Consider the following 288,358-nt stretch of genomic DNA (forward strand, 5'->3'; position numbering starts at 1 on the left):
ACTTCATTTTGCTCACGTCGACTAACCGGCAAAATAACGGAAGTGGCGCATTTCACGGACGAGAATCCATAAAACACATTTTTACACTATTTTCCAAGGCTGCATGATATACAGTATTAAACCCATTTAAAAATCCTAATTAAGCATAATTGTGAATTCACAAATGCTATGATTTAATTAAATAATTATATGCGATGCAGTTCACACAGTATATGCTCTTTAATTATTTACATGCGTGTAGTTAAGTACGTGCTTCTCCCAACGGCTCCGTAATAAAAATAATAAATAAATAATTAAATAATTAAATAAATTTTTATTACCACAAAAAATATTATAATTATAGGGCCCTATGAAATCCGTTTTATTTCCAAATTCAGTTTTTTTTTTATTGTATTAATCAAAAAGCCTGTCTAATTAATTGAGTTTTACAGTTTTATCTTTACCAAATTCTGTTTTCCATTATTTTCTGGATTACATTTTAATTTTTCCATTAAATTCTAATAATTCTAATAATAAAAAGCATCTCCAATTAATTTAATTTATATTTTAAAAAGTATTTTTCAGAAATACTGCACATTTACATTTTTCACCTAAATAAATTCTGGTAAATAATATTTCTGGTAAATACTCCTTTAAAAAGTGTTTTTTGAATAGAATTGTATTATTAGTAGACTAGAACACGTGGATACGTTGTCATTCTTACACTATAATACTGAACTTTGATTTCAGTGATTTGAACTATGAGATGGACACTTACTTCTTGCACTCTATGTTGCACTTTACTTTTGCTTTAAAAAAGGATTTAATAGAAATGTGGATTTCATTTGATTTAATAAAATATTTGTAAGTAAAATTGTTGATTTTTTTTTTGCGGGAAATTAGTAGTTTAGATTAATCGAAAAATTAGTCGATAGATTAATCAAAATAAAAATAGTCGTTAGTGACTGGCAGCCCTAAAAAACACTAATATTGTGAAATAGTCTTAGAATTAAAAAAAAAAACTTTTCTATTGTAATTAATGTATTGCTGTGAGGCAAAGCCTAACTTACAGCAGCAATTACTCCAGTCTTAAGTGTCACGCGATACTTCAGAAATCATTCTAATACACTGATTAGATATCTTATTACTTTTACATAATGATTTATCACTTCATCAAGGTTTCCGTAGTGTAGTGGTTATCACGTTCGCCTAACACGCGAAAGGTCCCCGGTTCGAAACCGGGCGGAAACAACCTTTTCTTCCCCCTCCTTCTCAGAATACTAATCACACAAGAAAATCCAGTTAAATACACAGGCCAGAAACATTTAAACATATAAACTTAACATCAACCAGTAACAAAAACTTGGTTACCCCTTTTCTCCCCATCCCTGCAAAAAAAAAAAAAAAAAACATAAAAACCTTGAATATCAAATTTTGTTACTGACAATTTACCTGGGATAAAAATCAGATATTATCTTAAAAAAAAAAAAAAAAAAGAAAGAAAGAAAAAGAAAGAGAATAAAGTTTCCCACAGTTGGGACTTCTTTCTAAAAACAGACCAGCAGGACTTTTATACTGAAATCCCCATTGGAAATGCAGAACAAGGACTTTCATGCTAGAAAAGAGTTTCATGCTAAAGGCTTCGCACGTCACCTGCTTGTAATCAAATATGCCTGGGTTTAACTACGGAGATAATCAGGTCAATTTTACATGAATTTAAATGGAATGTATGCGATTTAATGTAGCCTTATATATATGTATGTGTTTAGAGATTTCAGCTGCATCTCTGTATGAAGCTAATAAAGCAGATAATTATATTCTTTGGTAAATGGTTTATTCAAACAATGTTTATAATACTATAGAAATCTGTGTTTCAGGGTGAAAACTAAATATGCACGATTTCAAGGTGTTTGGAAACGTTTCATGGCTATTAGCTTTGTATCGGCGGCTTTGGCTCTATTTTGAGAACTCATTCGCATTCTGCCGTTAATCTATTTTAAAGTTTTACTCCTATAGAGTGTTTCAGTATTTTGTCATTTCTATTACATATCACTTGCGATTATGCCGACATATGTTATTCATAATAGTCTTAGATACTCAGTACTGAGGTGTATTACTGCCACAATAACATACTTTAGGAATGTTAAGAGATCAAACACTACTGACTGAATTAAGCTACATGACCAAATATTCCTATTCATGTGTAAAATATCTTTATTGAGTATCTTTATAGATTCCCAGTAGCACATAAGACCATATGCAAATATAACAAAGTGTGGTTTTCGTAGTGTAGTGGTTATCACGTTCGCCTCACACGCGAAAGGTCCCCGGTTCGAAACCGGGCGGAAACAAATTTTGGTTTTGAGCCTTTGTTTACTGCCTACCTTTACTGGTGTTTAATAGTACAGTACCTGTCAAAAATTGTAATCAAGTATCTAATGTGCACCAAGGCTGCATTTATGTGCTTAAAAATACAGTAAAAAACAGTAGGGCTGTCGCGGTTCGTCGATTTTAGTCGACTAGTCAATTTAAAAAAATTGTCGACTTCATTTTGCTCACGTCGACTAAACGGCAAAATAACGGAAGTGGCGCATTTCACGGACGAGAATCCATAAAACACATTTTTATACTATTTTCCAAGGCTGCATGATATACAGTATTAAACCCATTTAAAAATCCTAATTAAGCATAATTGTGAATTCACAAATGCTATGATTTAATTAAATAATTATATGCGATGCAGTTCACACAGTATATGCTCTTTAATTATTTACATGCGTGTAGTTAAATACGTGCTTCTCACAACGGCTCCGTAATAAAAATAATAAATAAATAAATAAATAAATAATTAAAATAAATTTTTATTACCACAAAAAATATTATAATTATAGGCCCTATGAAATCCGTTTTATTTCCAAATTCAGTTTTTTTTAATTGTATTAATCAAAAAGCCTGTCTAATTAATTGAGTTTTACAGTTTAATCTTTACCAAATTCTGTTTTCCATTATTTTCTGGATTACATTTTAATTTTTCCTTTAAATTCTAATCATTCTAATAATAAAAAGCATCTCCAATTAATTTAATTTATATTTTAAAAAGTATTTTTCAGAAATACTGCACATTTACATTTTTCACCTAAATAAACTCTGGTAAATAATATTTCTGGTAAATACTCCTTTAAAAAGTGTTTTTTGAATATAATTGTATTATTAGTAGACTAGAACACGTGGATACGTTGTCATTCTTACACTATAATACTGAACTTTGATTTCAGTGATTTGAACTATGAGATGGACACTTGCTTCTTGTACTCAGTTGGACTTTACTTTTGCTTTAAAAAAGGATTTCATAGAAATGTGGATTTCATTTGATTTAATAAAATATTTGTAAGTAAAATTGTTGATTTTTTTTTGCGGGAAATTAATAGTTTAGATTAATCGAAAAAATTAGTCGATAGATTAATCGAAATAAAAATAGTCGTTAGTGGCAGCCCTAAAAAACACTAATATTGTGAAATAGTCTTAGAATTTAAAAAAAAACTTTTCTATTGTAATTAATGTATTGCTGTGAGGCAAAGCCTAACTTACAGCAGCAATTACTCCAGTCTTAAGTGTCACGCGATACTTCAGAAATCATTCTAATACACTGATTAGATATCTTATTACTTTTACATAATGATTTACCACTATGCTCAAGGTTTCCGTAGTGTAGTGGTTATCACGTTCGCCTAACACGCGAAAGGTCCCCGGTTCGAAACCGGGCGGAAACAACCTTTTCTTCCCCCTCCTTCTCAGAATACTAATCACACAAGAAAATCCAGTTAAATACACAGGCCAGAAACATTTAAACATACAAACTTAACATCAACCAGTAACAAAAACTTGGTTACCCCTTTTCTCCCTATCCCTGCAAAAAAAAAAAAAAAAAAAAACATAAAAACCTTGAATATCAAATTTTGTTACTGACAATTTACCTGGGATAAAAATCAGATATTATCTTAAAAAAAAAAAAAAAAAAAAAGAAAGAAAGAAAAATAAAGAGAATAAAGTTTCCCACAGTTGGGACTTCTTTCTAAAAACAGACCAGCAGGACTTTTATACTGAAATCCCCATTGGAAATGCAGAACAAGGACTTTCATGCTAGAAAAGAGTTTCATGCTAAAGGCTTCGCACGTCACCTGCTTGTAATCAAATATGCCTGGGTTTAACTACGGAGATAATCAGGTCAATTTTACATGAATTTAAATGGCATGTATGCGATTTAATGTAGCCTTATATATATGTATGTGTTTAGAGATTTCAGCTGCATCTCTGTATGAAGCTAATAAAGCAGATAATTATATTCTTTGGTAAATGGTTTATTCAAACAACGTTTATAATACTATAGAAATCTGTGTTTCAGGGTGAAAACTAAATATGCACGATTTCAAGGTGTTTGGAAACGTTTCATGGCTATTAGCTTTGTATCGGCGGCTTTGGCTCTATTTTGAGAACTCATTCGCATTCTGCCGTTAATCTATTTTAAAGTTTTACTCCTATAGAGTGTTTCAGTATTTTGTCATTTCTATTACATATCACTTGCGATTATGCCGACATATGTTATTCATAATAGTCTTAGATACTGGAAAATAAAACGGCTGACGTGAACTATATCGACACTCAGCTGCATAGGAACTGCGCAAATGTGCGCAGCTATGATGCGCTAGAACCGATACAAATCCGATATTGTGCGTATAATATTCTGTTATTGTTGAGCCCCACGAAAGGCACAAAAACATTATAAAAGCACAATAAAGTTTTCGTGCACTATATTTCAAGTGTTCTGAAGCTGTTCCATAGTTTAATCTGAGGTACAGATGAATATTTAAGGTAAACTCTTGTCTCCGCCGCGGCTGTCTGTCATCCTCCATTCAGCGTTCAAACTGCGTGTCGCGTTCGGTTACTACAGTCAAACTCTCTTCAAGAGCGCACAGTTACTGAGGTTTAAAACTGTTAAAAGAAAAGGCTTAATAAACTTACGCACAGATTTAATACACTACGCATCAATATCTCTTCCCTTTGTACTTTGAACGTTTCTATGCGGACTCAGAGGGCTGCGCGCTGTGACTCCGTGTCGCTTCAAGCGCATCATTCTGCGCACGGGATGCGCATAAGCGCTTTCTGCTGCTCTATATTGGAGCCTTACTTTTGCGCAATGAAAGATTATTAACAGTCTTTCTTGTGCTGTCCTATCTATCATATGTTGCTGCCTTCATTACTGTGCTACAGATTTAAAAGAAATACATTTTAATTTTATAGTAGCCTATATATTTATATATAAATGTATTTCACTTCAACTGTTTCCTTATACCAGCAGAATCAACTTTAAACACTTATTTTCTCATTGATATTCACTGTATAAAGTATTTTTGTCATCGATTATGATTGTATATTTTTTCATTTGTTATTTTTCATTAAAATTAAGTTATTGATATGTAGATATTGTTTAACACACAAAAGAGTAACACACACAGACGCACAGAAGTATAGATTCTACATCGATTTAAAACAAAAAAACTGCGCTGGTATCGGATACTCAGAATTTTCAGGATCGGATCGGTGGTATCGTTGCATCCCTAGTACAAACTGTACTTCATAACGATGTTTAGACAGCTATAGAGATATGTTCACTTTTTTATATATATATATTTAACGTACAGATCTCAGCTTAAGTTTTGCTTCAGTTTGTATTCTATTCTATTCCATTCTATCAGTTTAAGTAGTTTGTTTTGATAATATATTATGTTAGGGCTATATTATAAACCTGATAAATAATTGACCTTGTTTTTGAGTCTTTGAGTCTCTTGCTCATCAAGGCTGTATTCATTTTAAAAATACAGAATAAAACAGTGATATAGTGAAATATTATTGCAATTTCTAATATTGGTTTCCTATTTTAATACCTATACTATAAAATAGTATTTATCAAAGCTGGATTTTCAGCATCATTACTCCAGTCTTCAGTGCCCCATGATCCTTCAGAAATCATTCTAATATGTTGATTTATTATCAGTGTTGAAACTGTTGTGCTGCTTAATTTTTTTTTTTTTTGGAACCTGTGTTACTTTTCTTTGATTCTTTGATTAATAAAACGTTTAAAAGAACAGCATTTCTTCAAAATAGAAATATTTTCTAACAATAGAAGTCTTTACTATCCATTTTATCCATTTAACACATCCTTGCTGAATAAAGTTTATTTACCTTTCTTTCAAAAAAATTTAAAGTATCTTTAAAAAAAGAAAGAAAACAATCTCTAACCCCAAACTTTTGAAGTTTATATTGTAACACAAAATCTATATTTTGACTAACACTGTTCTTTTTAACTTTTTTTTTTCACAGGTCCCAAAAAATACAGTATAAAAAAAATAAAAAAGCAGTACAACTGTTTCCAACATTGATTAAAAATCAGCATATTAGAATGATTTCTAAAGGACCATGTGACACCGAAAATACTGCTTTGCTTCACAGGAATGAATTAAATTTTAAAGTATATTAAAATAGAAAACATTTATTTGAAATTGCAATAATATTTCACAATATTATTTTGTGAAATAATATTCAATATTTTTTATCACATAGATACAGCCTTGGTGAGCATAAGAAACTTCTTTAAAAAAAATTATTGATCCAAACTTTTGAACTGCAGTGTATTTTACAGTAAAAATGTTTTCTCAGGTAACCTAAAATGTACATCATTTAGTTACATCAAGGGTCAAATCAAATATAAATAGCACATTAAAGTTAAAAGTTACACACTTTTTTGCGTTCATGCTGTACAGGTCTGGTATAAAGAATGCTTTTGCTCAGGTGCCCAAAATGTCCGCCCAATAGAGAAAAGTTTTGCTCAGCAAGAAAAAAAATTAGAGGGAACATTGCTCCCACGGGTCCTTAAATTGAAGAGTTTTTAAGGCCTTAGTTTTAAATACGTTAAATGGTATAAGAAATAATTTTTCAAATTGCCTTGATTTTTAAGAATTCTGCAGATACCTTGTAAACAGTCAAATAAAACTCTTTCCTTGATATTCATTGATATTTGTGTTTTGAAAATGTTTTTGATTGACATTTATGGTCTTAATTTTCAGGCTACCAAAATCTGAAGAATACCTGCCTGAAGGGCTACCAGGGATTTTGAAATTTTGCGAGCCCTGAGCTGCATTAGAGTCAAACACAGAGAGAAACTCGTAACCGAGCTCCCGTCCAGAGACATGAAGAACAAAGTCAGCGAAGTCCGATTATAACAAGAGCTAACGTTACACCCGGTGAAAAGCCCTCCACATCAGTTAGAGTTGCTGTACTCAAAACCATGACAAATGCGAATGATGAAATAACCATGATTAGCCGCCCATTAACATGTGAAGAGTGTTCAAAACATAAACAGATCGTGGGAATGATGCCCAAAAGAGGGCCATTCCAACCCTACTGGGAAACACTGATGTTACAAGCCACAGTGTACAAATTGGAAACTATGGACCTATGGCAAATCGCACTATTAACCGTTCCGGAAGAACTCCGATCAAAATTAACCCCTCAAATGAAATCTGGAGACGTAGTCAAGCGGAACAATAATGAATCTGACGAGGCTATATATGAAAGATTAAAACTGGCGCTGCTAGACCTTAGAGGACCAACGTAAGCAGATTGGAGCAAAATATTAGAAATCAAACAAGCAAGTAACGAGGCTTTCGAGACATACGCTGAACGTTTATGGGTAACTTATAAAGAACATGTGGGCTTAGAGAATGCGAGTCATGATCATGAGCCGTTATTAAAGAATCATGCCGGCATCCCGGTGCAGAAAGCTCTATTAAACGGCTTTGATCCTTCACCTGAGTAATAAATTATGTTTGAATTTATTCTGATTACTCTGAAATTATTTTCTCAATAAATTAGATAAAGATGTATGTCTCTGCCTCTGACTAATGAATAGACTGACGAGTTTGTGATTATGGGGTACACGTACATCGGCCGGCGTGATACACCTTGAGCAACATAGATTCCTAATGAATGAGTAAATATAAAGTAAGAGTTAATCAAATAGAATGATAGAATATTCATAAAAATTTACTAACCAGTATCTTTTAAAACCTGTTCATTTTTGGAGTCAGATGAATTAAGGAGGTAATACCTATGAGAAAGTGTATTTATTTTAATGTTATTGTGATGCATAAAAGGAAAGACAGCATCAAGCAAGGACCCTTCTGCCGTGCCATTGGCTGCCGTCGTTGGACCAGTGGGTGGACCAAAGAACGATAGTAGATTGGGGTTCAAGGATAGAAAACATGGAAATCAAAGGCCCTCAAAATTGCATCTGCACAGGGGTTAACAGAAGGGAAAAGCACAAATTATTACAGAAATGGGGCAGAAAATGTCCACCTCTTGGAAGAAGTGACTTGCTGTGATGACTCTAGAACTTTTAGTTCAGACTCAGAGAACGCATTTGCTACTGCTCAAGATAGCGTGCCAGTTTCAGTTCTTAAGGTGATGCAGCACCATAATAGCACAGTCATGTGCCCAGAATGCATGGTGTAAAGAAAGCATTAGGGAGTAATGAAAAACTTCAAACTCCAGGAGAACACAGCAGACAACCGTATGGTGAAGACAGCAGGTTTTGTAGTTCCTGTCTCAAAATAGGCCATGCAGAGGAAAATGTTGGTCACTGGGAAGGGGTAGACCTCCACATTATTTTCTGAAACATGGAATATCACTTTCTAAAGGCAAAAATCAATTGTTTACATGTAACAAGTCATCCTCAGGTAAAACTCTTAGTAACTCATTGCTCATGCAAGGCCTCCAGATACTGGCCTCACTTACTAGTGGGTTAGCAGCTTAATAGCGATGACTTTAATATGTAAACATTCCAATTTCAATGATCCTGTTTGTATTTTCAAACTTGTGAATGGGCTAAACACAATGTGCGCATATTACACACATTATAGTTGTTTGTGCTACTACATGTGCACATAGACTAGTTGAGTTTATTCTTTATAAAACACATTACTGCTTTATTGTAAGTGTACGAAGCACTTAGGTTTAAGGTTGTAGATGCTACATGCATACTAGACCGTGTGTCATGAGTGAAATTAGAATAACTGTAATTTCATAGCAATTTTAAGTTACATGTGTGTGTCTATGTTGAATTTGTTTGTCTCGAGTGGTACACTGTGCTATTTTCCATATAGCTGCAGTTAAACCAGATACAGGAGCATAGAATTGCCATGTGGCCACAGAGTGATTTCACAATTGTCTTAACAATGAAAATGATCAGCAAGACTAAATGAAATAAATACTCCTTTGAAACATAAAAACAGTGATTGTGCATTGCATCAGCTCTGAATCTGCCCAGCTCCTCAAAACCTTTCCATATTCAAATAAATTAACACGTGAATTCTATTTGTGACAACTTAGATCGTGTTGCAGATTGATATGCTACCCAGTGCCAAGAAGGAGGAGTTTTCATTTTAATAGTGTGGCACAAGCGATAGCAAACCAATTCACTCTTCGTTGGGTAGCACCAACCAAAATTTTAATCTGATCAGAAGGACTGATTAACATTAATATTCCACAGTTAAATGCAACCATCAGCCAACTCATGGAAAACATAATACATTTGCATAGCTACTGTCACAAATCGATGATGTATAATTCTGAACGCAGAGTCAAATCTGCCATGAAAATTCAAAAGATTTAAACTTTCTGATTGTTATTGGGATGTTTTGGCAAACCAGAGGGCCCGCTGGTTTCCCAACAGATCACTAATAACAGAAACTTTATCAAAATGATAAAATATGAAGTGCAGGCACTTCTGTTGATCAGCTACAAAATTTACAACTTGACTATGCCATCGAATATAACGTAGCTTGCATGACACACACATACACACACACACTAGGGATGTAACGATATGAAAATTTCTCATCACGATTACAGTGACCAAAATTATCACGGTTTTCTGTATTATCACGGTATTGTTAAAATGTGCTGGAGATGTTCAAAAAGTATCGATACATAAATCACTTCACCAAGTTTTATACTTCAAAATCAACAAACAGCAAATAAAGCACCTATGAATCAAAAACGTGTTTATCTCTCTCTCCTGCAGTGATAAGAAACCACTATCACGTAACGTTAGTGTCGGATATTAACGAGTGTGACACGCCTGATCAACGCTTATTAGTTTCTATTACTGGTAGTATCAATACTAGCTTTGCTATTGCCTGATTACATAATGTGTGTATATCTGTAAGCTAACACTGATCTCTCACCAAACACCAGCTCTGTTCTCCTCACATCAACTCAATTGGTCTTCTCTGACCGTTGTTCTGTCTAATCCTGGCCTGTCCTGCTCTCTTGGCTGCATAGCAGGCTCATAATTTTATCTGTGGTCCGTCATACGAGTGTAAATACACATTTAAAATTTCCTCAGCGTCCGAACTGTCATTGCGATCCATTGTTTTCCTATGGTTTAAATGGACCGCTCTCGCTTCCGGCTTTGGCGCGTTTCAGATAAAATTTCAGAAGTAAAATTCTCTCACAAAAACGACTCCAGAAGCCTTAATAGCATATTTTAAAGTATATTTTAAAGCAAAATCTAGTTCCTACAGTATTTTTCTATACATCGACTCACTGGAGTCTCTAACCTGCAATATGCCCTTTAAGGAGAAAACATAACCCTGAAATTTCTAACAGACTGACTACTGTGTCTGCAAATGATTACTTCTTCACTGGCTGTCTTACTTTCCTGGGCGCCATTTGAAACAACCAACCCCATCCATTCTTCGCTAAACGTTTGCTTTGAAAGGAAGAGGCTTCAGGGCAGGGTGGCAAAGCCAAGCACCCGTCTCAGCCCTAAAAGACACTGAATGGACTACATGGAGGGAGTATGCTATGCCAGTTCAACTGGATGTTTCCAGTGAAAGGGCTCACCTGTACTACAGGGAGGAACGCAATGTGGAGGTTGCACTGGATTTGTACTGGTGTACATATGGACAAATCTGTACTCAGGAAACTCTTTTCACTTGGTCAGTAGGAAATGGCTTGCTGTCTTTTGCTCCATTTCTCACTAAAATTCAGCAGTGGAGTGGTGGAAAAAAGGCAACTAATATCATGTAAAGTTGTCGTAAGTCTTGTCTGTTTATAAGATCCCTCATACACTAAAACAACTTTGGTCTTTTAGCCTATTCATTGTTTTTGTGGGCTTGTCTGCATCCTCAATGAGCATTATATGAAGTGTGTGTAAATAAAATTGATAATTTTTACATTTAAAGGCTAGTATAACTTATTGTCTGAATAACTCTGTACAGTGCACTGTTTTATGTTAAATTGCTTTCCCTTCACTGTTTATTTAAATTTTTAAAATGTACACTGCAGTTTAATTACAGCAGCTTGTCTAAGAGAAACATTTTTAACGCTCTTGTGCTCTAAATGTACTTTACACAAGTACATCATTGCAAATGTTTCTAGCCTAACAAGTCAGTTTCATGTGTTGTGCTGCCAAATGTGTCCGACTTTGATACGCAATGTTTATACTTGGCTAAAGTTATTACCTTATTACCATCATATCTGGAATGAAAACATTAAGAACCAATGTTTGAGGTTAACTCTAGCGCCCCCTTGAGTACTGAGGTGTATTACTGCCACAATAACATACTTTAGGAATGTTAAGAGATCAAACACTACTGACTGAGTTAAGCTACATGACCAAATATTCCTATTCATGTATAAAATATCTTTAAGTATGATAGATTCCCAGTAGAACATAAGACCATATGCAAACATAATGTGTAGTTTCCGTAGTGTAGTGGTTATCACGTTCGCCTCACACGCGAAAGGTCCCCGGTTCGAAACCGGGCGGAAACAATTTTTTTTTGTTTTGAGCCTTTGTTTACTGCCTACCTTTACTGGTGTTTAATAGTACAGTACCGGTCAAAAATGTATTTAATTAAGTCTCTAATGTGCACCAAGGCTGCATTTATGTGCTTAAAATTACAGTAAAACACACTAATTGTGAGTCTTACAATTAAAAAAAACTGTTTTCTATTGTAATTAATGTATTGCTGAGGCAAAACCTAATTTACAGCAGCAATTACTCCAGGCTTCAGTGTCACGCGATACTTCAGAAATCATTTTAATATACTGATTAGCAACTATTTTCATTTTGATTAATCTATTGACAAATTTTTCGATTAATCTAAACGATTAATTTCCCACACAAAAAAAATCTACAATTTTACTTAAGAATATTTTATTAAACCAAATGAAATCCACATTTCTATGAAATCCTTTTTTATAGCAAAAGTAAAGTGCAACTGAGTACAAGAAGCAAGTGTCCATCTCATAGTTCAAGTCACTGAAATCAAAGTTCAGTATTATAGTGTAAGAATGACAACATATCCACGTGGTATTTACATCCAAATCAGGTGAACGGTGTAGGAATTACAACAGTTTGCATATGTGCCTCCCACTTGTTAAGGGACCAAAAGTAATGGGACAGAATAATAATAATAAATCAAACTTTCACTTTTTAATACTTGGTTGCAAATCCTTTGCAGTCAATTACAGCCTGAAGTCTGGAACGCATAGACATCACCAGACGCTGGGTTTCATCCCTGGTGATGCTCTGCCATGCCTCTACTGCAACCGTCTTCAGTTCCTGCTTGTTCTTGGGGCATTTTCCCTTCAGTTTTGTCTTCAGCAAGTGAAATGCATGCTCGGATTCAGGGCAGGTGATTGACTTGGCCATTGCATAACAGTCCACTTCTTTCCCTTCAAAAACTCTTTGGTTGCTTTTGCAGTATGCTTTGGGTCATTGTCCATCTGCACTGTGAAGCGCCGTCCAGTGAGTTCTGAAGCATTTGGCTGAATATGAGCAGATAATATTGCCCGAAACACTTCAGAATTCATCCTGCTGCTTTTGTCAGCAGTAGAGATGCGCGGTATACCGGTACTGGAAAAATACCGGTATATATTATATTTCAAACGGTACGATATCATAATTTTGCTCAATTCGGTATTTCATACGCTGCAGTTGCGAAATGCACCTGTAGGTAGCAGTGCTTCCCAAATTGCTGCGCAACCGGTAAAATGTGACAACAGAACAACGCGATGGATCAAACAGATTAAACTCTATCAACGCACCCGAAATGAATAAACAAAGAGAACAGTAGAAGTGAAATATGGCATTACTTTGGATACAAAACAGATGACAAAGGTGAACGAACTGACCATACTGCACCTGTATGCAAGCGTTGCTATAAATCATGTGCTTCCACAGAGACAACACATCAAACCTTTTTAAGCACTTGTCACTTGCTCATCCTGATCTTTTCAGGTGAGTGCATCATTCATAAATTCAGATTTAATTTGAACTTTTATTTACAACTGATCAACGCACATACAGATGTGATACAGTAAGATCAAACGTGCATGTGAGACACGCTAGAACCAGTGAAGTTTTGGTCACGTAATATATGCACTTGCATTTCATACAATCGAATATTAATTGGATTTGAATTGAGCAATAATTTTGCTATATTCATTTTAGTATCAATTATATGAAGGGAATATTTCTGCCGCGCTGTCGACCGCTAATAAGAAGCAGCAGAGAGAGTGCGATTTATTTCATGCTTTTTCTTTGGCTGAGTCTGAAATCTGAAAACAATCTGAGAAAGAGAAATAATAATGTGATTTTGAATATTACTTTGACTGTTAGAATAACACTTTACAATAAAGCAATATTTATTGCCTTAATTGCGCAACTTCAGTTGTATTTTTTTTTCTTCAAACTCAGTCAAAATGTAACCTATGTTCCCGGTAGGTCAAGATATTCAAGATTTGAATATATTTTCATCTTATTACTTCAGTTAGCCTTTTTTTTGTTTTTTTTTCTCCAACATCAAAATGTAACCTATGTTCCCTGTAGGTTTTTTGTTAGTTTGATACAAAGTTATTAAGATATGAATCTGTTTTTATTATTATTATTATTATATTTAATAAAACTGTTCTAAATTCACTTATCTTTTGAGGCTGGTTATTTGTCACCTATGGTATCGATTTAGTATCGATACCGAGGTATTACATTCTGGTATCGTACCGAAGCCAAAATTATGGTATCGAGCCATCCCTAGTCAGCAGTCACATCATCAATAAATACAAGAGAACCAGTTCCACTGGCAGCCATACATGCCCACGCCATGGTACTACCACCACCATGCTTCACTAATGAGGTGGTATGCTTAGGATCATGAGCAGTTCCTTTCCTTCTCCATACTCTTCTCTTCCCATCACTCTGGTACAAGTTGATCTTCGTCTCATCTGTCCATAGGATGTTGTTCCAGAACTGTGAAGGCTTTTTTAGATGTCGTTTGGCAAACTCTAATCTGGCCTTCCTGTTTTTGAGGCTCACCAATGGTTTACATCTTGTGGTGAACCCTCTGTATTCACTCTGGTGAAGTCTTCTCTTGATTGTTGACTTTGACACACTTACACCTACCTCCTGGAGAGTGTTCTTGATCTGGCCAACTGTTGTGAAGGGTGTTTTCTTCACCAGGGAAAGAATTCTTCGGTCATCCACCACAGTTGTTTTCCGTGGTCTTCCGGGTCTTTTGGTGTTGCTTAGCTCACCGGTGCGTTCCTTCTTTTTAAGAATGTTCCAAACAGTTGTTTTGGCCACGCCTAACGTTTTTGCTATCTCTCTGATGGGTTTGTTTTGTTTTTTCAGCCTAATGATGGCTTGCTTCACTGATAGTGACAGCTCTTTGGATCTCATCTTGACAGTTGACAGCAACAGATTCCAAATGCAAATAGCACACTTGAAATGAACTCTGGACCTTTTATCTGCTCATTGTAATTGGGATAATGAGGGAATAACACACACCTGGCCATGGAACAGCTGAGAAGCCAATTGTCCCATTACTTTTGGTCCCTTAACAAGTGGGAGGCACATATGCAAACTGTTGTAATTCCTACACCGTTCACCTGATTTGGATGTAAATATCCTCAAATTAAAGCTGACAGTCTGCAGTTAAAGCACAAATTGTTCGTTTCACTTGAAACCCATTGTGGTGGTGTATAGAGCCAAAAATGTTAGAATTGTGTCGATGTCCCAATATTTATGGACCTGACTGTATATATTAGGGATGCTCCGATCGATCGGCCGGAGATCGGTATCGGCCGATATTCACATTTTATGACTCGATCGGTACTCATACATTTGGCCGATCTCATGTACCGATCACAATTTGATGACGTCAACGCGTGGCGGCGTATATGATGCTTGGGGACATATGCTGCAGTCATCACCAGTGTGGAAATCCTATGACATTTCAAGAAACAATGAAAAATTTGCAATATGAGGTGTATGTTTTGCATTATGATACTATGAATGTATGGTTAATTTTTAACAGCAGATTCAGTGATGTTAGAGATCACTGCACGCGTCTGCGGAGCGCAGGCTTTGGCACGGGCACCAGAGCTGATCGCGGCCGCTCTATGAACCTTTATTAAAAAAACTAAATATTTTCTTTGGCCATATTAGCCTACTCAACAGCATTAACAGAGGCTTTACTCCTTTTAAACTTTATCTGGAATGTCACCGTTTCTGTCACTGCAACTTCCCGATCAGGTGAACACACACACACACACACAAATGAAATCGTCTGCCTAATGAAAAAATTTATTTAATATTGCATCATTTATGATTTATTTTATCCACCGGCGACCCACCCGCAAATAATCAGAATGCATTTTTTTATTACCCGACCCGCGGATTATCCGCAGCGCCCATGGATAACCGTGAAACTAGGGATGGGCGATATGGCCTAAAAAATGTATCACGATAATTTCAGGTATTTATTGCGATAACGATACAAATGACGATAATATATATATATATATATATATATATATATATATATTTTTTTTATACATATATATAAATAGATTAAGTTTTAAAGATTAAGTTTATTTCATATAGTATTATTAATGCAATTAACTTGAAACTTTCTGTACACAGCCAACTTATGGCCATGCTAATTATGATCAACAGCTCATCTCCATTAATTGCTGTTATCAACCATAATAATGCGTTACGGACGCTTCATATTAAATCATATGCATAGGCTACTGGCACACGTTTACCACGTTGCTGATGACTGAAAGCCTGTGTATGGCTATACTGCTGTGATCTGTTTCAGGCTTTCCATATCATAACATTTTAGAAATTAATTCAACTCAGAAATGGCATATTTAACGAGAACATCGCGGAGATTTAGACTGCTTTGCTGTTTGGGTCAGAAATGCACAGGCGAACTGAAGGAAAAATCGCCAAAACTATTTTAAATGTCATAATGTTCATTGTTAATATTATTATCTTATCTAAACTTTTTATGTGTTTCAAACAAACTTATGTCGCCATCTGCGTTGCATTCATGCAGAGAGCAAGATTTTGCGTGTTCACACCACACGCATGCTGAGTGAGACGCTCAAGAGATGTGGGCTACATCATTCTTATTTGTCTACATTTTTTTTTCTTCATTACAAATTTTTTTTTCTTCATAAAAAATTAAAAATAATTCACTATATTATGCAGATGCAAAACGCTAGACTGCGAATAAGATTAGCTACAGTTTCACATTTTATAAATATTTGAACAATATATTCAGCATATTTAACAACCTGTTTTGTATCTTTATTTAATGCATAAGCGATTTATTAAAACAAGTTTATGAGGCTATGCTCTAGAGCAGTGCTTCTCAAAGTCCGGACTCCGGTCCGGATCCGGACCCGGAGGGAATTCAATCCGGACCCGCTTCTATTTCATATTTCAAGAACACTAATTATATTTCCTACTTTGATAAACGCACGTTAAACTTGTAAATCATTTGTTTATTTATACTTATTTTTTTATGTCTTTTTGGAGAAGGTCCGAAATTGCAGGCGAGATATTGAAACTTTTCCTTCATGACATTTGTTGTCATCATGACATCCAGTGAGCGTATGACGTTTGACATAATCGGGCGACATTTCACCGCTAATATTTAAATTTTTTTGTTTTGTTTTGCTATCACTTATATTATGGCAATTTGTCTTATAGCAGTGCCCAGTGTATACATTTATTTGTGGCGGCTTGTCACAATATCAAAATTGACCGCTACAAATAGATTTTACAAAAGGCTTATACTTCGTTGAATAAACTGAGCACTGCGCGTTTCAAAAATAAAATGCTGCGCGGGTGTTTTTATATGAATGTATCTTTTAAAAGAACCGTCCGTTTTCTTCAGAAAAGCTTTGATGTCAATTTTCATTTGGTCTTTCCTGTAATGGCTGATAAAGTAGCGCTTATTTGATTACAGCGCCTCCTGCTGGCAGAGAATCAACTTGCATTTGCTAGTCTGCGGGAAACACTGGTGTCTGTCAGCAAAAAAGCATGCTTCAGAACTGTTTTGAGAAGGTGCTTAAGTTTTGAGCCATATATTATTACTATGAATTAGGCTACTAATACTATTACTATCTTGTGCCCTGCAATAACCATTTACACAAACTCTCTTTTGATATAAAGGGAAAAAAAGAGAAAATCGGCCCAAAAAATCAGCATCATATATCGGCCATAGGCTGCCCTGATTTCTAAATATCGGCATTGGCCAGAGAAAAAACGTTATAGGTCGACTTCTACTGCTGACACTTAAATGAATTGTTTTGCCACTTTTGCACTTGTTATTAAAGTATTTTGAATGCAAAGGGAAACTTTTTTTTTTTTTTTTTAAATGAGTGTTTATTTGTTATATGTTATGTATGTTTATTAAAAACACATTTTGTAATAACCAATTGTTCCGGACCTTTGACACTGATGAAAATTCAGATTTGGACCTTTGAATGTAGACTTTGAGAACCCCTGCTCTAGAGTCTAGACTATTATGCATATGCAAGTGTTTGTGCGGAAAAGAATGCGCATGCATGACAGTGAGGTGCTCGCGCAGATCACTTGCATTTTTTCCTGATAATGAAACAACTTAAAATAATAATAATTAAAAAAAGAAAACTTAAAATTGGGGCTCGTCACATACATGAGAAATATTTCTCAGGGCTCTACGCTTACTTTTCTTTTTAGGAGCACTTGTGCTTCTAATTTAAAATATTTAGGAGCACGGTCAAAAATTTAGCAGCACCTTCAAATCAATAATCAACCATTCTGATCAAAAATGAACCTTCCCATTACGAGGTGATATTTGACTCCTTGAAGTGATTTACAGGGAATTTTGTTTTTACCTTTGTAATGGCATTTTTCTAACTTTATTAAAAGTATGGCATCTTTTATGTCAAATTCAAATTGGACGTGTTTCCACTCTTTGTAAACACCATTTTTCTGTACACTTTGCATATTACGGTAGTTTGCTCCTCATCTGATTTTCTGTAACCAAACCAGTTGCAAATTGTGGAGGTAGCTCCTCGCGTAACAACAAGCTCCTCCTCATGGTGCGTTCACACCAGACGCGAATGAAGCGTTAAGCGCGAGTGATTTACATGTTAAGTCAATGCAAAGACGCGAATAGACATCCTGCCACGCAATTCGCGCGAATGACGCAGCGCGAATTGAGCGTTTAGAGCGAAATTCTATACATATGCTCTCTGTGGCAGTCATACATGTGCGCCTGGCAGAAGCCCCGCCCATGACGCGTCTGTTGTGCAGTGAATTTCACGCGCGAATGAAGCGAGTAAACCCAAAATGTTCACGCGTCCAACTACACGCAAATAGCGCGATTTATTCGCGCAAGTCGCATCCGGTGTGAACGCACTGTCAGCCTCACGTCCGCCTTCCGCCATGCTTGTTTTCACTCCGCACGTGAACAGTGAATCGGGCGCGCACAAAACTACGTCATCAACTAGACTTATCGTTATTATCGTGAGGAGACAAATTTTTATCGTGAGGAGAATTTTCAACGGTATATCGCAAACGATAAGATATCGCCCATCCCAACGTGAAACTACTCCGTTTTGTTCTTTCAGTAGTTTCAATGTTTCAATTTTTCCTCTTCAGTCTTATATTGGACAGCATTAAACCTTATGAGTTACATCAGACTTCGCCATACGAGGATATATATATATATATATATATGTGTGTGTGTGTGTATATATATTAGCATACAGATTAATATTGCTAAATGTAGCTCAGAAACGTCTTACATCTGGTTTGAGTCATAAATTATAGATAGATAAATAGATATTAACAAAAATAAATGTATTTGCAGCATTGTTTTTTCTGCTGTATTTTAGTGAAAGTAATCTATAATATTGCCTCTCACCGTGTTTCTGTTGTTGTTAAAATAACCACGGCAGCTCTTGAACTTGGCACCTGCGCGCATCCGGAGAGAGAAAGCGCACGGAGCTGAAAGGGCTTGAATAAAGCGTGTTTAGCTTTAGATAAATATACGAGGATATAGCACTGAAAGATATTTACCATAAACAACCCGGAGCGCTTGTAATGTGATCCGCTCCGCTGTTTTGATGCGCTCACTTAAAATGGTGCTGCTGTTACAGCTCGGAGTCCGGATGAATGCCGGGGTGCGGATGCACTTATAGAAGTATTTAAGGATAAAAGACTCGAGTTGCTTTTAAAATATTCACAAGTCCTTTTCCTCTAATCGAATAAAGTCTGGAGTCATTTCAGGTCAAGTCAAGTCTGAAGGCTATAAAAATGCGACTGGAGTCCTAGCCCATCTCTTTTTTTTTTTTGCATCAGACATTTTGTTTGCATTTATTTTGGTCTTATATTAAGTATCCCTGATATATATAATGTTATGCATAAACACCATTTTAAAGGAATATTAAAATGTTCACTGTATAAGGAATAATTTTTATGATTATTTATATAATATTATTACAAATGCTATATAAAGCTTGAAGCATTAGAATCGGCATCGGTATCGGCCGATCACCACGACAAGAAATCGGTACTCGGTATCGGCTGCAAAAATCCTGATCGGAGCATCCCTAGTATATATATATATATATATATATATATATATATATATATATATATATATATATATATATATATATATATATTTGTGGTAATAAAAATAGATTTAAGTGAACAATAGCTTTTAAAATGACTCAAAGTATCAAAAGCAAGAAATTATATGGTTTTATTGAACAAAACTGTTAAAATACATAATGTATTATAAACAATAGAGCTAATGTAGATTACGCATTACAACAAAGGCCTGCAGGGGACACCGACGGCCTGATGATTATTTTTACTCATTACTGTTTAATATTGACCAAGCACCATTTAATTCAAACGTACACTTAATCTTTAATATTTGGCCATTTCTTTAGGACAGAAATGCTATAACACTGTAATTAAATGAATATGTGGACATCAAACCGTGTAAACTCATAGTGAGGGTTAGAGCCTTTATTTTGAAACCGTGATGTATTCTCCTGTTTGTGTGTAGATTTAAGTTCCCAGATGAACGTTACAATAAACCCAAACTCACAACAACATGCAGAGATGAGTATGAGACGATCCACATGTAAATGATAAGTTTCTGTGGAGCTACTGTGAACGGAGCCGTTGTGAGAAGCACGTACTTAACTACACGCATGTAAATATTACAGAGCATATACTGTGTTAGAACTGCATCGCATATAATTATTTAATTAAATCATAGCATTTGTGAATTCACAATTATGCTTAATTATGATTTTTAAATGGGTTTAATATATCATGCAGCTTTGGAAAATAGTCTAAAAATGTGTTTTATGGATTCTCGTCCGTGAAATGCGCCATCTCCGGTATTTTGCCGGTTAGTCGACGTGAGCAAAATGAAGTCTAGTCGACTAAAATCGACGAACCGCGACAGCCCTAGATTAGATATCTTATTACTTTTAAAGTTTATTAAAGCTTTTAAATTACTTTTAAATCTTATTACTAGTTAAATACACAGGCCAGAAACATTTAAACATACAAACTTAACATCAACCAGTAATAAAAACTTGGTTACCCCTTTTCTCCCTATCCCTAAAAAAAAAAAAAAAAAAAACCTTGAATATCAATTTTTGTTACTGACAATTTACCTGGGATAAAAATCAGATAAGAAAAAAAGAAAGAAAGAAAGAAAGAAAGTGGCCCACAGTTGGGACTTCTTTCTAAAAACAGACCAGCAGGACTTTTATACTGAAATCCCCATTGGAAATGCAGAACAAGGACTTTCATGCTAGAAAAGAGTTTCATGCTAAAGGCTTCGCACTTCACCTGCTTGTAATCAAATATGCCTGGGTTTAACTACGGAGATAATCAGGTCAATTTTACATGAATTCAAATGGAATGTATGCGATTTAATGTAGCCTTATATATATGTATGTGTTTAGAGATTTCAGCTGCATCTCTGTATGAAGCTAATAAAGCAGATAATTATATTCTTTGGTAAATGGTTTATTCAAACAACGTTTATAATACCATAGAAATCTGTGTTTCGGGGTGAAAACGAAATGTGGACGATTTCAAGGTGTTTGGAAACGTTTCATGGCTATTAGCTTTGTATCGGCGGCTTTGGCTCTATTTTGAGAACTCATTCGCATTCTGCCGTTAATCTATTTTAAAGTTTTACTCCTATAGAGTGTTTCAGTATTTTGACATTTCTATTACATATCACTTGCGATTATGCCGACATATGTTATTGATAATAGTCTTAGATACTGGAAAATAAAACGGCTGACGTGAACTATATCGAAACTCAGCCGCATAGGAACTGCGCAAAAGTGCGCAGATATGATGCGCTAGAACACTTGTCTTTGTTTTGGTCAAAAGCCGTTGTTTACGCTGCAAGGATGGCATAGAGATTCGCTAATCTGCAGAACATAAACAGGCGTCAGCGTTACGTGCGTATGTTCTATCGATCATATCGCATGCGGGCCTAATTTGACAGCACGAGCCACCCGTTTCAAGACTGAGTGGCGCATTTGAAATAGAGGTCTCTCCTCCAGGTTATGATAACAGTAGCCACACTGAAATGAGTGTCAGAGATAAAGAGCTTAAAATACATTTCAAACCCGGGCACGTTGAGCTTGTTCAGGTAAGACCGTTGGTCCATTTCTAAGGACGTACCTCCATGGTATACAAGCCAAAGCAACTTTAATTCAAATGAACGCTTTATAATTCAAGGCGAGCCATTCGGTATCATTTTCTGGTTTAATACGAAAAGAAATACAAATCGTGTGTTGTCGTTATGGCACAATTTAAGGTAATTCGTGACGAGCAGATGAACGCAACTGAGGATGCTTGGATTGTTTACCAGCACTTTAAACTATAAGGAATACGAGTGCTAACGTTACCTGAAAAATTAAACAGATGCTTATGATATTTTTCCATTTTCATTCTCGGCTCATTAAAACTCTGTGACTGATGTGTATACAGTGCCACTTAAGCCCTCTGTAGGTTAATCCTATTAACCAGTTTCCTTTTAAGCGGCTAGATACAAGTCAGTTGATTTCGAGTTGCAGTACAATGTGCTCGAAAGCAAATATAAAACGGAAAACTAAATTTCATCTGTACAAATTCAACTTAGTAAGATGTAATTAAAAACGTATGTCTGTCTAGAGCAGAAATATCATCTATGCCAACAACGTGTGTAAATGGATTGTAAACATCTATAATGAGAGAACTTTCTACAACCAAAATCCAACCCATCTGTAGTTCCACTAAATGTCCTGAGGGTGGCGCTTTAGCTACTAATAAACACCTGAGCGCTGCAGCTTCAGCATCGAGAAATTTCGAGTCAGTTTGTGAGGATTTCAAACGTTTGCAAATCATGTAATTTACGAATGCAAAATGTGAATTAAAAAGGTCCTTTCCTTTTTTGTTTTAGAGGGTTAGCTGGTTGAGGAAGGTTACAGTTATAGGGGCTGTGAAAGCTAGTTTAACACCGATGCCATTTTTAATTACTGATGAGGCAATTTATCACCATAAGATCGGTGAAGAACTTGTACTATAACACTCGAATAATACACTAATGTATACTTGGGACTGAAAAGTGATTCAATTACCAAGACAACGTCTAATAACAAAATATTAAGTACAAGTTACACAATGAAAGAACTGACTTTCAACATCTGAGGTAAATTATATGCTGTCTACTATCACGTACTCCGCTCAAAGTCTTAAACTTTAACTTCAGTAACTTACAGTTTATCAACACGACGAAAGCTAGATACTTATTAACGTCTCACGAACGATGTACTGTCTTACCTGTCTTCACTTGTTTTGCTGTTTGCAAAGTCGTCACACAAAGCCCAATTACTCATCACACTGGCTTTTTCCATCAGTTGTCGTTAAACGCCGCGAATTGTTGTAGGGGCGTGTCCAGAGTCTGTGAGGGACGATTCTCATTGGTTTTTAGATTGTCAATCACATCTCGGACTTGGTATCGTTACATCCAGTATTTAAAATAAAACATCTCATTGACACAACGATCGTGTTATAAAATACATCCCATGGATACAATTATTAAGAAAATGCTACTCAGCCAGATTGCATCTGTTTTCTACTTCAATAATCTAGATACAAAGATCATGTGTTATAAAATGGGTTCCATGAATTGATTTTTCCAGCAGTTATTAATTAAGAAAACATGCCACTCACACAGATTGTTTAATCTGGAAAGCATCTAATAAACATATTTTAAAAATAACAGATTCGAAACCATAAACTTCTTAAAGACATTATCTAAATGTTAATTTAACATCTGATCTTGCAGATGAAAATGTACACATTATATATCAGCTATGTATGCATACTATTAGAGTATGTTTACTTTGTTCTGTCTTTTAGGATGAAGTCTACACTCCATACCGGCGCGTGCTTGTGACTGGTGCAACAGGGTTACTGGGCCGTGCCGTTTACAAAGAGTTCAAGAACAATGACTGGGATGTTTTGGGGTGTGGCTACAACCGTGCCCGGCCTTGTTTCCTGAAGTGTAATCTCCTGGATGAAGATGCAGTGCGAGGGGTCATTCAGGGATTTCAGGTAACTCATTACCCTAACCAGTAAGATCACCCACTACCATTCTCCTACCACCAGCCCATTTTTTTCATACTGTACATGTTTGATGTGCCAAAAGTATTTTTCTTTATTTTTTGAATGTCAGCCTCATGTCATTGTGCACTGTGCTGCTGAGAGGAGGCCAGATGTGGTGGAGCGTCATACTGAAGCAGCCATGAACCTGAATGTTCATGCATGTTCTACTCTGGCCAAAGAAGCAAGTTAGTAAAGTGACAAATCTGTGTTAGATATGGTTTAAAAAAAATGCTAAATCGCTCATTAAAGTTCTCATAAACCTTTCCCACAGGTGGCATCTTCCTCATCTATATAAGCACAGATTACGTTTTTGATGGACGTAATCCTCCCTATGGAGAAAACGATGCCCCTAATCCTTTGAATTTGTATGGGAAGTCCAAACTAGAGGGTGAAAGGGAGATTCTCAGACACTGCCCAGGTATATTGTTTTTCAACCACATCTGAAAGAATCTAAATGGTTATAAATATGCAGTTTGGTGCAGATCTTATTTATTTGGCCAAAAAGTAAGATGGAATTCTGATAGTTGTAATGTAAATCAGAAGGATCTTAATAACAGACAACTTGGATATCATCGTATCAGTTGTCACACTGTGTCTCCCAATAATATGTCATAATAAGATCATTTAAATCTTTAGTTTAATGATTAAATTTTAGTTTTTATTGTGGAGGCAAAACATAATGCAATGCAGTACAAAGTTGACTGAGAGATATACAAATAAACATCAGTAAAGATTTCACAACAAAATGACATGTACTACAACCCTATATTTATTAGAATCATATTAATAAATACCTGCAAAAAAATCTCTGTTTATCTATTGCTCCAAGCAGGCGCAGCTGTACTACGAGTGCCCATTCTTTTTGGAGAGGTGGAGAAGGTTGAAGAGAGCGCAGTGACCGTGTTGTGGGACCGTGTTCAGGAGGGAGCCGAGAGCTTCACCATAGATCACTGTCAGCAACGCTTCCCCACTTATACTAATGATGTGGCACGTGTCTGCCGGAACATGGCTGAGAGAGCCCTTCAGGTGAGCCACTTGGTGTATGCTTTATAGCAGGGGTGTCGAGCTCAGTTTAGGTCAAGAGTTGGATTGAAATAAGTCTCTGTGGTGCCCCCGTGTAGAGAATGTATGCACAGTATATGATCTACTTGAGCTAGTTAAGTCTAGAATCAACTTGACTTTTCAATACAGCATGTTTCCGTTGCCCCCAGGACCCATCACTGCGTGGAATCTTCCATTACTCCGCCAAAGAGCAGATGACCAAATATGAGATTGCCTGTGCAATAGCAGATGCTTTCAACCTGCCCAGCAGTCATCTAATACCAGTGAGTAAACAAAAAGCTGAAAAGATGCCCTCAATATATCCTCTGTTCTTTCTAAGTCAGTACTGTCTTTATATACAGTGCATTCCTTACCCTTGCCTGTAACCACATGCATATTATATAGCTATATGTAGAATGTGGTCTGTTCATGTAAACATGCTGCCTTCTAGTTGAATAAATATTTAATTTCACATCTTTCCTCCTAACTTTGGCTTCATTATGATCCATTTTGAATTGTTTTGGTCATTAACCTGGTTTATGTATGTGTGTAGATGACAGAGCAGCCTGCTGGAGCAGGGGCCCAAAGGCCGCAAAATGCCCAGTTAGAGTGCTCACGTCTGGAGCTCCTCGGTCTGAGTGCGGAACCCACCCCTTTCAAGACTGCCATACGGGACAGCCTCTGGCCCTTCCAGCACGACAAACGATGGAGGCAGACTGTCTTTCATTAAGGCAACAACTCTATCCCAAACTCAAGAAGAAAACAGGACCACACTCTTTAAATGTTTAGCATTTCAATATTTCACTGAAGCACCAATCCTATTTCACAGTCCTGAATGAAGACAGGTCCACGCTTTTTACAAGTCCAGCAGCTTTGTTTGATGTTCAAGTATACATTTATTATAGCCAACAGGTATTTCACCTTTATGTGTTTTTGTGTGAATTGCACTGCGGGTTACTGAGTCTGGTCTGGATTGTACTTTGTGTTTCTTTCCTAATTGTATTACTTTATGTAAATGCTATGTTGAAGACATGAATGTTTGATAAAAGAACAGATGATATCCTCAGTTTGGGCTGCTCCCTCTTTTTTCCTTAAAAAAAAAAAATCTGACATTTACTTGAGGACAAAAGAATGCAATATGACTGAAGCACCAGGAAGGTTGATAAAATCAAGACTTTGTCTCTTGTGCATTTATTTTCTTTTTTAATTAACTTTTTATTACTCTTTTGATAGTTATATAATAAATTGGATACTCTATATAACATGAGAGTCATTTAAGGATAGATAATGCTACAGATAACCGCAGCTGTTTTAACATATTACTTTGTTCCAAAAAGCACAGCGTCAAGATATCGTGGCTTAAAATGTATGCCAGTAACCCCGCCTCATTATTACAGAATAAACATAATTCTGTAAAAGTAAATGATGACGATTATTTTGTTTCTCTCAAATTTAACCATCACAAATTATGAAATTATTAACGTTCCCTTTGTCCTGCTGGTTTTTGTAAGATCCTTTTACCTAACAAAAGCCAGTTCCTTAATTGCATAATTTTTGGTATTGCTAGCCAATACAAATTCTGTAAGGTTTTGTTTTATTTGGTTGGTTTATTTCCTGCTAAAAAAACAAAACAATAGAAGCCCAATAGAAACCATCACAGAAATTCCAATGGTTTCCATTAAAATACCATTATAAACCATTAGCTTTTTTCCAGTAAAACCATTACAAAATTCCTTTTTGTAGTGTGTTTTGGGAATATTCCAATAGGATTTAACATCCCACCAATAGAATCCATTATATACCAGTAGACACCATTATAGTTTCCATTAAAACCAATACAATTCCCATTATAACCATTAAATCCATTACATTTTCTATTGTTTTTTTCAGTAGGGATCACTTCATAAAATTACAGCAATGGGTATTTAAAAATATGTTATAAATATGTTAATTGCCATTGTGTAATCGAGGTATTATTAACAAAGTTCAAGTGCCTGAGATTAATCAGAGCATATTTAAAAGTCGAATATGATATCTTGTAATATCGTATAAGATAAAACGTTATGTTATATAAAACTTGTGTTATCAAAGCTCGTGGCCATGTTATTTCTTGTGCGGTGGTGACGTATCCTCAAAGAGGCGTGTTGCGCTGCACGCGCTGCTGTATAGCGGTCAGCTGATATCACCGGGAGTCCGCGCACCGCTGTCTACGTGACATCACCGCGTCCGTTCTGACCGAACCGAGGAGCGTTAATTTATTCGTGGTTGCAGCTTCAGCGGTTTACGGACGACTTCAGCGACGAAATCATAAAACCACCAAACACTGAAATACACCAGAGGAAGTATCAGAGCAATTCGCTGAAAAGAAACTCGTTTTTCTTTCAAAGGTAAGTAAAAGAACACTTTATCTGCCTTTTCTATGAAAATATATTACTTAAATATTCTTTAGTCTTTTTAGATAGCGAATACACATGTTTGCTGATCCTGTCAAACATTGACTGCTGAATGGTAGGGTCGGTCTTCAGGGTCTTACCGCCCCTCCATTTTCTTCTAAACATAGCATGGCGTACAAAAAAAGAAATGTATTTTTGTCTTTCTTCGTGATGATACGATGCTGTTCTATTATTGCTAGTAATTGAAAATATAACGTATTTCATGATTATTCAAGTTTTTGTGTTTGTGACGTAAACTGCTGTGTTTTCATAATGTGTCGCACATTTATTCGCATGAGATCCTGACCTTTGTTTGGCAGCAGGTGAACAATCGTCTTGTTGTTGTGAATGAATCGCATCCAGAGCAGTCGCCTGATTCTCATTATTACTGCAGTTTCTGCAACACTATACTTGCATTCAATGTCATAGAGAGTGAGGCTTGTTAATGTACAGGTCAAAAACAATAGATGTACTTGAGGCTTTTCATCATTCTTCTGTCAGAGTCAGCTCATTTCAGTTAGCTAGTTATCAGAGCGTACTATGCTCCTTCTGATAATTTGATTAGTCATTTGCCCTTTAATTATCAGAGTGAGTTGTTTTGATGTTTTCTATAACTTTGTGCACATTAAATTATTTAATTGATAAAATACTAATGATTTATTGGGCCCATGGCCTTCTCCTGGAGGCTCCAAAAACACACTATTATTTGTGTAATACATGTTAAGTGGATATTCCCTGTTCGATTATACATTTTCAAAGCAGAAGTTAAACATACAATTATGAATTATGATTTTCTGATTCTGTCCAGATTCACAGCAATCGTTTATAGGGAAACACGCTCTGTTTAAAGTGGATTTGCTGGGTGTGTATCAATCATTTCATTCAGTATTGTCTCTGTGTTTGAGCAATGCTTTGCCAGCTTGTTCCATTAAGAGCCATTAAGTTAATAATTTACCATCACTGAGTCAAGAGAGCACTGTTTGACTTCAAGCTAGATCAATTACTCTCAGTTCACTCATTGCTGTTGTAAGTATATTTGTCAGTGCTGATGCCCTTTCCATTGACCGAATATTCCTGTTCATGAGGCTTGATATTCACTTATCATTTAAAGGGGTGTTTTTGGCCCATGCACTCGGTGATATTTAGAAATTATGAGTCAACATAATATGATGCATCCACTGATTCAGATCAATGTATCATATTTAATGGAGTAAAGAGACTGCCTCTTATTTTCTATATATGTATATTTCTCTAAATGCAGTGCTTAAAATAATGTGATTGATATATCCATATGACTGTACTTACGTTTCTTAATAGCCTCATATACTGGTTATATACAGGTATACTGGTTAATCACATACCCATTAAGCACACTTCCATTTTTGAGCTCAGATTATAAAAAGAAAAATAATTTATTTTCCTACTTGATGTCTTAACCAATTGATTACTACACTGAACAAAATTATAAACGCAACACTTTTGTTTTTGCCCCCATTTTTCATGAGCTGAACTCAAAGATCTAAGACTTTTTCTACTACGTTTTACTACTTACTGTATAATTAAGAGATTAATGTTTAAACTTTTGCATATTATAACCTGGAACTTGGATGTGGGAAATAATTACAGATCCAAAAGTTTTAGCAACACAGCGCGGATGCTACAGAACACAGTTAGCTGACTTGCTGTATATTATTGTGTTACGCTAATATATTACTTCACAGGCATTACTGGCTTGTACTTTTACATCCGTAATATTATAAATTTACAGTTTATTGCTGGTCTGTGGTTTTATACTGCTGTAATTTTGAAAGATTTCGTATTATTTTAAGGTGAGCTTACTATGAAAATCACACAGCTTCAGTGTGACATCAATAAGAAAATCATTTCATATTGTTAATAATACTTGTTCATATTAAAATGTGTGAACTTAATACATGACCTAGAATATTTATTTAGCAAAATCTTGTCATTTTAATAAATATTACATGAAACTTTAAAAAAACTTAAAAAATTGTTGCTCCAATTAAATTCAGTGTGCTCCTTTTAAGCTCTTTCACATTGAACGTCTATGTAAATACTTCATAAACAAACACACTTTAAATATTAACTGATGGTCGTCACTTTGAGTTGATCTTTATAAAATGATTAATAACTTTTTTAACAGCTTTAAGATGACAAAATCGAGACATAATATAGTTCATGCCCAAAGATGATTTCCTGGTCGTATCTGTCCAGGAAAAAAAGCAATTAAAGGCTGGAATACACAACACGACTTTTAAAATGTGAACAGATTTTTAAAACATTAGGCTTCATACACTTACCTACTTTGTAAATTTAAAAAAAAAAATTAAGCATAGCCAGACTTTTAGCATTTAATGATGTACATTAAAAAAAATAATTTATTTATTTTATTTTTTTTGAGAGAGAGCGATTTAATATTTTATTTTAATTTAACCTCTTGTACCGAAACCAATATCTTGTGCACTAAAAATGACTCAATGTAGATTTTGGTAAGCTTAATAGGTACGTTTACCCTTTATCTCTTGAATACTATGATACGTGTGTATATATAAATTCGATTTTTTTTTTTTTTTTTGGAGAAATCATTTTTTCAGCAAGTACACATTAAATTCATTAATATTGTTATCAAAAGTGACAGTAAAGACATTTATATTTATAATATGGACTAATATTTCTAATGTTACAAACAATTTCTAATTCAAATTAATGGTGTTTTTTTAACTTTATATTTATCATCCTAAAAATATTTTACAGTTTTCACAAAGATATTAAGCAGCACACTTTTTTCAACAGATAATAATAAGAAAGTATTATTGAGCACCAAATCAGCATATTAGAATGATTTCTGAATGATCATGTGACTTGAGTAATGATGGTAAAAATTCAACTTTGCCATTACAGGAACAAATTACATTGTAAAATATGTTAAAATAGAAAAGTTACTTTTTTATCACTGTTTATGCTAGTTTGACTTAGTTTTAGTGAACGGTAATAACCCTGCCTAGACTGTTAAAAACAAACAAACAACAAAAAAGGATGAATGCACTTTTTAACCTTTTTCTTAAAAAAATTAAAGATTTTGTAATAACTCTTAACTGCTGAGTAATACATTTTGTAAGTTTAAGATGATGAGAGAACCAAAGGTGAACTTGGTGTCACATTAAACATGTTGTATAACTTCATTGCTCTCTTCCAGGTAGTCCCCTCATCTGCAGTGTGCAGATGAATTACGAGCAGCCTCCCCCCTACACAGGGCCAGGCCCCACCGCTCCAGGATACCCCCCTCCCGGAGCTCCTGGGTACCCTCCTCAAGGATATCCTCCTCAGGAATACCCTGCACAGCCGTACCAGGGATATCCAGTCAATACTGACCAGCCCAACCCTGGTTACCCAAACTACCCTCCTGGACCCCCTGGGTCATACCCGGTCCAGCCAGGATACCAGGGGTACCCACAACCACAGTATGGTGGCCCAGTGTACGGGGAACCTCCTAAAAACACTGGTAAGCTCCTTGATTTCCTGTCATATTCAGATTAGATTCACTCTTAACTTCCTCATAAACATCCTCATTTGTAAAAGTGAGGTCAACAGATTTACCCAAAACACAGCTTGCACAGTCAGTGGAAATGTTTGTTGCTCGTAGTTTCTGCAACAGTCATTTAATCATTTCAGTTGTACAGTATTTAAAGGGATAGTTCACCCAAAAATGAAAATTCTGTCATTTACTCACCCTCATTTTTTGGGTGACGTATCCGTTTTAAATTATTATTTTTCTTGGTGTTCTTAATTTTATCGATTTTAATAGGAGGTTAACACAAGTCAGAAGACTGCAGTATGTTTTTAGCCGTTTCAATTACATAATTAAATTGTTTAGCTTCTGTGACCTGCTTGGATTTAAATGACTTGTTAATTAGATATTCCGCTAGATTTTAATTAGGTGTAAATGAAACGTCTAATGGACTTTCGCATACAGTGGAGACCCTGAGACCAACTGAAAAACATGTCATTTATAATCTGCTTTGCAAAGTTCATACTGCAGCCAATCTGAGCAGTGTTTTTCTCCATCTCTGTGTTTTTTCTCCAGTGTATGTTGTGGAGCAGGGCAGGCGGGATGATTCTGGGGAGCAGGCATGTCTAACTGCATGTTGGACAGCCCTGTGTTGCTGCTGTCTCTGGGACATGTTGACCTAGAATAATAAGAAAACCACTGCGAGCCCCTCTTTTATTTGTAAAGATCTTTCACTCCACGTTTCAATCCTTATTTATGTGTGACTACTGAAAATGTAATTGAGAAACAAATAAGAGTAATGTTTTGGTTGTAGAGTCCATTTCCGGTAGTCCAGCTTGGAGCACCACTTTTTATTCCTTCAATGATGCACGATACGCACTGAGTGACTGATTACGTGCGACGATCTTATTTGCAGAGGCATAATAAACTGAATGTTTTTATTATTTGTCTTTTGAAAATAATACAGATGTCATCTTCATTAATGAATGCAAACATTTACATTTTGCTTGTTTATAGACCAGATTTGATAATCAAGTATGGCCTTGAATGTTTGAGCTGTCTTAATATGAGTCAATCACAGAAAAAGTTTGTTTCTAGTAAATAAAATAATGGAATTATGACGTGTCATTACTCTTTTTTTTTTTTTTTTTTTACTCAAAATGTGCTTTCGGTGTAGTTTTTGCACTACTAAAAGTAAAGTAAAGTAAAGTAAAGTCGTGACGTATTGCCTAACACACAACAAAAAAGATGTCCAAAAATAATAATGATTTTCAAACAAATTTTCTGGTTATGTTGTGTTGTCAGGATGGTCTGGGTGCTCAAACAAAACTAATGTTTTGAAAACAATACAGAGCCACAGTGTTGTTTTTTTTTTTTAGGAAACCAACTTATAGTTTCAGCATATTAAACTGATAGGGGGCCATATTTAAACATTAAAAAGTGTTTTCTTTTTTTACAAACACAAACAAAATGTAACATTTAACAAAAAACATTTATCTCCCTTGACCCTGTGAAGCAAAAATACTACCCTGAACATTTAATTGCAAATCTTGTGAACGTTTTAAACAATATGAGGGAACAGACCTGAACCTTTGCCACAAAGTAGAAAACATTCAACTTGTTATTGGCTAATTTATTATCTGCTTTTTCAGCTAGAAAGTTCATGTGAAATTGTAACTAAATGAGATCGTATTGACTGCAAATCCTTTTAGGAATTGTTTGCTGAGCTGCAAATGCATGATCAATGAGTATTTTTTTTTTGTCAGCCATCACAGTTCACTGGCTTTTTTCATTGTCTTCTACTGAAGCGCTCCACCCCTCAGATGATACGCTTTTGTCTGCTAACATTCAAGCAAGTTAAAAAAATCATTACTGATTGGAATCTAGGTTAGGTTGTTGTATTCATGTTCATGAATAAAGAACCTGTAGATACGTTGACCTCATGGCTTTGCTGGAGCCTTTTTTTTTACTTTTTTTTTGTAGGTGTGTGTTGAAATACACAGGGTGACCAAATGTCAAGATGCATCAAGTTCCTGTAAGCAGCATTTACAAATTGACGACATCCCTTGTTTGTTTTGAGTTATTCAACATGTACTTGGCAGGATCTCGAGAGAAAAATGCAACACTCTTGAGTGATCCCTTCCCCCAGCACCAGTGTGCATCACTTCACTGGAAGTGGTTCTCATGGGTGTAAACTTAACACCTGCACTGCAACAGGCTATTTAAAGCAAAGCTGTGTTTACCATTTTCTCACTGTCAGCAATGACAGCTATAGCTGGTCTAATCTTTGGCCATTCAGTCTGAAACCTCATGGACATAATAGCAAAACTATTAATAATTACAATATTGTTTCAATTCAATGATATAATTTTTTTCAAGAGGTCAGAATTCTTAAACTCTGTTTATGTCAGTCCTTGTTGTCCACAGAAATATTTACAAAACACTTCCTGATGTTCCCAACCGACTGTCATTCCACCTCATCGGCCACAGACAATCACGGTTTTGACTTCTAGTTCTCTGGCAGTTAAACTACAATTCTGGATAAGGGAATAACAGGACAAGTCATTGTTCTCTGAGCGTTCACAATGTAGCGATGTTATGGAATTGCTGAGCCTGAGTAAATTACTTCATAGACTTAAATGTAGAGCATAATGCTTGTATTTTTACACTGAAAACAATCTGTTAGACGGAATGCAGTTTTCATGAAACGTTTTTTAGATTCATGAACAAACAAATCCAGACCAAATCACATTTTAGAAATAAAAAAGGTTTTCCCAACACAAAAATAGAACCATCTACATTTCAATAACCTTTTTCTTTTGGACAGAAAGATTTGTTGGGATTGAGGTTGGTCTACTACTGTGTACTGCTCTTTAGATATTTTTGTGAAATTAAGAATCTTTTATGGGAATAATGAAACAATTGCTCAGCTGTAAAGGAAGTAATTCAAATTCAAAAAGTACAAATGCAAATGTTTTATTTTCATAGAATTTCCAAAGAATCTCCTTCCACAGGTGTCTGAGTCTGACTGTGCTAGCTGAAGCTCATATCCACACTGATTTACCACATTCAGAAGATATTCTACACCAAGAAAAAAATGGTCAACGGCTGCTTTAGCTTTCGTAATATTCAAAGAAATCGACCTCTGCGATGAGTCTTGCAATGGATTTTCACATGACGCAATGATGAAGCCACTTCCTTGAAGAAATGTTCTTGATTTGATACACCCAAACTGTCGAGTCAATGAGAATATTTTACATGTGTAATATGTTTCACAGTTTTAAAGACTTTAAAAAAACAATATATATTACGCTTTCATCTGTTTTCACTTGCCAAGTTGAATTTAAATTAATAAAATAATAATAAAAAACCCAGACAATCAATAGTCTATTACATATTATACAAAATGGTTGGCTCATGTATTTTTTTGATCAATGTATCAGCCCCTGTGATTGTCATATATTGCGAACAGAAGAGGACAGACGGTGTGAGCTGATGATTAACACATCCAACGAAGGCCAATCAGAAAGCTCAGCCTCACACGGCGCAATTAAAATCTTAATACCGAACACTGCATCGACGTATACCGAGAAAATTCATGAGGAACGAGACACTGACGTTCCTTTTGAGTATGTTCCAGTGTAGTTTCACAAACACATATGGGAGCAGGTGATGCTGTTTTATTGAGCACTGCGGCATGAGAGTGGGGTGAACTGATTGTGTTTTTTTGTGATGGTTTGATATGCAGTCATGAAAAACCAAAGCAGTGAGCCATCACACTATCATCACATGAATGTCCACCACTCACAGCCAGTCCGAAATGACTAAAAAATATTTACCACTTTCTATAAAGTCAAAAGGTCACTACAAAATCATTGTTCACAAGTGCTTTTTTCTCAATATTGGGTCATAGTGTTCTGGCTGTTGGTTCTCCATTTTTGGGAAACGTTTCTGCAGCGCTCTGTTGTTTTTCTCCGTAGGAGATGGTGTGGCATCAGCAACGGCTGAACTCTGTTACCTCCTGCCCATCTCGTTCTGTTTGAGGAACTGGATGTTAGCGCTGCTGTCCGCCAACTCAGGGTACTGCTCTACCGGGAGAACGTAGTATCCCTCGTAGGCCGCGACCTTCCCCATGGCTAGCAGTTGTTGTTTCTCATTTTCAGCCCACACGCGTCCTCCTTCTCTGCCCTCGCGCACTTGCTGTTGCTCCCTGGCCCAGGCTCCAGACAGCGCCCTTTGGTGGGCTTGTTCCAGCAGGCGGCTCCGCTCCTTTTCCAGAACCTCTGCTGACAGCCCGTACCGGATGCTGTATGTGAGTTTGGCGGAGTGAATTTCTAAAGTGATGCCCCGGCGGGAGCGTCCGCTGACTGTCACATTGATCCCGCTCTCCAGCGTCTTATGGCCGCTGCTGAGACCCAGGGCCAACAGGTCGCTGTCAGCCAGTCCGAGCTTCACGAAGAAGTGGCAGTCTCGTCCATCGATGGTGTAATGCGTGCCGTACAGGTAGATGGCGTTGCTGAGGATCTGTGATATTTTGCGACTGTCTTCGCTAGCTGAGCTGGACAAGTCTGTTAATACGTGATCATCCTTGATAGCGATCATCATGCCTTTGCCTACGATGGGTGTGCTGGTGCCAAACCAGTAACCGGGCTTGTCGTGCTTGGTGCGCCGCTGTTTGTTGAGCCGCCTCCCCTCAAGAACCATGAAAGCCTGATTGTGTCTGTCCACTGAATGCTGAACTCCAGTGAAAAGCTGTAAAATGGGTGAACAGTTAGTGACACCTGATAAAAGTGGTTCAGCAGTAATAAGATACCTATGGCAACTTTTAATTTTAGGTTGTCTGATGTGTCTAAGGTACAGTATTTTGCCCCTTTAGACCAGGATTTTACATTTGTTGTTGTAGTTAATTTTTAATTTTTTAATTTTTTTTTTTTTTTGTCCATTCTATTGCCTTACAAACAAACAATTGGTTTTCTGTGATGTATTCTACATTGCTGTTGCAAATTCTGCAGATTTGTCCCCAGGATGATGTTATTTAGCTGGCTAACATAAATAAGGTTTTGTTGAAATTGCAAAAATAACTTTTTCTTTTTAAACATTCACTACTGTTTAAAAGTTTTTTAAGTTTTTGAGACTTCATATTTTTTGAAGGATGTCTTGTATGTTCACCAAGGCTGCATTTATTTGATCAAAAATACAGTAAAACAGTAATATTGTAATATACAATTGCAATTTAAAATAACGTTTTTCTATTTTAATCTATTTTAAAGTGTAATTGATTCCTGTGATAAAGCTGAATTTTCAGCTATTACTCCAGACTTCAGTGTCACATGATGCTTCAGAATTCATTCTAATATGCTGATTTAATGCTTCATAACTAGTATTAATTAAAAAAAAAGAAAAAAAAAAAGAAGTCTAACTGTTTTGAACGATACTGAACCGAAAGTTTTGAATGGTAGTGAACAAATTTGTAACAAAAACATTTAGCAAATTGTCTTCATAAATTTGTTTAAAAACTATTTTTGTGAAGAAAAAATAAAATTAATTGAAAAATATAAATACTGACAGCATATATAAGAATACATGGAGTATAATCTGATAATTCTAAACATCATGTGGTCAGCAATGGTGAAGCCATTTGCTCAGCAAATGTTGACAAACAATTTTAATTGAAAAATGATTGCCAAATCAAACTGACCTGAACGTTATCAGAGTCCTGACTGGCAAGTATCTCATAAGCAGGGTCAACAAAGTAAAGTGAGTGTCTAGGAAACCCTGGAATGATGTTGCTGAGCTGGAAGCCAAACATAACCAGCCAACTCTTCACATCTGCAAGACAAAACAGGGAAGAGATAGCGTTTACCAGCTGTCACAGGAACCAATGTCAGTCATTTATACATATGTTCTAAGCTCAGCCCATAAATACAAAGCAGAACATTTTATCACCCTCTCACCTGTCACATAGTTTTTCACATCAATCATATCGCTGAGTGGATTATTGTTCTTAAACATATACAGGTTGAATGGAGCTGGCTCTTTGCCTATCTTCGGCCACAATGTATGGTCAGGTGCGATCCATCGTCCTGCCAGCACATCGTAGTCTTTCTGAGCGAAGTGCACCAGCTTTGTGAGAGGATCATAAAGCCCTCCGTGAAAGCCCAATATGAGCTGAAAATCCGGGTTGGAATCATGGTAGATCTCTCCGTACGCCGTGTACTGCATCTGCTTGACCATCTGCCCATTGCTGCTGAAGATGGCTAGCGGAGTGCCTACATTGTCAGAGGCGATGTAGTATTCCTCTCCACCACTGACCTCCATAGCAAACAGATGACCCTGCAGGTCATAGTAGAAGGAGGTGATTTCAGCTCTAGAGTGGTTGTAAACATGGGTGACCCGAGTGGGGTAGTTCAAGTCGGCGTAGAAATACTGCTGATGCTCGCCTTCGTTAGTCCTGCGGGAGACACGGCGGCCCAAGCCATCGTAGCGGTAGCGGACGCTCCAACCTCCTGCTGTGCGGCTGTAGGCTCGCTCAAGAAGACCTTTGGAATTGTACTCAAAGATGTCCGAACCCCTCTGTGCAAGCACACCATCCTCATCTAGCTGATACTGCATATCGCCGAGCCTCGTGATTCGGTCTCGAAGATCGTAGCGTAGTGGCAGCAGACGGGCGCTGTTACCGGGGTTAAGCAAATGGAGATTTCCATTTAGGTCATAGCTGTAGCGCCAAGTAGACCAGTCATCAACCTTGACACCAACAAGCTGTCCGTCACCATCATATTCGTAGCGGTACTGTGTGGTGTTAGCATATGGACCGATCTTTAGTTCACGTTTAATTACACGGCCCATACTGTCATACTGCACCGTCATCCAATACATCAACGAGCGGAAGATTTCATACTGCACTTCCTTGATGCGGCCATGTGCATCAAAATGCTTACTGAGCGTCATCACTGCTGTGGTAATGATTTGGTTGATGTCGTAGTATATGATGCCAAACTTGCCGAAGTGTTCAACCTTACCAGAAATCTCATCGTAGCGGTATAGGTCCACAGGAAGTGGGGTTTCCCCTATTACTGGCTTTATGCTGGCCACCCTGAAGCTGTTGTCATGATAGGTGTAGTCAAAACGAGCATTGACCATTCCTTCCTCTGAGAAGCGGTACATCTGTTTGTCCACTAGGGGGCCGAGTTTGCGATAGCGAATGGTGCAAGAGAAACCTCCGCTCTGTAAGTTGACCATTTTAAGCACTCCAGTCGTTTCATCATAGCCAAAGGTGACGGCAGTGGCGTCATACAGCACCTCCGAAAGCTTTCCAAGCTTCCCGTACTTGTAGAGCACACGCCGGCCCGTTCCGAGGTAGAATGTAGCGTGTGGACGCCCATCCTCGCTGAAGTCGTGGATAATGGTGGCATTGCTCTCAGGGGGGTTGTAGGTGTTGCGAATGTAACCAACAGATACGTGGGTGGCCATAGTGTGTCTGGCCATGCTTGGCATAGTGACTGCTGTGAGCCGGCCCGCTGTGTCAAAATCAAAGACGTACTGTTTCTGACTCTGCTGGAGCAGCAACACCATGGACTGCAGAGTGAAAGAGAAAGAAATGAAAAGGTGAACAAAATGAGTATATTAAAACTGTAGGAAAAACATTTTTTTTAGTTGTGGTTCAAAAGAGTCAACTCACTTTGTCCATGTAGCTGAAGCTCCAAACTTTCCCATCAACAAAAGTTCGGGACAGGATCCGTCCAAATGTGTCAAACTCACTTTTCTCGCTCATGCTGCCCCTCTGCAAGCCCACCAACCGGCCGGTGGGTGAATAAGACACATTGACCAGGGCTAAGCTGCTGCTGGGGAGCCAGGTGGCCGGTCGGCCCTGGGCGTCATAGATGATTCGTAGAGTAAACTTGCGGTGGTCATCGTAGATCTTCTCTGTTCTGGTGTTGCGGTCATAGTCAATGGACAGAAGGTTTCTGCTGTGGACCTACGGGAAAAAATTTAAGGTTTCTAGAAGTTCTACATTCAAACATCAAATGTTGCCGTTTACATAGCAAATTTCAACAGATTAATTGTTTATATTATCACAGAATCTAAAGTATGCCATTGCCAAGCTTTAAACTACTAAATGTGTATATGTGTGTGAATTTCTGTAAAGCTGCTTTGAACAGTGCTATACAAATAAAATTGACTTTACTTGACTTGAAAACTAACTTCAATCGTAAAAAGAAAAGCTTACGCGCAACTTCCTGCCAAACACTGTGACCTTGCCCTTGGTCAGCTCTTTTCTCATGCGCCATTCGATAGAGTTGAGGCCGCTGCCAGTGGGTAGAGTGATGTTGCGTCTCCCAATAGTTGGGCTCACTGATCCTGCAATGATGTGTGGTTCAGTGTGAAAGCTGATGCCCATTCCATTAGCATAGGACACTCGCAGTGTGCCGTTGTGGTACAACTGATAGCTATTCCTCACTTGGTCTGTGAAAAGGCAACAAGAACATAGGTTGGCAAAGAATTATAAAATCAGATTATATTCTTTAAATAGTACATTATAAGCAAACATTATATAATATTTCACATATCATTATGAATGTACACATATACACAACTGCTTAACGGTTTAGTTAAGATTTTTTTAAAGAAGTCTCTTACACTCAACAAGACTGCATTTATTTGATCAAAAATACAGTGAAAACAGTCATTTAAAATAATTGTTTTATATCTTAAAGTATTTTAAAATGTAAATTATTCCAGTGATGCAAGGCTGAATTTTTTTGTATCATTACTCCAGTTTTCAGTGTCACATGATCCTTCAGAAATCATTCTAATTTGCCGATTTGGTGCCCAAGAAACATCACATTTTATAAACATTAAAATGTTTTGCTGTTTAATATTTTTGTGAAAACTTTGATACAGTTTTTTAGGGTTCTTTTTGAATTTAAACAGTAATAAATAAATAAAAACACTTTTGTAGTATTTGAAATGACTTTAGTGTCATTTTAGATTTTTTAAATTAATGCATCCATGCTGAATAAGTGTTATTTTCTAATTTAAAAAAAAAAAACCTGACCACAAGCATTTGAATGGTTTTAAATGGCAAAATAAGTTTTTTAAGTAAAACAGATGAAAGAATAGTAAAACAAAATCATTTATCCTAGCTTCTACAATCCAGAGAAGTCCAGACAGATCAAATCATGCTGACACCATGACTTTTACAACTTTTAAGTGGCAGTGAAATGCTTATGAAAATATATAAATATTGTTTCATGGCATTTATGTACACTAGCTATTATCTATCTGCGAAATATGTTTGTATTAAGGCGAGTTAATATGAAATGTTCTCTAAAACCAGCCTCATTTAATTTAGTATGAAGCATTGGTTCTGATCTGACAGTCTATTGTGCATTAGGGGAAATGCAGCACTGTAGGGCGGATGTGTATAATGCAGCTTTTGGTTATAAAGAAGATTTAGCTTTGCCTAAAAGCAGCACAAACATCTTCAGTTCCATTTACAAGCTATAATTGGATCAGACGCTGTTTTCCACAGAAATGTACCTGGGAAACACAATCATGTACAATTTCAAAGTCATAAAAAAATCCAAGTGCATTTTTGCTAACAAGCAGAAGGCACCCAAAGGGTTGGTTTTCATGTAATTTGTCTCGAGTAAACAGCAAAAGCATACTCTTTGCAGGAAGTTACAAGTAAGTTGCGTGAGAGAATCCATCAACACATAATCCACTGGATATAAAGAGAAGAGTTTAAGCCTTCAAGCTTTTGCTTTCTGAAAGAACCCCTAAAAGCAGCCTATGGTAAATTGTAAAATTATGATTTCTCTGCTCTGCTGGACTCCCCACATTCAAACAATGTGGCCTCCCTGTGGGTAGTAAAGAGAAACATCAGTCTACCTGCCTGCTGTGTGTTTTGGTCTTAATGGATGTGATTTAGAGTGGAAACGGGGGGCATCAGCATGAGATCTGGACTGAGATATGTTCCTTCTGTGTTGTGTACCTTGAACCACAGTGTAGGACGCTTCTACGGACGAGAGATTAGTGATGACCGTGACATCATCATCTCTGTTTGAGCTCTCCATGTCAATATTGATGGTCTCCTCCATCTCACGATGCAGACTGGTCACCACACCAGTGGGATATGTGACGTTGGTTAGACGACCTTCATTGTCATAGCTGAGAAGAAGAGATACAAGACAAAACTCACCAACAACACGAATACAATAAATAGTCAGCACTGTCTTTGCACAATTAATTTTTAATGTTTTAAATAGTTTGAAACCAATTTTATTTTAGCACTATTTATATAAGATTTTTAATATTTTAAATGAGCTTTTATTTGTATTCTCTTTTTTATTTTAGTTTGCGTTTTTAGTAATTTTTTAATGTGCTTTTGTCATTTATATTAGTTTTTTATCTTCCTATATACCTTTTTATAATTTAAGTTTAATTTTAGTGATTGTAGTACTTCAACTTTTCAACAAGGCCGTTTTTATTTTTAACTTTTAAAGTTTTTCGTCTAATTTTTGAATTTATTTCAGCTTTTTCAGTTGCCAAAAATGACTGGTAATTGAAAAATGCTGAAATGATATATATATATATACACTGTTTGAAACAACCTCAACTGTACATCTATTTAAACGTCTAAAGCAGTTCTAGCATTCAGACACTAGATGGCTGCAGGACCAAAGCGGTGCTGTGTAAACTTCCTCTGCTCTGACACTAGATGAGGATTCATGTCAGATGATAACCACAGTGCTTAGAAACAAAAGAAGTCGAAATTCATTGTCTATAACAACATCTATGAGACACTGGGGGCAAATCTTTGAACAGTTGCACCACTTTTACACTGAAAATTTGACCACAAAAACCTGCATTATATATTCTCTATACAGCTTAACAAAGAACTACATGCGCTGACATATCACAAGGTCATTTTAAATTAAGTCAATATCAATCATTTCAGTGCAAACAAACCACATTTTCTGTAAATTGGGTTTAATATAGATTATCTTATTAACAATGCCCAATAAACATGGTGTTATTACTACCCACGAAAAGCAGATGTAAACAGAATTTTATTAAAAAGAGATTTTCCTTCATATTGCAGCAGTTAGTCATCAAATAATAACCAAACACATGTCTAGAGATCTAGTGCAGTTATTACCCTTATCGTAAGAAAGATATTCACACTGAATTCCCCCTGAAACTTTGTGACTAATGAGCTTTTATTTTTTGTGTGTGTTTTAAATTAATTTCCTTAAGATTTCCAGATTTGCCTTTGTCTCAAAGTTCTATCGTCTCACTGCACATTTCATACTCACTTGTAAAAGTTTGTCCATCCGGTCTCATCTGACTTGGAGGCTAAAAGTTCTGTGTTAGTGTAATAACTGAGCTGTGCCACTTCCTGGCTGAGGGCGGACACTGAACGTAGGCTGCCGGCTGGGTCCATTCCCAGTGTTACCACCTGGTTCTCTGGCAACAGCACAAGCCTGATAGAGCCAGACGCCTCCCTCCTCACCCGAAGTGTATTGTTAGAGGCATCGGTAACTGCTGCCAACTCTCCGTCCAGCCCGTAGGTAAAGTTATACAGGGCCAAACCTGTAATGAGGCTAACTGTTTGCCTATGAAGGCCGTCAGGACCAAACACATATAGCTCCTGTTCCAGAGATGAACCCACTTCATACTGTCCGCTTGCTGTGGCATTAGGGCGGTTGCTGCGGACCGAACGCACACGGATATTGTTCAGGTCAGCGATGTACAGGGTACCGTCTGGTGACACAGCCAGCGAAGCAGGACAATTGAGGCTGGCGTCTGCAGCGTAGCCCTCATCTCCTGAGAAACAGTTGCAGTTGACGTCATTCTTGCAGTCGCATTCGGAGACAGCGCCAGCAAGCAGGGAGATCTCGCCACTGGTGCTAACCTGCCGTAAGCGGTTGATGCGCTTCTCGTCGGTTTCGGCAATATAGAGCACACCTGTGTGGGAGATGGCGATGGCTGTGGCGCTCTCCAAGGCAGAATGGATGGCTAGTTTGCTGAGCGAGTAATCAATGCCAGGGACCTGGCAGTGCATGGGCCGCCCTGCAATAATGCTGACCTGGTGGTTTTCAGAGATACGCAGGATGACGTTGTTCTCTAGCACATACAGAGAGTTGTCCATAGGGTTGATGGCCAGGTCTGTAGGCCACTCCAGACGTACCTGATGTTAAGAAACATTAAACAATGAAGAGTACATTAACACAAAAAAGGCAATAATTGGGCATGCTGAGCTGCTGTGGTCTTCGAGTGTAAATTCAGCTTTTCCCAGTGGGATTTCCCTGCCTCTGCTTTTGATATCTCCCTTTCTGTTCGTTTGATCCCCAAAGGGGATCTGTTTTACCCTTGCTTCTGGTCAAACTGAATGCATTTCCCATTTGTGACAGTAGATTTCCTACTGGCATTTTAAAAAAAACAATGTGCTACAGATTCTTCCGAGTGGAACGAATCAGCAGGCCTATGAATTTATTACAGTGATATACAAATGATGACAGCTGCTTGATTGATAATCCAGTTCCATTGTTTGTCACTGTCATTGTCAAACGTTAATACCCAAGGAGACACTCTGACAAGCAAATATTGGCGAGCGCAAGCTCAGAGACGCAAGGATGAAACATGAAGAAAAACGCATTCCACAGCGCAAACTGAAATAAACAGGCTGAAATGTGTTTACACAACTGTGTTTGACAGTTTAGGTTATGCTTCATGGGGCCTGTAAATTGTTTAAAAAATAGTATTCAGTAAGTTAAACAGTTAGCTTATTTCCTTAGTTTTACTGTTTTTTTTTTTTTTTTTACTGTATAGTTACATTGTCTAAACCTCAACAACAAAACATCAACGATGACAATCTGAATCAAATGTGTCTTTTTTTTTTTGTTTTTTTTTAAACAAGCATGTTTGATCAATATTAATTTACATAGTGTGCCATCAAACTTGCTCAAAAGAATTTACAATATACTCTGATAAACAAATGATCTGTCTCTGATTCTATACAATAATCTTGATAATTAACAATGTTAATTTTAATGGATTGTTTCTATGTAAGGACACTAATTTAATTGCTTCTGCATTCTGCATTACAAATGATAAATGAGTGATTTTCATATCCATTGAGATTGGTCAGGGTATGTATGTGATATTCAAAGAAGTTAATTTCAACTTGCACACACTGCAGAAAAATTCAAATAAGATACAACACATCTATACACATTATAGGACATCTGAGCTAGGCACTTTAGCACATATTTCAACAACTGCCTGAACCTCTCTTGATAGACCCTCAACTGAGTGCAAGTGCAAGAGAGTTGAGGAAAGTAATTACAACCTGGCTGACATCCATGCTGGAGTCACAGCTGAGGGGCCTGACTGCAGTCAGGTCATTGGTCTTTATCAGAGTGGAGATAATGCCATTCTGATCCACTTTTCGTATCATGGTAGCATCCACAAAGTACATCAGGCCATTCTTATCCAATGCAACACCTGCATGAAAGAACCGGCAGTGAAGAAACTCAATACTTGTGCATGATAAAGCTCATATTAAGACATTCTATAAATATATATAATATTCAGCTGGTATTAAAAGGACAGTTGAGACAGAATTATCTATTGTTGTAATTGTCTAATAATTATGGTAATTTTCTTCTTCTTAAACTTCTCGTCAATGTCACTGCAGACTCTCCTAAAGAATTTCACTGCTCCCCAAGTATCTGATTGACTTCCCTCCCATTCCGATATTCCAGAGAGCAAGGTGTTTTTTAAAGGCAAAATAATTAGTAGTCTGTGTGTGTGGGAGCAATGACCTGGAAAAGAGTCAGACGCTGTGCCGCTCGACTGCTACAGTTTGAGTCACGCTGTCACGGTGATCATGTCAGAGTGCGTTTTATTCTGAGATAAGAAGGCAGAGTCGTTCTCTGAGTGCAGTCTGCTAACCTTCCGATCTCTCTTTACCTTCTGTGTCATTTATTTTCCTCACATCAGTGGCCATGCTGGGTTTTAAGAACGATGTCTGGAGTCTAGAGAATTACAGGTTACTGAGGTTTGTGATAGCATAGAAAATGACAGTGCCGGGTAAATGTCTAAGGGATTAAATGTTGATGCTTTCTAGGTTCATGGAAAATAAAAATGTGTCTCAGTCATAATTGTGAAGCGTCACAGCATGGAAATGATACTTTGTCTTGCGTAAAAGCTAACTCTGAAGAAGTTCAGGATGTAGTATGAAGTAAGGTGCAGTACTGTGTGTCATTTCTGCTCCTCCCAAGTCACAGATCGAGACAAAACATTTCAGAATATTTATTTAAAAAAAAACACCTCTTGGGCTCATTAGTGTGGCTTCCACTGCCTTGCCTCCATCACCGCAGCGTGCCTCATCGAACGGGACGCACTGCTCTCCCGTCCCTGCCACCACCTGAGCGTTATCCAGCAACGGTCGTGCCCCATTCAGAGAGCGAACGCGGTAGATCTGCCGGGAGTTGGTGTCTGACAGAAACAAAGAACCCGACACCGGATCCACTGCCAAGTAGTACTTATGGCTTGGACTGTTGCTATGGAAATAGGGCAAATGGGAGAATGTCTCTTAATAAAATCCTATGACAAACAGCACGGTTACCAAGGTGAATATGATGAAATGTGAATAGTTCATTGCTGGTAAAGTAATTGGAGCTCAAAAAAGAAGTTCATGCAATGAACTGTTGAAAAGAGTAGGACACAAGCACAACAAATCTCAGTTTTCAGACACATTAGCATGCTATTTAGACATGCACACATGATGAATATTTTTAGATTATGCATTTATTTTAATTACCTGTGTCTCAAATCTTTATTTCTTCATGAAGCAGGGGAAGAGAAAAGAAGTGCATCAGTTAGAACAAATTTTCAAAACATCGAATTGTAAAAGCTATTGCAGCTGTTAAAAACAACATTAAATCAAAACTGAACTAATTTATTATCATAATAAATGTCCTTGGTGTAGTAGTGCATGATTTATCAATGCATGTCAAATGTTTAGTCAAGTCAAGTCTGCTTTATTGTCAATTCTTCCACATGTACATACACACAGAGAATTGAAATTGCGTTACTCTCAGACCCTTGGTGCATACAGTTAACATTTAAGACACTGACAGTAGACGTTCAAATACAGATAAATACAGTTTAAACATATGTACATACAACTATACAGATATACAAATGAGGACATTGTAGAAAAATAAAGAAAGAGATAGATAAAGTGGCATAAGGCACATGGCAGAATAGATAGAGTGCAAACCAGTTAAATAAAACAACACTGTGCAGATATATGTGTAGTGCAAGAAGAGCTTATCAGTCTGTTAAAGTGACAAAAGAATAGTCTTTTAGAATAGTTTATTATTATCTTTCATCAAACTGCAATAACTGTTGACTTTGTGGTCAGTTCCAGTGCTCTGACATATTGAGCTGTGGTGCTCATGGGAAACCCTTGATTTCACAGAACAATATCAAATGACAAGTTTGAATTATTATTTATCTTCTTCTGACAGCTTCTCCTGTCAGTGGATCTCGGAATTTAAGCTTCATGCATTTTTGATTTAAATGTGATTTGATTTAGAACCAACTCCAGACAATTATTATTGTAGCAGAATATTCAGTTCTATTCTTTAATGTCTTATATTACAGAGGTGAAATTAATTACAAATGCGGTTGTAATGTTGTCAGCTGTGCATCCTATCAGTTTTACCTGAGCTCCAGTACAGCTGTGGTATTGAGGGACGGATAGACTCTCCGCACAAAGTTAAGGTCACCCACGTACAGGTTTCCCTCTCCGTCACAGGCTACAGCCATCGGCGCCAGCAGCTTGTTGCCCTCAGCCATCCCACTACAGCTTGGGCACGAGATGCTGCGTCTTCGGCCATTACCCATAATACTGTTAATGATAGGCGGCTGCTGCTGTGAGAGGAAGATATTCTCACCGCTGCCCTTATGAAGGATGCCTGTGTGAAATAAGTCAAACACTGTCACTAAGTACAACTGAGTGAGATTTCAAACATGACATATTTCTAATGGTCTTTATACGAAACAAATGTGATGCTTAAATGAAGGCATCAATTTCTACAGTGTGACATATTTATTGCATTTCATGATCAATAGTGTGAAACCAGCAGTCATTAAAGACCTCATAATCATCAATAACGGCCAAAAGAATTTGCTGGTCCCAGAAATGAAGAGAATTTTACCCTAATACAGTGATGAAAACATGAGCAATGGCAAATATGCATAAAAAGAGCAATATTATGCAGAAAGTGTGAATTATTTTATAGTGCACTGGCATTGCTATGTCCTTATTTGAATTTCCACTAGCCAAGATTCAATCATCATAAATTGTTTTTCTTTTAACACGAACCTCCCTATCTCCTAAAGCAAGGGAATAAGTCTTCGGAAGGAGAAATTTAGTAGCTGCAAAGCCTGAAGATAAACAGGTGTGAAAAAAGTATGCTATAATGTTGCTTAATACCAACACATTGCACACAGTGTGAGTGAGAAGCTTGTTAAACCATCAGCTGCAGGGATGACCTGTCTCTTCTGCATTGTGTGTGCAGAAGTGTATTTCACAAAAGTGAAAGTGACTCATAGGAAATAGATCCTGGCTCATTGTAATTAGCCTGATCATTCAGGAATGGACAATTCTGGTCCTTGAAGGCCATTGCACTGAAAAATTTAGCTGCATCTATAATCAAACACACTTGTATAATAAGTCTTCAGGATTACTTGAAACTTACAGAAAGGTGTGTTTGAGTAGGTATTGAGCTAAAGTCTGAAGAATAGAAACGTCCAGTCCAATAGTGAATTTATTTTCCATTGCTGATCACTGATGTCACTTCCAAGTTCTTTTGACCTTCACTAATGAGTGTATTAACTTCTACATGAATAGGTGTTTCCATATCATACCGCTGCGGACATTCAGCATGTGGTGTTTGTCTAGAGACCAGCCGCCCAAGTTTGAGGGGTTGAGCTCGTATCCCTGCAGCACAGCTGTCCTCTTCTCCCACAGGATCTGACTGGGACACGTCTCATACTCGTACCCCACAGACACTATAGAGAAAGATTGACAGATGGAAAGAGGGATAGGAAAAAAAAGTGAAGAATGAAGGCGAAAATGACAGAGAGGGAAGACACTTAGAGGAAGAGCAAAGCTGTGCTATCTTAATTAAACACTCCATCACCGAACGGGGACATAACAATTCATTAGCTCACAGGAGGAACTTGCCGCTGGCACACACCATAATGGATGAGAGACAGACAGTCTCATTAAACTACGAAACTATCTGTGTTTTGGAGCTCAAATTAAGAGAAGACACTGGGGAACAGACAATAGCATAGACTAGAAACAAGATAACAGTTAAAATACACCTGTTTCCTGACATGACTCCATACCCCACTTACCCAAAGCCTCGGTCAGGCCGTGGACCCTCTGCCTGTAGGCATCAGTCTTGTCCCAGATATAAGTGTAAGCCAGGTTGGGAGATGCATGGAACCATTTCTGAAGGAGATGACCCTCCACGGCCACCATTAGGTGCACTTTGGCCAGGCTGAGAGGCACTAGAGCGGGGGTCATGATCACCTTGAGCAGTGAGAGGTAGCCTGAGGTCCTGGAGCTCAAATAGCAAAGTTTAAGACTGGTGCCGGGAATCTCCACCTGCTCGTGAAGCACCTGGACAGTGAGAGGAAGCGAAAAGTGGGTTAATGGCTTCTCAAACCGCTAAAAATCCAAAATTCTTGCAGCTGCTGTCAGTCTTAAAAAACCTCCTTGGCGGGGAGGTAAAAGAGATGAATTGTGAGCAGCAGAGAGAAACCATGATTGCGAGAAGGTATGAGGACGCGAACGAGTCAAAAGGAGTTCAAAAGCAAAAACAAAGATTAACAACAAAAGAGTAGCCGAGAGTGAAGAAGGAGAGTAATAGAGAATATAAAACGCAAATAAAAAGCCAACAGAAGAGAGGAATGACCTATGAATGAAATGAGAAGTGATGGTGGTGATGTTGAATGTGGCACCTGGCTCTCAGGGAGGATGTGTCTCTCTGAAGGGTTGGAGCTGAAGAAGGAGGACAGTGGGGAGGGAAGAACCACGGGATCAGGCCTGACAAAACCGCTCAGGTCACATCTGGCTGTGGTTTTCTCCTCCGTTTGTAGCACCACAGTGTCCATGGCGTAGAAGCGATTCCAGGGCAGCCACACCGTTCGTTCCTGACTCTGAAATGGAGCCCGTTCAAACCGCAAAGTCAGAGAGCCTCCGCCATTGGCCACAAGATCAAAACTAGGGAGAACCGGGACAGGAAATACACTTCAGCACATATTCAACTGCATGTGGAAGTATTGAAAGGGGTTTAAATAATGTGAAGTTACTCACGTGCCATCCTGACGGGTCATGGTGTGACCATAGTGAGGGTACTTCACAAAGGTCACGTTGACACCCACCAAAGGAGTGCCATCTGAGGTCAAAACCTGACCTCGAATTAGAGATGCCAGGCTGCACGCACACAAAATACAATATTAGAGCATGATAAATTTAGTAATTTAGTCCATCACAGTACAGTACAGGGCAGATGAGGTACCTGGCATTAAATGGGTTGATTCCTGGGATGATGTGAGTGCTGTCTTTACCCACAAGCATCTTGATTCTGTCATAAAAGGAAGGGACTTTTTGGACCTCTGATTGGCTCTGCTGAATAACCTGAAGCGGGTCACGTGATCCACGGCACAGAGGATTGGTCACACAAGAGCTCTGCGTGCAGCAGTCTGGATCCATGCAGTCAACCAGACCATCTGAGTGGAAAAGATGTCACCACATGTCATAAGCTTTAGGTCTGTAACATGCATTAGCAATGCGACACATGAATTTTGTATGAAAATAAACCCACACAAGGGTTGTCGTGATACCAAAAATTCAGTACTTGTTAGAAATGCCAGGGCATATCTAATATATGCCATTGAACATACTAATTTATTTTACATAAAATCTATAAATATTAATACAAGCATTTAAAATTAAATATTAGCAATGGAATAAAGCCTTCATATATTTCTCAGTCAATTTTAGAAATAAATTACATTTTAAAATATATTCAAATTGAAGTTATTTTAAATTGACACTTAAAAAAAACCACTAACCCCAAATCTTTGAACAGTAGTGACTAATTTACAGATTGGATATTTTAACACATATCTGATTTGTATTCATTAACTTTAATTAGCCTTGCATGTTCATGTCTTCATCAAAATAATTTCACATTTATTTTATTTTTTTTATGTGTTCAGCTTTCTTTTAGCAAAGTAATGAATTGAGTTTATCCTCAATGTTATCAATACTATAGAAAGATTTTTTTTATAGTATCGACTTTTTTCCAGAAGTACCAGCATATTTGACATCCTCAGCACACACATTTTCATTGTTTCAGAGTGACAGATGCTTTAAAGGGACTTCTGAAGTCTCAAGGTTCATCTGCCATCTTATTCTCAGAATGTGTACTTTTGATGAACCCTTCTCAGTTCAAACCCCTGCGCTGCTTTGATGTCAAGAGAGAGAGAGAGACAAATAATATGATTAAAATAACTATAATAAGCTCAAATGTAGAACTTCTCATCATTATGGAAATGAAAATGAACAAATCTATTTATTTATCCCCATTGGGGTAATGAGCTCAACTGATAGAAGTGATCACTGAATTGAATGATGCTTTAGTTTCTTTCTTTCTTTCTTTCTTTCTCTCTCTCTCTCTCTCTCTCTCTCTCTCTCTCTCTCCTGATTTCACTTTTAGAGAACTTACATCAAAGTCACAGAGTGCATCGCTCACACCCCTGAGAGCTTCCCATCCCGTTTCATCTTCCTCTCTCTTCCCGTCTCTAGTTCACTGTACATACACACCCTTTCAAACCTTCTCCCTAAATGGGCCTTTCTTGATCCGGAACAAACTCACAACAAGCGCCTGTTGCCAAAGATTTTTGCTCCATGTTGTTTTGCCTGGTGCTCTCTGATCTCTGAGGTTTCTGTGAAGTAACCCCCAAACGAAGAGTAAACAAAAGAGGGAGAAGAAAGTAGCAGGAAGCTGTGTATGTCTGGGGAACGTTTGTTTGTGTCTGGGTCAGATTGAGCAGTAAATTCAAATGCCTGATTTAGTCTTTTGTGATCATACCGTGCCAATTACGTGAGTTTCATGCTCAGAGTTGGCAGCCTTGCATCTAAACATCACAGATTGACCTCACTGCTAAATTCAAATGATGCAAAAATTAAAATCGCTATGGTTTGCATGGTTTTGTATTATGGGATCCAAAGTATTTTCACAATGCTTGATGAAAAGCCTGACCGTTTATATAAGAGAGTGAGAACACACAAAAGAGAACATGCAGTGGGGAAAATGAAAACACTTTAAAATGAGAAACAACAAATAGTTCTTTCTAAAAGCCTCTCTGTGCTCTTAACTGGTCTAGGGGAGATGCTCAGTGCTTAGGGCTGACTCTGAACATCCACTTGTTATATAATCATTCTGCCTTGGGGTAGTTTCAAATCCCTCACTCTGCCAGCCAACAGACGCATCACCTTTTCATACAGATGACTGGCGCTGCTCTATTCATCCGTTCAGAGCATCTTCATATTGCATGGATCTCCCTATAAATTGCCACAAAGCAGCACTATATAGACAAATCTCAATCTACTGTATTAAAGGGTTCATGAACTGAGAAACCAAAATTTGCTTGATCTTTACATATTTCATTGTACTATAAAAACATCCTGTAAGTTTCAGGACTCTAAACTTTCTTGTTAGTCTACACAGAAACCAAACAATGAAGATTGCTCCGAAGACAACAAGATGCTGTGCAGTGCAGTCTTTGCATTGCCTTCCTTCTAATCCCAACGTTACGAAACAGTGGATGCACTTTATTTTCAATGAAGTTTCAGACCGCGTCAGTAAGTACCTGGTCCTTTGTTCACTTCATTTTACTGCAAATTTGTTTTCAAACAAGGAACAATTTGACGCAGAATTTTCAGAAAGATTGTAATTAAAAGATGATGCTGTGCCGACTATATTGGATCCGACAGTAATGATGCAACTGTTAAACAGATCATTTGATATGAGTGTTTATGTGTTTTTAACCTAAATCACTAGGCTGTCAAATGTACACAACTGTTAGCCATAGCAGTGGGTGCCTATTCAAACGGAGCGTTTTGATGAAGGGGGTCAAAAACAGGACAGAAAATAGCATATTACTTAAATTGTTTTTTTAATGTAAAAAGGCAGTTCTATTTAAAATGCATTAAAAATTATTTATAGTTTTTACTGAAGAACATATAGGTTTTTCAACTTCTAGAATTGCAAAATTAATTGTGGTTAATTTGATGTACCAATAGTCACATTTTCTGCAAAAAAGAAAGAAAGAAAGAAAGAAAGAAATTAGACGGTTAGGTTTTTGCATTTGATTGTTCAGACCAGTGCATACAACTAAATTGTAGATGGGCTGAATCAACATGTGATGGCAAAGAGATTAGAATACCTCTCTGTAAATAATTTTTAACTTAATGCCATATGAAAGTGAAGTGAAGTGATGTGAAGTGACATTCAGCCAAGTATGGTGACCCATACTCGGAATTCGTGCTCTGCATTTAACCCATCCAACGTGCACACACACAGCAGTGAACACACACACACCGTGAACATACACCCGGAGCAGTGGGCAGCCATTTTATGCTGCAGCGCCCGGGGAGCAGTTGGGGGTTCGGTGCCTTGCTCAAGGGCACCTCAGTCGTGGTATTGAGGGTGGAGAGAGCGCTGGACATTCACTCCCCCCACCTACAATTCCTGCCGGCCGGAGACTCGAACCCGCAACCTTCGGATTACAAGTCCGACTCTCTAACCATTAGGCCACGACTTCCCAAAGTTTGTCTCAGTCTGAAGTAATAGCCGTTTATCGCACCAAATATTCTTTTTTGTGTGAACAGGCCTTTCCAACATTGAAATAACAACTGTTCAAACCAAAATTTCTGCATCTCATCAGTGTAGCTTTTTTCAAGTCTTGACAGATGTTATGCATATGAGGCCAAAGGGGATAGAAACAATTTCTGCATTCAACATGCATTTCTCACCTCCTTCATTGTCCTTGTTGTCATTGCAGGAGGTCTCCATGGCAACACTGCAGCCTGGCCCTCTCCAGCCAGTGTGGCACGCACAGTGCCAGCTGTTCTGACCCATGATGCATTGCCCATTCCCATTACACAGCCCCGGACAGCCATCTGCAAGAAAGGAGGGAAAGATTGATCAACTGTGTGATTATTTTGGATTTGGGCTGATTTAGTTTTGTGCCTAGGAAATGTTACTCGCCACTTAAAACTCATTACCATAATGACAACATGCATGCCACAGACCACTAAGAAAACCTGTCAGACAAACTCTTGATGGACATCAATTATCAATCGACCCATGCAAAATCATTACGGATGAATTTTGGTTGACTGCTACATTTTGGCTTGTGAATTCAGTGTTAACATGTGTTGTGTGCATAGAATCCATCAGCTATAATTGTCTGAAAACAATGATGTGAAAACAGTGGTGAAGAGGGAGAGCTGTACTCATTAGCATTAAAACAAGCATCCTAACACATGCAACCAAAGCGACATACATTAGTATTCCTCTTCCAGCTGGACTCCAGAGCTCAAAAAGTCATTTAATATTCTTATAGGTGTGGATCACACAGTGAAGACTGTGTCCTTTGCTCTGAATGTGATTATAAAATAATGGCAACACACACAAACATACACATCCGCACAAATATGTTTTTGTACTCTGTGTGCTGATGCAAACATGAGCAAATCAATCTAGACCAAACAGCAAAAGAGCAGCCGAAAAGTCTTTGAAAAACACTGGTGTAAAAGAAGTCACAGAACCGAGCTTTGACTAGCTCAAAGCTTCAAAGCAGGATAAGACCATGTGTGTGTTTGTGTGTGTGTGTTTACCGATGGTGCAGTGTTCTCCGTTCCAGCCCTGTTCACACTGGCATTTGCCATCCCTGCAGGTCCCATGTTTCACACACTGTGGGTTACACAGTCTCTGGTCACAGCTTGTGCCTGTCCAGCCCTCCTCACAGTGGCAAACGCCCCCGACACACACGCCATGGCTTCCACAATCTGCTGAACACACCTCTGGAGAGAAAGAGGGAGAGCTGTTTTTACATTTATTTTTTCATCTCTTACATATATCTTTATTTTATTCTTCTTAATTACTTCTATTATTAAGTTTCTTTTTATTCTGTTATTTACTTAATTGCACTGTTTTAATGATCTGCAGCAAAGCCGCTTTGGCAATGTAAATAATTAAATTGCTAAGAACAGCACTGTTATGACATTGCCAATAGCACATTAAAATATCTACATGGTTGGGGTCAGTCAGATCTTTTTTGAAAGAAATTAAAACTTTTATTTAGCAAGGGTGCATTAAATTAATCAAAAGTGACAGTAAAGTCTTTTACTTTCTTAAAAAAAATTCTGTCACATAAATGCAGTTCTTTTGAATGATGCATTCATCAAAGTATTTATAGTAAAAAAATGCTTCAAATGTTCCAAATCAGCATATCAGTATAATTTTTGAAGGATCATGTGACACTAAAGACTGAAATAATGGCTGCTGAAATGAGCTTTGCCATCACTGGAATACATTATATTATAAAATACATTAAAATAGAAATTTCTCAATATTTCTATATCAAATCTTATTCACTAATCACCCACAATCCATTATAACAAGTCAATATTTGTGCTGGTTGTGCCATGTATATTTTAATCAAGTCACTGTCATTATTTTCAGTTCAAACGAGTCTCGTTTATATAAATGATACATTTAATTTTTTATATATATATTTTAAGATTATTATTATAATATTTTATTTATGAAGATTATTTAGTATTGCACCTTATCCACCAAAGTTGGAACTGCGTTCACTATTTTTTTTGGGGTGTGTTTGTGCCGTTACCTGATTTGCATATGAATCGAGTGCAAATAAACAACGCTATCAGAGGGTGCAATTCATGCTTAGTGAATCCCCCCGAGAGTGTAGATGGATGAAAATGAAAGATTACAATATATTGCAGCACAGCTTGAGAAGACAGTAAGTGAGAAGGTGAAAATGGCTGATGGGATGGGAACACACCCGTGGAGCAGTCGGGGCCCATCCAGTTAGGGTCACAGCTGCAGAAGCCCGTGTCAGGGCTGTAGGTTCCGTGACCGTTGCACTGATCTGGGCACTGGGCTCTGGATACATCACATAGAGGCCCGGACCAACCTGGCTTACAGTGGCACTGACCGGACACGCAGCTGCCATGTCCCGAACATGTGGGGTCAAGACAATCCACTGAAGAGAGAGAGAGAACAGAGAGTTTGAAAAGACTTTTTCATTCTACTTGCTTTTTTTCTTCTCTTTCCTCCTCATCTTTCACCTCTCTCTTCTAAACTCACCTCTGGGATCTCTCCACTTTCAAAAACCAGCTGCAGCTCATATGAACATGCGCTCAGAGACTCCATTTCTGGCCAATTTCTTAAAAGCCAGATCAATAGACTGAATTTCATCGCTTTAATAAAGTTTATGATGCTTGTACCAGCATGCTTTTATAGCAGACATTTGAAAACCAAGATTCTCAGAGGAAGAGGTTTTTTGAAAAGAGTTTTGAAAATGAGATGGTCAGAAAAGCCGTCGATGCACTCATTACCTTCCTCGCAGGACTCTCCACGGTAGCCTGCTTCACAGGTGCAGCTGCCCTGGGTGCAGGTCCCGTGACCGCCACAGCTGGGATCGACGCACTGGCCCTGCGGCACGTCGCACTCCAGTCCCTTCCAACCGCTGTAGCACATGCACACACCCTTGCTGTACTGTCCATTCCCGCTGCACAGCACAGGACATGCCACTGTAACGAAGACGGAACGAAAGGATGCAGGAGGGAAAACAAATGAGGGAGTGAGGGAAGGACAGAAGACGAGGATGTTTGATAGGAATTAGTGAAAACCAGCTTCATTGAGAGAAGTTCAGGTATGAAATGTAAGATAAGATAAGAGAAAAATGAAGCATAGAGTTAATCCAAACAAAAACACTGAACTGTATTCTAAATCTTAAATAAGAAAGTCTAAATCTTTTTAGCTGTTTTAGGGGAGTGTAGATACATCACTATTATGTTATGTCCTTGTGCACTCACAATAAGTAAATGTGCCCTCCTGAACTGTTCTGTCATATACAGTACGTAGCTTTGGCATGTCTGACATGTTTTAGTAAATTGGTTAATTTGGGTGAACCAGATAAAAAAAATGATTAGTCTCTGTGTATAATCAACTCTCTGGTGGAATCCTACATCTTCTATATCCAAACAGAAATTCATAAACTTTTCTCTTCAGGTTTAACCCTATTGATTAAAAACCCTTACTGTTTTTAAATGATAAATTGTATAATCTGATACATACCATACACTACTATTAATAAGTCCCTTATGCTCACCAAGGCTGCATTTATCTACTCAAAATACAGTAAAAACAGTAATTATTGCCATTTAAAATAACCGTTTTCTATGTTAATGTTTTAAAATGTAATTTATTACTATAATGGAAAAGCTTCTGTGTCACATGATCCTTCTGAAAGCTGATTTGGTGCTCAAGAAGCATTACTTCTTATTATCAAATCCGAAAACAGTTCTTGTGGAAACCATTACACTTTTTTTTTTTGCCAAATATGAAGCTCGAAATAATGCATTTATTTAAAATCAAAATGTTTTGTGACATTATAAATGTCTTTTTTGTCACTATTGATCAATGTAATCCATCCTTCTTTAAAAAAAGACAGATGTCTGATTTTTTTGTAAATCCGTTTATTTGAGTGAACGATTAAAGAAACTATTCACCAATTCCAGTATAGAGTCATTTACTTATAAACCCTTATATACAGTTGTGATTGAATTAGAAAAGTTATAATTTGACATCATATATTGCCCTCTAAATTACATAATGGGATAATACTGTATCATGTATTGCCCCTTAAAAAGTTGCAGTATTTCAAAGCTGACTTCTTTTTCAAAAGAGTATCATGATTTTAACTATTTTAATTTGTGAGTAGTTTTTATCTTGACAAGTTAAACTTTGTTAGAAAGTTTCTCCAGCAATAGCCGGAATACAGTTTTCTGTTAAAGTTTCTGATGAAAAATTGCCTGGAATGAATGAATGAATGTAGGAAAGGAAAAAAATAATCATCCCTCACATTTTTCCCACAGAGTGCTCGCTATTCAGCCTCAAAGGCAGCATAAACACTGCTGAAGCTCTCTGAATATGGTGATAAAGCAGACTATGCCTAGTGTAATTAAGGTAAGAGATTCGGAGGCAATATGAACGGCACTCTCTGCTACTCAGAGGAGACGCCATTCGACAGTAATAAACTAGCTGTCTATGGCCTCAGGTGAGCTCACACACACATATTTCTTTTTACGAAGCCTCCACTGAGAGCATTTCATCACTCAAAAAGATTGGTCTGGCACAGTAAAGCCAACAAACCCATCAGACATTTTGGCATAACTGAGACGGGATTAATCAGTGATGTTGTGATTCATCCGTCTGGATCTCAGAGTGATGTGACAGTGTCATAGAGCCACTACGACGAATGGCCAGAGCTTATGTACACTGATGATCTGATGACAAATGCTGAGCTCGAGGGAAAATTCTGACATATGTTTCACACATCTATAACTGCATCACAGTTAAACATGCAGCAAGTCAATTTAAAACTTACTGCAAATTATAAATAGAAAAACTCATTAAAAACTCACCAATAAGTCCAGTGGCTCAAGTCACTGTAAATTAAAAATTTTATATAAAACTAAAGGTTTTCTAGCAACACAGCATGGAATGCCATAATGATTAAGTTTGATATTAATTACTGATATTAATTAGTTTACAGATCACATGTAAAATGACAGGGTGATAGGTCATGTTTATTTTTATATTATTATTAATAAGTAGAGATTTATATAATATTATTTTGCATAAAGATATATTATAAGATATAAAGAAATATTTAACTTTTTTATTGCAACACATTAATTATAAATTATTGTACAGTCATTTTACTGGTTGGATGTGCTTATTTTACTGTGTCTTACAATAAGGTCAAAATGCAAAAACAAACAAAAAAAAAATTCTAATGGTTCTAAAACAGGCTAAATATAATTTCTTATTTCTATGCTGAATAATGAATGTTTTTGACTTCGTGAGAAGAATCACAAATAAACCTCTTTGCAATTAGAATTGTGAAGGGATGGTGTTCTGACTTAGTGAACAAAATGTTATTACACAACACAGCTTTTTTGTATGACTACGAAAATGTTTTGACAAATGCTGCAAAATGAAGCATAATTTTTTAGCATAAACATTCTGGCAGTGTGACAGTAAACGGTACCTTTGGAACAGTCCGTGCCGTGGAACCCTGGGAAGCAATGACACGCTCCTGACATGCACTCTCCGTTGCCATGGCAATTCTGGGGGCACTCTTCCACCGAATCTGAGACACATAACAGATGCGTGCATTTTACAACCTCTGTTATTAATGGGGGACAGTGGAACAGAATATTCACAAATTCAGAAGACTTTAAATGCTGCTTCCCGACAAAAAAACAAGTCAGAGCGCTATGAACTGTCTTGCATTTTGTGAAATAATCTCGTACACAGCATGGCACACTGTGAACTTTCAGCCAGTGTTATTGATTCAGTGGCAATGTGTGAATTACCGTGACACATTTCACCACAGCCTTATGGGAAATATGACACTATGACTGTGGTAAATGCTAATAATGATGCTTTTCAAATCAACAGTCAAATCACCTGAATAAGTTGCGCAGACATTCATACAGTATGTGATCAGATCTAAAATGCCTCAAGAGCAAAATGTTTGTGTGTGTGTGTGTGTGTGTGTTTCTCCTCAAACTGAATAGTTAATCATACATACTCTTATGAATATAGTGGACCCAGAAGATAACTGGACACTTAAGCCACACTTAAAAATGTATGAATGTCATTGCATTAGATAAATATAAAAATGGCATCTGCAAAAAGCTTTTCTCCAAGCTAATTTCACTTTTCTGAATCATTTTTGCAGTGAATTGTAAACAACTGATCTCAAGGTGATTTTGAATGGATATGTGAAATTGGTTCTTCTCGAGTTCACACAGGTGTTCTATGAGAGCAACTGCAGGTGCATTACTTAAACTGTTTAATGCCTGACAACCAGAAAGTGTGCAAATACTGTACATTTTAGACTTTTTTTATTTTTTAAACCAAACACACTTCTTTTGTCAAATGTGTTGAAAAGTGTGCTTGTGCTGTCTTTCTTTAAGATAAATGCTGCTTGGTTTGATACTCTGTTATCTAATGCAATGGCATTCATTCATTTTAAGTGGCTTAAGTGCCCAAACACTTTTAGCACTTGATCTCTATGGATTTATTCAGACAGCCGACAGGCAGCAAAACTCCTTTTTTTGTGACAAACTCTACTTAAATAGAGAGAGAAAAAACATACACAGTTCAAAAGTTCATGGTTAAATCTGTCTGAAAGACGACTTTTTTTAAATGATTAAATGATTATCTAAATTAATCATTTAATACTATGCACTCATTGTGTACATACATGCTATTACATTGCACTTATATTTGAAAATACTGTCCTGTAATTACATCTGTAATTATTTACACTCCTAACCTTACCCATATCCCAACTCAGTAACAGCAGTGTTCTGCAAGTCAACATGAATACAATAGGTACACTGTACCTAACAATTCATTATTTTTATTATGTAAAGACACCAATAAAGTGGGACCCTTTTATTATTTTTACATCATTTCTTATCATTATTTCAAGGTTCAAGAGCTTTACTGTCATATGTACCAGAGCACAATGAAATTCTTACTTTGTTTACACCTCTCGAGAATGACAGGGTAGAAGGGGAACAAACATTACTTACATGGACAATACAAAATATGTAAAAAATATAGAATATACAGTAAAGTATAGTAAAAAAATATATAAATAAAAATAGCATAAAAAAGAAAGCGATGAAGAAAAAGAAGAGAACCCGTATGCTAATAAGAAAAACAACCCTCAATAAAAAAAATATTCACAGTATAAATGTGCAGTGCAAGTAATGTTAAATATAATTAATGTAATTATCAATGTTAAAAAATGTTGTTCTGCTTTAATTTTTTTTAGAAACTTTCCAGAATTCATGGATTAATTGAAAGCTTAAAAACATAATTTTAACCTTTTTTTAGACATTTATTTATGATAATGTAAAAGTCTTTAATAGTGTAAAAGTCACGTTTGATAAATTTTGATATATAAAAAAAGATTTAAAATGTCTATGATATGTGCAGTATAAAAATATCTTTACAAACCTCATCAAACCACATTTGTATTACATTTTTAAAACGTGTTTTAATATTTTATTTGGGAAACAATTTCTATGTTTTTTACTCATTCACTGTCATTTATTGAAGCGTACGCCAATTGCTATGTTCTGAATATTGAATGAGTGAACAAGAGAGCGGTTTATGCATGAATATTTAAACACACAATATATAAAGTACATGAATATGTAAAATACAGCAAGACCTCCTATACGCTTCATGAGATCTGCATCACTGCCTAGGCCAAATTTCTGCTTTGCTCTGAAAAGCTCCTCTCAACTATTGTAAACGAAAGTCTCGGAGTTGGCATTGTGCTTATGCTAAGTCATCACTATAGCAACCGTTGTAGAGAAACTGCCTGAACAAACATATTTCAGTGTTTACTTTTATTTTATAAATACAGCTATTCCTTCTGTGACCTAAAGAGAAATGTAAGTAAAAGAAATAAAAGCAGCTCTCCCAGTTCAACTGGTCACATTCAAACTGAAATATAAAATGAGGTTAAGGGTAGACCAGGTGTACTGTGCAAGCGGCTTGCAGTGAAACACATCTTCTAAACAGCAGGTCTCCAAACAACCAAGTTTCTATTTACCATCTTCCTTTTAAATGTTGACTTTAGCGTGTAAATAAAAGCTGGAGGTGTCTACCTAGAGCCACAGTGCTGAATGAGACTGGTTCTTTCTCTTTGCCGTCATTGTAGAAGGCCAGGTGCCAGGTGCCGGGGTCCAGATACTGCACAAAGATCGCCTCGTTCTGGACAACAGTCTGAATACTGCGCCGCTCGCGAGGAGACTCGATAACACTCCACTTCTCTTTTCCATCCAGCCTTTCCATGTAGTCATACTGAAGAGACACAGAGAGAGGGAGAAAACAATCAGCGAGGCAAGGAGCTGCGGTACATCACCTTAAAAACTGTAATAACAATCAAAATAGTCAAATTAAATCAAAATGTAGAAGAGATAACAACTCTGGAATGTGACAAGACAAGTGTAAGAATTCAGCAGACAAATATGCAGCGATAATTTGGAAATCATTTACAATTCATAAAAAAAAAGTTGCAAACAAAAACGCTCGTCTGGACAGATGGTCTCTTCATGGTAATTAACAAAAACCTGTCTTTTTAAGAGGAACATCATAGGGAACCAGATTTCCTTGCTCTGTAAAGGCTAGCTCACACCCTGTCCCAACAAATGGCAACCAGCCCCAATTTCCAATGGTCGTTGGGTTTTGTCAGATCAGAATGTTGACCATGTTGGCATTTGCTGGGTCAGTCTGAACATAACAGTGTCAATCATTAGAGTTACTGTAGATATCAAAATGCTCATGAAAAACAAATGAAGACAACACAGTAATAAATAACCCTGGCATAAAATGACCAGTTCCTTTTCAGGTAAGTTTATGGACATTTCCTTCAACCCTAAAATATACTGATATACTGAAATATACCGTAAGCTCATGAGCATTGAAAGGATAGTTCACCCCAAAATTTAAATTCTGTCATCATTTACTCAGCCTCACGCCGTTCCAAATCCATAAGACTTTTGTTCACCTTCGAAACACAAGATATTTTTTATGAAACCTTTCTGTCCATCCATTGAAAGTCCAGTCCAGGAACTTTCACAATTCAAATGTCTATAACGAGATCATAAAAGGAAACCATTTGAATCGAACGGTTTAATCTAAAGAGACATCATTGCTTTATATATTGAGCAGATTTAGTTTAGACTCTTATCAACATATAAAAATCTATAAACATACATACAGCACATCAAATATGGCAAACAGAATTTCAAACATGCTTGACGCGCAAGATCTATCAAGGTTTGTTCTCACGCAAAAGTATGTTTGAGCTACTGTTGACCATATTTCATGAGCTCTACCTATGTGCATTGACTAATACTCAAATCAAAGTCTAGCTTATTAAATAATCATCTTAAGTGATTGTGTATCTTCAGAAAACTTGCTCAATTCTTAAAGATTTCTTAAAGGCATTTATACAGAATGTCTTTATGAACGTTTTGAATTGTGAATGATTTTTGTGCAATGGGCTTTCACAGATTAGACAGAAATCGCTCAGATATTATAAAAAATTATTTCATTTTAAATGTTTAATTTAAAATGAACACAAGTCTTATTGGTTTGAAACCGCATGAGGGTGAGTAAATGATGACAGAATTTTCAGTTTTTTGAGAACTAACCCAAACAAAACAAAAAACTGAAAGTAATTAAAAGTCATGCTTTTTAAAATTTAAAAGCTCGAGAATCCAGCCCTAATTATAAGTGAACCAGACTCTTTTAAAAGAAGAAACAAGACATGAGGCGATTTGCTTACCTGAGCATGTGAAGGAGGCAGGCCTTTCCGCATGTAGACCCCAAACAGTGCGTCCTTGCCCAGGGAGATGTTGAACTTGAGGAAGTGTGGCTGGCGCAGGTGTAGCAGAGACCTCCAGAAGATGCCTGGAGGAACATCCTGACTGACACGCTGACCCAGCTCCAGCTCCCCGCTGTTTATACTGCTGTTCTTCAACACCCACGGCCCTGAGATGGACGCCAAGAGAAGAAACAAGATTTGTTTGAGGGAAAAAAAAACACAGAAAGTCTTTCAAAGACACGGAGAACGGGGAATATCCTCTGCTCCGAGTGAAAATATTTGCAGTGTGTACAAAGAAAAATCAACATATATTATTCCACTGAGACACAGCTCTGTGCTAAGGAGTGTGCGGTGTGGGCTGCCAAAGTCATCAACCCTAAATCAAACCCTGTCTTCTCCCTTGAGATCATAATACCTCTGCATGACAGCACTGGCCACACATACACTCCTCCCTTCCCAATACACCTGCTAAGTCTGTCCTCTAGAGAGAAAACTGTTGCTGTGTTGACAGCGCAGATAGATCGCAGCAACTCCAATCAGAAAATAACCCAGTAAATGGGCCTTGATAGTATCGGAAGCAACGCGCACACACACACAAACACTCTTTTGAGTCTGAAGGGCCAGTGCAACACGAGTGGGCATGGTGTTAGCTGTCAGTCTAGTCTGCTTTTTCGATGTTTGATGTGCCCTGATAAGCAGAGACAATCTGTTTCCCTGCTTGCTAAAACCTCTGGCTGCATTTAAACGAGTTATGGAGAGAGAGGAACTGAATTGAGCAAGTGCGAGCAAGCTCTTTTCCTAAATGGATCAAGCCTTCTTTTTGCAGGAGAACATGCGCACGCACATGCAGTGTCAGGTCTGAGTGACAGGTCGGTTAAAGCTGCCCGGTCTGGTAACCAGTGGGAGTCCACACCAACCTCCCTCATTAACACGGAGCATGGATGGACGGCTCTGCGCTGAACAAGAGCACCACACTGAGAGAGTGAGAGAGAAAGATGGAAAAAGTGAGATAGATAAAGAGAGAGAAATTGGGAAGCAGAAAAAAGGGGGAGAGAAATTACCCTCGAGAGGGTGCATAAGAAGAGTCTTGTATTCTAGAGCTGAAGTTCACACTCCTCAAGCTCTCAACCAACCAGAACTACTGACATCAGAGCCACCGAAAAAGGCACTTTCCTCTCACAAACGAACACTCACACCTAAGTCTTGATATATGTGGACTTTCTTGTTTAGTGTAGATATGACTAGGTCAGTCACCTCAGATCCTGCAACCTAAAACGTACTATAAACCTACAATAACTCTTATAATTTTCTAAAATAACATCATAAATTGTTGCCTAACACTACAGAAAATGACTGAATGTATCAGTATCTTAAAAGTTTGAAGGACTTAAGAAAGGTTGAATGCACTTTTTTTTTTTTTTTTTTATATATACAACTTTTTTTTTTTTTTTAATTTTTTAACTTCTTTTACTTTATTTTTATGAGAATTTCCCCAGAAGCAAGTTTGTCAGATGTAACTCATTTCTGGGCACAAATTTGTCCCCAAAATTGTCAGTCCTGTGTCTTGTTTCCCCCTCCTCCCGTGTCTCTATTTTGCCTTCCTGTTCCTGTCATTATTAGTTAATTAGTCCCGAGCCCCGTTTGATTAGTCCACACTTGTTCCTTGTTGATTTCCTAGTGTTTATAAGCCCTGTGTTTCCCTGCCCCTGTGTCCGGTATTGAACATCATATGTGTTCGTCCATCCCCCAAGCTCCACGTTCCGTGTTATTGGATTCTGAATAAAACTCTGAATGGGATATCTCCGTGTCTCCTCGCTCCTTGCCCAAGTGCAACGTGACAGAATACAGGACCCAACACTGTAAGCGGCGTTCCATGTTTTTTGTTTTCGTTTTTTGAAAAGTTTTATTTTTGTTCCAGTGTTTGCACCGCGGCATGGACGCCGCCTCCCGCTTCGCCACCTTAATCTGGGAGGATTGCCCGTTCTACGAGTTTGCAGAGGGTTTCCACAAGATCGGTGACGGAGTGGGATGATGTAACGCTTAATAAGCTGTTCTGGCTCGGGGCCAATTACCACCGTCCCGTGGACCTCCCAGACACTGCCGGCCTGAGCTGGAGAGAGGGGATTTACCGGTGTCTGGGAAGTGTCCGGGCCCGAGCCAGCCCCCCACAGAGTCCGCGCTGCAAGAGCGCCCCACAAAGCCCGCTCCGCAGTGGTTCCCAGGGGGGGACTTCCCCAAGAATTTTTTTTGGGGGGGCGTAATAGGGTCACGGCCCCTCGGGTGGCCCAAAAAAGTAAGGCCACCATGGCCTCCCGAGTCTCCCGTCCCGCCATGGCTCCCGGAACGGGCCCCGCTCTGGAGGCAGGTAGCCCTGCCCCCTGATCCCTGGAGCCTTTCGGAGGGGGGTGTAATGTCAGTCCTGTGTCTTGTTTCCCCCTCCTCCCGTGTCTCTATTTTGCCTTCCTGTTCCTGTCATTATTAGTTAATTAGTCCCGAGCCCCGTTTGATTAGTCCACACCTGTTCCTTGTTGATTTCCTAGTGTTTATAAGCCCTGCGTTTCCCTGCCCCTGTGTCCGGTATTGAACGTCATATGTGTTTGTCCATCCCCCAAGCTCCACGTTCCGTGTAATTGGATTCTGAATAAAACTCTGAATGGGATATCTCCGTGTCTCCTCGCTCCTTGTCCAAGTGCAACGTGACAAAAATATTGTTGATTAGGTACATACACACTTTTATGCTTGTAGTGTTTCTGTACTTTCTTTATCTTCTGCTCCCTATGGCTATATCAAAATATAAGCACTTAATTAGGTCTACTTGTTCAATTAAAATCTAATTGTAAAATAATTAGTCAGTAAAATATTTCCTTTTAAAGAGTCTTAGAAATAGCCACAGTAAAGTTGAATGGAAATCCCCATAGAGATTCCTGAGTAGCAAATACTCTGAATAATTACAAAATAAAAGTGTTCCTTAGATCTTACTCTATTGAAATAAATAAATATGTAAATAAATAAATACGCTAATAAAGTCTGAATCTTCTGGAATAAAACATATAGAGGGAGATATTCCAGAGCGATGTGGAGTGTACAGTATGTTATTATATAAAAGCAATATAAAGAGGAATGCCATATAAAATTATATGGGTAAGGGACAAATGTAATCAGTTTGGTTCGCATGTAACATCTTACCCTGAATTACTAAATTGACTTTTAGTGGATGGCATCCATCAGAGGATTAAAAGAAGCTTAAATAACTTTTTTCACAATTTTTATTATAAGTCCATATGAAACTAATTCTGGTATGTAATGCCCACTTTTCTCAATCCAATTGATTCCCAATGGATGAAATTAAGTTTTACACTGTATTTTCTAGCTTAATGTCTTGTTTCACTGAAAAATATGTCACATTACAGAAATCCAATGTCCTGCAAATGTTGCTTTATGTAGAAAACATAGGTGAAGAATCAATCACCTCACAGCAACCGCAAAGGATTAGTAGCATCAAAGATCCCTCAAGGTTTCAGCAATGCATTTTTTCAGTCACAAGCTCAAATACATGTTAGCTCCCTTACTTGCTTTCAATTGGACTTCTGTGATGATATCAGAAGCACATTTCATGTCAAGGTCAAAAAGACACATGAGGCTTGTGTTGAGAGGTTCACTGAAGTCCTGACATGAGTCATGTGAAAGGGCCTTGTAGATTCACATAACAACAACATTCAAATGGTGTGAGTCTAGAATCATGTTTCTCCTCCCCCACTGACAGCACACTACAACACACGTGTATATGTGCATGTCTGTCTGTAGGACAGCTAACCCTTCTTCAGAAACTCTCCATCAAAGTGAAGGGGAAAAAACACTTCAGAAAAATAGAGAAAGAGATAGAGAGAGCAAATGCACTCTAAACCCTATGCACACGATGTCCTTCCTCTCACATTATGTTCATCCAGTATAAGACAGGAGTCCTTCCATTACCAATCCAGACTCACTGGAAAAACATGCCTGTTGTGACATTTTTGCACATTCATTCAAGTAATATTACACATTTTGCAACATTTTCAAAGTGAAATGTCCAGTGAGTGATGCTAAAAGCATGTTCAGTTTTATCTGCAACAGATTAATGTGAATGTGGCAAGGTTTTATTACATCTTGCGTTGTTGTACATATTACGGCAGTTTGGAAATGTAATGTCCGAACAGTGGCGCGAAATGCTTTTGAAATCGCATTTGAAAATATTGTACTACCTACAAACAAAACAAAAACATGAGATAAAAATGTTTTAGCTTGATTCTACACTTGTTTGATTCAGAATTGTGACTCATGTTTCACTGGACTCGCACAAACACGTACCAGGTGAGCTACCAAGCAAGTTTACAACATCAGAAAAGCCATACATATGCAGCTGGTGATGCAAATGTCAAAGTGTATAAGATAAGTGTTCATAACATAGAATTTTGCAAGGAAATGGAAACTGCGGTTTTGGAGGCACGTTTTTTTCCAATGAGCCTATGTTGTCCATTACACCCCAAAACAAATAGGATTGTGCATACACATTCTCCACAGTTAAACCTAGATTTGCACCTATGTGTTCTGTCTCATAAAGACCCACTCTTTTAGACCCATCTAAAGCGAGAAGAAGCTGTACTCTGTGTGAAAAACATCAATACCGGTACTCTCTAAAGGTCAGCGGCAGTCGTTATCATCTGAACGTGTTGACACTGATAATGATAAATCATTTGAGGTGAACGCACAACAAACGGGGAGACTCTTTTGTGCCGGAGCCACTGAGAGTTAGCCAGAGCTTTGAATCATTAACTAAAGTCCACTGAGCTCCAAAACGTCTAATTTAAATAACCCAGTTTATCAAAGGTTGTCGTTAGAAAAAGACACACTAGGGAAAGGGGAAAGGGAAGTGGTGTGTGGCCAAGTATGGTGACCCATACTTGGAATTTGTGCTCTGTATTTAACCCATCCAAGTGTATACACAGTAGTGAACATACACCTGGAGCAGAGGGCAGCCAAAGCTGTGGCGCCCGGAGAGCAGTTGGGGGTACGGTGCCTTGCTCAAGGGTCTCACCTCAGTCGTGGTATTGAGGGTGGAGAGAGTGTTGGTTATTCACTCCCCCACCTATAATCCTTGCCGGACCGGAGACTCGAACCCACGACCTTCAGGTTACAAGTTCAACACTCTATCCATTAGGCCACGACTGCCCACTAGACTGTGATTTTACACTAATGTATCTCTCAATATACAGTACAGGACAATCACTGGTTGGGCTCAGATGATTCTTACAAAGCCTCAGGCTGACAGAGACTAACATGTGTTATAACAAGCCAACAGTGAATAAATCTAGTCATCATTTCAAATAAATACATTAGCATTAATTTCTCATGCAGAACTGCAGAAGAACCACTGAAAAGAGCTGAAAACAATAAAAACCTGCAATCTCAACACATTTAACATATCGCTGAGTAAAATAAAATATCCAGGGAGAAAAAAATAGGTTAGACTACGTGAACATAGGCTATGATGTTATTATACAGTTATTACATAGTTATTGATAGGTTATTACTAAACTAAATATTTTATCAAAGAGTGAAAAAATATTTCACTACAGAAATGTAGGGTGGGACTTAGTGAACGAGAATAGTCTAGATGTAATTGCTTGCTTGTAATTGTTGTTAATAAGTCATTACATAGTTATTATATTAGAAATGTTTATTTTGCGATTGGTGAACTATTCAGCTAGAAAAATATGTAGAATGAGGCTTGAATTGCGATTTTTTAAAAATGTCATTAATATGTTATTACATAAAATAAATTACTGAATAATACCCCCCCCCCCCCACACACACACTAGAATAACATGTGCTTATGAATTGTGCATAATAAAATGATTGACAGGTGTAAACATAAGGCAGTTTGGGCTTCATGTCATCAGGGGGTTTGCATTTCATGTCATCAGGTCATTTGGATTTCATGTTGGTCGCATTTCAGGGTTTTGGCACAAGTCTTTTGCTTTTACCTCTGCCTCCGGAGGGCACTGTTGCCACGTCACCAATGCCAGGAATACTCATGCTGAGGCCAGTGTTCACTAGATGCCCTTCAGTAGGATTCAGTCGCCAGTTCAAGCCAAGCAGATTAAGAGCTGTGAGGGAGAGAAAGAGAGAATTAAAAAATAGAACATGACACTACATTACACCTCCCAACCACTTTATGTATACATGGATGACACGTCCTGACAGCCGAGAGCCTGCGACACCCATACAACTATAACTCTGGCTGACAGAGGAGACTTTAGCATACAAATACACTCATTATAGCCAATGACACTTTGACTACAGTCAGTGCTTTGTTTGGGCTCCGTGCCCAGACAGGTTTAGTTGGACCAAGTTTAATCCAAACTGCTACAGGAATACTAAACTTGCCGTAGATATGAATATGTCACCAGAAGTAGTGTTGTCAAAAGTACCGACCGCGATACCATTCGGTACTGATATTTAAAAAATGTCCATTTCCCATTAAGATTTGAGCGCTGACGTTTTTAAAATTTCAGTACCGAATGGTATCGTGGTCGGTACATTTGACAACACTAACCAGAAGCTAGTGGCACATAAGCAACACCATACGGTGTCAGGAAAGAAGTGACACTTATCTTGATATCGCAGAGCAAGGCGTGAGAGGACAAGAAAATTGTCTTGGAAAAATAAACTGAAGACAGTTTAAAGTTGGTGACAGATGCCAAATATTGTCAACACTTTCTTTCTTTTTGTATGTGTGCGCCAGAGAAAATTTTGGCTAGCCGCCCGCTTTTCTCCGCACCCCATATGTACTATAATCAGTGCTTCAGTGCTTCCAAGACTTTGCAGAGACTGATTAGCTCCAATGGAGATCACTCGATAGGCAATATTCAAATATGTCAAGTCGTGTTTAAGAAATATGATAATGATCAGAGAAAGTTAGTTTTGTGATGTGCTGGTGGAAATTACAAATGAGATGCCCCAAGGGAAAACAAGTGCAGCCATACACACACACACACACACACATTAAATCTTTCGGGAAAACGCTGACGTTTGCAGAATCAACCATAACACCTCATCTCCGCCCCCTAGTTCTTCTATCCCTCCCTCAATCTCATCCACACAAAATCAATGACAAGTCTTTCCCTACCTCCTTACTGTACATCTGAGGACACGTTATCACTCTCATGTAGAGGGGTCAAAAGAAAAAGCTGACTCCTTCAGGCTGTCAGCTGCTCTGATGTCATCTAGTCATTGTCCCACAAGCATTTTTCCTCATCTTATCTCTCTATACTCTAATCAGCCTTATCTCTCGCTTGTTCATTGTTCTTTTCACCTTACTCGTGTCCTCTATACCTCCTGCTTTCTCTTCGTCCATTTCATCGCAGCACTGGCCTCTTATGACCTGAGACATCTTGTCACACTAAGCAGTGCTGTGGAGAAACTCTCTAACATAATGTTTTATTCCTCTGCATGCTGTTGGTTGAATTCAAAGCTGAAATTTCAACATAAATGCAAATATTTTATTATATTTTAGTATTATTCTAGATGTTTTACAAGTGAACTTTTTTAGACAGTTTAAGCAGCAAGAAACAAAAGATAGAGATTCCATCTTAAAGTAAAAATAAAACGATTATTGGAATTCAGTATGTAATTCAATGTGTTACTTGCCATTTCTTTGTTATTGTTAGAAATTTACTAGCAATTTCTGAGTGACTTTTTTCAGTGAATTTGAAAGTAAATAAAAATAATAAAAGGTGACTTATCTCTCACAATATTGCAATGTGACTTTATATCTCAAACTATTACATTATATTCCGCAATGTGACTTCATATCTCACGACGTGACCTTGTGACTTCCATGTGAAACAGATGTATATTTTTCCCCCTTATAATAGAGAGTTGCATTCATGGCTCAGATGATCGGCCACAAAAATATGCTTCTAGAGTTGTTTTTAAGCAAGATTCCAGTGTCCAGGTCGTATATTTACAGGGCAGCAAGTACAGGTGAGCAACAGCCATTGAAATGAAATGAAAGGCTAATGGATTGCTCTCTTCACATTTATTAAACCTTTTTGAATTCAATCACAAAAGAAAAAAAATCACTCAACCTTTAAATATCACTGAATAGCATTTTAGCATCAGGTTTTCTTCTAGTGGAGCAAATATGGTCAACATAATGAGATTAAAGCATGGTTTCAATACAAAGTGTAGGATGAATTGCAAATTATTTTCACCATAGTGAGAAAACAAATATTAAAATCTGGATTTATGTTCAGATAAACCTCTTCAAATCTCTGACCCAATTAGTTTCAAAGGTATTAAAGAATATATTACAATGAATTCATGTAAGGTATGTCGCTACCACATGAATTTAAATATGTTCAGCTATTTCAACAGCATGTTTACAAGTTTTCATTTGCTGCAAATGTGTTAACAAGGCAACTATTTGTCAACAGAGGATATTCAATTAACAGTAACAACAGTAACCAAAGTAACTGTAGAATAAATAAATACAATTAAAATAATTAAAACATTAATTTACATACTGCAGGTTCATTCAGCATCCATCTGGAGAATAACACTCTGACAGCACAGGAAATATCTTGATATTTTTGGTCTTCTGTGGAAGAATGTGGTTATGGGTCAGGTAAGGGCTGCACACTGGTCTCTTGTCTGGCAGCATTAGCATTACCATTAGAGTCAGTTTGCACTTTTTTTCTAATCAAATCTGGGGGAGATCTTCAACAAACTCATTTTCGGTCTGCGCAATAACATTAATTATTAAGAGGAAATGTGTTAGATGTGAAATTCATGAGATGCTGCATCTCACTTTATGTAATCTCTATGTATAATTCACCTCTTCAAAGTGATGAATAATATTACCTACCTAAAGCATGGAGAGAGAAACAGGAAGAAGGAGAAAGAGTGAGAGAACAGACGGGGATACAGATGACAAAAGTATTCCCCTGTCTTCCATGAGTAAGTCTGGGTCTTCAGACTGGAGTTCTTCTCAGATCTAAAAGCACACTGAGAAAATGAAATCTATAACCGACATGAGCTGCAAAACTTATTTCACTGAGCTGTACCAGCTGAGTTGGTGCTGACAGCAGCATTGCAAAAGTGGAACTCTTTCTTCAGCAATCCATTTTGAAAATAGAACGGTAATGCATTTTTGGCCTAATGCTTATATGCGTCACATGTTCAGTTTAGGGTTAGAGTTGTGACTTTCAACTGACTTTAGTTTTTTTTTTTAATTAATTAATTGATCATTATTTTGAGATTGGTCAGTCAGAGTTGGTACTCTGCACTAATGATTCTGCAGGAAGACTGATATCCTTACATTATTGTACTCTTTACCAAAGAACACATATTTTATCATCCTAACCCAGAACTGCTTTTACACGATGTGTGTGGCGTTTTAAACCACTGGCGGTCCATGAGGGGCCTCTCGGAGATCTGGCGTGTGTTCAGTGTATGAAGGTGCTGCTGATGTGATCCATGAGAAGCACTGACCTCAAGGCACGGCCCTGAACATCAAGCCACGAGTAAGTCAGCTGATCTCCTTTGTGAGCTCACGCTTGCAGAATGACTGCAGAAGAGAGCTGACTCACCTCTGACAGCATGAAAGATGCTTGGAAATTGAGGACGACACTAAACAGATAGTGCTGTCAGCTTTATGAAACAGCTATACGTGGCCGTCGTGCTGCTGAGGTGCTCCGCGGAAAGTCTCTGGAGGCTTGACGACATGCGCGAAAGTCTGTTGGAGTGCATTACTGTATTATGATTTTGCTCTGCATAGAAGCCACATCAAATGGCTGTGGCTACACAGACAAATCAAGCGAGGTGTGCTTGAATGGTAATTATTGGTCAGGTGCACAAGAAGACACATGCTAATTGACATGATAGAGCAGTTGTCCGTTACCTGTCTTAAGGTCATTGCACACTGAGTCTGAAAATTTCATGCAAAATTTTTGCACGTTAAAAAATAAATACAACCTCATGTTATGTCAATCATGTTTACACAATGCCTCCGAAATCTTCATCCGTCATAAAAAATTTGGATCGGTTTAGTTTTTTCAGTTTTTTTCAAGCATTTCTAGAGGTGTTTTGACAGTTCAGAGCCACCGTACAAGCGAGCGAAAATCCAGAATGGTGACTGTCAAGTTGATCTATTTCGTCTCGCAGCACAAAGCACTGTAAAGACCCTTGCACACAGAGTTCACAGAAATTGGTGGTCTTCTTTTTAATATGTGGCTGAACTACTGCTAGCAAAACATCAAACTGAGCCACTGGCATCCTGAAGTAAACTTTGAATCGCCCGTGATAATCCCGCTGCTCCTTAATAAGGAGAGGGAACTCTTCCTCCTCTCTATATCTCAGGATTGGATGGACCCAATATGTCCTTTCTTTTTTTAAGAAGTGAAAGGACAACAAAATCATCCTCAATGCTTGAAGACTCATACTGTTTTGCAAATTTTTTCGCAATGGATTAATTAATACACATCGGACTCAGTGTGCAAGGTTTCTGTGCGTGATGAATTTTTAGGATAACGAATACGAAAAAAATTTCGGACTCAGTGTGCAGAGACCTTTACTCTTATGTGAAGGAAGGCTTTTAGAGCTCTATTCTGGAATAACTTTTCTCTTCATTCAGGACTAAGTTACTGTGAAATGTGTACTGAATAGTTTTGAAAAGGCATGATTTTTTTCAGTGTAATTAAAATGAAAAATAAATCATAAAACACAATAAAAAGGTGACTTTATTTTACAATACTGCAGTGTGACGTCATATTTCATTTAACTTTTTTTGCAATGTGTAATAACATTAAAATAGGAAAATGACACAGGTAGAGACTTTAAAAATCTTTTTCACTTGCTCTTCAGGGTTAAAACAACAGGGGGGAAAATATGTGTCCCTGAATTATCAAAGTTGACAGTACATGGTATTTTGTTTTTTAACCTTGATGAGGACGAATGTGCAGGACATCTGAAAAGTAAATGTCAAACATAAAAAAATGAAGGAAATAGACTCTGGAAGGCACTATTGCTGTGCAAAAAGAACAAGCATAACAAACAAACAAACAAATTCTATATTGCACTTAAAGACCATAACTGTCTGTCTCTATCAACAGTACTGTTCCACCCCCAAACCCTGTGCATGATGTCACAATTTGTGGGTGGGGCTTCATATAATGGTTTTGGGAGACACCAGGATTTGTGGTCCACCAATGGTTCAGAAAGTCAAAAACACACTTGTCCAATTTGCACAGCCAGCAAAACCAGTTACAGCTATTGTGTTGCCACCCTTTGGAACACGACTCACTGCCAAACGCTTCATATCAGAAACTACTGATATTTGCCCACTGTTCCATTATTTATTAGGCCTTGTGTAGTTATACCCACGAGGAATATGTATGGATGAAACAGGCTGCTCCCTATGGGCACCATTCCAGCAAAAAGCAAATAAATTGCACAATCAGAAGCCACTTTGAAGTCAAGCTACAATGGCTGGTAGGACCAGAAGACAGTGAGATGGTCAGCGAACCCAATGAGAGGAAAACTCACCAGAGGGTAAGAACCCCCAGAGCTTCATCGTTCCCTCTCTTTGTCTGAGAACAGTTGCTACCTGAATGAGCTGTGTGAATGAAAACAGTCATGCAAGTGTTTCCCAGTGGAGCTCACGTGCACGCACACACACACACAGTTGTACCTCAATCAACGTGATGCAACTCATCCTCACTTCACAGCAATCTTCACCTGATGTTACAGAAGGCTTGTTTAATGTCTACACAAGGGCTGCACAATTAATCAAAATACAATCAAAGTCAAACTGTAGGCTAGTGCAGTTTAATTAAATAAATCTATAGCCTGCAAGCACTGTGTGCTTTAAAGAGAAAAGACAGCATTCTATCTGTCTGTTGTGTATTACACACTACAAACATATATGGAGCTCATGGTCTCTTTTTATGAAATCAACACACAAGTGGTTTGTTTGCAAAAGGAATAAAAAGTCTGGGACTCAACCAAAGAAATGTAACATGAACGTAAACAAAGAAACCAATATAAATATGATATAAAATAAACTTGTGAAATAATAAAAATCTCTAGTATTCAATAATAATAATAATAAACGTATATAAAAATGTATGATTATGTTTATTATTTTACAAGTGTTTTGTTAGGGTTTCAATCAAAGTGGTGTGGCTTGAAAGTAAAGAATATTTCACAATATTCAATAATAATAACAATAACTATTATTATCTTGTGACAGTATGCTTTTGTGTTGGGCTTTTGTATCGGCGTCAAATATTATTGCTTATAAAGACAGTTTTTATTTGTGGCAATACTGTGTTAATAATAATAATATAAAAAATACAATATTCACTTCGGGTTATGAATAAATAGCAGTCTAAGAGAAATTGTAACTAAAAGTTGGGCTTGTTTAATTGGAGGGGTATATTCGCAGGTGGTATGAATGCAAATAAACTTTCCTTAGTTTTTGCACCCCTGAGACAATTTCTATAATTGTATTACTGCAAAATTATTACAATATGTCTTGTGACCAGTTTATGTGGTCCTACTCTGCCTATCTAAAAACTTTCTAACTGACCAAGAAAGAGGAATGCAAAAGCAAAAAAACACTCCTGTCTTGCATATCACCTTCAAAAGCAGGCAGGCAGACACACACACACACACACACACACACACACACACACAATCAGCCTCTCGTTGAAGGTGAAACTGTTGTTTTCATTGCTGCTGATCTCCTTGGAGTGTGTGTGTGTGTGTGTGTGTGTGGCTTTGATGTGTGTTTTGATTCGAGTTGCATGAGTCCTGCTGCTATGAATATAAATGAAAGGCTACAGTGAACCGCCGCACCCCGAGGACCAGCTCCATCTAATTACATCAGCTCACTCAGTCTTGACTGTTGACCAAAAAACTCTCAAAGCACCCTGGGAAAACTTCCAATCCCTAGATAAAACTCATCCCAAAATGCCACACAAACACATATGTGCTCCAAAAAAATAAATAAATAAATAAAAAATAAAAATCAAGGATATTGCTTCAGGCATGCAAGGTCTCTGAGTTTAACACACACACACACACACACACACACCTCCCTGAACCTCCTGCGTGGGCATGACGAGATGGATCCAATCTATTCCACTCGGCTTGTCAAATACCCAGAGCACAACAATCACTCCCCAAGGTATAAACGCACACACATGTGCAAGAAAATTCACCTCTTCTCCCTCTCTCAGTCCTATGCACCAGCAGAAAGCCTGATGCTTTGACTGACAGCATTTTTTATCGCAGCTATAGAGTGACGATGGGGATCCCACGATCTCTGTCCCGCGATCTGAGCATATATGCACGCAAAGCTCTAATCAAACTATTTGGCTTTCCTGTCACTTTAATATTAAGCAGATGTCAGAAAAACACGGAATAAAGGGGAAAGTAAATATAAAAGTGAAAGTAAAAAATGAAAAGTGTCATTTTAATCAGCTTCAGGCATGTACGCTGGAGTGTGTCAGTTTGAGTCAGGCAAACGGTGCGAGGTTGCGAGTTAGAGATTGGCTGGCGAACATATTATCTCCACGAGACCGAGATGACCGAACACCTGAGAAAAGATGATGCCAACCTCTCAGAGGACCTCAGAGGATGCCAAAGCTCAGACAACATACAGAATTACCAAATTTTGCCATAAGTTAAATATATTAAGATTCTGCAATATATAAATATATTGTGGAAACATAATTTCCTATAGAGCTGCTTTCCAATGATTTATATCGCAAAAAGCGCTATACAAATAAACTTGACAGAATCTCCAACATCTCGGGGTGTGTAGGTGTGTGACTGATTGTTGTGTTTGCATGCCCGTATGGGCAGAAGAGCACGCCACGAGGCTGCCAGGGTGCGTGTGAGGACAAATATAAAATGGGCAGGTGACAGTAAAAGTCCCTGCTGACAGAGAGCGCTGGTAAGTGGACACATGATGACTCATTCTGACTGACATACAGCATGTTACCATAGACCTGACAGAGACTTGACCTGTTTCCATAAACAAGTCGCTGTCTCATTGGCAAGAGCTGGAATGGTGAGTCATTACACTTCCTGCTAACGTTGCACTGCAACTGAATAGATGATAAACAGTCAACATGAAATCAAAGCAAATACTTTATTAATTCACAATTTGGATGTACATGATTCATCCGCAGACAAGGGAATCTTTAGGCTCCTCAATTGAGAGAATCACAATTCTGAAATGATTCTCAAAGCATCTAAATTATTCAGCAATAGCATAGGGGCATAGTTTTTACTGACTTAAAAACTACACTAAAATATGATTTTGGTATATACAGTGTTGGGAAGGTTACTTTGCAAATGTAATAGGTTACAGACTACAAGCTACCCTATTTAATATGTAATAAGTAGTATAACTATTTCAAATATTTTATTAATGCAACTAATTACATTTGATTACTTTTCTAAATTTCTAACGAATGTTTTCAACTGTTAGTCATTTGAACCAGGAACCAGGCAGGGTTAACCTTACAGTAGGACTCAACACTGATTTCTGTCAGACTTTCAAAATCCTTCATCACTTGAATTAAGATAAACAAAATTAAACCGCACCAGTTGCACCACCCAAAAGACAGCCCTGTTAATAGTTATGATGCTGTTTTTGAAATAAAATGTTTGCATAGCTATGACAGAAAACACTGGCATCTAACAAAATCTGGGAAAAACAGTTAATCTTAAAAACTAAAGCATAAACAAACACGGATAGGAAATGAAACAGTCAAATAAGCAGCATGTGTCATATTCTGTCTCCTAAACTCCTGAAACATTGGTCTCATATTTTAAAGCAATCAATGCAATTTGGGAAAGAAATTAATTAAATCTGTATGCATGTGAAAATATTTAGATGTAACCCCTTTTTTAACCATTAACATTCTCATAAATAACTAATTTAATTACACCTTTTTTTCTCAGTAACTGTAACTGATTACAGTTATACTGTATTTTGTAATTAAATTATGTAATTCCATTACATGTAAGTTACACTTTAACTGTCTCTCTCTCTCTCTCTCTCTCTCTCGCTCCAGGTTAAACCATTTATTTATGGTATTAAGAAGTCTCTTTGGTTGTTTTAATGAAACATTTTCAATGTAAATTTTTGTATTGGGTGCTAAGTATGTGAAGAAGAAACGTTATGATTGTCAATGACTGAATTTTATCTTGGGTCAAGCTAAATTAGCTGTTTATACAAGTAGAAAAAACAAGATTGAGCAGAAGTCTGGGCAAGATGTTGTTACTTTGTTCTCAAGTCTTGTAAAGGCTAGAGTTTTGATTGATTTGAATTTTTATAAGTTATTGAATGATCTTCTTTCTTTTGAGCTGAGATGGTGTAGCAAAGAAGCATTGTGCTCTGTTTTTGAAGATTAATTGTTTTTTACACACATTCTGTGATTTTTATATATAATGTGATTTATATTTTGTTTTATTGTCTATTTGTAATAAATAGCTATTCAAATTCAAAAATTCTCTCTCTCTCTCTCTCTCTCTCTCTCTCTATATATATATATGACAAACAGAAACCGAATAGCTGGGTACATTACGTTAGACTCACAGACATAGTTTTTTTTCTTTGGATGGACAAGCCAGTGATCAATTTTCAAGGGTGTAATATATTATGTCAATGAAAATACATATTTTGGTCCCACTTTATATTATTATTTAACTACATTGTAAAAAAATATAAAAAAAATTCTGGTAATTTTCTCCCAGGACATTATCCATTAATTTTACGGACATTTCCGTTAACCATAAAACACAAACACAAGTGCAAAATTCAAAATACAGGTTAAACACCTGTAAAAATCCACACAGAAAATTCCTTTTTTACAGTGTACTGTCTATTTATGGCACATAAATAATGGCAAATAAAGAGTAAATAAACAAATTAATTAATTAAGATAATTATTGTAGATTTACACATGTAATTACAGAAGTAATTACAGATGTAATTACATGCATGTTTTCTTTAAAGGAAGAACAATGCTTTTTTTCACAGCAGTTGCACTGTATGAAATTATTAATGTCAATGTTATTACATAGTGGTTAAAAACACAATGAAAAGAGGGTGCTTTATTTTCTTTAAATGTAGAAATCATGATGCAGAATGGTTGGCCCGTTGTAAAAAGTGTATTCAGCCTTTCTTGGTCTTGGCTATTAAACTTCAAGTCTGATATATGCACAAAAGTAGCAATAATTATAATTCAGATTAATTGTAGTGGATAAAATCATTCAATAAAGAATTGTGAATCATTGGCATATCTGCATTAGCCAATACTGACATTGTAAATCCAAACAAATCAGATGAATAAATTCATGTCTCACCTGCATAATTTCCCTTTGAACATTTATTTTTACTAAAAAGACATGTTATATGGAACAGAAAGGCATTGTGAATGTCATTTCATATTGTCGTTAAGTTTGTCTAATGAAGCGGTCGAATCCCTCACTGTCTCCTGAGGGATTCAGGTCATCTAGACTGCGGCTCTCACTCTTCATTACAACTGATGTTCGTATGCACAGAACGCTACACACTCAGCTATCCGCTGCATCTACGTTTGCGTGGAGGCGGTGGGGGGCAGAATACTTCACTTAGCCTTTAGACAGCCATCATTTATCTCCCCTTCTTTCATCTGCTTCTTTCATCATCTTTCAGCAATTAGTCCAGATTAGTCACAGTGGCCTTATGGCAGCCAGCCGCATCCGCTGAGCCCCGTATTGCACCCCCACCTTCCTACTTCCTCCAACATCAGGACCGCAACACCTGTCTCCTAGCAACTTGCATCCAGATCTCAGGCAAGGGATGCTGCCTCTGACACAAGAATGACAAGACAAACATTCTCTGGATCAGCCATCCAAGAGCTTGAAGATGTAATGATGCCTCGGGTGAGCAGTGGACAATGCTGGATTTTAATGGGAGCGCACTTGGAATTCTGGGACTGGAATTCTATTATTCTATTAATAATGCAAATGTGTTTTGAAGCTAGTTCATATTACTGCCACAGACAAAAATGAAAGTAACAACTCTTTGCTAGCTGGTCAACATATGAAGGTTCGAAATAAATAAAAGTTCAAATATTTTTAAAAAATGTAGCATCAAACACATGCCAGAATCTTAGAAATGTATTCATATAAGGTTCATATGATTTGGAAAATATTTTATAATATTTTCAATAAAAAAAATTAGGTAACACTTTAGTGTAAGGACCAATTCTCACCATTAACTAGTTGCTTATTAGCATGTCTATTATTAACATACTGGCTGTTTATTAGCACTTATAAAGCACATATTCTGCATGACCATATTCTACATCCCTAATCCTAACCAATACCTAAATTTAACAACTACTTTACTAACTATTAATAAGCAGAAAATTAGTAGTTTATTGAGGCAAAAGTCGTAGTAAATGGTTTGTTATTAGTGCACCATAAGGAAAACAATACACACTACTATGTGGCATACGCTATAGACCAGAAGAACTGCAGCTTTCAGTCCGAGTGTGCATTCAAATACAAAGTGTTGTGTGAAGTCTGGTGGAAACTTTTCAAGAACCTGTGCGATTCAAGCAATGAACAGTGTTGCTCAGTGGGTGGTTACAGCTCAGTGGACCAGCCACACATATGCATTAAGAGTCCTATTGTACCGGCAAAAAGTCCCTGAGGTTTTGGAATAGTTTACAGAACACTTTACAGGCCACTGCGCACAAGACACACACAAATACACTCTCATTTAAAAACACACATCAAAAGTACCTTGAGCATATATTTTAGAGTGCGTATATGTATGTATATTTATAAATGTCTGACGGTACTGAGGCAAAAACTGACTCGGAAATGTGCACAAAAACTAAAAATAAGGCAGAAGCCAAGTATGCTTGCAAAATAAACAAAGAAAAACAAATGAGATATTGAAATTGTAAATGTGCGGATTATTCAAGCAGAAAAGACAGAGCGTTGTTTTCTTCACTGCTTTGTAAAGGTGCAACTCTCTCGCAGACTGGCGCAGACTCAAGGTGCTTGGTGACATTTATCGTCGTTTCTGGAAGGGATCCGACTCTCATTGGACTCTACACGCAGTCTCTTTTGCCTTTCCTCACTATTCAAATGCAACACTCAGCCACAAAAATACACTAAAACGTGTTTTTATTTGGTCTTTTTTTCACTTGAGGATGTATCAGAACAACTTTACAACTTTTAGCTTCTCAGTTACTAAGAACTTAACCTAAATCTTTTTTTTTTTTTAAAAGAGAGGAACTTTAGATTTAAGCAACACTCCCTGCAGAGAGGTGCCTTGATAAGACCAAACCCTCCTTGCCAAATACATCCGAATCACAGCTCATATCAAACAGCAGATGAATCACATGTTGCCGTCTGAAGTAAACGTCCACACGCTGAGGCTCCTTCCGCCCCTCTACGTGGGTATTTGCTTTGCTGCAATTGTACCACAACAATAACACACATCACTGGTTTATCAAAGATGCTTTGAAGCGCTTCGTTCTTCGTGATAAATGTCATTCTTCTGAGTGAGTCATCTCAGGATCATTCTTTGAGCTTTGAAAGGCCATGGTGTGCTAGAGGACACTGAGCACTGCCCGGCAAACCCTCTGCTAACTACGCTAACTCGTGCTCATGACATTTAAGGAGTGTCTAATTAAATTAATTGATTTATCATGCCGTGCTTGCTGACTTATTGTTTAGACAGCAATAAATGACCCATCAAGGATCCATGAATTCAGTTCAGGACCTAATTATGCATGATTGAATTGTAAAATGTGAATTAAATATCAGTTTGCATCATGATAAATTGCTTAAAAAGTTACTTTTATGCAAAGAAAGTTTCTTTTTTTCCACAAGCATGAAGCATCAGGCTGTGGTTCATATAACAAAATATTAAAGACTTGCCTCAGCTGTGTATGCTGAATTTTTCTGCCACTGATCACAACTGAATCAAACACTCAGCAAAACAAATTCAATGCCAGATTGCAATTCATTTGAATTAGTGCTATCAAATGATAATGATGACAAATGATGTTTACATAATATATGTGTGTGTATTGTGTATATTTATTATGTATATATGTATAAATACACATATACAGCATATATTTTGAAAATATTTACATGTATTTACATGTATATATTTATATTCATATAATTTATATCATATATAAATATACTTCATATATAAACGTACAACATACCTATGACATAGCACAGCAGGATGGCCAGCAGCACAGCGGCTGCGATCGCAGACACAGCAGCACATTTCCAGCTGCAGTACTTGGAGGGCTTCTTCAGCTTGAAGGAGCTCCTGGAGAATGTGTTTCTGGGTAAGAGCCGGGGTGGTGGGGAGTAGACGGTACCACCGGTCAAGGGATAACCTGGTGAAGAGCTGCTGAACAGAGGAGTGCTCCCCGACGGCGTCTTGAAAAGAAAGTGCCTACAAGAAGAAAGAAAAAAGAAAGATAACACAGCACTTGTCAGAACCTTTTTAACCAACAGAAGAAAAATCTTTTTCTTATCTTACTTCTAGACTAAATGTTCTGAAAATTGTCAATATGCCCACGGCTTTACTGGACTTTGATAAATCTCATCAAAATCTTCTTTAATGAGCTGAATGACTAATAAAAGCCTGTTTAAGCTTATTTAATGGCTAACTCTGGGGAGTAGGTTATTTGTTTCATTCACATTTTCCAGAAGCTCATGTTATTCATTTTGTTCTCATGCTGTAGTTTTTCTAACAACCAGTTCAATTTGTACAATAATGGCTTTAAATGAGGCTCATTTAACACAACTCTGGTCATTTAAAAAGTATTAGGCATTAGACTACTACTTTGTGTACCAGCAGTGAAGACTGAATGCATCATAAAGACAACTCCAATCGAATGATCAGCAGAGAGAATTGATTTTTGTTGTTGTTAAATCCCTGTGCTCAGTAGGATACTGAATAACAGTTCTAAGCACCTTGGACTGCATCAAACCTTTATAATTCAAAAGATCATCACCATCAGACATGGTGATGATAAAGTGCCCAGTTTGCTATGACGTGGAGGGCAATGTTATTGCAAATAATGCATAACATTGGAGTCAAAGGTGGGCTAAAAGGGGGAACGTGTGTGTGTGTTTGCTGATGGAGGCAGATGGGAAGGGGATGAAAGCAGACGACAGTTGACCAGGAAGCTTTGATGAGCACTAGGTTTGGCTCAGGCTGAGGTCCTATGCTAAACCAGCCTCAGATCTTTGTCCATGTGTCTTGTTCAGGACAGGCGGTCCACTCTGACTCCAACAGGCCTCTCTGTCGCCCCCCTGCTAGGCATCCAACTGCTCCCTACTGCCCACAGCCAGAACAACCCATGAGCACTGGCCAGAAACTCAACTACAAATCTAAAGCTAGAAATAACATCTAACACCATCTACTCACCTTCTGTCAGTGAGTCTTAGTCACCCCAGTCACCGCAGTCATCAGCCACCACTTACCCACGATCTCAGTCACCTGTGTTCTAATCACCCGCACCTGCCGAACTCTAATCAAGCCATCTACAAAACCCCACTCCACTCACTCACTGATCGTCCGGTCTACCGTTCACTACAGGAACCAAACCAGACCCTACCGACTAACCTTTGTGCCTTCGCCCAGATATTCCGACGTTTCTCCACCGCTCCCTAGATAACCCCTTTTGCCTGCTATTCCTTCCCTGGCATCGGCTAGACTGCCAACCGGCCCTCATTCCCCGACTCTGCTCTCACGTAACCCCTGGACTCTCACTTCTGTTATCATTAATAAAGTCACTTGTTACCCTACTCCTCTGTGTCTCCTAGCCTGTGTCCTGACACAAGTTTTTTCAATGTTTTTGAAGTCTCCTACGCTCACCAAGTGTGCATTATTTAATGAAACATACAGAATTGTATTGATATAAATAGTTTCACATGTTTTAAAGTGTAATTTATTTGTATGATGCAAAGCTGACTTTTTTAGTAGCCAGTGACACATGATTCCTCAGAAATGCTGATTTTATGCTCAACTAACGTGTCAAGTCAAGTCGAGCTTTATTGTCATTCCGCTACATGTGGGGACATACAGTGGAACGAAATGTTGTGCCTCGCAACACCACGGTGCTACATAAATACAGACATACAACAATGAGGGGGGAAAACAAACAAAAAAAACACTATAAACCTATATACACAACTAACCTACTGACAGATTTAACTATAAGTATACTATATATAGGTATTTACCCTATACAAACTAAAAGAATAAAGGATAAAAAATACAAACTATACAAATGCTTCACAAATACTGTACATGTGCAAAGAGAGACATTTTGAGTCAAGCAGCTGGTTGGGGAACAGTGCAGGATGATTTGTAGTGCATGAGCATGTAAACATACATATATTGCTGAGTGAACCACTATGAAAGTGGTTTATTATTACTATGTTGAAAACACTTGTGCTGCTTAATATTTTTGTACCGTGATTCCATTTTTCAAGATTCTTTGATAAACAGAAAATCAAAAATAACTGCATTTATTTGGAATGGAATTTTTTCTAAATGTCTTTCCTGTCTCTTTTGATCAGTTGAATGTGTCCTTGCTGAATAAAAGTATATAGCTAAATAAAAGCATTGGAGTGGCAAGTGTTAATTTGCAAAAAAAAATAAAAATGTCTTGACCCCAAACTTTGGAATAGTAGTGTAAAAAACTGTACTTTTCCATGGAACCCAAAGGTTTAAGAATTTGTTTTCTATATAAGGAAGGAATAAATTAATTGGCTGTCATGCATAGCCCACTATGAAAGTGGTCAATGTGACTTATTCATTTTATTCACAAATTAATATATTAATGGCACTGGTTTTTGCATGTCACATGACCTGACAGTTGTGATGTGGAAGTGTAAATGAGATTTGACAGATTTTGATTGAATAACAATTTAAATTTCTCACATAAATCTATTGTATGGATTCCGAAGATTGTTATCTTTGCATTTTTTATTTTATTTTTTGAGCTTGTCAGGCCCTGGTCACTGTATTCTTTATATGTATGGAAAAAAAGCAGCTTTTGAACTGCTCTTCTGAACTTCTCCTTTTCAGTTCCAGAGAAGAAAGAAAGTCATATGAGTTAGGAAAGACATGAGGGTGAGAAAAAAAGGATTGCATTTTCATTTTAGTTTGAATTGTTCTCTTTTCTGCGTTTGGTTCCTGCTGCTCATTTCAGTGCTGGAAAGACGTAACAGGTGGTGAAATGGCACTGTCAGGTTCCTGCACAGCTGTGGGTCAAATTCACAGCAGAATAAGTGGGTGAGTTTGAACTGTGCTTTTCATACGAGCTGGATGAGAGCAGTGAAGTGGGTAGAGAGAAAATCTGTCATTCCCTACTCCGCTGCCTTTATTTTGTGCGTGTGGACTTGCACTAAACAGTGCAATCTTGCTGTGCAGTCACGGTCATCTGTGGACAAGCTCTGGCTCAAGGTAACTCATTCAAGCCTTTACCATTCGTCTGAAAGCAGGCAGACAATCTTTTTTTTCCATTCTAGCTTAATAACACACAGCATAGAATATGAAACATTGTCCTTCCATAACAGGGACTTGCTATGTGTCATCATAATAGTATACAAGAAGAAAATCTAAAAATAAATAATGCAGTTCAAAATCTATATTTAAAGAGCAGATAATATCCGGGAAATGCTTTGAAGTCCAAATATATTTCATCATATGGCTTGACAGACGTGTTAGATAAATCAACTTAAGAGAAGCGTTAAAGCCAGACATCGGGGCCATGTGAATAATCGACCCTCTAGGCCAAATTGCATTACACTGAAGAGGAGAGATGTGTGAAAGGGAGACGGGGATGGATAAATGGAGAAAGACCGAAAAGGAAGGAGAACTAAGCGGCCCATAAAAGCGTTAGAGCAGCAATATATTCATACTGTGACCCACAGTCATTAACCCCTGAGCTACATCTACAAGGTAATGGAACCAACACTTAGGTTCGGTTTACACACATACACACAGTGATTAATGAGCACACATTCAGAGACAGACAGGACAGACCCTGTGGCTATCAGGCATGCGACTCAAAGCTGCATCATATCTGACGGACACTAATTGCAAAATGGCATGCAGAAGGAAAATTAATTGATACGCCATCTTATACTTTTGTAGTGTTGCTGTGCTTTTCACAAGAAGGTTTGGAGGTTATACAGAATTAAAGAGACAGATCTATGTATCATCTATCCATTTATCATCTATATATCTTAGTGTTACAAGTGTTACAAATTGGTTATTATATATACTAAATTATACAGTCAAGTATCAGTTGCAATGGATTTTTCATTTATATTTGCATATTCTTTTTAATATAAATCAATTTTTGGAATTTTTTAATTTTAAACAACTTGTCAAAGGTATTGGTATTTTGGTACCAAGTCAATGCAATACATTTTAAAAACGTAATGATACCAGTCTTTCCACAGTACCGGTAGTACCAAGTACTGACCCACCGATAGGTGGCTGCTTTCAAACGCTCCCATATTTGTGTAAGTGTAGAGCATCAAAGGTTTCAATTTACAACGTGCTTTTGCAGCACTGAGCATTGTAGCCAATCAAAGATACGGTTGTTGAGGATGTGAACGCAATGGCCATTCAGTGGTGTGTAAGTGAGAACCGCGTAAGTTTATTCAGCTTGAGCGAACAAAGTAACCAACAAAGTATAAACAAGATGTGAGCTTCATTGATTAAAAGAGAGTGTCTTTGCCCACTTCCTGTTTATAATCCATTTGAATAAAAGTTATTTTTCATGCACTGTAAAAAATAAATAAAAAGTTGAGCAAACTTAAAAAGTTTAAGGCAACCAGCTTCAGCAGACTTTTGAGTTTTCTCAACATGTTGTTTTAAGTTCATACAACAAAAAGTTGAGAAAACTCAAAAATCTCCTACAAAAATAAGTTGAGAGAACTCAAAAATCTGCTGAAGCTAGTAGTTGCCTTAAACTTTTAAGTTTGCTCAACTTTTTTTTTTTTTTTTTTTCTTACAGTGTAAACTGTACACACTGTAAACTTTCTAAAGTGACAAAAGTTTCGAAGGTTACGTTTGATATTGCAATAACCATAGCAATGGATATGACAAAACCAATCTGATGCGTCAGAATAGATCAGTGCATTAAGTCTAATGTGCAGCGTAAGTGCAATAGACCGGCCACTTGTTCTGTTACCTGTAATGTGTTTCTGTGTTATTTTATTATTTTCATTTGATCGGTTTAATACAATAGCTGCTTTTCCAGCATTAGGCTGAACAGTTCTTGTTGCTTAAAAGGGTCCATTCCGTTCCGATCCATGCAAGTCGGCACATATTTGGTTTCATTTTCCACTGTGGGGATGATAACAGAGCTCGTAATACAAGTGTGTCAGTCATTGCCTTTGTAACACAGGTGTTTACATACAGTATGGTATGTAAATAGCAATTATGTTATGGAGATTGATCAGATATTTCTGTTTATTTTGCTCAAATAGCACGCTTGGCCGGCTACAGAGAGAAACCAATAGCTGAGCACAGTTCGAAACCATGCCGTGTCGAGCCAAGTTAAGTGGAAACATAACTGGAATCGTTCCTTGTTGTTCATAGAATGGTTCAGCTGATGGTGGAAAAGTAACTAACAAATCTGCTTAACGTTTGTTTTTCAACTTCTACCATAAAAATCACAATAATTCCTCTAGATGATGCCCACACGTTTATCACAGATTACTGTGACATGAATTCCTAGAGCTTCTTCATCACAGTGAATTTAAATAAAAAATCCCAATGTCAAGTTTTTGCACATTTTTATTTGCTAAAAAAAATTGAAAACTTGTGTTAGCAAATAAACAGCAGCGAACCAATCAGAGAATGCTCATCCTACTGGGACATCTCACCATCAAACCGTCCACACCAACCAGCACTAACAGAGCACGACCGAGAAAAATGGCAATAAGCAAAAACAAGGCAAAGCTGCAAAAAATCTCACTTTCACAGTAAACACCTTTTCTCTCTTCCAGTGGGAGAGGCGGACGGTCCAGAGCAATTAACAAGCAAACATAATATTTTAACAGAGAACGCAAACACAAACATCTCTCAAGGTGAATTAGAATTCCACACAAATATATAAACAGTCTGAAACATTCAGCCTAATTGGGATTTCCGATTCGGTGACAAAGCCTCTGGTTTGATGTTCAACATGTTTTACAGAGCCAAGGTCCTTTGATGTTTGCATGTAATTACCAAAATATATGGTCATTTCAAAGATGCGAGTCTGCTGTTTATTTCCACAAACTCAAAATATGATAAATGTCTACACAGGAAGCCCAGCCAAACAAAAACGGTTTTATGTTGAGGTCCATTGAAAGGGCTCACTCGAGATTCTCTCTTTCTCATACAGCACATCGATCTACTGCCGTCCGCAATATAAGATGCAGTGGCAGCATTCAGAAACCTCAAACTGAGGCTGTTACATTCGGTCCACTTTATTCTCATCCGTCTCCAGCTAGTGAAGTGTCTAGATAAGAGCTATTCCCATCCACTTAAGAAAATAATGTCACACGTCTCCATTTTATACCATCTGGGAATTGAAGCATCCACAATTTGGCCATTGAGAGTGGGGAAAAAAACAGCAGTTCAAGTGAATCTGTAAATGCATTTCGAATACACAACAATGTCACAAAACTAGTTGCTCAGTTCAAATGAAATGTAAACCCATGTAAACGTAAATCCCATAAAAGACAGAATTAATGCATGCACAGAGGTATTAAAGGATTTGTATATTATACTGTTTAATTGCCTGATTAGGCACATTATAGTCAGGCCTATACAGCAGCATCTCTACCCGCTGATCCTTGGGCTCAACAGTGAGGTAATATTTCAGTTTCAGTTATATTTCAAGTGTAGATTTATTTCTTGCCTCACCATAAATTTCAAAGCACCACCACAAAAAAAGTATATATATTTTTCTTATGTTTTTATTTGTCAGAAGTAAATTACATTTTTAATTTAACATATTAACAGAAACATAAAATACACAATCAAAAAAACAAATATTATTCACTACAGTTCAAATGTTTGAGGTCAGATTATTTTTAAGGAAATTAATACTCTTACTCAGCAAGGATGATTAATGTTATTAAAAGATCCTATTTGCTGTTTAAAAAGACATCACTCAGTACAGAATCCTGAAAAAAATGGTTTGCACAAAAAAATATAAAGCAGTGCATCTATTTTTATCTGTGATAATAAGAAATGGTTCACAAAAGATGTTTCTTTAAGAAACATTTGTGGCATAATGGCTGCTAAAAATGATTATATTGATATGAATTATATTCACAGGAATATAATTCATTTTAAAATATATTAAATTAGAAGACAGTTACTTTAAATTTTAATAAAATATTAAAATATTGCTGTTTTCTACTTATGATATGCTTAAGTATATTTGATTGTGCTAAAGAGGACCTATTGTAAGTATACGTTAGGAACACCTTAAATATCTTGCATTTAAAGACCATAAAATCCACATCTTCATTTGATCTATCAGCGCGTTGCCACTTCTAGTCAAACACACCTAGTTCTGCAGGATTATTGGCTCACTGACGGTGATGAGATTAACCCCTTAGGTATCGAAATTTGGTACCGAACGACAAGATGTTTTTCGATACTCGGTGGTATCGAGGCAATTCGGTCGGTGCCTAAAAAGTATCGAACTCGATAAAACAAAAAGCAAACACGGCAAAAAATTAAACAGAAAAGGTCTGGGATACCAGACGGCAACACAGTGCATGTAGCCCAGACCAGAGCAAAACACAAGAAATGCAATCACTGCAACAAAATTACAAATTACAATTAACGAACCCAGGCAGAGTGGTGGGAGAGGGGAGACTATATAGTCTGTGGCAATGGGGAACAGGTGAGAGTGTAATGACTGTAATAATGTGACAGGTGTGTGTAATGTGGCAGCTGAGTGGAGTTAGGGGAATGAAGTGCGGGAGGAAGGGAGATGGTGGAGATGGTGGACCTCTGGTGGAGAAAGGCAGAACTGCAGGGCCCGGACTCATGACAATTACAAAGTACTTATATTTCAAATAAATGCTGTTCTTTAACTGAGAACCATTATACCAATAATAAAACCATTATTAATAATTGATTACAAATAATAACTGATAATAAAAGCAGCAAATTAGGCAGCATTAGAATGATTTCTGAAGGGACACTGAAGACTGGAGTAATGATGCTGAAAATTCAGCTTTGATCACAGAAATAAATTACATTTTAAAACATCCTAAATAGAAAACCACTATTTTAAGTGTAATATTTAATAATATTAGGCTATTGTTTTACTGTATTTTTGATCAAATAAATTCAGTCTTCTTTCAAATAAATAAATAATTAAAAAGCCTTAATTATTTAAAACTTTTAACCACCAGTGTGTATATAAAATAGGCTAATGCATGTGAATTAATAAGCAAATTATATTTTTATTAGGCCTATAACATAAATCACTTTCCTTTGCACAGCACTCAAAAGCAAAAGTCTTCAGATTTACATGGTTCTAGAGTAGAAGATTGAGAACGATTTTTTTAATTTTTAACACGTGAAATCACATAAGAAAGCAGATTTACATTAACACTTATCTCATGTCTGCTGAAAACTGCATTATGTAGCCTACATTATGACGATTCGAATAACGGCATTAAAATCTGAGAAATTTGAAAAGGCCAGTAGTAGTTTGCATTCCTGAAAATTAATGTCTGTCGTTTAACTAAACGGTTGGCAAATATTGCTGAATTGTCTCGTCATGTTTAGCTGCTTACATCTTACCTCAGCTCGCATTCAAGTCGCACGCAGCATCTGTGAACAGTAAACCCCGCCTTCTACACTTTGATTGGCTACTTCAAACATTTTGACATTGACGAGCGCTTTTGAGCTGCTGTACTGAGCCGGAGCATGCTATATTAATTAGAATTTTTGAATGAAGTGGGCCGCGCGAGCCATTCGTCTGGGCCGATGGAAGGATATACATTTACTAATAATCAATTTTTTTATATATTACGCAAAGAGCCGGCCCACATTGTACAACGGCCCACCGGGAGAACTCCCGGTGCTCCAGATGGCCAGTCCGCCACTGGTTACACCCCTCATTCAAGCTACGGAGGAGGCCTGTGAACTAACAGATGCAGAGTCTGGGCAAGGATGAAGTCACCATTCGAGAAAATTCTTCCCTTGCTGTTTTGCGAGGGAGGACATTGCCTGTGATGTGGACGAAGTGGCTATATCTAGCTACATGAAGAGATGATGCTAAGGTGTTTTTTTTTCTTCTTCTTCTTTCTAGTTTATGTACTATATTGTATTTAGAATATGATCTGATTTTCAGCCTAATTGCAATGATGTACTGAAGGATTTTACAATGTGGTGAGAAATAAATACTTTCATCAGTGTGCAACACTTGTCTCGTGTATTGTGTTTGGTCAATTTATGTTCTTTAACAATAACTAAAAAAAAAAAAAAAAATCAAACCCAGACTGTATCATTAGAAAGATAGAAAAGTGTTTAAGATTGAGCACTGCAGTGTGTAAGTGGTTCAAACAGAATCTGACTGTGCGAACCATGTGTATCATTCGGTACTGAAACTTGGTTTTGTTAAATTATTGTAAAGTTTTGAATGAAGTGTTTCATTTTGCAAAAGATCTGAGATGTTCTATGTGTGTAGATGTGTGAACTGTGTGTAGTGTTTTGACAAAATGAGCCTTGTTTTTAAAATCGTGCCTAAGCAATCGTAAAAAACTGTAGGAAATGTGCATAGTGTACAAGCAATACCTCAAATAAAGTTGAGTTATTATTTTTATATCAGTAAGTCTTGAGCAATATGTCAGTAAATATGCTTAGAATGCTTAGACACAAATGGCTTAGAATGGGTAAATATGCCCAATTGCTTAGACACAAAAACTGGTTTCTGTAGCACAAAAACCGATACCCTTATGTCATTCCCAAACACACACATGCATTTCCCATAACTGCAAACACTATTCACCTGTTTCCACACATGCTTCAATATTGAAAACTCCTTCTGTAATAACATTCACAAAAGTGGCCAAATAAATCATTCATTGCACTGTCAGTTCAGTTTCAGGAGGAAAACAGGTCATTTGCTTTGTTACTGTGATATATGTAATGCTGTAGTGCATATAAATTGAATCCCTACTTTGGTTTCAGTGTAGTTTTTGCCATGTCATGGATGACCATAATTTAGTAACGGTCCTTTAATTTTTGCAGAACTGAGAGGCGGCCATCTATAGGAGGTAGGAGAAGACTGCTCACAGCTGAGCAGGAGACTGCCCTGGTGAATATGGTAGTTGCCAATAATGTCATCCGTTTGAGGGAAATTCAAACCCAAATAGTTGAAGATCAGGTAGTCTTCCAAAGAACTGACAGCATCAGCATTTCCGCTATTGAACGGATCATTTAGAGGAACCAAATAAGGACAAAGCAGCTGTACCGTGTGCCTTATGAAAGGGATTCAAACAGAGTTAAGGAGCAACGATTCCAATATGTGCAGGTAACTGATATACAGTACAGAATTTGTACAGTGTGTAGAATATGGTCTGTCTCTCCTGCACATCAATACAGTGCTGTATAGCAGTGTTACAGTATCTGCATTGCACAAGCTTTCATTCCAGTGCAGTGGTACACTACAGTACTGTATTTGTAGTACAGTAATAACATTTTTTTTATTTTATTTTTTTTTACTTCTGTAGAGGATCTTTGAGCTGGATGCTATGGCTGACCCATATGAGTACATCTTCATTGATGAGGCCGGGTTCAACCTGACAAAAAGGCGCAAAAGAGGACGCAACATCCTTGGTCATCGTGCGGTCACACATGTTCCTGGCCAGAGGGGAGGCAACATCACCATATATGCAGCCATCAGCAATCGTGGCGTCCTCCACCGCCATGCCAAACTGGGTCCATACAGCATGGCACAACTCCTTTAATTTCTAGATAACTTGCACAATAACATTCTTCAACAGGAAGGGGAGCCAGGACAACCAGGGCAACCAGAGCAGCTCCAATATGTTGTCATTTGGGATAACGTGAGTTTCCATCGTGCTGCTCTGATTCACACCTGGTTCAATGACAACCCCAGGTTCAATGTTCTTTTTTTTGCCAGCATATTCCCCATTTCTGAATCCGATTGAGGAATTTTTCTTAGCATGGTGGTGGAAAGTGTATGACCGCAACCCCTACGTACACCAAAACCTCCTGGAAGCAATTCTGGATACCTGTGGAGATGTGTATCCAGGGTTATATAAAGCACACAAGGGCATTTTTTCCATGCTGCCTTGCAAGAGCAAACATAATGTGTGATGCTGATGAGATATTATGGCCTGAACCAGACCTGAGACAAGATGATGATGAGAACGTTGATGCTGATGCCGTTGCTGAGTAACCTATACATTTGCTGCCTTTGGAAATAAAGCTTTTGGAAAATTTAAGTATTATATGTGAGTGTGACATTTCAAAGGTCAGGTTTTTGTCCTAAACAGAATGTACAGTATTGCTTTGTCCAATTATGTAATCACACAAACACATTAAAACAGTACTGTTTTGCATTTCTTTTGTCAGGGTTGTTTCTAAAAGAGTTATTAGTCAGTGCTGTGATTAAAAAACAGTCATGTAGTCTGTGTTTTTGACAGTTTGTTTGTATTGTCTGAGGGCAAAGTTTGAATTGGGATTCAGAAGTTAGCTGTTTGTACCATTGGGTGTGAAGATTTGAGAAAATGGTGAGTTATTCCTAGAATTATGTCTAAGCAATTGGGAAAAACTAGATTTGTAATAGATTTGCATAGTATGAAATCAATGTATTTTAAATGTATTACTTTTTTTATATATAGGGAAGATACTTCAGAAATATCAAAAAAATCTTATAGGTACCAAACTTTTGAATGGGAGTCTATATATTTTCTCCTATCACTGACATGTAGTACTCTCAGCTTAAGTTTTACAACATTTCAACCTTTCCACCCCCCCCCCCCCCCCCCAAAAAAAAAAAAAACAACAACAACAAAAAAAAACAAAAACAAAATCTGTGCATAAAAGCCTGCAGATTCCTCCTGGTCCATTTATATATCTGGCAATGAACAAAAGCAGTTAGCAATAGCTGAGATTCAGTACAGGAAAGGCAAGTATTTCTTCTCTGTATTTTCTGCGGAGAAGTTAGAGGCCTGTTAGGGGATGACAAGTCATGTGCAGAACAAGTGAGAGAAATGACACCGATGCTTCAAACAAGCCCACAGGGGGAGAGCGATAGAAGGGGAAAAGAAAAGAAAAAGACAGCAGGCAGACACACAAGCTCTTCGCTGACGCCTAATAGAGACTCTTCTCCCATATCCGTCCACTAAGATAGAGCACACCGTCATTAGCTCCAGCTCAGGGGGGCACTGCAGGAGTTTAAGCCCAAGTAAACCACCTCTAATTGGGCTCCGTCTCTATGGCAGGCCCTATTTTTTTTCCACATAAATACTTAGCTTCCTGAACGTGAGGCTGAAAACTCGAGACGATAGAGGAGAGCTCCCAGAGCTCAAGTGTTCAGTGCACTCTGATACTGCGCTATTAACACACACTCAGTTGAGATTTTGATGGTGGTGTGACGTCCCGGAGGAAAACAGTTTGAATAAAAAAAAGTTCTTCTCTCTGCTGCTCCTCAGAACTGGGCCATTTCTTATGCACTGACGGGAGATAACGATGGAGATCCTATTTCATAAGATAATTAGTCTTGCATAGCTAGACACCGTGAGCCTGCATTTTTTCAAACCTTTGAGCATCTGGAATTTCCCCTCTGTGCAGCAGAAACTGTAAGAGTATTGAACGAGTCTGTTCATGTAGACCAATAAGCTTGGGGAAACGTGCATATTAAGGTGCACTTGTGACTGGCCAGCACAACGAAATGGTTTATTTTCATCTGTCACCAAGAGATTTAAGACACAGCTAATTACAACTAAAAGAAATGATGCTTCTAATGTAACTAGTATTTTTCAGTGCAGTAGTTTTTGCTTGACAGTAGTTCAGCTGCTTTCAAAATAGAAAACAGCTTTTCCAGAAACAAGCTACTTTTTCCAGTAAGTGACGGGATAGCATGACAACCGATGCTATGAGTAATGAAACACGCTCTCCTATCTATTTGTAATACTGTTGGGAATTCGGATATTTGTTCTATTGAATCAGTTCATTCTGATGGTTTGTTTAGCAAATCAGTTCATTGAGCTTAATTTTGAGCTACAGGCAAAAGAAGTGAAAAATGTCAGTTTTGGTCGAATTTGAGGTCTTCACAAAAATGAGTTTATTAAGCCCTCTTCTAGCGATCCCAATGCTCCAAATAGTAATTAAACATTTAAAATGAACTTTATTTGTACGTTTTCTGAAAGGAGTACCTTTTCTGCTGCTCACTTCTGGACGACTGCTGCTGCTTCTCACCACAAGTTTTAGGTCTATTGTTCCAAAGCGCAGCATTCCAGCTTTGTTAATATTCATACTGAATTCTCGATTACATGACGAGTCCAAACCAGTGAAATATGGTCAGCTGACTGACATTTGCAAAGCATGTGCATAAGACATGCCTCTCCAAGAGCGCGCAATCTCCCTATAAAGTAGATTATTGTGAAATATGTCTTGGTGAGATTCACACAAACATAATCTGTTATGTTTTACATGAATGTTTAGTTAATGGTTGGGAAAAAATCTGATGTGTAACATTATATTAGATCCATGCACTACAGTAGGTCTTAATATAGATCTGTCTCAATGTTAATCATACATTGAAAGAAAAGACGCAATCACTCGCTGCTCTTCATTAAACCACAGTTTATTTGCATTTTTGTTCTTATATTTAATAACAAAGATAAAATAAAAATAGCTATATTGTGATTAATAATATAGTAATTATTATTAAGAAATAAATTAGAGTAAAATATGCAACTTTGCTTGGCGATTTTGCTTTGGAATCTTCAGCAAACTTTAACTCGATTTTTCTCAAAATTAACTCTGCTGACTCTTATCTCTTTCAAAAAGCTGTACCTCAGTCATTTTTTATACGATTCCAACAAGTCATATATCATTCATTTTGAAGGTATTTTAATGGAGAATGTGAAACTAAATAGAACACATTTTTGAACTCAAATTTGCTCATTCCAACTCATTTTGCCAGCACGGGTCACAAATAGTAAAATAAATAAATACATGCTGCTTAATTAATAAAATTACATATTTTTATATTTTAGAATTTTTAGGATTTTTTTAATATTTAGTGCTTTCAGTTAATATTTTTATTTTAGTTTATGTATGATGGTACCACCCTAAACATTCTTCCTAAACCAAGTTCCATTACATATATTTCAGATGTTAAAATTATTTAGTAGTGCTGTCAAATGATTTATCACGATTAATCGCATCCAAAATAAGTTTTTGTTTGCGTAATATATGTGTGTGTTCTGTGTATATTTATTATGCATATATAAATACACACACACACAGTATATATTTTGAAACTATTTACATGTATTTACATGTCTATATTTATATTCATATAATTTACATTATAAATAAATATATTTAATATATAAACATAACATATTTTTCTGAAATATATACATGCATGTGTATGTATTTATATATACATAACAAATATACACAGCACACATGCATATATCATGTAAACAAAAACGTTTATTTTGGATTCGATTAATGGCGATTAATCGTTTGACAGCACTATTATTTATGATTTTATGGTCTAAAATATATTTTTGCCTTTAATGCATTGAGCTTCGTTTTATTAGCAGCTTGTAGTGTATATTTTATATTTTTAAAAATATTTTTGATCATTTACTAACTGTTTTTTTTCACACATCCTAATAGCCACAGGGCAGACAGCTGCATCAAATAGTGGGTCAAATCACCACTGACTCCACTACAAAAACACGGCAGAGCTGAGAGTAACTCCAAATTGCCTCTGTAAATACCCGATGGTATTTATCTCATGAAAACGTCGTGAGAAGTGCAGGGTTTGCACTTTGCGCAGACAGGACTGTCTAACAGACAAAGCAATATGAGGTACAGGGTGTTTGAGGTCACATCCATATGCTCTGAAAGAAGTCATTCTAATCTGCCAGCCAAGGGTAGAGCTTTGAAGTGTCAGGGGATTGTGGGTAGTCTGTCCAAAGTCTGGAGGCAGCTTGATACATTTGAAGGATCTGAGAGTGCATTTGCGTGCGTGTGCACGGAGAATATTGAAGAAGCAAACCTGCGGCCGCTCAAAACTGCGATGAACTGGGATGCAGCTGCATGCGTCGGCAGTAAAAACTCCCTCCGAACTCCAGCCTGCTCCACCTGCGATCCCCTTGGCTCCAGACTCCCGACCACTGAGCCACTTCATCTAATGCGACAGCTGCACATTCCTCACTTTCTGTGACTCTCAACCAATCTGTCACCATATGACCCTATTCCTCTCTTGCTAGTACACTAGCATTCAAAGCAGAACTTTTCATATCCCGTGCACGCCGTGGCAGCCCTGCTTTGCATGCTTGCCATCGCATGACCTATTTTTCAGGCGGCGCTTGCTTCATCTGAAAGTGAGTGTCAATTTTTTTCATGGGAGAGAGCGACGGAGAGACAGAGCGAGAGGGATCTGTGCGGAGATGGATGGTGACTGGCGCTGATGGACGTGGAGTGTGTGTGGATGTGTGTTTATGCGTGTGTGTGGCCTGGCTCTTCATGGATTGGACGTATGTGCCGACACGGCATTGGACATGCGGCGTGGTGCTAGGTGGAGTACTAAAGGAACTGGGTTTTGATGTGTATCGGAGCACCTGGTGAATAAAACATCTGAATGATAGGGGGATGGGAACCGAAGAAAAAAAGAGCGAGAACAAGAAATAGACAAAAAAGAGTGTGTGTCTCATATATAGTGTATACGGCAATAGAGGAGAGTATTGTTGAGTCAAGGGGAGCAAACCTCCAGTCCTGCAAGAAGAGATACACTATACTACCCAATAAACAAACAAAAACAATACAACCCACAGAGACCCAGCACACATAATCCAATGTGTGTGTGAGTGTGACAGGCTGTGACTAAGTGTTTGGTGATGGTCTCTGGGTGGGTGATATGAGTTTGTATCTTTTGTGTCTGTGCACTGTAGACTGGGGTATAATTGCAGTGATTGCCAAAATTCAAAATATGTATATATTATAAATGCTCAAGTGAATATATATATATATATATATATATATATATATATATATATATATATATATATATATATATATATATATGCATATCCAGACAACTCTGGAAGTGTATTCTAGGGATTGAACATTGTATTTTATTTAGGACAATTACTGTATAATTACTCACAGAAATATATAGATTATATTATTTTTTATATAAATTAAAATATAGCTGAATGTAATATAAATGAAAATAATGCATTTAAATAATTATTAATATAAATATAAAATATAAAAACGTCTATTATTTAAAACTGTAATTTTGTAAAATCTTGTTTTTTATTAGTAGTAAGTGTTCATTTACTTTTTATTTGATCTCTTTTATATGCATATATTTATATTTGATAAAAACACTATACAATTCTGGTATAGTCAGTCATTAAACAAATTGATTTTAATATTGTATTAAACAATTGTTGTTATTGTAACATAATATTAATGGAAATGAATAATGCATTTTAATAATTATTATGTTTTATTTTATTATATAATTTGAAACTTATTATTTTATCATATATTTTATATATTTTTATAACATAACAATAATACTTCCCCCTTTATTAAGACACAACACAAGAGATCATAATATGCTGTCAATATAAATGAATAATTTTCCCAAAATGAAATCTGCCGCCCTAGCAGGTGTCTTTTGGTGTTTTTGTGAAACTTACCGTGTCTCCAGTGGGACACTGCTGTTAAGAGCCCAACTGTCATGGAGCTGGACGGATTCAGGGGTGGAGGGTCCATCTGGCGGGGCGGCAGTAGGTGCGTGGCTCTGTGGGTTCCGCCGGCTGGCCTGGTTGCTGCGATTGAGGGAATTAGCTGATGACTGGTGGTGGTTGTGCGGGGGAGGCAGAGCAGGACGCAGGGAGGTCTGACTGTGATGACTGGACGCACCTGAAAGACAGAGAGAAAAGGGAGATAAATCACAGAACTTCTCTTATAGGATGCTGTCTGCAAAATGTTTTAGACCACAAATGAAAAAAATCGAGTTGTTCAGGTTGCTTTGATTCAGTGCAACTGTAATCTTTTTTAATGTTCAGTAGTCATGCATGAAACGTTTGTAACTGAAAGAAGGAGAGGTGAAATGCTAGACATATTGCAACAGAGAGAAGGATCAATTATAGATAATAAGATCTAAGCAGACACACAAAAAAGACTTTGATAAAATCCAATGCTAGGTGGAGAAATAAAACATGTCTGGAACTGAAGACTCTATTAAAATAAATTTGCATTGCCTTCTAGCTCCTGACATGCTTGCATATAAAGCATATAAAAAACAAACAAACAAAAAAAACATTAAATTTAACATTTATTTTAACATTTATAGTTGAATACAGCCATATTCTACACACACGCACACACACACACACACACACACACACACACACACACACACACACACACATATATATATATATATATATATATATATATATATATGTGTATTATACTATAAGTGTGTGTGTCTCTGTGTGTACACTCACACACACACACACACTTATAGTATAATGAAGCCATAATTCTAATATATTTTATTATATAATATGAATTGTAAATATAATATATTCTAATATCATAATTCTAATAATAATTATTCTATTATAATATGTAAATATATAATTCTATTATATACTATTACATAATATGAATTCTAAATAATATAATATAATATAATATACAAAAAAATTGCTATAATAAGAGATAGCCTAGTCCGGTGTTTTATGATTTATTTTAGACGTGCAAAAGTGTTAAAATTTTTAAACATTTAATGACAGCATGTAGTGTTTTATTGTGCAATCGTCTCAGCATGTTAACAACTGAGATACATAGGTAGGTACTATCTTTTACAGCACATAATAAACCAAGATACTTGCCCCACCTGATGGTCTCTGAACAAATATTGTTTTCAAGCATGTCTAGCGGTTTAACAGATGTGTCTACATTCCTGAGTGTCTAAAGTAAAAATTCAATTATCCACATGAACTACCACAAAGGCCTGGGTTTATTTCTGTCATATATTCCACCTTTTATTTGTTTTTCTTCAACGTAGCGGTTGCAAACAACACAGCGAATATGATAATGCGTGTTTCACACCCTCCGCCGCACCTCCCAGCATCAGCGCATGAGGTCAAACGGAAGCAAATTCTTCCAGGAGCCTGTGAAAAGAGGGGAAAGCAAGGGATTCAAAAGTGCCATTGTGTCCCTTAAGAAGAGGTTCCGAGATGAAAGAGGATTTTAGACCAACAGGAGATCGGCTATGGTCTGAGGGCCAGGGCTGTGTAATCTCTCTACATGCAGTGTGTCAGAGCGCTCTAAAAACGGAGCGCAACAAAACCCGGCCGGGCACAAAGCCCTGCTCTCTCAGCTTACAGCGCCAGAGGAACTCTGGAGGAACTCTTTGGCTCCAACAATGGTGCTCAAAACACTGGATTATTGCCCAGTGACATGCCCATCAAAACCTGCCCAGCCACTTTCCACACACTGGAACAAAGGCAGGGAGGAACTTATGCTTTTAAGGGTTTAAAGCGCTGCCACGACCGGGGCGTCATTCTTTGTTTTTTCAAGGGGACCTGGCGTAGTTGGCCGAAATTGATGCGACAGGCGCAGAAGAAGCGCCGTCTGAATGGGCTGCTGTGACAGTGGCCTTCAATGGGCAAATAAAGGATGGCGCTTTTGGGATTCTCTTCTCGTTCGCATGTGAGAACGGCACGCCAGGGGTCTCAGTGTGAAGCGCTGGAATCACAGAGGGACAATGGGCCGCTCCTGCGCTTCCATTATCCTGGACGTGGAGCTCACAGCCGGAGAACCGAGGTAAAGTCAGTACAGTAATGCAGAGATTACAGGCGACTACTGTTATTAGCTATTAGTTACGTGAAAGAGCCTAAATACAAAATCTCTCACTGTAATGTGCACATCTTTCCCAAGCAGGAGGTAGAAGACAGGGGGTCGTTTAAGACGCCTGTGGAAAGAGATATTGATTGCCAGAGTGTGTAGCTATGAATTTGCTCTCTGGAACATTTCTCCGACGGATGATACGGCAACTTAATTGAACATATTGAACGTATGACTAGAGGTCAACCAGTGGTGGATTTTGCAAATAACAAAAGCTAAGAGGGGGAAATAGGCCGATAACAGAAGAATCTGTTTTTAAAATTAATCATATACATTAAAATTTTCCATTCAACATATAATAGTTCTGGATTTCATTACAATGTTCACAATAATGACTTAAACATTAAAGATGTTTTGTAATTACATAAATTGAAAAAATAGCTATGCTTTATCACTGTTGACACACTAACAATTTGTATTATTTTATTGTCATATATGAATGATGCACAAGAAAGGGAGAGCGAAAAAATTGATAGAAATAATACAACTTTTTAAATGTTATTTTAGATAGCATTGTGTATATCATATGAACGTTACACTATACTCATGTTTGAGTTCATATTATTTATCATGTTTATGTCTTTTAAAAATAAAATATATTCAAAAGGTGTGCATTGTGTTTGTGCTTTCTTTTTTTAATTGCTGTTAAACAGTAAAACCCTTAAGTGCACAGAAAAACATGGTTTATATAAAAATAAAATAATAAAATAAAATATATTTTAGATTTTTGCCACTAGCAATAGTTCCTATATGTGCCAATTATTTTTTAGACTCAATATATCTAGAGGGTAAAAAATCAAATAAATAAATAAATTGTACAATACACAACAGAAGGACATTCAGTATCCTAATCTCAAAGAACTAAAGACCTGCCTTGGCTGCTTTTGTCTGTTCTCTTGCAATATAGACAATAACAAAATTTCACCCTGGTGTTGTTCATGATTGAGTTCTGTAAAACGAACTAAAAGAGCTTCATTTTGTGCAGGGAAAGAAACTCTTTCATGACACAAGGTCACAGATTCTGCTCTCCTGCAGCTCGCTCCCTCTCAAAACTTCCGCTTACAACACGGGCTTCATAATGCTCGATTTATTGGGACACGAAACAGCTGTGAAGCTATTCTGTCATCCATTACTGACATGCATTTATTTCCCACCAGCCTCCATCACTTTCTCTTTTCACAAGGCTTTGTTTCTTTCTCCCTCAGCTTTCCGTTCTTCACCATTTAGAAGTGTTTATGAATAATTGAGTTTTGATTCAGTGAGCAAGTGGCGGAGGCAGACAAAATAGTCGACAAGCAACATAGGGAAAGCGACACTATGTGGGTTCAGAAAAGGCCTTTTTTGCCTAAATTGAAACTTCCTGTACATCCTGCCAGCCTATCCTTCTTAAAAAAAAAAAGAAAAAAAAAAGACACATTTACATTCAAGGCATATCAGTGAGAAACCCCTATAAAGATAGTGGAAAATATCATTTATTTGTCTTGTCTGTCTGGCTACACAAGCGACAGATGAAGCCGTGAGAATTCGGAAATCAAGTGGAATAATATAGAAGGTGTGTCTTTTACCCCGCCTCTAAACACACACACACACACGCACGCACACTCATGTTGGGTTTCCATGTTTTATGGGGACATCCCATAGGCGTAATGGTTTTTATACTGTACAATCTGTGTGTGCTATTGCCCTACACCAACCCTACACCTAAACTTAGCCCTCACAGGAAACATGCTGCATTTTTAGATTTTCAAAAAACTTTATGCTGTATGATTTATAAGCTTGTTTCCTCATGGGGACCAAAAAATGTCCCCACAAGATTAAGATTTACTGGTATTACTATCCTTGTGGGGACATTTGGTCCCCAGGACGTGATGAATACCAGGTGCACACGCACGCACACACACACACACACACACACACACACACGTTTGTTTCTGTGAATTGTTGGGACTTTCCATAGACTTCTATTACTTTTATACTGACCAAACAATATTTTCTATATTAGCTAGTTTCATTTTATTTGTACAGAACCAGAAACAAAAGAAATAATCTGCAGATTGTATTGTAATGATCAAATTTGACCATTTTCAAAACGGTTTTGGGTCTGCTACTGGTCGGACAGATGGTTAATTAATTAATTTATTTATTTATTTAGTATTATTATTATTATATTGATATTTATTTTATTATTATAATTTATATTTATTTATTATATTTAATTTCTATTTTATATTATTTATTGTATTTTATTTATAGTTGACTGTACAGTACATTTAAAAAAATACACCATTGGGCTAAATTGAGTAAAAAGAGCTTAAAAAAGGAACAGACAGAGAAAGACAGATGCGAGAGAAAGCGAACGGGCCAGAAGAACTGAGCTGGTGCTGGTGAGACAGGCGGAGGAATGGAGGAAGAGACGTGGGACAACAGCTCTGCGTGGCGGCTTCTTGTTTCCAGCGCATGGCAATGGTGAAATTACTGCAGCCAAGCTTTGCTAGGCTATAGGCTATGCCATGACAAGGATTAAAATAAATTGCCCAACATGAGCGGTGGGAACGGTGGAAAAACAATAGGAGTAAAAGCATAAATGTCAATTTGGAATGATAAAAGACACAATCTAAATGTGGCAGGAGGAGCCTGGAGACAGAGCGGGGGTAAATGAGCTCCGTGCTATAGAGTTGAGTGTTTACAGAAAGAGAGGGAAAGAGAAAGAGAAGGAGAGAGCAATGAGGTGTCATGATTGGTGGCCAACCACCTTCTGTCTTTCATCAATCCTCAGACTAATTCTTCACGCACCAACCGCCGTTTTTTTTTTCTTTTTCTTTTTTCTTTGCCTCGCTCGACAGATCTGGCTTGACAGTATATGACAAGCAACAATATTTCAGAGCTTCACTGAGTGGGAGTATGGGAACCTTGTCAACAACATGTTCACACTGTCATTCAAAGGTATGAACACAGAACATGTGAACACAGAGCTAATATACAAAAATATCTGAAATTAATTAAAAACATATAAAAATGTGCAACTGCAATGCATTTGGAACTCAGCAGACTACAAAGTTACAGCACACATCGCCTTCAGAGCTGAGCAAAAAACAACGCCCTACTGGGGTAGGTGGTACAAATTAAATTTTACAGTGTGTCATGATATGAGTAATGTATTTTCCTGGAAATTCAACCAAGAATTGATTATACACTACCACTCGTGTGTGGTCAGTAAGGTTTTCTTTTAGTCTGAAAGGAGGCATTGATCAGTTGTGACAGTTTATAATGTTACAAAAAATTTATATTTAAAATAAATTATGTTCTTCTGAATTTTCTATTCATCAAAGAATCCAAAAAAAATAAGTATTCAGAATTTTCAGTTATTTAACACAACGAAAGTAAAAATATAGAACTGCTAGTTACGGTCATAAATTGTGACTGGTTAAGCCTCATGGGCTTATTAATATAGACAACACATAAACACATACACGTATGACATAAATCAGTTTGGCAAGCGATAACAGTTATACTGACGTTGTGCTTATCAACACCCTTTGATAACAACTTCTCAAGCTTTCTCATGTTAAGTGTAACGTCATTCCCACTGATTCATCTTCTGTGGCCAAGTTCCCACACTTTCTGACCAATTAATTTCAATGTATTTTTCCCATAATTGTTTGTGATGACTAGATAAGGTTTCTAATTTTTTGCTTTTTAACAGAACAGACTCACGAAGATTATTTCAAGAAATAATTTAAAATATTAAAAAAATACATTGATTATAAAATATCTATTATTTTTCCAAAGATCCCACTTTTAAAGTTACCCGATTTTTCTAGGACTGTGAGAACCACATTCCAGTACAAACTGTATAACAAAATAGCAAAATACCAGCTGACACACAGTCATACCACCCATCACTATTTCCTACAATATACTGTCTTGACATATGAAGCGGTTTTATTCTCAGCAAAAGTCAGATCTCCATGCAGAGAGATACAGTGAGGTCAGCTGAAGTCTCCCTCCTGTGCTATTGAAGAACTGGGATCCAGATGGACAAAAATAGCTCAATGCTGGTCACCAGCTGGCCTTTCCTTCTTCTTCGTCTTAGTTCTAAGATTTAAAGCTGAAGTGTGTCATATTTAAACATTTTCTAATATTCCAGTTTAAAATGCAGGTCATATATAATATATATTTTGTGGATTTAAAGGGTAGTTCACTCAAACATTACAATTTTGCTCACCCTTATGTCGTTACAAATCTGTGTGACTTTCTTTCTTGTGTGGAACATGAAAGAAGATATTTTGAGAAATACCTCAGTACAATGAATTATATAGTATCCCAACACAATTCTTGAATTACCCATACAAGTAATTCAATGGTCACCAAAATTGTTTGGTAACCAACATTCTTCAAAATACCTTCTTTACTTTGGGGCAATCTATCCTTTTAATTTCCCTGAAAAGTGTAAATATTCATTATCGCTCTCCAAACAAGCCTAACTACTACATCTCAGCCAATGGTGTGAGTTTTGGGCGGGGCTATCTGTCAGCCTGACCAATGGCTGATGGGGGAACTGTCATTATTTTTAATCATCAGTAAAATATGCAATATGTGACCCTGGACCACAAAACCAGTAACGGGTAAATTGTAGCAATAGCCAACAATGCATTGTATGGCTCAAAATTATCGATTTTTCTTTTATGCCAACAATCATTAGCATATTAAGTAAAGATCATGATATTTTGTAAATTTCCTACCATAAATATATCAAAAATTAATTTTTGATTATTAAAATGCATTGCTAAGAACTTCATTTGGACAACTTTAAAGGCGATTTTCTCATTATTTAGATTTTTTTGTACCCTCAGATTCCAGATTTTCAAACAGTATCTCAGCCTCAATTTCATTTGACCCTTATGACTGGCTTTGTGGTCCAGGGTCACATATAATAAAAGTGAGTGAAAAATAAAATACACAAAGTTTGGTCAGTCTCAGACACTTGCCTCCACTAATTAGGGAGTAATGACATCCTATTCTGATTACAAATGCCAACCAAACAATTAACAAATCACAATTACATTCATTATACTGCAAATGTTTACGTCCCCTAATATATAATTTATTCTGACTGACACTTGATTAACACAAATGAAACCGTTTTATTCGCCTCACAGCTGAAAACATAGAGCTCAAGCCATAACACAAACTTCCACCAATTTCCTTATTACCATTTTTCCCCACAGTCAGGACACTCCAGAAATAGCGAAAAGAACAACACAGAAACTAGATATGAATAATTTATCTGCGGCATTAGCACGCTAAGAGTGAAGCTCTTTCCAGGAGCAGCGAGCGTCGAGCCGCACAGAGGGCTGGAAACTGGGTGAACAGGATGACTCGAAAGGGAGAGGATGACAGAGGAAGGAGGGACAGAGAGCGCCACAGAAACTCTGATGGGAAGGGTGGAGGGCGATTGAGGGAACGGCTGAGGGAGAGAGAGATGGGCAAAAGAGCGAGCGAACTGACAAGACAGGTCTCCCAGGCGCACGTTAAGCTCTGGTTCCCGAGCACACCTCGGCCGCGTGGATGACACCTCTGAGAACGAGTGGCTCGAGCACGACCCGTCTCACTGCAGAATAATCACACACACATGCACGCGGAGGAGAAGAACATCAGTGCATACCAATTACTCTCGCTTCAGGGGTGGGAGGAACGGGGTGCAGTGAGCACTGCTGCCACCTCAGACCTGTGTGTATGTTGAACAGCTTGTATGTCTCGTAACTGTGCTTATACAACATATCAGTATAGACAATTATTATTATTATTATTACTATATCAGTATTAGTCAGAGAATTTAATGGCTTATTTATTCTATTCTCTCTTGCTTGCTTGCTTTTTCTTTCTTTCTTTCTTTCTTTCTTTCTTTCTTTCTTTCTTTCTTTCTTTCTTTCTTTCTAACCAGTCATTTTCTGTGCTTTTTTGACAGCGATTTTCAGCATAGAAATTACAATCACTATTGCACTTTTAGGCATCAATGTAAAGATTTAAACAGATACAGTAGATGATCTTAGTCTTAGACATAATTGTTTATGTTTTAGTCATTTTTATGCATACATTCAAGCAAATATATAAAATATGTGTTCCATGAAGATATTTTGTAAATGTCCTACTGTAAATATATCAAAACTTAATTTTTGATTAGTAATATGCACTGCTAAGGACTTAATTTGGACAACTTTAAAGGCAATTATTTTCAATATTTCGATTTTTTTTTTTTTTTTGCACCTTCAGATTCCAGATATTCAAATGTATCTCTGACAAATATTGTTCTATCTTAACAAACTCATGGTTTACATCTATGGAAACCTTATTTATTCAGCTTTCAGATTATGTATGAATCTCAATTTTAAAAAAATTGACCCTTATGACTGGTTTTGTGGTCCAGTGTCACATATATGCATGATTAAAATTATTATTTATTTTTTTTTTTTTAGAATCACATATTTAACTTGCATACATAAAAAAGTTTTAATGTGCAGTCATTATTCTAGTAAATATGAATAATTACATAATAGTTAACAGCTATTGTATTTTCAGAAATTTCTATATTGTTGTAACATAGTACAAGTACAGAGATTGATTTTTCATTTTTTTCATACTAGCAGACATCATCTAAAACAATAAAATAATAATAATAATAATAATCAAAATGATCAGCTATCATATCTGGTAAATTCTGAGAATTAAGAATGAATAGTCAGCACAGTGCTGCTGCTGTTGATACTGATGGCGAACCATGATAATTCACGCATGCTTAGAACTGACCGCGTAGGAAATTTTCAAAGGAACAACATTTCTGCACAATCACTCGTATGTTAAATATCTGCAAGCGTTTCACATGCACTGAGGAGTAATATGACTGCCTGGTGTCATGTAATGAACCTACATTATGAAAGGATTACTGAATATAAAAGGCAAACATCTGTGGTATATAATCACGTCTTTCTTGAACAAATATAGGCCTATAATTCCACTTCTTCTATAAAATTCTGACCCATTTTAAGAAGGAGCAGCATATGCGGTATGATACATAATTTCTGCTATGCTGCCTGATAAAAACACGACTGGTGCAAATATCAAAGGTTTTTTCTCATTCTGCATGTTTTCAAAGAGTGTTGAAAGACTCCTAGTTAATTAACACTCTTAACTGTCAAAGCTTGATTTTAACATATTTTAACTGGATTCCTCACAGTCTTCATAATTGAACTAAACAGACTGCTTGTACGCTAGGTTGTGCAAGGCACGATATATCTTCCTCATGATCATCCATCAGGTATCATCATGTATTAACAAGAGAAAGTACAGACTTTTATTTATTTTTATTTTTTTTCAATCTGGTCCAATAAAATATACTGGTAATAAATTATTGTGTAGAAATAATAAAAAAAATACTAGCATTATCATATTCATGTGGTAAATAATTACAATCTCAAACTCTCTGATTAATTACCCAGTTGTAACAATGATTTGAATATAATTATAAAGCATTATTCTAAAATCCAGTTGCTCTAGCCGTGCCAGTGAAGCATCTACTTAAAGTATTACAACAGATAAAGTACACTTGATTAAGCACACATAAAAAAGTTTTCAATGTAAAATTCATAAATACTGCAAAAACTGAGCAAAAAGAATCTATAATCAAAACTCACAAGCTACAAAACACACACACACACACACACAAATTACTGAAATACTTCTATGTAATGATCTATGTCATTTAAGAATATAAAATATTTTGTATGTATTTATGCACTAAGAATATAAAATACAGTATAAGAAAGAAAGAAAAGCACTGAAATCAAGAAAACATTGCGTTAGTGTGAAACGATGTGGCATTTCTCTCACATGCATGCACAGAAAAACAGTGGGTTAAAAAAAAAAAAAAACATTGCCAATCAGGTTTTATAGGAGAAGCATAAAGCTTCAGAATACTACAATACTAAATCTATTCTTAGTGTCTTTAATTTGTGAATTATGTCTTATTATGTCTAAACGAATTACTTTGAATGCACATGCAAATAAGAAAAATATAATTACGGTACTCTGAATTAACAACAGAAGTCCCATTACATTTAGTATAAGAGGTTATGGAGAACGATAGGACTGTCAACACAAGCGTAAGGAGAGAAAAGAGAGTGTGAGAGAGAGATAGACGGGGGGAAGTGCACAAAACCGCTGTGGCGGGCCGAGGGTGTCAGGCTAGAATCATCTCAGATCTCTTTCCCGTGACAGACTGTTAACTGCACACAAACTCAGCACCCACCTAAATGATTGTGTTTTTATAGTGCACCTTCAAACAAAATATCAAACTTATATGGAATTTATTATTGACATATTTTTACAGTATTTGCTACAGTATTTAACTATTCCTTCCCATCGGTGAATGATGTTTCTGAAAGAAAATGTGCCCATTACCTGTTTGCTATTTTAATGAATGCAACTTTCATGTATGTGATTGAGAGATCAACCATGTGCTCTTATTTCAAGGCTGTTGTTAACGCTGATGCTATTTTAATAGTTTCCTTCATACATTCAATTTAATGATATTGTGAAAAGTAATTTATCATTCAATGGAATTGTGCGTATGCTTTTAGACACTGACATTGTTTTTGCTCCATCCATGCAATAAATGCGCACCCTTCAACTGCTCAGGTAATGTCAATGGTATGACTGAGAGCCACTGAAAAACTACAGAAAAGTAAAAATAATTTACTTCAGCAGTACTGACCGCGAGTACTAAGGAGAGATCACACATTGGCTGCTCAAAAAATGTATCAGTGAGAGCTGCGAACGGAGTGCGAGCACAATCCTGTGACAGGCGGTAAATACTGGAGCGCGTGAAGGAGAGATGTGAGGGCAGACACAACGCTGTTCATGGTCTCATTTCATTTTGAAATATTTAAAAATGTTTTAAAGCATTAAATCCCTATAGATGATTCGTAAAATTGTGATTAATTCAATTCTTCGTGTTTGAAATAGATTACTGGCTGAAATCAATGATTCGTGAATCAAAAATCCATCGAGAAAATAAGTGAATTGTTACACTCTTAATGAATACAGAAATTCATTATATTTAGAGAATACATTCAATACACTTGATTTCCAATAAATGACTTAACCCAAATGTAAATAATTACAGGATGATATTTTCTAACAACTAAAATAATCAATGCATATAACTGGTTTAATTCTTTTTTTTTTCTAATAGTGACCAAACATAACATGAAATTGCTTGTTGCATGATTATGCAAAAAAAAAAATCACTTTGAATTCTGAAGCAACCTGATTGATTGACTCATCAAACCCCAGGAGAAATCTGAGGTTAATCTTGTGGAAAACTGTGACCTCAGCAACGCTACAGGTGATTGGTCAGCACCAGTTGGGATCAAACCTGAAACCTCTATGTGAACAGCCCAGATTCGTTAAGACAACCAAAATTGAACCTATAATGCTTTTTAAATAAATATCCCTAGATACCTTGCATAACATTTTATTTTGAATGAATAATATTTAATAATATTTTCATAATATTTCAAAATGATAAATAACACATTTCTCAACCTCTAAAATTACTACTTTTATGTAACCAAAATTAATGTAATTGTTTACTTTTTATGATCCAATACAGATATGATCCAATGTCTGACATTATGCCGCCCTTAATGTTTTGTTTAAATTATCAATTCATCCCATAGTGGAAGTTAAATGCATTATGAACACACTTTTATGTTTCCCTTACAACACAGTCTAATAATCACCCTAATTTAATTTAATCACACCTTTTTCCTAAAATCTGGCTTATGGCAATGGGACAGCATTCATGTACAGGATGATTGAGTGTCGGTGGAGGGAGGGGCTGAGAGAGATGACAGTAGGGTGCTGGTTATGATGGAGAATGCGGCAGTGCAGTGAGACGCTCTTACCGGTGGTGGGGGGCTGTGCACGGAACAAGTAGGAGTTGGGGGAGAACTCGTCATCGGGAGGGGGGTCCAGTATGGCATGGGATGAGCCGCTGTCCAAAAGGGGCATCTGACACTCCCTGATGGAGGTGGCGGCCTGGTGCAGGGGGGCGGAAGGGGGAGGAGGGGCTGGGGGGAGCAGACTGGATGAAGGCGTGGGAGGGAGGGGGCGACCTGAAGGACACACACACACACACACACACACACACACACATACACACACAGTGGGAAAAGTGTGTTACTTTATGGAGTGAAACCGTTGCTGATTGATGATAAAGTGAAACATAACCATTTCATTCAGTTCCCAGTTGCTCATACATTCCCCTCACAGGATCTGTATGATGTTTAGCATTTATATTCCACAGGACAAAAAAATTCAATTCACATAAATGATCCTGTTCAGAAATTTTGATACCCTTGGTACCCTTTCTTGCAGCCTTTTGTTGCATATGAGTATATCAATTGTTGCAGGATGTGAGGAGACAATGCATGCTGTTAAGATAATTAATGCAAATTCAGTACAATAAAATGCATTTTTTTTATTATTCCTCTTATTTATTTATTATTATTATTATTTAAATAATAATAGGGGGATGAGTATGAGAACTAATGAGCAGGATTATATGAGCAGCTGTAGTATAAACCCAGAAGCACTTATTTTAACAGACAGCAAAACCCTCTGTTTCTGAACTATGTTTGTCACCAAATACACTTTCTTTCACATCTGTTTGTGCTCTGGATTTTCAATCTGTGCACAAAGTAAACTCTGACACGAGTCGTACAAAAACGAGACAGGCGCACAAAAGAAAACATAAATGAAAACTCAAGAAATGGAGCATTGAAATACAAGGTAGAGATACATGAAAACCAGAAGCTTGTAGAATAAATGCCACATTGAAAAGAGAGAAATGTGAAGCTTTGAGATGCTCTAAAAAACCTTCAACTCTAAGCCGTGGTCTGAAAGGAGGTCAGCTTTGATGTGGCTTTTAAATTAATGAATAGTCTATGTATAAATAGATATAATATACTGACAGTCTATATGCAGTATGCATTCACGATATAGCGAAAAACAATATTCAATATCTTGAAATATACCTCAATATTTATGTATTTGCTCTTCAACAGCTTAAAGGTTTTGTTTAACCTTTAAACCTCTTTTTAACCAAACAAGCATACATTGTAGCCTAGTAGATTTTGCATGTAAAAGCATCATCATTTAGGAATATGTTTAGAAAGTTTTCCACACAAAATCTGTATTTAATCATTTCAATCATTCAATCATTTAATTTCAGTTATGTGCACCAATATAAGGATTAAATATTACACAGTAATAAGCAACAACATTTACATACTGTACAAAAACGTATCTACACCGACTGTGAAATGGCACCATCCAAGTTTAATGACCAAATAAAAAGCACATTAAAAAAAAATACTCATACAAATGTTGGTTAATATTATATTGGCAGTAAAGTCATTGTGTTATATATTATGAATCTTCAATACATACAACATCAAACTGCAGTGTTTTTCTGACCATGGTAGAGAAAGGTATTCAGATACATGATCAACCTATCAAGCACATGCTGGGTTTGTGATTGGGAGCAAGGCCAGCTGATATATTCTGGACATTTTACCACCCCATGCCATCCGCACTCGTGTGCAGCCAACAGTCAAAAGAACTGCTGTGCCGAGTGGAACTGTGTCATCAGGGCTCTCCATGTCATGTCTACAGTGACTAATTTAATCAATTCTTCTTTCTGTGTCTACGATACCATCCAGTCCTGCTCTGGACGTAAAACACACACACACACACACACACACTCCACATGTAATGGCTCTCATTCACTAATAATTATGAACAAGTGCTCTTTCTTACAGCTGCATAAAATGTCCTCAAACAGGTACATTTATTCGTATCTTCTTTCTAATATTAATGAATGTGAATTGCTTAATATAGGGATTCCTAAAATTGAAAATTCCTAGTGATCAATTATCACTAAAATATTTTCTTGATGTTTTTGTTTTAATAATATAAAAACACATTTGCATGTTCATGGTTCTTTGATTCCAGTTAATGATCAAATGACAAGTAGGCCAACAAATATTGAATCTTTTTTAGTAAGTGATTTATTTTTATTTTAAAATTATTAGCTTCTCATCAACTACAAACCCTAATTTGGAAAAGCCTGGCTTAGTAAAAATAAAATAATTTAAAAGAAATAATAATAGGTAATTATGTCAAACTACACAGCAATGTTTTTTTTTTTTTTCAGGAATTTCATTCTTGTAAGGCTTTTTTTCTTTACAATATCAGAACAGTTAAATCAACCTGACATTTTTTTACTTTATGCCCACAAAAATATTAAAGTAATTAAAATAATTCACTAATTCTATTAAAAGGATACTATGTAATATCTTAACAGTTAAATCAACCTGATATTTATGACTTTGTCCACAAAAATACAAAAACTATTTAATTAAGAAATTATATTATATTATATTATCATAGAAGAGGTATATTCAAGCGATTGTGCATATAAAAGGCATTAAGTATTTTTAAATGAACAATTGCAGACCAAAAAAACAAAGAAACAAAAAAACAAAAACAAATGTCAAGTTTTAACTCAGTCATGAATCACAATTTCTGTGAGAAAACCTTTGTGCACGCACAAATATGAGCACACACACAGCTAGTCACACTGCGATTATGATTTCACATCCTTTTTCAGATGAGTGAATGAGAAAGAGAAAATCTGCAGTGGCACTTTATTGTCCACCATCAAAGGTGGAAAGACGGGAGAGGACGCAGTCAGACTGTGGGAAAAAGAGTGACAAATCACACCGTAACAAGCGCAATTTATCACTCACCACACTCGGCCTTTCTCCTTTATCTGCCGTATACACAGAGCAGACACCTGTGGCAGGCCAGGAGACAACAGCACACACAAACAAGAACTGCAAACCACACACTCACACACACACACACACACACAGGCGATCGTGTTGCCTTCCCCTGTCCTCTGCGAGTGTGAGTTGGCAGGTCTTCAGGCTGGAGTGTAGCGGTTAATTCTGTTTCAGGACTGATCCACTCAGGCAAACAGTGCAACTCCTGCACAATCCCTCTTTCAAGCCCTCTCACTCATTCTCCATTTTTCCTCTCTCTTTCTGCTCATCCCTTTCCTCTGTTACGCTCTCTCTCGTCGTACTGATCTGCTGCATCTGCGTTCACAATGGGTTGGTCAGTGACATTTGCGAAGATTTATCATATCAGTGTCCAACATAACAAACAAAGGCAAAGGAGGGCCGTGAGCACAGAGGGGGGGGGGGGGGGGGGGGGGGGGAGACATTGAGCGTCGCCCGCACAAAATGGGGGAATCATAAGTCACGCATCATCCCAGCGACACATGAGGCCGCCAAACAAAACAAATGTTATTGCCGAGATTTTCTCGTGGAACACAATCAACGCCTTCAAATTTTCAAAATAACTACAACAATTAACTCATGTCTACTCTAACATGATGAAACACATTGTTGTGCTTTAATAGGTCAGGTTAAATGACCCCAGTAATGGCATTTTTGCTTATAGACTTTAATACGCTGTTCCAAATTCACAGAGAGGAAGTCAAAATAACTCTCAATGTAATGAGTTACGGAATGGGATCTGAGTTATGGAGGAAAACGCATTTGTAAGAGGTTGCTGTTTCATAGCTCAAAAGACATAATCGAGTTCTCCCTTATGTTTCATATAAGCAAATAATAAATGTGTTGAGCTAAAAACAAAATCTGATCTTGGTCTTGGAAGAATTTGAGAAATGTTTGAGCTCATATTGGAATCTCAGATGTTTGATTGTAGACTTGATGGTGTCTTGATAACACTAAACAGTTGTGACGATCTATTGTTGAAACCACTGTGAAATTACTAGTAGAGACACAATATTTAGCTAATACTATTTGTAGCAGTGGTGCTTTAAAGGGAATTTTGGAGACAGCTTCTTGGAGTAGATTTTAGCATGCTGTGCTTTAGTGTGTAGTACTCTCAGCATGGCAAGGCCCCTCTCCAAGAAGTCGTGTCTCTAAATTCAACCCTTTTAAAAGCACCACCGCTACAGCCATCAATTCACAGCTTGTAGGGCTGCAACTAACTATTATTTTGATAATGGATTAAACGAATACTAAAAGGGATACATTATTTTCATTATTATATATAAGACTTCGAAGACAGAGAATAAAGCATCAGACAGATCTAAATATCCTATGAGGCTTGAAACACACACAGTGCTAACATACTAACACAGTATGTGTCAAATCCTTTGTGGCTGATCCCTATGGGAATGGATTATAGACCAATATTACAACACATTAAAAAAAATAGTTCACACCCCCTCCCCCACCCCACCCCAAAAAATCTTATTGTTTACTCAACCTCATGTGTTCCAAAGATGAAAGAAAGTCATACAAGTTTAGAACTTATTTTTCTTTTTAGGTGAATTATCCTTTTGAGAATGACTTGCTTAAACATTCAGAAATCTCAATGACTAGACCCTAGTCGATTTTGAAAATATGTAGTTTTATACATCCCTAATTAATAGACTTTTTCTCAGGTGAAAAATATGAACAAAGGACTGACGCAAAAGTCTTTATTTGCTTCTTTTTAATCTCATTGCTGTCTAGGCAAATCAGTTGAGATCTGTCTGTCTGATTTTTTTATATATAGGAGAGCTATAAAGAACAAGTAGAAATGCAGGTGGAAGACGCAAACGGTAATGACGGTGAAGAGCATATTTGGCCTTGAGCATATATAAAGACAATAATTGAGCACCATATCAAAACTATATGCGTTAAAATACAGAGAGAGTAACGCAGAAGAAAACAAGCTGTGAGTCCTCTCAAAATCTCTAAGATTGACTGTCTGAATGTCAGTAGTGGCAAGCACACACTGGCCAGCTGGAGAATCACAGTCGGCTGGGAATTCAGCTGGAATGAATCATTTTTGGGTAACCTCTTTAGAAGTGCAGTAGTTCCCATGGTGACTGGGCACCTGTGGTTTGCAGATAAATCAGAGAGAAATGGAGTGGGCCGCAGTACGTTCCCTTGATAACACCTGTAAGCGATAAGTTCAAAGCAGTGCGGTGCTTCAGCGTCCTGGATCGCTTTGTGAAGTTGTGTGTGGGGGTAAATGATGGAGTCGTTAAACTTGAAGAATATTTAGGGAAAAATTAACTGCTTATGCCAAACACATGCAGGAAAATATCAAGAGCTGTGCAGGTGTATATGAGGATTTCTCTTTTCTTTTGTAGCTTGGTGAAAAACAGGTGTGGGAGCTACCTTTTCATCTCACCGTCTGTCTCAGCCCATCTGTGTCTCCTCGTCTCACTCTCAGTCTGTTTGCTTACACTGAGTCTCCATTTCATTGTCGTGGGATGCGGTAGAGCTCTTTTTTTCTGTGTAATAAATCTCAGCCTTGAACAATAACAGTGGAGGTGCTGTTGGAATGGCTCGTTTGTATGGTAACCTTGACATTGCGAAACCCCTGGAGACTTCAATGACCAGTAGACATCATCATCAATAACAGTCAAACGTCACTCCCATCAAATCCTTCAAGTCCTTGAATACTCTAATGGACAAACATCTTAAACTGAGTAATACAGACAAAAAAGGATTCAAAATGTCAACACAAAGACAGCCAACGTCAAGTCAAGTCCAACTCTCTGATCTTTGCTTTTATTTCAGTGACAAAAGAGGTAAAGTACAGAATCGAGATGATAGGCAGAAGCCGGATTCAAACTCAGGTTGCCTGTATATTCAAATTAACACTGCGCAATATGTCGCTGCTCATGCATGACCCACCAAGCCACATCTCTGACGGTTCTTTGCTTCTTACGAGATCTAATGTACTCTAACAGGATGCGATATTTGGCAGTAATGTGATATGACACCGGTGTCACTGAGATTTGACCCTTTCTTTTTAAAGGCTCTGGGGGAAGTTTGCTGCATTGGATGGGCTCGCTATTTTCGGGCACACAGAATATGACATTATGGCTCTGTTCCAAAACCTAGAGAGCTGCCTACGGAGGCAATATTTTAAGGCATCATAGGGGTGCTCCTGACATTGCACACATTTCAAACTCAGTTCTTGTTTGGTTTCAGTTTTTTTTTTTTTTAAGTCTCTTATGCTGTCCAAAGCTGCATTTATTTGATCAAAACACGGTAATACAGTAATATTGTGAAATATTATTACAATTTAAAATAACCTTTTTCTATATGGTTGTATTTTAAAATGTCATTTATTCTTGTAATGGCAAAGCTGAATTTTACTCCACTCTTCAGTTTCACATGATCCTTCAGAAATCAATCTAATATGCTGATTTCATGCTCACGAAATATTTCTAATTATTACTATACAGTACTGATGTGCTGATTAATATTTTGTTGAAAACCATGGTACAGTTCATGATTCAGAATTCAACAAACAGCATAGCTTGTTGTTTTTGCACTATTCATCAAAAAAGATCATTAAAAATATGGATGAGATAGCATTTGGGAAAATACACTTTGATTTTGGTTTAGCTCCCTCTTGCCATTACTCCATCTTCTTCTTTTACTCTTTCCTCTCATGTTTTTATTGGCTATTTCATCGTTGCTCACCAGTTTATCTGAGGTGCTCACCTGAAGGCAGGTCAATCAGATTTCAAGCATATCAAACTGGCTGAGAACTGGGGCTTTGTATCTTTGTATCTCACTGAGACAAGTCATAAACATGAAAGAACGATGAGTCAAACCAAGTTCATTTGTATAGCGCAAGACATAGTGCTTCAAAGCAGCTTTACAGGAAACCATTCCCTATTGCCCGCATTGAGAAAGCCAAAGGAGATTGTGGCAAGAAAAAAGCGTTTAAGAAACACAGCAGGGGGAGCCCATCCTCTTCTGGCAAAGTATATATTGTACTATAAATGCACATATGACAAACATTATCAAATTGCATGGTATACATAATACTTTGATGAATAAATTATTGTATATGTTAGGAAGACAAATGTTTACATTGTAAGGATACTGGCTGATTTATAGTCTAAGTCAATCCTATAAAACAGAATTATTCAGTGAATCATCCTTCACTGTCTGGCTGGTATAGTCTGTATTTGTCAGTAGATGTCACTCCCTATAGTAATTTATATTCTTTGAAATCCATTCTAAAATGACTGGAGGAGATGGCTATGTAATAGGTGTATAGCTGTAAAGTTATGAATATTTTTAAAATTCTGTATTATAGAGTCTAAATAAATTGCTAAAGATTGCATTTGTAATAAGTAATTAAATTAGCAGCCTTTTTAAGATGAACTTTAAGTGAGCATTAGATGACTGTAAAGGTTAAAAATATCAGATGATTTTGATGAATTAGAAAATCTCTCTAAATGTCAGCCAAAAATAACCAAACGATAACTAAAAGAGGTGCTGATATATTGTGCAACCCCTGTAGTTCAAGTACTAAAATGCTTCAAAATACCCATCACTAGATATTCTACTACTCAGATATCCCAAGGTAGAAGCAGGCTTCTTTCTTGTAGTCCAAGCAAAGCTTTCAAGTAGGTTTCTCTGATTATATTCTGCAAGCTACAGTATTAAGAAACTTGGTAATATCAGTACTTATCATTCAATCTGGATGGGATTATCATAAAAGAGGGTCTGCTTGTGAACTGCTGAGTCTGCTCTCATATAACACAAAGCAGTACTCATGACTTCTCTTCTGTCATCAGCTTTTGGCTCTTCTACGAGGGCATGAATTACTCACTGCACCAACCCACCGACAGCAGCTGCCTTTGACGTCTGCTACAACGAACAGACGATATTCTTAACAGGTGTTGTGAACAGAACAAAAGTGCCCTACTTTTTTCCACCCTCTCCTCCATTTTTTCCTTCTTTCTCTAAAGCTTCCACCCCTCTCCTCCATACAACATCCTCCCACCGATGCGCCTTCCCATGTCTCAAATCTTAAGAACTCCGCAGCCTTGCCAGGGATCAAAGAGGAATGAGTTTCATCCAATGAGAACGCACCTCTCCGCATGACAACACTTGGCGCGTTCCAATCAGCTCGCGCCATTTTTTCTGTTTGTCTGTCTGAATCACTGGCACAACAAAATGCGATTTATTAGTCCACGCTCTCACATTGTCTCAAATGTTAACAAAGACGTTGTTTTTTCCTCTTGAGCAGTTTATTTTCTGAGAATCGCAGACGGTGAGGCAATTCTAATCCATAAATAGGGATTACTAAATTGAACTGAAGCCTTTGAAGTTACTGCACTAGATTTGGTCACAGACACACCATATTGCCCAGAGTTTTGCACAGCAGGTCTCAGCGGTAATGAGTTTATGAATCGGTGGCCTCGCAGGATGATATTATCAGCAACATCTTCGTTAATATTTGTCTCTAAAAACACAGAATATTGTCATTTGGAACATATTGTGTAAATATCACACACAAGCATCAGCGACAGAGACTCACTCAACAGACTTAAATTCCGGAACTTCTGCTGCTATAACTGGAGAAACAAGTGCTGTCTACGTGATGAATTATTGAAATAAACTGTACCTAATCTAATGGAGATCAGGGTTGTTCGAGTGCTGGAAGGCAGATGTCAGTCAGAGCTGACACATGTGACAGCAGTGTGTGTCAGTGTCCAGAGGCGATGAGAGGGGCCCAAGGGAATAGCTGTCTTGGGTCATTAGTGAGGAGAGGGCTAGTGGGCAGGGTGGTCGGCCCTGTATCAGGCTGGACAAAGTGGGTCTGTGATGGATGACACGTGGGACGGACAAACCCTTGAGTCCGGTAAGGATGAAGAACGCTGCACTGAGGCAAACTCGGCAATGCTTTGCATCATCAGACCCCGAGGAGAAGAGAAGCGGCTGTTGTTCAGCACAGCTCCCCCTATAGAGTATCAGTGCTGGGAGTGATGCAACTCCTGTATAGCTAGGGAGCTATTACAACACACACATGCACTTAAAAATAAAAAAAGCAAAACAAACTGAAAATAACAAAGGAAAAATGGTTTCAATTCTAAAAGCATGCTTTTCTGAAGCACATTTTGCTATTAATGTGCCCACTTTAGTTACAGCTGCTAACTCGGACAATTTTTATACAACATCCTATGACTTTTCTGAGTGAACAGGAGAGTGTGATTTTCAGCAAATGTGTTCATACAGTGGATAAAATGGATTATCTTTTATTCTTACGTGGGCTTGAATGAACCGAGCACTTCAAAGTATTTTTATCTGTAATGTTTCTTTGAAATAAATTGTTAAATTGCACAGAAACATGCAGATGAGAATCAAGGTAAACACTTCTAACAGTCAAATGAAAAAAAAAAGCTTCAACTAAAAGCAATTAAAAGCGAAAACATCTCTGTTCCTAACATTTCTACTGCTCTGTCACTACTGCGACTCTTCAGTTACAATCAACACTATGAAGTGCCATTAAATTAGTAACATTAATTTACCTTAGAATTGAAAAAAAAAAAAAATTAAAGAAATTTCATTCAGACATTGCTAGTAAATCTCACAAAAAATTACAAAGAACTGGCAAGTAAGAAACTGAACTAAATGTGAAATTTTGAAGAAGAAAGACTGAAATAGTATTTCCTGTCAAGCTTCATATGCTGTGTATATGTGAGTGTGTATATGTATATATGTACATATATACAACAGTGTGTAGGTGTTTCACTTTTTCTAATACCATATATAGTTTAATCCACTAATCCACAGCATGAACCTCTGAAGATTTATTTAAAGAAGAAAAAAACATACATCCTCTCTGGGTACCGTGTTTCAATATTATAAGTGACCTGGCATCAACATTTTACCAGATTTTTGGACAACATCCATAAAACTGCATTAAAACAAGCCAAACGCACATATGCTCCATAGACTTACATGAGAAAAGAGAAAAAGCCTGTTTGAGAAAATGGCGGACGGCAACATTTACTACGGTAGGACTGACGGAAACATTTTTTAAATATGGGCTTAGCGATGGGTCAGTAGATGGATAAAAAACACAATTCCCATGTGCACAACAGAATTAAGTCTTTAAAGACAGCAAAACACATTCTATTGCTGCTTGGGGAACACTGAAGGAAAAACTGCTCTGAAAACAGTGTGTATTGAAGTCTAAATGAAAATGGCTTTATAAATATTAATATTGTAATGAGTTATGTTTTACATTCCAGATGAAAAAATCTTGCTCTATAAGACGCTTAATTAAAATGATTGTTGGAATGCTGTACATTAGTATGACAATTAGAGGTGCTACAAAACCATCCATCTTTATTCTGCATATAAAGCTCCTATACATTCAACAGAGACTGAAAGAGGAAAAGCACATAGCTGTAATTAACATGAAGAAAAGGCTGGGGATTTAACAGCAAACACTAATTCCTTATGACCTACTTATTCAAAAAGCATTTCCGGACTGCCTCTGGTTGTAGCGATACTACATCAAAACAGCAAGATCAGATGCATTGGCTTTCCAATCATACTATCCTTTTATTCAAATTTCTCAATGAGAACTAAAACTAAAACTTATACAACAAGCTGTGAAAGGAGAAACCACGGCAGATGGACTAAACTTAGTCCAGACTAAACTCCTGTCCATTAGTAATGATGGAGTGGGCCTTTGAGACACAGGCCATTAGGTTGGAGGAGTGTGTGCGGAAAATGGGCACCATTTCTCACGCACTTCCTCTTCGACAGCACCAGTGATGATATTCAAAGCATGGGCAGGAGTGAGGGAGTCAGGGATGAGCAGAGGATGAGAGAGATGAGTGTGTCCCTGCAAGACTGAGGCTGCTGGACAACAGTGACGGGAGAGGGAGTGTTCCCTTGTCTCTAAGCCTGGAAGTTGAAATGTAGGCCAGGGAAGAGAGGAAGGAAAATGAGGGGCCGCAGAGGTAATAGCTCTATGACTTTCCATAAATCATGAAATATATGGCAGAACGTGTGTAAGGCACAAATGTTTAGTTGGTGATGCTATAATGGTGAGTTTCATCTTGTCAAACAAAAATAAACAGTAAGAAAATACAAGCTCCAAAAATGTCAATTACAAAGATGCTTGAGATATCCTGATAATTACAGTATCACAAATGCAAACTTTGATTGCAATCAGGATGCCACAAGTCAAACTTTACATATGGGTGTGTCTCCTGACATAATCAAAACTCAACGAATATAAATTAGCATCATACATCCCAGACTCATCAGACAACAATAATTACATTTACCAGATGAACAATGTCAGTCTGAATAGAAATACTCTGGCAATGTACTGTGGATTATTCTCGCGCGACACTAATGCTTAGTCAAGGTGAACGGCAATTTGATTATAATGAGTAATATTTAACTCGACTCATTTCTTGGTGAGCTAAAAAGAGTCTATTCATTCCTGTACATATGCGCGCTCTCAAAATAACTACTAAATAATTCACGGAGATGTTTACGCTGTCGTGCAGATTAACACATTTCAGTTATGAGTCCCAGACGCTTGCGTGAATAAACCCAATTAAAACTGTTCTTCCCATGTTTATGTCTACATAAGTTATCTCAGCATAATTATTACGAAACCAAAAATGATGCCATACTGCGTAGTGTCCGAATGTATAATTTTAAGGCTCGCGCGCGCATCCTTATCTGCAGACGCGTCTGCATTTATCACTGAACTTAAATGGCTCTCCTCAGGAAAAGAAGAAAACGCTGTTGAAAGCCAAACTCTCTGTGTCAGTGAGACGTAAATTGATCTAATATTGACACAATTACAGTCTTCTGTCACATGAGAATCTCTTACCTTTCCTTTTATCCATACTCTCTGTCACTCAGTCATTGTGCTGTGACAAGAGTTTTGCAGAGCAAGAGCGCTTTTTCCTCACCGGCGCGAATTTTGAATTCTTGTGTCGTATTCGCGTCGTTGTGTTTGTCAGTCAGGCAGTGGTGCTGGAACAGAGCTCTGATGGTTCTACGGAGAGATGCGCCACAGCGAGCGGCTCAGAGACGCGGCGGGCGAATGAGCGAGCGTTTGGTTGGTGAGGTGAGCTTGTAGTGTGTAATAGTCACTGGGCTGATTTGAATCAGGGCTCCTCCTGTGCGCCCCTCACGGCAATTCTCCTCCCAAAAATATATGCGCTCATGTTCTGCGCTCCGGTGTCTCGGCTCGGTGCCAAAACTGATCGCGTCGGATACGCGGTTGTTTTATCGATATTTCATCACTGACACCGTTTCCAAAGATCGATATTCATTAATCAGGTGCTGAAAGATTCATATTTGACATTCCTGCTGCCTCCAAGGCAGAATAAGGTCTAAGCATTAAATGCCTTGCTGAAACTGTCATTATTGGTAAGCCTCAGCAGGCAAAATGTAACGTAGAGAAGAGAATTTGCAATCCGGTTTATTCTAAAAACACCACTGGGTATATATTAGCTATTACATGTAGTAGGCTACTTTATATTCTGCTATATTTAAAACTACTCTCATAAACAGACAGTTCTGTCACTTACCCTCAATCACCTGCATGCATTGCTTTCTTTTGGAACATAAAAGATTATTTTGAAGGATGTTGGAAACCTAGCAGTTTTGGTGACCATATTCACTGTATAGACAGCAAACAGACTTTTCTTAAAATATCTTGTTTTATGTTCCAAAGAAGACAAAACGCACATAGTTTTGGAACAATATAAGGGTGGTAGAATGATAAACTAGTTTGGGAGAACCCTAAAGAATAAACAGTTTTAGTGTTAATCAGGGTAGCGCCATAGGCCTATTTAATTTTTGACAGAAATGAAAATGAAGCTGTTTAACAGTTAAATACGATTGTTCAGCTAATGAAATGTCCTTGCAAAAAAAAAAAAAAAAGATAAAATCTCTAAAGCAGTTTTGAAAGTTGTGAAATTTATATGGTCTAGGACATTTGTACAGTGTGTGCCATTGAAAAAAACTGCAAGTCTATCCCTCAAAGCCTTGTTTTCCTCAGTGTTAAATTCAATATGCCGTCTAACTTGATTCTGAGAAACGTGTGCATATTTAAAATATGCACCCATTTGCTTTTAATTGTGTGCTTAATATGTTGAAAATGACACTTGTTAATGTATCTTGTCTTGTCACATTCAGTTACTGTATTATTTCGAAGAATCAAGTAAATGATACAGTATATTTTCAAATACAAATTCAAAATGGTGAAATTTGACTAAAGTCAAGTAGCATGCATCACTATTACTGTTGAATGTTTAACCATTTTAAATTGGTTGTCAGATATGAAATGATTAGCTCCTTGCAATTTACTTAACACTCTTTCACTGTTAAAACCGAAGTGTTTCACTGAAAATTATGTTAGGGTTCTGTGAAATGTAAAGCCTTCTATGATTTGAGTGGTCATCTCAATCATTTTGAGATTGATGAGCACTGTTATACCACTCAGACAAGGTCTGTTTGCTGTCACACTATGACAACAGAATCAATTACCCTGGGATGTTCCTAAGGATTTCCGGGATGTCACAGTGCCCTCGCTGCGGGCTTGTCAGCTTTGCACTCTTAATGGTATGGATTCAGTCATGTCACTGGATATTATGATAATACATTACATGCGAGTTAGACATTATTAAGGAGCACAAAACATTACCCATGCAGCACCTCTAGCACTGCCAGGTGGTGTCACTTTCCTCCAAGACAAATTTGAAGACACACCCTCCCTTTTACAGATGCCGGCTGCGAACACAAGAAGTGATCTCATTAGAGCTTAATTCAGAGACAAACTGTCTTGCCTAAAACTGACGTTCTATTGGCGTGGGGATCTATTTACTGTGCTGTGGTGCCGCGCCTCGACCGTTTCCAAGAACCTTCGCATTGTGCGGTGAGACACTACAAAGCAGCCGCCTCTTCCCACGCGTGGGCATCCGTCCTCATTACCCCAGCACGGGCCCTGCTGCCAGCACTCACAAAGAAGCCAACCGGCCAGAGACGACGCAAGTACTGCTGCTCCAGCACTCTGACAAACAAGAGAGAGAGAGATGGAGGAAGAGAAGAACAATGGAGAAGAGAGACGGTGCACTATGGAATAAAAGAGCAAGAGAGGAGGCCTAGCTCAACTTTGTGTATGCAATCGCCATAAACCCACGTAAAACTAGTGGAAGATGTGTTGGCACTGCTATGGCGTGAAGCTCCTCTAAGGAAGCCTTGGCTTGAATGGTTGGTGACATACATTTTGTGTATTGTTTTGGAGGTATGCCCATCCTGTCAATCTTAACACAAGGGAAATTGAGAATGGTGGGTGAATACCTGCCAAAATGGTTGCAATATTGTCCTGTATACAGAACAACAAAGGCATTGTTCAGTTTTTATAGCAAAATGAAACTTACTCTGTCTTGCTAACAAGGGAGAAGATATTGATGACAAACACACACACAGAGCGAGAGAGGGAAAGAGAGCTCAGAAATACTTAGTCCCCTTGGTGGTTCTGTTTCACTGAGATGACTCTCCAAACTCCTGAGTCTCCATTAGGGGAGAGAAAGTCAGTCTCAACTGATAGCTACGCACAGAGACATCTTTATACACTCACAAAAACCTAAATAGAGATATCTAACTTTAATTAGCAAATTTGCACTGAATACTGTTCATAAACAGCATCACAAACTAAACAAATAAACTGTCAGACCTTGGCCCAGGAGCAAGACAAATGTGAAACTTACCCGCACAAACAAATTATGTTAAAAGGATCGACATCAGTTTAAAATGACATCACCAGCAATGAATGACATCACTGAATATCACCCTCATCTTTTATTGATGTCTAAATGCAATTCACATTTCTATTTAATGACAGATGGAGGTTCCTCCATGCCAAAATGGTGTTCCTGCTTGACCTTTATAATGTCATTTCATATCGTCGACCTCTGTTATGGGTATCACCACATGACAGATGAACAGATACTAAAGTTACTAGCATATTTGTGTTATGCAGTCTAGTCTCTCTCTTTCATATTAACCTACCCAAATGCACAATATGTCCATACAAACATCAGTGCAACTTTGCTTTGAGGTAATCAGAATTTGTCCCAAGAAAGAAAAATAAATCAAATAAATACAATAAAAAAGAAAAAGAAAACATGAACTCTAGCTTCAGTTGACAATAAAGTTACCTAAAAGCAACAATATTCGGAATTAGATAGCATGTACTGTATGTATGCATGTATCTATGTATTTATAATAATAATAATGTGTTACTAATATTTAACATTTATTAACACATACATGTATTTATTAAAAAATAATCAAATAAATCAATCAAATTCATTTATTTTAATAAATAAATAAAATAAAAGAAGAATTAAAAAAAGAAAAATAATATTCCAAATTCTATTGAGACCACAGAAAGGAAGAAAAAACTAAGAACCCCCTGACATGCATTTGTTCTATGAAATGCGTTCATGCTGCATGCTTGAGCAACAGAGTGTCACTGAACATTCAAAAAAATCAGACTTGCACATTGACAGCCTTTGTTTCATCCGTTCATCAAAACACAATCAAATTAGTTTTTCAAGCACGTCTTTGCATCTAAGCAACAGGATTTATTGTCAAATGTAGTACGGTGTCTTACATGCTGCCCGCCACCAAGGGTGGTAGATGAGCAAAATTACCCCCCACTACACAAAGTAACAGCATTTGGCTGATGGTGGGTTTTAATTCCACACCCTGCTTCAGTCTGCCCACGATTTATGAACTGCAGAGCAAGTTTGTCCTCAACTTGTGCAGGAAAGTCACAAGCGGATCTAATGCGGCGTGGGCAGAATCTTCCTGAGCTCAAACGCAGAGAGTGGAACCAGAACATTAAGCACTCTAATGAGCCACTCAGGTGTTCTGTGCTGACCAGAATGCTGAGGAAGTTCAGCCTTCGTTCTGCCCACGACACACTCTCTCTAATAACCCAAGCCTGAAACGTAGAAACCAAAGGTATGACAAACCATTTTTGACCTCAGTTAGCTCTAGGTATAGTTGAGCTAACTTAAGCCCAAAATCCACTGCACGATTTTAGCAGTCCTATAAGATCACTGCATGTCACACTGTGCGAGATGGATCTAATAAAGTTGGTTAAGACGTGTGTGTAGACTGCATGATGATGACACCTTTTGACTCGTACGCTACGAAGCACGTTGCTATAAAAGAATAAAGCGTGATCAGAATGCGCTAGTGTTAAACAAAAAGAGCATGATAAATCACACTTTAGCAGTAGTATTTTTTATTTGTGCTGAAAAATGTGGAAGCGGCGAAAGAGGAAGGGGTAAGAGCTTGAGGTAAACAGTTTTATGTTTTAGCGCAATGTCACGTTGATTTCATGTCACATTTTCATTGGTTGGTCAGTAAACGTGGATCGTACCAGCAAACACACTGTGCGATAATCATGCTGTATCGTAGGCTATCTTTGATCGCAAGACTGTGACAACGGCCATCTTTGAACCTCTCTCACTATACAACATAGGACCACCGATTAGAAACCACGGTCACAGAAATCGCCACGATTGTTTCACGATGCCAATCTTTCGTCTGGGACAGCCGAAAATCGTGCAGGGTGTTTAGGGCTTTAAAGTGTTTCATAATGATGCTGCATTGGCTATTCACAAATAGTCTCCCATACACAGTCCACTAAATGCCTGACATATAGCCTAAAGCACACAAAATGAAATCAGCAGCTCAAATATGTTGGCTTTACACAACTTTCTGGAATTATACAAAGTAAAGGATCATAATGACCACATCTGAGGAGAAAATAATCACAGGATTTCCTAAAATGTAAAATTTTAGTGGCATTAAATCTTTGAATGAATTTTGTTTGCGACAAAGGTGCATCCAGTGGTTTGGTGCTAATTTAAAAAAAGTTTTACATAGAAATCAATTTTTGTGTTTTTGTGAAGAATTTTTGTGTTTTTTGGTGTACACTTAAATGAGATGAATGGTGTACACTTAAATGAGATGAATATGAAATTTTCATACACTCAGCTGCCGCCTCTGTATTTGCTGGTAATGTAGTGTTGTTTGGTGATGTGAAGAGCAAAATTAGACAATGGAATGCACTTATAGCGCTTTACCATGTATACAACGGAAGAAGTAGAAAAGGTCTGAAGCCAGAAGATGGTATGACTGACAAAGACAAAAAACAAATGTAAACAACTGTATGGCATACACAAGGTGGAAAGATTTGGTGATAGAATAAATCCTGAGTAGTGATGTCCCAGTTGCTTCTTTTTTTGTTGGACAGGTAAGGTAATTAATTATTACGTAGATCACTCTCTAAAACTCACTACTGGTAGCGTAAATTTACATAAAACTCAGAGATGATCATACTCATCCATGACTGTAGATGGCAGTGCAGTGAGTAGCGCCATAGTAGTATCGGTACTTAAAGTACATAAAGAACAGTAACAGTAATGCTTGCTAAAGAACTTTTGAAGTTCTAATTATTTTCAGACTGATTACAAAGTTTATGCATGATTGTGCTGACTTCTTGTTATTCTTTTTCCCCCAGTACAACTGTTGGCAGACCAACACTGCTGTGCAATTATTTAAATTGGTTTTCCCATGCAGGCCTATTATTGAGGTACTGTTTCTAACTGGTACAAAAATACAATAATTGTGCCTCGTCACTTTGCATGTCTTAACACTGATTTTCCTGAGATAGGAAATAGGATAGCTCACACAAAATGAAAATTCTGACATTATTTATACACCCTCATGTCATTCCAAACCTGTAAGATTTGCTTTCTTCTGGAACACAAAAGAAGATCTTTTGAAAAATGTTTAATTGCCCACACAATGAAAGTCAATGATGCCCAATGTAGTTTTGGACTGAACTGATTATATGACATTAAACAGCATTCTTTTGAGTTCCACAGAAGAACGGAAGTCATTTAGGTTTGGAATGACTTGAACGTGAATAAATGATGACAATTTTTATTTTTTATTGAACTGTCCTTAAGCAAAATGGACCAGACTGTACCCATTAAAGGGTCATTCTATTTACAATAAATGGGTACAGTCTGGTCCACTTTGCTTAGGCAACTTGATGTTGTCCAAACTATACAGCATCAGCAACCTGTGTAGTACAAATCTACACTCAAACTTCTTTGTTAATTTTTTACAAATAAGCTACATCTAATTATCTTATCTTTTGGTTTTTTAGCTTTGACGAGAAGATCATCACACTAATAAAGGTTGAGTCTGGCTGTCCTTCCCTTCTCTGCCTGCCATCTCTCCACACACACTGTGTCTCTCCGCAGGGATGCCGAGGCTTCTCCTCATGCTTCTGATCCTGGCAGTGGGCCTGTTGTGTGGCAGCATCCTCTCGTCTCCTCTCGTATGAGTCTCAAACACATTCACATTCCAGGAGCAGTCTCTGTCAAAATGGCATCGAAGGCTATATGGCACAGAACGGCCTTTGAAAGCACCTCAGCCTCTATTACCTCCTATAATCGAAAGAGGCAGAGGAAAGAAAAAAGGGAGAGAGGGAAAGTCACTGTCGTGTCAGTGACTGGTTTGTTAAAAGTGTCTTTCCCCAAAGGTGCACCAGTCTCTGTTTAAATTCACGTTGCCTCGAGTCTTTTCTTTTACTGTGAAGCACATTCTTTTCGTTTCGTTTCTTCCTTTCCAAGATTCGTTTGTTTCTGCTTGGCCCTTTTACGTGAAGTAATTTCTCCTTTTTGTCCTCCCCTGCCATGTCAAAGCTCCCATGCTGGGAACCACTCCCCTATAAAAAAAATGGTACCAGAAAACCTAATTTTTTTCCTAAATGGAATGTTTCCACACTGCTGGGCGTCAGATAAACAGATCCAATTAGGCCTCTTGCTGGTCGTCCCATAATGAAGTCAAAATGCAATTATCAGTAATGTTTTAGAAAAGAGCAGATATAGAGGAACGGGGTGCCGCGTACATACAAAGCACACACACTCGTACACACGAGCTCTGGGATTTAGTACTGAGACGCCAAGAACTGATGATATAAGCAAATAGAGGGGAACACAATAGACCAATAGCTTGTGTTCCACGGGAGACATTTTCAAGCAACATCATATAGTTTTTCATTCAGAGCAGCAAGATTTGCCGTGTGTAACAGTTCTTTTGTGATGACAGTGAGCAGAAAGCAATTACGCCAGCGTTGTTTGAGTAAACCACGCGCCTGAACCGAATTTGCAAGCTGCCAGGTGCTGTAGACTTTTGCAAGCCTTTGTGCCATCCAAGCTAATAAAATGCTGTTATTATTCTCTATGCGCCCATTTTTATTTTTTATTTTTTTGCTGAATGCAAATAGATCTCTCATTCTTGTTTTTTTAAACAATTAAACTGCTTTGTGTCTGGGTCCAAAGCAGCAATGAAAGCTCAATAATTTTCTGAATTTGACGCACTTGGGAGAGCTTGAGATTGAGTTCTTAGGAATTTTATTACGTGCAAAAAAGCGAGAATTGTGCAGAAAACCTTGAATTGTGGGGGCATTATTTATTCGCATTATTTATTCACACTCATATAGTTCCAAACCTTTATGAACACAAATATGACATTAATAATAAAAAAAAAAGTTTAAATGAGAAAACAATGTGATATTTTTGTCCATAAAGTGATTCAGTGGGGTCCAATGCTGACTTAAATTTTTGGACAGAAACAATTTAAGCATTATGTATTGAAAAAAATGAATTGGAAAGGCATACCTATATATACAAAAAAAAAAGGTACTCCAAAAACATACCTATACATACAATTCACTACAGATTCCAGCTGAAATGAACACGATTGACAGTAAAACAACTTTTCACACAAATTATCACAGAAGCAGATCATACATTTTTGTGTGGTTCCTTGCACAATATTGTGTTACACTTACAACACCTCAACTTTTAATATAGTGCATGATTTGTAAATTAATACATTTTGATGTTTGTCAGCTCTATCTGTATGAATTTTTTGACATAGTAAACTTGCTAGGTAGCTCACCTGGTACATGAGTGCTCTGGTTACAGTCCCGTGAAACACAAGTCCCAAAAAAGAGCTTAAAGACTTGTAGACGCAAGCTAAAAAGGCAGAGTTGATTCAGCAAATGTGTTTTATTTCTAGAGCATTTTTAGTATAACTCACCAAAAAATTTTTTTTTTAATTTCTGCACCGCTGCGAAACATACAACAATATAAAATGTTGTCTGATTCACGTCTGTTTTGCATAAAACTGAACAGGGTTCTAATGGACATTTCACTTTCGAATTGTCATGAGTCACCATCTCCCTTCCTCCCGGACTCCACTCCCCTGAACTACACACACCTGTCACATTATTACACCCTCAGCTGTTCCCCATTGCCACAGACTATATAGTCTCCTCTCTTTCACCACTCGGCCTGGTTGCATTAAGTGTATTTGTAATTGTAAGTAATTGTAGTTTCTAGTGTTTGCTCTGGTCTGGGATACACGCACTGTGTTGCCGTCTCGTATCCCAGTCGGTTACTGCTTTGTTTTTTGTGCCGTGTTGGCCTTTTTTGTTCAGTAAAACATTGTCTTACCTGCATTTGGACCCAGACTCCATCTTTTCCACGGCGCTCCTCTTAGTGTCCAGTGACAGAATGCAACCAGCAAATATGGGTCCAGCAGGGAGGTTGCTCAACATCCGCCAGGGAGACCGGAGCATGGAGGAGTATGCCAGAGACTTCATTGGAGTGGCTCGGGCAGGCGGCTATGGAGAAGACCTGCCTCATGGTCTTTTTTTACAGAGGCCTGGCCGAGCCCTTCAAATCCCTGATGCCATACTGGGACCCCAAGGAGTCGCTGGAGGACTACATCGACCTGGCTCTGCAGGTGAGCGGCTCGGCCTTCAGGGTGGAGTTAGCTGCGGAGCCCGTTCACAGTTCTCCCGATGCGGCGATCCAAGGGGCGTCAGAGGCCTCATCGGTGGCACACAGTACCTCGCGCCCATTCCCGGAGCGTCCCGGGCAGATCCGCAGCGTTCAGGAACCCCCGCTGACGTCGGTGCGAGCGGCGTGGTTTGCTCGCGGTCCTCCCGAGGCGACGGTGCCCGCTCACAAGGCTTCCGAAGCAGCGGTGCCAGCTCACGATCCTCCCGAAGCGGCGGTGCTCGATCACAATCCTCCTGAGGCGGCGGTGCCCACTCACAAGGCTTCCAAAGGTGCCTGCTCACGATCCTCCCGAAGCGGTGGTGCCTGCTCACGAACCTCCCGAGGCAGCGGAGCTCACTTTAGACCTTCCCGAAGTGGCGGAGCCCGCTGATGTTCCCTCCGAGGCAGCGGAGCTCGTTTCAGGCCTTCCCGAAGCGGCGGAGCCCGCTGATGTTCCCTCCGTGGCAGCGGAGCTTGCTTCAGGAACGGAGCCCGCCGATGTTCCCTCCGAGGCCGCGGAGCTTGCTTCAGGCTTTCCCGAAGTCGCGGTGCCCGCTCACAGATCTCCTGAAGCGGCAGGGTCCGCTCACAGTTCTCCTGAGACAGCGGTATCCGCTCAGAAAGCTCCCGAGATGGGGATGCCCGCTCACAACGCTCCCGAGGCTGCGGTGCTCACTCACGATCCTCCCATGGCGGCGGTGCCCGCTCACGATCCTCCCGAAGCGGCAGTGTCCGCTCACAGTTCCCCTGAGGCAGCGGTATCCGCTCACAAGGCTCCTGAGACAGCGGTGCCCGCTCATGTTCCTCCCGAGGCAGTGGTGTTCGCTCACGAGCCTCCTTGGATGAATCCACCTCCTGCTCTGCCGGCACCATCCTGGCACCCGTGTCTACCTCTCTCTCCAGGCCCTCTTCCGCTACACGGGCCTGGCCCACCACCCCTCCCCCTGTTCCACCTCCCTCCGGACTTTTGGGTTTTTGGTGGAACGGCTGGAAGCCGTTCCTTAGAGGAGGGGTCATGTCATGAGTCCGGGCCCGGCAGTTCTTCCCTTCTCCACCAGAGGTCACCATCTCCCTTCCTCCCGGACTCCATTCCCCTAAACTACACACACCCTACACACATCTGTCACATTACACACACCTGTCACATTATTACACCCTCAGCTGTTCCCCATTGCCACAGACTATATAGTCTCCTCTCTTTCACCACTCGGCCTGGTTGCATTAAGTGTATTTGTAATTGTAAGTAATTGTAGTTTCTAGTGTTTGCTCTGGTCTGGGATACACACACTGTGTTTCCGTCTCGTATTCCAGTCCGTTACTGCTTTGTTTTTTGTGCCGTGTTGGCCTTTTTGTTCTGTAAAACATTTGCTTACTTGTATTTGGACCCAGACTCTGTCTTTTCCACGGCGCTCCTCTTAGTGTCCCGTGACACGAATCATCTCAAAACATGCAAGAAGCAACATAGTGTTTTGCAGAAATGTTGCCACATGCAAGTTTTTCAAATGAGCTTGGGATAAAATGTCTTCTTTAATGTTCTGCAGAAGAAACCACAGGTAAATCACCCAGGTTTGGAACGACATGATCCCTCTAATATAGATCACTCAAGAGATATCAGCCAATATAATTGCTATCCCTAGCTTTTAAAGTATTACAAAAGAATTACCAGTGTAAAGTTTTTTTGAAAACTATGCTCAGGTAATAACCTACATCTTTCAACTACATCTTCAAAACAAAAAATGTGCACACTCAGACGTCATTACAGGAGCAGTTCTGTTACATTTTGAAACTCTAATTGAAAATGCCGTACATTCCCACTCCGTTCGTCCTCAGGGAGTGTGTCAGAGAACATTGAGTCAAAGAGCCACTTTCCAATTCTTCTATGTTGTACGCTCCTGGAGCCCTCACTCCCAGTCCAGATTTCTGCTCATAAAGTGGATGTCCCCGCTCATTAAATATCACTTAGCTGTGGAACACAAGCCTGGATGCCGGCACCAAGCCGTGCCGTCCCCTCTGAAAAAGGAGGGGATGGAGAGGGACCAGCGGGACTGTGCTTCCCTGCGCACTCTGCCAGGCTTCATCTACGTCTCCTGACTTATTAAACAATAAAGAGAGAGAAATACTGAATAAGACTGAATACTGGACAAAGAAACAGGCCATCAAAAAAGCCCTGTGTACAGGCGAGCAACTGTGCATGTGTGTGTGAGTGACCCGCTGAGAATTGAGTACCGTAGGTGTGTGTAGTGCCTGCTAGGCTGTGGAGTAGATTATAGAACAGGTTGTACACTCGGTAGAAGAGGACACAATGGAGACCAGATACTGTAAAGTTAAACACACACCATAAAAGACCATTTTCAGAAGGCTAGCCGATGGCAAGAGAGGCAGTGGAAAAAAACCCCATCTTGAACCTCACCTGGATCTGCTCGTTGGATACAGGCATCAGTTTGCACTAAGAATTGCAGCGGTCAATAATAATAAAAAAAAAAATGCAGGCCTATTTCCAGCCTGTGTTTTCCAGGACATAATTATTGGAAAGTTTTCTGGAGCGCATTTGAATAGAAAAGAGACATTCTGGATAATCCATTGTACTTGAAATGGGATATGAGAACAAACACCATTTTTAAATAAAGTGTATTATCCCAATTCATCTGGACTGGTAAGCTGCTTTGGGACAAAAGGTTAGTCAACATATGTGCCTTAAAAGTAGGTTTACTCATTTAGCTTCTATCTTTTTTGTAGTACTTACACTTCCATCCATCAATCTGTTCTCAAAACTGCCTTTTCTTTTGTGTGTCCAATTTACCTATGATGTGGAAGAAATCCCCACTAACATGGGGAGTACATGCACTCTCATAAAAAAAAAGGTACAAAGCTGTCACTGGGACAGTCACTGTGTTAACTTCAGTAGGTACACTCTTGTACTTTTTAGGTACCAATATTTACCTTTAAAGTACCTAAAAAGGTGTACCTTTTTAAAACGTACAGCCTCAGAAAAAGCTTTAGTACCTTTTTTCTGAGAGTGTGCAAGCTCCATAAATAAAGGACTCCTGGCTTAACCAGAACTCAAACCCAGGATCTTCTTGCTGTGAGGCGACAATGCTACCCAGCAGGCCACCAAAGCCACCCCAGTACTTATACCAATAGTGCAATAAAATTTGTGACATTTTTCATGCATCATTGTCGATACTAGTCCTCTCTGACACTATTATCTATTGTTTTTGATTATGCTAATTCTCTGAACACACTGATCACTTGTTTGTGCAGCAAGCTATGATAACTTACTAAAGCTTTATTAAAATGCATTGCTGACACTACAGAGAAACAGCAGATGTTAGCATCAGCTGACATGATTTGAATGTCAAATTATAAATTCCTTTTCATGCTACAATTTAAATTATAATACATTTAGAGAATCACTAAATCTTAGTCTACAATCAACCTCAAATTCTGCATACTGGCTATGATAACCTAGAAAAAAGTAGGGACTACTTTATATTATTTGTGTATTATTTGTATCATGGTTTTTACAAAAAATATTTATAATAATATTTTTTTTTGCGCAACAAGTCAACATATTAGAATGATTTCTGAAGGACTGTTTAATCCTGAAGACCTCATTTACAGCTGCTGAAAATTAATCTTTGCCATCACAGGAATAAATAAAATTTTAAATATATATAAAATGGAAAACAGTTTAATTTAAATTCATTTAAATTAAAAATCAATTTGACAATTTTACTGTTTTACTTTATTTTTGGCCAAATAAAATTAGACTCAATGGACAAAACACTTTATTCAAAAATATTTAAAAAAAAATTACAGACCCCAAACTTTTGAACGGTAGTCTATATTTTGTCATTTATTTTACCTAAAGCAATTATATGCCATAATTAACATGAATTTTCATATTATTACATTGTTCATATTATTAATTTAGCTTATTCCTTTTATCTATTCACTTATATTTTCAAGCATTTTTTTCATCTATTCTTTATGCTTCTGTATTTCCTTCCGCAAAAAAATAAATAAAAAATAATTAATTATTTAATCGAAATCAACTAGTAATTGTATGGTCAGCTATAAAACTCTAATCATATCATTATAAGTGTCTTTGTTTTTGATATTTGTAAAAGGTACGATTATTTTTTAAACATACCATTTATTTAAAAAGAGTGCTAAATTACAATCCAAAACATTCCTCATTAGCAACATCTACTTCAACCAGCAGGAGAGGCAGCACCTAAGGGTAAAACTGGGTACCAACCGTCACTGTGTGAAAAAAAAGGCTGTAGGTCATTAGTCTGATGTAATTTAATGCCTCCTATTGAGACTCTGCACTCAATTAGACCATTAATTGGACAGAGAGTCACCTCACCTTTCCAAGTTAAAAAGAAAAATAACTAACAAACAAACAAAAAAACGCTGATAGAGTTCCTTTGACTTCACCCTAATTAATTACCATGGCACCTGGGGAACATGAGAACAACATTGCAGACCTGCAGTCATATCTTCCTCCTTGTTAAGGTTACGCTTTAGTGAATATGAAGCCATATGTCATGCACTGATACTTTCTATGAGACAAGCTTGGAGTAACATGCATTTTGAGAAGTATTGCACAAATAAAATTGCTAAATGTTTCCTTATGATGCAAATTAGAGGTGCTTGTGAAGATCTACCTGCCTGCAGAGTTTAGTTATATCCCTCTGGCAGAGCAAGTCTTTCCAATTCATTCTTCATGCACAGGGAACTGTGGGATTGGCAACGTGAGAGCATCAAAAAGTTGTGAAATGCTAAAACTTTATGCAAATGAGAGGCAAATAACCCTGAACAACAGCCAATATCAGTGAAATGAAGGCAAGCCAAGGTTGTAACACTGGTGTCAACAATGCTGGGAGTTTTGCTATATTTATATACATATCAGTATATTGGGTTGGATGGTTGGGGTTTTAATGCAATTCCAGCTTCCTTGGATATTTTCATGGAGAGCTATTTAAAAACCTATAAATCATACTCTAAAATGGATTCAGGGTTGAATCTGTTAAAATTTTCTTTGAAAGTGTTGCTAAGTAATATAATTTCCCAAGAGAAACCAGCACAATTTAATAAAATATGTTTAAGAGATACTGGGCTCTCGCATAATAATGGTCTGTTCGGCATCGTGTAGATATTGTATGATTCAATTCCAGTTATTATTGCAAATAAAGATATGACTTCACAGTAGGGTTAATTTCATACATTTATCCCATTCAGTTTACAATTTTTACAAAGACATAAGAGACTATGGTAGTTTAGGTATCTGAGGGTGGTATGGATCACATTTTAACATCTGTGGAAAGTACTGGGTTTTCCCTGCGTTTTCACAATGTCCAAGTACCCAGTGCAAATAGATAATAATGTTTTGTGTTTCCAGTTCGAACGATTCAAAAAAGACATGGATTTTAATCTAATATTATTAGGAGGTCTTTCTAGTAAGTAGTCTACATATGGCCTAATGCTAAAATGATAGCATTAGCTTTAGCAGTCAACACTGAACTGAACTCTGCCTAGAAATTTGCACTTTTATGACGATTAATGATTAATACAGACACATGTTCTCCAGATTTTGATTCATCTGTATAAATGCCCTGATATTCCAGATTTGTTGTAACAACAGCAAGATATTCATGTATTAAATATAGAATTTTCCTTGCTTTTAACCCTCTGGGGTCTGAGGGTGTTTTGGGGGCCTGGAGAAGTTTTGACATACCCTTACATTTGTGCTTTTTTCAGTTGCTTATAAACATATAAATGGCTAAAGTCTAATAACACTGTAAACAGCACAAAGTGGGCTACAATAATATGTTTGCAGCATTTATGTACATGATTGTGTTTTTGAGAAAGCAACGTTTATGCGTGGTTAGTGAAAAACTCAAAATTTTGAAGTCACTGAAATAAGTCCATAATTTGTTTACAAGACTTTTGAGAACTGGATTTGTAGTCTAGAGTTTTTGCTTCAAAATGTGAAAATCAACTTGTTTTCTAGCTCACAGAAAACAATATATTGATTTAAATTTTCTAAGTCACTTTTTGAGTAAAAAGGGTTTATGCGATAAGGCGTCAACCTTCACATTCACACCTGAGAAGACAAAGGCCCGCATAATGAGCTGCATAATGAGCTTCATAATGAGCCATTTAGTCAAGTATGTGACTGAGAGGGAAGAGTTACAAGAAAGAATATGAGGACAAAATTAATTTATATATCTTTTGTTTATAGTTTATTCAGAATATATTTAGCTATCTCACAAAATAACTTCAAATTCACTTGTGAGTGCAGAACATTTTATTAGGAACAATCAAAGCTGACTTTTTAGCATCATTACTCCAGTCACACAATCATTCAGAGATCATTCTAATATTCAGATTTTCTGCTTGGATGAACTTGTTTGTTTACGCGGAGGCGATGTGGGTGTTTCCATTCGCGCGTGCCTCACATGGATGTTTGAATGTGAAAGGCGCGAACAGCGGGTGGGTGTGACTGCATTAGATATAAAAAAATGGACATCGCATTGGTTTAATACGGATTACTTTAACATAGAATATTTGTTTTACACGTGACTTACTTCATTTAAAAGTAGACATTTCAAGCTTTCTATCCATATATTCTCATGTATTTGAGGCGAGTATTCGTGGAAATTCATGTTGTTTTATTTACATGTCTGTGAAGAGAGGTGACAGAGAGAACGCACCCTGTTTATTTTCTCTATTTTTTAAAAGCATATTGTTTTGTTGTTATTATGACTATACTGAAATAAAAGTAGACCCTTTGCAGTTTCAAACGATACCTTGTTCTTATCTATACGATCAAAACTCATGGAGTATTTTTAGTTATTTTCGTGTCATAAAAAAAATACGAGAACCGCACGGATGCGGGCTTCGACCCCAGTGTTCAGACACCTCCAAATCAGCAGAGTGAATTTCATCCGCACTGTTAACTCATTCGGCAGCACACCTGACTGTAATTTTCAAATGAACCTGAGGTCCTCAATAAACCCCCGACCTTGACATCAGGTGTGTTTGATCGAGTTGCAACTAAACTCTGCAGGAAATTAGATCTTGAAGAGTGAGATTGAGCATCCAAGGTAATCACAGGCCTGCTTCAGTAATGGATGGTAATGTAGTCACAAGCTACGTAGTGTCACAGTGATCCTAATTCTGTTGGTACACACCCTGAGAACTACAGAGGCCCAGCTCAGATCTATGAAACAATCAGGAGAAGCACAGTGAAGAGAATCTGATTAGCCCCACTCGAGAGTCCAGTCCAGCTCCACCATTATCCCATTACTGCAGTGTGTCCTCTCTCTGCTGCAATTAAGACAAACCTTCAGAGACATAAGAGCTCCATTTCTTTACGGCAAATGCCATCCATCAAACATTTAGCTTCATATCAAGGGAGAGAGCGGTCGAGGCTCTTTATCGGCATGTCCGTTCGCTCCAGAGCTGCTATGAAATCACGGCGGCGAAGCTCTGGGCATCTCTGCGGCAAGTCAGCCAGGCTGATGCGTCCTACAGGGCTCTGTGGGGGTCGAGAGGCTGGACTGATGAGATAGGATCTGATGTGTCCTTGCCAGCTGTGGAAGTTTAATTAAAACCTGCAGACATGCCACCGTGGGAAGTGCAAGTGTGAGACGAGAGACAAAGCCAGAGTGTGCGAGATTTGTTGTCCAAAACAAGCAGATCGAGATGAGGTAGGCCCTGTGCTTGGCGAGGGACGTCATGGATATTGCAAGAAACGGGGCATAAAGGGATGGTGATTTAAAGTACTTCTAGCTAGTGGATGAGTGGGGATGTAAATGAAGGTTGTGAAGGGTCTTGTTAGTGGGTAACAAGCCATGGCACTGATGTCACTCCTCAGAATGAGATAAGAGGCGGAGAGGAGACAGGTAGAGGCTCTCGAATTCAAGCATGATATATGGCAGCTGGATCCGATTGAAAGACTCAATGGTTTGCTCCATCTGCATGCACTAAAGCTCAGCAAAACACTACAGGTGATCTGCTCAGTTCAGAGAGACACTTTTTGAAGAGTGTAGTCAACGCTATAAGATTTGTTTCCAACCTACAGCTTGATATTTTGGGGAAAAGGATGACATTTGCCTTTCTTTTTAGTCATAAAAAATTTGCAAAATGACAAGAAGTTACAGAGATTCAGGTTCAGGAGCAGCACAGCCAGACTTGAACCAGGGTTACTATAGTTAACAAAGGGGGCATTCACTCAACTAAATTTTAAACTAAAAACATTCTTTTTTTTTTTTTTTATGCGTTTAGGCCTTTCATTTACACAACAACAGCATTTTGGTGGCCTGAAAAAATATCTTTTGAACACACAAAGTACAAGTATATGAAAACGATACCATTATCATCTCTGTGTAAACTACAAAAATGTGAAATTGCAAAATGTGCATGTGTATTACGTAAATCTTTCTTTACAAAGTGACATTGCCAGCTACTGGTCTGGCATGCACAGTACAGCTTTTTAAGTCCCTTTCATGGATCTGTGTGAACAGGGATTGTTTTGACAATGCTGTCGTTTGAACTATTCAAAATCACAAAGGAAAACAAAATGATATCAGCTCTGACAAATTCTTAAAAAATGTTTAGTACACTGATGTCACTGTGTAAATGTACCCCTGTGCAAAACTAGAGCAAAAATCACAAAAAACATTGTTACTTGAAAACCCTAGTGAAAAGTAAATATACTTAAGTGTATTTGAAATACATTTATTTCATGCCAAGTACACTACAAATAAATTTTTATAGTTATGTACTTAATAAAATGTCCTGCAATTGTATACTAAACTGGAATACTTAAAGTCTGCTAAATTGGAACAACTAATTTTGTACTTAATGCACTTTAATTGTGCAGAAGTAGTGCTTAAGTCCAATTAAAGATATACTTAGTATATTTTATTGTGCTAAAGTGGAACTATTACTGTAAGTATTCCTCAGGTACACTTTCAATATTTTGCATTTAAAGTCTGATATTATTATTATTATTAAGATCATACAGTCCTCATCAAAAGTGACATTACAACACATTTTAGACTTAATATTAAGAAAAGTGCATTATGTACAAGTAATATGCCAAGTAAAGTTTAATTATATATTTTTTATATCAGTAAGTCTCGAGTTATCTGTCAGTAAATATGTTAATAGATTTGAACTATACTTAGTATGAAATCAGTGTATTTAAAATACATTACTTTTTTACTATTTTAGAACAAACATTAACTGAATAAAATAAAATAAAATCAAATTCATTTCATTTTCCAAAATTTCAACATTTTCATTCAGTTTAACTTGTTGTACTTTGAAATAAAAAAGTTTAAAAGTAAAAAAAAGAAGACAAAAACAAGACAAAATAACTAAACCTTTAACTAAAATGAAAATGAAAATGTAAAAATACAAACTAACTCAAAATATTTACAAAAAAACTATAACAGTATCTCAATGATACTGAAATAACACTCACTTGAACCGGTATTGCCCCCATAAGGACCACCGCTGAATGTATCATGAGCATGTGTGCAAGCTGTTGCACCAAGGCTGACTTCAATATTGATTTTAAGAAATAAAACTACAAAATGGCTATCTCCAGAGTCATTGGTTAACTTTAAACCAGCTATTAATCTGGAAATAAATAGTTCCAGTGACTTTCTAACAAGTACTTATGAGTAAAATTCTTCCCTGCCTGGAAATAATTCTCAGTTGTTGCTGTCGCACTCAAAAAGATTGTGACAGGAGGGAAACTAGGGAATATGATGAGATATTTCGCACAAACAAAACATATTTACCTGTGTTGTTGTCACTGTCATTCTCATGCAGTGACACCTTCCTACTTCCTTTCAGGATGGATGAGGGGAGAGAAGAATGGCAGAGATTGTGTTTAGGAGGCAAAGGCAAATGGTGGATTTGGAAAACAGCAGGAAACAAAAATGCGACATTCAAAAAGAAGAATGTGCCAGACAAAAGTAGCTTATGAGACAAACACTTGTGGAGGTAAAACAATGTGCAAAGAGGAAAGCAGACAAGAAAACAAGCTAGATTATATGCTGTAGAGCACACACTCTTGCTTACTCGAGAAAGGCAAAAGCAAACGTCTAGAAATAAATACCCGCTCTAATGAGAGAGGTGACCTATCGATTGTCTGGAAAGGAGGTGAGAGGGCTGACAGAGAGCTGGGAAGAGGATGATAGAGGCTTCTGTGAGACAGATTGAGGAAAGAGACTGTGAAACCATAACAAAGGCCTGATCCTGTCCAAATGAGAGCAGTCAGAAATAATCCCAAAGAGAGCGCCTCTGATTTATGATCTGACAATATCCGCCTGGAACGCTTCTCTCTCAAACACCGTGCCCCAGTCACCATTTACAGGCAACCTAGACAGAAAAAGACACACTGCAGAGAGGAAAAAGACAGCTAGTGCACATTAATTATCTGCAACAGCAGGGAAATGGAAAGCGGGGAGAAAGATTAAATACTACATTCCAAGTGAACATTTTCGCTAGCACTGACCAGGCTCGTTTCACAGATATCCACAGATATACACAGCTAACGGCGGGCCTTTCCTTTTGTTTTACTTGTCTAGACTCTAGACCATGCAACTTCACATAACTGAGGTAAACTGAGGTGAGCAGAGGACAGATGTTGATCATGTTCGTAGCTGAACACTCCAGGTGTGAAAGTCTAATCTTGTAACACTTTTGGTAACGCTTTATTTCGATAGTCCACTTTAGACATTCTACTAGCAGTAAGTAACTTTGCAACTACATGTCAACTAGCAGTCATTAGAGTATTAGTAGACTGCCTGCTTAATATCTTCTAACACTTTATTTTGATTGGTCCACAACATACAACATACTGACTATTAGAAACTTTGCAAGTATATGTCAACTTACTCTACTAACCCTAAACCTACCCTATTGAGAGTTAGTAGACATGTAGTTGCAAATTATTGAGAATTAGTTGACATGTAGTTGACATGTAGTTACAAAGTTACTTATAGTTAGCAGAATGTCTAAAGTGGACTATCGAAATAAAGTGTAACCACACTTTTTAGTTTAGTTATTTACACAAGTGATACCCACTTTTGATAGCCACATTACATCTATATAGTTGGTACGCAACTGTGCAACCGTACACTGCAAAAATGTTCTATTATAAAAAGGTCCTATTATGTTTTTTCACTTTTTGAATTTTAGTCAGTGTGTAGTGTGCATGTTTGGGCATAAAAAGATCTACAAAGTTACAAATCTCTTAATGCACTTTAATTGTGCAGTAGTGCTTAAGTCCAATTAAAGATATACTTAGTATATTTTATTGTGCTAAAGTGGAACTATTACAAGTATTCCTCAGGTACACTTTCAATATTTTGGATTTAAAGTCTGATATTACTATTATTATTAAGATCATACAGAAGATCATAAAAAGATCTACAAAGTTACAAATCTCAAAGTCCACTCCAAAAGGAGATATTTCATTTTTTAAAAATCACTTTTCAAGAACTACAACGAACGGCTCGTTTGGACTACAGCGTTGCTTTCCGGTGTTTGTGATATCACAAAGCAGCCCATTAGAATATCATTGAAATAAATCCCACCTACGGAAATTTGAATGGTTGGCGGGTGGAGAGAACGCTTGGTTGAGCACTGCACGTTTCAAAATCGAAAACCGGTGCGGGTGTTTTTATATCACTGTATTTCTGAAGGAATCCGACTGTCTTCAGGAAATTTTGGATGTCATTTTCATTTCATTTTGCATATAATGTCTGCATTTGTGGAGCTCTGCTTTGTGTACATCTCTCCCACTCCAACATAGCCTCATGCAAGATAATTAATTTGCATATATATGCCGCCACAAATAGTGTAACTCTGTGGGACTATGGTATAAATAAATTCAACTGTATAACAGTTTCAGTGCAATTCATGTTATAATGTTAGAATTAAAGAACAATAAACATAATACATATTACCGTTGCACTTATCTGTACATAGTAAATGCAGTTATTTTTAAGCTGTTGTTGACATCCTATCTAAAACGTGATTTAGCCAAAAAAAAAAAAACAACAACAACAATAACGTTATCACTTTAATATGTCTTGCAATATCTGCGCGTGCAAAGGATCTGCACGATCCTCAATATTCTCGGGGTCTGAATTGATATGGCAATTTTGACAAACTTTGGCAAGGGGCGGGGCAGTACTGAAACACAGTCTAAGCTGTTCGCCAATCAAAACACACTGGAACACAGTGTCACAACACATTTTGTTTTTCGGAAGGCGGGCCTTCATCAAACCCAGAACTAATCGAGCCGTTTGTACCAGGTTGGGGAGAGAGGTATTATAAAACAGATAGTTCTGGTCCTTGATTCTGATTGGTTGAGCCACGTTCGAAGCCGTTGTAAATTACACTACAATCCTACTCCTTTGTTTACTCCGCTTCGCGTCGTGCCTAACATTGCCCCTTAGCTGTTATAAATTCACTGTAAACCACGGCTTCACGGGGCTTATTTCTCTATAATAATAAGGTAAATTATGTGAAAAATAATGCATTTTTCGGATCACCAAGCATGAGAGCATGTTCTAGTACACCCCCAAAACAAAATCAAGACTTTGTAAAACAGCATAATAGGACCCCTTTAATAAGAAAGAAAGAAAGAAAGCTAACTAACTGCTAACTATTGCATTAACTAATAGGAACATATTGTAACGGGTTACCCAAAAAATATGCATAAAATATGAAAAAGATTGATAAAAAATATTTCAAAGTATAATAAACAAATGTAAAAATGTATCAAAATATAAGTACTACAAATATTTTTTAAATCTGGTTTTATGAAAAACAGATAAACTGTCAAAAATCTGTTTGAAAAGGCTGAAAAAAAATGTGAGGAGACAATTAACTCCTACACTGTCACAACACTTTGCAGCATGTAACAATCTTTCTATATGATAATATTGTATTTGCAGAGAGCTAGGATTCATTTTCTAGCTGAACTAGTGGCTGAAGCAGTTTCAGAAATGCTCACTGGATTTTTAATGGAAGACACTGTATTTGACTTCACACAGTCAGAGATTACAAAATCTGCAAAAGTTAATGTATCTCATTTCAAAAGTATTGCTCTGTATATCAAAGGACAGATTTCCTTTTTTTATCATCTTATAAACCTGGAGCTTTTAAAGCTTTTAAAGCTGTTGAAGCTTTTACCATATCCAACATGACAGCCACTTCAAAAATCATCCCTACGTGGCCGACACATGAAAATCCAATGGGACCGCTTCCAAATAACAAGCAGCACAGCTATTTCTGCAGTAGCTTATGTGCCAACAACACCGCCATAATATCGTCAAAGAGTGAAATAATTCATTTGCTGGTTAAAGTGGGGCTTTAAGACAGGGATCCCTCACTCACTCGTGTTTCTTGTTGCTGGGCAGCTGACATGGGTGAAGCTGAATGATCTGACAGCACCGTGTGCTGTCTGCTAAATTTAATCATCTCTGTGTTTGGACTCATCAAATATGAATTTAAAGTTTTTACTTTTCAGAAGAGTGAAAAAAGATGGCGTTACATCTTTGACAAACTGATGGCAATTTTACTGCAGTGTAATGAATAAGAAAACATATACATAGCAGGGGGGGAGAAGTCCAATAAAAAAATCCAAAAGAAAATTGATAAAAACACAGAGAAAAGTCGGCGCCAATAGCCTTGTGGTCAGCGTGTCGACATGTAGCACCGTTGCACTTCGGCGTCCTGTGTTCAAGTCCCAGCTCACGGACCTTTCCTGAACCCATTCCCCCTTCTCTCTCTCTCCAACTTCGTTTCCTGTCTACCTACTGTCCTATCAAATAAAAGGTAAAAACGCCAAAAAAAATAATCTTAAAAAAAAACTGATAAAAATACAATAAAAAAGAGGAAAGGTAATTTTTAAAAACTCAGATTCTGATCAAATCAGATAAAAGCAGACTATTCTGATGAGTAACATCTCTCACGCAGCTTTTTCCGTATTTTAACAGCATTTTTCCATTTAGAGGTCATGTGTGAATAAGTTGTTGAAATGGTGGCAAATCAACAATTTTACTGCAGTGTGACGAAACTGGTGCATATGCCTAATATAATGTCTGAATATACTTATTTTTGACCTTTATTGAAGGTGAAAAGATAATGTTATATGAAAGCAACAATTTAATGCATATACAATGAAGCAAATTATACATACAGCTATATTAAAGTAGGTCAAGTAAAACTAAATTGCCTCTACAGACTCTACCAGACAAGACTTGCCTACACATGTAATTTAACTACAGGCTTTATGACGTGCCTATATTTCTAATGTGGTGAACAGCCTCAGTAATAGTACTTCACCTTCATATCTGTGTTTAGCATCTTCGATTAAGCCGTATGCTAGCTAACTGCGTTGCTCTGCAGCTCAATGCTTCCCTCATGAGTTTCCGTGAACTACTTGATGCTTAAAGCACAAGATCAAAGAGAGTGAGATTATTTGATGGACTGCGACAGTGCTGCCCGCTCTAGGTCTATTTGAAGGGAACAGGGTGGCTTACAGAGCAATGTGGGAATTATCAATTGGTCCGTGAGGAGTTTTGAAGAAAAACCAGCATGTCTGAGGGTGGCAATTGGGGAGTTTGAGCTCTCAAAACTAGAGTAGTGAACATTTTTAAGATGGCCTTTGATGACTGATATTGATTTGTTTAATTACTTTTTAATGATTATCTTTTTTTATGCCATTATCATGAATTTTTTATGTTTTGTTCTACTTGCTAATATATAATTCCTTTGTGAATTGAATTACTTGTTACAAATAATCTATTAAATATCTAACATATATTTACATTTAATTAAATGATATACGTTATATGTTAATATAATTTATATATCAAAAATGATTACAATTTTTTTAAGGTGTCCTTGTTACAGTGTAATTATACATTTAAGTACTGAATAATATTAATTAACTACATGTACTTATTATATGGTCAGGGTTAGGATTAGGGTTACTTGCATAATTTATAATAGTAAGTATATGTAACGTGTAAAAAGGACACCTTAAAATAAAGTTTAACCTTAAAAAATGATTTGTGTTTAAAGGCAATGTTTTAATAATACTTAATGCTTTTTATGTTTGTTAACCACAGTGGTGACCTTTTTTGTGTTTCAAGTACATTCTTCTACCTTTTAAATAAATGCAAATTAGAAAAGCCTTCTACAGAAATTCATTTTACTTGCATATTTTCACAAATCTTGCTTGCAAAATGAGGAGAAACTATCAATGAATAAGAATGAAGGCCAAATGCGATATTTGAAAGCAGTCATTAATGAATACTCCTAAAATATGTAGCAGATCCATGCATTTTGACTATTTTTAGGGTAAAGTGTGTAACCTCACATTCAAGTTAATCACTGAAGGTCCCAATGGGATGGCGAAGGGTTCTATCTTGTAATATCTGGCACCCATTTACTGGCCCTGACGGCTGCACCTACATTCAAAGCCGTATCATTCCTTTCAGTTCACTGACCTCCTCGTGCTCCTATTCTTTCCCCTCTTCTATCCCACTGCCTCATCACAGACAGGCATTGTGAGGACGTGCCCGGCAATTAAAGCCAGCCTGGCGCCGGGGCTAATGAGATTCCAGAACCACACTCTCTCTCCCTAACACCTCGCCAAGGTTATCGGCTAGCAAGCTTGCCCCACACACCGCTCCCAGCGGACCCCGGCAGAGAAGCTCTCTACTGAGGCAGAGCTACAGAAAAAGCCAAGATAATGTTAACTCCTGAAATTCATTTGCTCTGCGAGGGAAAGCAAGAGAGAAAGGAAGAGAAAAAGGAAGGGAACGAGAGAGAGCGAAAGCAAGAGACCGAGCTACCTCATTAGTGTTTCAGTCACAGCATCACTTTCTGCTCACGCCAGGCTTACATACTGAGGAGAAAAGCTGCAGTGGAAAATCACCTCACCTCTGACAAGTGCTGTTCACCAGGCAGACACAGAACAATAACGGTGTCTTACAGAGAGGCCTCCACCTCGCGCTCGCTTCCCCTCTCTCTCCACTTCTCCTCTTTCTGCATGCTGTTCTCTTTTATCAATAATGGATATGGTTTGAGAAGCTGCAGATTTTAAATCCAAATAGTAAAATATATAGAACAATACATTTTTTACATTACATTATTTAAAAAGTGTCTATAATGGATTTTTGCACCAAAAACAATAAATTAGTTAATCAGTTTCATAAAGTGTGGCGTTCTAAAATAATAATAATAGATTTTTTTTCCTCTAATTGCTAATGGATTTTAATTATTGTTATAGCAATTTTTGTGAGCTCACAATAATTTAGATAATATTTGCACTTCCAAATGTTCATCTGTCATGCCACAAGACAAAATGTTACAGTTTTAAAATGAAAGAGAGAACAAGAGCATCCTTTTACAGGTGACCTTTTATAGGACTTATAACATGCATAACTAGGGAAAAAATGAATGTCATTATGTTGAATATAAAAGATCATGGACATGTTGAATAATTATGAAACTTACCACTGTTTCTCTGACCCTGAGATTTAAACATACTTTTTTTTACTGTACCCTTAAGACTAAACTTCACAGTGATGCCATAGAAGAACCATTTTTGGTTCCACAAGGAACATTTCAGTGAACAACAACAACAAAAAAAATTAACTTAGTGTGAAGAATATTTGAAAAATCTCAAGAAACTTTAGTGACATAAACCGGTTCTATGAATGTTAAAGTCTTTCAATGGAACCTTAGAAACCAATAAAGGACCTTTATTTATATGTGGCTAGTTGACAAATAAAAACGGGACTGTGTCCCATGGTGTGACATAGTAAACATTTTGAAAAAAAAACTTAACATACAAATAACATGAGAAAAATATATCTTCATTCTTAGAGAATGGTATGAGAAAGTTTTATCTTCAATGTTAGAGGTTATTTTATTTTTATTTATTTTTTTTATTTTTCCATCACACCATAGGACACATTGATATGTCAACTACCCATGTATATAAATGGAGATTGTTTTTAATGGTTAATCATTGGAATAGTTCCCGCTAAATGTGCTCATGGTTGTGATGTCATAACCATAACAATTTCTAAATTAATCTTTATGATTACGTACAGCTTAGTTTTGTGCGGTGTAGGCAGACTGGAGAAGTAGTTTTGTGCCAAACCTAATCAAAGTCTTATATTTCAAAAGAGTAATGTTTGATACTATGTTTCAACCTAAATATGCTGACTTAAAACTGAGAGCAGACTAACTCGCTTGTCCATTCTAGAGCCAAAACAGAGGGAAATATACAGTATTGGATTATCCTCTGTAAACATAAAAATGTAGCAGGGGATGAGAAAACAAACAATACTAGCGTCCCTAAAGGAGTTGAGGGCTATTCTTCACAGCACAGAGAGCAGCTGGGGGTGGAAAACCCCAGTCTCGCCAGATTTACTGTTGTGAGTCACATCAAAAGCAGAAAAATATCCACTATAAATAACTTCAGTGGCTAGCGCTCAAACCCGTGTTTTTCAGTTTAGAAGAGACTCTTCATGCAGGGAGAGTGGGATGCTGTGGGGCCGGCTGTGAAGAGGAGCTGTTCAATGCCAGTTTGTGTCAGTCAGCACAGACGAAACCCCCTTACGGACAAATTCTAAACAAGGCCTACTGAGAATTTCAGAAAATGGAAACCTGCCAAAGGTTCCTTTAGGATTAGACGTGAAATTTCTGGGTCAGATTTGATCACAACATGCCGAGTCAGTGGCCTGATGTTTATGCGATATGGTGACGAAGGCTTATGAATAAATCAAAAGTACACTCTAAAATGACATAGTGACATAGAACATTTAAGGGGGCAATTCACTTAAAATCATAATTTATTTATTTAAAATTTCTTATTTATGGTGTTCCAAATCCATATGTCATGTCACATACACACACTTTCAATATCTTTTTTCAATATCCTTATCGAGGCATGAAAGTGAATCATTACGATATTATATGATATTACTATCATTATTATATGTGAGAAAGAGCATCCGGGACATTCCACAGAATTTGTGTGTGTGTGTGTGTGTGTGCGTGTATAAAAAAATATATATGGATATTGTGTTAATACTACGGTAATATCCTAAATAATGAGAATGAGAGAATGAGAATGAGCTTTATTGGCCAAGTATTTTTACATATACAAGGAATTTGTTGTAGTGACAGAAGCTCCACAGTGCAACAGAAAGACAGCAATAGGACAGGACACAGATAATAAAAGAATAAAAACAAATAACCAAATAGGCAATGTACAAAGCAGCAAAAACACAATATATATATAATATAGACAACTAGTATGTACAGGTCAAGTATGTGCAAATTAGAAATGGGAAAATAAAAATAAAATAAGTGAGTGTGGTGAATGGATAGTGTATTATAGTTGTGTGTTCCACGTTTATTGTTGAGTGTTCATGAGATGGATTGCCTGAGGGAAGAAACTGTTCCTGTGTTCCAGAGCTCTGTAGCGTCGACCAGACGGTAACAGTTTAAAGAGGGAGTGTGCTGGGTGTGAGGGGTCCAGAGTGATTTTACCAGTCCTTTTGCTCACTCTGGATAAGTACAGTTCTTGGAGAGTGGGGAGGGTTGTACCAATGATTCGCTCAGCAGTCCGGACTACCCTCTGTAGTCTTCTGAGGTCAGATTTGGTAGCTGAGCTGAACCAGACAGTTATTGAAGTGCAAAGGATGGATTCAATGATGGCGGAGTAGAACTGTTTCAGCAGCTCCTGTGGCAGGTTGAACTTCCTCAGCTGGCGAAGAAAGTACAACCTCTGCTGGGCCTTTCTGACAATGGAGTCTATGTGAGTATGCCACTTCAGGTCCTGGGAGATGGTGGTGCCCAGGAATCTGAATGACTCCACTGTAGTTACAGTGTTGTTCATGATGGTGAGTGGGGGAGATCAGGGGGGTTTCTCCTGAAGTCCACTATCATCTCCACAGTTTTGAGCATGTTAAGCTCCAGGTTGTTAAGACTGCACCAGACAGCCAGCTCCTTAACCTCCTGTCTGTAAGCAGACTCGTCGCCGTCCTGGATGAGTCCGATCAGTGTGGTGTCATCTGCAAAGTTCAGGAGCTTGACAGAGGGGTCTTTAGAGGTGCAGTCGTTGGTGTAGAGGGAGAAGAGCAGTGGGGAGAGAACGCAGCCTTGAGGAGCTGCAGTGCTGATGGTACGAGTGCTGGATGTGAATTTACCAAGCTTTACTAGCTGCTGTCTGTCTGTCAGGAAGCTGTTGATCCACTGGCAGACGGAGGTGGGGACGGAGAGCTGGGTTAGTTTATTTTGAAGGGTTTCCGTGATGATGGTGTTAAAAGCGGAGCTGAACTCCACAAACAGAATCCTCACATAAGTCCCTGGTCTGTCCAGATGCTGCAGGATGAAGTGCAGTCCCATGTTGACAGCATCATCCACAGACCTGTTTGCTCTGTAGGCAAACTGCAGGGGGTCCAGTAAGGGTCAAGTGATGTCCTTCGGATAAGCCAAAACCAGTCTTTCAAATGATTTCATGGCTACAGACGTTAGGGCCACAGGTCTGTAGTCATTAAGTCCAGTAATTTTGGGTTTCTTTGGGACGGGGATGATGGTGGAGCATTTGAAGCATGAGGGGACTTCACACAGCTCCGGTGATCTGTTGAAGATCTGTGTGAATATGGGGACCAACTGGTCAGCACAGATTTTTAGGCAGGCTGGTGACACACCATCAGGGCCTGGTGCTTTGCCTCTTTTGTTCTTCCTGAAGACCTGGCACACATCTTCTTCGCTGATTTGAATTGTAGGTGTGGGGGAGAGAGGGGTTGCTGGAGGTGTTAATGGTTGTGTGGAGAGGTGTTCAGGGCGGGTGTGGGGTGATCTTTCAAAACAACAATAGAACTCGTTCAAGTTGTCTGCCAGGTGTTGATTCTCCAGAGTGCCGGGGGATGGTGTCTTGTGACTGGTGATATCCTTCATTCCTATCCACACTGAAGCAGGATCACTGGAAGATAATTTTTTCCTTAGCTTGTCAGAATAATTCGTCTTTGCCACTCTGATCTCCTTTTCCAGTGTGTATTTGGCCTGTTTGTACAATACTTTATCCCCCTTTCTGTAAGCATCTTCTTTGGCCTGACGGAGCTGTCCGAGTTTTGCAGTGAACCATGGTTTGTCATTGTTGTAGATTAGATGAGTCCTGTTAGGAATGCACATATCCTCACAGAAACTGATATAAGATGTCACAGTCTCTGTGAGCTCGTCCAGATCATTTGCAGCAGCTTCAAAAACAGTCCAATCAGTGAGGTCGAAACAGGCTTGTAGATCCCGCTCTGTTTCGTTAGTCCATGTTTTAACAGATCTTAATACAGGCTTTGCAGATTTAAGTTTCTGCCTGCAGGACGGTATAAGATGAACCAAACAGTGATCAGAGAGTCCTAAAGCTGCTCGTGGAACCGAGTGATATGCGTCCTTTATTGTTGTGTAACAGTGATCCAATATATTACTGTCTCTGGTGGGACATGTGATGTGCTGTCTGTATTTTGGCAGTTCACGGGAGAGATTTGTTTCTCCGAGAATGATTAAAACGGGTGTTGTTGCTCACTCTCTGTGATCAGATCAGCGAGTTTCTGTAAAGCTGTGCTCACGTGCTCTTGCGGTGGAATGTAAACAGTCACGAGAATGAACAAGCAGAACTCCCGCGGCGAGTAGAATGGCTTGCAGTTAATGAAGAGCGTTTCTAGATCTGAACCGCACATCTTCTTTAAGAAGACAGCTACATCTGTACACCACCTCTCATTGATGTAAAAGCACGTCCCGCCACCGCGCGATTTCCCTGTTGATTCTGCGTCCCGATTTGCTTTGATCAGCTCGTAATTAGGCAGATGAAGTGAAGTGAAGTGAACATACACCCGGAGCAGTGGGCAGCCATTTTATGCTGCAGCGCCCGGGGAGCAGTTGGGGGTTCGGTGCCTTGCTCAAGGGCACCTTAGTCGTGGTATTGAGGGTGGAGAGAGCGCTGGACATTCACTCCCCCCACCTACAATCCCTGCCGGCCCGAGACTCGAACCCGCAACCTTTGGATTACAAGTCCGACTCTCTAACCATTAGGCCACGACTTCCCCCAGATGTAGCACGCTGTCCGGTATGTCGCCATTCAGCCAGGTTTCCGTGAAACACAGAGCAGCAGAGTTAGAAAAATCCTTGTTTGTCCGGGAGAGCAGAAGGAGTTCGTCCGTTTTGTTGGGTAGAGAGCGGAGATTCACCAGATGGATGCTAGGCAACGCCGTTTGAAATCCGCGCTGACGAAGCTTCACGAGCACGCCAGCTCGCTTCCCCCGCCTGCGCCTCCTGTAGCGTTTGACCAGAGCTATGGCTCTGCCAACTACAATGTCCAGCAAAACGTCCGAAAAATCTAAATCCTGTAAAAGATTTTGTGGTGTGTTCTGCTGAATGTTCAGCAGGTCATCCCTGGTAAAACTGATCGTATTTTAAAAACAAAAAACAGGAAAAACAAACAAAAACAGTACAAACACTGAAGAGCAACGCACAGTAGCTGCCATCATAGGCGCCATCTTGGTCAATTCAGCACCATTTGACACTGGCTGACATTCCAACATAGTAGGTGGCAGTATACACTTAGGGTGTTATGTTTTTCACGGATCCGCAAAAAGACTAAAACACTGTATTATGCCAACGCTATCTTGCGACCAATTTGTACATATTTTATGAGGTTGCTAATTCGTACAATCTCACTCGTACAATTTTATACGATTTCTGTGAGGGTTAGGTTTAGGGGTGGGGTTAGGTGTGGTCCTTTGTGCGATTTCATACAAATTTGCCACCTCGTAAAATACGTTCGATTTTTAAAAAAAATCATACGAATTTGCATGGGTGAGGACGTATGAAATCATATGAATTAGCCACCTCATAAAATATGTACGAATTGCCGTGAAAACGGGTTGATTATGCATGACAGGCCAGTATTAGGCGATGTCTGTGCACATACCTATAGACTAAAAATGTTATATGCATACACAACTTCACATTTTTGTAGTTTACACAGAGACAACAATTGTATAATTTTCAAAAACCTGCATCTTGAAACCCATTTTCAAAAAGTTAGCATTTTCAAAATGCTGTTTTTGTGTAAATGTCTCTTTATTTTAAGTGTGATTCATTGGCCAAAAACAACACAAATCAAACCAAATTAAGCATGAATTTGACAGATTTTTAATTAATTTGAGTCTATAGATATTACAATATTACTGTCTATAGATATTACAATAATATTATTATTATTCATTATTTGGCCATAACAATCGTGTAGTAAGAATATGATATTTGTTATACTGTATATCAATATAAATCTTTATATTGAATAAATATATGATAATGCTTATTTTCTTACCAAAACCACATAAAAGTAAGATAAATAGTAAAATTGCAAGACATAAAGTGGTAAATGTGAGATATTAAGTCACAAATGCATTATTTATTTAATACAATATCTCCTCATCCTTATCTGAATGTGGCCAACAGCAGGACTGTTCTCCACAGGTACAATACACATTGTCACTATGGGATGTGTCCCCTAGCAGCTTAATGCATCAGACAGTCTCTAAGAGGGAAATCCTGTGGGCATCAAAGGTGACGGCTACCCCGACTACTTGACGGCCCACTTTCCTCAACCATAGCATCCGTCGGAAAGAACGTCTAGCACTGGAAGTCTAACAGACAGTGTCCTCCATTGGGATTCAAATGCTCTTTGGATCCACATGACATTCTGAGAGTATCTTACAAACAGCGCATTATTCTTAATGCGGCTCAAGTTTCATTAGCATGAGGCTATTCACGTTGCGATGTAGCAAGTAAGCTCCCTATTGCTTTGAGATGTTGTCGCTATTGTCACTATACCAAGCGGCGGCTATAACTTAACGTGACGTGATTTAAGAGTATTAGAAGAGGCGGTGATTACAACTCAGACTCACAGATGTGAAGGAGCCCGTCGCTCTGCGTAGTTAGCATGCAAAGTTTAGCATGCAAATTCAGCGGTTCAATGGGGCGACAAACATGCACATTAGCATCGCCGACACTCAAAACAAATCTTTTCACCCTGCTCTCAACGTGACACGTTCCACCAGCCAAAACCCCCTGCAAACAATTAGGCCACAAGGCTTTTAAGTTCACTCATCTTTCGTTTTAGTCACAATTGTGAACAAAACCACGTTCTTACCAATAAGCCTGATGGAAAGCTTTATTATGCTATTTAACAAAGGAATGAATCGGCCCCTTTTTCTCTCGCGCCGAGCGGCATACAAAGCACTCGACAAAAGAACGCTCTGGCCTGACAGGCTCGGCTCACCTTCGCTGTGGCTCATTTGAATATTCCCATCATGCTTCATTTCAGGGTTCAGCCAGGTGGCCAAATGGGTAAACCAAACACTTCCAAATGAGAGGCTTTCTAATGCGCGCTAAGAGACCTCTCTTATTTTCATATTTCAGACCGACCTGTGACTTTGTGTCTGTAATTTGCATGAAACACAATTGTTCATTTAATACAGATGGGGCCTGATTTAATCTTTCCTTTTCATTTAATCAAAAAGAGGACAATTGCTGTATTTTTCTCAGGAGCAATGCGGCCGTACCTTTGGCCTAGAATGAGATGGTAGTGATTGTTCCAAAAGAGTTTTTGTGCTATTTCATTCATTATTTTTATTCATCTACTTATATTCATAAATCTTTTATTTACCATTTCATATCAGTATCTAGGAGTTTTCCCTCCCCCGTGGGACTGGTTTGTAATTGAGATTGTTCCAGAAGACCACAGCCTTCTGATCCTGTCACATTCATTTCCTGCTTCTGCCTCACAGGAGAATTCCAATTACACCTGCCATCTATCTGGTAGCCTTAGCGCTCCGTGCCGCTCGCTGTTTGTGCAGGAAAAGTGTTTGCATCAAGGAAAAATGGAGGGTTTAATCAAGAGGAGGATGCAAAAAGTGATTGCCAGGAGGGAAGATTGCTGAACTCATCAATGACATGCTCGTCAATAGTGAAGTTAGTGGTCAGGCTGCAAATCGATGGAGACTATAGGGAATAGTGGAGAATCTTCTCATGCAATACTTCGGAAATAGTTGTAAGAATGTGTCATTTTATATACAATATAAAATTTAAAATACAGGAATATTTGCTGAGAAATGTCACAATATATATAGAACTTCTGACATTACATTTTTGTGACAAAAGCATTACAAACATAGCTTTAGAAGTGAATATACTGCTTTTATTTCCATTATGAATTTCATACTTGTTTCAGGTGCAAGCTGTTTAAGCTGTTTGTCGTCAGAATTCGGTCTGTTCAGTTTCTCGATCTGAAAAAGCAGTTTTTTTACATTTGCTAAAATGCATTAAAAACAATTAGATTAAGAAATATATACATTTAAAATAACTATTTTATTTGAATATATTTTCAGCAGCCATTACTTTAGTCACATGTTCTTGCAGTAACCATTCTAATATGCTGATTTGGTGATACATGTGGAAATATGCCCCCAATAAAAAACTTTATTTGAAGTATTTTTTTTTTCTTAACAACAATGAACATTTTGCTGTCACTTAATTTCACTTAATTTAATTCAGCATATAATTTCTTAAAACAATTCTCTCTGTTGGTAGTATATAGGCTATATGAATAATCACTTTTAATTAACATTACTTTGACAGGCTTTGTCACAATATTATAGTCATTTCAACAGAGAAAAGTATATCCCAGTTACTGAGTCTCACTTCCCTCAAGACAAGCTTCAGTTAATGTGCTCAGTAACAGCCTACAGTGGGCACAGTTCACAACCATCAAACTCAATAAAACCCACATCAATCACATGTTTGGCCCTACACAACACTACAGTTGCGAAGTGAAATCACTATTTACAATCTATTTTAATCTTTTGGATCAGTCTGTGGGTTGTGCTTTGGGAATTTGGGGGTACTAACTGGCAGATAAGTACTCTTTGATGGAGCGGCTCCTCCTCCTGTCTCGTTGTTATGCATGAGTGTGCGTGTAGGACTCTTATGCGTGTGGCAGAGGCAGCAGACTGTGAAACAAGCCTTCTTCACTCAAACTGAGAGCTAATTGGGTGTGGCTGAAACAATATGGCTTCCTACGGCTCAGTAGAGATGAATGGCCCCTCTCCCGAAGATGGCAAACTTTGCTGTTCCAGGGCATCAAATCAGCTTAGACAATCAACAAACATCGGGAGGATCCATTGTAAATCTCGCCATGACAGGCCACTGAAATGAGAGATTTTACTCAAAACGACAATAAGTGTCAAATAGAAATAGGATTAGGATTCCTGCATTGGAGGGTCACATTGCACATCGTGAGTGAGAGATGTCATCATGACTGTGCTTTGCTGTTTGAATTGAGTGATTTTTCAGGTTGAGTGAAGAAAACCTAATGTTATTTGAAATGGGAGTAATGCTGGAATTCATCTAACGATGGCATGAATGATTCGTACACATTATCAGCAATTGTTTTCAGCAATGAAAAAGGGTAAACAAAGAGACAGCTGACGGGCTGAGAGAAAATTCTCCCACAAGGATGCAAACTAAACCGCTGAGATTCACAGTCTCACATGCATTTGTCCTCTCTTGTCCATGTAATATCCCAGTGACTGTCTGAATCACCCATATCACTCAGGAGCACATGCAATAAGCTAGAACACAAATGGAAAGCTAGTTTCTTTAACCATAATATTATGTTCAGTTGAAATTCTCTTTATGCTGTGTATGATTGGGGTTCTGTGATGGACTGGCCATCCAGGGAGTTTCCTTGCTTACGCCCTGAGACACTGGGATAGGCTCCAGCATCCCCACAGCCCTAGACAGGACAAGCGGTCTGAGTGGATAGATGGATGGATGAACACAAATGGATAGATGGATAGACAGACAGACAGACAGACAGACAGACAGACAGACAGACAGACAGATAGACAGATAGATAGATAGATAGATAGATAGATAGATAGATAGATAGATAGATAGATAGATAGATAGATAGATAGATAGATAGATAGATAGATGAACCTGAATGGATGGGTGAATGGATAGATGCATGAACATGGATGGATGGATAAGCACAAATAGATGAACATGAATGAATGTATGGATGGATGGACGGACAAGAATGGATGGATGAACATGAATAGAGGGATGGATGGATGGATGGATGTGAATGGATGAACATGAATAGATAAACACAAATGGATGGTGGATTGATGGATAGATAAATGATGAATGCATGCATGAACATTGATGGATGGGTGGATGAGCACAAATAGATGAACATGAATGAATGGATGAATGTGAATGGATGGATGGATGGACGTGGGTGGGTGGATGAACGAGGATGGATGGATTAATGGATGGATAGACAGATGGATATTTTGAAAGTGAAAAATTGATAATTTCAAATAACGACCTAATAATTTTAAATTCCACTTGCATAATGAATCTCAGATTACAGATATTAAAGCTAAATTCTCTATTTTGTCACAAAGTAGGCATGCATTTTCATTCATTTTCATCTACTAGATTATTTTTGGGATCCAAGTGTAGAAAAATATAATCAAACAAAACGATAAGTAAAAAATTATTTACTTAATGCAATCTATTGCAATCATGACATTTATACATTTTATATGCTTTATATCTGAAGTCTCTGAGACTTCAAAAACAAGTAATGAAAAATGTTCATGGTGGACATTTGATGGATGTTATCATATTGTTCCAAACCTATATGACTTTCTTCTTTCTGAAGAAGATAAAAGAAGATATTTAGATTTTTTTGTCAACAATGAATGTCGATGGGGACTGTACTGACCTTCATTTTATTTGAGAAAAAACAATATTTTACATTCCACAAAAGAAAGTAAATTATTCAAGTATAAATTATACATAAGATTGAGTAAAGGATGACAGATTGTTTTTTTTTTTTTTGAAAAATTCATTTGTAGGTGAACTATCCCTTTAAGCCGACATTTGTTTTGTTGAAAGCTGACAAGGTATATGTTCCATACATTACACTAACCATAACACTACTTTAGCCATTATGTGGTTTTACCCCAAATCGGCTCTATGCACTGCATTCTGTAGTCTGTAGAGCTCTGCATGACATAAATTAGTGAATCACAGCAAGGATTAAGATATACACACACATACACACACACACACACACACACATAATCTCAAAAATGACTTGTTGCAGTTTAATGGCACCACACCGTAAAAGCCAATAAGTACTAACATTTGCAGTCAGCTACAAACCACAGTCTGGGTCTTCAGTCTCCAGCTCAGATCTTATCGGCATCCTGTGCAAAAGCAAGACCTAACTTATCTAAATTTGCCATGGACTCAGTTAGAGAAATCAATATCACACCATCTTTGTGCACAACAACACACAAACTACGACCAAAGGAAAACACAATTTACAATCTCTTGAATCTTCACCCTACACTTCTTCTACAAACACTAAATATCAAGCAGAGACAACAAGAAGGATGTACTTGTTTATCTTAACAGTCTAAAGCGATACACAATATCCTTTGTGCTATCAGTGTTGCTATGCTGTTGGGTTTCAATTAGCATGTTATTAAGCCTTTTTTGAAGCATCAAAGTTTTTAGTGAAATTGACTTTCAAAGGAGGGACACATTTTTTTTCAGGCTTCATTTATGTTTTGAAGACGAATGAAAATCTTAAGGGTTTGGAACAACATGAGGGTGAATAACTGATGACACAATTTTTAGTTTTGGGCGAACCCTTTAATGCAAATCAAAAATGAAATTTTCTTTGAGAAAATGAAATTCTACCCTTCACTTTTCTGTGGAACACCGAAGAAGACATTTTGAAGAGTCTTTACACAGTTCAGTGTCAATTCATGGTCAATTGACCAAGGTTAGTAAGCTCCAAACATGTCAAAATAAGACCATAAAAGCAATTGCCTTAATTATCTAAATGTCAGTGTCTTTTTCAAATAAAGCTACCAAATGATTTGGGACATGCAAATGCAAAAGTTATTTGGAATAATTTTTATGGCACTTTTAATGGTATTTGTGGACTTTTGTTACGTGGACAAAATTATAAAAAATTTCATTTTTTGTTTTCCATAATAATAACAAATAATACACATCAATTTTTATTCAAATGGGCAAAGAAACTCTCATATCGTGGCACACAAAAAGAAGTGTTATTTTATGCATTTTTGAGTAATGGGAAAGACCTGTTAGTGTTTATAATTTATTTACAAACCCGATTCCAAAAAAGTTGGGACACTGTACAAATTGTGAATAAAAACAGAATGCAATGATGTGGAAATTTCAAATTGTGAAATTTGATGTGTGGAATGATGTGTGGCATCCCCTCTTCTTTTTATAACAGTCTGCAAACGTCCGGGGACTGAGGAGACAAGTTGCTCAAGTTTAGGAATAGGAATGTTGTCCCATTCTTGTCTAATACAGGCTTCTAGTTGCTCAACTGTCTTAGGTCTTCTTTGTCGCATCTTCCTCTTTATGATTCGCCAAATGTTTTCTATGGGTGAAAGATCTGGACTGCAGGCTGGCCATTTCAGTACCCGGATCCTCCTTCTACGCAGCCATGATGTTGTAATTGATGCAGTATGTGGTCTGGCATTGTCATGTTGGAAAATGCAAGGTCTTCCCTGAAAGAGACAACGTCTGGATGGGAGCATATGTTGTTCTAGAACTTGGTTATACCTTTCAGCATTGATGGTGCCTTTCCAGATGTGTAAGCTGCCCATGCCACACACACTCATGCAACCCCATACCATCAGAGATGCAGGCTTCTGGACTGAGCGCTGATAACAACTTGGGTTGTCCTTGTCCTCTTTAGTCCGGATGACATGGCGTCCCAATTTTCCAAAAATAACTTCAAATTTTGATTCGTCTGACCACAGAACAGTTTTCCACTTTGCCACAGTCCATTTTAAATAAGCCTTGGCCCAGAGAAAACGCCTGCGCTTCTGGATCATGTTTAGATATGGCTTCTTTTTTGACCTATAGAGTTTTAGCCGGCAACGGCGAATGGCACGGTGGATTGTGTTCACCGACAATGTTTTCTGGAAGTATTCCTGAGCCCATGTTGTGATTTCCATTACAGTAGCATTCCTGTATGTGATGCAGGGCCGTCTAAGGGCCCGAAGATCACGGTTGGGTTGGGTATTGTGACCAAATCTGCGATTCGATTCGATTCGATTCTTATTTTTATGGTTTCGATTCGATTTCGATTCGATTCGATATCGATTAGCTATCAATATTTCATTTAAAATGTTAGTTTTGCAGACATGGGATCCATATTTTGATATAAGTGCTGGTAACTGAAACTCTCCTACTTAAGTTTATTACTGAAATACACATCTACATTAATAATAGGGTGCACACAGTTGTTTTTTTTAGTGGAGCAATTCGAAAGATGGTGACACCTTCAGGACGAGAGGTGAATATTCATATACTCTTACGTGAAGCACGCGCATTAAGAATCGTTTCGGGGATTTCCCGAATCGATATCGTTGCGTTAAACTGAAGATCGATTAAAATCGGAGAATCGATATTTTTTACCCAGCCCTAATCACGGGCATCCAGTATGGTTTTCCGGCCTTGACCCTTACGCACAGAGATTGTTCCAGATTCTCTGAATCTTTGGATGATATTATGCACTGTAGATGATGATAACTTCAAACTTTTTGCAATTTTTCTTTGAGAAACTCCTTTCTGATATTGCTCCACTATTTTTCGCCGCAGCATTGGGGGAATTGGTGATCCTCTTGCCATCTTGACTTCTGAGAGACACTGCCACTCTGACAGGCTCTTTTTATACCCAATCATGTTGCCAATTGACCTAATAAGTTGCAAATTGGTCCTCCAGCTGTTCCTTATATGTACATTTAACTTTTCCGGCCTCTTATTGCTACCTGTCCCAACTTTTTTGGAATGTGTAGCTCTCATGAAATCCAAAATGAGCCAATATTTGGCATGACATTTCAAAATTTGATATGTTATCTATACTCTATTGTGAATAAAATATAAGTTTATGAGATTTGTAAATTATTGCATTCCTTTTTTATTCGTAATTTGTACAGTGTCCCAACTTTTTTGGAATCAGGTTTGTACATTAAAAATTTTGAAGAGTTTCTGTTGTTAAAGGTTTTGGGGTTATTACTGTGCACAAGAGTAGAGCTTGTGAGCTTGTTCATTTTACTTAATTCCCTGTGTGAAATGTACTTGAAAAATGTGCAAAACCTTTCAAAAAAATATTTTTTCAGAGTACACCATTAGGGCAGTATGCCAAATTAATAAAGTCATATTACACTGTAAAATGTTTATAGCGATGTGTATTCATCTAATTTGATATCACTCTTAGGCACCAGAAATAACACTGCTGGTCAGGCATTAACTGGCCATAATATCAAACATCAGGCCCTCTACTAACTCCTGCGTGGAGAGGCAGTAAACAGGATATGTGCCGCAATTACAAGTGTGCATTTTTAATCAGAGCAGGGCCTCTGAGTCAGGGATAAGCATGTGACTCACATCATGCTATATTATGTTTCAGAACCCAAAAGAGGTCTCACATGTCTCTTTATACATCAGTTTTCATACATATGTTCTGATATCAGAGCCACCAGAGGATGCAGAAATGAGTAGCTAGATCAATTAGTAATACACTGCGAGCATTTGGAGAGCCCAGCCTATGCTGGCAGAAACCCATAAAGACATATACAAAGAGGCAGACGGGCTGGAGTACATACAGCTGTATCCCCGTGAGGGCAGTTAGGGAAAAACGGGGCAGACAAAGCAGCTCAGGTAATTAAACTCCATTCATGCTGTTAGTGAGGATCAATACCGCCAGTTAAACCACACACACTAAAGGCTAGAGGAGCTGGAATATTAAAATCTTTTCATATCTCAAAAACTCACCATTAAAAGCAGGCAGAGTGATCCCACAGATCCCAAATCTAAAAAAATATTGTGTGTGTGTGGCACAATCCACCCTTTCTTGGGTGTCAAATGCAGATTACAGCGATTGCATCACACGCTTCCCCCAGGGCTAAGCAGTTCTAAACACACCTCAGAGACGGGGAGAGAAGAAAGCGGTGGCCGGGACCCCTGTGTGCGGCTGTTCCTGGACCCGGGCAGGGGGCGACGTGGGCAGCGTGTTCGCCGCTGCGGGGTGCCCGCAGACAAAGGGGCACAAACCACATGCCTACTGGTTTCTCGGGACGACTCGGATGTTTAGGTATTTACCAGAACAAAGCCATCTGCTTCATCAACAAAGTGTAGCGTCTCTGTAAAGACCACAGAGACATACAGAGAATGATAAAGTGGAGACGTATCACGAAGACCACAAGGAAAGGAAGGGTTCAATCATAATTAAGAGAAACCCCCCCCACATTTAAGCTAATGAGATCTGGTACCCTGTTGGCATGGAAACGTGACAGCACATGCCCCCATCACCACAAGCCTCTGGCAGGAACTGCCGTCTCGTCTAAGCAACAGCCTATGAAATGAAAAGGCAAGGATAACATTTAAATCTGTGATACCATAGACGTGTTAAGATGGATGTATTTGTGCATGTGTGTGCATGTGTTGACAGCGCACCTGTTGGAGGCGTGGAAGCGTGTCAGTAATCATTAAGTTAATGACAGGAACAATTATCCAGTGACATGAATGACAGCCTATGCGCCACTCATCCATCATCCGTCGTTTTGACTGACGTGTTCAGGCTGCTTTTCTTAACCCTTGCATTACTGCTAAAGACTATTATAGCATCACAAGGCAAAAGAGAACTGGACAGATAAATTATGTCATTTATAAGCAATGACTTATGAATTCACAGGGTCACTACATAGTGTTCACTGCTCACTATACACTTATGAATTTCACATCACTTGACAAAATGTATTTTTATGGAATACCCTCAAACACTATATTATATTATATTATATTATATTATACTATATTATATTATATTATATTATATTATTGTAGTGTAGTTCCCACGGCTCTCGGGCCCGCCCCACTCACTACAATAATATTATATTATTATATTATATGTGATCTTGGACCACAAAACCAGTCATAAGTAGCACTGGTATATTTGTAGAAATAGCCAAAAATGGGTCAAAATTATAGATTTGTCTTTTATGCCAAAAATCATAAGAATATTAAGTAAAGATTGTGTTCCATTAAGATATATTATAAATATATATATATATATATATATATATTTGATTAGTAATAAGCATTGCTAAGAACTTCAGTTGGACAGCTTTAAAGGTGATTTTCTCAAAATTTAGATTTTTTTGCACCCTCAGATTCCAGATTTTCAAATTGTTGTATCTCTGCCAAATATTGTCCTATCCTAACATATCCATACATCAATGGAAAGCTTATTTAGCTTTCAGCTTTCAGATGATGTAGAAATGTTAATTTCAAAAAATGTATCCTTATGACTGATTTTGTGGTCCAGTGTCACATATTATATTATATGCATTAAAAATATCATTGTTCTTACAGTTTTTTTGATCAAGTGAATCAGAAATTTAAAAAAAATAATAGTCTTACAACCCCCTGACTTTTGAAAGGTTGTGCATATACAGTTGTGGCCAAATTGTTAGAACACTTTTGTTTCAGTTGTTTTTGTTGAAGTTTGTCAAACTATTGCCAGAACTACCTGTGAAGGAAGGAATCTGCTGGGACATTGAAAATAATGGACTGTCCCCCTCAAAGTCTGGACCTCAACCCAATCGAGCAAATTTGGGGCGAGTTGGAAAATAAACTGGACAGATCTATTGTACATTCAAAGGAGTTGCAGAAGGCATGGGATAACACATATTGACACTATGCCAGAGAGATGCAAAAGGTGGACAAATATTAAAGTTAAAAGTGGATAAAAACTAAATTCCTCGAAAATTTGTTGTGCTGAGAGCAACCAGATTCCCAAAATCTACTACTCATAATTTGAGTATATTACATTTTTTAAATGCTCGTAATCAGATTACAGTTACTTGTTTTACCTTATTTAAATATGTTAGAATATGGTGTGTATGTGCCATATTGCTAGAAAAAAAAGCAACGCGAAAGAATATATTACTTTTTTTATCAACATCATAAAATGCATTAAACATTACTTAAAACCAGCTTTTCTCAAACTGACATATACATTTGGCATTGTGTGAACAACATATAATCAGATATTCCTTAAAGAATACTGATCCTTTGTTAATGAGTAACTACACAGGAACAAGTGACTAATGCACTATTAACATTGTAGTAACTACTATTACCTAACAAGAAATCAAGTGTTACTACATCCTTCTGAAGAAACTACTAATTATTTGGATCAGTATTCTAGATCACGGTAACCCACTAGTAATGATTTAAGTGTTAGCAAATCTAGCAAAATGAATTACTAACCAAAACCTTACAAAAACCTTAAAAGTTTACTATGACTTCAGTAATTATCACAAATTACTGTTATCACGATCTTCACTTTAGAATACTGATCCAAATAATTAGTAATTTCTTCAGAAGGATGTAGTAACACTTGATTTCTTGTTAGGTAATAGTTACTACAATGTTAATAGTGCAAGGATGTAGTAACACCTGAATAATTCCTATCCAATGCTTCACAACACTCTCAAAAGCGTACAACGATTTCAGCCGTTAGGGAGTTATCATGATCTTCACTTCAGAGTACTGATCCAAAAAATTAGTTATTCCTTCTGAAGAATTTGGTAATACTTGAGTCATTACTAGTGGGTTACCATGACCTTTACTTTAAAATTAATTATACATTATGTATTATTAATATTAATTATGAACCTGTATACAGTAGTTCTTAGTAGTTCTTAGGGAGGTATGAAAAAATAATAGTTACTGTTTAGCTAATAATGAACAACCACATTCGACTAAGCACTATTAGTTACTAATTCATTAATCAGAGTTTCTTGTTAGTTACTAATAGTTACTAGAGTGCTAATATTGCGTTACTCATGTGTTCTTGTGTAGTTATTCATTAATGATGGAACAGTATTCTAAAGTGTTACCTTACATTACTGTGTGATAAGATATGCAAAACCCCTATATTTAGTATTTAAGTTCTTTTGTGATGTGCAAGGACTGGAAGGTTAATTTTCCTCTCCACCTTCTGAAGTGATGTATTTTCTCCGTGCAATCTGGAGTCTCACTTAAGATGGCCGAACACCCTCTTAGCAGGGCTGATTAATTGGAACGCACCCATAGACATCACCTTGTGTAATGTTCTATTTTTGATGCCCAGTTAGCGTTGTGAGCAGACAGAACGCAGTGTGACACAAAGAGAAATGCTTCTGCAGTCCCACAGACCCACAAGTCTACACTTCTAACTATCAGACACAGGTAGATTTTCCTGCGAAATGACACCCCGGCACTGATGCTCTGAAGTCTGAGTGAAAGCAGATGCTCTGGGCTCTTTTCCTACGTGGGAAGAAGAGAAAATGCAACACGGTTTGACTCTAAACCCCAGACACGAGCTGCCATCCGACATAATGACAGATATCATAAGATTCACTCCTCCCTCTCTCTGTCTCACTGCTCACTTTCTCTTCATTGATCTGTTTGAAATCCAAACCACATGCACCTTTCATCAACTAACCTCGTCACTTCTAGACAAATAGAAATGCAGACGAAAATGTAGACGCATGGGTATTTTTTTACAAGAGTGTTCTTATCAAGTTTCTATGATTTATGTATTATAAAAACAAGTTTGTGGTCAGGACAATTTTTCATTTTTTTCAGCAGCTATTACTCCAGTGTCACATGATCCTTCAGAAATCATTTGAATATGCTGATTTCTAACTTAATAAACATTTCTTATTATTATCAGTATTGAAAACAGTTGTGCTGCTTAATATTTTTGTGATCCATTTTTCAGTTCAAGTTCAAAGAGCAACATTTATTTGATATTTCGCAGCATTATACATGTCTTTACTGTCACTTTCGATTAACTGAATGCATTAATTAAACTAAAAAAATTGAATAAAAGCACTGAACCTCTTTTTTGAACCTCTTGTCAATTGACACTCCTAACATGTACATATCGTATTAATTTCTTTCAAAACATTGTATTGAAATACGATACAGTATGAGATTGATACACATATGCTTTATATAAACATCATATGCACGTACAAACTCCATTCTGTGCTAAAAGAAGAGCACAGAGGAGCCTGATGAAGGTCAAATGTCAGTCTCCATCACTGTGACAAACGAACGAGACAGAGACAGAAGAGATGTAAACAACTTTTCTCCCAAAGGTGACGAGGCCGTTTTGTTCAAAATCCGAGTGTTTCTATGTGTGTGTGTGTGTGAGAGAGAGAGAGAGCGAGTACTTGTTTGTGTGTGTGAGTAGGTCAGTGATGGATGAGAAGGGCACTCGTCTCTCCCCCAACCCTCACCCCCCCAATGAAGTTTACCGCTGCTTATTTGTCATTGCCATCAGTGGGCCAGAGCTCTCACCACAGGATCAAGCCCCACTTTATCTCTGTCTTACAAAACAAGATGGTACCACTAAAACTACACAAAATATCATTCAGCCACTGAATCCTCTCTTCTTCGCAGTGATCGTTCAGTGCCAGAGTCAGAGAAAGCTGGATGGAAAATCTGCAAATTAATGTTCTCTTTGATCCGTGTTGTTTGTTGTGCTGCCCTGAGCCTTTGTGGAATATAATATCTCACTATCACTGGCGTCCACCTGCCCTTACAGTGATATTTACTTCAGATATTAAAATGCACATGGTAATATCTGTTCATCCATAAACAGTACTTAACATTCATGCTCATACGATGGTGTGCTCGGGTAAATCCAGAGCAGAATTTCAACAAGTGAGAACACAACCATATGAACATTAAGGAAAAGAACAAGCACAGATATGATCGCATATCATTTTTCATTTTCAACTCTGCTCTCACCTGTGTGATTGAGAGGTAATGGGAAAGAAGAAAAAGCGTAAGTGATTAACATGGAAATTAATAAAGGAAGAGAGAGGACAAAACAAAAAAGAAAAGAGACAAAATGCGATTAGAACAGAGAAAGAAAAGATAAAATGAGAAGAAAAATTACGAAAATAGAAGTTAAAAGTAGAAAAAAATAGAAGAAAAGGCGAAAACACATGAAACAAGCAGTAGAGCAACTAAAGGATGAGATGAAACAATAGAGGAACAGAAGTAGAGAAGAGAAGAGGCCAGGCAAGATGAAATGACAACAGAAAGAGAAATAAGAAAGAAAATATATAAAAGAAGATAGTTAGGAAAGAGAAGGAAAACGGGAGAAAAGAAGACAAGATCAACGAAATGAAGAAAAAAGAAAAAGAGACAAAATGAGGAGAACAAAATAAAAAGAAAAAAGAAAATGAGGAAAAAAAGATGCGATGAGATGAGATGAGACAATAAGAAGAGAAGTAAAATGCAGAAGAGATGATACAACAACAAAGAAAAAAGACAGGACAAGAAAATAAAAGACAAGAAAAAAGGGGACAAAATGAGAACAGAAATAAGAAAACAAAAAGAGTAGAAAATAATAAATTGTGAAAAAAACATAACACCAGGCACAACAAATTCTTAAATAAAAACAGAAAAAGGGGAGACAAAATTAAGAGAACAGTGACAAAATGAAATGAGAAAAAGAAACGGACAAAATGAGAAGAAAAATGGTGAAACAAGAACAAGAAGAGAAGAGACGAGATGACAGAAGAGGTTTTAGCAGGAACTCTCTTGTCAACTGACCAAAATGTGAAAAAGTGAGCTCAGAGAATCTCCAAGCCCTTCACACCACACAGAAAGACAACATGGGTGGCAGGGACTGATCACACAGGGCAGACTGGACCATGTTTCATATGACACTGCAGCTGTGCCCTTCAGCATGGAAAGGTCCCAGAGGAATGGCAGCCGTGTAACACTCTTCTACATCTCCATCCGAGACTCTACAAGGACGTGAGCGCACACACACATACACAATATCAATACAATATCTATATCAGAACATAACAACTCTCCAGCCCTTGTCATTTTATTCTCTCTCGTCTTACGGTCTCTGACCCTCTCTCCAGTCTGACCCTGCAACTGTGGCCGTAATGTGCGAGTTTAACACATTAAGTGCTCAGAGAACCATGGATTCACACACTCTTTATAGCTCAGCCTGCTCTCACACAACAGCTCCACGTATCCACCTTCCCAGTGGTGTCATTTCTTCCCTTTCTGAATCACTATTGTCACCTCATGACTTCTCATTATATTTATCAGAGTCTAACAAGCATTGAATCAATATCTGATAATCAAGTAAAACTTAAAGTGTTAAAAAAAAAGCACTGAGTCAGATCAAAAACTCATCAATAAACCCTAAATAATCTAGTAGATATTCCATTGTTCCAGATTAATTTGAGGGTTTGCCAAATGACCGATCAAATAAATCAATGGAGATGCTGCAGTGAGCCCTTAATCTGTGTGTTAATTAAGGCCAGCCGTGGGACTGATGAACTTGGCACTCATTTCCCACTGAGAGCAGCAGAGGTGCAGGTGAGCACATCAATGCACACGCACATACACACTGTGGTCTGCTGCTTTAATTAAAAATAATAATAATAAAAAGCATTAGAGCTGCACAATTAATCGAAAGAAGAACACGATTACAGCTGCCAAGTTATAGCATTGAGCAAGACACATCCCCTGCATAAATGCATTGGGCAATCAAATGTATTTAAATCAGTCCATAAGGCTATCGATAGGGATGCACAACATGTCAGTGGTCATAATCTGTATTGGCCAATATATAAAAGCCAATAAATTACAGTAAATTAATAATAAATAAATAATATTTCATTTTCTGCAGTTTAACCTGTTTGAAACGTACTTGATGTCAACTGAAGTGCATAGATTTATATCTAATATCAGCCAATATATTGGTTATTGGCTTCAAACTATAAATAACTAATATATAAATAAATACATAATCTGTTTTCAGTTTGAACCAAAAGTTCCAGTCAGTAACGCCAATCACTACTAATGAGCGAGGCTGAAGCAGTCTTATTTTTCATATCTGTGGGCGACGGCCCACAAAAAAGAGAACTGAAGAAACATCACCTGGCACTCAAAAACAAGCTGTATCCTACCTGTCAACTGGCGCAGTAGAAATCTACTCGAAACAGCAGCATTTCAGCTCGAGCTGTGTATATACGTGTTTCTATCAATGCAGTGTTTATTGCAGCTATCCAAAACACTTTAAGCTGCTCCCAATGTGCCTATTCCATTAAGCTGATATTGATGAAAAATTGCAGTTACACTTAAGACCCTGTAAATTAACAAACTGTTGGCTTATTAAAACAATAATAGATTTTCCTGTGTTGCTCAATTTCCCTCGCCTCTAATGAGATGCCAGCAAGTGGCCCTTGCCTGCAAGGTTAATGGATTCCATATTTTTCTATTTAAAAATTGGGTTCTTCTAGCTCAAGAACCAATGCAAAAGTACTGCTAATTAGACAGCAATGGCTCAAAAGAGCTTAAGGAGACTGTCGAAAACCGGCAAGCAGCTTGCCGCTCCACATCCACTTCTGGGGCTTTTTTACTGATCTAGGATTTGTTTTTCCCCTCAAACTCTACATATCTTACCCCACCATGTGTTTAAAGCGCAGCTGCTCGTGTTGCTTTGTGAATACACGCTGTAAAACAGGAACACTGATGCTATAGCCATGGCTTTCTCTAGCAGGGGTGTGTGAATGAGGCAGGATCAGGTCTTTGAACGCCGCAGTGTCTTTCTGTACGAGACAGAGGTGGATGGAGGTGAAGTCGAGGGGTGATTGCCCACTGAGGTCTGAATTGATAGAGACAGGCGGTGAAGGGAAGGGTGGAACTGTCTGCCATTGATCACACATTCTGGACAGGAGGCTTTTCAATCACCCCCTCTTCTCTCTCCATCTCCTGCATCTGTGGGCTAAGAGGCCTGGGCTGAGTAAATTGCTTCATGCCAGTCTAATTTTAAGAAGCTCGTAAAAGCAGAGATATGCCGCTCTGGCTCACGTTCTCTCCCCGGCTCCCCGAAGTGCAGAGCTACGCTCTCGTACAGAGATGAAGAAGAAGGATCTCATTCTTTGCAGAAGACAGCATGCTTTTACCACACATGTGCACACGCACACATACGCTGACCAGAGCGTCTGCTGGACTTGTCTTGGCAGAGACCATTTCATTTCAGTTTGGACCTCTGGGCAATTTATCCAGCCGTCTTCTCCGTGTGTGGCCTCTCCATCATCCCACTAAATATGAGTGAATCCATCTCACAGCCATTGGGTTTTGCTCTGTAAGCGTTTATAATCAATGTGCACTATAGTTCAGATAAAAATGTAACTCTTTGTAATGTTAGTTGCTTGGGATACCTTGTGGCATATAAAACACTGTGAAAATCTAATTTTCCCATCTCCCAAGCATTAATCAAAATGAAAGTATAAAATGGCTCAATGTGACATTATTAACTATATTGTTTCTTGGCCACTGTTCACAGCATGTGGATGAATCATACTAATGCTGGTAAAACAAAGACAGAATGAAAATAAAACACAGTTGGGAACTTCACTTAGTCATGGCAATTAGGCATAAGTAGGCTACAGCCTACTCAAATCATTCACTTCATTGTCTTAAAGCAAAAGCTTTATAACTTTTTAACTAATAACTTTTTTCCACTAGCCTTGTTTTTTATTCTGCATGTTAAATCAAATGCCAGACCTTCTGTTTTTGATTAACAGTAAGTGCAGCTATAAGGGAACCCATACAAGTTCAACAGGTTATTGTTCACACTGTATAATTTACAGTAGGCCTATCAAATACACTTTCCCTGTACAGAGGAGAGTAGCTCAAACATTCTGCCTACATCTCATGTTGAGTTTCACAAAATAATGAAAATGATATGAGGACGACATGAGGCTACTTAAAAGAAATATTTGGTGGGTGAACTATTCTTGTCTTCTTTTGAATAAAAGCAGTTAACAACATAAACCAAGTCTCAATAAACCAATATAATATACGTTGTGTGCCATAAATCTGGTCAGTGTCAGTAACTGATGAAAAATATAATGATGATTAATGTATATTGTTTTCACCACAAAATAAATAAATAAATAAATAATAAAAACTAAATATAGTAAACAACTAACTAAATGTTGAAGCTTACATTTAAGCACGATACAGCCTTCTAGTTAACTCCGTCAACACGAGTTTGCGTCCGCTTCCGTCAGGTGTGTGTTTGCTTTTAGTCGGTTATTTAGTCGTGAAATATATCCGAATATAGAAATATACGTGAAATACATGTTCTTTATGTTTACAGAGAAATAGGCTATATCGATTTGCCTATGAAAGAAAAAGTCCGTGTTCGTCTCACCTGGGCGCGCGCGCTTTGCCGGTGGCACTTTCGCGCGCATCTCACGTATTTGCCGACAGTTCGCGCGTTAATGTCAGTGAAGGAGTGAATCGGCTTTCTTACCTGGGTCGTGGTGGAGCGCTTTCGCCCTGTGTATGCCCGGGTGGTGCATCTCTCCCCGGCTTTTCGTAATGCCGCCGCTACCGGCTGTGAAGTCAGTCAGAAATCCTTAACAGGTAAAACGGATCCTAAAACTTCGCAGGCTTGACAGTCAATTTCAGACACTTAACGATATATTGAATCTCCCCACAGCAACAGCGTTCTGTTGACAGTTCTACACGTCACTCGCAATCATCTCCGTTTCTTTTATTTTGCTTCGTTTTGGTGATAAACGTTCAGAAAGTTACACGAATGAAAATGCAGAAGAGTGGAGAGAATTCCAGGAACAAAAGAGTGTAGTTGTGGACTGACAGAGCGGAGCTGTGCCTGCTCTTTACTCCACACAAAGCAGATGCATGCAGCTCAGATTGGAAGGGAGGGGTGGGATGTGACCGGGAGTGTTCATGAAGGAGAGAGTGAGGGATAGCTTGACTCACATTAGTCAAATATTACCATTATTTTTAATTTAACTCCTACTTGGATTATATATTTGCATAAGAGAGAAACACGACTTTATATTGTTATCGTTTTAACACATATGTGCTACACGATGGTTTGTCTAGTTTGGTATGCACACAGTAGCCTTACCTATTTTAAGAAGTTATCTTATACGAAGAAAAATGTTCATGATTGTGTGTAAAATTTGTGTAGGATAGGTAGTCTGAATCATACAGACTGAAAAATGAACAAATTTTAAAAATGCAACACATATCATCTAAGCAATGTAGCCTAACTAAATAAAGTCTATCCTAACGTTTAGCATAAAACTACGGAGCAATATTTGTATCATAAAAAACTATTGAATATAAATATTTATCTTTGTGTTTCTGCATCTAAAATTATAGTGGGTAGAAAAAATGCATGCACTGTACTTTATACAAATTCAGTATTTTCTTTTACATTTTAGTAGGGGTCCCTCACAAAGTGATCATCGTCATATGTGGGGCTCTCTGGCATCTAAAAGTTTGAACCCCCCCGACTTAGTCAACAGGAAACACCAAGTATTGTAGTAGCTTTTAAAGCCCAGTCACTAAACGTGATCCAAAGGATCATGTCTTGTTCAGGTGGTATTTGTAAGGGCATAACTGACCATTAGATGTCCAATGCTCCTGTGAAGCTTCAAGCTGTCACATTGTTGCCCTGTGCCTGCTGTGTTTCACATAGCCAAGCTTGGCCTGCTGCTCTCCATCCTCTCCCATATGGGTCAGCTTCCTGTTCCTGCTGGGTAAAAACCTACTACAGAACCTATCCTTTCATGCTGACCTATGAGCAGTTCTGCTCACCTAAATCCCATCCTGACTCTGAGCCACTTCAGTAAAGCTGCTCTCTGACCAGTGCCCATGAACCTCCAGAGGAACAGGGAGATACCAAACCTGTGCCTAGTCTAAGTTTGGACAATACGAGCTAACAGCTTCTAATGCTGGCACTTCACTTCTACCATGGTCTATAACTAGAATGTAGGATCGGTTCATGAATATGTGTGGGATATATGAGAGCTGTCCAATTTCCAAACCAACAGAGAGCACTTAGGGTGGTGGAATTATTCAATGGACCCAAGTGGTGGTACTTACAAAGGCTGGTCTTTGTACAGTATGTATGTGAGTAGATGACGGACTAATATGGCTTCTCTTAGCTTTTTACCAGATATATTTGGCCACCGTAGGTCACCTACAGAGTTAAGGGGTCAATGATATGATATTTTTGGGTCCACATCTATCCATGTATTTAAAATCACAATGACATGAATATTCTCTGGTGAGCATGTTTTTCATTTTTGAATTAAAATTCATACACGTGATATAATACATTTCTGAAATGTATTAAAGCCCTTGTTAGGATATGAAAGGCTATGACAGAGTCTTCTATTATTTTTTTAGGAAATAAAATGCTTAAATGCTTTGAAAAAAATGCCTGCCAAAATAGTCGTGGTCCAATCAACATGTGGAAAAAACATAAAACAGGAAACATTCATATAAAAATGATTATGATCAACTCTGCATACCCTCTTTTTATGATGTCTAAGCATCATAAAATATCAGATCATTTGACATTTTTATGACATGGCAAGATCAGTTCAAAAAATGAAAATGTCAAGTATGACTCGCCATCATAATGATTCAAAGGTATACACATTGCACCACAAGACATTTTTAGAGTTAATCGATTTAAACATATCTTGAAAATGGTTTATATGAAGTTCCCAACTCAGGGAGGAGCCTATTAATCCAGTCCTGTCAATCATCGTTACAACCTTATATAAGCAGCAGTTATTGCTCTGCTCAAGCAACAATTCTTCTGGCATCCCTCCACCTCCCCTTCTCCTCTAATTCCTTTTCTTTTTCCTCCACACTTTATCATCATGGGGGGGGTCTTACTCGGAGCTTTCGGACAGCAAGCCAAGTTCGTTTACCATTACCCGGCAGGGCTGAATGGGCAGGCGAACTCGTAAAATGGTTTTCAGAACCATATGAAACCATCATGAATACAAAGAATACATTTCTAAAACCATTTAAACACACATAGATTTTTTCGTTGTTGTCATCTTTACGTCACTGACCCTCGACACCTTAACCTACAGTATTGTCCCATACGAAATCTTTCTTCCTCTCAAGATTGTAGACATTGTATATGATGTAAACAGCACCTCTTTTTGTCTCACAACATCCTTATATACAGAATATATCTAACATTGAAATGTTTTTTTCTGTATGCAAGGCTTTGATCAGGTAGACACAATTGGGTCAGTAATTCATCTCTTTTTTCATGGTATAAATTTCAGGACAAGGAGGAGAAAAACAGACAAAGGATTAAAAACAGCATAATAAATAACATATATATTATGAATTGAACAATGATTTGTCACGTTTTCCATCAGTCTTACAGAAGCAACAGCTGTATATTGATGGGAGAATGAATATTTAATCATAGAAAAGCAGAGATAGTAATATTAATAAAATGTATTATATTTGATGAGGTCAGAAATAAGCACAAGCACATAATGCAAATGTACTTTGCACATATAAAGTACTCTCCAATAGAAAAAAAAAAAATCTAGTACCAAGGGAAAACTGACGTCTCTTGAGACGCAGAGGCTCATTCCCTCGTGCATCTCTGTTCTTACTCTGCAGGCTGTCATGGTTTGGGCTAATCACTGCACAGGTGTCTGCCTGTGGCTGTCACTCATCTAGCTCACTACGATATGCAAATTATCTTAAATGCCGTCGCCTCTGCTGGATGAATCGTCCAATGCAGTGTCATTTTGCATGGATGGGTTTGTGCCAACAGCATCCGTTATAAACTCCCACTCCTCCCCAAGCTCAAAGCCAATCAGACAGACTCATGAACCACCATTAATTTTTTTTTAAGATTTCCCCCCAGCACTGTGTCTAACTGCCGAGGTCCCCAATTAAGCACAAAACAGAACGCAGACGTTCACCTTCTCTGCCATACCGTGAAGCCAACGGCTATCAGTAAAACTGCTTACACAGAAGCTGCTCTTGGCTATGTTGCACTAAAACGCCGCTAGCCATGCACTTGACAGTCCTTGCATATTTCAAATTACTTCCAGCATATCAACAGTTGGAGTGAACTGGTGCCATAATTACACAGTCAAATTATTAAATTTCTGCCCAAGTCATATTAGTGAAATTCAGAGTGGGCAGAAAGTGTTTAAATTTATTAGTGACTCAAAAATGCTGGTGTCATATCACTGAGCAACAGTACAACAGTCATCCAAACATTTTAGGAAAGTAAGAATATATTACTGGCTTTTACTGACAAACTTGATATTTCTACTTACTTGAGAAATGAGCAACATTAATGAATTGCTGTCCAATTTTTCAAACCCTCTTTAAGATCGTATTGAGGTTTGGAGAACGATAACTAATTATAGCACAAATTTTAGTTTCATAAGTCTGATGGTGAAATGAATATGGTTCAGAGAGGTGGCCCTGATCAAATATTCCCTTTCAGCAGAGGAAGAACAAAGGCTATCAGTGGTGGCGGGATTACTTATGCCCTTTTCCCTCATTTCGTGTCAAGTTCTCGCATTCTCTTTTACATGAGAAGCAGCTTTCATTGTGTAGATAAAAGCAAGAGCGGTTTGATTAGAATAACCTGTCGTACACCTGCATGCATGTGACGTTCTGCTGAAGAAAGAAATATCTACTAGAGATGATTTCGCTCTAGGACCAAGATTTTACACTGAACATCAAGCAGTGATCCAAGTAACCTGTTTTTAATGTAGTACATGTCATTTTTTTTCATTTTCTGTTTCACGATTTTCAAGGATGAAGCCATGTTATGCAAACTGTCCTTATTTGCAAAGGCTTAATTGGCCTACTTCCAAGATACAAATAAATTTGCAATGGAATACGGTACTGTGGAGTTTTAATTGACCTCAACGACATATTTGACGCATATTCTCACTTTCAAAAGTTATGCTTATGTTTTTTGCACAAAAAGTTCCATGGATGTTAAAAGTTCTTCACAGAATAGATGCCAATAAAGAACCTTTATTTTTAGGAGTATAGCGCATGGTGCTACTGTAGCATTGCCAAGGTCATGGGATCGATTCCCAGGGAATTCGTGAACTTGGGGATGCACAAAATTATCGGAATGTTATCAGAATCAGCCAATAAAAGCTTAACATGTAAACATTAAATAAAGCAGTAACCGATGTCATAAAATCATGAGCATCCTTTGATTTAAAGGTCAGAAACTATAGCTAAGAAGAAAAATCACAAATATGACATTTGTAAATTAAATAATTTTATATATACAGATTTATTCAATAATGTGTAATAATGAATTATGAAAGCTTAAATACAAGAAGCTCTTAAAGTCTTTTAGAATTATTTTGCTTTAGACCATCTACAAATGTTAAATCTACAAATAAAATGTTAAGGTTACCTCTGCTTCTGTCTTTAAAAAATGCAGTGATTGATTTATAGTCAATTTACAGTTATTTTCAAAGCTTTCAATGTACTCTCATTATAAAATAACTTAATTTTGGTTTATTTAGTTCTAACAAGTTTTTGGTAAAAACTAACCAAAATTAAAAAATAATTTGAAACAATCCCAGCACAGGAGACACTTGTTGTTTCCAAACACAAATGTATTGCTATCGGTATCGGCACCTATCGGCCAAAATGAGTTGAAGAATATGGTCATATCAACAAAAATACAATAACATGCGTCCCTACTTTTGAATACTGAATAATTTGAATAATTTTGAATACAATGTAAATGCACCTGCCAAATGCCTCAATGTAAATGTAATATTAGCGTAACTTTGTTTAGCATCCATTTATGAGTTGTAAATGACCAGTTAAGAACCACTGCGTCAGATTCTCGGCATTCTAATGTGTTTGGGATTATAAAACATTGTTTGCTATCTCATAAATGTTATTTAGATGCTTTAATATTCATGAGGCTTACGATACAGAACGCTAAAGGAAAGCTAAGAAAGCGAAAGTCAACATCACTTAGAGGGATGTGCCTGTCTGCCTCAACCTTTAACCTCATTGACTAAAGAACATCCATAAACATCAGCAGACATTACAGCTCATTCTGTTCATTCCATTTGTTTGTGTTTTGGCAAGGAGCAGCTCTGCAACTATCTTTGTCACATCACATCGTCTCATCTGTGAAACCCCCCAGCCTTCTCTCCCAAGAGTGATTAATCTTCTAACACTAATTAGATATTTGCTAATTAGCATCTGACATGTGAGGGGAGGAAGAGAAACATTTGCATGCGGACACGGATGGCTACAGTCGGCAAATGCCGGGCTCAACCGTAGCGAAGCGCCATCAGTGGAGTCGGATACATGGCGCAGCTCGCGGAGCAGGATGTGCTGATGTCAGAACGCCTGCTGAGTGATCTACCTGCATATAAGAGAATGTCAACGTCCAGGGGCTCAGGCATTATTTTATTCATTTTCAGATGAAGTCACCCCCTATGTTTCAAATGAGCACCGTCTAGATTTTAATGACCATCGTGGTGGAAACCTGGAGCTGAAAGGACATTAATCTGGATATTGCCAATTTAGCAGGAAGCCTGGTGAGAGAAAATCAGCAGGATTTTGGTCCTCTGTCTTCGCCTACACAGTCTCCTTCTGTCCATATCCAATTCATTTTATATGCCCTCATCAATTAATGACGACAGCTTATTATCATTTCATCGTGAGGGTTAAAAGATCTGTATCAGATGGAGTAATGCTACCTGTGAAAATGATAAAGCTGAGCCATAATCAGACTTGTAGATTATAGTGCACTAGGAACGACTGCACTGACCTCGCTTCGCTGAGTGAGAAACAGAAGATTTTTTGCACTAAACCAGCACTATATGTGGATGATATTATATTTGGCCAATAGGAAAAGATTACTGGGAGTCATTCATGCCAAGGGATGGAAATCATAAATAATTTAACAGTTCTGGTTCCTTAATGATTCAAATAACAATTATTTTATTTACTTTTAATGAATTCGTAAAATATTTTAAAAGAAATAAGTGCAGGATACATCGTTACAAAACAATCTATGTCAAATAAATGAACTTTCAAACTTGATAAATCCTGAAAAAAAACAAGACTAGATTAATGGCTGCAATGCCATCACTGGGGATACATTACTTTCAAAATATATTACATAGAAAACAGCTATTAATATTTCACAATATTAATGTTTGTGAAATGTGAGAATAAAAGAAGCCTTAAAAAATACTGAAAATTATTACAGTGCCTAACTTTTGAATGGTAGTGTACATTTAAAACAGTTCTTGAAAAAGGTATGCTTACATGTTGTAAAGACTTTTTGGTGGTGGCATAAATCTCTGCATACTGTATTTGAGTAAACTAAAATGCTAAAATGTTAATGAAACATTTACCTAAAAAGTGTGTTTGGTAGGTGAAAGCTTCTCTCACAATCTGCTGTGTCTGGCTCCTCTTCAGTGGTAAATCATCACAATTGGAGCACTATGGGGTTGGCACGATTTTTTGAAAAACAGTTAAGTCAAGAGTAATTACTTATTTTTGTCCTTTGAATCGGAATCAGAATGAGCTTTATTGGCCAGGTATGTTTACACATACAAGGAATTTGTTGTAGTGACAGAAGCTCCACAGTGCAACATAAAGAAAGCAACAGGACAGGACACAGATAATAAAAGAATAATATACAAATATCCAAATAGGCAATGTACAAAGCAGCAAAAACACAATATATAATATAGACAACTATGTATGTACAGGTCAAGTATGTGCAAATTAGAAATGAGAAATAAAAATAAAATAAGTGAGTGTGGTGAATGGATAATGTATTATAGTTGTGTGTTCCACGTTTATTGTTGAGTGTTCATGAGATAGATTGCCTGAGGGAAGAAACTGTTCCTGTGTCTGGTCGTTCTGGTGCACAGAGCTCAGTAGCGTCCACCAGACGGTAACAGTTTAAAGAGGGAGTGTGCTGGATGTGAGGGGTCCAGAGTGATTTCACCAGCCCTTTTGCTCACTCTGGATAAGTACAGCTTTTGGAGAGTGGGGAGGGTTGTACCAATGATTCGCTCAGCAGTCCGGACTACACTCCGTAGTCTTCTGAGGTCAGATTTGGTAGCTGAGCTGAACCAGACAGTTATTGAAGTGCAGAGGATGGATTCAATGATGGCGGAGTAGAATTGTTTCAGCAGCTCCTGTGGCAGGTTGAACTTCCTCAGCTGGCGTAGAAAGTACAACCTCTGCTGGGCCTTTCTGACAATGGAGTCTATGTGAATATCCCACTTCAGGTCCTGGGAGATGGTGGTGCCCAGGAATCTGAATGACTCCACTGCAGTCACAGTGTTGTTCATGATGGTGAGTGGGGGGAGAGCAGGGGTGTTTCTCCTGAAGTCCACAATCATCTCCACAGTTTTGTGGGTGTTAAGCTCCAGGTTGTTAAGACTGCACCAGACAGCCAGCTCCTTAACCTCCTGTCTGTAAGCAGACTCGTCACCGTCCTGGATGAGGCCGATCAGTGTGGTGTCGTCTGAAAACTTCAGGAGCTTGACAGAGGGGTCTTTAGAGGTGCAGTTTTTGGTGTAGAGGGAGAAGAGCAGTGGGGAGAGTACGTAGCCCTGAGGAGCTCCAGTGCTGATGGTACGAGTGCTGGATGTGAATTTACCAAGCTTTACTAACTGCTGTCTGTCTGTCAGGAAGCTGGTGATCCTCTGACAGACAGAGGTGGGGACGGAGAGCTGGGTTAGTTTATTCTGAAGGGTCCAGTAAGTGTCCGGTGATGTCCTTCAGATAAGCCAAAACCAGTCTTTCAAATGATTTCATGGCTACGGACGTTAGGGCCACAGGTCTGTAGTCATTAAGACCAGTAATTTTGGGTTTCTTTGGGACGGTGATGATGGTGGAGCGTTTGAAGCATGAGGGGATCAGTGATCTGTTGAAGATCTGTGTAAAGATGGGGGCCAGCTGGACAGCACAGATTTTTAGGCAGGCTGGTGACACACCGTCTGGGCCTGGTGCTTTCCTTCTTTTGTTCTTCCTGAAGACCTGGCACACATCATCTTCGCTGATTTGAATTGTAGGTGTGGGGGAGAGGAGGGTTGCTGGAGGTGTTAATGGTTGTGTGGAGAGGTGTTCAGGGCGGGTGTGGTGTGATTTTTCAAAACGACAATAAAACTCGTTCAAGTCGTCTGCCAGTTGTTGATTCTCCAGAGTGCTGGGGGATGGTATCTTGTAACTGGTGATATCCTTCATTCCTTTCCACACTGAAGCAGGATCACTGGAAGATAATTCCTCTTTGCCACTCTGATCTCCTTTTCCAATGTGTATTTGGCCTGTTTATACAAGACTTTATCCCCCTTTCTGTAAGCATCTTCTTTGGCCTGACGGAGCTGTCTGAGTTTTGCAGTGAACCATGGTTTGTCATTGTTGTAGATTAGAGTGATATTAGAGTCCTGTTAGGAATGCACATATCCTCACAGAAACTGATATAAGATGTTACAGTCTCCGTGAGCTCGTCCAGATCGATGGCAGCGGCCTCAAAAACAGTCCAATCAGTGAGAGAGAAACAAGCTTGTAAGTCCCGCTCTGTTTCATTAGTCCATCTTTTAACAGATCTTAATACAGGCTTTGCAGATTTAAGTTTCTGCCTGTAGGACGGAATAAGATGAACCAAACAGTGATCAGAGAGTCCTAAAGCTGCTCGTGGAACCGAGTGATATGCATCCTTTATTTTTGTGTAACAGTGATCCAGTATATTACGGTCTCTGGTGGGACATGTAATGTGCTGTCTGTATTTTGGCAGTTCGCGGGAGAGATTTGCTTTATTAAAGTCCCCGAGAATGATTAAAACAGAGTCTGGGTGTTGTTGCTCACTCTCTGTGATCAGATCAGCGAGTTTCTGTAAAGCTGTGCTCACGTGCACTTGCGGTGGAATGTAGACACTCACGAGAATGAACGAGCAGAACGGCTTGCAGTTAATGAAGAGCGTTTCTAGATTTCCCCGTTGATTCTGCTTCCCGATCTGCTCTGATCAGCTGGTAATTAGGCAGATGTAGCACGATGTCTGGTATGTCGCCATTCAGCCAGGTTTCCGTGAAACACAGAGCAGCAGAGTTCGAAAAATCCTTATTTGTCCGGGAGAGCAGAAGGAGTTCGTCCGTTTTGTTGGGTAGAAAGCGGAGATTCGCCAGATGGATGCTAGGCAACGCCGTTCGAAATCCGCGCTGACGAAGCTTCACGAGCGTGCCGGCTTGCTTCCCCTGCCTGCACCTCCTGTAGCGTTTGACCAGAGCTCTGGCTCCGCCAACTACTATGTCCAGCAAAACATCCAAAAAATTAAAATCCGGTAAAAGATTTTGTAGTGTGTTCTGCCGAATGTTCAGCAGGTCATCCCTGGTAAAACTGATCGTATTTGAAAAACAAAAAACAGGAAAAACAAACAAAAACAGTACAAACACTGAAGAGCAATGCACAATAGCTGCCATCAGCGGCGCCATCTTGCAACAGCACGTCTGTGATAAAATAAAATAAAAAAACCTTGCACACCATAGAACACATCAGAAAGGAATGACACTTAATCCAGAACCCTTATGTCTTGATACTAATATCACAGTCTTGTCTTTGAGATAAAATGACAGATGTACCATCTGTGAGCCCATAAAATGAGGGTGATTCTGACAAGCTATCTGTTACACGACTTTGAGCTGACCGAGGCAAACATGGGTCCACAATTCGGCGTTCGAGAGACTCTTGATGCCCTGCTAATGATTTTCATGTGTCGCAGGATTTCACAGGGTAATTAAATGCCTAACTAGTGGCAACTTCAGGGGGAGAGCGCCACTTTCACAGGGAGGTGGTTAGCTGGATGCGTTTGAGTTGGTGAAATATGTGATTTCACAGGGAAATCGGCTCACAGATGTCTCATTAACTTCGTGTCATTTTCACCCACTTTTCTACGTCATTATGGAAATTCGCAAATACAGAAAATGATACAAAAAAGTTTGTACTGTAGAAAGTTCTGACTGTGATTTGTCAGGTTCATTAGCATTTCCGGCACAGGATCTAACATACTAAATCATTAAGCTTGTGTACAAACCAATTATCTGGCACAACGTAAAACAAATTCATTGACCAAATGAGGAATTTTTCATTGCACAAACAACTGCACACCATTTCAGCAAAGAAAACCGGCCCTGGTGTACAATATGTGCAAAAGCTCAAGCAAACGTGCCTCATAGTAATGATCTGGTGTGTGTGTTTTATTCATGCACTTTAAGCTTCATATTGCGGATGATTTCCATCCAAATTTCCCATCAGGGATCAATAAAGTCTGTCCGTCTGTCTGCCTGTCTATCTATCACACGTGCTTTTGCAGACTCCAGCTATAGCACAATGTGCCACTGCTGTGTGTTTTGTAAACAGGAAGAGCTCCTGCTGACCAAATAAGATTATTCAGAGGACACGTTGTTTTTTTGCTTACAGCTCAAACTGTGAACATAATCAGCCAGCATCCTCTTCCCCCTCTTCACAATCACTCTGAAACACATCAAGGTCAAGTGGCTGAAGACACTGTCATTACAGCACTGGTAAAAAAGATCAAATTCACAAGTGTTATTTAACAAAACAATGAAAGATCATTATTGCAAGCTGTATTTATGCATTACAGATACTGATCAGATCTACAAATTTTGCTTGGCAGACGATAAAAAAGGCGAGTTTCACTGGGCAAACAACCGCTAGAAATTGATCGTGAAATCTAATACTTTAATACTGGCATAAAAATATTGATTTCTTTTTTAAATATTAATCATTTTATTACTTATTTAGCATCAAATAATTGAATGTGCATCATAAGCTTCAGTGTTAAAAATTAACTTTGCTAGTAAGTTATGTAGGATATAATTATTCTGCTCATTTTAAGCAGCAACACTGAAAGCCCAAAGTGGTCACAACCAGCCACAGTCACAGCAGTCACTCAGTGACAGAAAAAAATGTGATATGCACTTAATAAACCTAACAGTATTGTCTGTCTATATTACGCTAATATAGTTACCGTTACAGTTATCTTCATAGCAAACATTCTTGGTGTGAACAGGCCTTTATTATGGCGTTATTTCACTGTCCTTCATAAACAGCACGTTCAACTTTTTTTTTTTTTTTTTGGTGTTTGACAGCCAATCAGAATCCACCTGACTTTAAAAGACATATAGTGCATTCCAGCCTTCAGTGTGGAAACTAATGTAGTTATTATAGTAATCTTTATAATTATTGTTCTTTGTGTGAACAGGCCCAAGTTTCACAAAAATACAATAATATAAACATATACTAATAGTTTTTTTGTGTTTGTTTTTGTGATGAGGTTGATAGAAATCTAAACTTCAGAAATTGTTAAATGAATGATCAAAGTCTGATAATTTGCACCTAATTCAGACCTATGTTCTACCTATTACCTAGTAAACCTATTTACTACCTAGACCTATTTACTGCTCCAGGTGTGTGTTCACGAGGTGTGTGTGTTTGTTCACTACTCACTGCTGTGTGTGTGCACTTGGATGGGTTAAATGCAGAGCACAGATTATGGGTCACCATACTTAGCCACACGTCATGTCCTTTCCTTTTTCCTTTCCTTTAATATTAATAACAGCTGTTTACTGTCTGTAATTACCTATTTTGTCCCTAGAATTGTTATTTGGCTTTTATTGTTGTGAAAAAAAGAAAAATGTGGTATTGTCTATCCCCACCAGTTTGATTTTTCACTGTGTTCAAAAAACATGTCTACAGATGCCCACCCTAAAAAAAACATAAAGAGCGATATAAATAGTTCACCTTAAATTATCTATAATTTACAGTATAAGATCTCGTCCATGCTTATTCTATTTTGAAATTGGCTGCTACGATATTCTGCTGTTCAAGTGTTGCTGTAGGTGTCAATCTTAAAACTAACTCTGCATATCCAAGCGGCCAATTAGTGTTTGAGGCAGGCAGGCGTCCACGTGGAAAACTACATGTGTGCGTGAGCGGGAAAGAGAGAAAGTCGATGAATTCAAAGGACACTGGCAAGTAACTTCTTTTGGGTTCCTGGTAGTGGACAGTTGCAAACATCTCAGATAAAGCAGAGAATTAGCCTTGCAGAAAATCAATAATTCATAGGTGATGATCAGATTTCTTTGCCTGTCGTCAAGGTGAGAGCACACCGAGCTCCAGGCTGAGCCAGCTTTCTGCAGCGGCCTGGAAAATGACAGCAGGCTTGTCAGGAAGAAATGCCTGCTATCGACGCCTGCCTGCGTAATGATGTGCATGCCACTGCGCGCTCTTGCAAACGTGCGTGTGCGTCCTCGCGGTATTGCTGACTGACAAGACATATCTCTCGCTGTGACACTAAGAGCTCCACGGGCTGAAGTTCCAGACACTTTCAGACCGGAACCTCGGCCACAGTTCTGCCCTGCTTCTCGCCAGTACAAATATTTCAGGAGGATTCAAACCACCAGGCCATTACCGAGACCTCTGGCTCTATCTGTCAGAGAGTTTCCATTTGACTTTGCATCTCGGTGATTGATAGAGAGCGGGCGTTCTCGCAACTGGCTCGGTATCAGATCCGGAGATTTGATGCGATGTGACAGGCTCCTCGGAGACCCCTGAGGAGAACTCGACTCATTCTCGCGTCCACAGTTCCTCAAGCGCGAGCAGCGGACCACAGCCAGATGGCAGAGCGGCAAGGACAACCCACCCAGCGCAGGGCATGACCAATCGGGTGTAACGAGTAGAACTCTGTAACGGTATCCATGGAAACGACGGTTTTCTTGGCCTATGGCACACGAGTGACAGAGAGCTCAGGTATAAGATCTCGCAGCGGTCATCAATCACTTCAAAGCAGAGGCTGCTACACCTCCGTAGTGCGGTGAACTTTAAACAGAGAACAACAAAGAGACGGGCTTTCAATCAATCATAATGACAAGCTTCTCCACAGCCCTGTTCAACCAGCAAACCAACTCGCAGTCAACTACACATCACTCTTCATTTAGCACTTAACGTCCAACCCATCTACTAAAGCATTAATGTATCTCGCCCTCTCAGATGCACACAACAATCAAACTTCAGATATGGAGGTGGTGGGAATGTTATGGAGAAAGCAAAACGACACTAGGTTTGCAAGCACAAAACGAAGTTTCAATGCTTCAAGCTAAAGAGGTTTTGCAAGTCATTTGTCTGCCAACACTTCATTCAAAACTGCTGCATGATGTGAATCTCAGTTAATCAGAATATATTTAAAGTTTAATATAGGCCTACATTTAAATGGGACCAATGAGATTTCACAGTGGGCGGGGCTATCTGGAGTGTCTGTGTCACTGTATAAATACAAACCGAACAGCTGACAAAATGTTCTATTGCAGCCATTTACTCTACATGGAAAAGGTATCACTAAACATGCATAATATGTCAATGCCATATTGTTTATTAGTTGATATTTAAGTTTTGCTTGCTTAAATTTAATAGTCAAATTAGAACTACTATCAAGTATGCAAATATTACAAATGAAATTAAATGGCTAACACTGTATTGTTTTAAATCAATGGGAGGTTTTAAAAGTAAATTTTTAAATTATGAAAAAAATATCTATCTATCTATCTATCTATCTATCTATCTCTCTATATATATATATATATATATATATATATATATATATATATATATATATATATATATATATATAGTGGGTACGGAAAGTATTCAGACCCCCTTAAATGTTTCACTCTGTTATATTGCAGCCATTTGCTAAAATCATTTAAGTTCATTTTTTTTTCCTCAATGTACACACAGCACCCCATATTGACAGAAAAACACAGAATTATTGACATTTTTGCAGATTTATTAAAAAAAGAAAAACTGAAATATCACATGTTCCTAAGTATTCAGACCCTTTGCTCAGTATTTAGTAGAATCACCCTTTTGATCTAATACAGCCATGAGTCTTTTTGGGAAAGATGCAACAAGTTTTTCATACCTGGATTTGGGGATCCTCTGCCATTCCTCCTTGCAGATCCTCTCCAGTTCTGTCAGGTTGGACGTTGGTGGACAGCCATTTTTAGGTCTCTCCAGAGATGCTCAATTGGGTTTAAGTCAGGGCTCTGCCTGGGCCATTCAAGAAGAGTCACGGAGTTGTTGTGAAGCCACTCCTTCGTTATTTTAGTTGTGTGCTTGGGGTCATTGTTTTGTTAGAAGGTAAACCTTCAGCCCAGTCTGAGGTCCTGAGCACTCTGGAGAAGGTTTTCATCCAGGATATCCCTGTACTTGGCCGCATTCATCTTTCCCTTGATTGCAACCAGTCGTCCTGTCCCTGCAGCTGAAAAACACCCCCACAGCATGATGCTGCCACCACCATGCTTCACTGTTAGGAATTTATTGGACAGGTGATGAGCAGTGTCTGGTTTTCTCCACACATACCGCTTAGAATTAAGGCCAAAAAGTTCTATCTTGGTCTCATCAAACCAGAGAATCTTCAGGTGTTTTTTAGCAAACTCCATGCAGGCTTTCATGTGTCTTGCACTGAGGAGAGGCTTCCGTCGGGCCACTCTGCCATAAAGCCCCGACTGGTGGAGGGCTGCAGTGATGGTTGACTTTCTACAACTTTCTCCCATCTCCCGACTGCATCTCTGGAGCTCAGCCACAGTGATCTTTGGGTTCTTCTTTACCTCTCTCACCAAGGCTCTTCTCCCCCGATAGCTCAGTTTGGCCGGACGGCCAGCTCTAGGAAGGGTTCTGGTCGTCCCAAACGTCATCCATTTAAGGATTATGGAGGCCACTGTGCTCTTAGGAACCTTAAGTGCAGCAGAATTTTTTTTGTAACCTTGGCCAGATCTGTGCCTTGCCACAATTATGTCTCTGAGCTCTTCAGGCAGTTCCTTTGACCTCATGAGTCTCGTTTGCTCTGACATGCACTGTGAGCTGTAAGGTCTTATATAGACAGGTGTGTAGCTTTCCTAATCAAGTCCAGTCAGTATAATCAAACACAGCTGGACTCAAATAAAGGTGTAGAACCATCTCAAGGATGATCCGAAGAAATGGACAGCACCTGGGTTAAATATATGAGTGTCACAGCAAAGGGTCTGAATACTTAGGACCATGTGATATTTCAGTTTTTCTTTTTTAATAAATTTGCAAAAATGTCAACAATTCCGTGTTTTTCTGTCAATATGGGGTGCTGTGTGTACATTAATGAGGAAAAAAAATTTACTTAAATGATTTTAGCAAATGGCTGCAATATAACAAAGAGTGAAAAATTTAAGGGGGTCTGAATACTTTCCGTACCCACTGTGTGTGTGTGTGTGTGTATATGTATATATATATATATATATATATATATATATATATATATATATATATATAATGCTTAAAAAAGTAGATGTTTAATATACAGTACATGAGGATTATGCTTTTGGTCCAATGAGATATTACTGTTCACATCATTACTTCCCAGCATGATACAGTATTTCAGAAATGGAAACCAACACTGAAGAGATCATTTATATATCAAAGCTTGCTTGTTTTCACCACTGAATGAAAAAGATTAAAAAAGGTAATTACAGCTTTTTATCTCACAGTTTTTTCACTTAAACTGTTACAAAGTCAGAATTGCGATATATAAACTCACAATTATGAGTAAAAAAAGGCTGAGAACAAATACATTTAAATAAATTAAAATATATATATATTGCAATTCTGACATTTCAACTTTTATACAATTTAAAGTTTATGTTATGCAATTCTGAGAAGAAAAGATTAAATTGTGAGATATAAACTTACAACTGTAAGAAAAAAGGCAGAATTGTGAGAAAAAGTTGCAAATAACTTTCATTTTATTTTATATTCAGTGGCAGATATACAAGCACCACGATATAGGCTGGTATATGAGATTAATTGTCAAAGTATTATTCAGTCTATTGTAAGTCTAGCTAATATGCAAATAACTGAAAAAGAAGACCAACTACAATTAAGTATGCAAATATTACAAAATTACATTAAACTGCAAACGTTTTATGAAGTCAACTGGAGATTTTCAAAATTTAATCTTAAATAACTTGTTTAATATTCAAAGACAAACAGGAAGAATTTGTAGGAGAATTTCAATGGATTTTTGGTCCTACATACATAGCAATGAATGCTTCTAAATCAGTTATTTGAAGTGCCTCAGCAAGATGTTCAAACCTAATAATGGCTCTCTGTGTAGTTCTGTCTAAAGCGTACTGTTTTAACATGTCAGTACATATTCACAAGACTCTAAAGAGCACAATCATTTACTGCGGCAAGTCACAGCTGTTGTGTTTTGCATCTGAATGCAAAACAGCACAAGTGATAAAGAATAAAAACAACCTTTTGCTCAAAAAGCGACTAAAATTAGATTGAGACTGAGAAAAAAACAAAACATCAACGGGGTAAAAAAGCCTTTCTAGGGCTTGGCGAGACTTTGAGGCGGCTGGCGAGGCTTAATTACGCTTGTTGAAGTTGTTGTTTGCAGCACACCTTTCTGTCTCCCACTGCCTCTTTACCTGTGATCCCTGTGATTTCTGAAAGAATTGTGCATTTTGGGAGATGTATCAAACGGTGAGAGAAAAAATGCAAGCAGAAAAGGGTACAGAGAAAACGAGAAGAGAGAGAAAAGAGACAAAGATAAGGATACAAGCACACAGCTCGTTCGATATGGCTGCACTCAACACTGAAGCTGTGCCAGCGCTATCTTCAATGGTACACATTGGCAATGGGGTGTGAATCGTGAGATGCTCCCCAGGCAAGAGCGCGTTTGTTAAGGTCGCTCATAAGGCTTTGAATGCTCCTGTGGATCTCTGTGTCTCCTCTCGGGGCTGACTGAACAGCAGATCTGGGCTACTGCAGGGTCGCAGCCCGCTGTGTCCCATACCGAGTGGGTGAGGTAGGGTTACGCACCACATCACTTATGGATCAGCAGGCCCACACAGAATCTGTAGAAAACTTACATTTCTGTCTGTCCTTCACACAAGCTATCATACGGCTTTAGAGGACCCTGAATATAAGGAATGAGTCATATGGACTACTTTTATAGTACTTTTTTTGTCCAGTTGCAACTCACTTTCATTATACAGAAAATAGAAGCCAGAAGAAAAAAAAAACTCATGTTTTGATACGGGTATGAAATGACATGAGGGTAAATAATAATAATGATAATAATAATAATAATTTTATGGATTTAGATGTATTTGAAGGAGTAGATTATGCTCAATTAAATTAAATTCATTTTGTTTTATTACACCATTACAATTGTTTAGACAGTAAGTGTTACTATTATTTTTATTTATTTGTTTGCTTATTCTTTAGGAAATTGATATTTTTATACAGCGAGGATGCAATTAACAGTAAAGACCTAATTGTTACAAAACATTTGTTTTTTTGCAAATAAATGCTGTTCTTTTGAACTTTCTGTTCATCAAATAATCTTGAAAATATATCAAATTTCCACAAAAATATTAAGCAGCACAACCATTTTAAACATTCCAAAAGTATATTGAATGATTTCTGAAGGATCATTTGACACTGAAGACTGAAGTAATAGCTGAAAATTCAGCTTTAATCACAGAAAAAAACAAACATTGAAAATGATATTAAAATAGGAAACAGTTATTTTAACAGTTATTTTAGTTATTTTACAATATTACTGTGTATTTGTTTTTATCAAATAAATGCATTCTTAGCAAGCAAAAACATTTAAATAATCTTACTGACCCCAAATGGTAGTGCACATTTTTATTATTATAGTTTTATTACTTATTTTGTTGTGTTTAGCTTTGGGTAAATATCTTCTTTAACACATTAAATATATTCCATAAAATCCACAGATTTTTCATGAAAAAAAAAAAAACAGCAGAGGAAATCCAAGAAGTCTGCATCCAAAGTCCATATGGGCCTGTGAATCAAGACCCAAATGCAAACAGACGAGTTAAACAAGCTTGTTTGGAATCCCTCGTCTTTCAGGGTTTGTGGATGTGAGGACTTCATGACAGATGTTAAGAGAAGGAAACAGTAAACAGTGTCTAAAGGATCCTCATATGATCTTCCGCTCAAATTGTGCTTGCGGGGAAAGAAGGTTGATTATGTAACCACAGCTCTTCTGCATCATGAGTAATTCTGAGTATATTTTTTTCTGTCTTGGCCCTGCTGCCAAACAAAATGTTGCTGGAATGCACCATCAACTCAATCATAGCAGCAAGGGCCAAATTTGTACATTACACTCAGGGACGGATCATGACGCAGAGGTGCCCTGGGCACGGACTGATTATAGGCCCCCCTCAGTTGAAATCGCGGTCATTTTCAAAGTTCAAATAGCGATGGATTCTATTTACACTAAGTGAAAACAGCAGTATTTTTAGCAATATGTTATTTACACTAAGTGCAAATAGCTATAGGTTATATTTACATGTTAAAATAGCAGGATTTTCTGCTATTTATACTACTTGTTGCAAAATAGTGGCAATTATCTGCACCTCAGTATTGTAGTACATTATAAAACAGTATTCAATAATAACGTATTGAGTGTAAATTAGAATTTTCATTCATATTATTAAATGGATGCCACCTTATTGATAATAAATCCCTCCCTACACCTACCCTAACCCTACCAGATACTTTATTTTCAACTTTTTGGTTATTTCTTTAATTTTTATTAAAAATAAATGCCTTTACGATTTATGAGATTTGAAAAGGGAGAAATAAAGTTTGGCAAAAGGCCAATTTTCACGTCATAGTTCAGACGGGGGCCTGGCCTCGGGCCTGTTTTAGGTTTCTCCTCATTTTTTTATTTTAGACCAATCAATTAGTGATGAAAAACATTGCCGCGCTGGTGGAGACAACACGAGACCGTGCCGTGACTGTCAAGAGCAGCTCGACGGTGTTTAGTGTCCCGCAGCAGCAGCAGCGAGCGCAAGTGTCTTCAGCACAGCTGAATAGTTCTGCATTCAAATGCACGCAATAGACTAAAGCTTGCTGCAAAGCCCCAGCAAACATAACCATGAATGTGTCCGCGCGAAATATAAAGAGGATATTTGAATTATTTACTAATATACTAGGTTTTCTGAGTCCGTGCCGCAAGGATGAAGTTGCTGATCCTGCTTCTCCTCAGAAGCGCCTTTAGAGAGAAATGCATCTTAATTGATTATGATCAAGATTATAATAAAAGAGTTTGTGTTTTCAATTTGTTTTTTTTTCGTTAAGTGATCATTTAAAGCTTTCTATAGATAGATTTATCATGTCTGTGAGGCATGTATTCGCTCAGCTTCAGTTCCTTTTTGTGAAGCGCTCCTGTTCAAGACGGCAGAAAGCGCATCATGTTTGTTTTCTTTGTTTTATAAAAGCACGTTTTGTTGATATTGTGAGTGCCCACAAATAAAAATAGACCCTTTACAGTTCCGAATGATGTATTACTCTTACCTTTATCAGAAAAAAATTGTCGTAGGCTATTTTAAGTTGCTTCCACTGAAAAAAATGCAAGTATTTGCTGGTGCCTCCATGTCCTGCAAAGTGTGCTTTAGCTTCCACTCTCCGCACAAACTTATAGCGCACATTATTATTATAGCGCAGGTTTAACGTTTAAACATTGTTATATGCTTGAACTGTTTTAGTATATCAATAGATCTTATTTTAGGCAAGTCGTGATGATTTGAGAAGGCTAAATTGATCAAACATAGCCTATGATCAGCTCACTGTCTGCCGCTGGCCGCTTGGTCGTTACTTTAAAAAACAAACTTAGGACTTATTACTATATTTAACGAACAAAAATGCTCCAAACGTTTCTCTAAATTAACTTCATAAAAAACGAAACGAAATATAATCATTTTGCCATTACATAGAAAACTGAACTATTTTAATAGCCGAAGCAGTAGTATAAACTTTTTTGGGAGAAGGGGGAAAAAAAGGGCTCGGGTCGGACTCGGGCCGGTAATTCTGATAAGCTAAATTTGCAGGGCAGGGCTCTAGTCTCTGGCTGCCAGCCGGCGAAGTTGAGCGAATGCAGATTTTAATTTAGCAGCTGATGATGTGCCGCACTGAATGATCTAATCACACCGGTGTGATCGTTTATTAAATATAAAAGAACATTTTTTGTCTTTTGGATGCTGCATTCAAAATCCACTTGCCTCAATTCTGAGGGGACACGGTTGAAATCGCGTTCTGGGAGTAGCGGTATTTCGGCTGGGCCCCCCTCTGGTCCAATGCCCTGGGCAGGTGCCCAGTAGGCCCGTGCATTAATCCGTCCCTGATTACACTGCACAAATCTGGCTGTCTCCTTACACTGTGACCTAACTCTGCACAATGCGACAAGTTAGCGACAAACAATTTGTCTGTGCACACTGAACATAAAAAAACATGACCCAAGCCAGTCAGAAAATATTTATGTTTTAATTACATAGTTATATGGAGCAGAATTTTGGACCAATGAAATTCCACAGTGGGCGGGGTTGTGATCAAAAATATGGTATAAACAGTAATATTGTAAAATATTATTACAATTTAAAATAACAGCTTTCTATTTTGATATGTTTTAAAATGTACGTTTTTAAAATACAGATTTTTCCACAGCTACTTTGAGACCTGTTCTGAAATGGAGGTTTTCGTGACATTTTTACACACAGCTTTATGAGCAAGCCTTTGGACCAATGAGATTTCTCAGTGGGCGGGGCCATTCTGCACAACGCTGCAGAAATAGAAACCGAGCGGTCAACAAATTATCCAGCCGCTTATCACTCTTTCTCTAATGCCGTTAAAGAAATGTGTCTACTCTGGGCTTCATCTCCTCCTGCTCTCTGGGAAACACTTATCGCTCTGCAGATGTTGGGCCAGGAAGAGCAAGAGCGAGCCCCGAACTGCCCCTCCGACTCTTATCAGGCCATTGCAACTGGGTGGTCGCTTGTGTAAGGCAGAAATCGGAGCACCAGCGCAGCCTATGGAGTCATCGCTCAGGTGGAGGAAGAGGTGATAAGTCTTCACACGCGTGCTGATACAGCAGACACACACGTTCTTGCGCAGATTAGCATAAATGGCATAGCAATAAGAGCAGCATGCTACTTCATTCTATAACATTAACTTATTTCGTGTCCAAGTCCATTTCTAAATTTCGCCAGTTAATCTTTCACAAGCTTCTCCATTTCCATAATAATTGCCGTCAAATTGTGCCAGGCTTTATTTGGCCTCACACAATGCCAGAGACTCACAAGGAGCCGCTGACCCGCTCAGGATGGCCTCTCCATAGGGTACGAGAGAGCGCGCCTGTTTGTCTGTGTCTGTATATCTTCTCTGTAGAAAGCCCGCTAAGTCTCTCTCTCTCCTGCCCCCTCGGCCCCATAAACAGGCCAGCGGACAGAATCATTATGCTGCAATTTTCATTAGTTTCTGCCTCCTCCATAAAGAGGGTACATTATCAGAAGCTGTCAGCAAAGAGCTCACAGGAGCTTCATCATCCATTTGGACTCTTTCAGAGGAGACGTTTCTGACCACAGGACATTTCTGTGTAGAGACTTCCTCTACTGCTCAGAGTCAACTCATTCTGTTCACTGAAGCTAAGTGAGTCAGATACAATATGCCAGATGCTGATTTTCATATTTAGCTCATATGTAATTTAAAAAATGCATTTCAAATGAAAAAATAAATTAATAAAATTGCATAAAAATTATAAAGAAAATAAAGGATTTGTTTACTTTAAAATAAGAAATAAAGTCATATTGTGAGTAATACTGAGTGATATAAAGTCAATGTGAAATTTAAAAATCACATTATGACAGCCCAACAGATATTAAGTTGCAATAATTATAAAAAAGTTGCAGTTTTAGATATAAAGTTTGTTTCACATGATTTGCACCATGGCTTCAATGCACTTCTGAATACAAGTGGCAGATATTTGTACTCCTCATTTGTGAATCGCTTTGGATAAAAGCATCTGCTAAATGATTCAATGTAAATGTGCTGCGACACCTTGACCTCCACACAAACAGCAGTGCAGAGAGCGTCACGGAAGGATGATTTTACGAGGTTACCAGGAAGCAAGACAGCAGGAAGTGTACAGAGTAAACAGTGAACATATTGAAAGCAAACAAAGGAGCATTGGAGTTCAGAAGGGAAAAAAAGACAGCTTACGCTGGAAAAATAACAGAAGTATTTGAATTTTGTGTATCATCATTTTAGTAGCTACCTAACAAAATATTTTGTATGGCAATACAGTATTTCAAGGTTGGCCATTTTGTTCCTAAACCAGTGTTTTGAACTGTTAAATTGTCTTGTTGCTTTTAGGAGGGCTTTGTGGAGTAGAAAGAAATTGTAAAAAAAAAAAAAAATTGCCTTTTGAAAAACAAAAAATGTTAGACGTTACATTTAACAAAATCGATTTTGTGGCATTTTTTTCACAGCCATTTTAAAATGTAAATTTTGTAATTTCTTCATAGATTTTACAAAACTTATGTCAAGCTGGCTACCATAGTAAAATGTATGCCTCAAAAATAAAACAGAATAATTAAATGGATCTATTTAAACACTTACATCCAGTTTCACAGACAGGGCTTAGACTAAGCAAAGATTAGGCCATTGTTCAATTACGACATTTAAGTAATTTTTATAAACGTGCTTAGGAAAAAACATTACTAGTGTGCATCTCGAGACAAAACAAAGGCACTGATATATTTTATGATCAGTCATTGCAAGTTTATTTCAGTTGAAACAGCTCAGACATTTTAGTCTAGGACTAGGCTTAAGCCTTTTCTGTGAAACCAGGAGTAAGAGTGGAATTAGATATTAAAACATTATATTGCACAGTAAGAAAAAGGACATTAATTTAGTTTTTTTGCTAAAGATTACATTTAACAGTTATTTAATTTATTCATAATTTAAATAAAAACAAACAAACAGGATTTTGACACTGGACGCATTGCTCCTTTGAGTTGTTGTTGATATGAGACATGCGAAAGGGTTAAAACAACATGAAAAATCACATGAGGAAGGAATAACACTCTGATTGGTTGATTATCCTGTCAATACGTCGGCCTATCATTGGAGACAAAGTGGCATTGATCTTTGAGAGCCCTTCACCAAATGACAGTGGTGGTTGTCAGTCATTCTCATTATCTTCCATCAAATCCATTGTCTTTCATCAACACACTTTTCTTTTTACTTTCTAACTGTTTCTTTGATTGAGCAGAACAAATGAAATGTGTGCCAAGGATGTAGGCGTGAAGAGTGAGACTCCATGCTCTCTGTGGTGCTGAGCTCTGGGAATTGAATTAATGGATAAATTTCCCCTCAGAAAACAAGCTCTTTAAGAACGAGAAGGCAGCATTGTTCTCTGTCTGGTGGCTGACGCTGATAAATGGCCGAACACACCTGTAGAGCTGTGGGTCGATCAGGTGGATGTCTAAACTGATATTTTTCCTATATGATAGCAAATCTGCTGAATAACTTTGCTGTTTCTTATACTGGTGTCTGGTGAGCGGATACACAGTATAACAAGATTGTTCATTTGGTGTTATTGAGAAGAATAGTATGAAAGATGTACATCATAATTATCACTGAACACAAAGCAAATTTTGTGTAACTACTAACTTTGATTATTAATCATAATTCTTTCAGACCTTGAGTTAACAAATTTGCTGTAAACACAACAGATGCCATGAAGGTGCAGCTTTAATTTAATAGAGATGAGCAGTCACTAAAAACCAGCTCACTCACAAAACATTATTTCATATATTTCATCATAACATCATTACACAGTTCATTTGGATTCAGATGTGACTAGAGGTGGTAATCTCCAAGTGGGTAAGTGCAATTTAGCAACAGGCATACCTATTTTCACCAGACTGACCTATTTAATCCAATTTTGATTAAATTTGGAAAGGTTGTGAACATGGAAGATATTTATTGATTCCTCTCACATGATTTTTCATCTGTATTTTGTCATTTCACCCTCAGATTCACACCACGTTTAACCCTTTTGGGGGGGGGGGGGGCATGATAATTGTGCTTTTATCAGGTAGTTGAACAAAAATATTTTAGGAACATTAATATATTCACAAATAGTGCTGCAATAACATTGTGCTATTAGCAACACGTATGTACTTGTCTGCATTTTTATTTTTTGAGAGAGAGAAAATCAAGTATATGCATGTTTAGCAAAAATAATAAATAGATACATGTTACTGTAAATGAAAATTAACGCAAGCATGTCAAGAGGTTCTGACAAAAAGTAATTTGCTTTAGTCTATTTAAAAATGCAATAAACAAGAAATAACTACTATGTAAATCAAAATATGTAAGAAAATACATTGTTTCTGAATGAATCTGCATTTTGAGTTAATTGGTTGTATGAATGATTCAATGACTCATAACAGAAGTCAATTGTTTTGTTACTAAACGCATCAGTATTTTAAACAAATCGGTCGCTTGAATTAATGAATGAGTCGCTTGCTGTCACATAGTCCACGTTATCAAAAAAGAACATATTTGCTTAGTTAGGGCTCATTACATGTCTTGAGATGAACAATTAATCCATGCAAGTTAATGCACAGAAAAAGAACAAATCTTTATAATCTTCAGTAGAAATGTGAAAATGTAATCACTCCCCTCCAACCATCAGTGTGCTGCGAGCTAGAGATGGCTAGGAGGTGCTCTAAAATCAAGCCCCACTCTCTATTCTATATTCCGTCCCACTCAGTCATGTTTAAAAACTGAAGTAAAGCCGGTCGCAACTTCCAGTTCACACAGACTCTATATGTGATATTCTTTAAACCACATCTTCTCATAAACGACCGTCATTTAAGCCACTGTGGTTCTTCCTACAGCCTGCACTCCAAGCAAATAAAAAGTCAGCGACTCAAGCTCTCAGAATAAACCCAATAAGCTTCTCACTACAAACAGCCCCACTGACAGCTGATTTCATATTTGGCACAGAGGGTTAAAAGAAAAGCCTCGACTTGTTTTGCATTTCATTTATGACACATTGAGGTTTTCATCATCCACGCATGATGTTGCAGTGTTTTTTCTTCCCTTTAAGTGTGGAAGCGACGGCGGCGAATGCACAAATATCAAAATAGAATATTTAGACGTTACGTAACCTTCTACAGATTTAAACCCACAAATGAATGTTTTCTCTGGCTTGGAGTCAGATGGATGCAGTTGTGGCCCATGTGCAGCTCCAGAGCTGTCCGTACGCCCCTTTAATGTGCTGCCAGGGAAATAACACTGGGATAGAATGAACTTTGAGCGTGTCGCTTTTATCATTTAATTTGACCTTCGGTTCTGAATAGACTGAACGACTGTGAGCTCAAGAGCAAGAAAAGGGAGGAGGGTATCTGAGTGACAGAAAATATTTCATATATGCAACAATATTAATAAGCCATAATCAAAGTGTGATGCATGGTGCATTCCGAAAGGACAATAAACTAAACTAGAATAAAGTATGCAGTAAAAGAACTCTACTTCATTGGCCCTTTTATAAACCTCTCCAGCTATTTATAATCGATGCAAGATGGCCTGCAGCTCTATTTCTTCATAGCTTTTTTATATTTTAACAGTTTAAAAATTTTAGTGAGGTCACATTCGGTCAACATTGCTTGACTGCTCTAAAATAACCATGGTTGGGGAAGTATTGTGTGCACATATACAGATTGTGTGGATCTTGCAGCTCTCACTTCATTTCCCATATTTCTCAGCACAAGCATTTATCACGTCTTTGCACGTCGCAAGTGTCATCATTCCAGACGGCATCTTTCTTTCTAGTAAATGATGACTGTTGGCAGACGACAAGGGCATTCTGTAAGTTAACTTAATACGGTTTCAAGGAAATTGCTGGTTTGACAATGCAAGCAGCAGGTGTTTCTTTAAATCTTCTTGAGAAGCCACTTCTGTGCCTATACAATCTCACTCTAGACGGGGTGATAATGAGACTATCGCTTCATAATTGAGTGCTAACCACGGATTCCATTATAAACGGATATTATTCCTGACCTCATGCACACTCATTTTAAAACTCATTATATTGATATTGCGGACAAATGCAAAGTTTATTCAAATGTGAGAAAAAGATGATCAAATTCAAAATCGGAAAAGACAGTTTTATTAATTTGAGAATCATGGATGAGCATGTGTGTTTAGAAAGTCAAATATTTGTTTTCAATAAAAATATTAAATTACATAATTGTGCACGCACACACACACACAAACACACACACGGGGTCTAAAATTAGTAAAATAGGCCTTTCAGGTTTTGAATGTTGTCTAAAAAAAAAGGTCACTAAAATGACTTTTTCAAAGACAGTTACTCATGTTATTGAGAGAAATGGACTGAAGAGACTGGCTTTATGCCGTGTGAGGCTAATTGGCCTTGGGTTTGTTTAAGGCATTGTGATTAATGAAGTTTCTAATGAGAGCTTTATGATGAAGGCAGCAATCTGTCAGCCTGTGACTGCAGCTCTCAACGGGGATAGAAATGAACAGTTAAGGGGTGATTTGAAGAAGGGAATTCTCCTGACACAAAAAACACCATTTTTAAACAAAAGCTTTCTTAAAAAGCTGCTGCCATCCAATTTGTAGCGTTCCCGCTAATAGCTTAAAAATCTGAAATTTCATTAAAAGAAAACTGTGGGTTATTATTAGATTTGGTGAATGAAGATGTTTTATGGCACCAGTGATTCCCTTTACACACAAAATATAAAATTGTATTCCCTTTACACATAAAAAAAAAAAAATAATAATATATATATATATATATATATATATATATATATATATATATATATATATATATATGCACACATATCAAAATACACAGCAAACATAAGAAAACATTGAACATATGGTAACTTACTGAAATGGTAATCACCAAACAGATCTTCATCCTCGTCATCAAAGTATGCTTGTAATGAAAAATGAAATCAAATTAAAAGGAAAGCAAATTATAAAAACAACAAATGTAGTGAACACAAACACACACACGAGAATAAACTAAAATATAAAAAACCTTGAAACTCAAAGTGACAAGATACAGAAATCCCAGTTGTTTTTCCTGAACAATCTGACGCTGAGAGATCAATGCTCATAAAAAAAAAAAACCCCTCAAGTCCTGAGTGTTATTTCTGGGGAATGTTAAGGATGTCCGTATTGAGGTAACATTTGAAGAGCCAAGAATGTTGCTTTGGATTTATTTCAGTTCAATGTGCTTCTGTGCAAACAAAGCATCTGTTAACTGCTCCAGGAACATAATTTATGCAACAACAACAAAAAGGAAATTTATGTGTAGACTAAAGCATGTAAGCACAGAAATTGTAATTACACTGTGTCTATGCATGAGGCAACCTGACGAATACAACATGCAAACAGAACAGATCAACAGAGCATTGCATCACCAGCACATATTATTTACTCAGTCTGTTATTGCATGACCTGCTATTCATTTTTCTTTCTGCAACTGGCTTTTGACAGAGTCAATTAAATTTTTAGGTCTATCCACTCCAAGGATCGACAAATATTGACCTAATAATCAAAAGAAATTAGTTAATGGTACAGTATTTCATTATTTCATGATTACTCTCTGAATAGTTTTAGCATGTTAATATGTAGGAGGTTTAATCCATGTAAGAAAGTTCCATGACTGAACTAGATATTAAATCAAATAACAAATCATAATGGTTCATAACAAAAAATTATGTTTTGGGTTCCAACACTGGAATTTGCATTCTTCCCCAACTACACAGTATGCCAAAAGCAGTATGGCAAAAGAGTAGGATGTTGAGACACAGCTTCTGTTTAACAAAAGACATATATGATTGTTGTCTTTGATTTTAGACTGATCATTTTGAGGAAGATTAGATAGTGGTTAGATAGTCGGACTTGTAATCCAAAGGTTGCGAGTTCGCGTCTCAGGTCTGGCAGGGATTGTAGGTGGGGGGAGTAAATAACCAGCCTCCACCCAAAATATCACGACTGAGGTGCCCTTCATATTTCTGACCAAGAAGAAATGAGAGATTTGAAATAGCACTGGTATTCTCATGTCTTATTCCCTTATTTTTTATGAGTAAAATAACATCTGTGGTTTAACATTACTTAAACATATTTGTCCAAGTCAAATCACTTATTTCCACATTTATTAAAAAACTGTTAGGACACCTTTTACATGTCTCAGGCACAGGAAATGTACTCAGGTGTTAGTATCATCAGCTTTTGCTGCAGTTAATGAGACAGTGCAGCAAGCCGGAACTAAGAAACTTCCCTCTACAAAGCAAACGCTTTGAGGTGACAAAAGCAAGAACAGATTAAACCACAGTAACGTGCTCCGTACAATGACTCAGATGCAGACGACACCTCTGAACACTGTCCCTTTATTACCACTTCTCACACCGTCGGTTCATCTTGTGCAAAGGACAAGGGCAGACCCCATTAAGTGGCAAATTGCCGTCTCACGGCTTAATCAGGCGGCATCAGCATTCTGTAGGGAACATATGAAAAGCCATTATGGTCAAATCAATTCTCAATTACCTCTTTGCCGCCACCATCGACACATTAAATAAACGTTCAGCGCTGTCACAGCTATTTCTCCTTGTGAGGTGACGATGGAATAGCTGCGCACGCGTTATTTGAGAGACATGCGAATGCTAATGGATTGTAAACAATCATGAAATAACAGCGTGATGTGAAAGTGGGACAGATACTCATCGGAAGGAACAAGCAGCATTAAGAGATTCATTAGAAGTGGTCACACTAACACCAGAATAACGGCTCGCTGGACGTATGTCATAATGTGCCACGCACAACCACAGAAACACACACACATTATACAAAGATGCTAGCATAAATATACAAGAGAACATTCTTTTAGCCACCAGCAGTATTAGCAAAAATTAGAGCACTCAAAGCAAATGTGTAAAGAAATGAGAGAATTAAGAATTAACAGCTATGTTCTCAAGCTGTTAAAAATATACCTTGGAGCAAAGAGTAAACGGACAATGCAACAACAAACAGACAAGACAGATCAGATTATTTTAGCTATGAAACAAAGTTTCAGCTTTCCATTTTTCATTTCAGTTTTTAAGAAATTCAAACAATAAATACCGTTTTGTGGCTCTTTAATGTGTTGTGACAGATTGCTGACATTGCTCCTCGGTTCAAGCGGCATGTGAACAGACCATCTCTTCCTCTTTACTATTTATAGTGTGAAATAAACATGAATGAACAACACGGTAACATACTGGTGGGTGCTATTCACACAGAATGATGTGAAGCGGGCAGGGGAATGTGAAAAAACAAGTTTGTGAGACACATGTTGAACTTCTTTTAACTTGAGTGCCATGTTTTTAGAATGGAGTTTCAGGAACAAGATACTGCAAGTCAAACGTGTCTATATTTACATAGAAAACCAATGGAAAAGCAGCACAGTGAAATGCAAAAGCCTGTAAGGAACTACTTCTCTAAAGGCCCGTTCACACCAGGTACGATAACTATAAAGAAAACCATAAAGATATAGTTGTGAAAATCGTTCTCAATATTAAAGAATAGCAGAGCCACATCCCTGCTATAACGATAAAGGCACAGAGAAACAATATCGTTGGAATCACTTTCAGAATTATTTTTTTCCAGCTGATGAATGATAAAATTATTGACAGCCAATAATAATCAATTCTGCAGTCACGAGCTTGAAAATTCAAAGAGATAGACGAGTATGCGCTTAGAATAAATAGACGATACCGTCCGCTGGTGTGGATGCTAATATAATTATCTTTATCGTTATCTTTATAGTTATCGTTCCAGGTGTGAATAAGCCTTAAGTCTGATATTGCATGTTTGCATGATACTGTTATTTGTTTTTACAAAACATTATGTTAATAATTGTTTACTGTTGTTATACTTTGTTATTTTGCATTTGAATTGACTTTAAGTGGTTTTTTTATATTATTCTGAACATGAATATGTTTAAAACAAGTTTGTGCAATACAGTATGTGGATTCATATTTCATTCATCTTTTCTGCAAAGATATTTTACAAGTGAATTTTACATTTACACCATATTGACAATTTCATGTGTGATGCCCGTGAAATAATAATTAAAAAAAAAAGTTACTTGAATCATGTTGAAGTTGCATTCTTAAGCTGACTAGATAAAAAATGAAGAAAAACGAAATCCAAAACTTGAATTGGTCAAATGTTCTGAAAAAATTGAGAATTTATTTTTGCCATATGATGGAAAATTAACGGAAAGACATACGCTAATCAAAACCAGTGTGACAGATGGCAGATCAATTTCAAATGTCAACCCTGCCAGCTCTAGATAGACCAAACTCAACAATCCTGTCCACCACACACTGAAAGAATTACAATTGTACAGTCATGAGAGAAACAATGATATGCTTGGTAAATATTTTCTGGTTCATTAATTTTGTAAACATTGGATTCATTTAAATTGTGTACTTATCCGGATAATTATACCCATAACAGCTCATTTGACCTTTACACACAACAACACTAACAAACACTTTGTATTTTTGAAAATGGACCATTCATTTTAGAACCTCAAAGTCTTCGAATAAACATTATAAATTATCCCTAAAACATACAAACACGCTTTCGCACACCAACCAGACACAGCACGCACACTCACCGCTGACCTCCCCATTTGGTTTCACCGTTGTCATGGAAACCAAAGCTCCTCGAAAATACTTTAAAACCTCTAGTTATCGACATACCTGTTACTAGACATATTTGGAGTGGGGTGTTCATTAAAAAGCTAACTGTTCAGTTTCAGTATTCACTTCCTTTTTCGCTTTAAGAAGCGACAGGTTGGACGTCAATGGCAAAATGGTGTCATTTCTGCTACCAACATTAAAAAGAACAGAAAATGAGAAAAATCCTGCAGATTACCTAGTTTTCATAATTGTAGATAATCTTCTTGCTCTTTATTCAGACACTTTAATTACGCGCGTGCCAGAAATCTTCTGGAAATTAACAGATGTTCCTCTTCGCCTAATGAATTCAGCACTAATTTTCGGATTTAACTGTATGTCTCTACAACATCGGACGGGTCTTTTAAAGGCATTTTTACTATTCAAGGTTTGATGTTAAATCTAAAGAACAACGAGTGATCACCTTTGACCTTCTGCATTATTCTGATTTCTTTATATGTAATTTTGTTGATTTATGACACCATAATTTCAATATATAGCTGATGGAAGTGGTTTGGCTTTGTTAACATTAGTTAATAAAAGTAGGTTACACTTAATTATAAAAAGATTTGGAGGTGAAAAAGTTCACACTTTATTTTAAGGCCCTATATACTATTAAGAAACATTATGTATTTTGCCTCAATAAACTCCTAATTTGCTGCATATTAATGTTTAGTAAGGTAGTTGTTAAGTTTAGGTATTGGTTATGATTGTAGAATATATGGTCATGCACAATATGTGCTTTACAAGTTCTAATAAATAGCCAATATGTTAATAATATGCATACTAATAAGCAACTAGTTAATAATGAGAATTGGTCCCTATACTAAAGTATTACCATATTTATCATTGTTAGTTCATGATAACTAATGTAGTAATGTTAACAGTATCACTTTAGTTTGGGGACCAATTCTCACTATTAGCTGGTTGCTTATTAGCATGCATATTACTAGCATATTGGCTGTTTATTACTATGTATAAAGCACATATTAATTCCTTATTCTGCATGACGACTTTTAGATCCCTTAATCCAACCCCATAACTAAACGTAACAACTACCTTACTAGCTAATTAATAAGCAGCAAATTAGTAGTTTATTGAGCCAAAAGTTGTAGTTAATAGTTATAATAATAATAATAGTAAGAATTGGTTCCTAAACTAAAGTGTGACTATGTTAACAAATGAAACCTTGTTGTAAAGTGTTACCAAAATTTCCAAGGAATTCTTTCAATCAGGTTTCACTGATAAATTTATGTACAATATTATGCATCATTTAAATTTTAAACACTGATGCTTAGATTGTGTATAAATAATTGGCTTATACTTTATTTCAATATGTCCTTATTACACTGTGATTGTACATTTAAGTACTAAATAATATTAATAACCAACATGTACTCACTTTAGGGTTAGGATTAATATTTGGTTTTATGATTTTATTTGCATGTAATTATGCATAATTTACTGTTATTACTATAAGTACATGTAATGTGTAACAAGAACACTGTAAAAGAAATGTTACTAAGTGCAATAGAGAGCAACAGAGAAGTATAGCACAAACAAAAACGAGTGTGAATGATTATATTCTTGTTTTATAGCAAACAGAACTTTTTTTTTTTTGCCTTTGTGACTTAATAATTCATGCATCAGGTTAATCTGCACATTCATATGCAATCATCTTTGGCCAAACTTTGTTTTCACATTTCACAATTGATTTTGCAACAAGTTCTCATAACATGTGCAGTGACTCCCTAGAGCTGAAGTTTGTGTCCTTAGACAATGCAAGCTGTGTGACAGTACACCATGAAAACTTAAAAGAGTTCGAACAGCGCCACGAGCAAACTGTGGCATTTTAATGAACGCTCCTTCTCTAATCATTTAGCTGTAATCTACCAGGGACATGAACCCACTGTCTGTAAAAGTAACCAAGGCTCAGCGTACAACAGAAGACGGGTAGATCTGAGCGAGGAGACATGGGAAAGGGAGCCCGGGAACATTGGCCAGGCATTTCTTTGACGCAGAGAGTTGACCCGTGAATGCCAACAAAAACGAGTGGTAATGAGTGTAAGTGTAGCCTGAAGGTGCCGTCTTTATCATATCATCATGCCACGCTCTTCACACACACGGTGGCTGAACACAGCGCCTCAGGACTCTCTGCTGCGACTAGTCACCCAGCCTTCTCTTGATCAAATCCAGCTCTCGCCATCCCTTTTAATTAGCTCCCATGGTGGAAATCCATTAGTGGTCGGAGTCCTGCTGCGTTTGCGTTTATTTCAATGTACACAAATACACACACAAATGGAGAAACTTCTTTTTTCTTAAACGTTGGTGCATTAAAGTAACACACACAGACTTGAAGTGGACTTCAGTCTCAGTAGGCAGAAGAAAGGGAGGAGTTTAGGATAGATGGATTCAATTTCTGCCTGTGGCTCTGAAAGGGAAGTTCAGAACGGAGAAGAAAAAGAAAACAAAGATCAGTGGGTTGCTCTGCGTGGCTCAGAGCAGTGGTGGAAACAATGCGAACGATTCTGCTCCCAGCGTGTGCGCACACCAATGCTACAGTGAATGTCTGTCACAGTGGCAACAAGGCCACCGATGCCGCCCACAGGCCAAACGTGCATCAAACTCAATTTCTACTTTTTTGAAACGCACGCCGTGACTCTGTTGTCCATTACCCGAGTGAAGAACTTGTGTCACCAAGAATGTGAGACGGCAGGTGGCTATGAAAACAACGTCACTTTGGTGTTTGTGTGCTAATTACAAACACAGCTGGACACAAAGCAGATGCTCATGTATTGATGAAGATTATTCATAGAAGCAGCCATCTGAGTGGGTGCGGACCGTAGAGAAAAGATGTAATTAAGGCAGTAAAAGAAGTTCGATTGAGTGGGAAATCATGTTTATGGTGATTCATTCTTTGTGGAAGGCAAGATTCAAAGAAGTTTGGGGTCAGTAAGACTTTTTAATGTTTTTGAAAGAAGACTGCATTTATTTGATCAGTAAAAAATAGTAATACTGTGAAATATTATTTTTATGATGGCAACATCATTACTCCAGTTTTCAGTGTCACTTGATCCTTCAGAAATCATTCCAATATGCTGATTCGTGCTCAAGAACCATTTCTAATTATTATCAATGTTGAAAACACTTTTTCTGCATTATATTATTGTAGAAGCCATTATACTTTTTTCAGAATTCTTTGAACAGAAAGTTAACAATAACAGCATTTATTTGCTACATTTGTAGTATTATAAATGCCTTAACTGTCACTTTTGATCAGTTTAATGCTCATGTATGAATGAGGATTATTTATAGATGCAGCTATCTGGGTGCGGAACAAAGAGAAAAGACTTAAGTATGGGATAAAAAGAACTTCGATTGAGTGAGAAACTGTGTAAATGGTGATTCAATCTTTGAAGAAAGCAAAGACAAGAGCAAAAGACTTCACCTGGCTAACGTTTATGTGATAATCACTGTTGAACAAACACAAATTCATCCAGATTTATTTTTACTCCCTATTTCTATAGCATAAATAACTGTCATTCTCTCAAATCTGTTTTCTGTTCTGGAAACTGTCCACATTGTTCATATGCTTACACTCACTTGAAAGAAAGGGTAAAAGCAATGGAGGAGTTGATCTTGTCAAATGAAGCACTGCTGCAGAAGTATTGCTTTTTACTGTTTTTAATGTCTGCGGGGCTTGAGTCTTTCGCTGCAGTCTCGAGAGGTTTTCAGTGGCAATGTCATCAACCACCATTCCAAACAAAAAGGCTCAAAGTCCCTTCCTTCAAAGACACACCAAAGATCCAATGAAAAATCCCTACGGGTGTAGCAGCCACTGGCACTTTCCACAAAAATGATACAGGGCTTATATCTATAAAAAAAGTCAAATTTTTACTTTTCAACCAAGGGTGTGATTAATTGTCAAATCTTTTTCATCTCCTGTATGAGGTCAATCTATATAAAAACAAACAAACAAAATGAATAAAGTCGCTATTTTTGTTTGGGTTTTTTTGCACGTTTTTTAGCTTCAAAACATTACGGTTGAACCAGTAATGTCACATGGCCTATTTTAATGCTGTCCCTTCTACCTTTCTGGGCCTTGAACGTGTCAGTTGCTTTGCTGTCTATGCAGGGTAAGAAAGCTCTCGGATTTCATCAAAAATATCTTAATTTGTGTTCCGAAGATGAACGAAGGTCTTACGGGTTTGGAATGACATGAGAGTGAGTAATTAATGACATAATTTTCATTTTTGGGTGAACTAACCCTTTAATCAATTTGATTTGTTGAACTTGACAAATTATTGTGTAAATAGCTTTATTTTAATTTTGCCAACTGATTTGATCTAACATCTGATAGTTTAACATTGTATTGATTTAAGGCACAGGACTCCAGTTTAAACCCTATTAGTGGAAAGTGTCAATTTCTCATGTTAAATCCTCCAACTGTGGGATAGATAATCAATACTCAATGCCCAATACTCAATTCTCCTTTCAACATCATCATCATTCCTGTCTTTCATACCACCAGCACATGTAAAGGCTCACAATAGGAGCGCGTCACTAGAAGGCGGCGAACAAAACTGGAACACTGCTGGCAGTGCGTGATGAGACGCACCTGGTGCTTATTGCATCTTGCCGCAGGTATCATAAATCCCGCATTGTGCCTTTCCTTTGCACAACCTGTTTCCATTAATGCATGTGGTGGCCTTGATGTCCAGGAATGGAGCAGCATAGCTTGGCTGGCTTTGAACGATGACTGCCTGCATTCAACCCTCTCGATCTACTTCCCCTTTCTGCACACACGCTCACCTCAACAAGGAAGTCTTGCTCCTTTTCTGTTAGCACCCCCTGGAGTTTCCTCCCTAAACACTTTGCTCCATTCGCTTCCTCTTCTTTTTATTTTTCTGTGTGCAATAAAAGCCTTTCAGAGGCGCGCAACTCTAATCTAAACATTTTGGGACAATTCAAGGGACCGAAGTCAATTATTCCGCTTATACTATGGTTGCCACACCTCAAGACATTGATCAGATTATATATTTCAAGGCATTCATCTGGTTTTTCTACTTAAATCGATATTGTGTGTTGGATTATTTCTTCCGCATCTCATCCAACACCTCCGTTGTTAATTCCAAAACTTCATTTTAAACCTAGTAACGGAGACTTGAGCCATTTATAGTAGACTAATGCAGTTAATACAGTTAATAACTAAGTTATGAGAGAGAGAGAGAGAGAGAGAGAGAGAGAGAGAGAGAGAGAGAGAGAGAGAGAGAGAGAGAGAGAGAGAGCACATTCAACGGCCCCGTAATATAATAATGAATAAACCACTGCGAACACTGCAATGTTCTACACCTAATGCAATGAACTAAAAAGGAAAATGTGTGAAAAGAAAATAGGCTATAAACACTGAAAATAGTATAATGTATGAAGAATTCACATCACAGTACATACTGTATGCTTATTATTTGCCATATTTGAGTCCATGTTTTCACAAGGACAATTTTCATGTATACAAAAAGATTGGGGTCAGTAAGACTTTAGAATTTTTTTTGAAAGATTTCTCTTATGCTCACCAAAGCTGCATTTATCAAAAAAAAAAAATTTAAAATATAGTAGCAGCAGTATGTGAAAAAATATTAAACATTTCTATTGTAATTTACAATGCCATTTTTATTATTTGCAAAGCTGAATTTTCAGCATCATTACTCCAGTCCTCAGTGTCACATGATCCTTCAGAAATCATTTGAATATGCTGATTTGGTGCTTATGATTCAGGATTCTTTGATGATTAGAAAGTTCAAAATAACAGCATTTATTTAGTTTTGTTACACTGTAAATGTCTTTACTGTCAATTTTGATCAATTTAGTGCATCCTTGCTGAATAAAATGATTAATTACTTTCAAAGATTTTTACTGACCCCAAACTATTGAACAGTAAACATTAGTGTGTTCATATGTTTATGCATGTTTACATTAAAAAAGGCAAATTATTGTCCCTTTGCACATTATTTTTAACTAAAATATTATCATCAACTTCAATTATGTAATTTCAGTCCATGCACTGTATAATGGACAAAAAATAATTAATATTACACAACATTAATATAATTGAATGGACATTTCCATCAAAAACAAAAACTACAACTAGGCCCTAAAACAAAATGTGTAAAATGAAGAATGATCTTAAGATAAGCTTTTTAATGAGATTAGTGTCTAGTGACTGTTTCAAATATCTTTCTGATGAGACTGATAACAGAAGTACAGCTGTGGCTTCACCACAGTACATCCACACAGATGTCTCTGAATTTACATGCTTGTGTCTGGTGCTTGTTTTATGAAAGGAAGAAGCTAAACTGTGTCAGTTCAACAGTGAGCAAAAAGCATTTTATAAATATGATCTGATAACCAGATAAACGCATAATGCGCTACTTGACATTGGCAAGTTAGACGGGTTGTAAAGGCAATAAAGTCTCGTTATATCAAAGAGAAACGCCACTTGAGATTGCAGGCATTGAGATGATTCCTCTTTGGTTTGCAGATCTCTCTGATCTCGCCAACACAATGAATGTAGTCTTCAGAAAATGCTACGGCTTTACAAATATTGATGCCTAAGTGTTGAGAATCATATAAATAGTCCTTATTCAATGATTCAGTATGCTCAATTTCACCCCAAAAAAGACTGAAGGCCTTTGGGGGAATGAGAACATTTCATTTAGATGTCTCATTACACCGGCATTCGTTGTTGGAACTAATGTCTTACCAAATTACAGATTTTCCACTTAATTTAGATGCACTACCCTTCTGATAAATCTCCAGTCATCAGTGTCTTTCCATTTGTCTCTTCATTTGATTCATTTCTACACACCCAAGTGTTTTCTCTCTCTCTCTCTCTCCTACCTGATTCTTCATCAGTCTTGTGCTCATTTTCAGAGTCGGTGAGAGTAAGAACCGAGTGGTCGGGGCTGGACAGGCAAGAGCTGCGGCGGGACTTCAGGGGCTGCCCGCTCCACAGCTGGACGGCGCGCTCCGGGGTCATGACCCCCTCGGGATCCGAGTCGGCGTCGGATTCAGCATTCAGACCGTATCTGTCCTGTAGCAGGCTTATATCGGAACAATATACAGTGGATGATGGAGGTGGCTCACACATGCCCAGATCTGCCAATGCGAAGCTCCCTGTAATGAGAATACAAGTAATGCATGAAAACAAGAAAGAGTGTGTTCGCTGCAAGGCATCCCAGACTCCTTAAAGAGCTGGATGACTCTAAGAAGTTGCTTTCCTAAATTACATAAAGACAACACAGTCTTCATTCTAGCAAGTCTTCATTTTGGTGTGTAAATTAATTTTAGCTCTGTATTGTCCCTGTCATCTGCATTCAGAAAGCAGTGAAAGGTTTCAATGTAAATTATGTTGCGGTAGGATAATAAGCCAATTCACACCACACCAACAGACATTGACAAACGGCAACAGTCAGGTTTGTCAAGTTTTGTCTGATCAGTGTAAACTGGCGTAAACTGGCTATTTTTACAGCTACAAAAACAATGTAAACCTTTGCAAACACTTTTGACTCTAAAGCATAAGGTAGCACTTTATTTTACAGTACGTGCACTTTCCTGGTACATACATGGTAAGAATCTTGTACCAACAGGCAAATGAGTGGTAACACAAAGTACTTACCTGAAGTGCATGTACATGGTAACAAATAAGTAACACAGCTGTACTTAACAGTCGTACATGCATGGTAATTAGTTTGTACATACAGACAAGTGTGGCTAAGAACGGTCACTTACAGGTAGTGCCCATACATGGAAACTAATCAGATACTTTACTGCACTTACTAATGTATATACATGGTAAATATATAGTACTTACGGACAAGTGGGTACAAACAGGCACATCCTTACAGTATCTGTATATGGTAACTAATAAGACATTACTGTACATACTAATATGTACATGGTAAATGTGTAGCACCTATGAAAAAATGTGGTAACAAACAAGACTGTACTGTAAAATAAAGTGCTACCGCAAAATTGTTTGGGAAAAAATTACAAACACAAAATAGAAACTTTATATGAAGAAATGTATAGTCAAGGCAAAAACAGTAAATCAAACTGCATATTCACACTCACTCACACACACACACATTACTACTTTTTTACATATTAGTATTACTTATTATTTTTCCAGTTTTATATCAAATTATATAATATTATATAATATAATATATGATAAACAAAAAAGTCAGCAAATGGTAATATTTAAAATAACAAAATTATCAATGATCTTTACTTAATATCACAAAATGTTTTGGCATAAAAGAAAAATCTATAATTTTGACCCATACAGTGCATTTTGGCTATTGCTACAAATATACCTGTGCTACTTATGACTGGTTTTGTGGTCCAGGGTCATATATACAGTTGGGCAAAAAAGTATTTAGTCAGCCACCAATTGTGCAAGTTCTCCCACTTAAAAAGATGAGAGAGGCCTGTTACAGGTCTGTGAGAGCCAGAAATCTTGCTTGTTTGTAGATGACCAAATACTTATTTTCCACCATAATTTGCTAATTAATTCATTAAAAATCCTACAATGTGATTTCCTGGATTCTTTCCCCCCATTCTGTCTCTCATAGTTGAAGTGTACTATGATGAAAATTACAGGCCTCTCTCATCTTTTTAATTGGGAGAATTTGCACAATTGGTGGCTGACTAAATACTTTTTTGCCCAACTGTATATATAATAAACTTTGAATTATATAATACAACTAGATAAAATCTAATTATATTTATTTAATTTGATTTTAGTATTGTAAATAAATGCACATATAGACAGTTTATTTTATTATTTAGTTTTAACTGATTTCATGCTTTTAAGCTCAGACTTTAGATTAGAAGTCCAATGTGTAGTAGTATATAATAAGTTATCTTGTAATATATATTAATTTTACAACATTTCCGAGTCTCTCTATCAGCTTAGATATATGAATTCATTTAATTTACATATGAATTAATAAGAGAACGACTATGCATTAATGAGGTAAACATTAAAAGGACAAGCTTATTTGTGAATGCGGACGATCCATAAATCTGTGCGCTGCATAAAACCACAGCAATTAATGACTTCAAAATAATGACTCACTATTACATTAGAGCGATGCAAAGCAGGAAACCACCAATATTTAATAATAATTTCATAAGTAGCTAAAAACATTATGCTGAATGGGCTTTGCATTCAACTACTCAGCAGGTTGAAGACAAAATTTGCAAGAACAACCTATTGAAGAGTTATATTTTGCACAAACATGGGGAAAAAGCACAGTGCACATCCACATAATATGATTGCACGACACAATAGTTAACGAGGGAGAACAGAATAGAAGGCACACAAGGATTTAAATAGGAGCAGGAGGTGTTAGGGAAAGAGTCTCGTCCTGCACCAAGACACAGACCTACACAGTGCATACCTGACACGTAGTAGCGAACGGCAACGGGGGCCAGCTCCACGTAAGCTGCGAGTAAGAACAAAATGTCCTTCCATCATCTAATAACTTCACTCGCAACACAATGCAAAAGTTGAACAGCGCACAAAAACTCCCTGGCTGTTTTTATGTGTGGAAAAGTAATGTGGAGTGCTCTGCCTCCCTGCTGTTGTGTGTCTTCTCCAAAGGGAAAAATCTTCCAAGGTGTAAATTTGAGATAGTGTCTAACTGAACAGCCAGAAGGCATTCTAGAAAAAAAAAAAATCTCCCAAAAGGACCTACTTTATAAAAAAAAAAAAAAAAAAAAAAAAAAAAAAGGCCAAAATCCCAGCCTCCTAGAGTGCCTTGTCTGTTTAGACACAATTTCCCCCTTTTGCTCAGACACCTTGGACATTAAAGTGAATATCACTTTTCAGCAGGTGCTAAAATCAGAGAGAAGCAAGGTCATTTGTTGAGGGAGGGTTACCATGGTAACATAGCATTTTTCGCATGCTGTCAGGTACAGTGAAGAGTTTCGGAAAAATGCTTTAAAATCTCCCTTCACTTCAATCATCTCTTTTCAGGCCTCAGACACGCCCTGATTGACAAAGAGCCCCGCTGTGATGGAGATGCAAATGTTAACACAGCCCGCTAAAAGTGTGAGGTCCCATCAAAACATTCCAGGAGAGGAAAAACAGGATGCGTGCTGTTTCAAAACCCCATGGATTTGAAATTTTCACATCTTCATGTTCACAGAGCAAAGAGGATGGGTCCGCGAGTCCTAAGCGTACGATGCAAACTATCAACACATATCAACTGTTCTTGCAGGGTGAACATTGTTTTTTTGTTGTTGTTGTTTTTTCCTGTTTATTTTCAGATGAGAGAGATAGATTTGGCAGAACATAATCTACAGCCAAACTATTTTCAGCTAAAAACCAGAGAATAGGTTATTTATGTATTTACTGAATGAATGAATGAATGAACAAACGAATGCATAGACAAATTTTCCATGATTTTTATAAAATTATACTTTACTAAATATACTAAATGAAATAGAAATGACTAATTAAAATTACATTTTTCATTTGAAGTAATTAAAATTAACCCAAAAATTAAATGAACAATCACAAAAAAAAAAAAAACAAGTAATTAGGCAATATAATTCAGCAGGTAGAGCTGGTGAAACAATGTTTTTTGTTATTTTTTCTGTCAAAACAGCAGAGGACATTGAATGAATGAATGAATGAATGAATGAATGAATGAATGAATGAATGAATGAATGAATGAATGAATGAATGAATGAATGAATGAATGAATGAATGAATGAATGAATGAATGAATGAATGAATGAATGAATGAATGAATGAATGAATCGACTACTTTATATAATATTATAATATAGTATTTATTATAATTATTTATATATTATATACTTCTACGAATGAATGAATCAATAAATCAAATCAAAATTTAATTATTTATAGAAAAGAAAAGAAAAGAAAAGAAAAGAAAAGAAAAGAAAAAGGAAAAGAAAATAAAGTGTATACACAGATATTTACAGATCCAAATATTTATACAGAATTATTATTACTATATGCACGATTACTCAAATAAATAAATACATACATACGTACATACCCACACTTACATATACATAAAATATAATTAAGCAATCTCACATTTGCACACTGCTTTACTGAATACCAGTATGCATGTATAGCCGGGCCTCTCATGAATGGGCCTTTTTCTCATTTCCTGCTAGAGAAACAAATCCTCTCTCACAAGTCCAACAGTCATGGTGTAATTGATGCCTTCTAAAAAGGCTAGACCTTCACAATGAAGCCTATATTACTTCATAAATGTCAGCCTATTTCAATAAATCCTCCGACCTTTCTGAATTCCATCCCAGATGCTTTGGTCTTTGAGCATTATTGTCTATGTTGCACTTCTTTCTTTTTTGTGAAGCTAAGCAGTCGTGCTTTCCATCTCCAGAGATCAATACCATCAGGGTACAGAGGATGCAGTCAGCATGCCCTGAATAATGTCGGTCCGCTTGACTGAACTGCTGGAGAAAATAGCTGCTGTGGAAGAGAGGGCTTGCCTGATTCCTCCAGCCACAGCACGGGCCATTTGGGTCATTTCGTTGTGTATTGCTCAGTGCTTGAGCTGCCTGTCTAACGGCTGTTTCCTCGTCTGGGTCTCTTATTCATGAGAGCTCCTCTGGCTGGCTCTCCTCTTTAAACGCCTGTGATGACATCAGAGCATTGCATCCTTTTGTTATGCCACCTTTATTATTTATGCCTCTGCTTTCTTAAATTTGTCTTTGATTCACAATGCAACTGCTGCATGTTCATCGCTGACAACAGGGAAATGTTGTACAGGTGTTCAACAGCATGGCGAAACTATGACAGAACAGGTCAGACAGTAAATTGCAAATGTTTTACTGAATTTATGAGAATATACTTAAAGTGTTTGTTCCAATTTTAAGTTTTAGGGCTTTTTTTTTATAAATAAAATGTCTATCTAGCATTTATTGTTTTTTTATTTATTAGTATTAGTTTATTTCATTGTAGTTATTTTATACTTTAAACTTTTTTTTTTACATTTTCTTTTCATATTTTTATTTAAGTTACTTCATGTAACAAAATGTTTTATGGTTTCAGTTTAGGTTTTAGTTTAAAATAATAAACCTGATTTGAACAACTATTTTTACAGCCTTTATTATTGTAACAGCCTTTATTAATGTAACATTACTCAATAATAACCTTGCCCTTAAATTAAATATTGCGCATTTAGATGCATTGCATCAGGTTTGACATTGTTCCAAAGGTAATGGTTGTCAGGGAGTCTCAGGCACTTCAGTTACTGCAGTCACCATAGTCACCAGCCCCAATGCACACCAGATCCCAATCACCAGACTACTGATTACCAGCACCTGCCATGGCTCATCAAGCTCCCCATATCACTGCACTCTCCCCACTGCCTCATCGTCTGGTCTACAGTTTGCTTTGTCTTATTAAACCTGACTTGCTTACCTTGATACTTACCTGTGTTAACTTACCCGTAGATGCTCCTTCGCTCCACTGTTCCCTTTCTCCAAAGCTGCTTCACTCCTCCAGATCACCTTCAAGAGACAATCACCTGTTACCTACAGCTAAGAGACCTGAAACCTTTAGATTCCAGTATTACTCACCTTTGGACTGTTGCCTTGCTTCCTACTGCCCAACTTGTCAATAAACTTGCTGTTCTGATCACTTACCCCTGTCTCTCTGGCCTGTTTGCTGACAGAAGACCAGACCAAATACATTCTCCAGGCTGTGATGGTTCTCTGGCTCTCAACTCCAGCCTCACATGCTGCCCATGCAAGTGGATTCAACCCGCCTCTCACGCACGGAGCAAGCTCGCCGCCTTATGGCTGGACTCTGCCTGTATTGTAGATTTCATCAAGACCTGTCCTGCTCGACCCCCACGCCCGGCGGTGAGTACCCTTCAGTTAGACCCTGACATTTCCTCATTGTCACTACTGCCAGTCCAACTTCTCATCCCGCATCTTTCTGTTGAAGTGTCCGCCCTCGTCGACTCGGGCCCCTCGGGAAGCATCATTTCCCATCGTCTGTACTTGCCCCGCAGATGGCAAACTCGGGAGTCGAGACTATCCAGGGAAAACCTCTAGGGTGCAGGCGAGTAGGGAGTCGAGACCATGCAGGGAAAACCTCTAGGGCACAGGCGGGTAAAATATCGGGCTCGCCCGATGACGCTAGAAGTTGGCTGCTCGCATAAGGAAACATTCACGTTTCTGGTACTGGAGGGACCCACCGTGGACATCATCCTGGGATGCCCTTGGCTGACCCAACACTCCGCCGATGTCAGATGGGATCCCTGCGAAATCACTCACTGGAGCGAGGCTTGTCACCAGAATTGTCTCGCCGCGGTTCCCAAACCGCCCACGGGCCCCGTCGAATCCCAAGTCTGTTCCCATCAAAAGTCACGAACCTCAGGATGTACCATAGATCCCATCTGACTACTTGGCGATCCAGGATGTCTTCAGCAAGCAGGCAGCAATCCGTTTGCCCCCACACCATCCATGGGACTGTGTGATCGACCTGCTGCCTGGAGCTACACTCCCCAAGGGTCGAGTGTATCCTTTGTGCATCCCGGAGCGCAAGGCAATGGAGGAGTACATCCAGGAGGCTCTCCAGCAACGGTTCATCCAACCCTCCACCGCCGCATCCATCTTCTTCGTGGGCAAAAAGGATGGAGGCTTGAGGCCCTGCATCAACTGCAGGACCCTGAACTCGCAGACGGTGAAATTGCCGTACCCACTTCCCCTGGTCCCGGCTGCTCTGGAGGAGCTCCGTGGAGCTTGCATTTTCACCAAGCTCGACCTGTGGAGCGTGTACAACCTCGTTCACATCCGGGAAGTTGAGTGGAAGACGGCTTTCACTCCATCAAGCCACTATGAGTATTGGGTGATGCCGTAAGGCCTAGCTAACTTCCCATCCGTCTTCCAAAGCTTCATGAACGAGGTGTTCTGGGAGTTCCTCCATCACTTTGTGATCATCTATATCGATGACATCTTGATATACTCCCGGAACTTGGCTGAACATCGCCACCAAGTGACGCAGATCCTCAAGCAGCTCAGGAAACACCATCCATATCTGAAGCTTGAGAAATGCAAGTTCCACCGGACCACTGTCCAGTTCCTCAGCTATGTCATCAGCCCTGAAGGTATCCAGATGGAGCAGGATTGGTGCCACTGGCTGGAGGGAGCACAATTTCCATTCACCGTCATCACAGATCACAAGAAGCTTCAGTATCTGAGAAGTGCCAAAAGATTCAATATGGGCCAGAGGAAAGATCCTGGGTGGCCCTCCTTGCTCGCGGACTTCCATCAGAGCCACCTAGGTTCCCCCGATGCTGCCCCCGTTGCTGCAGTAGGGCATCAGGACCCACCCCTGGAGGAGGGGGTAATGTCAGGGAGTATCAGTCACTGTTTGCATCAGCCTGTTTGCTGACAGAAGACCAGACCAAATACATTCTCCAGGCTGTGATGGTTCTCCAGCTCTCAACTCCACCGATGTCTCTCTGGCCTGTTTACTGACAATGGTATCAAAGCTACCACATCATTACTTGTAAAAGAAAAAGGGGGGGGGGGGTATGGTTGGGCACAATACCTTTTCTTTCACATGCATGAAGATAATCAGGCTTTCAAGAGGCTTATTTTAGACAAGTTATATGGCACCATTTTTTTTTCCTCATAAAAGAGCCAATTTGCATTTCCAGGCTAATTTGCAAAGATTATGAACCCCTGGATACTTGCATTAGAGCCCATTAGGGTCTGGAGGGGCGAGAAATTAGGGTTCACTCCACTGGCTTATCATTTGCCTTGTGCAAATGAGCCGACTTAAAAACTCTGAGAGTCCAGGTGCTGGGTGTGACTATAGGAGTCTAATAGGTTACCTTGAGTTCAAGGAAAACAACAAAATGCCAAAGCCCCTTTCTCTGAAGAAAAACACTTTTATTCACCCAACAGCAAAGTTAAAACTTTAAATCTTCAGTGGATAGATTGAATTTAAAAACTGTTCATAGACACAAATAAATAAATCTCAAATTAAACTTGTATGACTCACTTTCTAGATCTTAATTTCTTCATTTAATGTGAAACCACCGTGGTTGAGCACTCTGGCTAAAAGAACATTTGTGAAATTAACCAGAATCAAGTTTCTTTTTCTTCTTTGAACATATTGTCCAATACTAAATTAAGTATAACACTGACCTTGGTGGTACTAAAGACCAAGTATTAAATCTTTGAAAGATGGGCTGAGAAGAGGCAAGATGAAAACAAGAAAAAAATAGGTATTTTTATTTTTCCTATAGAGGACAGTGAGGACTTCCTCTGGGAGCAGTGCTGGGTCCCCTACAGGTTTAAAAAAAAAAAAAAAAAAACTAATGACAGATTATCACAAAATAAGCATTCAAGGTTAACATATGTCAGGCAGAAATATTCTACATCCACATAGCGTATTCCTAGCATTTCACTTAAAAGGATAACCCACTTATAGTATAGTACTGTATGTATTGGAAGCATTTATTTAATTCACACCACATTATGTTGTGAATTACATACGAGTTGTGACCAGGCCATAATAATTAGAAAATTATTTTCACAATTAATGTCTCTCCCAGAGTTTAGTTTGCAGTTCACTCATTTGTGGCTAATTGTTTGCCTTGCTGCAAATTTAGCACCTTCAGTCCACAGCTGCTAACAATATCCCTGTATTCTCAGATTTAGAGAGCATATGGCTGACTAAATTTCAACGTCTAACAAAATAGCACTTCTCCTTCAGTTAAAGTCATAATGTATTCAAATATTAAAGAGCTATAATCTTTACACATTAAGTTTCAAACATGTCTCGTTTTTTGAAAACGACATTGAACATAACCCAACAGACACATGCAGTGCCATGCAAATAACAAATTATGCTGTTATATAATTTTGTTAACAATGAAACTGCCTGCAGAAAAGAAGAACAGATGAGTAATTAACACTGTACATCTGGCAAATTAAATATTGACATGATGTTTAAGTGCACCGTTCAGGCCTCCTTTAGTTTTGTTTATTCTATAATCTATAATATAAGCAAACAACAACAATGGTGCCAAAAATGTGTGAAATATTCTAAGGCGAATTCACTAAACTGCTGTGCATGCACAATCCCCCTGGAATAACCTGAGGTTAAGCGGCTTGCTCAAACACACAGATGATAGCTCAAGAATTGCCCTTTGTGTGGTTCGAACCAACAACATTGATGTTTCCTGACCTTTAACCATTTTGCCTGCAAGGTGCACTCACAATGACTGCCAAACATGGTTTGACAATTTTCAATATAGTTTAAAAGTGAAAATAAATTGCTGTTCACAATTTTACTTCCAAATTCTGAAATATTTAGCTTGACACTGGATATTGTAGGACAGTACTTTATTGGATTGCGAAAAGTGGGTGTTAAGGTGCGGTCACATGTACTTTCACAGACAAAATACATTGATTTCAAAAGGAATCCATGTAAATGGGATTTTGTTTGAGGGCAAATTATTTCCTCACACTGATTTTGTAATGGGTTAAAGTTAGTCACAATGACTCACCGCACTGACCAACAGAAATCTGCATGGTTTGAAAGTGAGTTCTGTATGAGCTGTGCTTCATACATCGCTGCAATATTGGCAATAGATAATGAACCTTTTTTATTTGCGAAATGTCACTGAGCTTTCACGATTGTGAATAGCCCCTAACATACCGGATTGGAGCCAGAATGAATGCTAAAACTGAGCCGAGCTATTCGACATCAGCAAAAAGCATTTTTGCTTTGAAACCATTATATCAATCCATTTTTTAAATTATCCATTTGCCACAGCACACAAACATACTGCCTCTTGCTACACAAGGTCGACATCTCCATGAATAGAAAAACCAGCAGCCATCAAGATAGGTCTGTTTAGGTGTTTATACACCAGCTAACTCATCTTCACCATTTTACCTTCTCATTCCCAGTGAGTTCTAATTCTTATTCCACTACAGTCTCCAGTAAGAGCTCTCCCATCAATATTACATCTCAAGCACTGCCCATTACACACCACTCTGTAGCAGAGGCCTAATGTCCCTCTTCAACATGGAAATGATCTCTAATTGCGATAGAGACTCACCTGGACCCCCACAATACTTCAAAGCTCCTGTAACAGGCAGTGGGTGTAGGAAAATGTTACAACGCCATTAAAATATAATCTGCTTTTCATTGTCAGTTAAAGACCGTAAGCGTTGCTCACGTCCCTCTATTGGCTTTGATGGCCACCGGCTGTATTGTGGATGAAAAGCCTATCAAGAGCTTGTTACACTACCTACTCCGACTCCAAACAAATCGAAACCTGAAAGCGATGCAGTCACACTGGTATTGATCTTGAGCGACAAGCCCATACAATGCAGATCTAAAATTAGCCATCATGTCGGAGAGCAAAATTCAAAAAGGAAAAGTACAGACTCCTTATTCCTTTTAGTATAGAAAGCTTAAGTGCACTTAAGGTCCTGTTTACACCTGGTATTAAATAAATTGTTCACTAATAATAAAAATTGTCACTATAGTCCATCTAATGTTTTTCCATCCCTGTGTGCTGTTAGTCTTTTGCATGAAAAAGAAAAAGGGGGTTTAAAGCAGCTTCTTGTGAAGATCCATGGAACTAATCAAGCTAATTTGAAGCTAATCAAGCTCATTTGGAGCTAATCAAGAAAAAGTATCATAAGTATTAGTATTCCCAGTCTTCTGAAGCCATATGAAAAAACTGTGTAAGAAACAGGCCAGAAATAGCATCATTATTCACTCAACATTTTACCTTCACGACTATCAAATCAAATATGGTGCAGGTTTGATGTCATTGTGTTTGATTACGAGACACTCAAAAACCATAGAGGTTTGATGTTATTGGAGTTCAACTTGCACCACATGCATTGGAGAGCTACAGTGGAGGTGAAGATTACCAGTGAAAAATGACTTTAGGGATGCATAAGTCCTCATTGAATTTGCTTCTTGATGCAACAAGGACAACATGGATCACCTACTCAGATAACAAAACTACTGCACGAAAACAAGGGTTTGAAACAATGGTAAAAAAAAATTATGACCATTTAGTTCACAACAGTATATCAAAACAACTTTGCATTAATGAAATTCTTAATGACTATTGTTAAAATTGTTATAATAGTTCAAATTATTAGGAATACTAAAATATTGCATATTATGTTACAATAATCCATCTTTACTTGACCCTCTAACTCTAGCACTCTCTATTCTAATTTTATTTTATCTATGTCTTTTTATTAAAAACAATAAAAAAATAAATAAATAAAAATTAATAATAATAATAATATTTATCTGTACTGCGTTAGGCTAACTGAGACTTGTAATAGCACTTGCACGTTGTCGCTCTTTTGTTGGTTTTGATTGCTTCTTATGTCCTCATTTGTAAGTCGCTTTGGATAAAAGCGTCTGCTAAATGACTAAATAAATAAATAAATAAATAAAACACTATAATTTAATATTAAATGTTATAATAATTACAGGTTATTATCATCAACTAAAACAAAACAAGAAAAATTGATTACTTGAAATTAAATAAATGTTAAATAATAATAATAAAGGCTATATGGACATATTTAAAAAATAAATAAATAAAAACTATTTAAAATGACAGAAGCGCAACAAAATGACTAAAACCAACTAAAAATTAAATGGAAATGAAAAATAATCTGGATTATTAAATATATATACACAACAAAGATAATATACAACAATAATATAATATAATATAATATAATATATGCCAATAACCTATTCATGCTTGCTATGTTTGTTTTTGTTTTTCAGTGGAATTTATTTTATTTTTTCTGAAAAGCAGAAATAAAAATGTAATTCAAATTAAGCATATCAGTTATCAGAGATAAAAATAACCTGTATCGTGTCAGCCATAAAAAAAAATACAATATCAGTACATGATAGGCTGATCTGATGTGTTCGGTCACGAAATCAGACATGATTCACTTGACGAAATCCGATCAGAAGTTAGTGCACTTTTTTTCCCGGCACAACATCTGGTTGCATGTGCTTATCGTCCTCCATTCGAGCTGTTACTAAGCGATCGTTTCGCAGACAGGTTACCTCGCACATGAAATCATGCGCAGGCCAGCAAATCGCTGTGAACGTGCAGCAATCCTGAGGAGTCATAGCAACAGAGCAGAGGCGCCAAATCCGCTCACCCGGAAGCTCCCGTCACTGATATAGTTTTACAGAAAATTACAGTTGTTTTCAAATAAATCATTTTACATACTTATTCCCAACACTTTATTAAGCTTTAAGTCACATCTCAAATGATAAGGTATCAACTTATAATCATGTTTATATTAATTAGCTCGTGAACTCATTCTCTCAGACGGCCTGGGTACGCGGCGCATTTTTGCAGCTTATATGGACGGAACGCCACTGCCGTATCCCCTTTACCCACATTACCAAAACTGTAATCTCAATGTTCTGCTATGTTTGGAGCAGCTCTGCTTAGTAACAGCTCGAATGGAGGACGATAAGCACATGCTACCAGATGTTGTGCTGGAAAAAAAGTGCACTAAAGGGACCATGAGAGGGTTCTGGGCTGCCTAAGAGGCAGAGCACTCCTTTCCACAAATGTCCATAACGAGTGCTCCCATACTTCCGAAGCTCCCTCGCCATATGGCCTTTACTGAGGCAAAGCTGCCTGCAGAGCCCTGTTCACTCACTACGGCCATGGACCACCAGCTTGGAGCATCCTACAACCAAAAACTCCTCCCTTGACCATATGAGCATGTCAATGGCGAGTTTGTTCAGATGTAATGTGGAGCAGCCTACAGCTGGCAGTTAAAAAAAAAAAAAAGAAAAAAAAAGTGGGTACCAGAAACCTCAGGCTACCGAAAGCTAGAGACTGCTAGTCTCGGTTCTGTGGCTATCATTTTCTCTCTGTAACTCTGAGTCTGTCTGATCCACTCTGAAGATGAGACAGCAGTGTGCAGCTCGGTCTCAGTGGTTTGGGCTATTTTTACAGCACATGGTGAAGGAGGAAAGTGACGACAAGGTCACCTCTCTTGCTTTAGGTAGATGAAACTTTGCTATAATGAGATGTGGACACTGCTAGTGGAACACATCTCATCTCTGACTATTAAAGATTTTCCTTTTCATTGCGTTTTTGATCTACACCTGAGCCAGCATCTATGGAAAACAGAAGCCTGTGAAAAACACACACATACACACTCAGTGAATGACAGGCAGCATCCCTCTCCTGGACATTCCCGAATCAAAACCTGACGAAAAACGCTTCAGGCTGTATTGCGAGTTTGGCTGAGTCTCCCCAGAAATACTGTGCAGGTGGAATTCAAACAAAATAACCGTATGGTGATCCTGGATGCAATCCGGACTGAGAACTGAGAGTGGAAAACCCCAAACATAATCATAATAATAAAGTGTATTTGATAAGTATAAGTTTGTAAGTAATAAATACACACCCTTTTGGCTGTTTTGCAGTTCACCTAAATCTCACAAATGTAGCCAACTTATTATAACCAATATATATAAGAATGTATCTATGTATTTATTTATTGATGGAAATAAAAATTCATATACCTTCATATAAATACTGTATACACCACAGTTGAGAAGCTTGGGGTCAATAAGAACTTTTTATTGTTTTTAAAAGAAGTCCCTTTTGCTCATGAAGGTTGCATTTATCTAATCAAAAATAAATTAAAACAGTAATATTGTGAAATATTATTACAGATTAAAATAGCTGTTTTCTATTTTCATATACACTATATTGCCAAAGGTATTGGGTCACCCCCTTCTAATGAACATATTTGACTACTTCAGTAATTTCTATGAGTACAAATCTTAATGTTAAAGCATATAATGATATTCTAGGGAATTGTGTGCTTCTAATTTTATAGCAACAGTTTGGACAGGACCCTTTTCTATTCTAACATGACAGTGAGGTATGACTCTGTGTATAAGGCACGGTTCAAAAAGACATGATTGATTCAGTCAGTGTGGAAAAACTTGACTGGTCTGCAGAAAACCAAGTCCTGATCCCAGCTGAACTTCTCTGGTGTGACTTTAAATGCAGACCTTGAGTCAAAAACTAAAGGGTCCTGTCCTGTTGCTATAAAATTAGAAGTACACAATTCCCTAGAATAGCATTATATGCTTTAACATTAAGATTTGTACTCATACAAATTACTAAAGTAGTCAAACATGTTCATTAGAAGGGGGTGACCCAATACTTTTGGCAATATAGTGTATATTAAATCATTACCCCAGTCTTCAGTGTCACATGATCCATCAGAATTCATACTTATATGCTGATTTGATTATTTCTTTTTTTAGAACTAATGCATATTTTTAGGATTCTGTGATGGATATATTAGAAAATAAAAAGAGAATAAGTACAAAGGAAAAACATGGTATATTATTTGTTTCACATAGTCAAAGATTAATAATTTACTAAATAAATATACAAATCCCATTTACTCATTGGTAAATTCAATCCATTATAACTAATATTTGCCAATCTTTTCATTTTTTTCATTATGGAAATATCATGAAGATGTAGGCCTATACTTTAAAAGTACTGTATAAATATAAAATGTAGTCTTTCAATTAATATAAGCTCATAAAAACTGTTTGTATGATGCATGTGAGCTGTTGCAACTGCCAGCCATTCTAAAATAAAACAACTCACAGTTTTCTACTAGATGAAATTTAAAATATGAGAAATAGGACAGCCTGAGCAGATATTGAAAGGATGAAGGTTTCTACTTCAGTACTGCATCTCACCTCTATTATCTCTCTGATATCTGATATTGGCAAACCTGGCTAAAGGTGTTTGTAAGGACAGCTTTCAACATAGCACAAAGTTTTCAAAGACTTTCATTTTCACCATCTATTTTCTGTGCAACAATTGAATAAGGTCAGTTGGTCGAAAAGTAATTATAACCAGTTAACACTTCATAGCAAGATCAATTTGAGCAAAACAAAACCTGTTGGGTTGGGTTTTCTTGGTCCTTGGGTAAATACAGTCTCTCAGGATAAGAACACTTTTTTTTGTAATTTACCAAAAGAATATTTCCTCTGTGATCTGACCCTATTCGACAAATAAGTTCATGACTAAATACCAGACAGAACACAGCTTTTGTCAAAAAGAAAAATCTGTAAAAATCCTTGGATGTGATCAAAATTAATATACACATCAACTGAATGTGCTCAATGATATTCATTGGGCAATCGCTGAAATAACACTTGATATGACCATCCTCACTGTAAAAATTAAATGGCATGTGCTTTGTTAATGCTTCTGTGAAATTAAAAGACCAGAAAAAATAAGAATAAAAAAGTTGGGAACCATGCCATAATGTATTCAGGTTCTTTCAGTAATATAAAATAAATCTTTCATTTCTCTTCAATTAGTCATTTGATTTAGATACCACACAATATTTTACAGAATCACTGCTCTAATCAGTTTAGCAGGTCAGTGTCACTTGCATAAACAGGAACAGTAACTTTGAACAAATATGTCATGAAATGCCGGCACAGTATGTGCACACAGATCAAAAGTTTCAATAGCAGCAAATTAAAACTTACCACAGAAAATCATCATCTCTGTTTTTATTATAAGGGGATTATGTGGGTTAAAATGGATAATACTCATCTATGATGGCATTTGTATTAAAGCCCAAACTAATGAGAAAACTCTGACCTAAAGACTGCAGTTTCCTGTGCAGTTCACATACAACTCAGTTCAATATGTCTATTTACTTTAAGCCTCAATATATGATGTTACAGTATATTAGAAGGGAGCATAGACATATGTACACATAAAATGTGCCATGTTGACCAACAGAAAGCTGCTTGGTTTCAAAATGAAAATGGACCTTTCTTGTAAAATGCCATTTTTTTCTGGCATTTCACTAATGTGAGTGTACCAAATAGAACAGCTACCATATTTATCATTATGATTTCTTCCATTCATATATTAATTAGGTAACAATCTCACCTTGTCTGACATATTCTTCTGTCTCTTGGTGCACCAGCTCCGCAACACATCCTCCATAGTGCAGGTGTCTATCCTGCTGGTAAGCCTTCAGCGTTTTGCTGGAACTGTATGATTTCTGTGACACTATATGGCAGTTCTCACTATCCAGAGAGGATGTGGCATAGTGCAGATCCTTCCCGCGCTGACCCTGTGTCAGAGAGCGCTGCCGTCTGTCCTTCAGATCCATCACTGCAGGAGCTAACGGACAATTGTCAATTACCTGCAGAGGGAGACACGAAAGACATTAGGGCTTTGCAATTTCAATGTACCATGTTTTTAAAGATAATGTGCCAAGTTTAAAAATAGTACAACTTTTGTGTTTGATTAACTTCAGTTGTTCTGTGTGAACAGAAGTTTGTAACAAAACAGCAGTTCAAAAAGCAGAACCCAAGAGTTACATATAATACTCCATACTGTATATACATTAAAAACTCAATTCTAAGCTTTTAAACATAACCTATTTTTTAGTGTTTGTAGGTAACTAGCTAGCCACTCGGTTAACTGGTTAGAATACAAAATAACAATGCAAAAAAGTCAACTCAAGTGCTTATAATTTCTTAATATCTTTATGCCTTATAGTTGCATTTAACAGAGCTGGGTGATAATATATGTAAATATTAGGGCTGTCAATGTTAATGCGTTAACATGCGATTAATCTAAAAAATTTAACTCGTAAATTTTTTTAACACAAATTAATCGCTTAATAAGGTTTGACCCCAACTTTTTGCCGTCATCGCAGCGCAGAAGCAAATTATTGCCTGTGTCCCAATGTGCGCACTATCCATCCTAAATTCTATATGATATTAGTAATTTTCAATACTATTTAGGGCAGATAGGGTGTATAGTATGCACATTGGGACGCAGGGATTGTGTGATTATGAGGCGCTGGGCTTGACAAAAATGAAGCGAACGCAGAGAGAGAGCGACAGTGCGCGAGAGATATACTCATATGTGATATAAGAGTACAGCGAACCAGTGTTGCTAGGGTCGCGGTTTTCCCGCACAATTGGGCCATTTTTAAATTACAGTCGCGGGGAAAATTACAGAGCTGTGGGTTGCGTTTTTTTGGGCTACTTTAATGTACCGCGGCCGCCCAAAGTATACACATGTGATCGCAAAAGGAAGTTATTACAAACACTTGATGGTGGTTTAAAGTGAGTTCTGAGTAAAAGTGTACTATTAATCTCATAAACTGTCTTATGTAGCATGATGCTAATGCTAGCTCTAATGCACCTGCAGAACAGGTCCAATTCTTCTTCATAATGCATTTTATCATAATACTTCATGTAAGGTCACAAAAAAATGTTTTGTTGTATTTATTTAGAAATACTTTTGATAATAGTTGGGTAAATGTGTACTGGGATTGAAGTGATGTGGCTTGCTAAATGTTTTATTGCCAGTATAAAGGCTGATAATGGCTGAATTAAAACAAAAGAATAATAAGTATTATGTCTCATACCTGGCGGAGATGTGAAAGGTTCTGTTTCCTTAAACTAGTTTGTCTTGCATTCCTTTATTTCAACACATTTACAGGTAAATCCTAGTATTTTAAATTTGCGATTAATCGTGATTAATCACATATTTTAATCGATTGACAGCACTAGTAAATATATGTACAAATATACATTTTGCGTCGATACAAGAAATCGTTGAAATAAAAGATGCTGAGATAAGAGATATACACTGTAAAAAAAGTCTTTTACAGATAAATTCACTGTAATTTTTTACAGTGTAGTATAAATCCCCCCACTTGAGTATACTGTATACGAATTAAGTTATACCTATATAATACAATACTGTGAAACAATAGTTATCATTTTTGACACAATATAAGTATACAGAACACAATTTTACTGCCGAGATTTGCTATATAGTATATGAAGAGTTCATTTGATAAAATAGATAACTCTTTAAAACTTTCAAAAATCATGTTTTTATTGTTATGTTTTATTGTGTTAGTTAGCTGTATTTTTTTGTTATTTTTTAACCTAATCAAAATAACCCAACTGCAGCTGGATTGAGATTAATTGGAATGCACAATGAAAAACATGATTTCTGAAAATTGTTAAAAACGGAGTTATCTGTTTTTGCAAATGAACTCTTCATATATTGCTTAATGCGAGTATACTATATGTGTCCTCTGAATTCAAAGCATTTTGAGAGCAATTTTCCCCAAATTAGTTACATTTGCAAGATAACAGTTCTTTAACTCACACATTCTAAGTGCATTTTTCCGTTGAAACTGTCGTCACAATGATTTTCTGTTTTGTAAAACCTTCCACAGGGTGATTTATGAATGCCAACTTTATAAACAGAAAAACATGTCTATTTGTACCTGTTAAAACCAACAGTTGCTTCTCTATTAGCAAATTCCCAAAGCCGCAGTCTACCGAATGGCTCCCTATCAGCTGTAGATCTAGGCGATAACCACCCGCGAAAACTCTGTAAGCAGATCAAAGATGGATGTCATATTGCAGGAGAAATACATACCCTAAACATCAAAACAATGTATCAAGCCTCCCAAACAGAATGTGCTATCTTCAGCTCGAGACAGACGTATCCTCATGATGTCTTATTATCAGGTAGAGACACAGAGTCTCTATCACACCCTCCCACTGTACATCTGTGTCGGTGTGCTGAGTTAGCCAGGCATGGGATCCACCGGAGGATCCAATCAAAACATTGAGTCTTTGGCAGAAAGCCTGTTGTTTAGGACTTTTACATCATTTAATCATGAAAAACAGCACTCTAAATGTTACATACGGTGAAACAGGGGCAATGAAAGAGATACTACACCTCTGTAAATTACGGTATTTTAGGACATGTTACTCTCCTGCAAAAACTATACAGCCAAGGCCAATATTTTCACCTCAATCTATAAAATGTAAGTCCAGGGATACGTTGCTTTTACCGTCAATTTCACCCAGGAGATTAATAAAGTACCATCCTACGCTCTCCCATCCACTTACTGTAAATTACTGCATGGTTTCGCTTACAATGGTAAAGTGGCAGTTGGCAGAGATCTAGTAGAGTTTGAATCAATTACATCCTGAGTATGTAAATGAAGAGGTGAACTCATTTTGTCCATTTTTATTAGAGAGTTTGTTTGACAAATATAACCGCCATAAGGAAATATGGGTTAAATCTGGTAAAGCATTGTTTAATCCAATTTAAATCTATTTCACAAAGTGAAAATCTGTCTTCCTCATTCGGCTAGAGTTCTGACTTTGTCTTATGACCTTGTTTTTGAAAGAAGTCTCTTATACTCACCAAGGCTGATTAATGTAGTTAAAAATACAGTACTGTTGTGAAATATTAAATATATTTCAAATAGATATTTTGTATTTGATTGTCACGTTACGTTGGAGGAAGGGAACGAGGAGACAAGGAGTTCTTCACCAAAGCAAATCTTTTAACGACCAACAGGAACAGTGGCGCACATGTAAAACAAACACTTAATGACAATTAGACTGGGCACAGAGGCAGGGAAACACATGGCTTATAAAGGACAGACTAAACTAGATAATTAACAACACACCTGGAACTAATGAACTGATAAATACATGGAACGAGGACAGGAACAGGAAGACCAAATATGGGCACGAGAGGAGGGTAGGGCCCTATGATTTCCGTGATGCGGAAAACGCGGACGGAATCACGGAATTTACACATGAAAACGGAATTCTCGGAATCGCACGGAATATGCATATATTTTGTTGACATATTAAATATTTTATTTTTTTTACCTCTTTCTCATTTTTTCAGTTTAAAACAACAAACGTAGAAAGGTCTCCACCTAAACCGTGGCCAAATGGCATTGTTAAACATGTTGCCTAGTAACCATACGTCCTTACGTTCCCGCGCAAGGAAAAAAATGTCGACGCGAGTGGCTCCTGATAAGATTGATGTGGTTTGGAATTGGTAAAATGTTCTTGGAAATAAATATGATCAGAATATCAACGTGTCTAATTCACGCACTGTAAAGATGTGCTCACTTTACACAGAGTGTGCGTGATCGTGTAATCGAAAGTGAAAGTGAACTGCGAGCGCTCATTCAAATGTGATTTCACTTATTAATAGTGTGAAAATGATATACAATATTAGAATGTTTGCGGGAGCGGGACACACACGTTGTGGGAGTGGGCGGTAATGGCCAGACACTCAGCGGGAGTGGCTCAAGAAAACTCTAGGCTGCACATCAACACACGCTAAGTTTTTTTCGCACTACCCCATCTCCACCCCAATTATTTGTGCAGTTTCGTTCTGTGACAGCACATATAGGACAATTTTGAATGTAATATGACTTTATCTGTTGTAATATTGACATATTAATTGACTGTAATATGTCTTTGTGTTGGCGTTCTGACAGGCACATCGTTGTTTCCATGTTTCTGTCTCCCTGCAGCATGGTTACAATTATTATTTAATTTAATATTCATCAACCCTACTTTGTAACTGTTACCTTCATGTTACTGTTATTTTTGGCCAGAGATTTGGCTGAATTTTGGAGAATTTTGAATGTGCTTTATTAACAGTTTAAATAAAAAAGCTGAATTGTGAGTTTGTGTAACTGAATTTTTAAAGGTCAATACTGCTTAGAAGTGAAAAGAAAACAAACAAATCCGAAAGGGCTAAGCATAAATCCAAAAAAACGGAATTTGAAAAAAAATAAAACGGAATTTGAGAAAAAATAAAACGGATTTCATAGGGCCCTAGGAGGGGAAACACGAGACACAGAGAGACAAAGTCTGACAATTATATATTAAAAATGTAATTTATTCTTCTGATGGCAAAGCTGAATTTTCAGCAGCCAGTCACATGATCCTTCAGAAATCATTCTAATATATCTAATATTTCTTCTTATTATTAATGTTTATATTAATATTTTTAAAAGCCATAAAACATTTTTTCAGGATTATTTGATGAATAAAAAGCTCAAAAGTATTTGTTTCAAATTGAAACTGCTACATTATAACAATATAAATGTCTTTACTGTCACTTTTGATCAACTGAATGTGTCCTTTCTGAAAAAAAATAATAATAACTTACACAAACATTTTAAGCGTAAACATAAAATTCATTCATGTTGCTACCATAAGCATTAGTCAGTTCAAGTAGACAACTTCAAGCAGACAATTTGACCCTAAAAAAAAACAAAATGCCTTTGATAAAAAGGTTGTTTGGTTGAAAACATTAAATCAACAGTGCTAAAAACACAAATTGAGAACTTCAAAGGGAATCAATTTGAGAGCAAGGCAGCAGGAAACAGCTCTGTAATTGTTCAGGTTGGACATGGCACTGCGCTGTCAATATGTTCAATGAGGACAGTGTTTACATATATGGAGGCGCTCTGATTATGTTTATTGATTACCAATTGGTATTTACATTAATAAATGTTTCACTGGCAGACGGGACTTGCAGGCAATGCAAATCATTTGTTTTGTGGAACAATAATATGACAAATAAATATTACAGTTTACTGCTTTACAAGTTTCAAATAAATATACGTTTGATGTCACCCTTGCCATTGATCTGGCCTTTGATAAAGTGTGTTCAAAGAGGAAACATGAAAACTAACCAATCAAAAGCAATGATATAATCATGTGCACTGCAGGAGTGCTGGTTGTGATGTCAAAGAAGTAAAGGCTTATGAATATTAATTAGGTTATGCTCTAAAAATTTAGCACAATCTTTTGTGTTTTAGATTAATCAACAGGTTATATGATCTATTGATTCAGAGATAAGGCCTGTAGTTTAGTATTCATACATTACAGACTCAAAACTGACATTTAAACAATAACATTATGATTAGAAATGCCCAAAAATCCCTTAAGCAACAATCTCAGTTAGAGTTATTAGTCAACATAAAACTAAATCCTAATTAAACAATGATTTGAGGAAGTGTTCAGTCTTACTGTACAATTTAAGTGTGCAAATGAATTGTAATGTTTAATAATTTTATTCCTATCTGTCACTTTTCATCCTGGCATATCAGAGAACAGTGAATAAATCAGGGGGTTTTGTATTAACAAAAATGTTGGCTATATTAAATATATATATATATATATATATTGTGACGAGTCGGCTGCCTCCCCCCTGTCCATCATCACCACCCCGTCCCGTATTCGCCGCCCTTCACCAGGCTCCCGACAGGAGTGGGTGTGAGAGAGGAGGGGCGCTGAAACAGCCAGGGCTGGCGGCGTGTGATGAGGCGCACCTGACGTGAATAGAGCTCATCACCGCCGCCGTTAAATGCCGAACGCGCCTCTCCTCGGGAGACCGGTCTCTCCCCCGTGCATGCACGCTGGTGTCCTCGTGGGTCCAGGAAGAGAGCGTCGAGGAGGACTGCCGCACCCGTTAGGCGGCTGACGGGCCAGGATGCCGGGCCGCCGAATCCCCCAGAAGTATGGCGTTCCGATCGGCTCCTTAATATGACTTTGCTACATGCACTCGTCTCGATGAACGTCTCACTCAACGTCTTATTTTTTTTTTTCTTTCTGCTATTTATTCCATTCATTTTAAGACGCAGACGTCACGTAAATCACGCGTGGCAGTGAAGTGTCGAGTCAGACGTCACGCGTCATTCACGTGTGGCAGTGAAGTTATTAATAATTTTTTTCTCTAACACGTATTTAACACTCTACTCAACATGGCTCAGTGCAGTGTGCCAGCGGTTGCGATCGGTTCTTTAATATGACTTTGCAACATGCACTCGTCTCAATGAACGTGACACTTGCGTCTGTCTTATAACGTGATGTCTGCGTCTGTGATTTATATATAGGATATTGTGTGTGTGTTGTTTAACCCACATTTTCAGGGCCAAATGCCCCCACAAAGATAGAAATCTGAAGAAACAAACTTGATATAGGCTATTGCATTTTTATAGCTTATTGTTGGGGTTGTTATTGTGTTTTTTTTATATAGTTTTAAAAGGCCTAGGCTACAGCACTTTGGTAGACTAGAAAACCGACAACTCGATCGCGTTTTCTGTAGATCCTTTAAATAGAAGAATAGAATTGAAAAATAGGCTATTTTTTTATATATGTCACCTGTGGTGAAAGAAAAACGACTGTAAACTTTTTTTTAAAATAGTTTGTAAACTATTATTTGACTTTTGTTTACGACGTTTTGCCCCTTTATTAAACATTTAAAATATTCACAAATTAATATGGATTTTTTTTTTTTTGATTTTACTGGATTTCTAACGCCAAATTATTTTCCCGCAGTGCTGAATGAGAAGACTCCTAGTGGTGAATAGTAGCCTAGGCTACATGATTTCTTGATAAGTAGGCTATCTGTGCATATGTTGTCAAGAAACAATGGCAAACAAATATTTTAACATGAACATTTGTGTAAATTCATTACTATTTGGAATAAAAGCTATACAGGTAAAATCACTTAATTAAATACAACTGAAGATCAGTGGGAAAAAAATAATAAAGAATGAGTGAGTGGAATGTGCTGGAAACCGCCCTTGCAGCAGACTATGGCAGACGCAGACGTCACGTTCGGCACACGAACGAGTGATGTGGCAGACGCAGACGAGACGTTCGGCAGACGCAGACGTCACGTTCATTGAGACGAGTGCATGTAGCAAAGTCATATTAAAGAGCCGATCGGAACGCCATACAGAAGCGCCGGGATTTCCGAAGATGGACGAAGCCGCGCAAGAGACGCCGCCGCCACTCGCTCACGGCCCCGAGAGGGGAGCGCGTGCGGCCACCGGACTCCGCCCCTTCCCTGGACCCTTCCCTCCTGAACACTGCCCTCCTACACAGCCCTGCAGCACGACGAGGACACCAGATCCCTGTTTATTTTGGACACTTTCCCCCTCTGGACACTTTATTTTGATATATTGTTTAATAAAAACCTCTCCGAGGCTTGACGCCACGCCCACTGTGTCTGTCGTTGGCTCCTCCCGCCACAATATATATATATATATATATATATATATAGTTTCTCATTGCAATTTAGCTTTATTTGAAGTACTAAATACAAAAAAATATATAAAAATGACAAAAACAACATTACTAAAACAAACTAAAATTAAAATGAACATGGAAAATAAATACTAATTTTTACAATATTTTGGTATCAAAAATAAGCACTAATTCAAAATATGAACAAAAACTATAGTATTTTAATTATACTAAAATAACACTGGATTAAACATATGGATCAGCAACAAAAAGTCAAGTATGACATGCTGGTTTAGTGTAGGTGTGCACCAATATTAAAATTTAATAATGATAAAAATCTATTATTTTCATGATGTAGCCAATAACCAAAACAAAATTCTAAAATATTTTATGTTTAAAAAAGTGAATTCAGACATTACAACATTATGTAAAGTTTTTAAAAAGACTAATTAATTTTGACATTTCTAAAGATGACATTTAACAATATTATTACATTATTTTAACCATAAACCTTAAGTGAGCATTAGATGCCAGCAGTGCTGCTTGTACAGCTTAAATTGAAACGCATAAACAAGTATAATGACTGTATCACATATCACCCAATAGTCAAAATAGAGCTTTATGGCTAGAGGACAACCATTAGCTATCAGATAAACATGTTAAGAGTGCAACTGCAGCCACTTTAGAACATTTTTAAAGGACAGGTCAAGTTTGCAGCATTGGAGACAATCCACACAACAGTGATCCATACGAAAACTCTGCTGGATGTCAATAATTGATACAACCTCTCTATCTATTCAGGAATCTCAGTGGCACCATAAGACAGGCCGTATCGGGCTACTCTATTAAAGTTAATCCACCAAAATCCATCTTGGGCAGAGCAGTGTCTTAATCAGTCTAGAAACAAAAGGCCACACAAACGCCACGCTGAGACTGACTGGTGCTCACGCCCGGCACAGGGTGACCAACTGTTAACTGTGACTGTTCTATTAGAAATGCGTAGATCAAGACGGCAGGGAGGGGAATGATAATTACAACAGGAAATGAGTGGGGAGAAGCTGCTGAAAAAAGCGGAGAGATTTATAAGGATGTGAGAAGGTGGTGCTGTGATGATGAAGAAAGAGAAATGAGGAACGTACCTGATGGGTTCAATTTACCGAAAAGGGATATTTCACCTAAAAATTACAATTCTGTCATCATTTACTCACCTTCATGTGTTTTGAAACCCATATATCTTTCTTTCTTCCTTCCTTTTCAATGAATAATGAGTTAAATTTCAGTCAGTTTCTCACACTAAGATTTTGAATACAGCAGGTGGGCTATATGGACTATTTTTATGATCTTTTACCATTATTTTATTCTATTCTATTTTATGGTATATGGTATGATTATCTTGTGCATTTTCAGTCATCGTTCACTCTTTTTTTTCAGAATGAACATTATTCAAAATGTCTTCTATTGTACACAGAAGAAAGAAAGTCATATAGATTTGGAATGAACTGAGGGTGTATAGAAAATATAGATGCCTGTTTTCATTTTAAGATGAACTATTTCATTGAAGGTGAATTGACGTGGCATGGCCCTCTCTTGTTCATTTCCAGTCATCATTCACTCTTTTTTATGGCTTAGAGTGCCTGGTCCCCATTCACTTTTATTGTATGAAAAAGAGCAGCGTGAACATTCTGCAAAACATCTTCTTTTGTTTTCCACACAAGAAAGTAAGTCATATGGGGTTTGAATGAAGCGAGGGTAAATAAATTATAACTATTTTTATTTTAAGATTAACTGTTTCATCAAAAATGAAGCAATGTGTTTCAAGTCATCGGTCATTCTCAAAAGCTGTAAATTATATATAAAGAGACATGGTGCATTACAGAAAAGGGTTTTAAAACAGTTGGAAACACAATAGTCATGTACATTTACAAGAGCTGTTTGAAAAAAAATGAATGGACACTGTATCGTAGATATTTTTCATAGACACATTTGACGGAATACCAATTTGGCACAAAACCATTTTAGAAATGCTAAAAAAAAGAACTATACGTGAGGCTTCCAGGGTTATAGGATCTGAGATATACGACAGGAAGGAAATGCAGATTCTTTTCGACAGAGAATGTCAAAACTGTAGGAACTGATATGATATTAGCCAGAGCTGAAAATGCAATAGATCTCGCTCCTCTCCCTGTGCTGGAATCACACCTCCATGCTCTGAAGAACTTTCCAGCAGAAGAACAGTGTCTATTTTCGACACGGGAAACTTGATGTCAAAATCTCCTCCCACTCTGTGAGCTCCGGAGGCAATGTTGAGTTCTTTTGTGCGGTTCTGAAGTCTTTGAAGGTAAAGTACCGCGGTACTGAGCATGCAGCCGGAGTGCAGTACACCCTAAAGCGAGCACAGAACAATTTTGCTTTACCTAAAGCCCTGGGGCAGCTATGCACTGTCTCCTGGGCTGGGATAGATCAGCAGAGGGACGCTGGGGTTTTCTCCATTTATTTTTTACAAGAATCTCTAGTGGATGGTTTGCTTTGTGAAAAAGAAAGAAACAAACAGCTTTAGAAACCCAAAGAGATGTGCAAAAGGCCTTAACTGTGCCATGGAAACAAGCACAGAAAAACTAGTGGAGAACAGCTTAGCTTGTGTTTAATAGCTTATCTAATGACCACCACTTATACTTTGTTTCTCAGCAGTCTCCTTCACACTTTCTTTTCTTTCTCACTCAGTGCTCATTATTTATTACTTAGAAACACTCTCCCAGAGATTTTCGCAAGGAGTTCAGACCCATAAGCCCTGCTGGTAAATGTTGCAACTATGTATTCTGATGCAATGAAGCATCTTTGTTCACTGATGGATGTTTTAAGTAGCTATATATTCTATATTATCTATATCTACAATATTCTAAAAATAAATAAATAAATAAATAAAAATATAACTGAACTTTATATTATAGAATAAATGTAATGAAAAATATGATGATAAAGATAAAATAATATTTCATTATAATATAAAATATCAATTTTAGGATTTAAGTATATATTAGAATGCAAAAATAAAATAAAAACAATAAAGAATGGATACAAATAATAATATGGAAGAGATACAAATATAAATCTTTAACTATAATATAGAATATCTATAGTAAAGATATAATGCATTAATTATTAACTCAATTTTAGAATAAAATATATTTGGCCTAAAAATGTAATAGAATAAATACAATAAAATTATGAATCATTACTATTAAATTGAATATAAAACAGATAACAATTATAGGTAATATGAATAATGGAATATGAATAGCTAATATTTAATTAGAATTTAAAATAACTATAATAAAATAATCCAATATTATTTATGTATATATTAGAATACAAATACAATTTACTAATATTAAATTATATTATAGAATAAATGTAGTAACTAAGAATGATTGATATACCAAATTATCATTTATAATAAACACAAATATGAATAGCTAATATTTAGATAATAAAAATGAATATCTAATATTTAATTATAATATAGAATAGATATAATAATTTAATATTTAAGTTTAGTTTAGAACAGAATAGCTAATATTTAATTATATTTTAGAATAGCTAAAACTAAAATTACAATTATGGCTCAAAACAAAACAAAACAATAAGATCTGTGGCCATAACTAACAAGCAAGCAGGTGAACGGGTATTACAGTAGACCTACCGAATGGGCTACATTTGTCTGCATAATAAACAATAACATTGGAAGAAACATTTCAGTGAATAACGGCTATTTTTCACACAAATTACACCAAAGTGCGCTGAATACCTCAGTTTGTCTCTATTATCTCATCCAGCGCAACCCAGCATTTAGCTCTCCTGTGAAAAACAAATGACACTTCAGTTGCATTTCTACAGTGCCAATACAAACGTCTGAGCAGCGTGATAAAACCTAATTTTACAAGAATTCTCTCACATACACTTGTACATTGTAATAGTTTTAACACTATGTTTCACAAATGTGGAATTAAAGGAAGAGACAGAGATCAGGGGAAATCGAGATGCACTTCGCTCGCTGGTTGGCTCTCACTCGACCACAGCGTGAGTGGCTGTTACAAGGAGCGACGCTAATAAAGACAGAGGCAGCGCTGAGAAGTGGCTCACACACACACACACACAAATAGACCTGCAGTGCTGTCTAAGGGCTGCTCCACTGGCCACTTCAGCCTCCTTCCCCCCCAGGCCTGGATAATAGGGCAGCTCTCAAAACACATTATATTCCATGGCAGCCGGGCAGCACAAGTGGCCAGAGAGGCCTGTAGTCTGTACTCCCAAGTGCCATAAAATTAGAATGCAGACACGACACGGTGCTTCAACACACACTCACTGAGCATCTCTTTCCTTTACACAATCTCATTATTTGCCCTGTTCACAATATGGAAGTGTATTTTTCACTCCAGCTTTTTAAAAATGAGTATGGACAGAGCTTTCCTTTTCCCTTAATGTTCCTCTCACTTTTTGGGCTAGCGCAGCTGCATTTTGGGGGAATTATTTTACCATTAGAAAAACACGGTCAAAGAGAGCCAAAGCACACAGTGTCCTGATACAGTCCACTGAAAGCCAGCCTAATTAAACATTTGGACATATTTGATTAAATGTACACTATTAATTTAAAATAAATGACCACAAGTAATCCTTTTATTCAGCAAGGGCACTTTGAATTGATCAAAAGCGAAGTAAAAGACATTAGGACTGAATCAAAAGTATCCTTAAAAAAAGTTTCAGTTTCTACAAAAATGATAAGCATCAGAAGAGTTAACAACATTTTTAATAAGAAATGTTTAAGAAATCAGCATATTAGATTGATTTCTGAAGGATCATGTGACAATGAAGACTGGATTAATGGTTGCTGAAAATTCAACTTTGCATCACAGGAATAAATCACTTTTTAACATGGAATATAGTTATGTTATATTGTAATAATCTTTCACAATATTACTGTTTTTGAACAGTAGCGAATGGTTATGAAGATCTTTAAAATCATACAATTGTTTTGAAGATGAATATAAGTTGAATATAACAAAAATGTGTGTGCAGACCCGTGAATCTGTGGCAAACTAGGAAGGTCATAAAAAATGAAGAAATTTAGTAATAAAAATATTAAGTATATGCATTTAGTAACAAGATTAAGAAAAGCAATTTGTACATGCTTTATAAATGTAAAAATAAATATAATTACATTTTGAAAATGTAAAGAATGAGTAGGTGTCAAAACGTTTGATTAGTTGTGCATATGTAAGTAAATTCTCTCTGGCTCTGTGTCGCAATTACCACCCATCCACCACAGAAGGTACAGCAGATCACAGAGATTTACTTGTGTAGAATTACACCCAATTACTGCCTCTGCAAAACACAAAAATGCCAGTTGTTTGCCACGAAATTAACAGATTTATCTGCGGGAACTGTTTTGGTTAATTACCATTTAACAGATACTTTTCATCCAAGCAACTAAAGGCAACGTCCCACTAGCTGACTCAAACAACTACAGATTTTTGTCGAGATGTCACACCTACCGACTGTTTTCACTGAAATCTCACCCTTTCATTTGGAGGTCTTTCCAAATCCCTCACGTATTGCAACAGCCCATTTTGGCAGCAAATCAATGTGAAGATAAGAACAGGAGCACCATGCGAACATAAACTATTGTAATAGACTGAATTAGGATATGGATGTGTATTTGTCCCTTTGGGGCCGTTATAAGTCCATGCGCCGCTTCGGCAAGAAAAATATGTATATTCAATAAACACAGACTGCTCTGCCTCCGCTTTCTTTTTTTATTAATCATTTAAGTGTAGGAGAACAGCAGGGAAAAAGATGGTTATGCAATCGGAGTATGCGATATGTGCTGAGAAAAAGTTTGGATCAGATCTGAGCAGCACAATGCCTTGTCAGATCTTCAATGTGAGGAAAAGCTTTGTGGTCCCTTCCAAGGCCACGAGAGTCCATCCCAGCCACTGCCTGTGATAATATCAAGCATTCTAGATGTTGTGATATAGTCGCAAGGCCATTAACTCAGCAGGGAATTGAGTCACTGAGGCTGTTAAGACTCCCTGCTGAGAGACGCTTCCTCTAATTCTCATATGACTATGTAAATGAAGCTTCCAACTGAAAATTGGCTCGCAGGACACCAGCCTTAGACTATACTAATTGTAGGAGAGTCCCTTTGGAGCAACCTTGGGTTAAGTGACTTGCTTGAACTGTCCAGTTGTTATAGTTCAAAGGTACTTGAGATTATTCTACCACCTTGTGTTAGCAACTCCCAAAATCTCTGAAACAAACTATGTTTCAAGATGCAGCATCAAGCAATTATAGTTAAGTATGTGTATTTTAGACTGTAGAATTAACACAACAGATGTTTGAGTCTTAATGGGTGACTCTTGTCTTACCCCAAAAAATCAAAAGTAAAAGTAAAGAAATAAAATATACAGTACAAATTAGTAGAAAGTAAAATCCTCTGTTTGGACCTCAAAGATATTGTGCATTGTGTTGTTTTTTTTTTTTTAAGAACAATTAAGTTAATTTAGTTCCCATTACTGTAATACAGACAAAATATTACGTAAAATTATATACAATTTAAGATATTTATATATAATGGAATCATCTGTTGTCCTGCCTTTAAAAACTGATTTTAATAATTATAAATAAATAAATAATAATAATAATAATAATAAATTATATTGTATATTGCAGTAAAGACAATTATAATTAAAAATCTAAACGAATACCACACATTACAGTAATGATCATTAAAGGATAAAAACATTGTATTGATTGATTGCAAAATGTATTTCTTTATTGGCAAAATGTGGCCTTGATATACCTCATATATGTAACTTATTAGGTTACAATGGCGCTAAAGACAACTTGGACTGGTTCACCCAAAAATTTAAATTTGCTTAAAATTTACTCATCCTCAATATGCAGATAAGTTCTAAAAAATGACCATGAATTTAATGGTAAAAGTGTCAGGTGCGGGTAAAGGGATGAGAGCGAGGAGGAGGAAATAGGGCTTTATTAATAATAAAATAAAATCAACAAACAAAAACTAACCCGTAGGGGAAAACGGGCAAGGGCAAGACTTCAAACCGGGTAACATCAACGACGAACTGGCACAGGACTGCAAACACAAGGAGATTATAAAGGGAGCAAATGAGGAGGGTAACGAGAAAACACAGGTGGGGCAAATTAACCAATAATCAGGAAACAAAGTGGGTGGGGTCAAGACAATTGACATGAGAGCACATGGCACATAGAACCAAACAAGACAAGCCATGTGCTCACACAAAACAAAAACACAAGCACATAGCCAGCAAAACAAAATCCCTAGCCATGTGCAAAACAGGACAGGAACACGCAGCTAATGAGGAGACTCATAAGCCGCATGTTCACAAAACATGACAAACATGAAAGCACGCAGCCAGTGAAAAAACACAAGCTGCATGCAACACAGACCAAGACAAAACAAAAGAAAGCACGCAGCCAAAGAACGAGCTGCGTGCAACAAAACACACACACACGGACAGAGGAGCGCACGGCCCGAGCGAACTCGAAATCGCATGCTCCCACAGAAAGAGCAAACCTGGAGCGTGAGTGTCCAAACCCCGATAATGAAACCAGAACTGAGCCTAAACAAGACAGGAGTTCCCGGGTTCCGAACACCATGCCCCAACATGAAACAGAGCACGCAGACAAGAGAGCGCATGGCTCGAGCACACTCGAAGCCGCGCGCTCACCAGAAAACAAGACAAGAAGGGAGTGTCAGGGCTCCGTCACGAAACCATGAATAAACTAGACCGAAGTGACAGAACCCTGACAAAAAGACTGTAAAAATGCTACAGTAAATGCCTTTTAAATGGTTAACGGTAAGTTCCCTTACTATATACAGTATAAAACTGTGTTAGACATTACAAGTAATTTTACTGTAGTATACCCATTTTGGAAGTGAAAAAGAATGTATAATTTACAGTGAATAACAGTAAATTGACATTCCCATTTTTTTTGTTTTTGTTGTTGTTGTTGAAATAACTGTTTCTTGTTTTTTTCTTATCACCTTTGTACATTAGGGTTGTATATTACATCTAATGTTTATTGAATTATTTCAGTTTCATGTGTGTTACCATGATGGTGTTTAGTGTTTGTGTGAATACCACACAGTAACCAGCTGCATCACTGTGTGGTATGGCGCTTTGACAGGTGCTGGTATTTGAACGTGTTTAATGTTAACTGTATGCACCAAGGGTCTGAGATTAATGCAATTTCAATTCTCTGTATGTATACGCCGTACATGTGGAAGAATTGACAATAAAGCAGACTTGACTTGACTTGACTTGAATGACACTGTGCACCTTCTATATGTTAATATTTAAAAGCTGCTTGTGATGGGCTTTGGTTCATCATGTGACTTTCTCATCACCACCTGCTTTTGGTGGTTATCAGTGTATTACAAAGGTACAAAACAGATTTCAGTACTTTGACAGGTTGGCATATTAACATTACATCATATAATAAAATTATGGTATTGAAATGTAAATGTAACTTAAAGCCATAAGACCTGCAAAAATGTTGCTACCATATTTTTTTACAGTAAAATTCTGGCAACCACAGCTGCCGGGGGGTTTTTTTTGGATGGGGGGGGGGGGGGGGGTTACAGTGTAGATAAGTTTCTCTATCATATTAAAAAAGATTTAGCATTAATCACTTGCTCACCAATGAATCCTCTGCAGTGGATGGGTGCCGTCAAATTATGTCAACCATTTGTCAACATGGCATACAGCAACCTTGCTTTCTTTAAGCAGGTGTTTAGTACAGTGTTGTGGTGTTTTCTGCAATTTTGGTTTTGGGGAAAAATAATATCAGCAGAGCCTTTATTTTTGCTCTATGAGATGAACAGCACATAGCATGTGCTGCTCCCTCTCTTTAAACGCACGTCTTTTTTCTTGACCTCTCATTTTAGTCAGGGTCCTCTCTATCTCTTCTAGGAGTCCTAATTATCTCAAAACAATTAGCGCCAATTTGCCGCCGAAAGCTCTTCTTCCTGTTTTGTGTAAGATTCAGAAAGACTGAGAGGGGAAGATGAGGTCAGGAAATGACAAAAGAGCTAATTACAGAAGTGTACAGCTATTTCAGTCCTGTTCACATTTTCAGGGATGTTAGAATAAAAAAGCAAAGCGCTGCACAAGACATTTTTGTGGCCCACATTTATGTGACATTTTTACAATGGATTTGTCGTTGATGTCACAGTTCATGCATGATCTCTATCGGCAGATGGCTGGAGGAGGTGGAAGATATGAGTTTTACTGGCAAATATGTACCACCATGTGGCTGATTTTTTTCAGAGAATCACTCTATTGTATTGAAATGGTGTTGTTTCACTATGCAGTAAGCACTAAGCACTCTATGAGATGTCCTGTAGAGAATTCCCAAGATGTCATCTGTCCCAGAGAGTCGATGTGCGTTCCTGTACTAAGATGCTGAGAACATATGGGCAGATCAAACTCAGCTCAAATCACTGGGTGCAACATTACTCAGCCACTGAACTGGTTACAGGTGAGCAGATGCTTGCACAGAGTGGCTGTAATGAACCACGTAAGTGAACAGGAGGTGCTCAGTTGCAGCGCACGATTTAGCAACTAACCAACTAGTCCAGTACAAGAAGAAGCACTTTACAAGCTTGAACGAGGGAAAGTGTTCAAGGAATCTTGTTGATGTATGCAGCAGTAAGATCTGTGAAGCAGATTACATTCACTAATATTCCTGTGAATTGCTTTCGACATAAACAGTCATGTGTCTACATCCTGTCTCAAAAGTCAAATGGCAATGAAATTATTCGTTAATATTCAATATTCCAAACTTAGACAATTAAGTCTGAATGATGGAGCAACCTTTACGCTATCTTCCATCGCTGTTTTTATTGAGTTTTTACTGTTCTTATGACTTTTATATTTACAAGGGGTTTGCTGGTTTATATTTCCTATTTATTTGCTTCTTATATTTCCTTGCCTTTAAGGAAGTGCGAACTTGTGGGGAAGTGCTTATTTTATCTAATTTTTGAAAATGTTTGTGCAAATGTTTAGTTTGGTTTTATCCATCCTTTTAAATATATTTACCTAAATTGGTATTAAAGGGACAGTTCAATTTTCGGATCGGGTTCGATTTTCTGTGTTTTTCGCATCCTTAGCAAGCATTTCGAGAGGTGTTTTGACAGTTCAGAGCCACCGTACAAGCGAATGCCACAATCCTAATGCCGATTATCAAGTACATCCACTTCGTCTTATAGCACAAAGCACTGTAAAGATCCTTGCACAATGAGTTTTCTTTTTAATATGTGGCTCTAGTATTGCTAGCAAAGCATCAAACTGAGCCACTGACATCCTGAAGTAAACTGGGAATCGCCGCTGCTCCTTAATAAGGAGGGGGAACTCTCCTTCCTCTCTATATCTCAGGATTGGATGGACCCAATATTTCCTTTCTTTTTCTCTTTTTAAGAAGGCAAGAGGACAACAATACCATCCTCACTGATTGAAGACTCTATTTATGTCACGGTGCACACAGCAGGGAGGACACAGGAAACACGGAAACGAGGATGTAACTCAAAAACATACTTTACTAGGACATCAGGGCAGGACAAGGCAAGGCAGACACTGCCAGGAACACCGGGGAGTAACGAGTAGACCAGACCAAATGGCACTACACAGACAGGACTATAAATACACAAGTAAATTAATGAACACGGCTGGACACGAATAAACTACTAATTACATGAAACGAGAACAGGAAACAAACCAAATATGGGCACAAGAGGCAGGAACACATGACACACACACAACAGTTCTCTTACAATTTAGTTCTGTTTTGCTAATTTTTTCCCAATGGATTCATTAATTGAACTCAGAGTGCAAGGTTTCTCTGCGTGACAAATTTGTAGGATGACGAATACGAAAAAACCCAGACAAAAATTTTGGACTCAGTGTGCAAGGACCTTTACTCAAAAAAAGTAACCCACTACAAATGACTAATTACTTCTTTAAAATTGTAATTTGATTACAGTACGGATTACTGCATTTCAAAAGTAATTAGATTACTAATTACTTTACTTTCAAGTTACTTTCAAGTTAAGTAACTTGAAAGTAACTTTCCTCGCTTCCTCACAGTAGGCATTGCTGACACCCGTCTGAGCTCACCTATAATATGGTCATGCCAGGATAATCATCCACGCGAAACCAAGCACGAATAAGTGATCGCCCACAACACCTCTGTAAACAAAGATTCATCAAGTTAATTTCCGTTACTTTTTGCTTTTGGAAGAAGAATCGCTGTAAGGCATAAGCCTTGAATTTGGTAACACTTTATTTCGATAGTCCACTTTAGACATTCTACTAACAGTAAGTAACTTTGCAACTACATGTCAACTAGCAGTCATTAGAGTATTAGTAGACTGGCTGCTTAATATCTTCTAACACTTTATTTAGATGGGTCCACAACATACTGACTATGAGAAACTTTGCAAGTATATGTTAACTTATTCGACTAACCTTAAACCTACCCTAACAGTATACTCTGAGAATTAGTTGACGTAGTTAAAAAGTTACTTACTGTTAGTAGAATGTCTAAAGTGGACTATCAAAATAAAGTGTAACATTGAATTTTGCTCATAAGACGAATACGAAGCGACACGGCTTAATCCAGCGGAGGATCTCATTCTCATAAATCCTTTATTTTTACTTGTATTAATGTTACTGTGACAAACTTGTACACATTCACTATTTGAACTTTTCCCAAACTACAATGCCAGACTATCGAGTGCAAAATTTTGAAATATAAGTAACCTTTCATTGCATCTAAATGTTGTAGGACTCGTCTGCATTTTATCTCGCAATCTCACACAAAACATTGATTTTTACTTCATATTTTTAACACTGCCCTGATAACTTAAGTAGTGTAATGTCATTGGCATTAGTAACTGTAGTCAAATTACATAAATTTAAAATGTAATGCATTACTTTACTGTGTTACTAGGAAAAGTAATTAAAATACAGTACTGACAGTAAAATGACAATGAAAATTAACTTTGATTTCTAAGTGAAAGGTTAAAGTTGACAGTTGTGCACCTTAAAAGAAAAACATTTTCTAACACTGAACAAACAGATGCAACGATTACTGGGAAATTTTGTTACTATGTGACCTTTACGTCATATGCCACTGACAAAGACACCTAATATGTTTTTACCTTCTTCCTCTCTCACTCTGTTCATTCTAATGGACTCTCCCAGCATCTGAAGACCAGACCTGACTAATCAGATTTGTCTGTCCTATAAAAGTGCTCAAAGATAAAAGCGTCTGAGGCTTTCAACACTTTGACCAATTACAAAGCAGGAGAGAGAGTGACCTGTCCACTTCATCATTATCACTATGTTGATCTTAGTGCAGTGACCAAATGAACATTGAAATAAAGTGAAGATCGCTCTCTGTGCTTCTTTGAGAAACTGGTATTATCAGGCAGGTGCATTTGATGTTGGAAACAGCAGGTAGAGTACTTCCATTAAATAGCGTCTGTCAGCAACCCCAACAAAAGAAGTCAAGCAGAGTCATCTAATGAAAACACACTGAGCAAAAACTTCATTAAAATGTTAATAACCGTTCCGTCGAAACAATGTTTTCCTTCCAACAACAGCTCCAAATTTGCTTGATTGATTGAAAACAGGGGTTTCAGACAGTCAACGACCAATTCACCGCTTGAAATTTTATTATGCTAATCACTGCCTTTTCAACATTGTTTAAAATCAATTCCATGTTACAATTTAATTTACACAGTGAAATGAGTCAACAAATAACTAGAATTGTTCAAACCAGTGCAATGACTTTTTTTTACAATTTTTACGTTTTACGTTTTATGTTGACATGTAGAATATTAAAAAATACACACTGGCCAAAAGTGTGAAGCCACACAAATCGAATGAAAATAAATCTTAAAGTTATAGCTTAGCTAAAAATGAAACTGATGTTATTATTTACTTCATTCTTTTGCAGAACACATTAAGAGATGATTTAATTTATATCCATTTTGGTGAATACAAAACAAATGTTCTCCTGCATCATATGGCATGTTTATGCACCAATGTAAAAGGTGCATTTCCACCTCCTACTGGGCTGGAGTGCGAGCTGTTCAAGGCAAGTCAGTTTGCTTGGCACCCATCTTGGAAATACAACTATTGTCCATTATGCAAATACAGCTCCTATCAAATCCAGGTCTCCTATAACTGAATAACATATTTCAAACCAACAAGAAAATCTGTCCAGATATGAGCTTTTACTAAGCACTTTTGGGATGAATTCGAACAGTGAGCAACATCCCATCACTAATATTTATATACAATTTTATATCAGCTTTAATTTAATTAACAAAAGTTATTTTTAATCATTTAATTAACAGTACCAACACTTATTGAAATTCGTTCCAGATGTTGTTTAATAAAAGAAACTCAATATTAAAGAAAGAAGGAAATATGAGAAGGATGTTTGGATATCCAATATATATATATATATACAATAAGCCTATAATTCAATGGTCAGTAAAGAATGTGAAAACCTCTCACACTTCCATATGGAAATGTAAACAACTGCTTTACACAGGTCCAAAAACCTTCTGGAAAGCACAGATAGAAGTGGAGGATTAGCAGAGACCTTTAATATTGGCGCAACCCAGAGACAAGACATTGACGGATGGAATTGGGATCAATTATTTAGATGGAGCTTGACATGAGAACGGCAGAAAATCCTGAGCTTCTAAAGGGCAAAATGGAGCGAAGTATAAAAGGGCATGATCAGTGATTATAGAGTAATGAGAGATGTAGATTAAAAGCATGTGAACACAATAAATCGTGCAATAAAAGCAATTCTCAACAATTACCTAACTGTCTCTAGAATTTCAGAATTTGATACCCAGCATTCCATTGATCTTAAAATAATCATCGGCCGTTTTCATCCACTTCATTTCCATGGAAATGTCTACATATTTCTGATAATCAAAAATTCATTAGTCAAAGAGAGAGAAAAAAAAGAAATCCTCTTGAGGAATTCTCTTTCAATTTCCATCCTTTCAACCATCCTCCAAACTCCTTACACTCTTTCCTCATAAATATTTAAGCGTGGAACTGGGACACTGGTATTGTGCCACAGGAGGTACAGAAGTGCGGTTCTTCGGCATCGATCAAATAGGTTCAGGCTAAATAATTAAAAGCTCACTCTCCCCGGACAAATGAGGGAGGCTGCTGGCGGCTCTCTCTTCTCCACCGTGCTAACAATGGTCAGGGCCCAATTACATGTGCACATGTGCTTTTTGACCTTTTCATGTTTGTAATGGAGCCTCTAATGGTAAAAATAACCCTGAACAAATCCCCAGACCGAGGCAGCCTAAGGAGACACGAGGCAGATAAGGAAGGCGGGGTTCCGCGGGCCTCGGAAACGAAAAGAGGAGGAGAGGAGGAGAGGAGGCCAATTCTGTGCTCTGCTGGTTGCTGCAGTCGGCGATTTGTTTTGGTAAGCACGGAGCACGCTAGACACCGCGGCCAACATGCTCTTAGTTTTAATCAGAGAGGAAAAAGACTTGCCTCAGTACACTAATGAAATGGGGAGCAGCTGTGCTCAGGAAAGCGCAGTAACCCCACATTTAGTTTGGCAGAACGAAATAAATGTAACAATTCCAGGTTCCCACTTTTTACAGTGCAGGACAAAAACAGATTCAATGATGCAAACCTCATCAAACAATTTAAATTCTGCTGTAAAGCAGCTCTGAAAAGACAATAGTGTCATTATTTAGTTCATATACATTCAGTGATGATTCCGTCCAGTTAGTGTGTTGATTCTGTTTAGTTAAATTCATGAATTATGAAAGAAGTTCAATTCAGCTATAAGCAACTCTAAAGACGGCAATATTGGCATTATTCAGCTTGAGTCAGTTCAATGTTGATTCAATTCAGTTCAATAAGAGAATACGAATACAATATGAAACAAATTAAATTCAGCTATGAAGCAGCTCCACAGAAGACAATAATGTAATTATATAGCTAAAATAATTTGATAAATTTTGTTCTCATAGTGTCAGTTCAGTCAAATCTAAAATATTACTGAATATTAAGTGCTTTTAAACCCCAACTAAGCAAGCCAAAGGTGACAGTGGTAATCCCAAACTGTATAATCCTAGAAAAAAATCCACACACTCTCAAAAATCAATCCTAAACTCTCAAAGGATCCTAAACTCCCATCAGGTTACACAAATGGAGAAAAAACTTTGGGAGAAACCAGGCTCAGTCATGGGGCCAGTCTCTTCTGGTCTAAATGAATGAGCACAGTGTAATTTATTTATGCAAGTGCAAGTTTGGGAGAGATGGGAGAGTAACACTGGATATGCTGCAAACTTTCAAATTTAAAGCAGGATCAGCATCCTCAAGCTACAGACTGACACCCGCACTGCATCCTGCTCAAATCATGGCTCACCAAGCTCCTGAAAATTAATGTGATCACTCAGATTCATTCACATACGCATTTACATCATTGTTCAAATGTGGTCTGCATAGTCGCAGGATGTTTAGTTAATGCCATGTGAAGACTCTGCTTCTTAATTCAAGCAATGTTTCTTATCCATTAGGTTGGTAAATTCAACATTTTATTAAGGATAAAAATAAAAGAATTTGACTCCAAATGTGCTCCCTTTAATCTCATTAGCATCTAGGAGGAACATGATCTTGTTCATACTTATGGGACTGCACTCAGACCAAACACTTGCCAGACCCCAGCCGAACAAACTGTCTTCCAACAAGCTGTGGGCAAAGAAAGAGAGAAGGTCAATGCTCCCTCTCCAAACGGCACTTTTGTCAGGAGACAGGCATGAGCAGATGCAGATATACATGCTGGCTAGGCTTCCCCTGTTTAAACAGGTCAGGCTTGTTCTGTGGTGAAGGGAGAGAGTGAATTAGAGCTGCAGGAAAAGTGCTATCTGCCAGGCCTGATATTGATGGAGTCCCTCAGTAAAAAGCCACTGGCGTGCGTCCAGCTCTCAGCACTATCCTCACGTTCAGTAACAGATGATTGACTGGATGTGGTCCAAACTTGGCTCTTGACACAAAGCCCGGCTAATCCACGGCCCAGGCCATGGCACTTTTCACTCCAATTAGGTCATTAATCGAATAAGCACTATAGATTGTTCACAAGGATGTCAGAAATATTGTACGCTATTAGGAACAAAACAGGGGTTAGAGGAGGTTTTGTCAGAGCCAGAGTGAATCTCACTGTGGGAAGAATCACAGTGGAAACACTTGCTCTTTCTTCATTCAACTGAACATTTTTTATGAAAAGCAGGGATACACATTTAGGTCACACAAGAAGAAGAAATAATACAAGAATAAATAATATTTTATTTATATAGCGCCTTTTAGCTAACAAAGTGATTCAGCTGTGTGATTTGTTGTTTTTAAACAAAATTAAACAAGTAAAAAGTAGTCTACTTTTGCTTTGTAAACTATAATAGCTCAAAATGAACCCAAAGAAAATTAAAGAGTTGCATCTTCGAGCAAACGCACAATAGTTTGTTTGTTTTGTTTTGTTTTGCATGAATCGAGTTTCTGATTTCACGAGTTTGCACTAACATGTAATATGATTGAGCAATTAGTAAGCATATTTGGCGTGCTGTCAGGAGGGATGGCTCCGAGCTCGGGATGGAGCCCGAACCCTGAGAACTCCCCCCTCATCCCAAGAATGGGATGAAATTTAGATTGGAGTGCGGAGTTGGGGTGGAGGCGGGATGCTGGAAAACTGTCATAGAACAGAGGTGAGTTGGCTGTGTATATATACACCTGATGTGCTTGTTAAGGTGATTAGCTGACGAGCTGCACCTGGGCCAGACTGATTATCTGATCGTGCTCCTCCCGAACCTTGTTAATAAAACATCATTTCACGAGGTTGCACTAACATATAATATGATTGAGCAATTAGTAAGCATATTTGGCGTGCTGTCAGGAGGGAGGGCTCCGAGCTCGGGATGGAGCCCGAACCCAGAGAACTCCCCCAAAGAAGCTAATGGCATGGGACAGCAGCCGGAGAGGAAATTGTTAGTAGCCCCCCAAAAATATGCTTGTCATGAAGAAAAAATGGGTTGTGCGAGGAGGCGAAATGAGGAGCACGATGGAAGGCCAGGTGAGGGACTCGCGCTGCGTCTGAAGGGAGCTGCGGCTCTGCTGCACCAGAAGGGAGAGTCCCTCTTGCAGCTGAATACTTGCCGTGGTTTGAAGAGTCAGATGCAGGGCTCTCACTGCGACCGAAGGGAGCTCTGCTGCGCCGGAAGGGGGAGCCCTGTACAGTGCTGAATGAGCCGTAAAAACTCAGAACAACGGATGGAGGGCTCCCGCTGCGACCGGAGGGAGCTGCAGCTCTGCTGCACCGGAAGGGAGAGGCCACGGAAGTGGCAGTATCAAATGAGCGGGGCACTGCTGCGGCAGTATCAAATGCGCGGGGCACTGCTGCGGCAGTATCAAATGAGTGGGGCACTGCTGCGGCAGTATCAAATGAGTGGGGCACTGCTGCGGCAGTATCGAATGAGGCGGGCACTGCTGCGGCAGTATAAAAAATGAGGCGGGCACTGCTGCGGCAGTATCAAATTAGCAGGGCACTGCGGTGGCAGTATTATGTGTCATTTAACTGATCAGGGTAAGATGGGCTTTCTTTATGTGGAGATGATTGGTACTGATGTAGCTCTTGAAGGCATCCGATGACCATCGGCCAAGATCTTGGATCTGCTGCTGTGAGAGGCCTTTTTTAGCTGCTGTGGTTGCTGCTCCGATTTGGAAGGAGTGGCTAGAAAATCTTTCTGCGGGTATGCCTGATTGGACGAGGGTGAGTTTTAGATGTTTTTGAAACTAAAAACGTGTGACGGGGTGGTTACGGTTGTCGACGAAGATAGGGTTGAGAGGGGATGTGGACTGGGTATTGGAGGTAAGAAAAGAGGGCCTGGTACGGTTGTATTGGTGATGGGAGGTTGAAGATGTAAATGAAATGATCTCTTTTCTCCTGATCTGATTTGCTTTGTTTGATAAAATAGGAGATGGTTTCGCTGTCGAGCACAGAGAGGTCAGAGATGGTTGGATGGAGTTGGATGGAGACTGCAAGTTTCTTCATGTCTGTAATTATTGTGGCGGAGCTCATGCCCGTCTGGTATGCCCAGTCTACAAAGCTGTCATTTCCCCCCATTGAAATGGCATACCTGACCTGCGACTGAGAAGGGAGGTCTAGAACTTCCCTTAGAGTGCGGATCTGCATGAGCAGTTGCCGAGCGTGGGACATAGCTGGTGGATTTGGGTTGGGGTGTATTTCACTTTCTGGCACCTGGGCCAGACTGATTATCTGATCGTGCTCCTCCCGAACCTTGTTAATAAAACATAATTTAGTGACTTGTTAATAAAAACTCGTTTCACTCATGATTGAATTGGTGTTTTGAACAAATCAACTGAGAGAATGATTCAGTGACTCACTCATTAAAATGGTCACTTGTTTCAGTCATGAAAAATTGATGTTTTGAACAACTCAAATGAGTCAGTTTGATTCAGTGATTCAGTGACTCATAAAGAGGCCACTTGTGCTTCTGAATGAATTGCTTAGTGAATGGTTTAATGACTCAACAATAAATATGGTCACTTGTTTAATTCCTGAATGAATCACTGAGTGAATGATTCATTGACTCAATCAAAAATACAGTCACTTGTTTTTTTCCCTGAATAAATGAGCCTGACACCCGCAGTGCATTCTGCCTGAATCATGGCTCACCACAATCTGTAGGCATACTGTAGTTTTGCTTCGATTTGTTTTGCTGTTTTTAATGAATTAATCGAGTGATTGATTCAGTGACTTGCTAATAAAGACTTGCTTCACTCATGATTGAATTGGTGTTGAACAAATCAATTGAGTGAATGATTCAGTGAATCACTCATAAAAATGGTCACTTGTTTCGGTCATGAATAAATTGGTGTTTTGAACAGTTCAAGCGAGTCAGTGATAAAGTGGCTTATAAAGAGGCCACTTGTGTTTCTGAATGAAATGCTTAGTGAATGATTCAATGACTCAACCATAAATATGGTCACTTGTTTCATTCGTAAATGAATCAGTGTTTTTGAGTGATTCACAGAGTGAATGATTCATTAACTCAGTCAAAAAGACGGTCACTTTTATTCCTGAACAAATGAGCACTGAACAAATTGGTTAAATTTTTTCCTGAGTAAATCATTTAGTCACGTGCCACCTACTGCCATCACTACGTAACCTACAGAAAGGGTCTCTGAAAAAACCCACCTCTAATGCACAGACTGAAAGTCTACGCAAACACAGACAATAAATATTCACATATGGAAGGAGAAAATAAGGTCAGAGAAAGCAGCAACATAAACGAAACTAAAAATGAATAAGTTGATCTTGAAATCAATTTGGTGAGTACAATCAACCAAGTAAATCAAATAAGTACTAGAACAAGCTTTGACACTGTTGCTAGTTACACATATTGTTAGCACATTTCATCTGTCTCTACTTATTACTGTCTATGGCATCCCTCGCTTTTACCCAAAGGACAAAAATGACTCATAGCACAAATACACACAAACAGCCGGCTCATCAAACAGCTCATCAATCTACTGAGTAATCCGAAAAGGAAATAAAAGGAAAGCGTGTCCTTGAGCTACAACGTGTGTTTGAAATATGTGATGAGTTAGACAACAGTTTTGATACAGAATTTCAGCATTTTTCATCTCACCTTCGACCATTTTCATGGGGTTATTTGTAGGAATAAGTGTTGAAGGCTTTGAGACATCCTATTACCATAGCAACAAGTGTTGAACCAAGGTAGGATCTCTCTGCCACAACATTCAACCTATTCTCTTGATCCAGTTCAAAAGGATAACGCTATAAAAGCACCTTAGACATGTAGTGATGTAGATAAAACTGCCAGTTTTGTTATAAAAACAGGGTAGTGACAATGAGTCATGCCGCCTACTTCAAGCAACGACTACATGAATCCTATAAAACATATTTCAAAGGAAAAATTCTAGCTGTTTCTTTTTTAAATACAGAAAACAAATTATTTACACAATATATATATAGAGAGAGTGAAACATGACTTTTGAAGAAACTTTTGACTTTTCAAGACTTACTCTTGACAACACAATTTGCACTCTCATTCTGACTTAGGCTAATTGACATTGCACATCTTGATCATTTGCAATTGACTTGATTCATACTTGTGAAATGAAGGACTAAACTTAACTAATTAACTTTTTAATTATGCTGTGTTCTAAAACTGTGAAAATGATGAATGGTGTTAATGAAGTTATTCTTTATTTATGACAATACATTCAACGTGACGATCTTCTGTGACATTTATCTTGATACATTTAATTGCACTTCTCCAAATAGAGGACTGAAGGATCAAGAGAGTAAAATACATTCACAATACTTAACAAAAACTATCTTTATTCTCCTTTTTATCTTCTGGAAGCTTAAAATCCAAAAGTATGTGCGCAGGCTCATGATGTCTCATTAAAGAGTTCATGTGCAGCGAGCTTCTTCTCAAAGGGCTCTGAATTCTAAAAGAAGCCACAGTCAGGCACCGAGTGGATGACACCAGTGGCTTGAGGAAAACAGCAGGCACTTCAAGCTCATTTGGCTTAAGCTCAAATGGAGTTTAAAAACGCTATAAAATCACTGCCCCCAAAAGACAATAATATGTGTAAAATGTTTGGCTGATTTGAACACTATTCCTCCTAAAATGAATCATACAAACATAATCTTTTTACAGTCATATGCATTCTCCTAAATAAGTTGCTTTTATGAACCAGGGATGGATTTATTTAATCAAAAATACGGTAAAATCATTAATATTCTGAAATATTATTACAATTTAAAGTAACTGTTTCCTATTATAATATATTTTAAAATATAATTTATTCCTTAATGGCAAAGCTGAATTTTTAGCAGTCATACTTCAGTCTTCAATGTTTGAGATTCTTCAGAAATCAAACTAATATGCTTCAGAAATCAATCTAATAGCGAACAATACATTGTATAGGCCAAAATTATCGATTTTTCTTTTATGTCAAAAATCATTAGAATATTAAGTTAAGATCATGTTCCATGAAATATTTTGTAAATTTCCTACCGTAAATATATCCAAATGTAATTTTTGATTAGAAATATGCATTGCTAAGGACTTCATTTGGACAACTTTAAAGGCAATTTTCTGATTTTTTTTTGCACCCTTAGATTCCAGATATTCAAAAAGTTGTATTTTGTCCAAATATTAATAATAATAATAATAATAATACCTTTTATTTATAGGTGCCTTTCAAGACACTCAAGGGCACCATACAGTAAAATACAAAACATAAAACACAAGCATTATAATATTTAACACATTTAACAAGCAAATCATTAAAAGCTATTCTAAACAAATACGTTTTTATCTGAACTTTAAAATGGGAAATTGAGTCCAGCTGGTGAATGTGCAAAGGTAAAGAGTTCCATAACTTCGGCGCTGCACAACTAAAAGCTCTAACACCAAAGGAACTCATCTTGAACTTTGGAACAGACAAGAAGTCTGCAGAAGATGATCTCAAAGAGCGCAAAGGAGTATACAAATGAAGAAGATCTGAAAGATAATGAGGTGCCAAATTATGAAGAGATTTGTATGTAAGAAGTACAATTTTATAATGAACACGATAATGAACAGGAAGCCAATGCAGCTGAAAAAGAATTGGAGCTATATGGTCAAAAGTATGTGAATTAGTAACAATCCTAGCTGCTGAATTCTGGATTAACTGTAATCGATGAAATAGCTTTTTCAGTAAAGCCAACTAAAAGAGAATTGCAATAATCAATCCGAGATGTAACCAATGCATGAATAAGCACTTCAGTACTATCTTGAGAAAGTGAAGAACGAAGTCTAGCATTAATGAATTAATGAATAATGAATAAACCGTGAAATATTACTAATATGAGAACCAAACGAAAGCAAACCATCGAATATAACCCCAAGGCTTTTCACCTGGGTAGAAAAACTGACTGGGCAATTATCAATAAATAAGGTAAAGGGTTGAGTTTTAGATTAAACAGATCTAGAACCCACAAGAAGGGCTTCTGTTTTGTTAGTATTTAACTTTAAAAAATCATCCAAATATTAACATCCTGCAAACATTTAGTGAGGTCAGGAGGAAGATAAGAACCATTAGGTCTTGTAGAAATATACACTTGTGTGTCGTCAGCATAAAAATGAAAATTAATACCATGAGAGCGAAAAATATGACCAAGAGGTAGAATATAAATAATAAATAAAAGCGGACCCACGACCGACCCCTGTGGAAAACCATGAGTAACTGAAACAGAAAACAGTTTGTGCAGATTAAGAATATATAATCAGATTCTGTCACTTAAATATGATGAGAAATAAAGCAGCGCATTATCAGCTATTCCTATAAAACTGCCGGTCCAATAAAACTGAATGACTAATAGTATCAAAGGCAGCACTAATATCTAAAAGAATAAGAATAGACAGAAAACCAGAATCAGCAGCTAGGAGAAGATCGTTTATAACCTTAACAAGAGCTGTTTCTGTACTATGTTTGGGTTGAAAACCTGACTGAAAATGCTCATAAATATCATTACTTTGCAGATGTGATTCAAGTTGAGCTGCTACTGTTCTTTCAAGTATTTTTGAAATAAAAGGTAGATTAGAAATAGGCCTGTAATTATTTAAATCATTAGGATCAACACCAGTCTTTTTGAGAATTGGAGTGATAGAAGCCTGTTTTGATAATGAAGAACACACTATAGCTGTAATAATAGGGAAACTGAATGGATACAAGACTTAACTAAAACAGTAGGTAAAGGATCAAGTGAACAGGTAGAAGTCTTAGACTTCATAATCTGCTTAGTAATGTAGTCAACTGAAGGCAGCTCAAAATTTGACAAATTACTTGCTGACCAACAAATATGATTATGTCCATTTTCATAATCACTAGACATTAAAACAGAATTAAGCAATTTATGGTGTATACTGTCAATCTTAGAATTAAAAAAATTTAGAATAAGACACACATTGAATGGGAGAAAGTGAGACAGCATCGTGAGGTATCAACAGTTTGTTAACAGTACTGAACAAAGTCCTTGTATTAGACTGTCCATTAGAAATAATATTTGCATAAAACAATGATTTTGATTTGCAACCTTGTAGGAAACCAGATGCTCAGAATACATCTGTTTATGTACTTCAAGACCAGTTCTTTTGCATAGTCTCTCCAATCGACGACCTAAAGCCTTTTGATGACGAAGTTCAGAAGTATACCAAGGAGAAGGGTTAACAAAAGATACAACGTAGGTCCTCATAGGAGCCACAGTGCCAAGTATTTGAGACAGACTGTTATTATAAAAATTTACCAAATCAGATGTAGAAGTAGAAAAGCAGCACTGGTTTAAAGAGTAATCAATCATTCCATCCAAAATATTAAGGTCAATATTTTTGATATTACGAAATGAGACAGAGCATTGAGGTTTTACTCTTGCCAAAAAAAGGGAAATATTAAAAAATATAGGCTTGTGATCCGAAAAAGGAGATGCAGTTGAAGTAAAATTATAAGACATAACACCAGAACAGCATACAAGATCTAAAATATGTCCCTTATTAAGTGTTGGAAAATTAACAAACCGCACAAGGTCAGCACTGTCCAGAACCAACTTAAAATCATTATATTGAGTGCTGACAATATTATCAAAATGAATGTTAAAATCTCCCATCAACATGATATTCGAAGATAGGGTACACAGATATGTTAAAATTGTAGAGAATTCACTAAAAAAAGCATTCATAGTAGATGCCTTTGGTGGCCTATAAATCATGACAAGAATAGTGGGAGTAGGACCTTTAAGTTGCACAGACAAAATTTCAAAAGTTGATGGCTCTGATAGCGAAATCAGACAGAATTTATGTCTGTCACGATAAATAAGTGCAAGGCCACCCCCCTTACCAGAACAACGAGGTTTACATATATATTCATATCTTGATGGAACTGTTTGATTTAAATTAATTGAATTTAATTAAAATAATCATTAGGCTCCTGCCAAGTCTCAGTCACACACATAAAATCAATATTTTGGTCCTCAATAAATTCATGAATAAGAGACGACTTATTGTTGAGTGACCAAACATTAAAAAGTCCAAAGCGGAGTGCAGAAGGCATATAATCTGACCTGGGGAACAGAGTAAGCACTTCATGATCAACAGACCTCCCAGCGTTCTTAGGCAGTCTTGGGGTAGTAGACCAAAAGGGCCGAATTTGTCCACTATAATCAGAATTAGTAGAAGTGATTCGGATAATCCGACGAGACCCACGATGAATGTATATTGTCGTATCCTAACAAACCATACATCAATGGAAATTATTTATACAGCTTTCAGATGATGCATAAATTTCAATTTTGAAAAATTGACCCTTATGACTGGTTTTGTGGTCCAAGGTCATATTTTCATTTATGAGAAATCATTCATGGTCCATCTCAGGTCTGGATTTGGGTCTGCATGCACATCAGTTTCGTTTTTTTTTCTACCTGATATTTTTATATGTGTAAATATGATGAGAACATGTTAAGGTAGTCAGGACAACATTACACATTTGGGTCTGAATCCTCAGTGGACTCTTTTTAATCGCCCGTACAGAGCTGGGACACAATTCATTTCATAAGACTCAATTTACAGAGCAATCAGGGATTAATGTTCATCCCAGTCTATAAATCAGCATTTTTATCAGGCCTGAGACCCTCTCAGCATGCAAATGGCCAGCGTAAGAGCAGCTGTGTTTGAGAGAGCTGGAAGGAACAAGCTCGTGGCAATAATTGGAATAGTCACCCCCACAGGCCACAAAAAAAATGACTGAAGGAAAGAGTGGAAAGTGTAAATATAGTTTTGTGAGGGAAGGAGATCCCATTTGCTGTGACAGAAATCAATCAGATCTCCAGCATAATACGCAGATTGGCTCAGACTTAATGAAGGACAACATTTTCAGTGAATAATGGAATATTTGGGTCTTTTCCTTGCACAAAGACAAAGCTACATCATAGGACTGAGGAAGACTTATAACACACATTATAAGAAGACTTATAATGCATAGCATAGTGTATGCCAAGTTCTGTCATGAAACTCTAGATGGCGCAGGCTGATGACTCCTTAATGCAAACTGATGATATTCACAGCGTTAAACTACTTGGCACAAGCTGATTGGTTCATGTTGCATACATACATGCTGCATTTACATTTAAATGGCTAGTTAGCATTCACTAGCATTTTGTGGCACACTTTCAGTGTTCCTCTGAAACCCTCCAACTTCCCCAGCTCCACCTGTATAGATCTACTACAGGTAATTTTATATGCTATTTGTGCAGCAGCAGTATGTCTTAAATACTCACAGCACCATATCAGTGTATGTAATGGCAGTAGCAATAATCTACAACAACTGAAATAACCAACAGCAGCAGCAGTTCAGCAGATTTATTCCCCCAAGAACAAATACATTAACATTGTCATATCCATTATCATGCTAAAATTGTCTTGGTAGAAATACAACCCTAATTCCGGAAATGTTGGGACATTTTTTAAATTTGAATAAAACGTAAACTAAAAGATTTTCATATCACATGAGCAAATATTTTATTCACAATAGAACATAGAAAACATAACAAATGTTTAAACTGACAAATATTAAAATTTTATGCACAAAATTGGCTCATTTAAAATTCGATGCCTACTACAGGTCTCAAAATAGTTGGGACGGGGGCATGTTTACCCTGGTGTAGCATCTCATTTTCTTTTCAAAACAGTTTGAAGACATCTGGGCATCAAGGTTATGAATTTCTGGAGTTTAGGTGTTGGAATTTGGTCCCATTCTTGACTGATATAGGTTTCCAGCTGCTGAAGATTTCGTGGTCGTCTTTGGACGTATTTTTCGTTTAATGATGCATCAAATATTCTCTATAGGTGAAAGACCTGGACTGCAGGCTTCTACTACGAAGCCATGCTGTTGTAATAGCTGCAGTATGTGCTTTTGCATTGTCCTGATGAAATACACAAGGTCTTCCCTGAAATAGACATAATCTGGAGGGGAGCATATGTTGCTCTAAAACCTTTATATACTTTTCAGCATTCATAGTGCCCTCCAAAACATGCAAGGTGCCCATACTGTATGCACTTATGCACCCCCATACCATCAGAGATGCTGGCTTTTGAACTGAACGCTGATAACATGCTGGAATGTCTCCCTCCTCTTTAGCCCGGAGGACATGGCATCCGTTATTTCCAATAAGAATGTCAAATTTGGACCATAGAACTCTTTTCCACTTTGAAACAGTCAATTTTAAATGAGCCTTGACCCACAGGACACAACGACGCTTCTGGACCATGTTCATATACGGCTTCCTTTTTGCATGATAGAGCTTTAGTTGGCATCTGCAGATGGCACGGCAGATTGTGTTTACCAACAGTGGTTTCTGGAGGTATTCCTGGGCCCATTTAGTAATGTCAAGGACAATCATGCCAATGAGTGATGCAGTTTCGTCTGAGGGCCCGAAGACCACGGGCATCCAACAAAAGTCATCAGCCTTGTCCCTTACGCACAGAGATTTCTCCAGTTTCTATTAATCTTTTGATGATGTTATGCACTGTAGATGATGAGATTTGCAAAGCCTTTGCAATTTGACATTGAGGAACGTTGTTTTTAAAGTATTCCACAATCTTTTTACACACTCTTTCACAGATTGGAGAGCTTCTGCCCATCTTTACTTCTGAAAGACTCTGCCTCAAAAAGACAACCCTTTTATAGCTAATCATGTTAGAGACCTGATGTCAATTAACTTAATTAGTTACTAGATGTTCTCCCAGCTGAATCTTTTCAAAATGTCTTGCTTTTTCAGGCCTTTGTTGCCCCCGTGTCAACTTTTTGGAGACCTGTAGAAGGCATCAATTTGGAATGAGCTCATTTAGTGGATAAAAGTGTAAAATATCTCAGTTTAAACATTTATTATGTTCTCTATGTTCTATTGTAAATAAAATATTTGCTCATTAGATTTGAAAGTGTTTTAGTTTTCATTTTATTCAAATTTAAAAAAAGTCCCAACATTTCCGGAATTCGGGTTGTATAACACTTCTTTCATGATGCTTTCGTGGCTTTTATGGATCCTTATTAAAGCAATTTTCCATTGTGAGAAAAAATATAAACCACTAGAAAATAATAAAATAATGACAAAATAATTTACATTAGGTATAAAATTGTTGTTCCAAACCTGTATGAATTTGTTTCATCTATTGAACATAAAAGAAGATATTTTGAAGAAAGAAACAGAAGAACCGTTTCTGATCTCCAGTGACTATTTTTATTGCATTTTGTTCCGTATTATGGAAGTCAATGGGGAAAAAAACAACTGTTTGGTTACCCACATTCTTCAAAATACAAACCCGATTCCAAAAAAGTTGGGACACTGTATAAATTCCGAATAAAAAAGGAATGCAATAATTCACAAATCTCATAAACTTATATTTTATTCACAATAGAATATAGATAACATATCAAATGATGAAAGTGAGACATTTTGAAATGTCATGCCAAATATTGGCTCATTTTGGATTTCATGAGAGCTACATATTCCAAAAAAGTTGGGACAGGTAGCAATAAGAGACCGGAAAAGTTAAATGTACATATAAGGAACAGCTGGAGGACCAATTTGCAACTTATTAGGTCAATTGGCAACATGATTGGGTATAAAAAGAGCCTCTGAGAGTGGCAGTGTCTCTCAGAAGTCAAGATGGCAAGAGGATCACCAATTCCCCCAATACTGCGGTGAAAAATAGTGGAGCAATATCAGAAAGGAGTTTCTCAGAGAAAAATTGCAAAGAGTTTGAAGTTATCATCATCTACAGTGCATAATATCATCCAAAGATTCAGAGAATCTGGAACAATCTCTGTGCGTAAGGGTCAAGGCCAGAAAACCATACTGGATGCTCGTGATCTTCAGGCCCTTAGACGGCACTGCATCACATATAGGAATGCTACTGTAATGGAAATCACAACATGGGCTCAGGAATACTTCCAGAAAACATTGTCGGTGAACAGAATCCACCGTGCCATTCGCCGTTGCCGGCTAAAACTCTATAGGTCAAAAAAGAAGCCATATCTAAACATGATCCAGAAGCGCAGGTGTTTTCTCTGGGCCAAGGCTTATTTAAAATGGACTGTGGCAAAGTGGAAGACTGTTCTGTGGTCATACGAATCAAAATTTGAAGTTCTTTTTGGAAAACTGGGACGCCATCTCATCCGGACTAAAGAGGACAAGGACAACCCAAGTTGTTATCAGCGCTCAGTTCAGAAGCCTGCATCTCTGATGGTATGGGGTTGCATGAGTGCATGTGGCATGGGCAGCTTACACATCTGGAAAGGCACCATCAATGCTGAAAGGTATATCCAAGTTCTAGAACAACATATGCTCCCATCCAGACGTTGTCTCTTTCAGGGAATACCTTGCATTTTCCAACATGACAATGCCAGACCACATACTGCATCAATTACAACATCATGGCCAGCCTGCAGTCCAGATATTTCACCCATAGAAAACATTTAGCGCATCATAAAGAGGAAGATGCGACAAAGAAGACCTAAGACAGTTGAGCAACTTGAAGCCTGTATTAGACAAGAATGGGACAACATTCCTATTCCTAAACTTGAGCAACTTGTCTCCTCAGTCCCCAGACGTTTGCAGACTGTTATAAAAAGAAGAGGGGATGCCACACAGTGGTAAACATGGCCTTGTCCCAACTTTTTTGAGATGTGTTGATGCCATGAAATTTAAAATAAACTTATTTTTCCCTTAAAATGATACATTTTCTCAGTTTAAACATTTGATATGTCATCTATGTTGTATTCTGAATAAAATATTGAAATTTGAAACTTCCACATCATTGCATTCTGTTTTTATTCACAATTTGTACAGTGTCCCAACTTTTTTGGAATATTCTTTCATGCTCAACAGAATACAGACATTCATACAGGTTTGGAACAACCTGAGGTGGATAAATGATGACATAATTTTCATTTCTGGATGAACTACCCCTTTAACGCACCAAACAATCCTCACTATGAAATGCCTCCCACGGTATGACAAATATACATCATATCCTTTCATCCACAGTATCTTCCTCCAGCTTAGTGCAGGTAGAATCCATCTCAGATTTATCCACTTACAACCAATTACTTTAATACTTACACTGGCCAACTTCATTCATTTAAATGTAATGATTACATTTGTCTAGTGAGGTAAAGAGTGGAATTAAACTACTAAAGTGAGAGAGAGTGAGAAATAGATAGGAACAAAAGAAAGATAGGCCTCTGCGCCATTATTTGGAAGATTGCCCTGGAGAGCAGTAAGATACATCCTACTGAAATGATCAGATTCTATTCAAGTAATGAAGCAGTCAGCCATTTTAATGCCTTGGAAATTACAGAAGAGAAAATGGCTATTTAAATGCAGTACTTGACCGTGCTGAAAAATGACTTACTCTCTCCATTACCCAGCCTGGCTCCCATATTAAACAAAAGTTACCGGCACAGGGTTCATATCTATCACCTTAGTTCCATTCATGGTGAATGACAAATTAAAACTGCCAGTAGATCGAATGACTGGATGACAAAAAAAGCTGATCCATATGTTGGGTTGAACTCAATAATGCAACTGTCTCAATTCACTAATTTTCACTTTCTCTGTGCATGCTGAGCAAAGCTATAGTCACTTTTCCTCAGTGTGTCTGAAGAAAAAGGAATTTGAAAGTGTTTCTTATGAAAACATTAATCTGTAAGGTCCAATACAAGAGAATCTGGAAGTGGAATGTCTTACTATGGACTTCTTCATGGTCTATACATGAAAATATAACAATTTCCATATTCAACATCACAGCACAAATTCACACAGCATGCTACACTGCACACAAAGATCTATTGTAGATTAATTTAAGAAAAAGACATCTGTGTTATGAACCTATTATACTGCGGAGCATTAACCTCATGCTGTTAAATGAAAGATTTTTCACACTCAAACATTTGCAGCTACATTTGCTGGGCATTTAAAATGTGAAATGTTATCGAGATTCCAGTTACACAAAAAGAGATATTAAAAAACCTTTGTTTAGTGTGTTTTTTCAACCTAGCGAAGAGTGATCACTGGAATGCTGGGGCTCATACACACTCATTCATTGCTTGCGAAGGACAACTGTTTTTTTTTGACAACTGGTGTGACACTTAAATTGAGCTATATACATCTTACAAGAGCAGATTCAGTGCAGTCTGTATAAACAAATAACAAGTCAACTAGTTTACCTTGCAATAGCCAAAATACAGCAACTGGAAACAAAACTTAAAAAAATGCACATAGCTCATGTCACCATTTCTGTGTGTTAACAGAACCAAGCTTAAAGTCATGTGGTGCAGCCAAATGCAGAAATTTTACAGTAACATTAAACAGCAAAAATTCTCAAAATTGCATTTATTTGATAAAAAAACACAGTAACAGTAACAGTGAAATATTATTACAATTTAAAATAGCTGTTTTCTATATGAATATATTTTAAAATGTATTTTATTCCTGTCATGGCAAAGCAGAATTATCAGCAGTTAATACTCTACTCTTCCTTCAGAAATCATTCTAATATGCTGATTTAAAGAAACATTTTTATTATCAATGTTGAAAACAGTTGTGCTGCTTAATATTTTTGTGGAAACTGTAAATTTTTTTCAGGATCACTCTTCAAAATAAAGGTGCTTAAAAGGTACTTCACAGTGATGCCATAGAAGAGCCATTTTTGGTTCCACAAAGAACCATTCAGTCAAAGGTTCTTTAAAGAACCATCTCTTTCTTACCTTTTTATAATCTGAAGAACCTTCTTTCGCCACAAAGAACCTTTTGTGAAACAGAAAGGTTCTTCAGATCTTAAAGGATCTTTATGGAACCATTTAGACAAAAAAGGTTCTTCTATGGCATCGTGAAGCACCTTTATTTTGAAGAGTGATTCTTTGATAAACAGAACATTTAAAGAACATTTATTTGAAAATAGAATTACTTTGATGGTCAGATCACATGATATTTCATAAGAATTCATATCACGAAAATTAATTAGCTTAAACTTTTCTTGAAAATGGTATAAAGGTTTTGCAAAATAATCTAAAACCACCATGAATACATACAAAGAATACATTTCCAAAAATAACTTGACGTGTTTTAAACTAGATTTTTTCATGAACACTGTCATATGATATTGACCCACATGAATGAAACTTGGTTCGTCATCAGCCTCACATCTCTCATTTACATCTATGGAGTGTAGTAGTGAGTGGGGTGGGACTCGAGACCGGTGAGTGGCGCAGGTGTCGCTCATTATCATTCACTCCACCAGCCTCGTTCCGCTCCCACGGCTCTCGGCCCCGCCCCACTCACTACTACATGGAGCATCCATTTTCATGTCTTCTGTCTTGGCATCTGGCTCACACTGGCACTATTTAATGACCGAAGTAATCCAAAAACTCCATTTAAACTTAGTTCTACTTGTGTAATTGTTAAGCCTCAAGGGCTCATTAGACGTCTACATCTACGCTGGTATTAAAAACAAACAACTCTTTGCCTCAGTTCAGTAGTCCAGAGTCTCTCGAAGGCCACAGAATGCACATATGAAACTTGCTCTGTGGACGGTAAGTGGCTTGACAGATCACTAAAGGTCCTGCTTGCCATATGGAGCTTCAGCTCGGAGAGTTTCAGAGTTGAATGAGACTTCTGAAGCAGTCTGGCAAAAAAAAGGAGCCATGATCTGATCACCCTCTGGCATGTGCTTCTTCATCCCTTCTGTTTTACAGTAATTCTCCATTTCAGTGGCAGCGAGCTGCCAAGCGAGCCAGACCCAGCCCCACCACCAGCTGGTCCTCCGAACTGCAGTTTTATGTTGTGGAAATGGGTTTTCAATTAAAAAGTCTATTCCAACCAGTTTTTTTTTTTACCCCTGAAATGGTGGAACTCATTAAAACCCTGAAATGTAGTGCATTAAGTGAAGTGTGAAAGTTTTCTTGTTCTTTATTTATGTAGTGATATATTGTAAGTAACTGATCATTTGATAATGTGAAGAAAGCAATGACGCACCATTAGAGGCTGATGAAACGAACCATGCTCTGTTGCTCTCAAGCTCTGAAACAGGAAAAGAGTCAAGGCTAATACAAACAAATATATATACGCACACACAAACAAACTTGCCCCTATTTTTTATTTACTGCTTGTTGAACACTCACTTTCCGGTCTTAAATGTCTTGTATGCACTTGTTTGTGTCTGTCTGTGTGTGTGTGTGTGTGTGTGTGTGTGTGTGTGTCAGTCTATTTTTGCAAGCCCAACCATTTAACATTGGATAGTTTGCCGGTTGACGGAACACTCGCCCGCTTAGGAATCCATAAAACCACTGAAACATGCCAGAGCTTCGCCTGAACAGATCTGTCCACAAGCGTGCAGAATAAATACATAAACAAGCAAAACTTTTAAATACATGCACACATACCTAAGCAACCCTTGCTCACTGCCTCTGAAGCAAGGAAATGAATGTGGAGTTGAGGTCCACTAAATGGACAGGGCCATTAGAGGTGAGCAAACAGTTGTTCTCTCGGGCCACTGATGGCTAAACTACTGCAACATGATGGTGACGTCCATGAGCTGCACACAGCAGGCTAAATAGGCAGGGAAAATGTTTAGGGACTCTGGGAGGCAGCTGTGAGCCTAACAATGGCTTTCTTTTGACATGGGAACTGTTAAGGCAGACTGTCACGGGGCAAACGCATTTAGTGTAGCCTACATCTTCAGTTGTGAAAGAATAGAGGAGATAGAGAAAGAAAGAAATGAATAATGAAGAGATGGAAAAGGTTTTTGTTTTCCAAAAAAACAAAACAAAATAAAATGTACACATATGCAAACAAATTTGCTCTTATTTATTTTATTTATGAATTCGTTCACTCAATCATTCTGGAAAATTCTGGGATTTCATTTAATAAAAACTTAAATATATTAATAAAATAAAAATGTACTGTATGTATCTCCCAGAAATTCCGATTTTGCATCGGTTTCGTTTTAGTATTTTTTTTTATTTTTTTTTATAGTATAGTACTATAGTTCTATACTTTTTATAGTATAGTATTTTTATAGTATTTATTTATTTTGATTTGATTTTTAATTTTATATTTTCAGTTTTCATCTTAGTGTAAATTTGTTTTGTTATGTGCTTGTCATATTTATTAGTTTATATAAAACACACACACATGCACGCACACACACACATATATATATTGTGACGAGTCGGCTGCCTCCCCCCTGTCCATCATCACCACAGCCGCCCTTCACCAGGCTCCCGACGGGAGTGGGTGTGTGAGAGAGGAGGGGCGCTGAACACCTAGGGCTGGCGGCGTGTGATGAGGAGCACCTGATGTGAATAGAGCCTCATCACCGCCGCTGTTTAAACGCCGAGCGCGCCTCTCCTCGGGAGACCGGTCTCTACCCCGTGCATGCACGCTGGTGTCCTCGTGGGTCCAGGAAGGGAGCATCGAGGAGGACTGCTGCACCCGTTAGGCAGCTGACGGGCCAGGATGCCGGGCCGCCGAATCCCCCAGAAGTGCCGGGAACGCAGGAGATGGACGAAGCCGCGCAAGAGACGCCTCCGCCACTCGCTCCCGGCCCCGAGAGGGGAGCGCGTGCGGCCATCGGACTCCGCCCCTTCCCTGGACCCTTCCCTGACGAAAACTACCCTCCTTCACTAGCCCCGTGGCACAGCGAGGACACCAGGTTCCCCATTCCTTTGGACACTTTATTTTCCCTGGACACTTTATTTTTCCCCTTTATTTGTGTAATTAAAAACCTCTCCGAGGCTTGACGCCACACCCACTGTGTCTGTCGTTTGCTCCTCCTGCCACAATATATATATATATATATATATATATATATACACCCACCTAAAGGATTATTAGGAACACCATACTAATACTGTGTTTGACCCCCTTTCGCCTTCAGAACTGCCTTAATTCTACGTGGCATTGATTCAACAAGGTGCTGAAAGCATTCTTTAGAAATGTTGGCCCATATTGATAGGATAGCATCTTGCAGTTGATGGAGATTTGTGGGATGCACATCCAGGGCACGAAGCTCCCGTTCCACCACATCCCAAAGATGCTCTATTGGGTTCAGATCTGGTGACTGTGGGGGCCATTTTAGTACAGTGAACTCATTGTCATGTTCAAGCTGGAAGTAGCCATTAGAGGATGGGTACATGGTGGTCATAAAGGGATGGACATGGTCAGAAACAATGCTCAGGTAGGCCGTGGCATTTAAACGATGCCCAATTGGCACTAAGGGGCCTAAAGTGTGCCAAGAAAACATCCCCCACACCATTACACCACCACCACCAGCCTGCACAGTGGTAACAAGGCATGATGGATCCATGTTCTCATTTTGTTTACGCCAAATTCTGACTCTACCATCTGAATGTCTCAACAGAAATCGAGACTCATCAGACCAGGCAACATTTTTCCAGTCATCAACCGTCCAATTTTGGTGAGCTCGTGCAAATTGTAGCCTTTTTTTCCTATTTGTAGTGGAGATGAGTGGTACCCGGTGGGGTCTTCTGCTGTTGTAGCCCATCCGCCTCAAGGTTGTGCGTGTTGTGGCTTCACAAATGCTTTGCTGCATACCTCGGTTGTAACGAGTGGTTATTTCAGTCAAAGCTGCTCTTCTATCAGCTTGAATCAGTCGGCCCATTCTCCTCTGACCTCTAGCATCAACAAGGCATTTTCGCCCACAGGACTGCCGCATACTGGATGTTTTTCCCTTTTCACACCATTCTTTGTAAACCCTAGAAATGGTTGTGCGTGAAAATCCCAGTAACTGAGCAGATTGTGAAATACTCAGACCGGCCCGTCTGGCACCAACAACCATGCCACGCTCAAAATTGCTTAAATCACCTTTCTTTCCCATTCTGACATTCAGTTTGGAGTTCAGGAGATTGTCTTGACCAGGACCACACCCCTAAATGCATTGAAGCAACTGCCATGTGATTGGTTGATTAGATAATTGCATTAATGAGAAATTGAACAGGTGTTCCTAATAATCCTTTAGGTGAGTGCATATATATATATATATATATATATATATATATATATATTAGTGCTGTCAATCGATTAAAAAAATTAACTAATTAATCGCACATTTTTCTAAAATTAATCGCGAGTAATCCCACCTAACATTAAAGTTTTGAAATATACTTTTATATTGCAAAAATTTCACATTCAATCTTCAAATGTACAATATACAAACAACATAAAGACAGTATATTTTTTATATTTTTTTAATGGCATCTTTTTTATGATTGAAGGCCAGCATCACTGATATCAATACTACTGATGTTTCTATAAAATTGTTTTTTCCCATGAATATTTAACCATTGACTGTAGCCATTCAGCATTATAGTATAATATATATATATATATATATATATATATATATATATATATATATATATATATATATATATATATATATAAGCTTTTATTAGCTATTTATTTGATTTATACTGTATTTCATTTTATTTCAGCTTTATTTAAATTTGAAATATATTTAAATTTTTTGTCATTTTACTTTTGGTTAACAACAGTGACACTGTATTGTATGCAAAATGGTGTAGACATAGCATCTACCATCAAGATTAATTGCCTGGAAGAGAAAGAAATACTGATTCCTTTTTTGTTGTTGTTGTTGTTTGTTTTTGTTTTTTGTTTGCTGGCCAATACAGTGATACTTGTTGACATGGATTCAGTGTGAAGCAAAAAGTTAAAGTTTCAGTTCATATACTGATGTCTCTGAATAGATACTCTATTCACAGCGAGTTTGTCACTGATGATTAATTTATTACACAACCAGCTGTCTAATAATAGTGGGTTACTGAGATAACATGCAACGATAACAATAATGAAGCTGAATCAAAGCTTAAATAAAGTTGTCAAGCAGACAAAACATTGGAGGGAGCCAAACGTATGAAGAAGAACCCTCATTCACAAGACCAGTAAACCAGGGCCTAACCTTGTTTGGAGGAGAACTGGAGCAAGGCAACTGGGCAGCAGAACAAGACCTCTGCCAGCATCCACAGAGCTCAACCGTCTGAGTGAGGGATTAAATAAGAGAGCATTATACAAAATAGCGGCTCCATTCTGTTCAGGGATCAGGTCTGTAGGCCATGCAGATGTGTGCTGTAATGCTCTAATAGGATTGACTGAATGCAGCACAGGAAATGCTGGGCCTCAATACCTCTGGCCAGGTCTTTGTGATGGGTCAGAAAATGACAGCTGTAATGGGGTTATGTCTCTCAAGTTGCCATGTAGCTGTTTTCTGGGCAATTACATTTTTAGGGTGTTCAGGAAGAAAAATACTGAAATGTTTCCTCTGCATGTTGGCTGTCAGTGTTGTTAGCTGTCACCTAGGTTTAGTTTCTGTAACAATCTCCCAAACTCATTTTTTTTTTTTAAACACTGGTTTTTCCACAGGAGGACTTGATGCTCTTTTTCTCCTTTCTTCTTTTGGTGGATCTGAGTACCTTTCACGTCAAAGTTTGTTCAAATTTGTCAGTGTGCACACACGGATTTGCAATTGGTGTAAAAGCCTTCCAACCAACTTCCAGACATTTAGTTTAAACCTTATTATTAAACTTATTAGTTAAAGGCATTGATAGTATAATTTGTGATTTTTTTTGGTTGTTGAAGATGTAGGACAGAGACATTTGTTTAATTCTGTGAATCAGTTCAAACTGTTTTTTAAACCATTCAAAACTCAAAAAATAAATAAATAAATAAAATAAAAAAAACACACATATATATATATATATATATATATATATATATATATATATATATATATATATATATATATATATATATATATATATATATATATATATGATATATTATTTAATATAATTTAAATAATATATTAACATATTAAAAATGCTATATTACAATCTTGGTAACAGTTTAGTATAGGGACCAATTCTCACTATTAACCAGTTGCTTATTATTGGCATGCCTATTATTAACATATTGTCTATTTATTACTACTTATAAAGCATTTATTACATGACCATATTCTACATCTCTACTCAATACATACATTTAACAACTACGTTACTAACTATTAATAAGCTTTAAATTAGAAGTTTATTGAGAAACATCATAGTTAATGGTTTGTAAGAACAGTGAAAACAGGACCTTAAATTAAGTGTGGCCACAATGTTAATTATACATATTATTTTTATTTATTTATTTATTTTATTCACACACACACACACACACACACAAGCAAAACCACTGTGGTGGAGCTACAAAAATGAATGTAAATCATGAACTCTCAAAAACTTCAAGAGTTCATTATCAAGCTACTTGCAAAACAAATCCATTAGTGCCACAAAGTCAAGCTGTCAGATTGTATGTATATTTCCAGCGAGATCATAATATGCTGAGACTGATTTGAAATGCAACAGTTTGACTTTAATGAAAAATACTGAGAATGTCTTGAATATTAAGGTGTTCAGTAAGATGAATGCATAATGAACAGAGAATTTACTCATGCCTCTTTCCTTGTCTGTGACAGACTATGATCCTTCACAATGTCAAACCATGACGCAATGACTGAAAAGCTGCCACATTAGACATTCCTATAGCCAATTTCCACCCTCACAAAACACCTTTCATTCAGTAGTCACTCAAAACTAACAGACGAGGCTGTCTGAATCACACAGATGACAAGAGTATTAAGCAAAGCGATTTAATAGTTTACTTTGTTGTCAACAGTATTTTGCCACTATTCATTACTTGGTTACAGCAAGATCCAACATCTGGCCCACAGTGCACAATGCACGTCAATCTCCTGACAAATCTAATAATCATAAAGCTACTAATGGCCTAAAAACAAAGCACAGCAAATCTGCTCTCATCATCCTAATAACGAGGATTGTCTATCATATTGTTACAGATTGTGGTTGTAGTAACACAAAACAAAAGAGCAGGAGAACAAAGTAGCATCAACTCACGTAAATCCATTTTTTAAACATTAAACTGAGACAAAGAAAAGGACAGAACTGAGGACTTAAAAAGGAAACGGAACAAAGGAGTTAACAAGATGATTAATGCAAAACAGGTGAAAGGAATAAATGATGATGAACTTAACTAGAACAGGAAAACCCAAATAAGGACAAACAGGAACTGAAAAGAAACCAGCACGTGACAGATGTGGGCACCCTGGAGGCTGGAGTAGGGCCAGAACAGGGCGGAGACAAGGGGAGCCTCCAGGATGGATCAGGGGATTTCGGGAGCCATGGCGGATCCGGGGACTCGGGAAGCCAGGGCGGATCAGGAGACTTGTTTTGCCAGGACGGATCAGGAGGCCAGGGCGGATCAGGAGACTCGGGAGGCCAAGGCGGATCAGGAGACTCGGGAGGCCAGGGTGGATCAGGAGACTAGTGATTATATGCCCCCCACCCCCCCAAAAAAAATAAAAAATTCTTGGGGAGGTTCCTCTCTGGAACAATTCAGGAGAAGCGGGCTATTGGGGGTGCTCTGGAAGCACGGAGATGGACGGAAACCAGCGGTGTCGACGGAGGGCTGGACTGGACCAGCGGAGACGAAGGAGGGCTGGACGGGACCAGCGGAGATGAAGGAGGGCTGGACACGAAGGAGAGCTGGACGGGACCAGCGGAGACGAAGGAGAGCTCATGCCAGGAGCTGGCACTGGAGAGCACTTGTGAGGAGCAGGCACTAGAGGGCACTTGCGAGGAACAGGCACTGGTTTGGAGAGAGTTTCATCCAGAAAGCTTGCCATACTATCTGCCGGAGGGCTTGCCATATTCTCAGACAGCGGGCCTGGGTTGGCCGCGAACGGCAGCGGGATTGAGTTTGCCACGGCGGCGAACTTGCGTTGGCCGCGGACGGCGGTGTATGATGGAAAGCCATGGACGGCGGCAGACATGGGAGAGCCACGAACGGCGGCGGATGCTTTCCCGCGGATGGCGGGCTGGAGCGAGCTGCGGTCAGCGGGTTGGTTCTGGATCGGGGCAGGACACTCTCCAGACACCGAAGGATCCCTTCCCTCCAGCTGAGTCCGGTGGTGTCTGGGAGGTCCACGGGGCGATGGTAATTAGCCCCGATCCAGAACAAGGAGTTCAAGGACTCCCTCGCATACTCTATCAGCTGGAGATCTCGGTGGGCCAGGGCAGTCAAGCGATCCGCGAACTCCATAATTCGGTATGGTCTCAGTTTCTGTTACGGATTATGGTTGAAGTCAGGGCCGCATTAATGCACGGGCTTACCTGGGCTTAAGCCCAGGGCCCAGAGCTGAGGGGGGCCCTGGTGATGCCGGAAAATATTGTAACCACATTTTATAATGAGCTGACTGTTCCCTAAAAATTGCGCTTTATCGGTTTGCTTTGAATGCAAGTGCGGGCGTCGTGCTGCGCGAGAAGTTTCAGCCAGTCAGAAAAGATAAAAATTTACAAAAATTCAGACGATGACGGCATATTAACGCGGGGCTAGGAGAAGATGCCGATGCAGATCATGGAAGGTAGGTCATATGCTAATTAGATACAATTACCTACTTTTCCATCTTAAAGGATTAGTTCATTTTTAAAAAAACTTTTGCTGATAATTTACTCACCCCCATGTCATCCAAGATGTCCATGTCTTTCTTTCTTCAGTCGAAAAGAAATTAAGGTTTTTGATGAAAACATTTCTCCATAAAATGGACTTCATTGGGACCCAAACGGTTCAAGGTCCAAATGACAGTTTCTGTGCAGCTTCAAAGGGCTTTAAACGATACCAGACGATGAATAAGGGTCTTATCTAGCGAAACGATCGGTCATTTCAAAAATAAATAAAAAAGTTTAAGTTTTATAAGCACAAATGCTCGCCTTGCTCTGTTCTGTGATGCGCGTTCGCGACGTCACGTAATACACAATGACGTTGAAAAGGTCACGGTTGACTTAGGCGGAAGTACAGAGTCAGTGTTTACAAATGTGCGGAAGGAGGACCATATACACATATTAAAATGTCTTTGTGTCAGTTTATCGTTTAAAATGCCCATTTGTGCGTATCCTGGGTGTTTTAATATTAAAAAGCCTACTGACTCGGTACTTCCGCCTACCTCAACCGTGACCTTTTCCACGTAATTGTGTATTACGTGACGTCGCGAACGCGCATCACAGAACAGAGCAAGGCGAGCATTTGTGCTTATAAAACTTAAACTTTTTTATTTATTTTTGAAATGACCGATCGTTTCGCTAGATAAGACCCTTATTCATCGTCTGGTATCGTTTAAAGCCCTTTGAAGCTGCACTGAAACTGTCATTTGGACCTTGAACCGTTTGGGTCCCAATGAAGTCCATTTTATGGAGAAATGTTTTCATCAAAAACCTTAATTTCTTTTCGACTAAAGAAAGAAAGACATGGACATCTTGGATGACATGGGGGTGAGTAAATTATCAGCAAAAGTTTTTTTAAAAGTGAACTAATCCTTTAACATAGTTGAGCTTGCAGTAGTTGGTTAGCGACTACACGGTGGAAGTGAACAAACAGTTGTGGAAAAAATCTGATGTGTAACATATTAGATTAGATTCGTGATTTAGATCTTAATTTAGGCTACCTCAAACAACGAAAGAAAAGAGCAAATTTCTCATTGCTCACCCGACTGAATAACTTTTGTAGCTTTATTAATTGTAATTAATACACTAAAGAATATACAATGATTATACTTACATTTTATTATTCAATCTCTGTATTATTCTTACTTAAGTGCTTCTGTAAATTATATGTAAAATGAAAAGGACTGTTAATTCCATTTTTCATAGGCCTATTTTGTATTTGCTCTACTTTTTTTAATTTGCATCTTTGCATTTATTTTTAATAACAAAGGTAAAATAACGAAAAGAGCTTTATTTTGATGATTCATTAACTATGGTAATAATTGGATTATTATTTTATTATTAAAATAATTGGAGCACTGTGATGCATCATAATCATAATCAAATCATGAGGCAACTGAAGATTCATATATGTGACCTGTTCTGGCAAAATTAGTCATAATGAGCAAATTTTCAAAAATACGTTTTTTATTTTCACATTCTCTATTAAAAGACCTTCAAAATATTTGTTGGAATCAGACAAAAAATGACTGACCTACGGCTGTTTGATGTCCTTCTTCTTCTAAAGTCAGCAAGTAAATTCTGAGAAAAACTGTTAAAAGTTTTCTGAAGGTTCCAAAGTCAAACCTCCCATCAACGCTGCATCTTTTCCTCCTATTATTTTCTTAATGATCATTAATATATTAATAATCACAATAAAGCTATTTTTTTATCTTTGTTATTAAAAATAAGATCAGATGCAAAAAAAGTAGAACAAATATAAGAAAGAAACAAATAGTGCATTACTTTTAAAATTTTACACCTACACAAAGCAACAAGCATTCAAGTAAGAAAAACAAATAATAAAATGTAAATATCACTTTAGTGTGTTCATTACAAATAAATTGATTATTAAAACTACAAAAGCAGTTCAATCAAGAGCAGCGATCTTTCCTTTTATTGTTAGATTAACATTAATGAGACGGGCTATATATTAATCTTACTGTGCACGGATCTAATATACACATCAGATGTTTTCCCCAACAGTTCCCGAAACGTTCACTTTAGACATAACTGATTATGTCTGCGTGAATAGCCTACTCAATAGCCTACTGCGCGATTCATAAATCAGTCAGAGGCAGCGCGAGAAGCGAGCAGAGAAATAGGTAGGCTACTCCTCTCAGAAAACGTACAAATAAAGATCATTTTTGATGTTTAATTACTATTTGGAGCATTGGGATTGCTAGACGAGGGCTTAATTAACAAATTTTTCTGAAAACCTGAAATTTGACCAAAATCAAAAAACAATTATTTGTAGCTCAAAATTAGCCAATGTTAACATGTACAATTAAATGCCACACATTTTTAGATATCATGTGTAAAATATGTCCGACTATGTGCATATGTGGTTCATGCAGTGATATTTGTGTATATTTTATATGACAGACCTTTAGGTTTGGATGTTTTGTTAATGGCATTTATTACTTCAAAATGAAAGGCGTTTTATGATTCTTAAGATTGAGTGAATGTAGACTGTAGTTCTCATTGATGAATGGCCCCTCAAGAGGTAAAGCAGTTGTAGTAACACAAAACAAAAGAGCAGGAGAACAAAGTAGTATCAACTCACCTAAATCCATTTATTAAACATTAAACTGAGACAAAGAAAAGGACAGAACTGAGGACTTAAAAAGGAAATGGAAGAAAGGCGTTAACAAGATGATTAATGCAAAACAGGTGAAAGGAATAAACGATGATGAACTTAACTAGAACAGAAAAACCCAAAATAAGGACAAACAGGAACTGAACAGAAACCAAAATGTGACACATATGACACTTTTCTTAATTCAACACTAATACACTCTAATGAAATTATATTTCTATAACAACAACTGCCCTCGATGAAACATCTTGCCATTCTTGCCTTTTTACTGCTGCATAGAACTTCATAAACCTTTACAGTTTTTATTAACCTCTTTATATTGTATGGAAAATGTTCTCATATTGTGCCAAATAAACTCTGTTTGAAGTATATTTAAGAGATACAATCAGGTGCCAACAGAGACATGCATATATTTGCTAATAATTAAGTCTAAATATTAGAAATATTTGCTGATATATTTCTGTCTGGTGCTATAGCTTATGATGTGTACAGTCTTTCTAAACCATCATTTTAAAGAATTACAGCTAATCAATCAAACATACCATGCATAACCTTGGCAAGAAGGGCTTAGAAAAAAAGAAAATGAGAGCAAAAGTCAATCAAACGGACATGTACCAAAAAGGAAAAACTATCCACAGAGCCGTAACGCAATGAATCCATTATGAGCAGTCACCTAATTCTCTTTTTCACTGGTGAAATATTACAAATCTCAAAGAATTTTTAGCAACCCTACTTCTTTAAATGAGGGTTCAATGATGTCTTTATGACTAAGAGCAAGAAAAAGAGGAAATCGCTGTTCTTTTCAGTAGTTATTTTCAACTTACAGCCAGCACGAATAATTGATTGTGCACTTTTATTAACTTAGACAATATTCCATTACCTCTAAGGCAGGGCTCCTTGTCGGTTCCTAGGGATAAGATGATATAAAAGGATCATTATGAAGCCTCCTGAGATGGCAGCACTAATTGAACAAATGATAAAACAAGTCTGCCATTATCTCACAGGTGACGGAGCGTTTTAAATGAGCTAAAATGATGTTTCAAATCCATTACATGAGGGACAGGGATCCGGTTTAAGTTTCTGGCTTACTAAGATTCCCCCATTCTTGAGCAACTTGCATGCTGCTCGTAGATAGTCACTTGGCAAAAAATGTTCTTTGGATTTTAACAGTTAAACAAAAGGTTTTAGCAAACGAATGACTGTGGAGTTTGTGCTGTGTTGACTTAATCTCAATTACTCTTAAGAAAACATCACGAAAGCAGAACCCTGTTTCCATGGCAAAAGCCTCCTAAACAAACTCCCATCTGGAAGCGGGCGATGCGTCATCAAATTCTCTATTGTTTGAGCATCATGCTGCATTTGATTTTGTCCTTTGTCTGAAGAGTTCTCAGTCTCACTCCTTAGAAACAATGCAAATGAGAAAAGCAATCAGTGCATCGGCTCAGAAATTTAAGCTCACTGGCTACTTCATTTAGTTCAAAGGTTCGTTTAGTACAAAGGATTGAATAAGAGCGTGAAATCAAATGAAAACCCAGACTGCAGTCTGGCATTCAAGGCTAGACGTAAGCCAGTCTTAATTCAAAAACCTGTTCTCAGCTCTAATGAGTGCTTAACAAATTAAGCCAAATGGATTTCTTGATTTGCAAGCCAACACAACACAATCAAATCAAACTTTGATATGAATGTATAGAGGAGACCGGGACTAGTCGTCACAGAGGCTTGTTTGACAAACAAATGACTGTAGCAGTATAGGTTTGTGAGTTGGGCTTTAAAAAAATATACAGGTTTCAAGAGTTGTAAACTTCAATTTTTGATGACAAAAAAATGGTTTGATATAAATGATCTAACTTTTATATTTTTGTTGTTTCATTAATTATTTAGTTTCATAGTTGTTTTACTTGATTAGTGGGAAGTCGTGGCCTAATGGTTAGAGAGTCGGACTTGTAATCCAAAGGTTGCGGGTTTGAGTCCCCGGCCGGCAGGGATTGTAGGTGGGGGGAGTGAATGTCCAGCGCTCTCTCCACCCTCAATACCACGACTGAGGTGCCCTTGAGCAAGGCACCGAACCCCCAACTGCTCCCCGGGCGCCGCAGCATAAAATGGCTGCCCACTGCTCCGGGTGTGTGTTCACGGTGTGTGTGTGTTCACTGCTGTGTGTGTGTGTGCACGTTGGATGGGTTAAATGCAGAGCACGAATTAACGAGTATATATATATATATATATATTTTTTTTTTGTAATTTTTTAAATACATGTCTATCTTTTATTTACTTGTATAATATCAACATGTATTGAGGGGTTTTAGGACGGATATGAAAGCTTTAGCACAAGTTCTACCAGGAAGACTCAATGCTATGTCACATAATACAATTAGATCTGGCCAATCGTCATCCTACACAGGGAATATATAAGCTCTCTACTCACCCTTCCCCGTGTTTGCAAATACAGACACTGACATTCCCCTCCCCACCACCACCAGGTTGGCCCTGTCCATGCGGGGCAGGCTCCGCTCCTGCCTTCGTCTTCGGCAGTACTAGCTGGAATCTACGACTACAGATTCAAGCTAAAGACGGGGCCTGCACCAGAGAATACTGTTTATTTATATTGGTTTTGTTAAATAAATACTTTTGAGTCTTAATTTCATCTCCCGAGTCTTTCTGGTAGAAATACCTGTACAATGACATATATGTCCAAAAAGGAATTACAAATATATGAACACACGTATTTGTATGGTATATATATGAAATCTTGATATATAATATAATTCCTATAAGAAAAATTAAAATATGTACATTACATTTGCATATGGGTTAGCTGAAAATTAGTCAATTTACCCCATATAGTGTGACAACATGCCCCGTTAAATAGTCAACATGTGTTCAATAAATTGTATTTCTCCTAAAAAAAAATTCATAGGGTTAGAGTATGTGCCAAAATAGAAAAAAGACCCCTACTATAGTTTTTGTTTTGACTGTAGCTTTCACTGTAGTATTTTAAAATAACACAGCAGGGTTACCACAGACAAATAAGTGGGTCAGTCAACAAAAGTACAAAATATAAAGCCACAGGCACGGAGGTCAGTCATCGCAGACCAGCGGCTGGTCACGAGCGTCTCTTGGCGCATTAGAGAGCAGCGTGCCGTGTGTTTTCCACTAGTGTCTGTGTTACTGCTGAGGCATTATGGATATTGCACAAACTCTTGGCTATATCTCTTAATCCTCTAATCTGCAGAGCACAGGGAATAGCTGGCTACATCTGTAAGACCCTGGAATGCCGGAGCAATGCTCTTAACATAAAAATGTCATATTCACTTCCCTCGGCAGAGATATGTTTACACAAGTCGCCCACACTCATGCATTGTAATTTGATGTAAGCTGTTCAGTTGATAGGGTGGCGTTCTGAGATGTGGCTGTATGAGTTTCCCAGGTGAGCTGGTGGTGACAGGCTGCTGATGATGGCGCTCATAGACCATGAGTCCCTCAGCTATTGAATATACTGCAGCAAGCAAATAGTTAAAGAGGTAATGAAATTACTATCATCCTTAAAGTCGCTATACAGTTAATGCTTTTGAAACATGGATTGAATAAATTGACTAAAATATTAATAATATAAAATATTTGCTGTCAGGCATTAAATTTAGGTTTAAAATAACTATACATAATTAAAATTCGACATGTAACACTAATAATGATATTTTTATAGAAATTTGTTTCAATGTATTGGATAAAATCTGAGCATGTGGAGGTTTTTTTTCAATAAAATATAGAAGATAAAAAAAATGGATTGAATAAACTGACTAAAATATTAATGATATAACATTTGATGTTGGACATTAAATTTAAGTTTAAAATGGACCATATTTAATTGAAATTCTATGTTTATTACAAAAAAGTAGGGAGACATTTGTTTGTTTTGTAATGTAAATATTTGTAACCTTTTCCAATATATACATATAGACTTTACTTTGCTCAATTTATTGGATAAGAGCTCTGAATAAAATACAGAGTATCAAAATAGATAGAATAAACTGACAAAAATGTTAAAATATAAAATATTAGTTTTGTACATTAAATTTAGGTTTACAATTGACCGTATTTAATTGAAATTCTGCAATGCAATTTTTTTTTTTTGCTTTAAATATTTGTAACCCTGTAAAATTTGTACATATATATATACATATAGCTTGAATCTGCACACTGTATTGAAAAAGAACTCTGAGCATGATGTTGAACGTTATTTTTCTTCAATAAAATACACAGAATAATCAACTATTTAATTAGTTATCAAAACAGTGATGCTGCAGCCCTAGTACATACTACTTCTTAAGGAACAGTTGCTATTAGTCAGGACACCAATGTGCAAACAAGACAAACAGTATGAATCATTTGTCCACCTGCTTTGCTGGGTTGTTTTGCAACGCAATCAGATACAGCCTCATTTTAAGCTTTCATTTGCTGTAGTTGTTAAGCTTTTCAAAGAAGTGTAATTAAGGTGACAACTCTAAGACAGGAAAATGGAGCCACTTTTTCGCATGAGTATCTGATGGGTGGTTAGTGATTGTTTAAAATGTCAAAAGACTGACGCTAATCTACTTTCTGTTTTGAATATACAGTGGATAAGCACCTTCTATTGATGTAATCTTCCATGGAGAATGCTTAAAAAGACGTCAAATTTGTTTTGTTACAGGCAGTCAGAATCAGTGAAAGCACCTTAAACTACAGCATAAAGAGACAGATAATCAGACAGAACGAGTAAGGTAATACAGTTGGGCAAAAAAGTATTTAGTCAGCCACCAATTGTGCAAGTTCTCCCACTTAAAAAGATGAGAGAGGCCTGTAATTTTCATCATAGGTACACTTCAACTATGAGAGACAGAATGGGGGGAAAGAATCCAGGAAATCACATTGTAGGATTTTTAATGAATTAATTGGTAAATTCCTCTGTAAAATAAGTATTTGGTCACCTACAAACAAGCAAGATTTCTGGCTCTCACAGACCTGTAACTTCTTCTTTAAGAGGCTCCCCTGTCCTCCACTCATTACCTGTATTAATGGCACCTGTTTGAACTCGTTATCAGTATAAAAGACACCTGTCCACAACCTCAAACAGTCACACTCCAAACTCCACTATGGCCAAGACCAAAGAGCTGTCGAAGGACACCAGAAACAAAATTGTAGACCTGCACCAGGCTGGGAAGACTGAATCTGCAATAGGCAAGCAGCTTGGTTTGAAGAAATCAACTGTGGGAGCAATTATTAGAAAATGGAAGACATACAAGACCACTGATAATCTCCCTCGATCTGGGGCTCCACGCAAGATCTCACCCCGGGGGGTCAAAATGATCACAAGGACGATAAGCAAAAATCCCAGAACCACACGGGGGGACCTAGTGAATGACCTGCAGAGAGCTGGGACCAAAGTAACAAAGGCTACCATCAGTAACACACTACGCCGCCAGGGACTCAAATCCTGCAGTGCCAGACGTGTCCCCCTGCTTAAGCCAGTACATGTCCAGGCCCGTCTGAAATTTGCTAGAGAGCATTTGGATGATCCAGAAGAGGATTATGAAACCAAAATAGAACTTTTTGGTAAAAACTCAACTCGTTGTGTTTGGAGGAGAAAGAATGCTGAGTTGCATCCAAAGAACACCATACCTACTGTGAAGCATGGGGGTGGAAACATCATGCTTTGGGGCTGTTTTTCTGCAAAGGGACCAGGACGACTGATCCATGTAAAGGAAAGAATGAATGGGGCCATGTATCGTGAGATTTTGAGTGAAAACCTCCTTCCATCAGCATGGGCATTGAAGATGAAACGTAGCTGGGTCTTTCAGCATGACAATGATCCCAAACACACTGCCTGGGCTTCGTAAGAAGCATTTCAAGATCCTGGAGTGGCGTAGCCAGTCTCCAGATCTCAACCCCATAGAAAATCTTTGGAGGGAGTTGAAAGTCCGTGTTGCCCAGCGACAGCCCCAAAACATCACTGCTCTAGAGGAGATCTGCATGGAGGAATGGGCCAAAATTCCAGCAACAGTGTGTGAAAACCTTGTGAAGACTTACAGAAAACGTTTGACCTCTGTCATTGCCAATAAAGGGTATATAACAAAGTATTGAGATTAACTTTTGTTATTGAACAAATACTTATTTTCCACCATAATTTGCTAATAAATTCATTAAAAATCCTACAATGTGATTTCCTGCATTCTTTCCCCCCATTCTGTCTCTCATAGTTGAAGTGTACCTATGATGAAAATTACAGGCCTCTCTCATCTTTTTAAGTGGGAGAACTTGTACAATTGGTGGCTGACTAAATACTTTTTGCCCAACTGTAGGTATGTGTGGAGTTTTTTTTATTTAACAAAAAATAAATATTTTAATCCATTATTTAGAAATAAAAATGTCATTCCACATTCTGCTCAATGTTGGCCCAAATAATTGTCAATTTGAAAGCTATGAAAACAAATATAGTGACTGTATCTATGTAGGCTATGATTTACTTTATGTGCAAAGAAAATGTGAAAATGTAAACTTTACTAAACCCCTCAAACAGCTGCTGATTGGTTACTATTTTAAAGCAGAAGTTCAAATCACGAAATAATATATACATTTTTTTTAAACACAGAAATGCTAACTACACCGCTATTGTTAACTAAAACTAGAAGTTATTTATTGTTAGTTAAAACATATCTGAAATTAAATATAAATAAATTAAAATATTATACATAAAATATATATAAAATAATAAATATATATATAAAAAAAAAACACACACACACAGCAGTGAACACACACACACCGTGAACACACACCCGGAGCAGTGGGCAGCCATTTTATGCTGCGGCGCCCGGGGAGCAGTTGGGGGTTCGGTGCCTTGCTCAAGGGCACCTCAGTCGTGGTATTGAGGGTGGAGAGAGAGCGCTGATTATAATTAATAACTACAAATAAAATGAAAAGTGAAAGTATAAAAGCCAATTCAAAATATTAATAAAAACTATAATAGTATATAAATAATACTAAAATAACACACACTCACATGTTTTATGTGTAGAACTCTAAACATGCATTTAATGTTTTAACAACCTATACATTTAATGTGGGCTATAACATTTTTGCTAAATGTATTTTGCTTGCTGTCAGGACGAGCCTTAATGCAAAATGGAAATATATTTACAGATAAGAAATAACCATAAAATGAAAATCTTTAAGCGCCATCGCTATGTGGAAAATTTCACAGCAGAATGACATTGGAGTGTGTGAATAATGACATTAAATTATATTTATTTATTTATTTTTTATGTGAGCTATCCCTTTAAGAAACATCACTTTCCCAAGAGAAGGTCCAACAAGATGGATGTGTCAAAGGTGGTGATAAATGAAGCTTTTACTGAGGCAACTGACCACAAGAGATTTAAAAACAAAAACAAGCAGCCTAAAGCAGATATTCTTCACAACTAATGCCATCAAAAGCTAAAGTGCAGATAAACTGAGACCAAACAGAAATGCTTATCATCACCCAGTCAACTCTTCACATTACAACCATGACTAATACATGCAAAATAGTAGCCTACTTAGTATCACAATGCACAAAAGAACACATTTGATCATTCAATTGTCAAAATGAGAGAGAAAGAGATTAACGTACTTCATCTCAACGAAAAAAACACTTAGTTGCGGCTTTACCCAAGTCTCCTTCAGCATTTATTTAAGAAAGTCTGCAAGTATAGACAGCGGTGGAGTTGTGCCAATAATAATACTCGTCTAAATTATTGTTATTTAGGCCTTTAAATGCGTTATTATGTCCCGTCAGTCCACTGCAGCATGTTAGTATGCGAGCTCCGCTACTGCGGATGAGATAACACGCGCGCGCGCACACAGCGGCACTGATACAACGATATGTGAAGGAATTTAAACTGACAGTTAGAGAAATAAAGAAATAATATTTACCTGTTAAGACGGATTAATGTCTTATAAGCACATCTTTTCTCTCTCTTCTTCAAAAGTTGTAGTCCTCGCTCACGTCGGAGTGGTTGTTCTCGCGCTGTTTCTGCGTTCCTGTCAGAGATACTTATTTCATTCTGTCTGCTGTAACGCTACAGAACGAGCCTGCACTGGCGTCTGTCGAGGACCTAGAAAACTAAAACAAACAACCCATTCCGGTGCGAATGTCCATGGTGTCTCGCACAAAGCGAATGGTTTGGTAGTAGAGCAAGCACATGTGTAGATGTTGTCATTAGTGCAGCTGTAATAATCAGAGAGAGGGTTGAGGAGATGTTTGCCTCAGTAAAGAGTGTTGTTGGTGCTCACTGAAGGTACCAAGGTGAGAGATCTCATGTATCACCGTCAACTAACCGATTTTGGATACTATTTTAGACATTTCAGTATTTAAAGGTACTGAAGCTTTTAATATGACTGCAAAAACAAACTTAAATCCCGTGGTGCCTTCCTTTTTGTCTATTTTCGGTATGTTTTTTCCGTATTTTTGTTATCTATATTAGTAGTAGTAGTAGTTGTAGTAGTATATTTTGTTATATGGTTATTTTTGTTGCATTGTTATTTTATTCACCGTTGTTTGTTTGTGGTATTTTTTATTCAGAATTATTTCAGAATTCAGAGTTTTCTTCTTTATTTAGGCCTATTTATTTATTTATTCATTTTATTATTATTATTAATAATAATAATTTAGCTTAGGCTACTGGATAACATTTACCATGCGGTTGCAACTCTAGCCACTAGGAGCGCTAACAGAAAAGGGGCTTTGGCGATGTATCCGAAATTGCCCCTTACCCTCATTAAATTCCCTACATTACTCCACTAATATAGTCCACTGAACAAATGAATAAAAACGAGTGAATTTGGAAGCTGCATACAATAATAGCTATAATATATTATTATTATTATATTGTGTTATGTTGTTATTATTTTTGCATTGTTATTTTATCCACCGTGTTTGTTCGAATGGCATCTTCTCACAAGAAAGGGAATTGTTCAGCATGATGGTCAGCGTGCATGGGTGTTTTCTAGTGGCTAGCCATTGAGTGTACATCATTATTGAGGTGCATTATGGGATTGAATGAGAGCACTTTATAACATGGTTTCGGACAGCATGCAAATTATCATTTGGTGCCAACTTTGGCCACCATGAGATTCAATAGTAAAGTATTGTTCACAATGACAGTGATTTACATCAACAAAGGAGCAGCGATGCAACAGCTACCAATAGGAGTGCAGACAGTGATCCGTTGGTAGATATAGTTGGATACACTGACACAAACCAGTGATGTAATCACTGTCAGTCAGGGGGCTTAAGCATGACATCTTATATTTAACCATGGGTGGCTGAATGTATGTACATTTATTGTTAAATCATTTAAAATAAGATTTTAAAATAAGATAAAATAAAAATAAGAATAAAATTTTAATAAATAACCTTTTACAGGAGGAAAGCTGTACAATATGTTGGCCTATATATGGCAACAAATTGACACATTGATATATTCATTGGTATATTCATAAATGTCATGAATTCATATTCATAGCTATCAAGAAACCATGCAAATTGTAGTTTCTTCTTATCAGGGCACTGTTAAAAAAAAATTTCCATATGCCTTTTGTAAAATCCACTCTTAGCATTCGTGAGACAAGCTCATCCACAGAAATCAGCCCAGGATAAATTATTTAAATTCTCTTTCTTTTGGTTATGTAACTGTCTGCCCTGTGTCTACATAACTGATGAAAATCAATTGACTGAACCTCTGCCCACGGATGTCAAGCTGGATTTGGGGAGGAAGTAATCACACATTTCTGCCTAGAATAACTGACTGCTGTATGATACAAACATGTTTTTCTCCATGACACTGCTGGAAAATATGGTCTGAGCCCCTCTTGATAATGACATATTGCGTTCATTTAGTCCTCCGGCAGAGAGAAATACAGCTAATGGAAATGGAGGCCAGAGATCACAGAGGCCACACAAATACACCACTGATCTAACACAGTTATTAATTATGCCAACTAATACCTGCTTCAGAAAAAAATGGATTTTGAAAACAGGACATAAATGTAAGTAAAGGTTTCTATTATGCATGTAATAATGATCTTTTATGATCATCATTTTGAATAACCAATTGGAATCTGATTGTGGAGGCCGAACATTATTATATGATCTGTAAGACTTTACAATAAGGTCCAATCAGTTAAGCAAGGGATGATGTATATGCAGTCGGTTGTTATCATAGAATAGACCTAGACGCAATGAACAACACATTTGTTATTTACAGTCATGGCCAAAAATATCGGCACCCTTGGTAAATATGAACAAAGGCTGTGAAAATGAATCTGCATTGTTAATCCTTTTGATCTTTTATTTAAAAAATTCACAAAAAAACTAACCTTTCTTTGGATAAGAATTGAAAATAGGGGGAAATATCATTATGAAATAAATGTTTTTCTCTAATACACATTGGCCACAATTAACGACACCCTTTTATTCAATAATTTTTTAAATCTCCATTTGCCAGTTTAACAGCTCTAAATTTTCTCCTATAATGCGTGATGAGGTTATAGAACACCTGACAAGAGATCAGAGACCATTCCTTCATCCAGAATCACTCCAGACCCTTTAGATTCCCAGCTCCATGTTCTCTGTTGGTGCTTCTTCTCTTCCGTTCACCTCACTCATTTTCTACAGGGTTCAGGTCAGAGGACTGGAATGGCCATAGCAGAAGCTTGGTTTTGTGCTCAGTGACCCATTTTTGTGTTGTTTTTGAGATTTGTGTTTGGATTATTATACTTATTGATTTTTTATCTGTTGGTATTTGATAGAATCCATGATGCCATGTGTCTAAACCATGTGTCTAAACAAGATGTCCAGGATCTCCAGCAGAAATATAGG

General features: G+C 37.7%; 3 protein-coding genes across 7 annotated transcripts; 2 read left to right on the forward strand and 1 right to left on the reverse strand.

Moving 5' to 3' along the window:
• Nucleotides 1-21,197: 21,197 nt before the first annotated feature.
• LOC306862131 (methionine adenosyltransferase 2 subunit beta) lies at nucleotides 21,198-27,216 on the forward strand. 3 transcript variants are annotated; one of them, XM_079404780.1, is made up of 7 exons: nucleotides 21,198-21,314; nucleotides 23,843-24,037; nucleotides 24,159-24,273; nucleotides 24,360-24,506; nucleotides 24,918-25,114; nucleotides 25,300-25,413; nucleotides 25,683-26,543. In XM_079404780.1, exons 1-7 carry the CDS (start codon nucleotides 21,285-21,287, stop codon nucleotides 25,857-25,859), a joined length of 975 nt encoding a protein of 324 aa, XP_079260906.1. In that variant the 5' UTR covers nucleotides 21,198-21,284; the 3' UTR covers nucleotides 25,860-26,543. The 3 variants fall into 3 exon arrangements, with proteins under 3 accessions (XP_079260906.1, XP_079260904.1, XP_079260905.1); XM_079404778.1 differs by lacking the exon at nucleotides 21,198-21,314 and adding an exon at nucleotides 21,842-22,088 and having other exon boundaries at nucleotides 25,683-27,216; XM_079404779.1 differs by lacking the exon at nucleotides 21,198-21,314 and adding an exon at nucleotides 21,846-22,088 and having other exon boundaries at nucleotides 24,921-25,114.
• Nucleotides 27,217-27,275: 59 nt separating this feature from the next.
• Nucleotides 27,276-32,217, forward strand: LOC306862810 (cysteine-rich and transmembrane domain-containing protein 1-like). Its single transcript, XM_079405817.1, has 3 exons — nucleotides 27,276-27,516; nucleotides 30,779-31,084; nucleotides 31,667-32,217. Exons 2-3 carry the CDS (start codon nucleotides 30,805-30,807, stop codon nucleotides 31,771-31,773), a joined length of 387 nt encoding a protein of 128 aa, XP_079261943.1. The 5' UTR covers nucleotides 27,276-27,516; nucleotides 30,779-30,804; the 3' UTR covers nucleotides 31,774-32,217.
• A 1,840-nt stretch (nucleotides 32,218-34,057) lies between these two features.
• Nucleotides 34,058-227,258, reverse strand: LOC306862811 (teneurin-2-like; the record flags this gene model as incomplete). Of its 3 annotated transcripts, XM_079405819.1 has the most annotated exons (30): nucleotides 34,058-35,842; nucleotides 36,789-36,919; nucleotides 37,045-38,665; nucleotides 38,769-39,065; nucleotides 39,318-39,553; nucleotides 41,085-41,260; nucleotides 42,409-43,283; nucleotides 44,445-44,599; nucleotides 45,428-45,660; nucleotides 45,921-45,941; nucleotides 46,830-47,082; nucleotides 48,038-48,181; nucleotides 48,533-48,800; nucleotides 49,142-49,403; nucleotides 49,497-49,616; nucleotides 49,702-49,912; nucleotides 53,226-53,372; nucleotides 54,093-54,278; nucleotides 55,283-55,483; nucleotides 55,839-56,033; nucleotides 58,559-58,660; nucleotides 61,206-61,401; nucleotides 62,891-63,096; nucleotides 68,953-69,075; nucleotides 82,231-82,469; nucleotides 98,993-99,218; nucleotides 200,117-200,164; nucleotides 210,858-211,133; nucleotides 213,425-213,469; nucleotides 227,033-227,258. In XM_079405819.1, the coding sequence occupies 30 exons, from the start codon at nucleotides 227,256-227,258 to the stop codon at nucleotides 35,105-35,107; spliced, it is 8,157 nt and encodes a 2,718-aa protein (XP_079261945.1). In that variant the 3' UTR covers nucleotides 34,058-35,104. The 3 variants fall into 3 exon arrangements, with proteins under 3 accessions (XP_079261945.1, XP_079261944.1, XP_079261946.1); XM_079405818.1 differs by lacking the exons at nucleotides 200,117-200,164; nucleotides 213,425-213,469 and adding an exon at nucleotides 111,182-111,391; XM_079405820.1 differs by lacking the exon at nucleotides 200,117-200,164.
• Between the last annotated feature and the right edge of the window lie 61,100 nt (nucleotides 227,259-288,358).

Source organism: Barbus barbus (genome assembly GCF_936440315.1).
Source record: "Barbus barbus genome assembly, chromosome: 43".
NCBI lineage: Eukaryota > Metazoa > Chordata > Actinopteri > Cypriniformes > Cyprinidae > Barbus > Barbus barbus.

Coding starts and splice junctions, on each gene's coding strand:
- LOC306862131 (XM_079404778.1), top strand. CDS start 22,026: ATGAGTGTCAGAGATAAAGAGCTTAAAATACATTTCAAACCCGGGCAC. Junction 22,089..23,842: donor GGCACGTTGAGCTTGTTCAG/GTAAGACCGTTG, acceptor TCTGTCTTTTAG/GATGAAGTCTACACTCCATA. Junction 24,507..24,917: donor GATTCTCAGACACTGCCCAG/GTATATTGTTTT, acceptor TATTGCTCCAAG/CAGGCGCAGCTGTACTACGA.
- LOC306862810 (XM_079405817.1), top strand. CDS start 30,805: ATGAATTACGAGCAGCCTCCCCCCTACACAGGGCCAGGCCCCACCGCT. Junction 31,085..31,666: donor GGAACCTCCTAAAAACACTG/GTAAGCTCCTTG, acceptor TTTTTTCTCCAG/TGTATGTTGTGGAGCAGGGC.